The 255956-nt window shown below is 39.5% G+C and overlaps 4 protein-coding genes and 2 pseudogenes across 6 annotated transcripts; 4 read left to right on the plus strand and 2 right to left on the minus strand.

Moving 5' to 3' along the window:
• The first annotated feature begins 1099 nt into the window (after window positions 1-1099).
• On the plus strand, window positions 1100-94013 carry GRAMD1C (GRAM domain containing 1C). 2 transcript variants are annotated; one of them, XM_044251412.1, is made up of 18 exons: window positions 1100-1126; window positions 6643-6792; window positions 24994-25072; window positions 33720-33823; window positions 34436-34531; window positions 39001-39081; window positions 57967-58085; window positions 61009-61138; window positions 65352-65514; window positions 72554-72691; window positions 79003-79121; window positions 80758-80900; window positions 81654-81757; window positions 83327-83503; window positions 84800-84857; window positions 86545-86655; window positions 86866-86971; window positions 92187-94013. In XM_044251412.1, the coding sequence occupies exons 1-18, from the start codon at window positions 1100-1102 to the stop codon at window positions 92265-92267; spliced, it is 1986 nt and encodes a 661-aa protein (XP_044107347.1). In that variant the 3' UTR covers window positions 92268-94013. The 2 variants fall into 2 exon arrangements, with proteins under 2 accessions (XP_044107347.1, XP_044107348.1); XM_044251413.1 differs by lacking the exons at window positions 1100-1126; window positions 6643-6792; window positions 24994-25072; ... (1 more) ...; window positions 34436-34531; window positions 39001-39081 and adding an exon at window positions 53091-53407.
• A 689-nt stretch (window positions 94014-94702) lies between these two features.
• ZDHHC23 (zinc finger DHHC-type palmitoyltransferase 23) lies at window positions 94703-106785 on the plus strand. The gene is made up of 5 exons (XM_044251414.1): window positions 94703-94874; window positions 95380-95649; window positions 97727-98437; window positions 100184-100351; window positions 102194-106785. Exons 2-5 carry the CDS (start codon window positions 95489-95491, stop codon window positions 102459-102461), a joined length of 1308 nt encoding a protein of 435 aa, XP_044107349.1. The 5' UTR covers window positions 94703-94874; window positions 95380-95488; the 3' UTR covers window positions 102462-106785.
• Window positions 106786-107834: 1049 nt separating this feature from the next.
• CCDC191 (coiled-coil domain containing 191) lies at window positions 107835-198177 on the minus strand. Of its 2 annotated transcripts, XM_044251415.1 has the most exons (17): window positions 198046-198177; window positions 195672-195710; window positions 188047-188188; window positions 183889-184032; window positions 180302-180480; window positions 178190-178413; window positions 174743-174896; window positions 163867-164057; window positions 155604-155853; window positions 150867-151324; window positions 149954-150066; window positions 147888-147970; window positions 146881-146982; window positions 129911-130054; window positions 125805-125957; window positions 125113-125258; window positions 107835-108977 (listed from the first exon to the last, which is right to left on the minus strand). In XM_044251415.1, the coding sequence occupies exons 1-17, from the start codon at window positions 198133-198135 to the stop codon at window positions 108833-108835; spliced, it is 2757 nt and encodes a 918-aa protein (XP_044107350.1). In that variant the 5' UTR covers window positions 198136-198177; the 3' UTR covers window positions 107835-108832. The 2 variants fall into 2 exon arrangements, with proteins under 2 accessions (XP_044107350.1, XP_044107352.1); XM_044251417.1 differs by lacking the exon at window positions 107835-108977 and having other exon boundaries at window positions 125109-125258.
• Window positions 133378-133922, plus strand: LOC122908519 (annotated as a pseudogene).
• A 191-nt stretch (window positions 198178-198368) lies between the features above and the next one.
• QTRT2 (queuine tRNA-ribosyltransferase accessory subunit 2) lies at window positions 198369-222436 on the plus strand. The gene is made up of 9 exons (XM_044251418.1): window positions 198369-198535; window positions 203576-203796; window positions 204553-204608; window positions 206420-206496; window positions 207772-207984; window positions 213467-213666; window positions 216290-216441; window positions 218584-218701; window positions 220754-222436. Exons 2-9 carry the CDS (start codon window positions 203597-203599, stop codon window positions 220983-220985), a joined length of 1248 nt encoding a protein of 415 aa, XP_044107353.1. The 5' UTR covers window positions 198369-198535; window positions 203576-203596; the 3' UTR covers window positions 220986-222436.
• Window positions 210182-210990, minus strand: LOC122908521 (annotated as a pseudogene).
• Window positions 222437-255956: the final 33520 nt, after the last annotated feature.

A 255956-nucleotide genomic window follows, 5' to 3' on the forward strand; every position in this document is an offset into this window, starting at 1 on the left:
ACAATTCTGGAGTCTAGGAAATCCAGGCTTGAGACACCTGCAGATTCTGTGTCTGGTGAGAACCCATATCCTGTTCATAGACTGCAGTATTCTTACAGTGTCCACACATGGTGGAAAGGGGTTATGTGCCGACGTATGAATTTGGGGAGGACACATTCAGCCTATGGCATCTCTATTTATTGAAGCATTTGAAATCAAGTTGCAGGCAACATGACACGTCATTCCTAAATACCTGAGCACGAATGTTCTGGTAATAAAGACATTCTCCAAGGGGTGTCTGAGTGGCCTGAGTGTCTGCCTTTGGCTCAGGTCATGATCTCAGTGTCCTGGGGTCAAGCCCCACATCTGGCTCTCTGCTCAGCAGGGAGCCTGTTTCCTCCTCTCTCTCTGCCTGCCTCTCTGCCTACTTATGATCTCTTGTCTGTCAAATAATAAACTCTTAAAATAAAAGACATTCTCCAACATAACCATAAAGTATTAATAATTCATAAATGAATATCAGTAACTTTATCCACAAATTTTTACTTCTTCCATATCACTAACTTTCATATACATATTTCATATTCAGTCTTCCTCAATTGCTCTAGAATGTGTTTTATAGCTGTTTTTGGGGAGGGAGGGAACCAGGATCTGCAACACTCAAGAGCTTTTAATCAATAACTTCAAACCCTTATTTGAAGGAACAAGACTGCCTGCGATTCACTTCTTTGCACATTGGAGCAGAGTATGTATTGTGAGAAAGAGAAGGTGAGGGGATCCTTATGAGCAGTGACTTGTGCACAGGAATTTGAGGTTGGGAGGTCGGTAAGGACGGGGGCTCATATTGATCCCGAGTAAAGACTGTACTCCAGGCTAACAAATTAACATCACATCCTTACCAGTTAGCCCAGGGCAACTGCCGCCAGAGGGCGCAAGGCACCGCCGCCAGGACCTCAGGTGGCCCTCGGACGTCTGGCGGCCGGGACGCGTGGGGCCCAGAGTCCCGAGCGCGCGCCGGGAAGGGGGGGTTGGGAGGAGGTGGGCTCGGGGCGTGCGCCGGGCCGCCCCCTCCCCGCGCGGGGCGCGCGTGCGCGGTTCCGCTGCGGCGGAGGGAGCCGCGATGGAGGGCGCTTTGACTGTCCGCCAGGTAAGCGGCGCCTCGCTTGGGGCGGCTTCCCTAGCGGTGGCTGGACCGGCAGTCTTCTCCACCGTAGTGGTTTGAGCCCCCTCAGATTGTGATCATTAATTCCTCCCTTCCCCGGCCTTGGTGCTCTTTGGAGTCACTTGGAAAGTTGTTACCGAGGAAACGGTTTCCTGTGCTTCCTGCGAGCCTTCCCCTCTGGGCGGCGGTGGAACGTCGGCCTCTCTGGGGGCGTGGAGAACTGGAATTTGGTCCCGAAAAGCACTAGCCCAGATGTCTCAGCCTCAGGCCTCATGGACTCAGGCTCCAGGGTCGCGATTCTGACCCGACGTCCCGTCGGTCCAGTCCCAGCCGCTTACCGAATCAGCTCTGGAATAAAGGGCCCAGAATGAAGTTTAAATCACTGTGCTGCCAACCAAGCTTTGGGTTTCAACTGGTTTTATTTGTTTACTGCTTTATTGGACAAACAGAAGAACGTGCTGATTAAGATTCGGGGTGAAACCCTACTTTTGGTGCAGGAGCACCTGCATTGCTGAACACGATGCTCGTTACTTTTACATTGGTTGTGTGTATTTTACTTTTGGAGAATTGCAATCAGTGCGATACCTTTTATCCGAGAGGCATTTTGCAGTTTACTAAATTGTAGAGGCATTCAAATAATTTTGTTGAATGAGCAAATGAAGGTACTATTTCAATGGATTCTCACAACATTACTATGAAATAGGCAAGGTAGATATTAACGAACCCAATTATTTGTTCATCCCTATGTCTGGTACTGGGTGTTGAGAAAAGATGATGAGCAAAAGAGACATGATCCCTGCTCTCAATGAGTTTATAGTCCAGACCAGAGAGCGTTATTGCCCCAACTGTAGAGTGGAGAAAACAGATTTAGAGAGACTGCCAAGATCATAAAATCAATAAGTTAAAGAGGAAAGATTCTGTTGCAGGCACTCTATAAAGCCGGAATGAACCTCCTCCTCCTCACCAAGAATTTGATTTGGTATAGAATGATGCCACATACCACCCCCTCCACACACACACACATACTGTGAGTGTATGAAAAGGGTTATTACTTATGTGTAATTTCTTATTAAATACTTACATAATGAAAAAGGAAGAGTGGGATAGGCTTCTCAAGCAGATCCTAAATGACTTAAAAGGGCAAGAAAAGGAAGCTAGATCCGGGTTTTTATTGAGGTTAAAGTGGGCATCTGGGTGAGCCTTCCTGTATGTGGACTGGGGCTTGCTTGGTTTGACGCTCTCAACCACACCAAAGCTAAGATTGACCACACTTTCTTACCAGATTCCCCATTCGAGGGACAGAAGAGAAAAAGGAGGAGCTTAATGGGTGTCCATAGGCAAACATAAAAAAATTGAATGAGACTCCTTACTGTAATTCACCCCACATGTTCAGTTCATGACCGAAATGTACTATTTTTCATCTAGTTTTTGACCTTTTGTAAGTGAGCCATCATGGCTGTCTGTGAGGCCTGTACCCCGTAGGAAGATGAAAGTTCTATTGGATGCCTTGTTTAAGAGCCCGATGCTGTATTCTGAGAAATAAAATGAGGGCTTTGGTCACTGTTAATAAGGAACTCTAACAAGGATAGGAGTGTTTTTGATGAGGCCTTTAATTATGGTTTTTGCATATGTAGAACCATGTGTGATCTTGATTTGTATTTTGAATATCTGTGAAGCAGATTTCCAGAGTTCTTTACCCCAAAGGGTGCAGCTCTTAGGCAGTGCCCCAGGAGTCTGTAAAAAGGTGCAGATGGAGCCAATTGTTGGCCCAGGCATCCTGTTAAGATGACTGTGGGAAGTTCAGCTAGTTGTGCTGACCCTTGGGTGCTTACCTTTATCATACCTTTAAGGGATGAAAAGCAGTACATATCCAGTGAGCTCCATTGTGTGTAATGGTAGTACTGCTGTTCCTTGAACAGAAAAATTTGTCCTTTGAGCTTCAAATGGAAGTTTGAGGCGTACAAACTCTGATTGCACTTCACTCAGGTGAACCCAAGTTACTCCTCAGGGTTTCAAGGGATTCAGAAGAGTGGTGACCTCCTCTAGCACCATGACATCTAACAAAAGAATGAGGACAGGGGAGAGCATGTCCTTTTGCAGGTGGGATATGTCATGGGGCCCCGATTTGGTTTTATCCTGTAGCAAGGAGGGCTTGGTGGTTGTGCTGAGCTGCAAGATGTTGCTTTTAGAACCCAAGACATGCACAGCTGGGTTTGGAGGATTACAGGCACTGGGCTTGTAGATCGTCTATTTCCAGGAAAGTCCATCATGCTGTCAGTAACTGCTGCTCTAATGGCATATAGTGTGGAGCTAGGGAGATAGTTTCTTGCATCAGAACCTGTGGACAGCTTACAGACACTGTGGGTGGTGCACGCTCCAGTTGCTGAAGTCTCTATGGTAAAGGATTCTTTGTGTGTGTGTGTGTGTGTGTGTGTATGTGTGTGTGTGTTGGCGGGGAATAGCACTAATGGAAGTGTCTATGATAAGTTTGACAAATTTTAGAATCATTTTTGGGAGGGGTCCTCATTCAGCATGACTCATTTGCAAGTAACAGTGTAGATAGGCTTAAGTAAAACTTGTAATGAGGAATATTTTTCTCCAGACCCCCAAAATGCCTGATAAATATTGAGCTTGTTTTTAGTATTGTGGGTGCTGAGAGGGTTTTCTTGACATTATTAAGGGTGGAGAGGCCCTTGGTTTATTAAATACTTTACAGGAATTTAACTAAGGTGGCAGTCCTTATGCTGTGTTTGGGGCCATGGTCCATCCCCGTTTTGTGAACTCCTTTGTGCATATTTGTATGTTCTGACTGGTATGTCAGAAGAATGTCTTCAGAGGAGAATGCAATCTATGTAATGTCATACCTGTGCTCCTGGAGAAAAACTGATACAATTACGATATTGCCTGTAAAGGTTGCATGTGATGGCAAGCCTTTAGAGGTATCTTGCGGCTAGCTAGATAAAGGTATATCGTGTCCCACTAGAGGTGAAGGAAAAATGTGACTGAGAGGTTACTGAGAGAAACATTGACTAGAATATTAGCCAGATTTAAAATATCAAATATTTCCTAGTTTCTGATTGGATAGAGTCAATAATTTCCATAGTACTGGGGACAGGGACCTTAATGGGTAGGTGCACAGCATCAAAGGCCCAGTAATCCCCTGTGAGGCACCACTCATTTTCCCAACTTTAACAGGCTACATTAGGCTGTTAAATGGAAAAGCAGTAGGGATAATAAGTCTTTCACTAATTAGATCCTATATAATAAATCCCAATCCTCTAAGGCCCTGTTTTATATTATATTGAGTTGTATTTACTATTTTAGCTAGAGGTTGGGGGGAGGGCTCACTTTTTAAAAAGCCATTTGTGGGGCGCCTGGGTGGCTCAGTGGGTTAAAGTCTCTGCCTTCGGCTCAGGTCTTGATCCCAGGGTTCTGGAATCGAGCCCTGCATCGGGCTCTCTGCTCAGCAGGGAGCCTGCTTCCTCCTCTCCTTCTGCCTGCCTCTCTGCCTACTTGTGATCTCTGTCAAATAAGTAAATAAAATCTTTAAAAAAAAAAAATAAAAAGCCATTTGTACGCTCCAAAGACTATTTAAATTTTTTGTTGGGTCAGAGCATCTATTGCCCATATGGGATATTTTAGGGTGATATGTACTATTCTATATTACCAGGGAGAATTTAGGCAAGGCAGTACTTCTGGGGGTGAAAGTGATGCATACCTATTTACGGTCCATTTTATGTTGACTAATTCCCTTAAGATTATAGGAGGTGCCTTGTTTAAATTTAGTGGGGTCTCCAGGTGTAACTATAGCTTGAGCCCAATATTGATTAAAGTAATGAAAATTTGCCACTTGATACATTTCAGCAGATGTTGAAGTTAATTAAAAAACCTTTGCCGTACAGATACAAAAGCCAATCTTTATCTTTTGTTGTATAAATTATTTTAATAAGTTTTGTATTTTGGATTTCCAACTAGGCCAAATTGTGGATTTCTGTTTCAGGTTTTTTGTTTGGTTTCTTTTTTTCTTTTTTGGTTTGTTGCTTTGTTTCTTTTTCTCTCCCTCTTGGTGGTGAGTGAATATGGTGGTAAGTGGAGGGAGTCCTATCTACCATTTCATATTTATAAATTTGAACCTTCAGGGAGCCTCAAGTCAGTATTGCCAGGGCTAAGGGCATGTGGATATCTTATGGAGTTTAAAAACCCTATTTTGGGGCACCTGTGCAGCTCAATTGGTTAAGCATCTGCCTTCAGCTCAGGTCATGATCCCAGAGTCCTGGGATTGAGCCCCTCTGGGGCTCCCTGCCTCTCTCTCCCTGCTTCTCCCTTTCTCTTTGCCTGCCGCTTTGCCTGCTTGTGCTCTCTCTCTTTCACTGAGTCAAATAAATAAATAAAATCTTAAAAAAAAAAAAGAAAAGAAAAAAAAAGCCCTGAGCTTAAGTTGAGGCTGAATTACCCCTTTGCTGTGCCACCTGGGTGCCATGGGTGGTTTTCTCTGTAAACCCAAGGATCAGGATTTCTGTTACAACAGAGGCCTAGATGGCAGCAGCAGCAGCAGGACAAGCAGGAACAACAGAGGTATTTAAGGGGTCTGGCGAACTCTAATTGTTCTCACAATGGCTGCTCCCTTCCCTCCTCCGAACCCTTTTCATTCCCTTTTGTAAACTCCATAATGGCTCTCTTTCATGAGCGACCACCCATGGGGTCTACATCTTGCACAGGGTATGCTCTCCCCGCCCACCACCAGTCCTCCATGGGGGCCAATGCCTGATTCATTTGTTTTTAACTCAATTGTTTGTATAAATCAGAGTGAATTTGCCAGCTTCCCACAAATGGGTTAGTAAGGTTGCTTCCATTCTCTTAGTATTACTAATATTACAAACATTGTTGACTCTATGTACACAGGGTTTTAGATTATACCCATTTTAGGCCTTACTAGGCACTGCAGATTACTCCTCAAAGAAGTTGAACTAATTGTCACTCCCATTGCCTGGTATTTTTGCTGTTTAATCTTCCTCTAGCCGACTGTGAGCTTCTGGAGGTTAAGGACTTTGTTTTATTCATTTTTTTTTTTTTAAAGCTTTTATTTATTTATTTATTTGACAGACAGAGATCACAAGTAGACAGAGTGGTAGGCAGAGAGAGGAGGAAGCAGGCTCCCTGCTGAGCAGAGAGCCCGACTCAACTAGGGGCTCTATCCCAGGACCCTGGGATCATGACCTGAGCCGAAGGCAAAGGCTTTAACCCACTGACCCACACAGGTGCCCCTGTTTTATTCATTTTTTAATTCCCAGTGCTAATTAAACTACTTAACAGTAGTAGTCGTTGGAGAATATTTGTCACATGTGTGAATATATGAACTGTAGAGGGAAAAAAAACATTACTGTTTTCTAAAAGCTTAAATATTGTTTTCAAGTTAATTTATCTAGTTTGAACATTAACTCTTATTATTTTAAAATGAGCGTTTCTCAGTAAGTAATTTAAATTATTGTACTTGTTCCCAGGTAATAAACGAAGGGGAGTCAAGCTTTGCTGCTGAGCCCCAGGAAGAGTTAGAGGAGAATCCTGGTCCAGTTGTGGATGAGAGTAATACAGTTTCAGCAAAAAAACAGGGACCATATTTACATAACTGGAGTAGTGACTGGAGCTTTTGGGTAATATTTTTTCTTCTGTATATCTTCATTATAATCTTAAATGCAAATTTTCTTTAAGTTTATAACAACTCATAAAATATGTCTTATTAGTGTCTGGATTTCAGATGTTTAAGTCCAGAGTCCAAGACATTTCTGATTATGCTCTCCTTTGGCCACTAGAATGCACTGTTGTCTGGTTTGTCGGACTGGAATTGTCTGCTTCGGTTTCCCTGGAAGAAAACTGCACCACAGAACTGGATTCCACTTACACTGTTGTTCACTGTATTAGCAAGACTAATGTTATGCAGAAACTGTATTTCTAAATGTTACTGAGAAATCAGCTATTTTACATAATTTTGATTTACAGAATTAGTTTTGGTACCGAAAAGGAAGTGTAACAATATTTGACCTGTAGCATATTAATAATTATAAGATAGGTTTTAAAGGTAAGAGTTTCACATTCTGTTTGCACTGTACTTACTTGGTTGTATAACCTGAATATGGTTCAGGTTTCCCCCACTGTAAAATGAGACTCCTGCTTGTTGATTAGGTGCACAGAGTCTTTTGGGAAGAATAACATTTCTATTGCTGTATGAATGCTAGCATTTATTATTTTAAAGGGCTCGTTCTAAATCTTGCATTCCTATGACAGTTATGAGATATTTGAAAGAGTCTGGTATAATGCAACTATAAGTGAGCTTTATATAAGATTATAAGGCATTTATAGTTCAATATTAATTCATTGGAAAGCTGATCTCTTGACGATTAGATATACTTGGTAGCAGAATTTCTTTTCTTTTCTTTCTTTTTTTTTTTTAAATATTTTATTTATTTATTTGACAGAGAGAGACACAGCAAGAGAGGGAACACAAGCAGGAGACATGAGAGAGGGAGAAGCAAGCTTCCCGCTGAGCAGAGAACCCAATGCGATACCTGGCTTGATTCCAGGACCCTGGGATCATGACCTGAGCTGAAGGCAGATGCTTAACAACTGAGCTGCCCAGGCGCCCCAGTAGCAGAATTTCTTATAATTTTAGAGTAACCTAAAAAAGACATGATATTAACAGGTTATAAAGATTAGTACAGGTACCATTATTCTGTTCATAATTAATAGCTCAGTTTTTGAATATTATTGAAACTTTTTTAAAAAAGATATTATCTATTTATTCATGAGAGACAGAAATAGAGAGAGAGAGAGGGAGAAGCAGGCTCCCCTCGGAGCAGGGATCCCAATGTGGGGTCTGATCCCAGGACCCCGGGACCATGACCCAAGCTGAAGGCAGACACTCAACCAGCTGAGCCACCCTGGTGTCCCAAATGCTATTGAAACTTAACATAAATAACAGTTTCTTAATTCCTGTTAAGAAACGCAACTAAGTTTTTTTTGTTGTTGTTGTTTTTGTTTTCCTCATGGTTCATTTATTTTTCAGGTTAAATTTTTACATTTCTTTCTTTTTTTTTTTCAATTTATTTATTTTCAGAAAAACATTATTCATTATTTTTTCACCACACCCAGTGCTCCATGCAAGCCGTGCCCTCTATAATACCCACCACCTGGTACCCCAGCCTCCCACCCCCCCGCCACTTCAAACCCCTCAGATTGTTTTTCAGAGTCCATAGTCTCTCATGGTTCACCTCCCCTTCCAATTTACCCAAATTCCCTACTCCTCTCTAACGCCCCTTGTCTTCCATGCTATTTGTTATGCTCCACAAATAAGTGAAACCCATATGATAATTGACTCTCTCTGCTTGACTTATTTCACTCAGCATAATCTCTTCCAGTCCCGTCCATGTTGCTACAAAAGTTGGGTATTCATCCTTTCTGATGGAGGCATAATACTCCATAGTGTATATGGACCACATCTTCCTTATCCATTCATCCGTTGAAGGGCATCTTGGTTCTTTCCATAGTTTGGTGACTGTGGCCATTGCTGCTATAAACATTGGGGTACAGATGGCCCTTCTTTTCACGACATCTGTGTCTTTGGGGTAAATACCCAGGAGTGCAATTGCAGGGTCATAGGGAAGCTCTATTTTTAATTTCTTGAGGAATCTCCACACTGTTCTCCAAAGAGGCTGCACCAACTTGCATTCCCACCAACAGTGTAAGAGGGTTCCCCTTTCTCCACATCCCCTCCAACACATGTTGTTTCCTTTTTTGTTAATTTTGGCCATTCTAACTGGTGTAAGGTGATATCTCAATGTGGTTTTAATTTGAATCTCCCTGAGGGCTAATGATATAAGTTTTTATTATTTTTTTTTATTTTTCGTGCTCTTGATCCTTTTTGGACGAGAGCTTAAAGACTGCTGATTTTGAAGATTTTATTTATTTATTTGAGAGAGAGAGAAAGTGAGAGCGAGCATGAGAGGGAAGAAGGTCCGAGGGAGAAGCAGATTTCCCACAGAGCTGGGAGCCTGATGTGGGACTGGATCCCAGGACTCCAGGATCTTGACCTGAGCTGAAGGCAGTCGCTTCACCAGCTGAGATACTCCAGCACCCCTCAACACAAGTTTTTAAAAACCATATCCTAAGGAAAATGTTTAATTGCTAAGAAATATACCAAAAAACTACACATCCTGAAAATTATGTCCTCTATATTGATTATATTACTTTTGGTTACATTCAGAGAAAGTTTATGACTATTATAATATTTTAGCCATTCTGCACTATGATTTTTGTAGCTTCGTTATAGATTGGAAATCCTTTATAGTTCTAAGAGCTATCTACAGGACTAAAAAGTCGCTGTGGTTATTCTTGGCAGACTTAAAGCAAGAAGAAGGGTAAAGCAAGAAAAGGAACAAGCAGGGGAATGGGGATTTAGTAATAGGAGAGAGAAAAAGAAGATACATGCATTCTAGAGCTTTGCTACTCAAAGTGTAGAATGTGGGGCCAAAAGATTTGGCATCACTTGTCAGCTGATTAGAAATGCAGTCTTGGGCCCAGCGTCAGACCTGCTGAATTAAAATCTTTATTTCACAAGAGTTCCAGGAGATTTGTATGCACTTTCAAGTTTGAGAAGCACTTGTTTAGAGCGTTTAAAGTCTACTTTGGCTGAGTTTGTGTCTCTGTGCTGATTACAAGCACTTTACTTTGAGGAAAATTTTTTTTTTTTTGGAGTTTTTGTATGAATTCACATGGAATAGATTTATTTATTTTTTTATTTTTTAAAGATTTCACCTATTTATTTGTGAGAGAGAGAGAGAGAGAGAGAGCGCAAGTGAGTGCAAGCAGGGGGAGCTGCAGGCAGAGGGAGAAGCAGGCTTCCCGCCAAGCAAGGAGCCAGATGTGGGACTTGATCCCAGGACCCTGGGATCATGACCTGAGCCAAAGGCAGATGCTTAATGACTGAGCCACCCAGTTTTCCCACACGGAATAGATTTAAAGACAAAGACAACATCTTAAAAGTTTTACTGACTTTTTGGAGGTCACTTGCCCAGAAAGTGTACTATCAGAACTGAGAAGCAAACAAAACCAAAAGGAGCCTGAGTAGCTAAATCAAAGGTCATGCTTATGTATCTTGTGGAGGAGAATTCCTCAAGTAGTCATTTGGAATATCTTTAATAATATTTTTGATATATTTTTTATAAGCCTAAATCAGTTGGCTCCCATTTTATAGTTGAATAGGGTATTGGAGATAGGGGAATTATTTGGTGGTCACTCATGGACAATGGGAAGAAATGACATCAGAAGCTCAAAACGTGTAGCAACATGGGCCTCTTAATGTGGAGGCCAAAGGTCTATGTAGATTAGCTGGCTCTAATATAATACAGGTATTAGTAGAAGTGATGATTAAAAAGTCTGCCAAATAATGCACTTTTTCTCTGCCATTTTAAATCCATCTGCTTCTACCACTGACACCACCCTGTTGCTGTTTTCACATTCTCCTGGCAGTAAAGTTGGAATTAAATGAGTGTAGTAAGATGGTTGCGTTCACTGAGGGAGCCCAGTTCAACACAGGAAAGACTAGTACCACGGCAGGGAAATATTCATGAGACACATGACCTGGTAGTTAAGCAAATAATTGAAAAAATGTCAAGAGTTGGTTCACTGGAATACCCAAGGAATCTGGATTTGTGCTTTTACACTTATGGAAGGTTTCTACCAAAAGGAATTGATAACTTTTTAAGAATTAACATATTATGTATTGTTTGCCTCAGGGGTACAGGTCTTTGAATCATCAGGCTTACACATTTTGCAGCACTCCTCATAGCACGTACCCTCCCCAGTGTCCATAACCCAGCCACCCTATACATCCCTGCCCACCCAGCAACCCTCAGTTTGATTTGTGACATTAAGAGTCTCTTATGGTTTGTCTCCCTCCCCAGTCCCATCTTGTTTCATTTTTTCTCTCCCAACCCCCATGACCCCCTGCCCTGCCTCTTAAGTTCCTTGTATCAGACCCCCACCCTGCCTCTCAGATTTCTCATATCAGAGAGATCATATGATAATTGTTTTTCTCTGATTGACTTATTTCACTTTGCATGATACCCTCTAGTTCCATCCACATCATTGGAAATGGCAAGATTTTGTTTCTTTTGATGGCTGCATAGTATTCCATTGTATTTATATACTAAATCTTCTTTATCCACTCATCTGTTGATAGACATCTATGTTCTTTCCATAGTTTGGCTATTGTGGACATTGCTGCTATAAACATTTGGGGGCACGTGCTCTTTCAGATCACTACATTTGTATCTTTAGGGTAAATACCAAGTAGTGCAATTACTAGCAGGTAGTGTAGCTCTGTTTTAAACTTTTTGAGGAAGTTCTATGCTGTTTTCCAGAGTGGCTGCACCAGCTTGCATTCCCACCAACAATGTAGGAGGGTTCCCCTTTCTCTGTATTCTTGCCAGCACCTGTCGTTTCCTGACTTGTTAATTTTAGCTATCATGACTGATGTGAGGTGGTATCTTACTGTGGTTTTGATTTGTATTTCCCTGATGCCGAGTGATGTTGAGCACTTTTTCATGTGTCTTTTGGCCATTTGGATGCCTTCTTTGCTGAAATGTCTGTTCATGTCTTCTGCTCATTTCTTGATTGGATTCTTTATTCTTTGGGTGTTGAGTTTGCTAAGTTCTTTATAGATTTTGGATACTAGCCCTTTATCTGACATATCATTTGTGAATATTTTCTCCCATTCTGTCAGGTGTCTTTTGGTTTTGTTGACCATTTCCTTTGTTATGCAAAAGCTTTTGATCTTGATGAAGTCCCAATAGTTCATTTTTGCTCTTGCTTCCCTTGCCTTGGTGATGTTTCTAAGAAGAATTTGCTATGGCTGAGGTCAAAGAGGTTGCTGCCTGTGTTCTCCTCAAGGATTTTGATGGATTCCTGTCTCACATTGAGGCCTTTCATTCATTTTGAGTCTATTTTTTGTATGGTGTAAGGAAATTGTCCAATTTCATTCTTCTGCATGTGGCTGTCCAATTTTTCCAACACCATTTGTTGAAGAGACTGGAATTGATAACTTTTTTAAGTTTTAGTATTTAAAGAGGTAAGCTCTAGGGACATGAAAAAATCACTGGTGTAGAATAACTCATATACTCTGGCCTGGCTAACTCAGTTGTTCCACAGTAGTGAATTTAGAGGGCAGTGTGATTGTTATTGGGTGAATTGGAGATTGGGCACAAAAGATCTGGGATGGAGTGTATACTCTGTCCCTGGTGATTACACTGTGTGGTGTTCTTGAGTATGTTGTTTAATATGTCAGGTGCCTCACTTATAAAATGAGAGATTGGGCCATAGTATTACAACATTGGTGTGTCTTGAATTAATATGAGAAAAAAAGTGGAGGCGGTGTTTGGCTAGCAAGTGCTCATAATTTACATTCCTGGTAGCTGCATATCAGTTATAAAAAACTCTAGGCATATATAGTGGGAGTATGTTACACGGAGAACACCTTTCCTTAAGAGTGGTAAAAAGGGTTGAAAAGTGCTGGATAAGAGGACCTCCTATTTGTAATATTGGAAAATATGTTTTTATGATTCCCCATAAATAAGAAAATTGTGAGAACTTGACAAAAGGATACAAGACAGTGAAGTAGAGTTCACTAAAGGTTTCTTGTTGTTGTTGAGGCTGGTTTCTTTTTAGACCTTATCCATTTAATCTTGTGCTGCTTAACAGATTGACTAGTGAGTGTCTTTCTGACAGTAGGACTTTATTTTTAAAGTTTTATTTATTTAATTCCAGGGCAGTTAACAGCTGACAGTAGGACTTTAATTTAAAGGCGTTTGATTAGGACACCTAGGTGGCTCAGTCTGCTAACCATGTGCCTTTGGCTCAGGGCATGATCCCAAGGTCCTGGGATCAAGTCCTGCACCCTGCTCAGGGCAAAGCCTGTTTCTCCCTCTGCCTCTGCTGCTCCCCTTGCTTGTGCTCTCTCTCTCTCTCCCTCTCTCACTGTCAAAAAATAAATAAAATCTTTAAAAAAAAAAAAAAAAGGAGTTTGATTAAATCACCATAGACCTGATAGTAAGACCAACAGCAGCAGATTTTCTATCCTGTATTATAGAAAGAGGGATCTTAATTGTTACATTTTCTTTCTTTCTTTCTTTCTTTTTTAAAATATTTTATTTATTTATTTGACAGAGAGAGATCACAAGTAGGCAGAGAGGCTGGCAGAGAGAGAGAGGAGGAAGCAGGCTCCCTGCTGAGCAGAGAGCCCGATGCGGGACTCGATCCCAGGCCCCTGAGATCATGACCTGAGCCGAAGGCAGCGGCTTAACCCACTGAGCCACCCAGGCGTCCTGCTTTCTTTTTTTAATTTAAAAATTACAGTATTTCTCAGGTCATGATTTCTCAGATTGTGCTCCCTGCTCAGTGGAGAGACTGCTTCTCCCTCTGCCTGCTGCTCCCCTTGTTTTATGATTTCTTTTTAAATTTTATTTTAAAGGACTATTTTTTTTTTAAAAGATTTTATTTATTTATTTGACAGACAGAGATCACAAGTAGGCAGAGAGGCAGGCAGAGAGGGAGGGGGAGGCAGGCTCCCTGCTGAGCAGAGAGCCCAATGCAGGGGCTCAATCCCAGGACCCTGGGATCATGGCCTGAGCTGAAGGCAGAGGCTTTAACCCACTGAGCCACCCAGGTGCCCCTGCTTCATGCTTTCTTTCTCTCGCTCTCTGTCACTCCCACTCTATCTATAAATAAAATATTTAAAAATAAATAAATAAATAAAATAAAAAATTAAAATTAATATATTTAATCCTCGTATGTGGGAAATGAGTTTTATTAATAACTTTTAAGTCCCAATATGACAAAAATTATGTGAAAGGGAAAAAACCTTGAAATAAACTCAATGGCAAATAAATATGAATACTTTTGCTCTTTAACTCTTAGTAAAAGTACATAGCAGAAACAACAAAACCAAATCTCTAAAAACTGATAAAACAAAAACTCTTTTTTTTTTTTTACTAAAATAATGGTGTATTCCAGGTGGATTAATGTCCCAGAGGAAGAGCCTACAGAGATTTGCAGCAGACATGTTGATTTAATGTAACTTCTTTTTTTTTTTTTTTTTTAAGATTTTATTTATTTATTTGACAGACAGGGATCACAAGTAGGCAGAGACACAGGCAGAGAGGAGGAAGCAGGCCCCCCGCCGAGCAGAGAGCCCGATGTGGGGCTCGATCCCAGGATCCTGAGATCATGACCTGAGCCGAAGGCAGAGGATTAACCCACTGAGCCACCCAGGCGCCCCTTAATGTAACTTCTTTTCGTGATGTAGGTCTAGTAACTATTAAGAGTAGAAAAAACCTTGAAGATTTTCTTTTGTTTATGCTTAGAAAATGACATACTGGGGTACCTGGGTGCCTCAGTTGTTTAAATGCCTGACTCTTGATTTCAGCTAAGGTCGTGATCTCAGAGTTGAGAAATTAAGCACCACATTGGGCTCTGCACTTAGCATGGAGCCTGGTTAAGATTCTTTCTCTCCTTTCCCTCTATCCCCCCATCTCACCCCCATACTTGCATGCTCTCTCTTTCAATAAATAAATAAATAAAATAAAAATAAAAAAATATTTTTGTTCTAAAACATTTTTTTTAAGATTTTTTTTTTTATTTACTTGAAAGTGAGAGAGAGCACATGAGCAGGGGGAGGGGCAGAGGGAGAGGGAGAAGCAGACTCCCTGCTGAGCATCGAGGCCAATGTGGTACTTGATCCCAGGACCCTGGGATCATGACTTGAGCCAAAGGCAGATGCCTACCCGACTAAGTCACCCAGGTGCCCCTGTTCTAAAACAAGAATAAAGCAAGTCTAGATTTTGAACCATTATATATGTACAAATAATAAATACTAGTGTTTTGTTAGAAAAACATTTAGAGTTGAATTTTTCTAGATCACAAGCAATTTTTTTCTAATTATACAAGAAATCAGGAGTCTTGGCTCTGTACTTTATCATTGGATTATAGCATGATCATAGTCATGTTATTCACAAGTAAGCTTTCTGCTTATAAGTGGGGGTAAAAGTTGTCACAGACCTGATTTGAGCTAGGTACATCATGAGGATTAATTAATGTTTCATTGTTAAATAACAATAAAAACTAAAACCCAAGAGGATTAATTAGTATGTTTGCAACATACTTTGGCAACTTTGGAGAGGTGTTTTCTATAATCATATGTTAATCTCTCCCAATGTACCTTGGATTTACTGAAGCTAAAAAGGATATTTTAGACTTTCACTTTGATAACTGATGGAAAGAATAAACTTATTTTCCAACTTCTGTTGGATTTGAAAGTCATATTTTATCCAATTAAAATTTAATTATAGATAGATTTTCTTTGAAAACCTAGATATCTTAAAACTTTTAGATTTAATTATGAGGGAATAGGAAATAACGTTTCTGGCAATACAGAAAGAGAACCATTTAACTTAAAAGCTCTTCCACTATAAAGTATCTAGAAATGCGGATGAAATATTGCAAACATGTTTTTAAAATGAATGTCTGGGCTCACAAAATAGCAAGGGAAATACCTAAGGGCTAAAAAAGAAGAGGGAACTGATTAACAGAGTTGTAAGCTCAGGAGCTAATGCTGAGGCAGCCCTGAGGAGTTTATTTGTCTCAGTCATGAAAGCTTTAATGGTCACACTGGGATTGGAGATGATGCGTTGGACTTGTATGAATTAGAACTGGGAACTCCTTATAAAGCCATGACTCTCGAAGAGTTATACATTCTGTGAAGTGCAGACTAGGAAAGAAATTCCTAGTCTACCCACACCTGCCTGTTTGAAGATAAGGAAGCTTACTGCCCAAACTTGTGCTTGGAGTGGAGAAGGATGGTCATCTTCCTGAGAATACACAACTGTAGTCCATCTCTCATGACATTTTGGGACTGGAATTTAATACTATATGAGTGGGCAGAAGGGGATTCAATAAATAGCACATTACTATTACACCCTCAAAACTTCAGATAAAACTACCAGATAAGGACTATTAAACCATCATTAGATATTAATAAAGACTTAATAGAAGGAATTAAGCATGTGAAAATGGGTAAAGCATTTTATTTTTAATTTAGAGAGAGAGAGAGAGTGAGCAGGGGGAGGGTCAGAAGAAGAGGAAAAGAGACTCAGACTCTGTGCCGCATACCGAGCCCAACATGGGATTTGATCTCATGGCCCCGAGATCATAACCTGAGTTGAAACCAAGAGTCAGACCCTTAACTGACTGAGCCCCCCAGGCACCCATGGCTAAGACATTCTTAAAAACACCAGGCAGATTTGGGAGACAACCAAATACAATTTCTAGAAATGAAAAATGTAGTCATTGAAATAGTAATTTAATAATTCAGTGGAAGGACACCTGGGTGGCTCAGTCAGTTAAGCCTCTGCCTTTGTCTCAGGTCATGATCCCAGGGTCCTGGGATTGAGTCCCGCATCAGTCTCCCTGCTGAGCTTCTCCTTCTGCCTGTCATTCCTCCTGCTTGTGCTCGTTCACTCACTCACTCTCTCTGACAAATAAATAATATTAAAAAAAATAAAAATTCAGTGAACATGGGAAATAGCAGCTAAAGAGAAAAATCAGTAAACTGGTATAGGAGGAAATAGTTACACTGTGCCACTGAGAGATAAAGATAGAAAAATTTGAAAGAGAATGGCTTAAATAATAAGGAGAAAAGTAGAGTTCAGTATGAATCTAATAGAAGTTTCATATTCAAAAAGATATGCCTGAAAATTTTCCACTTTTGATGAAAGACCAGTATCAGGAAGTACAGTGGGTCTCTCACAGGATCAATGAAAAGAATATATGAGCAGAGACATTGTTATCAAACAAATGGCAAAGGTAGATATACATGAATTAAGATAGGAATAGCTTTTCCAAAAAAGTTTATTCATTTATTTTTAGTAATTTCTACATCTAGCATGTGGCTTGAACTCACAACCTTGAGGTCAAGAGTCACATGCTCTTCTGACTGAGCCAGGCAAGCACTCCAGGAATAGTAATTTAATAATTCATTGAAGTGTCTTCTTAAGAAGACTGCACCAGGCTGTTCTAAGTGTCTCCGCCATTCTAGAGCTGATTGGGAAATGAATAGTATGCACATTACCAAATGTGTAATGTATTTCATTTCAAGCTTTTATTTAAATTCTAGTTAACATATAGTATAGGTATTGATTTCAGGGGTAATTCATTGATTCATCACTTACATACAACACCCAGTGCTCATCACAAGTGGCCTCCTTAATACCTATCACCCACTTAGCCCGTTCCCTGTGCACATCCCTTACAGAAACCATCAGTTTGTTCTCTTTAGTTTATACAGCTAATAGTCTCTTATGGTTTGCCCCCCGCCTTTTTCCCCTCTGCAAATGTGTAGTGTTATGTCAGGTAGTAAGAGAAGACAATAGAGAAATGTAAGGTATAGAGAATCACATGGAAGGGAGTAGCATTTTCAATTAGGATGGTCTGGAAAAGCTTTTCTGAGGAGGTGCCATTTGATATCCCTATATCAGGGACAAGGAAAGAACATAGATGAATCACGTGAAGAAGGCGAAAAGGAAGTGGTGCTCTGTGGACAGGCAAGAGGCAGGAATGAGACTGGCTTGTTTGACAAACAACTTACTGATGGAGTCAGATGTGGTAAGTGAGGAAGAAGAAAAAAGTCAAGGATAATGATTCCTAGATTTGTGATCAGTGCAACTAAGTGCATGGAAGCATCACTTAGGAGATGAGAAAGACAGGAGAGAAGTAGTTTTGGGGGTTAAGAAAATCAAGTTGGAGATCCATATATAATATGCAAATAGAAAAGTCTAGTAGGTTATTGGATTTATGACTTGAATCTCAGGAGAGAGATTGAACAGGGAAGTAAATTTGGGAGACTTTGAGTATGGATGGTATTTAAAGAAAGATTTATAAAGATTAGATGAGATCACCAATGGAAAAAATACGGATTAAAAAAAAGAAGTAGGGGCGCCTGGGTGGCTCAGTTGGTTGAGCAACTGCCTTTGGCTCGGGTCATGATCCTGGAGTCCCAGGATCGAGTCCTGCACCGGGCTCCCAGCTCCGAGGGGAGTCTGCTTCTCCCTCTGACCTTCTCACCTCTCATGCTCTCTCTCTCAAATAAATAAATAAAATCTTTAAAAAAAAAAAAAAGAAAAGAAAGAAGAAGTAGACTCTCCAATGTTTAGAACCTCTTTCCAATGTTTAGGTGGTAGAGCAGGAACTAGCAAAAGAAACTGAGATTTGGCTAATGAGATAAAATCTTAGGAAGTGTGGTATCCTCAAAGTGATTAATGTCTTTTAAGGACAGAGTGACCTATTGTGATAGGTAGAGTGAGGCCTGAAAAATGATTATTGGATTTGCAAAGTAGAGGTTACTTGTGACATTGAAAAGTACAGTTTGGGGGCAACTGGGTGGCTCAGTTGGTTAAGCATCTGTCTTAACCAACTTAACTTAATCATCAGGTTATGATTTTTGGGTCCTGGGATTGAGCCCTGGGTCAGGCTCCTTGCTCAGTGGGAAGTCTGCTTCCACCTCTCCCTTTGCCCCTCTACTTTCTCCCTCCTCCCCACCAAATAAATAAATAAAATCTTTAAACACATATACTTCTTTAAAGATGACAACATCAACATGGGAAAATATTTTGGAAAAGCAACATGACTCCTAAGAAATTATGAATAAATTAACATATTTAATAAATGACATAGATAATATGGAAAATACCTGAAATACTAATGTGTTATTGTAATAGTAATAAATTAAGGCTTCATCCTAAGTATTTCCTTTTGATTATCTAGTATAATAAGAAATTTGAAAATTTTATTTGTTTATTTGAGAGAGAGCAGGGTGGGGGCTAGGCAGAAGGAGAGGGAAAAGCAGGCTCCCCACTGAACAGGGAGCCTGACTGGGGGCTCAATCCCAGGACCCCAAAATCATTATCTGAGCGGAAGGCAGACACTCAACTGACTGAACCACCCAGTCTCCCCAACAATGAGAAATTTTAAATAGTACATATAAACCAAATCTAAAGGAATATAAAAATTCTAACCCAGCATTCTTTATCTGCCTTTACAAAAAACTTTTTATTAGATATGAGATGTGAACTTAAAAGCCATGACATTGATCCTATGAGCCACATCTAAGAGTGAGTTTCTATTACACCAGTCACATTGTTCTCAATAATTAAATAATTTTACTTGTGTTATTTGTCTGGTAATGTCGTTATTAACAAGGAGTACTAAAATGGCCTAAAGATACGCAGTTGGAGGGAGAACATAGAAGGATGTGAAGATACAAATGGCCAACAGATGCATGAAAAAATGCTCAACATCACTTGGAATCAGGGAAATTCAAATCAAAACCACAGTGAGGGGGCGCCTAGGTGGCTCAGTGGGTTAAAGCCTCTGCCTTTGGCTCGGGTCATGATCCCAGGGTCCTGGGATCGAGCCCCCACATCGGGCTCTCTGCTCAGCAGGGAGCTTGCTTCCTCCTCTCTCTCTACCTGCTTCTCTGCCTACTTGTGATCTCCGTCTGTCAAATAAATAAATAAAATAAAAAAAAAAAACCACTTCACATGGAATTGCTGAAATTAATAAGTCAGGAAATGACAGATGTTGGTGAGGATGCAGAGAAAGGGGAATCTTCCTACACTGCTGGTGGGAATGCAAGCTGGTGCAACCACTCTGGAAAACAATATGGAGGTTCCTCAAAAAGTTGAAAATGGAGCTACCCCACAACCCAGCATTACAATACTAGGTATTTACTCCAAAGATACAGATGTAGTGACCCAAAGTCACCTGTACCCCAATGTTTATAACAGCAATGTCCACAATAGCCAAACTATGGAAAGAACCCAGATGTCCATTGACAGATGAATGGATAAAGATGGTGTGGTATAAATACACAATGGAATATTACTCAGCCATCAGAAAATTGAAATCTTGCTATTGCAACAACATGGGTGGAACTAGAGAGTATTATGCTAAGCGAAACAAATCAATCAGAGAAAGACAATTATCATGATTTCACTCACATGTGGAATTTAAGAAAGAAAGCAGAGGATCATAGAGGAAGGGAGGGGAAAATAAAGTGAAATCAGAGAGGGAGACAAAGCATAAGAGACTCTTAATTATAGGAAACAAATAGGGTTGCTGGAGGGAAGGGGTTTGGGGAGATAGGGTAGCAGGGTGATGGACATTAAGGAGGGCATGTGATGTAATAAGCACTGGGTATTATGTAAGCCTGATGAATTACTGAACTCTACCTCTTAAACTAAAAATATATGATGTCTTAATTAATTGAATTTAAATTAAAAAAGAATGTGGAGAATGACCTGTGAATCAGCTTTAAAAACACTTTAAGCATTTCTACCTCTTATGTAGAATTAACACATTTATTCTAACCCTACAAAGTTTCTCCTATTTTTTTTTCTACTTTTAGTCTGAGATAATTTTAGACTCATGTGTAGTTATAAGAAATGATACAGAAAGAGGCACCTGGGTGCCACAGTTGGTTGAGCATCTGTCTTCAGCTCAGATCATGATCCCAGAGTCCTGGGATCGAGACCAACATGGTTGGGCTCCCTGTTCAGTGGGGAGCCTGCTTCTCTCTCTCCTGCTGTCCTTCCCACTGCTTGTGTTCCCTCTCTCTCAAATAAATAAATAAAATCTTTAAAAAAAAATGCAGATAACCTGTACCCTTTAAACAATTTTCCCCCATGATTACACCTTGCAAAAGTATAGTACCATACCACATTGATACATGCTGATACCACATTGATACAGAACATTTTCATCACAGCAAGAATCCTTTTTACAGACAGAGCCTTTTATAGTGCCCTGCCCTGTACTCAACCCTTGTCAACCACTCAGCTGTTCTCCATTTTTATAATTATGTTATTTCAAGAATATTATATAAATGGTATCATATGGTATGTAACCTTTTCAATTTTCATTCATAATTTGCTGGCGTTCCATCTAATTTGGTTTGTGTACCAAGAGTTCATTCCTTTTTAAAGTTTATGTGTGTGTGTGTGTGTGTGTGTGTGTGTATATATATTTAAAATTTATTTTAAGTAGTCTCTATACCCAGTGTGGGGCTTAAACTTATGACCCAGAGATCATGAGTCACACAGTCTTCTGACTGAGCCAGACAGCAACCCAGTTTATTCCTTTTTAATGCTGAGTAGTATTCCATGGTATGGAAGTACCACAGTTTTAACTATATATCCATTGAAGACTATCTGGGCTAGCTCCAGTCTGGGGCTATGATGAATAAAACTGCTGTAGATGTTCATGTACAGGTTTTTGTGTGAACATAAGTTTTCGTCTCTAGGGGTAAATGCCCAGGAATACAATTGCTGGGTCATTGATAGTTGCATATCTAGTTTTTAAGAAACTGCCATTCTGGTTTCCAGAGTGGCTGTACTATTTTATGTTCCCACCGATGTATGGGTAATTTCTCCATATTCTTGCCTCCTTGCTGAAATTTTTTATCATGAAAGGAGCCCTTCCATGTTAATTTTAGAATAATTTTTGTGTCAGATATTTTTTTAGAATACCATTTTAATTCCTTTTGATATTTCCACTTCTGGTGCTTTTCACTGTTTCTTGTGGATTTTAGTTACCATACTATAACATTTCTTTGCAGCTAAAGAAACTCCAGAATGTCTTTTGTTTTTTTTCTTAAAAGAATTTAAAAAATGTATTTCATTTTGCATTTCTTTAAAGCAGATCTGTTGTCTCCATTGTTTATGATGAGAAGTCAACCATTAATTGTCCTGGTTTCCACCTATATATATGAGTCCTTTTTCTCTTGCTGTTTTCTCTTGCTCCTTTGTCTTTCAACAATTTAGCTATGCTGTAGTTCTTTAAATATTTTTTTAATTTAAAAAAAATTTTAAAACTTTCATTATTTTTAATTTTTATCTTCTTAATTTTATATATAGGTATATGTTTTAAGGTTTATTTATTTATTTTAGAGAGAGAGAGAGCACACATGAGAGCTGGGTAGGGACACAGGAAGAGGGAGAGAATCTCAAGCAGACTCTCTGCTGAGTGCAGAGCCTGACAAGGGGCTCCATCTCACAACCCTGACATCAAGACCTGAACTGAAATCAGGAGTTCGACACTTAGAAACTGAGCCACCCACGCATCCCAGAATCTCTTTTCTTGGTTAATTGAGCTACTTTGATCTATCAATTAATGTTTTTCCTCAGATTTTGAAAGTTTTAACCATTGTTTCTTTAAATGTTTTTCTGTCTCCCTCTTCCTTCTGTTGTTCTGTATTTTCAATTGATTAATGTTGCCTCACAGGGCTCTAAGTCTGTTAACTTTCTACAGTTTTTTTCATTCTGTTCTTCAAATTAGATAAGTTTTGCTAATCTAAGTTCGCTGATTTTTTCCTCACCATATAGAATTTTGTGTTGAGCCCTTCTGGTGGATTTTTTATTTTAGTGAATGTAGTTTTCAACTCCAGAATGTCTTTTTTTTTTTTTTTTTAAAGAATTAAAAAAATGTATTTGTTGACATTCTGTGGTTGTTGAATCACTATTGTCATATTTTCCTTTAATTCTTTTTTTTTTTTGAGATTTTATTTATTTGAGAGACAGCACGAGCCAGAGGGGCAGGAGAATAGAATAGTAATAATTTTGTGTCAGATATTTTTTAGGATACCATTTTAATTCCATTAAATAGGAGAGGGAGAGAGAGAATCCCAAGCAGACTCCATGCTGAGTGTGGAACCCAGTGTGGGGCTTGATCCCAGGACCTTGAGATCATGACCTGAACGGAAACCAAGAGTTGCATGCTGAACCGACTGTGCCACCCAGGCACCCCTTCCTTTAATTCTTTAGCATGGTTCTCTTCAGTTGTTTGAATATATTTATAATAACTGCTTTGATGTTCTTGTCTGCTAAATCTAGTATCTGGGGACCCTGAAAGACTCTGTTGCCTGCTTCTCTTTCTTTAGTATGAGTCATATTTTTCTGTTTCTTTCCATGTTTCATAATTTTTGTTAAAAATTATACAACTTAGATGATGTATTGTAGCAACCATGGATTCTGATCACATCCTCTCTACCCCTAAAGCTTATCATCGATGATTTCTGATTGTTTAGTAACCTATCCTGGAGTAAATCTGTGAAATCTGTTTGTCCAGTCTCTGCTCAGTTTGTTGTTGTTGTTGTTGTTTTTAAGGCTGACTTCCCAGTGCTCACCCCTTATTTCAGCCAGTGATTGGTCAGAAATTGTGCTTGTGTAGCCACTCTGGAAAATAGCACGGAGGTTCCTCAGAAAGTTGAAAATAGAGCTACACTATGACCCAGCAATCACACTACTGGGTATTTACCCTAAAGATACAAATGTAGTGATCTGAAGGGGCACGTGCACCTGAATGTTTATAGCAGCCGTCCACCATAGCCAAACGATGGAAAGAACCTAGATGTCCATCAACAGATGAATGGATAGAGAAGAGGTGATATATGTATATAATGGAATACTATGCAGCCATCAAAAGAAACAAAATCTTGCCATTTGCAATGACATGGATGGAACTAGAGGGTATTAGGCTGAGTGAAATAAGTCAATCAGATAAAGACGATTATCATATGATCTCCCTGATATGAGGAATTTGAGAGGCAGAGTGGGGAGATTTGGGGGGTAGGGAAGAAAAAAAATGAAAGAAGATGGGATAAGGAGGGAGACAAACCATAAGAGACTCTTAATCTCACAAAACAAACTGAGGGTTGCTGGGGGGAAGAGGGGTGTGGAGAGGGTGGTTGCTTTATGGACATTGGGGAGGGTGTGTGATATGGTGAGTGCTGTGAAGTGTGTAAGCCTGATGATTCACAGACCTGTACCCCTGGGGCAAATAATGCATTATAGGTTAATAAAATAATTTAAAAAAAAAAAAAGAAATTGTGCTTGAATGCACAGAGCCAGTAGTATTTTTCCCTGCTGTTGAGAGATCTGTGAATAGGTTGGGGAATGCATTCAGTATTCAGGACATTTTCAAGTTTGTCTCAATTTTTATGTTTTCCCTCAGGAAAACTTATTTCTGTAGCCACAAATGTGTGGATAGTTTGGGAGTTCTCTAGTCTCTGCTACACATGCATGCTACTGCTGTTTTAGCTAGGAATACATGGGAAGTTTATCAAGCCCATTTATGGTTGTCTCTCCTCCAAGATCTCTGTGACATGCCCTGCCAATCTGCCAGTGGGCTTGTTTCTGGCCCCAGTTGAGACTGCAACCTCACACTCTTGTGGACAGCTTCAGAATTTTCCTTTTTACTTTGGGGCATAGCTTTTCTGCTCTGCACTCTGAATCAACTCAGCCACCTCTGTCAGAGTAGCTGCTAGTTTTCATGGCCTGTCACATTGGCTTTATTGATGGGGGGAGGAAGAGTAATGCGAACTGGTCAAGGAAACAGTGCCACAGACTTCTGCTGCTCCTAAGTTCAGTAGATTTTCATGAACAAATACTTCTCAGTTTATTGTATGCCTGTTTCCAGTAATTTGAGATGATGTTTTGACTTTTTTTTTTTTTCCAGCTGTATCTTTTCTTTTGCAGAGAGAATTTGTCAAACTCCTTACTCCAACATGCTGGGAGCTTCCTTTTGGTGATTTTTGAAATGTTTATGTATGTGGTTTCTCATATAAAAACATACAAAATATTGCATGAAAATCACGTTTTTTACAGCCCATTTAAAAATTATTTTCGAAGACTACATTTCTGTTAATCTAATGAAGATTATAATTACATTGAAATTTAATCTTTTTATTGTTGCAGAGTTCCACCTACAAAGACAGGAATGAGGAATACAAAAGACAATTCACACATTTACCTGATACAGAGAAGCTGATAGCAGGTAAAAAAAGACAGGAAGTTGTAAAAATAATTTCATTACCTCATTATCAAAATAGAACTGACAAGTGACAATATTTGTAGAAAATTTAAGACTTTGTGCTAGATAGAAAAAGTGTCATATTAGGCAATGTAAAACTAAGTTGTAGTTTGGGGAGGAGTGATTTTTCACATAAAAATATTAAGTACTTCCATGTGTCCTGTCCCCATGCTTTAATAAAACCACCATTTTGTATCAAAAATAAATAAATAAATAAATAAATAAAATGAAAAATTACTAGCTAAGAAAATAGAACTAAAAGAAAATTATTGTCACAATTTCTTCTGCTGGTTGTTTCATATGGTTTGTAGGAAAAGTTTTAAATTTGATGTTCAATATGTATTACCTTTCCCTGGAAAAATGTATTCCTTAACAGATTATAGAGCAATTTTATAAAATTTTCTAGGGCTATATTATTTTCTTTCTTTCTTTTTTGAAGATTTTATTTATTTATTTATTTATTTGACAGAGAGAGAGAGAGAGAGAGAGAGAGCTCACAAGTAGGGCTATATTATTTTCGTGTAAACTTTAATTTCTTTAAAAGTTTATTTATGTATTGTTTTAGTAGTCTCTATACCCAACGTGGGACTTGAATTCATGACCTTGAGATCAAGATTCACATATTCTTCCAGCTGGGCCAGCCAGGTGCCCTCATGAAATCTTTTGGATAGATTTTATTTGAAATAGACTTTAAGAGGAAAAATTTAACCATTTTTCTTATAAAAAGTGCTTTACTTTTGATATAAGCTTAATATAGATTTTTTATAATCAAAATAAAAATCAAAATTTTAGTGTGTATTTCATTTAAACCACTTATTCATAGAAATTTCTGATTTCTGATACTGTTGGGCAATATTCCATAAAATGTAACTGAATTTCTAGATAGTTCAGCTTATTACCTAATATCATTATAATGAATTAAAACAACTTCTAAGAACTTTTGAAAGTAATGCATTCTTATGACGAAATATTCAAATGCTATATAAGGGCATATAATGGGAAGTGAGTGGTCCTTCTGACCAAGACTACTGCAACATTTTTCCTGGCCTATATAACCACTTTTAGTGATTTTTTTAATGTATATTTCCAAACATTTTCTGCAGGTATTTCAAGAGGCATGTACATATATCCCTAACGGAATTTAAATTAGAACATACGGTGCCTTACTCTTTGAACTTTGTTTTGAGCTCTTTTTATTAGCCTTACCTAAGAATCCACTTCATTCTTTCAATGCCTGCCTGGTATTCCACTAAATGAACTTTGTACCATAATTTATTTAACAAATCCTTTATTGATGGACATTTTGTTTGCTTCTTGTCTTTTACTATTTCTGCTAATATTACACTGAAACTTTTACATTTGTTTTGGCACGTATGTGCGCACATATTGTAGGATAAATTTTATGAAGTTAAGTTGCGGCGAAAAGGTAATGAGCATTTAAAAAGTTTACCGATGCCAAAGGCGCCTGGGTGGCTCAGTCGCTGGGCGTCTGCCCTTGGCTCAAGTCATGATCCTGGGGTCCTGGAACTGGGAGTGAGCTCCACCTCAGGCTCCCTGCTCAGCAGGGAATCTGCTTCTCCCTCTCCTCCTGGTTGCATTTCCTCTCTCACTATCTCTCTTTCTGTCAAATGAATAAACAGAATCTTTCAAAAAATAATTTAAAAAGTTTCCTATTGACAATTTACTCCAAAAGGCTTCACCAATTTGCATTTTCATTAAGTGTATGTAAGTACCTGTTTGCCACAGCTCAGGAACTTTGCTTTAGTAGAATTTGGTAGAAATGGTACTTCATCCTTGTTTAAATATGCATTTCTTTAATTATAAAGGAGGTTGAACATTATTCATATGTCTGTAAACCATTTGTATTTCTTCTCCTGTGAACATTTCTCATCATAAACTTGCCCATTTTTCTGGTGGTTGTTTGTCTTTTTCTTAATTTGTAGTAGCTTGTTAGATGTTTAAAAAATTAGATCTTTTTCATGTGTGTTGCAAATGTTTCTTGCCAGTTTGTCACTTGAAATTAAATACTTTTCATGGAAACCTTTACAAAATTTATCATACTTGTTGCCATCTTGAAAGAGTCTGATGATACAGTGACATATACTCATTATAAAACATTAAAGCTATAGAGAAAAATATAAAGAAAAAAACTGAAAATTATTGGTAATCATAGTACCTACATATAATTTTGGTTAAAATTGTTCAGATAACTTTTCTAGGTATTTTTCAGCATGTAAATTTGCTTTTAAAAATTTACATTTTGTAGTGTTCTCTCACTGATACAATAAACCTGTTCATTTTATAAAATTTGGAGAGTACAGACTTTTACAAAGTAGAATTAATACCACATATAAATATACTAAGCTACAGACTGAGAGAAAATAGTTGATAATCCCATATCTGATTTTTTAAAGATGAACAGGACTGGCCCTCTTTGAAAGAATATATAACCGGGGCACCTGGGTGGCTCAGTGGGTTCAAGCCTCTGCCTTCAGGTCAGATCATGATCCCAGGGTTTTGGAATCCAGCCCCGCATTGGGCTCTCTGCTCAGCAGACTCTCGTCCGTTAGTGGTGGGAGTGCAAACTGGAGTAGCTGTTTTGGATGGCAAGTTGGCATTTTCTTGTAAAGTTACACATACGCTTAACCAATCCTAATTATTTTCTTAAGTGAACTGTAAAGCTGTGTTCCCAAAAGTCCTGTGCATGATTGTTTATAGCATTTTTAGTAATAATTGGGGAATAACCAAGATGTCATTCAACTGGTGAATGAGAGCTCCTTGAAAAAATGGCCCATTCTGGGGCTGGGACATTGAAAAATACAAGATAAGTGACTGTGGAGTATCTTGTAGTCTTATAGTGCCAGAAAATAAGTAAGTGCTTAAAAAAAAAAAAAAAAAGAAGCCAACTTGAAAAAACTCCCAGTGGTCAAAGACAGAATAATTTGAGCAATAATAAAATCAATAATGACAATATTGGATTATAACCTGAAGAATAAAATAAATATCCATCAATCTATATTGTTATAAATGCTTGAATAATTAAATGTGTCGGGGAGAAGACACAGATCTTCCTCCAGTAGTATTCCCAGGTAATTTATATGCACTAAAGTTTGAGAAGTACTGTTGTAGGATAACACTTGAGTGCCATACCTAAGGGTGAAAGCTTACTAGGTTTTTATTCTCTGTACTTATAATGATGATGATGAAGAGGATCTCTAAAAGATTTTAACCACTCCATGTATATTTATACAACTGATTTCACCAGTGTGACCCCATGCGTAGCATCCAATATAAACAAGCCACTAATTTCACTAATGAAATCCCTTTTCTAATGTGACTATGCTGATTAGCCAAACATTTCTTTTTAAACCGTTAATAAAGGTAACAGAAGGGCTTACAGTAGCCGCTGAAGGAGTATAGTCCTAATTAAAGTCTAATTGTTAGCTGACCTATCCCAAGTGTGAATCCTTGATTAGGACAACTAACTCTCCCTAGAATATTTCTAAAAACGTTTGCTTTAGCTGGAGTCCACATTTTCACTCCTAATATTCATTTGTGCCTTCTTTTTTTCTTGCTTAATCCTGGCCAAAGAAAATGTTAAGTTGGGGAAATATAACTAAAAAGAAAATATCCTGCCCATCCAGAAAACTCCACAAAAGTAGAAAAGAAAGAAAACAGTTTTATTATTGAATAAGCATTCAACTGGAATGGGATTTGCATCACAGGTAATCTGTAAAAGAGATTGTGAAGAAAGACAGAAATCTCACCTTTTTAAATAACTGAACAGTTGCAACCCTTTAAAAATGCTCTAAAGATAAATGATAACTAGTCTTCAAGAGGACTGGTAGTACTATTTATCGCACACAGTTCATCATAAATTCACCTGATAATTGGGGCTACTCTCTGTTTTAACTAACTGGCTTTATGAATAGGAAAAATAAACTTAATATCTTTATGACAAGAGTTAGTTTTACAACTTAGAGCGAGATGCCCACTGAAGTTAAGCTTCTACTGTATCACAGAAAGGGGGAGAAAGGGTGCTGTCTTTCTTGATGTTCACATTTTAAAGAGGTGACTGCTAGGTCCTTAAGAAAACATTCCTGGGTTGTAAAACTGGCCAGGGGCTTTTTTCACTTTTTTTTTTTTTTTTTTAAAGATTTTATTTGTTTATTTGACAGAGAGAGATCACAAGTAGGCAGAGAGGCAGGCAGAGAAAGAGAGGGAAGCAGGCTCCCCGCCGAGCAAAGAGCTCTATGTGGGGCTCAATCCCAGGATTTTGAGACCAGAACCCGAGCTGAAGGCAGAGGCCCAACCCGCTGAGACACCCAGGTGCTTATTTCACTTTTAAAAAGATCCACATATATCTGAAAGGAGCAAGAAAGAATTTACAAATTTTGTACAGAAAATAATCAAAGAGATGTGAAGAAGTCTTTTTCCCCCTTTTTGTATCAGGGAAAATTAATTTTTTTCTTTTTCAATTTGTATTTACCTTTACAGTTGTCTCAGTAAAAAGCAAACAACACAAAAAAATGTAAAGTATAAAAAAGGAGATTGGTTGTGGCCCCTGGGTGGTTCAGTTGGTTGAGTGTCCAACTCTTGATTTGGCTCAAGTCATGGTCTCGGGGTTGTAGGATCAAGACCCACCTCCAGCTCCACACTGGGTGTCAAGCCTGCTTGGAACTCTCTCTCTTCTTCTCCTCTATCTCTCCCTGCTCACTCTCTCTCTAAAAAAAATAAAAAATGAAAAAGGAGAATGGTTTCTTTTTCTTTTTTTTTTTAAAGACTTTATTTATTTGACAGAGATCACAAGTAGGCAGAGAGGCAGGCAGAGAGAGAGAGGAGGAAGCAGTCTCCCTACTGAGCAGAGAGCCCGAAGAGGGGCTCCATCCCAGGACCCTGAGAGATCATGACCTGAGCCCAAGGCAGAGGCTTAATCCACTGAGCCACTCAGGTTCCCAAAAATGGTTTCTTTTATAATTTAAATATTAAATCTGAAAGCAGATTTTAAAATGTTGTTCTGGAGAGTCTTTTTTAAGGCAATGTTAGCATTATTGTGTTCCTATAGATGATTGCTGCTAGATAAGGATATTTTGGAAAAAGAAGAAAAGAATACTTTGGGATGTATATTTCCTGACATGATTGTTTAAGAACACATTCTTTTAATTCACTGTTATCTCCCTTATAGATAGATGATGTCTAAATCTTTTGATAAAACTATAAATAGGGCATCTTGTTTATTTTTTTATTTTTTATTTTTTTTAAAGATTTTATTTATTTATCTGACAGACAGAGATCACAAGTAGGCAGAGAGGCAGGCAGAGAGAGAGAGAGGAGGAAGCAGGCTCCCTGCCGAGCAGAGAGCCCCAAGCGGGGCTCTATCCCAGGACCCTGAGATCATGACCTGAGCCCAAGGCAGAGGCTTAAGCCACTGAGCCACCCAGGTTCCCAAGAATGGTTTCTTTTATAATTTAAATATTAAATTTGAAAGCAGATTTTAAAATGTTGTTCTGGAGAGTCTTTTTTAAGGCAATGTTAGCATTATTGTTTTCCTATAGATGATTGCTGCTAGATAAGGATATTTTGGAAAAAAAAAGAAAAGAATACTTTGGGATGTATATTTCTTGACATGATTGTTTAAGAACACATTCTTTTAATTCACTGTTATCTCCCTTATAGATAGATGATGTCTAAATCTTTTGATAAAACTATGAATAGGGCATCTTGTTTATTTATTATGCAATTTTACTCTAGAAGTATATGGTGCTTATTCACTCCATCTGTATTTCCATAACACTTGGTACATATTTCCACTCTAAACTTTGTTGTGTTATAGTTAATAAATCTTTAAGAATTGGAGCCATTCAATTGTTCCAAAATTAATTATGTAATAACTAGTTAGTTGATGTTAACACACATATCAAAGTGATCTATGTTGCTTGGTTAATTTACTTAATTTTATTCTATCTTTCTAGTCACTAATTATAAAGTTATAAAATCCACAGGCCTATTTTTTTTATAGACCAATTTTTGTTAAACATTTTCTTATTCCATTCTAGATGAATCAGATTGTTATTTGAATCAAATCAGGTAGAATATTGCCTTCTGATATGATAATTACACGTTTACTTATCAGTAGGGAAATTAGGAGTAAAAAAAAAAAGTAAAATCTCCTGGCTTAAAAAATTTTTTTTTCATTTCCTGCATGGGCCATATTGCTAGAAAGCCATTTTACAAAAAAATTTTTTTATTGAGGTATAGTTTATTCCAATAAAATACATCTGTTTTGGGATTCCCACTCCCCTCCCCTTTTTCACCTCTATCCTAGAGGTTGGGGGGAGGAATAGAAGAAGAGGGAGAAAGACAATCTTCAGCAGACTCCTTGCTGAATTTGGAGCAGGATGGGACTTGGGGCTCTATCCCACCACGCTGAGACCATAACCTGAGCTGAAATCAAGAGTCAGATGCTTAACTGACTGAGCCAGCTAGGTGCCCCAGGGAAACCCTTTTTTAAAACACTGAAAAAAGTCTGTCAATCTATGTCAAATAGTCTTCAGTTAAAATAATCTGGTTGGTTGCTATAGCTTTGAACATAGTTAATGTAAAATGGTGCCTTTTACATAGTGTGGTCCACAGGCTAGCGGTGTTGGTGTTACCTGGGATCATGTTAGACTTGAAACTCTTTACCCTGCTCCAGACATATTTAATCAGAAACTCTGGGGAGGGGCCTAGCAATCTGTGTTTTAATAAGTGTGCCAAGTATTTCTGATCTGAAATGCAAGAAGCACTAAATTAATAAAATGATTCAGTGGCTTAGATAAAAATTTCAGGACACCTCAAGGTGACCTTGAGCCCAATCCCTGTTTTAGAGATGCATACCCATAATGAGTAACTTAATCTACTTAATTATTTACTAGGATTTTTGTTTGGGGGCATCTCAGTTTTGTTCTGCTGAAGGAAACATTTTGCAAGACTGAATTACTTTGCTCAATTTTTAGTATTTGCTTAGAAATTTAACCTGATTGAATTTAAATATTTTGAGGTTTATACCTCAATGATGTTTTCCTAAAATTGTTAATCACTTTATATAGTTTTTAAATTTATCAGTTAAACTAAATCTTCTCACAGTGATGAGGGAGCAGAAGGCAAGCTGAAGACAAAGCAAAAGCTGACACCCTGCAACCCACCCCCCACTTCCCACTCCTGGGGTGGGACACCTGTGACATTCTTCCAGGAATCTCCCAACTGTCTTAATGTTAATACCCAGCTAGAGGGGAAAACAACCTTAACTTGACAAGGTCGTGGCCTCCAGTATTTTGTAGGTATCTTGTAGGTGGGTCCTCTTCAGCATATGAAAGTTCTTTTGAAATGCTTTCCCTTACTTCCCCCTACTCCCGAGTATATAATCAGCCACCCCTCACAACCGCAGTACAGCTGGTCTTTCTGCCCACGGTCCTGTACCTGTGCTTTAATAAACCACCATTTTGCACCAGAGATGTCTCAAGAATTCTTTCTTGTTTGTCAGCTTCAGAGCTCACCCCACCAAACCTCACCTATATTCCCAAACTCCATCAACAGCACCCCTTTATATCTTGAATTATTGATAATTTAGCCATACTATTTACATTAGCCAAAGAGCCAAATCTAAATCATGGTATTAACTTACTGGTGGATAGTGGCATTTACCAGAACACTCCTGATTTTGCTGGATTTTAGTGCTGAGGCAGAGAGGATCAACTTTGAAACTAACTTAAAATCTATACAATTTTTTGAATAATTATTGTCCCCTTCCTCACCCTTTTCCAATGTCTAATCACCACTCCCCCATCAGTATTACCTCTTAAATATCTCAAGTATATTTACTTGAGTAAAGTAGTTACATAAAACTATTTCTTTCTCAATACTGTCATTTCTAAGTCTGAGCCACCATCAGTTTTCCCCTGGACTTTCAACTCATTTATATGAATCTATACTCATAATGTGAAAAAAAATTGTTAAATTGTTAGTCTTGATAATACACATCTAATCGGGCCCCTTCTGCTTGAAACTCATCAATGGCAAAACAAAACAAAACACCTCATCAGTGGCTTCTTGTAAAGTTCACAGTCTACCATAGCCTGTGAACCTTACATGATCTAGTTTCTCCAGCTTCTCTAGCCCAAAGTTCTTTGTATGCTTTTTCTTTCTACCACAGGGTCTTCGCACATGCTCTTTCCTCATAGTCCAGCTGACCATTTATTGACCTTTAGTTCTTAGTTTAAGAACTACTTTTTCTGATATACACTCTCCCTGCCCAATGCCCTCATACCTGTGTCCTCTTTGTTATAGTCTCTCATAGCTTTCTCTACACTTTGATCATTATACTTATTTTGTATTTGTTTGTTTATTATATACCTTCCCTTCTAGACTGTTCCATGAGGGCAAGGCCCATGTTTGGTAATGCTAGTTCCAGCAAAATATTTGTTGTGTGGTGCCCAAAGTATCTGAATCAGTGAGTGATTGAATGAACAAACAAACTAATGAACAAAGAGTGATGACTTTTCATGTGTTAAAGTAAGATTATAAAGTTGCCAGATTTTTGTGAATAAGCTGTTCCTTATTCTTGTGTGTTTAGATTATGCTTGTGCTCTTCAGAGGGACATTTTGCTTCAGGGACGTCTATATCTTTCAGAAAACTGGCTGTGTTTCTATAGCAACATCTTCAGATGGGAAACTACAGTAAGATGTATTTGGATTTGATTTGTTGATACAAATAATTGCATAGGTAGAAATATATGCAGTCATCCTAAAAATAATATACTTTAGATTCCCAAAGTAAATAAATATATATTTATATTTGTATATTGTACTTGTATTGCATGTAATAGATATATATATACAATTTATATACTGTTGAAGTATGTAATCTATTTTCTTAGTACATTGAGCTCCATTTGTACATATTTAATACAGTTTGAGAAAGAGATTTCAGGTTGAAAAAAGCTTGAACATACATCCATTTGACTGCCAAAATCATGTCTTATGTGACAGACTGTCTGGATTTTGTTTGTGTGTGTATGTGTTAATATGGAACATGAACACCCCCATGTCTTTTCACACTCTATCCTAAACTTAGAGATAAGAGCTGTGGAGGAAATTATTGACGGGGGAGAATATCTGACTGCTTACCCTGCTTTTTTCAGAGAATGAAAGCATGTACTTATTATTATTAACTCCTTCATGTTTTTCAGTGGAATATTCTGGATTAGGTTGATGTAATACTTGGTATTTTGTGCTCTACATGTTTCTGAAAAATCCATATAATAATTTTTCATTCTTTTGTGTGTTTAGATTTGTATTGCATTAAAGAACATAACCTTCATGACTAAGGAGAAAACTGCTCGACTCATCCCAAATGCTATCCAGATTGTTACAGAGGGTGAAAAGGTGAAAAGCTTTTCTGCCTTTGCTTTATTACATAATGTGGAGAAAATCTGCATCATACTGATACATCAGTGTTGGTAATTTTTCTTGGAGTTAGGAATTTGTAGTAGAGATACATCGTATTTAATACTAAATTTCTGTATAGTTAAATACGTTTTGCTAATTAAATGACTGCTAACATTTTTTGTGCTTATAGTTCACAGAGAACTTTTTCCCATATTTTTCACTTCTTCATTATAAGAGGTAGGTAAGGAAAGCATTAGTAAAACATGATTATTTCTGAGTACCCTAATAATTTCATGATATTATTTAGTCAATAATACCTGCACAAAAGCAACTAATAAAAACAAATTGTTCTGGGGGCACCTGGGTGACTCGGTGGGTTAAAACCTCTGCCTTTGGCTCAGGTCATGATCTCAGGGTCCTGGGATCAAGTCCCGCATCTGGCTCTCTGCTCAGCAGGGAGCCTGCTTCCTCCTCTCTCTACCTGCCTCTCTGCCTACTTGTGATCTGTCTGTCAAATAAATAAATAAATAAAAATCTTTAAAAAAAACCAAAAACAAACAAAAAAATACAAATTGTTCTGGTGAACAGAGAGATTTGGGGTAGTATATAAGTAAACACATAATCACTATAATATTTTTTTTAGGATGGTAGTTATCTTTAACTGTCATCATTTTTATTATTTACCTACAATATCTGCTACTTTTTAGTGGGGATATATGAAGAATCTTTCTGAACCCACCTGGAATATTTATTAGGGCTCTGTTTGTGACATTAGAAGCATAATGCTGAGAAAGAAAAAGGAAGAAGGGAGGAAAAGAAGGCAAACATTGAGAAGAAGGAGAGGGAAGGAGAAGGAAGAGAGGAAGGGAAGCAATGAAAAAAAAAGAGAGAAAGGGGAGAAGCAGGGGAGAGAAACATTATTATAACATTGAATCATTATAGTGATAATTTTAAATCTTGTAGTTTCTTTCAAATGTACTTTACATTTTATTTTTGTTTTAAATAATCTTACACTTACAGAATACTTCCCAGTACAATACAAAAAACTTTCCCCTCTGAACTATTTGAGGGTAAGTTGTCACTCTGAAGCCTCATCACTCCACATATCACCCCAGATAGTCTATACCCTCATACATGGAGGCCCTTCTTACTTACTTGGGCTCTGACTGTATCAAGGAGATTTTCCAAATAGAATTATATCCTTCCATGTGGACAACCTCCTCAACTTTTCTGGTTTTGACATTGTTTTGGGCTACTACAGCTCTTCTCTGCCCTCCCATCTACTGTGGATGCCAGCTTTCTCTGTTCCACCAACAGCTTTAGGGTTGAACTGTTCAGGAAAGGAAGAAGAACTAAAAAAGGAAGAAGAACTAAAAAAATTTTTTAATTTTATAATCAATATATTGCATTCCCTAAGAAACTCACAAAACAGTTCTTAAACTAACATCTTTCTTCCATGCCTATAATCCCTAATCCCATTGCTTTTCTAGAGGCAAACACTGTTATCAGTTTGATATGTATCTTTTCAGACTTTTTCCCTTTTTGTGTATAAATATCTATATCTATAAATACACATATAGACACATGCAATTTTATATCTTTGTGTGTCTATATAGACATACATATATATGTGTATATATATATAGTTTTGCTTTGTTTTTGAAGCAAATGCTACTTTATACATGTTGGTTTCCAGTTCTTTCTTAAAAAGAAGTTAATATCTCTTGGAGTCATAGCACATCTAGATGGAGCTATTTCTGTTTATTCATGTGCTGTGTAGTATTACATAGAACGAATTTACCATGGTTCCCTTGATCATTAGTTCATTTCCAATATTTTGTTATTATTAACAATGGTGCTGTGGACAGCCTGACTGTGCCTTCTTAAGCCCAATGTATGGCTGTTTCTCACATGTATAGTGACATTTCAGGATCAAGCATTTTAATTTTAATAATGATAACAACAACTAGCATTTGTTGAATATGCTTGTTTTAACACTGTTTTATTTATTTTTTTTAAAAGATTTTATTTATTTATTTGACAGAGAGAGATCACAAGTAGGCAGAGAGGCAGGCAGAGAGAGGAGGAAGCAGGCTCCCTGCTGAGGAGAGAGCCTGATGCAGGGCTTGATCCTAGGACTCTGAGATCATGACCTGAGCCGAAGGCAGTGGCTTAACTCACTGAGCCACCCAGGTGCCCCTTTAACACTGTTTTAAGTTCTGTATAGATATTTTCTTATTTAATTCTCACAAAAATTTGTTTCTATATTTTATTCTCATTTTTCTCAGATGAGGAAATTAAGCAAAAGAAAAAGAACCCAAGGGGCACCTGGGTGGCTCAGTGGGTTAAGCCTCTGCCTTCGGCTCAGGTCATGATCCCAGGGTCCTGGGATCAAGCCCTGCATCAGGCTCTCTGCTCAGCAGGGAGCCTGCTTCCTCCTCTCTCTGCCTGCCTCTCTGCCTACTTGTGATCTCTCTCTGTCAAATAAATAAATAAATAAATCTTAAAAAAAAAAAAAAGAAAAGAAAAATAACCCAAAGTCATAGGACTAAGTGGTAGATTATATACAAGAGTGGACAGAATTGATAAATTATTTAGTTTAAGAAGTGGGAACTATAGTTTTATCTTTTCTTGTTCAGATACCAGTCTTTTAAATTCTTGCATTTTATAAGAAAGTTACTTTTTTATGAATGTTAGCAGTTTATTGACCTAATATTTGTAAGTGGTCTGTTTGGGCAGGTAAAATTATGTAATGCAGTGATTCAAATGGAAATTTTTTTTCTTTTTGTTTCCTTTTATTTTTTTAATTGTATAATGTCCCTCAAGTTATGGCAGTGTACCTTGTGCCACTGAATTTTCAAAATGTACCATTTTTTTTTTTTACTGTGCTTCAAATAAATAGAAAAAATAGTTCTAAAAAAAAGAAGTGGGAACCAAATGGACTAGGAGATTTTTCTTATCTATATATCTGAAAAAAATGATATAAGATTATGATAATGCAAGAAAGCAAAACAGTTTGGTCTAAGGAAAGGAAATAGAGGATAAGTAGTTATCATTAAGTAGTTATCATTAGGCCATATATTATGTATATAATTCTGTTTGGAAAATCTCCTCGATATAGTCTTGTTATGAAAAGTTTTGCTTCATGGAGAGTGTTACATAGCAACATTTCAATTTATTAACTGGAAAATAGCACTTTAAAATTTTTCTATGAAAAGTATAAATGCCCAAAATATTATTTGTTTGACTTTTTTTTTTTTTTTTTTTTTTTTTTAGCAAATCAAACATATAACTGAGCTTTCTCATCCTTAAAAATAACTACTCAATCATGAAAAGTCACTAACTATGGGGTCGGAAGGATGATACACTGAGAGACTGTATTTAGTGCTGTCACTTGTCAGATTTTCTCATAAAAGCCTATTTTAAAACGTGACTTTGCAAAATCAGTTAAATGCAGAGGAAGAGATGGGGCTAAAAGCAAACATAGAATTATAGATTGAAACATGCTATTTTTTTTCTATAGCATTCAAAGCAAAGTTAAGTTTTAACATGGGTGTTTTACATCTATAATTAGTAGAAATTAAGCATTTCTGGATTTTTTTTAGAAGACTATGAAAGATATGATTTGAAATTAAGATCCTTAAAATAAATTGATCTCTGAAATCCACTTGAATTTTGAAAGATTTATTCATTTATTTATTTTTAGAGAGAGAGGAAGTGTGTGCATGAGTAGGGGGAGGGGCAGAGAGAGAATCTTCAAGCAGACGCCCTGCTGAGAATGGAGCCCATGACTCATAAGATCTTAATCTGAGCCAAAACCAAGAGTCACTCATTTAACTGACTGAGACACTTAGGGGCCCCCACTTGCATTTTTTTTTTTTTAATACTTTATGTATACTTGGCTCATAAGGGCACCAAATCATGCCTTTTTGGAAAGTTCAGAATAAATAAAGTTTTAATCTTTTTTTTATAAGTTTTAAAGATTATTGTAATAAACTATGTGTAGATAAATATTTACCTATTTCAAGCTCCTTTTCTGAGTAAATATTGATAAAATTGTATTTCTTGTAAGATCAAGTTTTTAAACATTTTATTTCATTAGAGAGAGAGCCTGTGCCTGTATGGGGGTGCAGAGGGAGAAGGAGAGACTCTAAGCAGACTCCATGCTGAGCATGGAGCCCAATGTGCGGTTCTATCTCAGGACCCTGAGATCAGACTTAACAGGCTGAGCCACCCACATGCCCCTGTAAGATAGTTTGTAAAGACACCTTGTTCAACCTCCAATTACCTATTTTTATTCTATTGTAGCAAAGAGTGAAACAAAAATAATATATGAAATAGGGAATGGTGTCCCTTTAGTTTGCTTTAATCATAGCAGGTGCCAACAGATCTTCATGACAGATACTGTCACCCACCCCCACTTTTTTTTAAAGACACTGAAATTATCTCACCATTTTTCTTTGCAGTTTTTCTTTACATCTTTTGGCGCCAGAGATAGAAGTTACCTCAGTATCTTTAGGTTGTGGCAGAATGTACTATTAGACAAGGTAAGTGTTCATACCAGAGGCAGGTGCTTCTTATAATAGCAACCTCCCAATGTGTACCTCCACAGTGTTTGCAAGTTGAATTTTTCTGGAGTTAATTTGACTAGACTATACAAATTCCACGATGAACCACGAAGCAAAACAGAATCCATAGTTATGTTGTTAATTTTACAGTACGTCTCCCTTTTATTTGCAGGGAATATGGTCCAAGGCCCATAGTGGATGCCTGAAATTGCACATAGTACTGAACTCAATATATATGCTATGTTTTTCCTATACATCCATACCTATGATAAAATTTCACTTATAAATGAGGCACAGTAATAGATTCATAAAAATAATAATAAAATAGAATTATAACAATATACCATAATAAAACTTATGTGAATGTGGTATCTCTCTTGCTCTCAAGATATCTTATTGTACTGTACTTATCTTCTTCTTGTGATGATATGAGATAATGAAATGACTGCATGATGCAATGAGGTGAGGTGTATGACAGGCATTGTGATGTATTGTTAGGCTACTACTGACATTCTGATGGTGTGTCAGAAGGAGGACAATCTGCTTCCTGACTGTGGTTGACTGTGGGAACTGAAAGGGGGGAAAGTGAACCTGTGGATAAGGAGGGGGACTACTGAAATCTCCAGGGTAACCATCAAGAAAATAACTTAAAAAATATGGTAAAAGAAACATCAAGGGAATTAAAACTGGTACACTAGAACTATCTGTTTAACAGGTATGAAGGCAGTAATGGAGGAAGAGAGGGACAAAAAGATATAAGATACATAGAAAATATCAAAATGGCAGACATTATATTTAAATCATTAAACACAGATTAAGCACTTCAATCAGAAGGCAGAAGTAGGCAGAAAGAATGAAAAAAAAAAGACATGCTCTGAGTCTATGCTGTCTGTTTGAAACATGTTAAAGATACAAACAGATGGAAAAAAAGACACTATTACAAATAGTATCCAAAAAATAGCTGAAGTGACTGCAGTAGAATCAGACAAAATAGACTTTGAGATAAAAATAAAGACAAGGAATGATGTTTTATCATAATAAAAGGGTCAATCCATCTGGAATATATAACAATTATAAACTTACATCTAATAACAGAACCTGTGTGTGTGTGTGTGTGTGTGTGTGTGTGTGTGTGTGTTGTGTGTGTGGGTGTGTGTATACTCCTAATAACAGAACCCTAAAATACATCAAACAGAACTAGCAGAATGAAGGGGGAAATAGATAATTTTATTAATATCTAATAATAGTTGGAGATTTCAATACCCCACTTTTAATGATGGGTAGAATAACCACAGAGATCAACATGGAGATAGAAAATTTGAACAAAACTATAAACTAACTAGAACTAAAAGACATCTATGAGACACTCAAAGGAGAATATACATCTTTCTCAAGTACACATGGAACACTCTCCTGATAGACCGTATGCTAGGTCATAGAAGCAAACTTAATAAATGCAAGAGGATTGAAATAATACAATGGACTGTACAGGGAATGAAATTAAAAGTCAATAACAGAAATTTGGCAATTCATAAAAAGTGGATATTAAATAAAACATTCCTAAATAACCAATGAGTGAAAGAAGAAATCACAAGAGAAATTAGAACAATCTTCAAGTTAAATGAAAACAAAAACATAACATACCAGGACTCATTGGGTACAGTTAAAGCAATGAATAGAGGAGATTTTATAACTATAAATATCCATATTAAAAAAAGGATTGATCTCAGGGTGCCTGGGTGGTTCAGTTGTTAAGCATCTGCCTTTGGCTCAGGTCATGATCCCAGGGCTCTGGGATCAAGCCCCACATTGGGCTTCCTGCTCATCAGGAAGCCTGCTGCTCTCTCTCCCACTCCCCTTCCTTGTGTTCCCTCTCTTGCTATGTCTTTCTGTCAAATTAAAAAAAAAAAAAATCAATAACCTAACTTTCCACCTTAAGTATTAGGGCAAAGAAAACAAACTAAAGACAAACAGAAGCAAGGAAATGCTAAAGACTAGAACTGAATGAATGAAATAGAGAATAGAAAAACAGACAATCAACAGAATGAAAAGTTCTTTCTTTGAAAAGATCAGTGAAGTTTAACTAGACTGACCAAGAAAAAAAATTAAAATTATTACATTCAGAAGTGAAACTGATAACATTACTATTGACCTTACAAAATGAAAAGGGTTCATACTATGGACATTTTATGCCAACAAATTAGTTAACGTAAGTGAAATGGACAATTGTGACTAGAAAGTCATAAATCATTGCAACTGACTCAAGTAAGAATAAAAAATCTTAATAAGCCTATAACAAGGAAAGAGATTGAATTAGCAATAAAAAAAATCTACCCACAAAGAAAAGCTCAGGTCCAGATGGCTTCAATGGTAAATTGTGCCAAATGTTTACAGTAGAATTAACATCAATCCTTCATAAAGTATTTCAAAAAATAGAGGAGGAGAGAATACTTCACAACTCAGTCCAAGAGGCCATTATTACCTTCATAACCAAGTCCAGACAAAGAACTTCACAAGAAACTTTTATAGGGCAATATTTATGTTCACTGTGTCTATGTTCATTTTGTCTATGAATATAGACATAAAAATCCTCAACAAAACCTAAGTAACTTAGTGAAACAAATCCAGCAACATATAAAAACAATTTTAAAACAGTTAAATGCCGTGACTAGGTAGGATTTATACAAGGTTGATTGAACATATGAAAATCATTCAATGGGGGCACCTGGGTGGCTCAGTGGGGCCCTCTGCCTTCGCCTCTGGGTCATGATCTCAGGGTCCTGGGATCAAGCCCTGCATCGGGCTCTCTGCTCAGCAGGGAGCCTGTCCCCTCCTCTCTCTGCCTGCCTCTCTGCCTACTTGTGATCTCTCTGTCAAATAAATAGATACAACCTTTTTTTAAAAAAATCATTCAATGTAATAACACTATATTAGTAGAATAAAGGCCAAAACCCACATGATCATCACAGTAAAAAAAAAAAAAAAATTGACAATATCCAACATAAAGAAAAACAAAACCAAAACCAAAGTAGGACTAGCAGGGAATTTCTTTGACTTGATAAAGCTTACAGCTAACATACTTAGAGACTAATGCTTCCCCACCTTAGGTCGGGAAAAAGACAAGAATGTCCTTTCTTGCCATTTCTACTCAACATTGTATTGAAGGTTCTGACTTCAATAGGGAAGGGAAAATAGGCAAGAAAAAGAAGTAAAAGACATTCAGATTAAAAATGAAGAAATAAAACTATATTTACTGGCAGATGATATGGTTTTGTATTTGTAAAATTCCAAGGAAATCATTAGAAACCCATTAGAACTTAAAAGTTCAGGAAGTTGCAGAATATATGATCAAAATACAAAAATCAATTATATTTTATACACTGACAGTGAACAGTCTCAAAATTTTAAAAAATTATCCACTTATAATAATATCAAAAAGAATAAAATACTTGGGAATAAATTTAACAAAAGAACTTTAAGATGAACACGGAAAGTTAATATAGTTAAAAGAAACTAAAGAAGACAAGTGAAAAAAATCTCATGCTCATGGGTCAGAAGACTTGATATGGTTAAGATGGCAATATTCCCCATTTACTAGGTTGATCTACAGATTCACTGCAATCCCTATCAAAATCCCAACTGGCATTTATTTATTTATTTATTTATTTATTTAGTCTTTTTTTTTTTTTTAATTGAAAAGCAGATCCTAAAATTCATATGAAATGCAAGGTACCCAGAATAGTCAAAACAGTCTTGAAAAAGAACAAAATTGGATTAATTAGTCTGTTACGGCTGCCATAACAAAATACTACATACCTGGCAGCTTAAACAACATAGATCTATTTTCTAATGCTTCTGGAAGCTGGAAGTCCCAGATCGTGGAATAGACAAGGTGAATTTCTGGTGAGACCCATCTCATTGGCTTGCAGCCTTCTCATTGTGTCCTCACATGGCTTTCCCTCTATTCATGCACATTCTTGGTGGCTCTTCCTCTTACATGAATACCAGTCCTATTAGGGTAGGGCTCCGCCCTCACAACTCTGTCTTAGTTGGGGCTGCAATAACAAAATGCTATAGACAGGGTGACTGAAATGACAGAAATTTATTTCCTCATAGTTCTAGAGGCTGGAAGTCTGAGATTGGGGTGACAGCTTTGGTGGGGTTCTGGTGAGAACACTTCTTGGCCTTCTCATTGTGTTCTAACACAGCCGGGAAGGAAAGAGAGAGCCAGAGCCAGAGCCAGAGCCAGAGCAAGCTAACTCTCTGGTGTCTTCCTATAAGGGCACTAATCGCATCATGAGAGTCCCACCCTCATTTACCTCATCTAAACCTAATTATCTCCCAGAGGCCCTACTCCAAGTGTTGGGAGTTCGGGTTTCAACATGAATTTTGAGGGGAAACAATTCAGTCCATAGCAACCTCATTAACCTTAATTTTCTCCTTAAGGTCCCTACCTCTAAATTAGTCACATTGGGGGTTTAGGGCTTTACATACCAATTTTAGGGGAATGCAATTCAGTCTGTACCATTGGAGGACTTGCACTTTTTGTTTTGATGTTTACTACAAAGCTGCAATAATGAAGGGAGTAGGTTTACTGATGTAGGTCTAAACATACACGTTAATGAAATAGAATTGAGAGTCCAGAAATACAATCTTACACTTATCAGCCCTAATTTGATTTTTGACAAGGGTGCCAGAACAGTGACACAGGAAAAGAAGTCTTTTCATCAAATGGTACTGGAATAACTAAATGATCCATACAAAAGAATGAGTTTTGATTCCTACTTCAGGCCATATACAAATATTAAATCAAAATGGATCATAGACCCAAAGGTATGATCTTAAAGTATAAAACTTTCAGAAGAAACTGTATAACTCTTCATGACTTTTGGATTAGACAGTAGTTTCTTAGATATGACACCAAAAGCTCAAGTGACAAAAGAAAAAAGTAGATAAATTGGATTTCATCAAAATTAAAAACTTTTATGCATGAAGGTGTCCATCAAGAAAGTGAAAAGACAACACATTAGATTGGGAGAAAGTATTTGCAAGTTATATATCTGATCAGGCATTTATATCCAGAACATATCAAGAACTCTAACAACTCAACAAGAAAAAGACAAATAGCTTATTAAGAAAATGCACAAAGGATTCAAATAGTCATTCCTCCAAAGAGGGTATACAAATGGCCAATAAGTGCAAGCAAAGATGTGCAATGTCTTCAGCTACTGGGGAAACATAAAACCACAACGAGATACTACTTCACAACCCCTGGGATGGCTGAAATAGACATTAACAAATGTTGAGGATATGGAGTAATGAAATCTCTCACACATTCTGGTGGGGTTGTAAAATTATGAAAACTTTGAAGAATAGTTTGGGAGTTTCTCAAAATGTTAAACATAGTTATTGCATGATCCCGCAATTCCACTCCTAGGTTTTTATGCAAGAGAATTGGAAGTGTGTGCTCACACAGATACTTGCACTTGAAGGTTCTTAGCATTACTCATAAAGCCCAAAAGTGGAAACATCCTAAATGTTCATCAACTGATGAATGGTGAGAAAAATGTATATTCACACAATAGAATATTATTCATCAATAAAAAGGAGTGAAGTACCAATACATATTACAACATAGATGAACCTTGAAGCATTATCGTATGTGAAAAAAACCCATCCCCCCAAAACATATACTGTATGATTCTGCTTTTATGAAATGTCCGGAATAGGCAAATTCACAGAGGTAGAAAGTAAATTTGTTTCCAGGAGGAGGGAGGAATGAAAAGTTGACTGTTAATGGATTTGGGTAACTTTGGGCAGATGAAATGTTCTAAAAGTTGTGATAGTTGTGCAGCTCAGGATATGCGAAAAAATTCTGAATTGTACACTTAAAGTGAGTTTTGTTCTATGTGATTTATAGTTCAATAAATCTATTTTTTTTTAATGGCTTGGAGGGTGGAGTAGAGACTTCCAACTGATAAGAAAGTTTCCTTTGCTGCTGAAGCTCAAACACCACATGCCAGAACTCTATCTTCTCTCTTCCCGACTCTCCAGCTAAGTCCCTCACTGGAGTGGACAAATTGTGGCCTCCTTGGCTCTTAGGGTTGAATGTTTTTCCAACTTTGGGCCACCTGCTGTGGTCAGGGACTTCCAAACAGTGCCCCACTGGGATGCTTTCACTTCCCGGAGTGCTGGGGGTAGGAAGTGGTCTGGAAGTCCCCAAATGGAGGGTGAGGGAGTGGGGGAGTTTCCCAAGCCCAGCCCCTTCTCCCTCCTCAAGGGACTAGAAAGGCTGGCAGCAAAGTACCATGTCCAAGCTTGTCCCACTCTCCTGAGTCTTTCTTGGCATTTGGGCATCCTGCCTCCTTGGAACCCCATGGCCATGGTCCCGGACAGGGTGATGCGGGCCTCAGAGTGAGGAGTCTGGTGGCCTGCAGCAGCCACTGGCAAGAGTATGAAGTGGCTGCATTAAGGCTTGCTGCCCTACAGCTCTGTGTTGCCCTTTCCAGGTTGTGCTGCAGGAAGCCTCTTTCTGGGCTTAGGCCCACCATGTTCGGATGCATTGCTACAGTTACAGTGGGCTGCTCTTTTTTTTTTTTTTAAAGATTTTATTCATTTACTTGACAGATAGCAATCACAAGTAGGCAGAGAGGCAGGCAGAGAGAGAGGGGGAAGCAGGCTCCCTGCCTAGCAGAGAGCCCGATGCGGGACTCGATCCCAGGACCGTGAGATCATGACCTGAGCCGAAGGCAGCGGCTTAACCCACTGAGCCACCCAGGCGACAGTGGGCTGCTCTTAATGGCATAGGGTGAAAACTCCAGTGTTGCCCTAGGGACCTGGCTAGTGCTACTCTCCAGTGCCAAGGATTTTGAGTGCTCTGGAAATCCCCCAGGTACATTTCCCTCATTCTAATAAGGAGCCAAAGACTGCTACTGCATTTGGTTATGCACCTGATCTGAGTGTCCCTCCCCAAATCCAGTTTGTGCTTATCACAGATGAGAAAGTTGTGATACATCCTTATAAAAACAACTCCAGGAAAGTGATAAAGTTCAGGTTTACAGATGAGCCAAGGAGGAAACTGAGATCTGAATTTTAATGAACAAATTGAAAAAGTTCTTTGGTTTTTAAAAAAGATTTTATTTATTTATTTGAGAGAGAGAGAGAGTGAGCATGAGAGAGAGCATGAAAGGGGGGATGGGCAGAGGGAGAGAGAGAAACAGCCTTCCTTGCTGAACAGGGAGCCCAATATGGGTCTGGATGTAGGACTGGATCCCAGGACCCTGGGACCATGATTAGAGCAAAGGCAGATGCTTAACATACTGAGACACCCAGGTGCCCCATCCTTTATTTTTTAAAGTGATAAAGCCACATTGGTTAGATTTCTTATCTTTTGTAATACTATTAAAAAAAACCCCACAAAATCCATAAAATGCACAGTGTAACTACAGAGTTCTATAAAACAACACAAGTCTTTTGAATAATGTCATATTTATTAAAAATATTTTAAGAGACTTTAAGTTCAGAATAATATATTCATATTTACTTGTAATTAGGAATCTGAGAGTAATAGTAAATATGTCTACTTAGCTTACTTTTTACATGAGAAGGCTTTAAAGCACATTAATCTAGAAAAAAGATGAAGGTAAATATAACAAAATGATTTTAAAATCGCATGTGTCTGTGTGTGTGTGTTCTGTATTGATTTCTCCAATAAAATAAATCCACGTAAAGGGAAAAAAAATGGAGTCAAGTATGGTTCCTTGAGAAAGAATGCTTTTAAAAGTACATTTTTCCCCCCCAGGGTGCCTGGGTGGCTCAGTTGGTTAAGTGTCTGCCTTTGGCTCACGTCATGGTCCCCAGGTCCTGGGAACAAAACCTGAGTGGGGTTCCCTGCTCAGCAGGAGTCTGCTTCTCACTCTCCCTCTGCCATTCCCCCTCATGTCCTTTCTCTCTCAAATGAATAAATAAAATCTTTTTTTAAATTTATTTTTTATTTATTTTCAGCACAACAGTATTCATTATTTTTTTTTAAAGATTTTTTATATATTTGACAGAGAGATGCAAGCAGGCAGAGAGGAAGACAGAGAGAGAGGGGGAAGCAGGCTCCCTTCTGAGCAGAGAGCCCGATGCGGGACTCAATCCCAGGACCCTGAGATCATCACCTGAGCTGAAGGCAGCAGCTTAACCCACTGAGCCACCCAGGCACCCACAGTATTCATTATTTTTGCACCACACCCAGTGCTCCATGCAATCCGTGCCCTCTATAATAACCACCACCTGGTACCCCGACCTCCCACCCCCCACCCCTTTAAAACCCTCAGATTGTTTTTCAGAGTCCATAGTCTCTCATGGTTCACCTCCTCTTCCAATTTCCCCCAACTCCCTTCTCCTCTCTAACTCCCCATGTCCTCCATGCTATTTGTTATGCTCCACAAATAAGTGAAACCATATAATTGACTCTCTCTGCTTGACTTATTTCACTCAGCATAATAAAATCTTTTTTTAAAAAAATAAAAGTACATTTTTTTCATTCATGGTTTCCTCTGATGTATTGCTTCAGAAAGAACGGTTTATTTCAGATATTTGACTTAGTTTAACATAAATCCTCAATGTTGCAACATGTGTTTAAACTGTCACTATGCTTATTTGTGCAGTAATATAATGCAAGTCAGTTTAGTTCACAGCCTTTGAGCTTAGCACCCTTTTTCTTGACAGCACGTTGAATATCTGGGATTTGTGCAGCCAAAAGACAGTGGCAGCTCCATTCTTCCATACAAATAATGTATAGTTTCTGTCTTTTGTAAATAACTGTGCAACCATGGTTTAAGGTAAGACTCTAGGCCCCTCCCCCCCTCAGCTATTTTGTTTAGTTTAAAGCTCTTACCCCGTCCATGCTCTACATCAGAGCCCAACAATCTTGCCACCTGTTTTTCTATGGCCCACAGAGTGGGATATGGCTTTACATTTTTATTTTATTTTATTTATTATTTATTTTCTTTTTAGGGGAGTGAGGGGCAGAGGGAGAAGGAAAGAAAGAACCTTAAGCAGGCTCCATGCCCAGCACGAGGCTGAATTTGGGGCTTGATCTCACGACCCTGAGATCATGACCTGGGCTGAAATCAAGAGTTGCATACTTAATGGACTGACCATCCAGGGCCCCTAGCTTTACGTTTTTAAACAAATAAAAAAAGGATAATATTTCATGACAGAAGGATATTTCATGACAATTCAAATTTCACTGTTTGTTAATAAAATGTTACCGAAACATAGCCATGCCCATTTATTTATGTATTATTTGGCTGCTTTCACACTGCAGTGGCAGAGCTGAGTAGTTGCAGCAGAGACGGAATGGTCCACAAGGCCCAAACTTTTGCTATATAGCCTTTCACAGAAAGTTTTTGACCTCAGAACAATATTACAGCCAAATTTATCTTTCTAAAAAATGCGTACCTACTAATATTAGCTTCCTGCTTAATACCCATTTCTCTTGGAATAAAAATGTACAATTTTTTATAGGGATCCCATGATCTGACAGTAGCCCACCACTCCGGCTTCATCTCAGTACATCTTCCTTGTTCTTAAGTGTTCTGCCTTTTTGTTTTGCTTCGTTTTGTTTTTTTCCCTGCACGAGATCTTCAGACTAGGTCTTTGTGCCTGCCTCTTTCCCACCCCTCAGTCTGAAGTGATACTCATTAATAAAACTAAGTCTAAGGTCCATTCCTTCACCTTCCTATAACACCTTGTGCTTTTCCTTTGTAACATTCATTACCCTTCTAATTTTTTGTTCTATTTCTGTTCTTCTCATTTGAGTATAAACATCTTGAAGATAAGGACCATGTCTGTCTTGCTCATCGTTTTATGTCCAGTGACGAATGCAGTGTTTACTGTAGAGCTGGTTTGGCATACATCTTGATGTACTCACTGTCTTCTGGCACTCTGGCCATAGTGCCCTTTATTCTCAAAAGAGGACAGTAAGTTAAAGGGTTGTATTATAAATAGATGACGCTCAATAAATACTTTTTGACTCAATTTAGTAAAACCTCAGTGATTTAGACTCCTGATAATCATTACATTTAAGTAACAATACTTCTCTGCTCAAGGAAAAGGCAAATGATGGGAAGAAAACACAGGCTTTTAATTACAGAAAGAGCATTCAAGGTATGCCCTAAGTTCAGTGTTCATTTGACTCAATTTCTTAAATCTCTGTGTGCCGTGAGAACAAATGATTAGACAAACTAAAGAATCCTCAATTGCCAAAAGAGTGCTATTTTCTGTGTACTTGAATTACTACAAAAACAAGTTGTAGGGGCACTAGTGTGGCTCAATTTGTTAAGTGTCTGCCTTCCGCTCAGGTCATGATCCTGGGGTCCTGGATCCAAGGATCCAAGGCTCCTTGCTAGGAGGAAGCCTGCGTCTCCCTCTGCCTGTCCCTCCCACGGCTCGTGGGTGTGCTCTCTCTGACAAATAAATAAAATCCTTTAAAAAAAAAAAAAAAGAAAAAAGATGTATATATAAGGTTATTACTTTTAACAGGCTTAAAAATTTTGTTAAAAGCTCAAATCTTAATATTGATCCTTTCATGTTCCTAGTGATATAATATTATTGGATTTAGGATTATTGATACAATACAGGCAGGATGAAAATGTTCTTTCAGTGAGATAATAATGGTCTCTCTTGCCAGTACATAGGGGCTTCTATGAAACTAGCTCTTGATGCTAATTTAAGAGTACATTTGAGAGTGATTATTATTATTTTTTCCTTGAGAGAGAGAGAGAGAGAGTGTGTGCTAGTGGGCAGAGGGGCAGAGGGAGAGGGAGAGAGGGAACACCATATAGCCTCCATGTTCAGAATGGAGTGTGAAGTGGGACTCAATCTCACGACTTTGAGATCAAGACCTGAGTCAAAATCAAGAGCTGAACCTTGAATCAGCCACCCAGGTGCCCTGAGAGAGTGATGAAAGAGTGATTATTTAAACCCAGGGCCTCTGACAGCAGAAATCTGTACACGTTTAAAATTCCAAATGAGACAGAATGGCTTTCAGACTTATTCCCTAAGGGCAGAAGGAGGTATATGTGGCAGAATTAGGGATGAGGTGATAAGAGGTGCTCTGCAGATGTATACAGACCCTCCTCCAAATTATGGTGTCTGTCATTCTAGCTTCTATTTTGGGAATTGCTAATAGGAGAATGACAAAAGGGTGTTCTGTTCCTCAGGGGTGTTGGGGGGGAAAATGGGTTTAAAATAGTTGATTGATTGTGTTAGTATATATAAAGAAGGAGTATGTCAGTCTGAAGGGGGTTTGGCTGGCCTTAGGCCAAGAACTTAGGGCTTAGGACAGAAAAATAGAGTCACAGAGGCAGACTGTGATCACTAGACAATGTACAGAGATGAATCATCAGGCCACACCAACATCACAATTGGTCCTTGAAAACTGTCCACCTTTGCTCTGATTCCATGCTTATCATGCAAGTTTCTGATTACTAATACCTGGCGCCAAGGTGTTGAGGCACCCAGTGTGGCAGAAGGAAAGACTTCGGATGATTAGAAAGGCCTGCTCCCCTATTGTCCGTGAATGTATTTGCCACTGAGTGAGTATATGCCGTCTGGGAGTGTGGCTTGTTAACGTCAGCCGCTCTGAGCGCAGCTTCAGGGTGCCCACAGTGCTGAGGCCCTTCTCCAAAAGGTGGTCGGTTGATGAAGTTAATGTCAAATTCTGAGACCTTTTGGAGGAGTGTCATCCATCCTTCTGTATACTCCTCAGCCTTATCAAATCCCCTTGCTTTTTCTTGGGCTTTTCCCCAATGATCACTTCTTTTGGAATTACTTGGAAATCTGGAAGTTTTCTAGTAGTGCTATAAATCTAGTAAGTGCAACATTCAAACCTACCTGGAAAAAATAAATGTAAAATTGCTAACTATTTTAGTCACATTTTCTATAAAATAGCCTGGTAAGGGGGAAGTATGTGTATTCTTATGTTGTTCCCTCTTGTTTACCTTTTTGATGAGTAGTAGAACTCCTCCACCTCTTTTCCCTTGGTCAGTGAAGTGTATGTGTCCTTCTACTTGGTCCCCCAAGCTGGAAACCTGGAGGTATCCTTGTTTCTTACCTCTTCTTTTCCAGCCATGTCGTGTTTTTCATGAAGCCCCTCATCATTTCTAGCTTGAACCATTACAGTAGTCTTCTAATGATCTCTTTTTAACACTGTAATCTGTCCTTTAGATTGTTACTACAGTGATGATAGTTTTAAAAGTGTGTCTCTCAAAAAACACAGTGTTGAACTTTTTACTTTTCTATGTGAAATTAGTAGGTGGCTTATTATATTTTAACAGTGTAAACCCCATATTCTTTTTTTTTTTTAAGATTTTATTTATTTATTTGACAGAGATCACAAGTAGGCAGAGAGGTGGGGGGGTGGGGGGGAAGCAGGCTCCCTGCTGAGTAGAGAGCACGATGCAGGACTCGATCCCAGGACCCTGGAATCATTACCTGAGCGGAAGGCAGAAACTTTAACCCACTGAGCCACCCAGGTGCCCCATAAACCCCATATTCTTTGGCACTGCTTGCAAGGCTCCTCATGCCCTGGCTGCTTCCCCCTTCCCCACTGACTCTTTCTTTCCCCCTTCCCCTTCTTTCCCTACCACCAGTGCTAGTCCTATTGAACTGGTTTTCCAGGCCGTTCACTCCCTGGCACCCTTGTACTTGCCATGTATGTGCTCCTTGTACTTGCTCTGTCAGCAACATTCCACACTGCTATATGCTTCCTCCATTTTGAGCACCTTCTTCCCTTGATTTACATGACATCATTCCTTCTGGACTTTGCTCATACCTCCCTGGTATTTCCCTCATTCTTTCTTGCTGGTGACTCCTCTTCTACTCAGCCTTTGTGCACCAGGCTTTCTTTCTTGCCGCTTAGTGGGGGAACGGTCAGGTCCTGTTTCCCCCCTTAAGCCTCCTAAATATACTGTATATTCATGGTTTACTCTAGGGATTTTTATATTTAGCAAAGGTATATAAAATCATTTCCAGTATAGCTAATCTATATTTTTCTCACAGTAATTTGGTTACCATAGTAGAATAAGGATATCTATCCACAGTTTCAGCCTTTGAGAACTACCATATCAAGTCAAAAGCACTAATTTTTAGACAGTGGACTCTAGCCCCCAGGTGTGCTCTCTACAGTTTGGAGTAGTATTCTCCAGTGTCGCTCTGAATACTTCATTCTGCTATTGTATAAAATTATTGGGTTTTAGCAACCCCCTAAAAGGATATCCTTGCAGTTCATTGAGTAACATTTGATGTTGTCTGTATATCTTACTAAATTAAACGGAATAACTAGGTAGAAATTGGGGCAAAGTGTGATTTTTCATTTAGAAGAAAATTTTCCTTCGGAGAAATAAATTGAAATTGGTAGATGAGACTCTCAGTTGTGTTCATTACAGTCCAGGTCCCTGCCAGGAAATTATTCTGAAGAAAGTAAAAAATATTTTTAAAGGAAAGAACTATTGAGTAATGAAGATGTAAACTTTTCAGTGATGAATGATGTGCTGAGTGCTTATTGTAATAGCTCAACCTGAATAGCTTGCTCTTCCTGCTATTTCCTGGCATTCCATTTATAATACTCAAGAAGTAATCTTTGAAAGTTGTAAAGGGTTAATGTGCAAGTCTGCTGGAACTGCTACATCAATACTGAAGAAGCGCATATGAAGAAGTAATAATGACATTGCCAGAGTTGAACATGGAGAAAAAATTTAACCCCTAATATATTTAATCTCTGAAATGAGATTGGAATAATATTGTGATAGGCATCTTACATAATTGAGCACAAGCAGATATTTTCATTGGCATTTTGTTGTTTCTAATCTTGCGTGGACTGGAAGAAACTGAGATCTGTCCCTTTAATAAAACTCTGTTTACCTAGCCTCTTCTAGTGGGAGTGGCTTAGGAACCTGTAGAGTGAGGTGTAACTACCACTTCTGCATTCTGACCGCAACCTTGGAAAGAGTGCTGGTACTGCAGACCAGGAAGTGACAAATAATGTGCTTTAAACTCAATAGAACGTGTCTGTCGTAAGGAGAAGCCTCTCATAACAAAAACGAGAAGATTGAAACAGTGATTTCACGTAGTTGTCATTAAGTATTTGGAACTCTGCTGCAGATAAAGACTGCAGAATACTTAGAACACAAAGCTTTCTGGGCCAGAAATTGATCTTCTGACTTGAGTCTTATCTGATTGCTACTTGGTTCATCTTTATTTTGTTAAAGTCCTCTCTGCTGGCTGAACCCAGGAGACCCTCCATTGTTTGCAGGTAGGTGGTCTGCCTTTGTTTAAAATTTAGGTTGCTTTTTAAAACAACCTAATTCAGAGAATTATTATTATTCAGAAAATTATAAATATCAGTCTGGGTATATGTTTTAATATTTAAGTATTCAGCATGACTACAAGTAACCACATTTTTTGTGACTTCTGACCAACTTTGTAGAAAAAGTTATTTTTTTTATTTTTAAGATTTGTTTGAAAGATTTTATTTATTTGTCAGAGAGCACAAGCAGGCAGAGTGGCAGGCAGAGGTAGAGAGAGACGCAGGCTCCCTGCTGGACAAGGAGCCTAATGTGGGACTCAATCCCGGGACCCTGGGATGGATCATAACCTGAGCCCAAGGCAGCAGCTTAACCGATTGAGCCACCCAGGCTTCCCTAGAAAAAGTTATTTTTAACAAATTAGCAGATCTGTAAGATGGTAATTAGGACGGTAAAAAAAAAGATGGTTAACTAAATGAATTCTATTTTGTTTTCCATTAATTTATGTATATGTACATACTTTATACCTTTATATAAAATAGTAAATATATACTTTTATATTTGTATATAAAAATACACTTTATATATAAACTAATAGATTAAAAAAAAGTATATTACCCTATTTACTGTTAACTTCCTGATAGTATTTGATAATATATTTTAAAATTGCATTTTTGTTGTTACTATTTTATGTCTACATTTCATGTCTTTCACTCTTGGAAAGCTGTCTGAATATTTATCATTAGTTTATCTACTTCCTTTAGTCTGTTTGGAATACTTTGATTTTTATTATTCCAGAGAAGTTTTTGTAAAAGGTTAATATTCCATAAGTATATCGAAATTTTCTTGTTTCTCTTTATAAAGTTAACCATCCATTTATGACACTAAAAGTATTTCGAAGGTAGTGTCTTTGAAAGATTGAGTTATTAATATGAGCTAGTTGCTATTCACAAATGGCTTTTCTGGTGTGGAAGTCAGAAAAGAAGTGTGTGGGGGTATCTTTAGGATGAAGGACAGTGGTTCCTTAACTTTCTCTGCTACTAGTGATCCTTTTCGTTTTTTCTTTCATGGACAGTAATCTTCCAAAAGACTTTGCCCACCAAACAAGTGGTGTATACTAAATAATAAAATGTTAGAACATTATTGTTTGATAGACACACATTATTTACAATGAGAGTTTCTTATCAGCCATAGATAACTCCTCTAGGCTAACGTAATTCAGACCCAAAGAGCCCTGACAATTACTTAGCTTGAATAGCTTTATTGTAGGTAACTGTTTGGATATTTTTGATTTTTTAAAGTACTGATAATATCTGAATTTTCTTCAACTGATTTTGTGGAAACCCAGTAGTCTGGGTATGGCAAATTGAAAACTGGTGGTCTAAAGTGTAGAAATTTTGTTCTTATCTCTTTGAGTTTCCATGAAATATACTGAAGGTCATCTAGAGTAATGTAACAAAGATTCCATAGCCACCAGACAGGGAGAAGAAAGGAGAAGGAAGAAAATTAAGAAGTGGCAATTTTCAAAGGGAATATCAGGGAGGAATTTAAGGCATATGTATGTTTAGGCCTCATTAAATCTCCATCTTTATTTGCTGACTTCAAATCTGACTTAATTTTTTTGACTTAAGTTTTTTACTCCAGTTAGATGAATAAACTGTTAACTGACTTCTGAACAAGTATTACCTGGGGCATATGGATGGCTTAGTCAGTTAGGTGGCCAACTCTTGATTTTGGCTCAGGTCATGATCTCAGGGTCCTGGGATAAGCCTTGCCTGGGGGGGGATCCATGCTCAGAGGGGAGTCTGCTTGAGGATTCTCTCTTTCCCTTTCCCTATGCCTCTCCCCCTACACGCATGAGTGTGTGTGCTTGCTTTCTCTGAAATAAAAATAAATTAACCTGAAAAAAAAAAAAAAGCAAGGATTACCTATGTTCTTTATGTATGTATCCTGTATTTGTATTTCCTCATTTTTCCATTTTCCCCATTCATGTCCTTCCTTCAGCTCTGCTGGAGACCCTTCTCCAGTGTGTAGCCTTATCTAATACAAATATTACATGTAAATGCACAGTAATATTTCTTGCATTTAGACTTTTATAATATGTTGATTCTATTAGTACTTTAGTACTTAATAAATTATAGCCTGTCATACTTAACTTAAAAAGTCTCCCATGTTTCTTCAACTATATTTAAGTTGTTTGAGAGCAAGGAGCTTAACTTATATATTATTTTTTTATTATTATGTTCAATTAGCTGTACAGTACGTCATTAGTTTTAGATGTAGTGTTCAGTGATTCATTAGTTGTGTATAACACCCAGTGCTCATCACCACACGTGCCCTCCTTAATACCTATCACCTGTTTACCCCATCCCCCCACCCCCCTTCCTTCTGTAACCCTCAGTTTGATTCCCAGAGTCCAGAGTCTCTCATGGTTTGTCGTCTTCTCTGATTTCTTTCCATTCACTTTTCCTTCCTTTCCCCTGTGGTCCTCCATGCTATTCCTTATGTTCCACATATGAGTGAAACCATATGATAATTGTCTTTTTCTGTTGACTTATTTCACTTAGCATAATCCCCTCCAGTTCCATCGATGTCGATGCAAATGGTAGGAATCCATCATTTCTGATGGCTGAGTAATATTCCATTGTAGATATGAACCACACCTTCTTTATCCATTCATCTGTTGAAGGACATCTCAGTTCCTTCCAGAGTTTGGCTATTGTGGACATTGCTGCTATGAACATTGGGGTGCATGTGTCCCTCCTTTTCACCACCTCCTTTTCTGTATCTTGGGTAAATACCTAGTAGAGCAATTGCTGGCTGATAGGATAGCTCTATTTTTAATGTCTTAAAGAACCTCCATACTATTCTCCAGAGTGGCTGTACCAGCTTGCATTCAACAGTGCAAGAGTATTCCTTTTTCTCCACATCCTCACCAACATTTGTTTTTTCCCATCTTACTAATTTTTGCCATTCTAACTGGTGTAAATAAATCTTTTTTAAAGATTTATTTATTTGAGAGAAAGTCAAGGCTAAGAGAATGAGTGAGGGGAGGGGCAGAGGGAGAAGCAGACTCCCTGTGGAGCAGGGAGCCCGATGTAGGACTCTCTCCCAGGACCCTAGGATCACAACCCGAGCCAAAGGCAGACGCTTAACCAGCTGAGCCACCCAGTCACCCTCATCATGGTTTTGATTTGTATTTCCATGATGGCTAGAGATGTTGAACATTTTTTCATGTGTCTGTTAGCCATTTGTATGTCTTCTTTGGAGAAGTGTCTGTTCATGTCTTCTGCCCATTTCTTGACTGGATTATTTGTGTTTTGGGTGTTGAGTTTGAGAAGTTCTTTATAGATCTTGGATACCAGCCCTTTATCTGTAATGTCACTTGCACAGTATCATCTCCTATTCTGTGGGTTTCCTCTTAGTTCTGTTGACTGTTTACTTTGCTGTGGAGAAGACTTTTTTCTTGATGAAGTCTGAAAAGTCCATTTTTGCTTTCTTGTACATTACTTTTGCCCTCCTTAGTCATTTAGTGCAGTGATACATGTTTGGTTGGTTCTAAATAAATATTTGTTGGATGAATGAGAGAGAAGAATCTTGCCAACAGTTGCCTCAGGTATTATGTTGCCTCCCTCTACCTTGCTTAATCATGTAATTATATTAGACCTAAAATATTTATAAAAATCAGACCATTGGTTATCATACTATTATTGATTTTGTTTTGCTTTGTAATGCACAAGTTTTTGGTATTAGATGATTTTAACTCTGATATGATACCTACAAAGAACAAGTTGGATTTTGTTAAAAGTAAATCAGAGAAAATACCCTGAATTCTAGCCTGTTGCCTTTTATATTTTAGGAAAATATAACTTAAAGTTTACTGATATACCAGTTTTTTTTTTTTTTTTAAGATTTTATTTATTTATTTGACAGAGCACAAGCAGGGGGAGCAGCAGGCAGAGAGAGAGGGAGAGGGGAAGGAGAAGCAGGCTACCTGCTGAGCAAAGAGCCCAATGCAGGGCTGGATCCCAGGACCTTGGGATTATGACCTGAGCCAAAGGCAGATGCTCAGCTGAGCTACCCAGGCACCCCTGATATATAAGGTTTTTAAAATGGTTGAAATATTCAGATACATTACGGATTAAGAGGATGATTCTGAATTGATGATTTGAACTCTCAGTATTGATTCAGTGGTCACAGCAGAGGGTTGGATTATAGAATTTAAATTTCACATTGCTTATTGTCTGATATTGTGAACAAACTATTCTACAAAAAGACCATTTTAAACATCTTACTTCCCATTTACAGTAGTTATTATGTTACACACTTTAAAGTCAGCATTTTATCAACTCCCACTATCAATCCTGTTGGATAAGTTTTGTTGACACATTTTTTTTTTTTTACAGATACAGAAAACTGACATCTAGAAAGGTCAAATAACTACCAAAGTTTACACATTTAGAAACTGCACAACAGATCATTTTGACTTCAGAATTCATGTTTTGAATCACTGTGTTATCCTAGCCTATCTTTTCCAATACTCAGTGTAATTTTTCTGTCCTTTTAGAACTTGACCAGACAGGAATTCTGGCAGCTGCTCCAGCAGAACTATGGCAATGAGCTAGGCTTAAATGCTGAAGAGATGGAAAACTTGTCTCTGTCGATCGAGGATAATGCACAGCCAAGGTAGAGCAAAATGTTTTGGAATTTCACGATTTATTAATCATGAATTCAAGCAGAATTATTTTAGACTTTACTAATTTAGAATTTCTATTAATTCATCCTTGGGTAGAATTTGCCTCTTTGTTCTCTGTAGTGGAATGCAGTGAAAGGTGAGGACAGCGAGTAGTAGTGCTAAATTGGTAAGCAAATACAGGACATATAAGGAAATGTCAATTTTGTAGCTGTGTCATTTAGGATTTACTTAAAGTGTGGTTTTAGTAAAGCTTTTTCTTAAGGATCTGGAGAAGTACCTAGTGACATCTCTGATCTTATAGATAACAATAAAATAAATAAGCTGGTAGATATTTTGAGGGATACAAAGATAATATGATGTTTCCTCGAGAAAACCCTAGTGTGGTGTTAGACATGTAGTTGGTACTCAATAAATATTGAGTGCATTAATGAAAGGGACTGATGGTACTGTGGGGAATGCAAATAATTATAATACGAGGTTGAAAATAATAAAGGCCAAGAGCAGCAATAGATAATGTGATAAAGAAATTCAGAGATGAGAGAGGTAATTTTTGACTGGTGGGTATCCACTGGGAAGAGTGGACATTTTTATTAGCCTGTGCAAATAAAAGTACATTTTGTCCAATGGTAATTGAGGTCATAGCAGTAAAAACAACTAGGGATAATACATTAAAATTCTATAGTAGACATTATAAGTGAAAGAAGCAAATGAAAGGAGCAAGTCACCAAAGACCACATATCGTATGATTCCATTTATATGAGATGGAATCCAGAATGAGCAGAGCCATAGAGACAGAAAGATTAGTAGTTGCCAGAGGCTGGGAGGAAGGGGGAATGGGGAGTGATTGCTAATGGGTACAGGATTTCTTTTTGGGGATGAACATGTTCTAAAACTAGACAGTGGTGATGATGATTGTGCAACTCTGTAACCACTGTATTGTACACTTTAAATGGGTGAACTTTATGGTACGTGAATTATATCTTATTAAAACTCTTCCTTAAACATTCTATAGCAAATAAATCTTAATATAGAAAGCTTTCAGAAGTCCACCATGTACACAATTTTTCCTTTATTTAGGTAGCCTTCTAGTTATGCTGATCCTCTTTATACCATTTCAGCTCAGCATCAATATTTTAGTCTTTTTTTAAATGTGGTTGCACATGCATATTTTATTAGTTTTCTGTAAAGTTAAAAATTTCCATTGTACTACTCTTCTTGTAAAGTTTACTAGTCTCTCTTAGGTCTTGGAGCTGTGTAGAAAAACAATGGACATAATGCAGAGATCCTTGGCTTATGATGGAGAAGATCTGGGTTCTAGTCTGGACTTGGCCACCAAGTAGCTGCACTACCTCAAACCAATCTCCTCGTCTTTCTGATCCTCACTTTACTCATCTCTGAAATTAGGCAGTTCAACTCGATGAGCTCCAGGGTCCCTGCCAACTCAAGGAGTTTCTAGTCTTTGAAGAAGAAAAGACTGAATATTTTTGAGCAGATTCTTTATATCCTCTAAGGTTCAGCTTTTTGAAGTCACGAGAGAGGCTGCTGTTGTCTTCTGGTGATTGAGTGCTTTCTCAGAGAATTTGTAGCCAGATCCTCATCCCCCCTTTCCTTTTCCCTTTCTTCCCACTTCCTGAAAAAAGTGTATCTGTCTCAAACCTTTATTTCCTCAGCTATTCCATCTTCATCTTCATTTTCATTTTCTCTATCACTATCCCTCCTTTTTCCTTTCTGGATTTCTCCGCAGTTCACTCCAATCCGTAAAATCCTTACATGCAGATACTCATTTGCTGAACTAGTCTCCAAGGGGCCATTTTTCTTGTTGGGTCCCCTCAACCCTGCCATTTTGCCTGGCCAAGGGTGACTTGGTGGCAGATCTAAGTGTTATTTGGGTGGGGTAGAATAGGGGTGTTCCTCAGGAAGACATGGCTGAAGATGTTAGGCTGCTACTTTATTTTAGAAAAGCTTTAAGTCTCTATGTAAGCAAAGATTACATTGGAATAATTGCTTAGTAAGTTTGAGAACTAGACATTAGATCAGTTGTACTCCTTTTATGTTTTTTAGATTTTCCTTTCTTTTTTCTTTTTCTTTTTTTTTTAAAAGATTTTATTTGTTTATTTGACAGAGAGAGATCACAAGCAGGCAGAGAGGCAGGCAGAGAGAGAGGAGGAAGCAGGCTCCCCACTGAGCAGAGAGCCCAATGCGATGCAGGGCTCCATCCCAGGACTCAGATCATGACCTGAGCTGAAGGCAGCGTCTTAACCCACTGAGCCACCCAGGCGCCCCAGATTTTCCTTTCTTTATGCTCTTCCCTAAGAGAGGAAGAGTAGGTCTCAGCACATTTGTTAGAGTCATGTTCCTAGGGCCATATGAAAGCTGTTCCTTAAACTTTATTCTTAGGAACGAGAAGAGCAAGAAGGTGGGCATGGACTGATTGATGGGGTCTGTGCTCAGATATCGGGAGCTCCCCCTTCTGGGAGGGACTCACCACCTCAGCTGGAAGTGAATCAGAAGGAAGGAGATCTGAAACTGCGTTCTGGAGTTGACTGGCATCCAACTCAGACCCCTGCCCTGCACCTTCCAAAGCTTTGTGGTGGTTCATAACTGAAATTTAAACAAGCTATCATATTCATTGTATTAACTGTTGTTACAGCCACTTGTACTTGGTTAATTTTTTAATGGTTTCTGAAATTTATAAAATCCCATGTGAGCATATTTTGTTTTCAGAAATAAAGTCAATCTGCATGTGATTTAAGAAGATGGCCTTGTTATAAGTAGGGCTTATTTGTTACATTACAAACACCCATTTGTTGTCAAAATGCTTTATAATAGCAAAGGACCTCAGTGGGGAGACTGAATCACTTATTTGTGTGGAATTGACCTTGATTATGTTCTATAATGATGTATTTCTTACAGAAGTCCAGGAAGAAGTAGCTTGGATGACTGTGGCGAGAGAGATGAAAAATTTTCCAAGTCCATCAGTTTTACCCGAGAATCAGTTAATCGGGTTTCAGAAGCAGAGTCAATTGATGGAAATCCACCAAAGGTTAGTGCATGATATCCCTTTTAAAATATATCTGATTCTGCCATGTGTTAATCATAATGCAAGATCAAATAAAAATATACTATAGGGGCACTTGGGTGGCTCAGTGGATTAAAGCCTCTGCCTTCGGCTCGGGTCATGATCCCAGGGTCCTGGGATCGAGCCCTACATCGGGCTCTCTGCTCTGCAGGGAGCCTGCTTCCTCCTCTCTCTCTGCCTGCCTCTCTGCCTACTTGTGATCTCTTTCTGTCAAATAAATAAATTAAATCTTTTAAAAAATATATACTATACAAAATGTTTAAAAATTTAAGGTGTCAGGCTGCTCCTTTGTCTTAGGAGAAAGGTTTTAAGTCTATAAGTAGCAGAGGTTATAAGGGAATAATGTGTGGTTTTGTTCAGAGCTGGATATGGTGCAGAACTACTAGACAGTTTCCTGAGCATTAGTCTCTAAGGGGGATAGATGTCATTAAAAATATAATAAGGTAGAGTAATTTGTAGTTAGCAGATTTTTCAGATTAAATGGTAGGAAAAATCTCTTTTGAAAGGGAAGATGAGAACCCTGTGCCACATTCTTGAATAACAGGAGGTGCTTCTTAAGTTGACTCTGAAAGCAGGCACATCAGGTTGATTCATGTTACTTAGCTTCTTCTTTTATTTTTTCAAGTATCATTATAAGCACATTGCTTTTTTTAAAATTTCAATGAGTTTCTATCATTTTAGTCATTATTTATTTTTTTAAATGCTCATTTTGTCTCCTCTGCCAATGGGAGCCCCTTCAGGTTGGCTGCTTTTTTTTTCTTTTTTAAAGATTTTATTTATTTGACACACAGAGAGAGATCACAAGTAGACAGAGAGGCAGGCAGAGAGAGGGAGGGGGGAAGCAGGCTCCCCGCCGAGCAGAGAACCCAATGTGGGGCTCCATCCCAGAACCCTGAGATCATGACCTGAGCCGAAGGCAGAAGCTTAACCCACTGAGCCACACAGGTGCCCCTGCTTTGTTTTTTTTTGAAATGATCAGTGATCTTTGATGGCTTCCTTTCTTTCTATCACAATAATGTGACCTAGGCGCACTTTGTACACTTACTGTCCCAGACTCAGTATCAGCCATTTTCCTAATGGGCCACAGTTCTTCATGAAGGATGGTATTTGGAGACCACATTCTGAGTGCTGAGAGTGCTCCTATGGTAGGGTTTTTGTTCTGCTGATTGGGGATGCAAGTCTGGGCTGCACCAGAATTTTCTTGGTTTAAAGCAGAGAGTTGCTTTCAAATCCTGCCTCTGCCACTTGCTACCTGAATGCCCTTAAAGAAGTCAACTTAATTACTTCACATTTCTATGCTTTTGTTTTCTCAGTTATAAGATGAAGACAGTAATACCCCATAGGATTTTTTTAATAAGGATTAAATGAATTAATATATGTGAACATGCTTTGAACTATCCCTAATACACATTAAGTATTCAATAACCATAAGCTATTATTTCAAGGTGAATCCGCATGTAGCCAGTGAGGGCCTTTTTCTATCTTCTCACTTGGAGCCAACCAGCATCTGTGAATAAGTGTCGGGAAAACATTGAAACAGAATATGTAAAGTCCCATCAAGTTATCAGCTTGTTTCAGGCAACTGTCATGCATCTATCCCAGTCTGAATTTGTATTGTGGATTTCTTGCAAAACTATTTATCTAGAGACCCTTAGGAACTTACTACTGATATATGGGAAGTGATTCTGGGTGCTAATCTCTTTATATGTTCTCATGGAGAAAACCAAACCATCCAATTTTAGGGAGGTAACAGGATAGGACATTTCTTGCAATCTCCTCATTCTTTTACAAAAGCCTGACTTTGAGGACTGGATTCTCAAAACTACTAATCTTGAGTCTTTCTTACTACTGCCTTGATAAGGTCTTCTGTACCTGGCTCTTAGAATAGTTAATCCTTTGGTTCTTGCTTCTAGTTTTGTCCCTAAAGGATGTCATATTTCCTTTAAGGAAAGAGAGTGGAATATAGAGGAAGGTGTTAATATTTTAAGATTGACCATACATTCATTGATGTTTCCAGGTTATAGAATACAAGTAACATGGAAGTTCACTCCTTTTTTTAAAAGATTTTTTTAAAAAAAAATTTTATTTATTTGACAGATGGAGATCACAAGTAGGCAGAGAGGCAGGCAGAAAGAGAGGAGGAAGCAGCTCCCCGCTGAGCAGAGAGCCCGAAGCCGGGCTCTATCCCAGGACCCTGAGATCATGACCTGAGCCGAAGGCAGAGGCTTAACCCACTGAGCCACCCAGGCGCCCCTTTTTAAAAGATTTTATTTATTTATTTGACAGAGAGAGAGATCACAAGTAGTCAGAGAGGCAGGCAGAGAGAGAGAGGGGGAAGCAGGTTCCCTGCTAAGCAGAGAGCCTGATGCGGGGCTCGATCCCAGGACCCTGAGATCATGACCCGAGCCAAAGGCAGAGGCTTTAACCCACTGAGCCACCCAGGCGCCCTGAAAACAATATTTTTAAAACATTTTAAGATGAATTATAACTTCCTTAAGTTATAAATTTAATATTCTTTGAAAAATCCAGGAAATACAGAAAAGAATACAAAGAAATAAAAATTGTGTACCTGCCAACCATTCAAAAATAGTGACTTACTTAGTCAAGAGGAGAAAGACAAATATCGTATGATCTCCCTGATATGAGGAAGTGGTGATGCAACAGGGGGGCTTAAGTGGGTAGGAGAAGAATCCATGAAACAAGATGGGATAGGGAGGGAGACAAACCATAAGTGACTCTTAATCTCATGAAACAAACTGTGGGTTGCTGGGGGGAGGGGGGTTGGGAGAAGGGAGGTAGGGTTATGGACATTGGGGAGGGTATGTGCTTTTGGGTAAATTGGAAAGGGAGATGAACCATGAGAGACTATGGACTCTGAAAAACAATCTGAGGGGTTTGAAGTGGCGGGGGGGTGGGAGGTTGGGGTACCAGGTGGTGGGTATTATAGAGGGCACGGCTTGCATGGAGCACTGGGTGTGGTGAAAAAATAATGAATACTGTTTTTCTGAAAATAAATAAATTGGAAAAAAAAATAGTGACTTACTTTTCCTGAAATGATCTGTTTATATTCTTTATCATAGGAGCCATATCTCAATTACAAACAACAGGAGAAATATGTATGGAAGGTTACTCTATTTAGCATCTGCTGAAGAGGTTCTGGGTCAGCTAGTAAGCTTTGTAGTGTGGAACTCCCAAATAAATCAAGTCTTAATTTTGGCAGTAATCTGTGCTTAAAGAGTCAGTCCTTTGACTAGGGTAGTATAATCCTTTCATTAATTGTATCTTGGGTCCCAGTTGTTATTCTGCTCTCTGAGTGGCTGATAGAAACCTGTTTCCTCCTTGGAGCTTCTGCCCAGTGCTGCTCAAAGATCTCATGGGGCAGGTTAGAAATAATGTTCTCTTTCATCTGTTTACACACAGATAATGCAAGAAGGTACTTTGCTGTATAGTTTGTATTTTTACACTGTTTTATTAAACCCAATTATAATACAGTCCTACTTGAATAATAGCATAGCAATAGCATTCAGACTTTAATGCCTAATATTAAATTTGTTATAGAAATGATGTGTCTTGATTAAATCACCCCAGAAAGTACAGATAGTATCAACATGGAATATCTTTTAATGCCCAATTCCTTAATCCCTTAACAGCAAAGCCAACTGTGTTCTTTCAAGTTTGCTATGAAATTAATGTTTCCTATTAATCCAGTCTCCTCTACTGTACTCTTATATGACTTTTATCTTTCTATTTTCTTTCCCTTTCCCCTGTAGTTACAGGTCTTGAGAATGGGGGAGTTCTCTTCCTTGAGATGATGGGGCAGATATTGTCTGGGAACTCTAATTGGATTTGATTCCTCTCCCTTGCCTATCCCAAAGAACCTGCTCTTCCATTATTTTTGTCCTCCACTCCCTTTTCCCTTCTGCTTAAGTGATTCACATGATGTTAACTGAGTTCTTTTTATATGATGTTCTTCTTAAATTTATTGTTCATTAATATGTAAGTATATTATAAGATAATATATTACTAGTTATCAATATTTTATGGACTATATTGGAAGTGTGATGTAAAAATAACATTTTCCAAAGAGCTGCATTTCAAAGCATTTTTGTTTTTAAAGATTCCTCCTTAAAATCTAAACCAATAATCTGTTTTTTAAATTGGATTATTTGCCTTTTAGGGGCTAGAGAAAGAGGAACCCCAAAATGAGAAACAGAGGAAAAAGAGTCCTTTACTAACTTCAGAAAAGAGATTAAGCAGAGTGCCGTCAAAATCACTGGACCTGAATAAAAATGAATATCTTTCTCTGGATAAAAGCAGCACCTCAGATTCTGTTGATGAAGGTAGAGAATTTCTTATAAATTTTAATAAAATTTCAGTTGTGTCTTTTAATGTTTATGTTTATATTGGGTGAGTACAGAATGAGGATTTAGTTGTATTAGACACATTCTCACTCTATAAAGAACCAAAAGAAAGGTGGAAGTTAATAGAAAATAGGGGAAAGAAGTTGCTAGGTCTAACCCATCTCCACTTTTCGGAAGGTTGGAATTTAGAGATCTCCATCACATGTAACTTTTAGAATTCCAGGCCTCGAGTCAATGAAGATGATGCAGTAGCAACGGAAAAGCAAATCTAAGTAAAAACCTGCATAGTGTTCTAGACACCATAATTGTACTTTACTTTCACTACTGACAAAAAAGAAAAAAGGAAGGAAAAAAAGAGAGAGAGATACAAAAGTAGAGAATTGTTTAAAAGAAACTTCATAAGAAATCATGGTCTTCTCTAAGTTAATAGCTGGGGCTTATCATGCTTAAGTGTGCATTTTAAGGAACCTTTTTTTTGTTTGTTTTTAAACTGTTAAATTGTTGACATCTGAAGTCGGTGAAGTGGGGAGACATGGGGAAAGATACAGAAGAGTGACTACTTTCCAATTTCAGGAAAGAGAAAAATGCCAGTGGATTTTGCTCTGTCCATTTTCTGTCCAGCAATGCTCAGGATATTAACAATGGGGACATTGTAGTGGTTTGGATCTGTGGGATATGATTGCATTTGCTAGTCCAGCTACTGCTCAGATGAGACTTGGTGTGGGAGCCCCTGAAGCTTTTATTATAGTGAAAACCAAATCCATGAAGACCAAAACTGAATCCAAGTCAAATCTAAAATCAAATCCAAATCTAAAAGCAAACCAAGACCAAATCTATGAAAACCAAATCGGAATCAACTTTGGTTTGGGAACACTGTATCAAGGATCTTTAATGAAAACCAAATCTATTACTTTTAAATACATAAATAAAAATTCAGTAGTTCCTAAACATCACAGAATGCATTAAGAAGACAGTTGTTGAGTTCTTTTGAAAAGATAGTTGAGAGGTTTTTTTAAAAAAAGATTCAGCTCCATGAATGACAAGACTCTCTTAGTGTCCTTACCATTCATGCTTTGGTATGCAGCCATGTGAATTAGTAATCTGCTTGGCTGAACCTCTGACTTTAGGAAGATCTACTCTGGCACCCAGTGGCCAGATAGGTAAGTGACGCCAAAACAGGGATTTATTTTCCTCCTCTCTCACCTGCTCTTTCGGAAGAATGGTCCTTAAAAAGAAGTTTCCTTATTGATCCTATCAAATTAACATTAATGATAAGCTTCATAAAGGATAATACTAAATCTCATATAAGATGCATTCATATCTAGAAATTAAGATTAAAAGTACTGTAGTTGCTGTATTGCATGTGAACCCTGATCCCATTTCCTCCCTTACTGGCATCCCTTAAAAAACTGGTTTTAGGGGCGCCTGGGTGGCTCAGGGGGTTAGGCCACTGCCTTTGGCTCGGGTCATGATCTCAGGGTCCTGGGATCGAGTCCCGCATCGGGTTCTCTGCTCGGCGGGGGCCTGCTTCCCTTCCCCTCTCTCTGCCTGCCTCTCTGTCTACTGTGATCTCTCTCTGTCAAATAAATAAATAAAATCTTTAAAAAAAAAAAAACTGGTTTTACAGCAGTAAGACCTTACATGTAACATTGGGCCTTCTTTTGTGGAGGTTTTCTTTAAGGTGCATGGGATGGCTTCTTTCTTATTAGATTATCATTACATAATAAATCAAGTACTTGTATTGTTTTCACTAAGCAGATTCCAAAATCTCAGGCTTATCAGACATATTTAAGTGCATATTATAATGAATTTTTTTTTAATTTTCTGGAAGTTGTGAGGTTATGAAGACACTTGAAATCCATGATCTGAGGAAAATAAGAAAGGTCCAAAGAAGTAAACCATCCCAGGAAATTTGTCTGTGGATTTAGAGGGAGTTAGGTAGATGGCAGATTATTTTAAACACAACATCATTTTATTTAAAATGATAGTATTTTGATCTACCCTTGTGAGCATTCTGCCTGAGAAAATGAGAGGATTTCCCTTTTTCCTCTTTTCTGCCACCTATAGATTGTAATCTTTGGGAGGGGGGCACTGGGCCATTTTGAAGTAGAGACTCCCTCTAGGCTCATGTATCCCTGAGCGGAATCTTCAGAGCAGAGCATCATGGAATATCTCATGGAGGGACCGGAAACAACTAGTTCAGTCCCTTTGATGTGGAGTTTAATTGAAGCCCATATCAGGAAACTTAGCCTAGAATCTGCTTTGACTGGCTTCTTTTTTAAATGTTCTTACTCTATGGTAGGCAGCTTAGAATCCACCAAGATCGAATGGTGCCTTTTTGGGGATATTTCTGTCCTTCTGGAAATGTGTTCTGGGCTGCCAGCTCCTGAACAAAATGCTAAGCATTGTGTTTTAATCTGTTAAACCATAGACAAACTTAAAAATTTGACATGTAATACTTCACAGAATAAGAGGTAGAACTGTCTTTATCTGGAATGTTGTTGCTGATAATCTTTCTTCAGCTTATTAACTGCATTTCCAGTTTTGGGTAGAGGTTCAGAGCCTATGAGAAGGTGCTAGGGGTTTTCTGGTAGGTGAAGATGAGTTGACACAGTGTATCCATATCTACCATTATAAGGAAATTATGGCCATATTTTCGGTCATGATAATATTTCTGTTGCTGTTAGGATTTACTTCTTCACCTGCCCTGCTCTCTCATGTCATGGATAGTCTGTGAAACCTCTGCCCCAGGAGGTAGAGCCTTGAGTGGAAGCTGACAAGCTGGCTGATGGCGTGAGACACTTGGGCTGTGTCGTGACAGTTAAGTTTAATTGTATATAGCTAGGATTAGAACGTGTGACAGGATTCCCTAACCAAAATCACATATGTTGAGAATGGAAGCTACATTAGAATAGCAAAATTAGAATCCATGACCTATAGCTGACAGAATAGGATGAACTGGAAAGTCAAGCAAAGAAAAGGAGGAATCAAATATCACGTGATGCTTATTGATTACTAAAGGTGAGGACAAGTAGACCTCTGGAGATAGCTGAGAAAAAACCATGAAAATAGTCTAGCACATCAGGGAAGCCGAAATGAAACTAAACCAGGCAACCCTGACATAGTTACCTGAGTCAGGTTTTTGAGCAACACTCTCAAATTGAACTTGGGTTTTCAGATGGAAAGAAAGCCCTCAATTTGAGTCTAGAAGACAGCCGGTCACCAGTTTTTAGAAGATAGAGGAGATAACAAATTGTGTGTCCTTAGTTACTCAAACTCCAAATCATCTGCTGTTCTTGCATATCTATCTTGTACATTTTTCGTGAACCCTTTAAACATTATCAACATATGTTTTATTCCTTTACGCCCGTATCCTTCTCATATTTATTTTTCTGTCTCACTCTTCCCATCATTTCCACTGGCCACTTTCAAACTGATAGGTTTGAAAAAGAAGAAATATTTCTTCTTTATTGGAAATAGTAACCTACCACCAGGTTGAGTGGTGTTCCTTTCCCTATTTGATACACTGCTTCCTAGCTTCATATGTTACAGCAATATTATTGGTGATATTACTTGGACAGGAGGCTTTAAAGTACTGTGTATGTCATAAATAAATAATCCCAGGTGGAAATAGTTTATTTCATGTCCTTACTTCTTTGAATTAATTTACATACAAAGGTATTATTAATTTCTAGAGTAGTACCATGAATTCTATTTTGTCAGTCATAATACAGAACAATTTATCTAATAATGGAGTTTAAGTGAAATATTGAAAATATGTTAAAATGACTATATGAGTGTAATTTTCTTTCCTTCATAAATGGAACAAGAAACTTACTTTGGAAAAATTGCAGTTTGAGAACTCCTTAGAGAAATGAATCCTTCTAGGGCTGAGGTGGGGAATACACAAAATGAGGCTGGAGTTTTCTCTGGGGCCAGAAATAAAGAAATGTTAAAAAAAAAAAAGTATCAAAAGGGCATAGGAGTCAACCTGAAAGAGCTCCTAATGGCCAAAGTAAAAAAAAAAAAAAAATGAGCATAAAAATAAATAATGATAGCACTGGATTATAATCTAAAGTATAAAATAACTACTCATGAGCCCATACTGATATAAATGATCGAATAAATATGTAAATGGGGGAGAAAGCACAAGTCTTCCTTGCAGAGTTTTAAATAATATACATAGATACTCCCCTTTCTAGGAGGTGGAACTTAGTTCTCCCTCTCTTGAGGGTGGGTTGAACTTAGTGACTCATTTGTAGCAAACAGAACATGGAAAGGTGAACATGGTAACTTTGCAGTGGAAGAACCTCCCACACGGCACCTTAACCAAGTGATCATGGGTACCGTTATCATAAATCACACTGATAGCCCGGATCCCCTGAATTTGCTAAGAAAGGCACTTCACCTCTGTGGGCATTTTTCCCCAAATCCACAACCCCAGTCTAATCATGAAAAAACAGACAAACTGAAGGACAGTCTACAAAATACATGACCAGGGTTCCTCAAGTGTGTAAGGCCATTAAAAAACAAGGAAAGCATGAGGGACTATTACAATTGGAGAAGACAAGAGAGATAAACAATTAATGCAAAGTGACATTTTGGATTGGATACTTGTACAGAAAAAGGACATTACTGGGAAAGGGTGGGAATAATACCTAGTGTCATTAATTGTAAATCAAAAATCATTCCAGATAAAAAGCTAACAAACATGGTTGTAAAATGATAGTCCTATAAATAAAAACTGATTCGAAGGTACTTTTTTTTTTTTTTAGCATCCTCAGTATTTATTAAAAATAGTAATTTAAGGGGCATCTGGGTGGCTCAGTGGGTTAAAGCCTCTGCCTTCCGTTCGGGTCATGATCCCAGAGTCCTGAGATTGAGCCCCGCATCGGGCTCTCTGCTCAGCAGGGAGCCTGCTTCCCTCTCTCTCTCTGCCTACTTGTGATCTCTCTCTCTGTGAAATAAATAAATAAAATCTAAAAAAAAATAATAATTTAATACTTACATGCCTAGTACATGATGTATACAGTTGTTTAAAATTGACATGGTCCCTACTCACATGGAATTTGGACTCTTCTTCAGGAGAGAGGCAATAAACAAGTCAATAAGCCAATAAAGATGTAATTACAAATCAGGATAAGATCTGAGGGAAATGAGCAGGATCAATAGAAGCACCTGTACTAGTTCGCTTTCTTTGTGAATATATGAATTATTTTTACAACGAACATATATATTCCATTTCAGAAAAAGCTATTTCTCAAGCCTAATTGGGTAGTTATCTTGCAAAACCTTAGTGCCTTACCTCGTTTCAGTGATTTATTTCTCTATCAAAAGAGCTGTTATTTGAAATTGCCGTGGGGCTCCTGGGTGGCTCAGTGGGTTAAGCCGCTGCCTTCGGCTCAGGTCATGATCTCAGGGTCCTGGGATCGAGTCCCACGTCAGGCTCTCTGCTCAGCAGGGGGCCTGCTTCCCTTCCCCTCTCTCTGCCTGCCTCTCTGCCTACTGTGATCTCTCTCTGTCAAATAAATAAATAAAATCTTAAAAAAAAAAAAAAGAAATTGCCATGACTAGCTTATGCCTACACATAGTATTGTTGCAGGGAAAAGGCAAATCCGTATCTGCCTAAGTTCTTTGCCCCTGTAGCAAAATAGACACAAATTATTTAATGAGGGAGAAAAAAAACAGTACTTGGGATGAAGGAAGAAGAATTGTTCTGATTCTTAGATTACTGCCTTTACTTGACCAGACTGCTTCCCAAGGGCTTAATATTGACTGATGCTCTACACAGCTAATTTTTAGAGCATATCTTGTAATATAGGAGCTCTTGTCACAATTTTTATTCTGTATTGATGGAACATGATCTTTGAGATAAATAATCCCAGTCCTGAAATCATTAAAATTTCATATTGGATTGCTTTACTTTATTTCCTTTTTACCGGGCTCTTATTCCTAGCTTTTTTCTTCTTTCTTTATCTCTCTCTCTCTCTTTTTTTACCCTTTCCTTTCCTTTTTCCTTCCCTTCCCTACCCTCCCCTTCCCTTCCCTTTCTTCCCTTTTGTTTCATTTTCTTTTTCCCTTCCTTTCTAAATTAAACTCCTGGCAGTATAAAATAGAGGATAAGTTTGTGTGCCCTGGAGCTGCAGTGAATTCAAGTTCCATTTCAGTTAGTCACTAGTTATGGAGCTCTGGCAATCCGTTCCTCAGTTTTCCTCATCTATATGGTGAGATGATGATGATACCACCCATCTCCCAGGATTGCTTGGGGTAAGATGAATGGATACTGTAAGGTGCTTAGTACAGTGCCTGACTTACAGTAAGTACCCTATAAGCAGGGCTATTTTATATAATGTTTCCAGGGAACATGAGGAGAAACAGATATTGTTTCTTTATTGCCGCCAATAGTTTTCAACATCATTATCATTATCAGGCTCCCAGAAAAATGTAATATTCCATTATTTAGCTTTGAAGAATACTTTTCTTAGTTCTTTTAATGTGTGGTATTGAGAATAGGTTGTGAATATGATGATACTTATCTTGGGGCAGTCAGCTTTAAATCAGGCTGGAAACATTACTCAGCCTTCCAAGTTAGTGAGTGCAACAAGTGTTAGAGCCATTCATGACTTAATATATACTGAATATATGAGCATTTAGAAATAAGACCTGCTAATTGCTGTGGTAGATACATTCCTGTGTGTCCCAGTATTAATCCTATCACTTTTGACTCTTGAGTGATATATTATGGGAGTTTGATATCATTTAAGTTAGGTATTTTTATATCTCTTGGGTTTTGATGACTGAAACATTGATCATATATAGTTTCATTAGATATATATTATGTATACTTACATACAGTACCTATGTATATAATGCCAATTTAGAGTTTTAATAGTGTTTTGGAATGTGCTCATTATTGTAATCACATTTAAAAATCATTTTGTAACAAAACAAAATCTTGAAATTACTATTCCTTGGTTTCTTCCCTTTCAGTCTTGTGGTTTTTTGTTTGTTTCCCCAGAAAATATTCCTGAGAAAGATCTTCATGGAAGACTTTATATCAACCGTGTTTTTCATATCAGTGCTGAAAGAATGTTTGAATTGCTCTTCACCAGTTCACGCTTTATGCAGAGATTTGCCAATTCTAGGAATATAATCGGTTGGTCTTGTGTTTATCTAATGATAAATATGGGAGAATTTTTGTTATCCTTTAAGAGTTGAGCCTATATTAATGATATATGTTGTCAGGGGGAAAATAAGGCTTTGATTTTATTTTGGTGATATATAAACTGGTATTTAAGCATTTTGGTTAAATTTACATGTAAGCATTGACTAACTGTTCAACTAGTTAGATCCTACCTACAATTAAGTTCAAGCTCTTTGAAACCAAAACTCCGTTTATTTATTAATGTAGCAGTTCAGTTGGTTGAACCTTATTTAAAAGGATTCCATTGTGGAGCAATTGGATTCTAGTAAGGTATAAACTTGTATACTCACTTTGCAAAATGGTTTGGCAGTAAGCTGAACATAAAAATTCTCTCTGACTCTGCAATTCTACCAGTAAGTATGTGTCCTTCAGAAATGGATACATGTGTGCTCTGAATGACTTGTTCTATAGTGTTCTTGGCAGCATATTTATAATGGTCCCAAAACAAAACAGCCCAAATATCCACCAGTTACTAGAGTGGGTAAACAAATTGTGTGTTTACAAAAAAGAATACTATATAGCAATGAAAAAAGCAAATCCCTGCTGCTTTTAACAGTATTCGTAAATCTCACAGATATAATGTTAAGCTAGAGAAGCCAGACACAAAAGAGTACATACTATGGTTTCTTAATATAAAGTTCAAAACAGGTAAAACTAATTTATGGACACAAAATCAGCATAGTATTTACTGTGTGGAATGTTGGGTGGGTAGAGAGTGGGAGGGAACTTCTGGGATGTTGGTAAAATCTATCTTGATCTGGGTGATGGTACACAGGTGTGTTTTCTTTGTGCAAATTCATGGAGCTATACTCTTTGATTGCAGTGACTATGGTATATCTCAATGAAAATACAAAAGATTCTAGCTAAGAAATTAGTTATACTTATAAAAAGGATTCTAGGGCACCTGGGTGTCTCAGTGGGTTAAAGCCTCTGCCTTCAGCCCAGGTCATGATCCCAGCATCATGGGATTAAGTCCCTCTTCAGGCTCTCTGCTCATCAGGGAGCCTGCTTCCCTCTCTCTCTCTGCCTGCCTCTCTGCCTACTTGTAATCTCTGTCTATCAAATAAAGTAAATAAATTTAAAAAAATTAAAAAGGATTCTATGTGTTAAAAGTTCTATTTTGGTAAACATCTCGAATAAGCTTATAGTTAGTTTGAAACTGATTTTATCCTAAATATTCCAGAATATTTTATAAACTTTGGGAGCACATGGTTTAGCTTGCTATAATTTTATATAGCAAACAGTAGCAGCAGAGATTCATATAAGTTGAGTCATTTGATATAGTCAAAGAGAAAGTTATTCTACAGTCAATTTAAATATAGTTCATAATTAAGCCACCTTTTAAACATTTAAATATTATTGCTTTATGTGCAACTCCTATGTAAATATAACTATATTTGTAGATTATATCATTGATAGCTTTTGAGCCCTGTGATTATATTAAGAATCTCATGTTTAAAAAAATCATTTTTTTCCCGTTCTTTTAGTTTTAAGAATGCAGAATATTTGGGGGATACAAATTTTCTTCCTCCCTCAGTAGCTTATGTTTGATATATCTCTTCTGAATCTATTTTGTATCTTCTTGCTATTCATATCTTTCTAGAGAACTTGATATTTCAGAAGAGTTGGATATGTTATTTTTCTTAATATTCTAAGATGATGCCTGTTGATAATTGCATTGCCATTTTAATGGCTCAAAGTTCCATGAGGAACTAACTGGTACGAAATGAATGAAATTTGTTCTTTTTTTTTTTCTTTCTCTTTCTCTTCTTTCCTTTTAAAAAAATAGATTATTTATTTATTTGAGAGAGAGAGAGAGAGAGCAGGAGAGACAAAGGGGGAGGGAGAGAGAATCTCAAGCAAACTCCATAGTGAACGCAGACCCCAACTCTGTGCTTAATCCCAGGACCCTGAGATCATGACCTGAGCCAAAATCAAGAGTAGGATGCTTAACTGACTGAGCCAGCCAGGCATCCCTCAAGTTTGTTCTTTGACTCACAACTGTATTAGTTGTCTGAGAGCATATCTAGCTTAAATATGGGTCACTACGTTTGCTATCAGAAGTTACAAGTGGCTTTTGGAAGCATAGGCTTCTGGCTAATTACAAGTATAAACAGTAATAGGAATGTTGCTATTTAGACCTAGAATTAGTCAGAAGGTTTGCTCCCAAGGAGATGATTTATGATTGCACACCATTCTCCTCTCTTCTGAACTTGTTACTTGGTAATCAAAGTTCAGTGTTTTGAGAGTGAGGTTCAAAGGCTTCTTTTTATTTTTATTATTTTAAAAAGTTTATTTATTGATTGATTTGAGAGAGAGAGAGAGAGAGAGATTGAGAGAGAGAACAAGCAGGGGAACAGCAGAGGGAGAAGACGAAGTGGGCTTCCTGCTCAATATGGGGCTCCATCCCAGGACTCTGGGATTGGTCTGAGCCAAAGGCAGACCATCTGAGCCACCTAGGTGCCCCACAAAGACTTCTCTTTAATAATATTAAGAAATAGTTCTTTTTTAACAGAAAGATTTGTGTAAAGTCAGTTGTTTGTAAATTTAATCTAATTTCAGCACTAAGATGGTACTATTGGATTTTTTTAAATTAAGGAGCTTTTAAATAAGTATGTATTTAAATTTGTGTTTACAGCTGTGTGACACTACTTTTATAGTTCAAAACTCAGTGTTAAGTCTTTCTATTCAGCTTTTTAATTTTGGAAATTATAAATCTTTAGAAATGTTGCAAGAATAGTATAATAAAGCCCATATAGCCATTCCCAAGATTCACCAATTTTTTTTTGGTGGCAAAATGTACATAACATAAAATATACCATTTGAACTATTTTTAAGTGTTCAATTCAGTGGCATTAAATACATTCACATTATGCAAACATCACCACCATCCATCTCCAGAACTGTTTCATCTTCCGAAACTGCAGCTCTACCTATTAAACCATGTCTCTGTTCCTCCTTCTCCCAGCTGCTGATGACTACCATTCTACTTTGTGTCTTTAAATTTGGCTGCTTTAGGTACCTCTTATAAGTGGAATCACACGGTATTTTTTCCTTTGTGACTGGCTTATTTCACTTAGCATGTCTTCAAGGTTTATCTGTGTTGTAGCATGTGTTAGAATTTCCTTCCTTTTTAAGGCTGATTACTATTACATTGTGTATATATAGCACCTTTTGCTTATCCATTCATACATTGATGGAGTTTTGAGTTGCTTCTACATTTTAGTTATTGTGAATAATGCTGCTGTGAACAGTGATGTACAAATATCTGTTTGAGTCCCTGCTTTCAGTTTCCTTGGGTATATACCTAGGAATGTAATTACTGGATTATGGGTAATTCTGTGGTTAGCTTTTTGAGGAACGGCCATACTGTTTTCCAAGTGGTTGCATCATTTTACATCCCCCCCCCCAGCAATATGTAAAGATTCCAATTTTTCCACATCCTTGCCAGCACTTGTTATTTTCAGTCTTTGTAAAAATAGCCATATTAATGGGTGTGAAGACTCACCAATTTTTAAAACTTTATTACATTAAAGGATTCATAAAGTATTCTGCAATTCCTGCTTTTTATTACTCTATTTCAGTATATCAGAATGACACATGTGTCCTTTGTATATCGTTGCCATTCTTCTTATAATTTCATCCCCAATTTTTTCTGTCATGATGAGCTTTACGTAGGTACTGGGGGGCTTGATTATTCAAAAATATTGTTCATTATATGATATTCCGGTACACGGTATTCAGTAGGATTGTTGGTGACGTTGGTGACAATATAAGTGGAAGACATACTTTTATCCTTGTTAATAGTTGCTTTGTTAACAGCAGAATTCAGTGATATCTTAAAATTCTGTTGCTAATTAGCAATGGATTATTTGTATAATTTCTTGAAATAGGCTGACATGATCAGAATAATTTTTGGAAAATTATTTTAGATTAAATTTTGTATCTTCTTTCATATACAACTGAATAAATTATTTTTACAGCAAATTCTGTATGTTAAGGGTGCCTGGCTGCTCAGTCAGAAGAGCATGCAACTCCTGATCTTGGGATCATGAGTTCAAGCCCCACATTGGGTGTAGAGATCATAAACAAATAAATAGTGTGTATATATAATATATTACAGAATTTTGCATGGTAGATTCTATAGTTTGTGATTCTGTCCTTTTAGCTCCAAGATTTTTTTCAGATACTGAAAAGGCTGCTTTGGGGTCCCTCAAAAAAATCTGGAGACCCAGCTGTATGAAAGAAGTGGAGTAAAATTGCCTGTATCATAAAGCTTGCTTCATTTTGTTTGGATGATGGGTAATGGGTTAAAGGCATCTGTATTTTAGGATGTTAACAAATAGCAGTCAAGCATACTAATTGCCTAAGTCCTTGAGTGATAACAGCATTAGGTGATTTAGTCAAATCTTTGAAAAGAGTTCATGATGTGGTTACCCGCATACCCATAGCTCCCTCCTTGATTAAAGATTTTGACAGATAAGCTATTAACATTACATGATTTCTTATTAACATGATTTTTCCACAAGCTAGGATCAAGGTCTTTTTTTTTTTAATTTTTATTCTTTTTGAAGGTCTTGTTTTTACGTGATGGCAAATGTCTTTCAAGGTTTTGTCCTTAATAATGGGAATGTTAAAAAGTTGTTCTGTTTGTGTTTGATAAGGCAGGTGCCATTACTTCTCTTTCCAGGTACTGGGAACTTCAAAATGAAGATTCCAGATGAAATAACTTTTATTTTTTTTATTTTTTAAAGATTTTATTTATTTATCAGAGAGAGAGAGGGCGAGAGAGCAAGCACAGGCAGACAGAATGGCAGGCAGAGGCAGAGGGAGAAGCAGGCTCCCTGCTGAGCAAGGAGCCCGATGCGGGATTCGATCCCAGGACGCCGGGATCACGACCTGAGCTGAAGGCAGCTGCTTAACCAACTGAGCCACCCAGGCGTCCCTCCAGATGAAACAACTTTTAATTTGTTGTTAAAGTGTATTAATAGACAACAGTTTAGAAGTAAATGAATCAAGATGCGGAATATGTCATATACAAGAATAGTGCTTTATGTTTGATTTTACTTTAGTGTTGAAATGATAACAGTCATAATGAAGTTAGGACTGTCCAAAAATAAAAATGGAAATAACTAAAAACTACTTCTTTCCATTGAGCATCAGGGAAATGCAAATCAAAACCACAAGAAGATATCACCTCACACCTGTCAGAATGGCTAGGATCAAAAACACAGGACATAAGTGTTGGCAAGGATGTAGAGAAAAAGGAACACTTGTGCACTGTTAGTGGGAATGCAAATTAGTGCAGTCACTGTGGAAAACAGTATGGAGCTTCCTGAAAAATATTAAAAATAGAATTACTGTATGATCCAGTAATTCCATTATTGAATCTTTACCCAAAGAAAATGAAAGCATTAATTCTAAAAGATACATGGACCCCCAAGTTTATTGCAGCATTATTTATAATAGCACAGATATGGAGGAAACCCAGGTGCCCATCAATTGATGAATGGATAAAGAATGGTATGTGTGTGTGTGTGTGTGTGTGTGTGTAGATATATATAATGGAATATTACCCACCCATAAAAAAGAATGAGGTTTGCCATTTCCAACAACATGGATGGTCGTGGAGGGTATAATGCAAAGTGAAATAAGATGAAGAAAGACAAATACAATATGATTTCATTCATATGTGGAATTTAAGAAAACAAAAGAAATAACAAAGAACAAAAGAGACAAAAAGCCAGACCTAAATACAGAGAACAAATTGGTGGTAGCCAGAAGGAAGGTGCGTGGGGTGGGGATGGGTGAAATATGTGAAGGAGATTAAGAGTACATTTATCATAGGGACACCGGGGTGGCTCAGTTGGTTAGAGCCTCTGTTTTCAGCTCAAGTCATGATCCTAGGGTCCTGGGATTGTAGCCCCGCATCGGGCTCTCTGCTCAGCAGGGAGCCTGCTTCCCCTCTCTCTGCCTACTTGTGATCTCTGTCAAAGAAATAAAATATTAAAAAAAAAGGAGTACATTTATCATAGGTAAAGCATAGAATTGTTGAATCATATTGTATACCTGAAGCTAATATAACACTGTATATTAATTTCAGGTGTATAATATAATAATAATATAATACAATATAATATATACAAAATAATATAATAATATAACAATATAATAAGACAAAAAAAACCTACCTCTGATTCCATTTTAAGTCATACTCTTCAGATTTTTAGAACCAACTCTCTTTTTATGTTTGCTGTTATTAGATGTAGTGTCCACCCCTTGGAAAGTAGAACCTGGAGGTGATCAACTGAGAACCATGACCTACACTATAGTCCTTAATAATCCACTTACTGGAAAGTGCACTGCTGCCACTGAAAAACAGGTATGTCTACTCTGTCAGTATTCCAAAATATCATATGTGTGGGGCGAGAGAAGATGCCCGTCAGTCACCAGTTTACAAGACAATTTTAAGAAATAAGTGGCAAAAAAAAAAAAAAAAAGAGGGAGGAGAAACTGTCAGATTAAAAGAAGATTTAAGAGACATATTAACCAAACCAGCCCAATCCTAATTCAAACCAACCAACTAAAAATATATTTATGAGATTTAAGGAATTGCTAATTTTTACATGTAGTAGTGGTATTGCAGCTATGCTTTAAAGAAAAGAGTATCTTTTTTTTTCAATTTATTTATTTTCAGAAAAACAGTTTTCATTATTTTTTCACCACACCCAGTGCTCCATGCAATCCATGCCCTCTATAATACCCACCACCTGGTACCCCAACCTCCCACCCCCCCCCGCCACTTCAAACCCCTCAGATTGTTTTTCAGAGTCCATAGTCTCTCATGGTTCACCTCCCCTTCCAGTTTCCCCCAACTCCCTTCTCCTCTCTAACACCCCTTGTCTTTTAAAGACACAATAAAGAAATTATAAAGAGATACCCTGGCATATTTAAGAATAAAATTATACTGATATCTAGGGTATCCTTTAAAAGTAATCTAGCCAGGCAGAGCATGGTGGTGGAGGGAGGGAGTGTGGGGATGGGATACGGACGAAACAGGACTGGCAAGAGTTAATGTTGTTCAAGCTGGTTGATGAGTTTGTGAGGCTTCATTACACTTCATTTCTATTTTTGTGTATGTTTGAACTTTTTTATAATAAAGGGTTTTAAAAAGAACAGTACTGGAATCCAGTTACAATTTGGATTGTTAGGGCCAAATAGGGCCTAATAGGGCCAAACTCCAATTGGAGTGAGGGCCAAATAACTAGAGGGCAGCAGTGGTGTATGGGAAGAGATTATAAGATACCCAGTGCTCTCCTCACTGGCCAGCGTGGCAGTGACTGTATAGTGGAGTTCATGTTTGACGAAATTGTATTGAAGTGTAATGTATCTGTTCTGCAAATAGAAAACATCTTAACATCTGAACTAGTTTTGTGGTTGTGGTTTTTGCCCAATGTTAAAAAGGACTTAATTTTTTTTTCAAAAGATTTTCAAATATTTAAGAAAAGTTTGGTATTTTGATATTGCGGTCTTTGATAACCTTGAAAAGCCATGATTAAAATGAGGAAGGCTTGGTCATCAAATGCTCCAAATTCTGTTTTGGGAAAGCCGTGTTTTCTTTGGAGATCCTCTTCCTTCACTATTTTGGTGAAGGGTGATTGTTAAATTTTTAAGAATTTTGGAGTGGGTCCTCGCTTCGTTCAATTGAATTTTGAATTGTTCCCCTATCAGGAACATTTAAAATTCTTTGTAAATTAATAACATACACAAGAAACTATAAATTTTCTCTTTCTTCCTCAAACCTAAAAGAAAGAAAAAAATGATTATGCAATGAAATGGCAGAGAGGCAGCAAAATCTACTTCTGTGGATCCTATCTTCTCAATTCATAGCACAGCCAACATGGAGGCTCTTACGGTTTGAGAAGGAATTCTAGTTATATATATATATTCTAAATTGGCAAGGAGTTTAATATATTAAACTTGTACATGCAAAAATTTTTTTAATCTTATTTTGGCAGACACTTTATAAAGAAAGTCGGGAAGCACAATTTTATTTGGTAGATTCAGAAGTCCTGACACATGATGTTCCCTACCATGATTACTTCTATACCCTGAACAGATACCATATCATCCGATCCTCAAAACAGAAATGCCGGCTGAGGTGAGCTATCATAAATGAGTGTTTTAGTCAGGCTAGGTGAGATTATGTTCTGGAACATACATATCAATCCTAAAATCTTAGTAGCCTTACACAACCAAGCTTTATTCCTTGCTCAGATTACATGTCCATGTCAGCAGAAGAATGGGGTTCCTCACTCAAGGCCACACGGTGATGAGTGCTTTGACATCTTGGAGCAACACAATCCAGAATATGTGTCATTGCTGTTGCTACAGGAACAGAAAGTTGTGGAACTGTGTTCACAGTCCAGTGGCCAGAACTAGTCACAGGGCCCTATTTAATGTCAGGAGCACATGGTTAGCATATTGTTGCAATGGGAAATCAGAAATGGTTGGGCATCAAAGATAGTATGGCCCACCATGGGCTTTGCCTGGTCTTAGCTAATGTAGTTACTTTCACCTAAATTATGACCACTAGAGATTTTTTATAAAAGGCGTTTAGGAAATTTAGAATTTATTTTGAGCCTTTATTGCTATTTAAGTAAAGAAAACTCAGGGCTAGGGATAGAAAAAAATGAAATGCCAAGTACTTAAAAGGAAAATTTCATGAAGTTATTAGCAGCATACAGCAATTTTTTAAGAAGTCCTCATCAGTGAACAAATTTTCTTTTATGATCTAATGATTTTGAGTCTTTTTGGCTTTCCACTGAATATAATCTTACACTTAATTGCAATGTTAATAGAACTAAATTCTTTCCTTTAAAGAATTATTCTTCTTTCCTCCTTATTTTATTAGAGTTTCCACTGATTTGAAATACAGAAAACAACCATGGGCCATTATCAAATCTCTAATTGAAAAGAATTCCTGGAGTTCCTTGGAGGACTATTTCAAACAGCTTGGTTTGTAAATTTCTTCATTTATCTATTTTTGTAAAGATAGTATTTATTAACAAAACAGATTGATTCTTCATTTGGCTTCATAACTGTAACTAGTAGATGACGTTGGATTGACTCCCACTGAAGTGGTTCTAACTATACCCCACTTGGAATTTGAAAACTCTTAATTTTAATTGGTCTAACAAACACTTACATTATGTTTATTATATGCCAGATGTGTTTGTGTGCTTGATAAATATTAGTCCCTTAGAAACCTGTGGGGCAGGTATTTTATTTTTTCCCATTTTACTAAAGAATAAATACTGAAAGAGAGAGAAGTTAAGTGACTTGTCCAAGATCACAGTTAGGAGCTATCACAGCCTCTTCAAGGAGCCAAGAAAGCGGACTGCAGTGAGAGACTGTGTAACTTGATCACAAATACATACTTGTGCTCCTTGGTGTCCCCCCCCTCCCCACACACTGCCGGCAGTCCTTAGGAATGCAGTTTCCCTGGGCTTACGCAGGACCACTTAGCAACGGTAGGTATCATGTACATGTATGGATTTGGTGGCGATGGGTAGTAGACTGGGGAAGTGATATTGTTGTTACGTTTGGATATTACTTAAAATAAAACATGACAAAAATATATATACATGACTATAAATTAATTCTTTTTTTTAAGATTTTATCTATTTATTTGACAGAGAGAGAGAGAGAGACAGCAAGAGAGGGAACACAAGCAGGGGGAGTGGGAGAGGCAGAAGCAGGCTTCCTGCTGAGTGGGGAGCCCGATGCGGGTCTCGATCTCAGAACCATGACTAGGATCATGACCCAAGCTAAAGGCAGATGCTTAATGACTGGGCAACCCATGTGCTCCTATAATTAATTCTGGTTAAAGAAAAGCAGGGTCAGTGAGTTCAGGGTAAACTAAGTCTTCATCATCTAATTTGTTGATTATTTTCCTTGCTCTTCTCTCTTGGCTATTCATTATTAAACTTCTAATCAGGAGCAGAGAAAATGAAATTCAAAAATTAGTTTGGCCACTGGATAATGAGCTTCTAATAAAAAATACGGTGAAGGAAAGGTTGAAATAAATGACAAAAATGAGGTTTTTAGGTTGTTTGCAGATTTTCCTTATTAGGACTTACTTTTTTACAAACCCTCATTGAAAACTAGACCTATAATATGCTGCTACTTCCTTTGATATTGACAATCAGCTACTACAAAATATCTTGGAAGTCTTTCTAATGCGCCAATGTAAATGGGTAGCCTGTTGTTTTCATAACTGAAATCATTATGTTAATATTTAATATAGCACATGGTGAATTTGCTCTGATGATCCCATCATTTATTAATATAGATAATTCTTCCTAGAGTAGTGACCCCTCATTAGAGGATCACTTTACCCTCCAAAACTTTTTATTAAGAGTAAGGTTTGGATCTAGGCCATGAGAACTTAAGTAATAGTTAAAGTTACCAAGGCTTAAAAAAACAAAACAAAACAAACCCCTAAAAACAAAACAACTCCTTCTGCCCCTGTATCTTATAGTTGAAGTTTCTCCACTGTCTAAAGCTTTCTTTTTTCCTTCTTAGAATCAGACTTGTTAATGGAAGAATCTATGTTAAATCAGTCCATTGAGGACACTGGAAAACTTAGTGGCTTGAGAAGGAGAAGACGAACATTCAACCGAACAGCAGAAACAGTTCCTAAACTTTCTTCTCAGTGTTCTTCTGGAGATGTGGGCTTAGATGCCAGAGGAGATATTTCAGGTAGCTGCTATCGGGTAAACAGAGATGGAAGATTATAGTTTACTTACATCAAGCGTAGTATGTGTCTTACTTATAGACATGTCAGTTAGGAGGTCTCCCTTTTTCCTCTTCTTTTCTGATAATGTTTATCTGAGTTCTTTAAAAATAGCTAATGTATAAATGTAAAGAAGCAGTTGCAAAATGGCAGGCATCTGGCCAGTCAATGTATTTTATGGGGCCTGTGTGATATTTTAAAAATTGGATGTTTTTATATGAAAACTCAGATCTGACAGTTCTGGACTCAAATTCCTTCACAGCAACAATCAGTCAGAGCTTAGTAGTAGCTTCTCCAATAGACAGAGCGTGTGCTCCCCAAGTCACCAGTCCCTACCACTGTCCCTGGCTGCTAGATGCTTCACTCAAGAATTTTTGACCTCGCATATTACGGACATTTGATTTCTACCCTTGAGAGTACTAAAGTGCTTGTATGTTTTTAATTCTTATGTACTCTCAGGTCCAGCCCCAAAAGTTCCAAAGAGGGAATTTGACTTTTATTATCCCCACTTTCAGTTTTGAAAACACCTTGTCTCTACTGTTACTTCCTCCCTCTCAGAACTATAAAACTGTCTTCCTTCTCACCCCTCTACTTATCAAAATTCCTCTTTTAAGGCTTATATCTTAGTGTGAATGTTTATCTGCTATTTAAGCTTAATAATATTTTAGTTTTGGAATTTAAAAGTTAGGGCAACAGAGAACAGGTGGGGATGATTAAAAAACTTTTTTAAGGGGAGAAGCATTGTACAAAAACCCAGCTTAAACATTATTTGCAGAGATGGAACTTAGCTAGAGATCATACATGATACTTTGAATTTCTTATTTTAGAGCAAATTAATTTTTAATGTAGGCTGAATTTGCAAGAGTGTTGTAGGTTTTTTTTTTTTTTTAAAGATTTTATTTATTTATTTGACAGACAGAGATTACAAGTAAGCAGAGAGAGGAGGAAGCAGGCTCCCTGCTGAGCAGAGAGCCCGATGTGGGGCTCGATCCCAGGACCCTGGGGTCATGACCTGAGCCAAAGGCAGAGGCTTTAACCCACTGAACCACCCAGGTGCCCCTGTTGTAGGTTTTCTTTTTGTGGATTTGTTTCAAATTAGTGAAGATATTAGAAATCAACAAAGGGTGCTGGGAATTTATATCAAGTTGTCTTTTCAAATCATGTCAAAATTTTCTTCTCTAGTTCTTTTCAAATGAAATTAAATTTTAACCAGTGTTAATCACAATCCTGTTCTAATATGTTTTTGTGTGTGTGATCTGCAGGAAAGAAAAAGGAAATGGAAAGCTATAACATTGCCCTTATTGTGGTGATGAGTATTTTGTAAGTATTTGTTTTGAGTGCTTTTTTTGCTTGTGTCTTCACATATCTTTTAATAGTTCCTAAAAGAATTTGGATTTGTATGTTATTGTGTAGAAATTGCCCTATTTGACTAATTTTGATCTATAAAAACATTAATTTTATATGCTTCAATCTGATAGCTTTTTATTTTCAGGCGAATTATTAAATTTGAGCAAATGCCAAGTACACAGCCAATAAATGTTTTTAATTAGTTAGTTAATTAGGTAGGCTTCATACATGGAGCCCAACACAGGGCTTGAACTCACAACCCTGAGATCATGACCTGAGCAGAGATCAAGCATCAGACGCTTCACTGACTGAGCCACCCAGACACCACTAATGTTTTTTTTAATTAATCTTTTTTCTACCATCATAGATTTTTATTGGAAGTTCCATAAACTTAAAGAGAATATTTATATATGTAGCTGGTAAGATCCCAATAGTGTTATTTTGCACTATTTAATTAGACCAGTGATTCTTACCCTTTAAGATTACTTTCTAAAATGCAGACTTCTAGACCCCAGTCCCGGAGATTGAGTTAGTAGGTCTTGAGCAAGAATCTACTCAGGAAGACATACTTAGACTATTTTTTACACGGCTGTATTTGAGTATTGAGGTAGTCAGTTAGATTTAATTGAATTGGTTCTGACTGGGTGATATACTCTTGGTGAATATTTTTTGGAATGAAGTTCTCATACCAGCTGCTTTTTCTAAATATAGATTTCAGAATGTAGAAAATGTTTGATATACAAAAGGTTTTCATATGCTCCTTAAGTTGGTTTGCTATGACAATTTTGAATATTAAATATTATCTTTTATGGTACTATGCAAAAAATTTATAGTCAGATGTTGAAATGTTGATTTATATACCATTTCAGTTCTTGCTCTTACCTTAGGTCTCATTTTTAGCAAAATCCTTTTCTGGGCAGGTACAGATGAATACTGTATATTTTTAAGGGTAAGCCAATATTTTAACAGAAAAAATAAGAGAGATATGATGCCACCTGCGTATTTGCATATATGTATGATAAGAAATATATCCATCAATTGAAAGGCTGCTATGAGAACAAATAGAGCAAGTTCATTAGTATGTAACATTTTATATATGACAACATTCATGTATATTTGGGATTTCATGTTTCCTTTGTCTAAGTTGAACTAGAAGAAATTTTTGATGGATAGTAATTCAAAAAATTTGTTTTGGTTTTCTATAGGAGTAAGGTGCCTGTTCATATATGTAAGATCAAGTCTATATTGATCTTCATTTTTTTTTTTTTGAAGTGCAGCATTATGGGTGTATAATTGCTTAAGCTAGAGGCACCCAAAAATAGATCTGGAAAGCTTATCTGGTAGATTTCTAAGCTGGTGGTTGTACCTCAGGTCTGACTGAGATTCCTCCCAGAGAGGAGACATATCAGGGACAATCCCAACCTGCTTTCTTTGAGGACTTGACTGTCACTGTAGTTACCTTTCACCCTTTTCTTCACTATTTAATACCTAAATATAATTATTTCATAAAACAAAATAGGACTAACTGATTTAAATAGTAACAATTGGAAACTACTCTAGAACAACATACATTTTTAGAGTTTTGTGTGTATATTCTATATGAGCCGAGCTTTAGGCCTGGACAAGAGTGAATTAACCAGGTATTATTTGCTCTGCCTAGTTTGCTGTTGCTAGTTCTGTTGAATGTGACGCTGTTTCTGAAGCTGTCAAAGATAGAATATGCCGCTCAGTCCTTTTACCATCTCCACCTCCAAGAAGAGAGATCTTTGCAGTAAGTCTTTACCCCCAACCTATTATTATTTCAATAATTCTTTAGTTGTAGAAAACTTAATTCTGGTTTAGAGATTTGGATCTGCTAACTATTCTGTAGTCAGAAAGTTTTTTTGTTTATTTGCAAATTTATAGGACATGAATGGTTTTTAGAAATGAAAGATCAGAAGCTATTCCCGATTTTTAAGGTTTTTTTTTTTTTTCCCCCCAGTTTAGCCTCTGATATGGTGTCAAGAGTGGAAAATATTCAAAAGAAAAAAAACCAGGCCCATCGTTTAAAAGGAGTGCTCCGAGACTCCATCTCGATGCTCGAACAGGTACTGTAGGACTTAGTACTTTCTTTTTTTTTTTTTTTTTTAAAGATTTTATTTATTTATTTGTCAGAGAGAGAGGGAGAGAGAGCAAGCACAGGCAGACAGAGAGGCAGGCAGAGGCAGAGGGAGAAGCAGGCTCCCTGCCGAGCAAGGAGCCCGATGTGGGACTCGATCCCAGGACGCTGGGATCATGACCTGAGCCGAAGGCAGCTGCTTAACCAACTGAGCCACCCAGGTGTCCCGGACTTAGTACTTTCATAGAGGTATGAACCAGCTGCTGCTCTGGTTGTGAGAAGAGTCACGATACCATTGTTTGAAGAAACTCTCCTCCTAGAGGCAACTACCCTTACCAGTTTCTGTATGATACATTTTACATGTATAGTCACTTGTATTTTTTTCAAAATCAAAGCCTACTGTATACACTGTTGTATGCCCTCATTTTATAATTAGTAATATATTTTGAAGATGTTTCCTTAACAACATGAACATTTGACTCTTAAATAATGGGGGGGTCAGGGGTGCTGACACCTACATAGTCGAACTTACTGATAACACAGTCATTTGTTATTTTGTATGTTATATGTATTATATGCTATATTTTTATAATAAAGTTAAGCTAGAGAAAAGAAAATGTTATTAAGGGGGCGCCTGGGTGGCTCAGTGGGTTAAGCCTCTGCCTTCGGCTCAGGTCGTGATTCCAGGTTCCTGGGATTGAGCCCCACATCGGGCACTCTGCTCCTCGGGGAGCCTGCTTTCTCCTCTCTCTCTCTCTGCCTACTTGTGATCTCTGTCAAATAAGTGAATAAAATCTTAAAAAAAAAAAAGAAAATGTTATTAAGAAAATCATAAAGAAGAGAAAACACATTTACAGTGTGTCCTGTAAAAAACTCTGTGTACAAGTGGTCCCATGCCGTTCAAACCCATGTTGTTCAAAGGGCAACTGTATACATCTAACTCATTCTTTTTAATGATGCTTCTATATAAAAATTTATGCTTAATAGTAACTGTTTTCATAAAAATGGTAGATCCTGTATACACTGTTATTTTATCTAATATCCATATTTCTTGGAGATGCTTTGATATTAGCATATAAAGGACTTCCTCTTTTTTAAACAACTGCATAGAATTCAAACTGTATAAATGTGGTACAATTAATTATTTCACCGGTTCTCCGCTGAAGAATGACCATTTAGGTTATTTTGATGTTTTGCTATAAACATTTATCTCTTGAACACAGTATTATCAGTATGTGCTGCTCAGTTCCATGAACCAAAACTTAGGATTCCCTTTGAAAAATAAAGATTACTTTTCAAGATTGAAAACTGGAGAGTGGTGGAAGAGAAGAAAACCTATAGTTCTAGCATTCAGTCATTAATATTTTGTTTCCTTCCATTCTTTCTTCTGTGCATTGGTTTGTTTTTTAGAAGATCCAGTTATTGAGCATTTTTCAGGATATCATGTGGGGCATTAAAGGTGACACCTTCCACTAGGCATTCTTCTAATGCACAGTAGCTACAGCTGCTGGTGACATTCTCCATTCTCCCTCCCCTGGCAACAGTGGGTCATATTTCCATTTTTCCTCCTTATTTCCCCTTCTTTCTACTGATAACCTTGCCTCAGGAGGAAAGAGAGTATTTCTCTCCTTCTGTACCCAAATCTACAGATCTCCAGTTGCCGCATCCCATCCTTTTGTCCATGCCTGTCAGAGCAGTGCTCTGCCTGTAGGGAGATGACCAGCAGGTGTTAGTGGGATACTCCATCCATCACCCTCCAGCATCCTGTTTTCAGTTTCCCTGGTCAGCTGGATCATTCCCATCTGCACATGGTCCTGCTGTACGCGCTCCTACATTAAAGCACCCACACCATCCACATCCTTCTCCTCCTGCCCATCTCTCTCGCAGTCTTTCACAGTCAGAGTTGTCTGCTGTGGCTGTCACTACTTTATCCTTCATAACCCATTCACTTTTTTAAGGTTTTATTTTCACCAAAGTGGCTCCTTCACATAGTTAACTTTTCTACAAGGTTTTTTCAGAAAAACAGCAGTCCCACTATGTACTGTGCCAAACACAACAATCTTTAACTCTTTTAGTTTCTTTTTGTGTTTACCTCCATTAACACTTCTTGATTTTTCCATTTTAGACATGACCTTTCGACCTCTTATTATGGAAGACAAAGGTTTTCTTTTCTTTCGTCTCTTCTTGTCCTCTTTTCTGATTCCCCCATCCTCCCAAGGAAGTTATAATTTTGGTTAGATCAGTACCCAGTGTTTGCTTTGTTTTGATTAAGTTTTCTATTCTGAGTTGAGCCATGGAATAAACCATGACTACTTTTTCTTTTCTGTGCTTTTTCTTATCCTTGAAATTGTTTTATGACAATTGATTAGTTTATTGTATTATTTATAAGTATCTCCTCTCCTTCAGCACTGCCTCTTTTAACCTTCATTCACCTCAGGTATTCTATGAGTGGAGTCTTCTGGCTGTTGCTAGTCAGGCCCAGGGGCCCTCTCTGCAGGTGCACAGCTCTCAGCCTGGGGATTCCTGTTGAATACCCCATCTGTTTCCTATATCCACAATGTTTTCTGCTTTCTTGTTTACTCCTTTCTTTTAATGGAGCACATCCTCTAGTAGCTTCCTGAGAAAGAGAACATCGAGGTAAATATTTTAAGACTTCCCTAGTGTGAGAAGTTTTTATTCTGCCCTTCCCCTTGATTAATAGTTTGGCTGGGGATAGAATTTTAGGTTGGAAACAGTGTTCCTTCAGAGCATTGCTCCATTGTTTTTCAGCTTCCAGTGTTGAGAGTTCTGAGGCTGTTACCATTTCTCATTCTTCAGTCTGGAAACTCAGGCCCTTTAGTTCTGGGAAATACTGAGTTACACAGTTGATGATCTTGTCCCCTCCACTCTCCCTCTTCTGACTTTCTAGGGCTCCTGTAATTCAGATGTCTGCCTCTTTTGGACAGGCTGTCTAATCTTATTTTTTCTTTCCAGCTTCTGTCTCTTTGCTTTTTTGTTCTGCTTCCTCAGAGTTCCTCAACTTAATCTTCACATTCTTTTATCTTTCAATTTTTGCTAACAAGTTTTTAATTTCAAAGACCTATTACTTCCCTGAATTTTCTTTTTTTTTAAAATACCATTGTGACCTTTTAAAATGACTATAGTATCTTCATCTCTCTGATCTTATTTCTGAAGGTTAAAAATTTTTCCCCTTCTTCTTGCCTACTCGCTTTCCATCAAGATCCTTTCCCCCTATTTTGATTTCTATCCTTAGAGTAAGAGGATTTCACTAGATATCTATAGTCTTTGGCTGTCTGCTTGTGTGGATCAGAAGCTCTTAAGCTCTTAACGTGGATTGGGTTGATGTACCCTGAACTTCTCTGTAGATCTGCCAGGGCTGTTGGTTGAGAAATCCTGGTATCACTATCTTTAGGTCCTTCCTCTTAAATTGGTCAGTTTCCATAGAGAATAGCCTTCCAGTCTCCATCTGAAGGATTAAGGGCTGGCTGCCAGCATTTTAGGAGCAGAGTGAAAGTAAGAGGGATGCAGGAGGGCAGGGCATAGGATGGTCTCAACCCTTTTTTTTTGGTATAATCCTCATTTTTAGTCCTTTTCTCTTTATTCCAACTTAAACCATGGAAAACCCTGGGGCACCTGGGTGGCTCAGTTGTTGAGTGCCTGCCTTCAGCTCAGGTCATGATTCCATGGCCCCGTGATCGAGCCCCGCATTGGGCTCCCTGCTCTGTGAATCTGCTTCTCCCTTCCCTCTGCCTGCTGCTCCCCCTGTTGTGCTCGCTTTCTCTCTTTCTCTGTCAAATAAATAAATAAAATCTTAAAAAAAAAAGAAATTTTAATTAAGAAGAAAAGAAAAACTGAGCTTTCGTGTGATATAAATGACATATTATAAAATTCACCTTTTAAAGAATTTCTATCATATTCACAAAGCTGTACAGCCATCACCACTGCCTAAATTCCAGAGCATTTTTATCACCCCCAAATGAAATCCTGTACCCATTAGCAGTCTCTCAACTCCTACAATCACTAATCTACTTTTTATATCTATAGGTTTGCTCATTTTGGGCATTTCACATAAATGGAATTATTATGGTCTTTGTGACTGTCTCTTGTACTCAGCATAAAGCAAAACTGCTTTTGCTTATTAAAACCATCTCCTCTCTCTGGCCTAGTACTTCCAGGCCTTTTGCATTAGATTCTCTTCCCTTCTTCTCTACTTCCCATTAGGTGGTCTCATCCACTCCCCTTGCTTGTGCTACACATGCTATTGATTCCCAAATCCATCTTTCTTACCTGGACCTCTTCCCTGAGATCCAGGCTCACACAGTTACCTGATGACTGGCATCTTCACCTGGATGCTAACGGGCCACCACTAACTGATCATGTCCAAAACAGAATTCAGTTTTCATCCTGAGCCAGACTGACTCTCCTCTACCTGATATATTTCAGAAAATGACACTGCCTTCCTCCAGTCAAAAACTTAATGCCTTGTGGAATTATATATTTATATATGTGATGATTCGTTTCAGTTCTGTATTCCTCACTGGGCAGTAAGCTCCATGAAGGCAGGGTTAGTGCCTTTCTGGTCTACCATTGTATACCCAGTGCTCTGCTTAGTACATATGCAGCATGTAATAGGTCAGCAATTAACATTTGCTGAATGAATGAACAAATGAATGAATATTAAGAAGCATAAAACAGAATTCTTGCTCTCAAGTTGCCTGTAATTTTATTAGAGAAATCAGATGTCCATGTGTATTGTTAAAAACTATAAAAAAGTACAAAGTTAAGTGTCAAGTAAGTGGTAAAACTTTGGGAGTTTAAAGGCAGGATGATTGTGGAAGGCAACATGGAGAGGGTGGGGATGGGGAAGTTCTAAATGGATGAAGACAAGGTTGAGCATAATAGCAACAGAGGCCTGCAGGGAGAACCAGATTCATTTGGGGGATAGTGGAGAGACCAGTGCAACCTGAGAAACCATTTAGAAAACCCATCTGCTGGGGGCAGCATGTAGAGCAGGACAGTGGAGGGAGAGGTGCAGGACCACAGCGGACAGGAAGAGCTTAGCAGTCATACTGACGTGTTTTATAAATTCAGTCTTTTATTTGGGCATCAGTATAAACCAAACTATATTGAATATAAATATAAACATTTGGCATAAAAATAAGAAAAAATGTTAAACTGATTTTGAAAATTAATTTTGTTTGCAGTTAAAGAGCTCACTCATTATGCTTCAGAGAACTTTTGATCTACTAAATAAGAACAAGACTGGCATGACTGTCGAAAGCTAGTGATCTCAAGGCCTGAAACTGTAGAGATACTTGGAACTAAAAGGGAACATCTTAAAGAAAACCAGAAGATGAAGCATTTTAACTGTCATTGGAACATTTCCACATTTGCTTATTATTGGTACTTCTAACATGAACATTCTTTTTAATAACACTAATTTGATAAGTAGTTTCTGATGGTTTTAACAATCCATTCTTTACTTCTTATACATAATTCCAAGCAGTGAATTTCTCCAGTGAAGCATGAAATATTTTGTGGATTTGAATTTCTGATACAAAAAGAAAATGAGACACTCTGAACTGATTTTTACAGTGAGGTTTAAAGTTTGATTCTTTATCTGTTAGCATAGAATCAGTAGGTGTCCAGTAGGCTGCTTTCCCAGTTGAGATACATTCAAGAGGCTAAAGAAGACAATAGAAGAATAAACCTTTTTATCATTATTACTTTTGAAGGACCAGTCTTCAGGCATATATTATAACATTTCTCAGTTTGTGTACTGTAAATATTACAATGTCTTCACTTATTTAGCACGTAAATTCAATAGTCAAACCTTTTGAGTCTGCAGGTTGGTAATATCTGAAATATTCTTGAACTATGTTGTATTTTTCTAAAGAAACAGTTGTTTCTTTTTCAGGCAGCTATCAGAGGTGAGATTATCTTGCCCCTTCATGTATCAGATGGTGGAAGAGTGAATCTGGAAGAGGAAACATATAGGATAGCAACACTCAAAATGAAGAACCATGCTCTGATTTTATAAAACAGAGGATTACATTAAAATCTGGGCATTTGGTGACAGATCAGATGAATACTTGAACTAAGCTTGGCTTCAGCTTAGCAGTCTTTCATGGTAGAAGTGAACCACCTGGTTGAAAATGATTTGTGGGTTACTTTTCATTAGCCACATATGTCTTCATTTATTCATTCATGTGTGCAGCTTGTTTCAGCTGGTAAGTTATAACCAGACATGAACTTCTAGCTCTTCAGGAAAAACTTTTGGGGCATTATGTCCCAATACTAGGGCACTGACTGAAGTTCAAAGTCAGACAGACATTTTGGCTCTTTCATGAAAAGCTTTTAGGCATATATGTCTCAATACAAGTGATGTCTTTGGGACAAGAGAATGACAGTGCTGAATGATTTGTATATATTTTTACTGTTTGGACAATGCTTGCCTTAATTAAATGTTTCTTTCTTTCCCCAGAGCCACAGGAGATAGCTAAAGTCTTTTTTGAGATGCCTGTAGAGAACGAAAATATTGACTTAATTACAGGGAAAATGGATTTCTCTGGGTGATTTCCAACAAAATTATCTTGGGGGTACCAGTGTACTTACCTGGGGATTTTTTGATTTATGAAGTGTGGCTGTGAGTGAGTCACTGGATTATAAACTTGAAGACTTTGTTCTCTGTTAAATTCACAAAAATGATCAGTGGCAAGCTGAATATTTTTGTGATTTTCTTTAAAACCTGTACTTCATAAATATACCTCAAAGAAAATTACCAAAGTTGCTTTGTAGATTAAGACTAAACATGTATGTATGTAGAACTTAAAAAATTGCATTTGAGCCTGTTGTGTATATTATCAATAAAACCCAAAATGTCTTTAGTTGTAGTTTTTCTTTTTCTGTTAAAAAAAACAACAACAAAAAGCACAAATAACTAGACACTTGCTATAGTGAAAACGTGTATATGGGCCTACACTTTTAAAAAAATTTTGTGCAAAAATAAAACCCAAAGAGGAGTCATTTCATTTCAAATATGCAAAGTGTTTCATTTCAAATATGCAGACTGTTGGGACAAAAGTACTAGGCCTGCCGGTCGAATGTAGAATCTGCTCGCCAGAAATCATGAAAAAGAACTAGCTTTATAAATGAACAGATCAGGGACAGCGATGGGCCTTTAAGGGAAGGCTGGAGAATTTGGGGGCGGTGCCTCGGTAACAATTTGCGGTGTTGATCTCCACCTAAGCCTGTTGCCCGCGTGGGAATGAAGACTGGACGACCCACGGGTCTCCAGTGCTTGGGGAATCCTCCGGGTTCCCGGGTTTCCCGTCTTTCCATCCGCACCTCCCCGGGCCGAGGGCTCTGGGGTTGCCCCGCCCACGTACCGCCCGCAGGCACCCGCGGGGCAGCACAGGGGCCGGTCGGGGCGGAGGTGCCGGGCCAGCCCTGGGCCCCGCCGCCTGCACCCCATCCCCAGGTGCCGGTCCTCAGGTCCTCGCTACCTCCGGGCGCCAGGGCCTCGGGCCGGGGGAGGGGCCTGGCCGGCGGGCTCTGCCAGGCTGCGGGCGCCGCACGTGCGGGCGGGCGGGGATCCCCGGCGCCGGGGGCGGGACACCCGGAAGCGCGCGCGGACTTGCCACGCCGAGCCGGCGGGCAGGAGGGCGGCGGGGAGGCGGGCGCGCTGCCCGGGCCGCGGCCGCCTGTGCTCACAGGTGGGCGGCGGCGGAGGCGCGGCGGAGCGGAGCCCGGGTCTCTGGGACTCCAGCCGTCACACCGAGAGCCCAGGGAGCAGAGCTCGGAAGACGCGTCCGCGCCTCGGGAGGAATCAGCCTTCCTTCCCTCCACCTGGGCCTCTTCCGCGGCAATCGCACCTCGGCCCCGGAACACAGGTAACTTCCATTCCAAGGTCATTCTTTGGGCGGGGCGGCGCTCGCGGCCCGCCCACGTCCTCACTGTCGGCGGGGGCGGGAGAGGTGCGCCCTGCGCGGAGCGGGAGCAGCGGGGCTAGACGGCGACCCCGGGCGCTGCACGGACTTCTGGTGGCCTCCCCGGAGCCGGGTGCGCGTGCCGGCCCCGGCGGCAGAAGCTTTTCTCCGCCCGCAGCCCAGAGGGCGAGTTTCCACCTGCACCCGGGCTTTGGGCGGGGACTGCTCGGCCCTCCGCATCCTGAACCGGCAGGTGAGCGCAGCCGCTCGCGCCCCGGCTGTCCCGGCCGTGTGGTCAGCTGTCACCATGGAAACCGCTGGTACCCAGACGACGCCAGCCCTGGTGGGAAGGGGCGGTGAAGGCAGCTGGGAGCCCCTAGAGCTTCCTGTCTGGCGGAGCCCAGCAAGAAAAGCCTGATGAAAATGAGACTCCCCCTCCCCCGCTTTCTTTTCCTGTTTGATTTCTCAGGCGTTGGCGGATAATCAGAGACGTGGATGTGTTTACAAGATGTGAGTCGTGTTGTTTACACCTTTCCCTACTGAGGGCTTCCTACACCTCGTGGTGACAGGTGGAAATCATGACACAGAAGGGCAGTATGAAGCCAGTGAAGAAAAACAAAGCGGAAGAACCTGAATTGGAGCCCCTGTGCTGCTGCGAGTACATTGATCGAAATGGGGAGAAGAACCACGTGGCTGCTTGTTTGTGTGATTGCCAGGATCTCGATGAAGGGTGTGATAGGTAAGGGCAGAGCGGTTCATGAAGCTGACCCTACTGGCTCTTTTGAGAACTACCATGCTTGCTTGAAGTGTAGCCATCCAGAACACTAGATTTTGTTCTTGATGCTTTTTCTAAGGATCTAGAATTGAGAGCTGTCTTCTGTGTCAGGTGTGAGGCTTTTATGGAGGTGGGTTACTCAGTAGTGCACAACTGCACAGCTGTCTATTCTGCTCAGTTTAGTAGGACTATTACTTTTCACTTAAAGGGACAAGATGATGGAGAGAACGGGCAAATAAAGGGATAGTGGCAAGTTAAGTGTATAAAAAAATAAAGCGCAGAGCAGTAGAATCTGTACATTTAGGGAATTTATTTAAAAATTTTTTTTTAAAAGATTGTATTTATTCACCCGACAGAGAGCACAAGCAGGGAAAAAGGAAGAGGAGAAACAGGCTCCCAGCCGATCAGGAAGCCCGATGTGGGACTCGATCCCAGGACCCTGAGATCATGTCTCAAACTGAAGGCATCGCTCAACCAACTGAGCCACCCAAGTGCCCAGAATCTGTACATTTAAAGTGAACACATTGGTGCCAGGGAGAACACATTCTCTGTGCTGTCAATGTCTCGAGATTGACTATTTGAGGCTGGACTGGACCTGGCCACCAAGGGTCTTGAAGGTCGAAAGTCATGTTCCTGCTGTTGGCATTGGTCTCACCCCTTGTCCCTGGGGAGAAAATCCAGCAGCAGGCACTTGCCTGCGCTGGGCTGGCTGTTTTCAGCATGGGCAGTGGCACTGTCTTGACTGATATTCATTGTATTTGGCTTTTATTTTCACTGTTCTCCAAAGGGTTGGAAATTAATATCCAAAAATGATTTTTCAACATCGGGGGAAAAAATTTCTGTACCAAACAGTAATAACGAGGTTTTAAACCATCTTCTAAATAATTATATACCTAAAATTTGTTGCCATATGGGAAGCACAATGTGGGAGGAGAATAAGGATGTTGGAAACTTGGCTTTTCCCATCAATACTTACTTCCGGTTAAAAGAGTGACTGTAGCGGCATGTTGCTGACTTAAAGCTTGGTGTATTCATCTAGATGTGAAAAGTGTCTTAGGACCACTGTACTTTCCTGCCAGAACCCTGAAGACCCTGTAGACGTTTTGTAATTCTTCCTTAACAGTGTCTTTAGTCTTTTTACAGGTATTTTTAAATGGACTTAGTCTAAAATCTATACGGAGAAAATGGAGCACTCTGCTTTAATGAATGGAAAAATGATGCTGTTTCCATAACCTCCATCACTCGAGACCACAGCTCTTCCATTAACCTCTTTCTGTCTTCTAGCCCTTGAGACCCAGGCTGTCCCTGAGCGCTCTCGCCTGCTCCCGCCATACCCGTCTCAGGAGATAGGCTCCCAGTCTTCTTTCTGTTCTGTTGCTCTGTTGACTCCCATGTACTTTCCTTCCCTCATAGCCAAGTTGTTGCCTTACTTTTCTAAATTGTTTGTCTAAATCAAGAGTTACCATCCCTTGTCTTGCTAGCCTAAGTGTGCAAACGTGTCAACAAATACTGTGGGTCCACGAAGCTCAGTCATTTCGCTCTGACTAGTTTGCTTCGCACTCTTCCTCACACAGTACCCCTCCCCCCCGGCCCTGCTAGACTGGGGACTCCCCCCGCGCAGGACAGGTGTGTGCTGCACACGTCCAGCTACACTGGAACACCTCCCTGCCTCCTCCACCCCCCACATGCTAGCCTGCCATCGAGGTGGGGCACAGAGCCCACCTTTCTCACAGAGACCCCCCCCCCAATGATTCCACACAGCAGCGTGCGTTCCCCTCAGCATGCCTCACGGTGTTTGGCCATAACAGTTCATTGGGCGATTTTGCTGCTTTGTCTCTTCTCTGATCCTTCCCAAATTCCCATGTTGTCTTCACAACTAAATTATGAATTTTTTTTGAGGATCTTAAGTCTCTATTCTCTCCCCAATCTGAGCAGTACATGCACAGAATATGTGTTTATTCCTATGTTTTTGCTTCGTGGAGAAATAGTGTTAACGGTTCCATGTCTAAACATTATTTTCTCTTTGTGCTCTTCTGCATAGATGGATCACGGGTAAATCCGTGCCGCCGGAGACCTGTGAAAGAATCATGGATACTATTTCTGATCGCCTCCGAATTCCTGGGCTCAGGGGAGCCCAAAAAGTCAACATTAGCATCCTCCCCCCACTCATCCTGCTGCCCGTCTTCCTGCGTGTGGCTTCCTGGCATTTCCTCCTGGGGGTGGTGGTTTTGACCTCCCTTCCTGTGCTGGCTCTGTGGTACTATTACCTCACTCACAGAAGGAAAGAGCAGACCCTGTTTTTCCTGAGCCTCGGACTCTTCTCTCTGGGTTACATGTACTACGTGTTCCTGCAGGAAGTCGTCCCCAAAGGGCGTGTGGGGCCCACTCAGCTGGCTCTTCTTACCTGCGGGTTATTCCTGATACTCTTAGCCTTGTACAGAGCCAAGAAGAATCCAGGCTACCTCAGAAATCCAGCAAGCAGTGACAGATCTCTAGGCAGCAGCCAAACTGAAAGCCTGAGCAGAGACGGGCAGGAGAAGACCAGAGGGCTCCCCGGTGCGGAATCAGCTGGCAGCCTCAGCAACCGAACGCCCAAGGATGATCTTAAGGGCCCTTGCAGGGTGTCGGCTGGAAGTCCCGCCAAGGTGAAGGAGGACTGGTGTGCCAAGTGCCAGCTGGTGCGGCCGGCCCGTGCGTGGCATTGCCGGATATGCGGCATCTGTGTCCGGAGGATGGATCATCACTGTGTCTGGTAGGTGGGAAAATTTGGAGGCTTGCAAAGTGGAAGACCCCATAAGCCCCGGGCCCTGTTTGATCTTCCTTTGTGCCGTCCAAAAATTTCAGTCGATCCCAGCTTCACACCTTGCAGATATTTGTGGGCTGGTATGAAGTTCCCACTTAGTCATCCGTTTTCCCAGTTTCACAAATGTAGTCCCTTCAGTCATTTGCTGGAGGGCTCGGTTATTGTTGTTGCTATTTTGCTGTTCCCTTCCGAGCCGCCCCCCCAGTGACTTTCTCCTTTATGAAAGAGAAGTATTTGCAGTGAGGGGATTTTTTTTTTTTTAAAGAATGCATCAGAATCAATATAGGCATAGTTCCCTATGCTGTGCCTTTTGAACATGGAGCTCAGGAAAGTGTACCATATTTGTAGGGGACTTTGTCCCCTCCCCATACGTCTTTCATTGTTCTGATGACTCCTAGCCCACATTATTGAGGGACGGCCGTGCCAGGTAGATCCCTGTTTTGTTATTTGCTCTTTGCAGAGAAATGGGCTTTCGTAGCGCCTGCCAGCTGGCCAGCGCCTAATGAGGACATGCAAGGCCCTTGCGATGTGAAGTGCAACTTTCAAAGATAGTGTTGCCGCTTCGCTGTGTGCATCTAAAAGGGGCATTTACTCAGACTTGAATGCTGTTAAGTAGCATATTTGCCACTCTTTAGCTTTTAGCTGTCACGGCACTCGTGGTGAGTGAAGTCGGCTGTCCATGGCTGGGGTTCTGTCATGCCACGTACCCTCCTCCCCCATAGAAAGGGACGGAGGGGACGGAGAAGGTGCAGCAAGGCCAGGAGGGCCTTGGAGAGGACCTCAGGTGGGGGCTCGAGCCAGGGGCAGCTCTTGTCTAGGGCTTTCTTTAGGAATACGCAGGTATTATCACTTTCAGATTTTAACTTCTGAGTCTTCATCATGTATTCTTGTGCGTACGTGTGGGCACGTGTATGTGCTCGTGTGTGTCCGTGCGTGTGTGTGTGTGTGCATGCGCGCAGGTGCCCTCGAGAGCTAGTTTGCAGAGGGCCCGACAGCTCTGCGTAAAAGACGACCTCTGCCCCTTGGGCCTCCTGGTGTGCGCCCTGCCCAGCATATGGCCACGAGATAGAACTCCCTCCCTGACAAGTAGTCTGCATATTACCGAGTTCTCCACCCCACACCACGTTTCTAACTTCTTGGGATCTTTGTATTAATATATGAATTTAATACGTATTTTCCCCGAGTGTGTACTACTTAAGGTTTTTAAAGTTTCCCTTACTGATACCATCCTTTCCTTCTCATGGTGGTTACAGTGTTAACCCTCTTCATGGTTGGGTGATAACGCATTACGATTTAGAAAGATGTGTTAGTCAGGTTCTGGTTTTTACTCAGTTTCGTCCTAATGATATGATTTCACTTTGGAAACAGCAGAGAACACAAGACTACACTTCTCAGTGGGCAAGTTTTGCATTCCCTAAAGTTGAAAAAGAAGAGAACTTACTTTTTAATTGCTGAAATTCACATGATCTCTGTTTTTGAAACTTTCTTGTTTATTATATGCGTTAGATGGAAACTTTTTTCCTTTTTCATTGAACCCTAGTTGATCTACAGTGTTATATTATGGCGGGTGCATAGCGAGCGGTCACTCAGCATTTCTATTCATTATGCAATGATCACCATGATGAATTTCTCTTCCATCTGTATCAAGAACTTTAAAAAAATGTTTGCTTTTTCTTCCCCCTCTGCTGTTTTGAGGATAAACAGCTGTGTTGGAGAATCCAATCATCAAGCATTTATACTTGCCCTTTCGATCTTCTTGCTCACCTCGGTGTACGGGATAACACTGACCTTGGACACCATTTGTAGAGATAGAAGTGTCTTCACAGCTCTCTTCTATTGTCCTGGAGTCTATGCAGATTACAGGTGAGATGGGACTACCAGAGCACCGAGGCCCAGAGACGAGGGAATGGGCGTTGCTGTTAATGCACGGGGTCGTGCTTTGCTGCTAGGTTAGGAGTCTTCAATAAATAGGACAGGTTATTGGATGATGGGTATCTTTGAAATGGACAACAAAATTGTGCATTTTTCTAGGGTGATGTCAAAAGGATCCTTGACCCTGCAGATAGGACTGGGCTCACTCAGGGACTTCCGGAGTCAGATGACCCCTTGCACACGCATGATAGCAATGGTGAACTGCCAGCCGTAAACCAGCAGTCCCAGGGAATGTGCAGCATCTGTTTTGTCATAAATGATCATGGCAAGTCCTGGCGTGATTGAGGCTTTCTCGCGCTCTCTAGTCCTGTCTTGATTTATTGCTTCGGGCCCTTTTGTGGAGCGCTCACAATTTGTATAACATTTCTTTACTTTTTAACCTCTATTGGTTTGTCCTGTTCTACTTTTTAAAAAATCACCACTCATGATTACTGTGGTATCTAGGTCAGAATTTCCTCTGTTAGGTTGGGGCACATTTATACATTGTGAAGGTCTCCATGCCCTGAAGGCAGCTGGGGCTTTGCCACCGTGAGCCCAGCCAGCCCCTCCCCAGATAGCTGTGGGACCCCTGCCTGTGTTCTTGTGTCCCCCCTCCACATTTCCTTTGATGCGGATGCTATGTGGTGTCTGGTGACCCCTGTCTGAGCGAGGACAGCACTGCCCCCCCAGGGTTCTTTTCTTTCTTATCACTGTTTGTTCTCGGAACAGCCCCTGCTTTGCCCACCTCGCACCCCTGTGAAAGTATTTCTTAGTCTGTGGATAGATGATGTCGCCATTATAGATCTGGATATTTGTGCACGTAATTAGAACAGATGTGTCCTCCTCCTTGGGCTAAGTTCCTTTTCTTTCCATATTGAGAGTGTTAGTAGGTTGTGAAGTTCTGTAGTCACACTGCGTGTGATAGATATCCTACAGCAGAGTGTGTCTGTGTGTGACTAAGCACAAGTTCTGTGGTCTTGCTGTGGGCCACTGACGTGGAATGAGGAACACAGTTTGCCATGGGGGTCCACCCTCTGGCCAGGTGCCTCACTTCAGCCTGCTGAGCCCTGGTGTCCCTCATCTTTATGGTGAGGTCGTTTTCTCTGAGTCCCTCTCAGCTTAACAAATAAAGATTGGGGATGGGTTCCTTTCCAGCTCTTCATTTGCAAATGTTAGAAAATAATCTTTTGGCAGACGTTCATATCAGCAGCCTCTCCTCCTGTCTTGTCCTGGGTGATGCTGTTTGGCTGGAAGAAGCTGGACCTGAAATGTGACGGGTGCTCCTACCTAGCAGGAAGTGGTGTTGGGGCTTGTTGTCTCCCCGACGCTCACCAGCACTGTGCTGAGAAGAGTCGAGACGAATAGCTTTAGCACTGTCCCTGTGTCCCCACCCACGGCTTCCTGGAGGACGTGGATGGCAGTGTCGCGGTGCCTTCGTTTTCCCCTCAGTTAAGAGCGATTTAGGAGTTGTTCTTCATCTGATAGGTTTTGAGTGCTGTTACATCAGGCATCGCATTGCTTGTGTGGGAGATACGAAAGGCAAAAACGTCCTTGCTGTTCCAGTGTGACATACTGGGAAAAGAGGCAGCAAGAATGAGAGCATAAACCAGGACATGTGAGTGGTCACAGGTTAAGCACTTTGGTGTTTGGGGTGGAAAAGCATCTTCTGATTGGGATAGCTGGGGAAGGCACCAGAGTCCTTCGTGATGGGTCCTACGTGTGTCAGACGTGAGGGCGGTGCCTGGCTTTCTGACAGAAACGACTGGCCTGCTGACCCGCCCTTTGTCCTCCCAGCTCGGCTCTGTCCTTCACCTGCGTGTGGTACTCCGTGATCATCACGGCGGGCATGGCGTACATCTTCCTCATCCAGCTGATCAACATCAGTTATAACGTCACCGAGCGGGAAGTCCAGCAGGCCCTGCGGCAGAAGACGGGGCGCCGGCTCCTCTACGGGCTCATCGTGGACACAGGCCAGTACAACCGGGGCTTCCTGCGGAACTGGCACCAGTTCTCCACCCTGGGCAGCCACCCCTGTCACCACCCCGCCGAGGACATTGTCTGAAGTGCCTTGCGTGTGGCCCTGTGAGGGGCGGCTCTCCCCACCGCTCCCTCCCCTCGTACACGTCGGCGTCCGTGCAGGGTGTGCGTTTTTCTCCCCAGTTTCTGAAAGGCTGTCTCGGGCCATGCTCAGGTTTAGACACAGGACTGGGAAGAAAATGAACTGTTCTGATTTCACCTTAAGAGATTTTTATCTCGAAGCAGTAAAAGTAGAGCCATTCTTTTCCAGTCACCTTGTTCACAAACTCAGTCGCCAGGGGCAGAAGAGGTTGTGGTTCCCAACACACAGATTGGTAGAAGCCATTCCCATCTCTAGTGGGGAGAAAGAGTTTGGATAAGGATTGTTCCAATCTCTCTTTCAGTTCCTGATAGCCATGTGACCCTTTGTTGAGTCACTTCCCTGAGTCTCAGGTTCATCTGTGAAGTGGGGTACCGCTGCCTGCCTCGGCTGCCTCACGGTCGTGAGGCTCGTGCGAGGGACGAGGTGTGTGGTAAGCATTGGAAAACGACCGAAGCACCCAAGAGGGGTGCAGTATTATTAGAAAAACTCAAAGGCTGAGAAAAATTTATGTAGGTCAGAGTACTGATGCCAGAATTATCCGAGTAATCCATTGTCAGCATTTCAGAATGAAAGAAAGCTGAAATACCACATCGTACAGTTGTGGTATTTTCTTTCTCTGAAGTATTAGATGCTAGCTACTCAAACAGAAGGTGATCCGATGAGTTCTCACTGTCACCAGATCCTGCAGGGACAGTCGATAACAATTATAATTATCAGTTAGTATAATATACAGTGGTCATGAGTTTAGGTGATGAGCCCTTTGATTTATCTCGTTTCTTCTATATTTATTGTTTGGATTTACTTTAAATAACTCCAAACTCCAAAGGCATTATTGTTTTCTTCCTCTTTCCATGTTTCACCTGGGAAGGTGCTAGCGCACTTAGGATGAGGCTGGAAGAGGGAAACAGACAGCCTCTGGGGGAACAATTTACCCTCTTTCCTGGGTAGGGTGGCTGGTTAATATCAAGGGCTTTTTCCCCCCCTCATGTAAGTAATGCAAACGCTACAGTGACAGCACTCTTGCAAAAACCAGTTTTGTGGCATTTATATTCTTCTGGCATGAACTCTCTAAGGGGTTGATGGACATCTTCCTGCTTGCACGTTACCTTTCATTCACCTCGCCCTAGACAAAATATCTCACTTGGAGAGAAAAAACAGGGTATATATGGTTTCCACTAATTAATGGATTATGATTCTTCCCTAGCTCTTCCTAAAATCGTAAGTTATCTTTTTTATCATATCTTGAAACTGAAAATGTGTAAAAGATTAAATATTTATAGAGAATGGGTCTGTTCTGCCATAGACTTAGGATGAGGCCATTTCGGATAGGAAAAATACCCTCTTGAAATATTTGGTTTTATTCATGTTCTCATTTTGCAGTTCCAGAGAAAATTCATGAGTCCTTAAGTTTGCTTTGGTTTATACCTTAATATTGGGGAAATTTTGCTGGCTTTTTCAGTCTGTCTGTGCATGCTGCTGTCATAAGACGTTTATAAGTGTCGAGAGGAAATACTGCTACTTCCTGCGGCTCTGTCCTCTGCTGCTGGCACCGTCCCTGTCCTGCCGTGAAACAAAGCTGTCCTTAAGACTGTCACCACACTTCTATACAGGCTCGTCGCTGCTCTCCTCTGACATGGATCGTAAGCGGTGAGAGGCTCCGTATTCCACTGGGATGAGCCACAGAGCAAGTCTGGGGATGTTAGCAGTCTGTGGTTTCTACAGCGATACCCTTGCTCTAGCCCAGAGTCGAGCATTCGTTTGGAACTAACATTGGGTCTGATAGAACTAATTCCTTCCGGCTGGGTTTGTGAGAGGAAAGAGAGAGAGGAATAATGTCAAGGGAAGCACATGTGGCCAGAGCTCTCTAGTCATAGTCTCTTGAGTGCAGATGTATAGCCAACTCTGATTGTCTCAGAGTTGATGATAGAATTCATGGAAACAATAGTGTAGTCAGTAATTTCAGCCTCTTGCCAGATCTTTAACAACCATCCAAATATGACATGATCAAGATGGGTAGTACCCAAGAGACCACAGTCGTGGGGGAGAATTAGGAACGACCGCCATTTTTATAACAGCACACCCCTCATGGTTGATCTACATGGGGCCTCTCAGGCTCCCTCACCTGCATAAGGACTCCCTTATGTTTGTTATTCTGGCTGGTTGGGATGAAGTTGTTTGTTTTATGTTTCTTGAGATCATGATCAGCATTTTACAGAAGAAAGCTCAAACTTTTGAAAAGCTCCATGGTTTTATGGGGGTAAAAGCCTATTGAAGTATTTGCACCAGAAGGAGCAGCAAATGGGGGGCTCTTTGTGAGCAGGGTTTCTGTGGGCCCCAGGACACCCTAAATCTAGGCTCCTGGGTTCTTACACCTTTTTATGACCTGGAACTATTTGAGGAATTTTGTCCTTTTAAAGGACAGGGCCTCTGTGAACAATTGAGTCCCAGAGAAACCTGTGGTGGCGGAGGTGGTGGCCGTGGGGGGAATTGCTCTGCAAACCTAAAAACCGGCAGTTTGTTGGCCAGAGGCCAGCCTTCCCCCACCCAGCAGAAATCCCTCCCCCCATGCCCTTCTTCCTCAGCCTGTTTAATAGACATATTGATATGGAGCTTTAGCAAACCATCCACTATATTCTGACCACTTACATTATGGTCATGCCTTTGTGTACTATTCCTGGGGAAGAGAAATGTGTCCATTCACAAGATTTAAGGGAAATAGTTGAGGATCAGGATTGCATGAAAGGAGAAAAGTCCTTCAGTATTTAGAATTATTTTTTAATGATACCCAAAGAGTACTTCATGGTTATAGCTGAGCCTACCTGAAATGAACTGACCATTAATAAGCCTTAAGTGAGTTTTGGGGACACTGCTGGTCATCTCACCTCAGCCACCTCTGTGTCTGCTTAGGATACTGGAACTCTTTGCCATTCAAGTAGCATTGTCCTTTGGTGAGTGAAGTAATTGTTGTCTTCCACTGTGCCACCTGTCTAGCAGAGAGACTGCTGCAGACTTTTTCTTATGCAATAGTCCTTCGTACTTCTAATATTTTTAGTAAGAGAAAATTTTCTATACTAGAATCTTCCACTGCCAGAAAACACAATGCCAGTAAGGTTCACTAGAATACTGACCATCTGCTTCATAGACTCTCTAGTATATTTCCTTTGGCTAGGACATTAGCTTTTTACTACAAAGCTCAACTAACAAGCAAAAATGTGACATCTAGAAGCACAGTTTTAACCAGGATGTTTAACAGTGTTTTTTGAAATTTAAGGGTCTCTTTAAACGAGGTAAGTAGGTTTATAGGACTTCATTTTAGCCATATTTAGGTACCCTGCGTTTGAAAAAAGAGAATTTCCTCAAACAAGCAAGGGAGGATAGAGATTTTTGCTTGAGGCACCTGTTTGGAATCTGGTTTTCTCATCAGCAGCGTGGCAAGTATGCCGTTTTTTATTAAACACTGCCAAGGCGATGCCAGGAAGGAGGAGAGCTGTGCTTAACTTAGTGCTGAACAAAATTCCTTGTGTTCTTGTGGGTGTTTGCTGTGATGAACAGAAACTTTCTGCAAAATCAGCTAAATGTAATCCTGTTGCTGATGGACTGCTACCCCACTCGAGCTGGCACCAAGTGCTTCACTGTAGTAGCAGCAGCGGCCAAGGACTGAATGGTTCATGGAGACAAATCTTTTAGAGGTTGAAGCTATTTCCAGCTATTTCTGAGTTGGGCTTTTGACTTACTGCTACTCTAGCCTTCCTGGCAGCACCTTCTCTTCTAGGGAATTCATACTTCAAAGGCAAAGCTTTAAAACCAGAGCCAGTGGACTCTAGTTACCGATGCAACAAACATCCTGCATTTCTTCCCATGGCACCACTGACACAATGCCGTGTTCTAGAACTTGCAGGCTCAGGCTGCTCTGATCCTATGGTCTGGGTGATTCGATGATTTGCATTGTTAGGGCTTTTGGGCCTTTTCATTTGATTACATTTCTCAGTCTGATTGTTAGGCTGAAGGAAACCCAGGAATATTTAATGTTCAATATTTAATGCACCTGGCCCAGCAACATTAAAGGGGATTCCTGACGCCAACTCTGGAGGCTGCGGGCTAGACATTTTGCACTGTTTTTATACTTGTATTCGTATCCTCTTATCACCTCAGATCAGACACAAGGCCTTTTAAATGGAGATTTAAAAATTTAACTGCCACTTATGTAAAATAATGTACTGTGACCAAGTTGCTTAAATGGAAAATAAAGTGCTTTCTTTAAAGGAAATAGTTGGTGCTTATTAGTGTGTTTATTAGCGTGTCTCCTGAACTCTCTTGCTTTAAGGGACATCTGTGTTAGAGCCGGGCTGCTCCTCTGGCTACTGACGTGTCCCCGTCCTTCGGACCTCAGTTACCCTTGGCCCTAAACAGTCCTTTTCCTGTTGGTTACTTTGTCTAGTTTTATAGGCCAGGGATACTGCTTATTTGGGCATTTTGTTAGCAGTAATATTCCTAATCATGTCTTTAGGATAGTCCAGCAAGAACTACAGGTGATTTACTAAGCGATTTTCCTGTGGGTAAGTAGGTAAAAAGGGCGCCTGGGTGGCTCAGATGGTGAAGTGTCTGCCTTTGGCTCAGGGCATGATCCCAGGGCCCTGGGATCAAGCCCCTCATTGGTGTCTGCTTGGTGGGGAGCCTGCTTCTCCTCCTTCCTCTGCCTGCCGCTCCCCTTGCTTGTGCTCTCTTTCTCTTTGTGTCAAATAAATAAATAAAATCCTTAAAAAAAAAAAAAGGAGGTAGGTAGAAAGTCCTCATGGGCCCAGTCAGAATATGGGCTGCTAAAGACTCAATGGCTAATTGACATTTGAGGTGAAGTAAAAATAAAGGAAAGCTTAAGAGAGGAAACTTAAGCTTTATGGCATTTCTTTAGGCCCTTGGCATGTTTACTTACAAGATTCACCCTTCCTTATCTGCAGGCTTGGCAGGGATAGGAACTTGGTATTTGATATCTGGGGGTTGATGGTAGCCGGTACTGTGCTTTGCATTATAGGTCGGATGAGCAGATTGGGATTTGAATGGAAAGAGACTACAGATGAGTTTCTTTTAGTCCTGTTTTCATTAGTGGGTGTTAGTCTAAAAGAGTTTGTAAATGACAGTTATATAATCATATTAAAGGAAAAGACGTGGGGACACAGACACCGTAGAAAGAATAAACTTCAATTTAGGGTGTCTTGTCATTTCTGAGTAAATCTTCACACATGTTCCACAGAAAAAGGATGTAAGTCATTGCAGATGGTGGAACTGCCTATCCCTTCTAGGAAATAAGGACAATAACAATTTATTGAACCACACACAGAATTTTATCTTACCGCTCGAAATTGTAAACCTAGCAGATACTGGTAGTTACCTCAGGGCTGCAAGGGACTTTCTTGTTCTACTGGGTAGTACACTTGTCTATTACTTAAATTTGTTATAACGAACATGTATTTTGTAATGAAATTTTTTTTTCACTAGCAGGTAATTCAGACAATTCACAGAAGAGCTTTTCATCAGTCTTTATAGTCATCTGCACCTTAAAGATGAAATCATTCTTTGAATCCATCGCGCTGTGTGGATCAAACTGAGCTGAAGGCTAGAGGACAGACGGGTATGTTATTTAGAAGTTGCAGCTGGGAGCACACACAGATATGTTAACGAATTGCTGGACTGCCCCTGAGAGCGTTACATTAGCTTTTGGAATTCCCTTCATGCTTGTCAGGATGCACTGATGAGAAGGCTCTTTTGTGCCACCGTGTCCCCCAAATAAGGAGATAGTCCTGCGCTTTGCAGCAGCTGCACTGAGTCCCATTTGATAGGCGGCTTTCCATGGGGGGTGTGGGGGGTGTGAGGGGGTGCATGGCGTCTAGCAGAGCGCCTGTTGCTGACGCTAAGGCACTATCACTGACTATGATTCCTTCCCTGCATACTCACTCCCTTGAATTTCTATAAAGTTACATTTGTCAACAACTCATGGTACACCAGAAGGAAGGACACGTTTCCTTCAGAGATTCAGGTGAGGAAACACTTGTCCTCTTCAAAGTTTATGATGCTAAAAATATATAGAATGCATCTGAATAGTTGAGATTTACACTGTTCTTTGATCCTGCTGTGGTAAATGCTTTAGTGAACTAATTAGCAATCCAACAGAAATCAGAGGAGGAAGGAAAAACTGCCCAGGTAATCCTCTCGATCCAAGAAGTATCTGCCAGGTGATGGAGCGGGTGTCTGCCCTCATGCATGGATGCCCGTCCGGCACCCCGCGCGCTCACACGGCGCCAGTCTCTGCTGCCTGAGGGTCACCGGGATGCGAGCGGCTGGAAGTCCGGAAGAATTTCAGCCACCCTCCGACGGAGTTGCTCTCGCCTTTCTTCTTTTATTCTTTCCTCTTTCATAAATTTCACAAACTTCTTCCATGTCTCAAATGTGACCCAGAGAATCCTCCTTGAAACAGAAAAGGAAAAAAAGTTACACACTACGGAAAAGTTGACTTTCCATCTGAAGTATATTAAGAACTGTAGAAGAGGGGCACCTGGGTGGCTCAGTGGGTTAAGCCACTGCCTTCGGCTCAGGTCATGATCTCAGGGTCCTGGGATCGAGGCCCGCATCGGGCTCTCTGCTCAGCAGGGAGCCTGCTTCCTCCTCTCTCTCTCTGCCTGCCTCTCTGCCTGCTTGTGATCTCTCTCTGTCAAATAAATAAATAAAATCTTAAAAAAAAAAAAAAGAACTGTAGAAGAATGATTCTTTGAATACAGTTTTATATGAAACATACAGAGAGCAAAATTGGAATTCAGACTGAAATGCTATGAAAAGGGTTGCCTGGGTGGCTCAGTTGATAAGCATCTGCCATCGGCTTAGGTCATGATCCCAGGGTCCTGGGATCAAGCGCCACCGAGGGCTCCCTGCTCAGCAGGAAGCCTGTTCTCCCTCTCCCATTCCTCCTGATTGTGTTACCCCTCTCGCCGTATCTCTCTCTGTCAAATGAATAAATAAAATATTTTAAAAAAGAAATACTATGAAGAAAATAAAGTGGCAAAGTGGGATGGAGGGACTGATCATTTTTTTAAAAGATTTTATTTATTATTAATTTGACAGAGAGAAATTACAAGTAGATGGAGAGGCAGGCAGAGAGAGAGAGATAGGGAAGCAGGCTCCCTGCTGAGCAAAGAGCCTGACGCGGGACTCGATCCCAGGACCCTGAGATCATGACCTGAGCCGAAGGCAGCGGCTTAACCCACTGAGCCACCCAGGCGCCCCTGATAGATCATTTTTATTTCCCATCAGGCAATCAGGGAAACCCTCTGAGGAGACATTTGGGCAGAGCTCCCAGGGGCCTCTGAAAATGCGGGCCATGACATACCCTCAGGTGATCCTATCAGAGCCTGTGTCTTATGCTTGAGACAGGACCCGTGGACCAAAGACTCTAGAAGCCAGAGTCCTCAAGGAAAAGATGCTGGAGAAGCAAAGGCAGCACCACAGTTACAGGGTCTGAGGCCCAGGTACTTAGATGTACAGACATACCTCTTTGTGTCGCACTTTGCATATACTGCCTTTTTCATAAACTGAAGATCTGTGGCAGCAACCCTGCACTGAGTGAGTCTGCTGGCACCACTTTTCCCAACAGCATCTGCTTACTTCGTGTTTCTGTGTTGCATTTTGGTAATTCTCTCAATACTTCAAACATTTTCATCATCACAGGTGTCTGTTGCAGTGATCTGGGATCAGTGACCTTTGCTGTGAACACTGATGTTGGGGGCATGAACCACGTCCACATGAGACAGCAAACTTAACTGATAAATGTGTGTGTTCTGACTGCTCGACTAGCCGTTCCATCTCTCTCCCTCTGCTCAGGCCTCCCTAGTCCGAGACGCAAGGATATTGAAATTAGGTGAGTTAATAACCCTGCACTGGCTTCCATGTGTTAAAGTGAGAGGAAGAGTCACACATCTCTCACTGTAAATCAAAAGCTAGAAATGATTAACCTTAGTGAGGAAGGCATGTCAAAAGTCAAGACAGACCAAAAGCTAGGCATCATTTGCCAAAAAGCCAAATTGTGAATGCAAAGGAAAAGTTCTTGAAGGAAATTAAAAGTGCTAGTCCACTGAACACACAAATACTAAGAAAGCAAAACAGATTTATTGCTGATATGGAGAAAGTCTGAATAGTCTGGATAGAAGATCAAACCAGCCATGATATTCTCTTCAGCCAAAGTCTAATCCAGAGCAAGGCCGGAACTCACTTCAATTCTAGGAAGGCTGAGAGAAGAAGCAGCTGCAGAAAAGCTGGAAGCCAGCAGAGGTGGTTCATGAAGTTTAAGGAAATAACCATCTTCGTAACATAAAAGTGAAGGGGCAGCAGCAAATTCTCCAGAAGGTCTGGCCAAGATAATTCATGAAGATGGCTACACTGAACAACAGGTTTTCACTGTAGATCAAACAGTCTTATTGTGGAAGACGATGCCATCTAAGACTTCGTAGACGTCGATGCCTGGCTTCAAATCTTCAAGCCCCTAACAAGAGAGTCAAGCAGGACTCTTGTTAGGGGCTAAGGCAGCTGGTGACTTGAACTGAAGCTAGTGTTCCTTGACCACTCCAAAATCCAGGGCCCTTAAGAATTCTGCTAAATCCACTCTGCCTGTGCTCTATAAATGGGACAATAAAGCCTGGATGACTGCACATTTGTTTACAATATGGTTTACTGAATATCTTAAGCTCACTGTTGAGACCTATTGCTCAGGGGAAAAAACAGATTCCTGGAAAAACAGGACTGCTAACTGACAATGCACTTGGTCACCCAAGAGCTCTGATGGAGATGGACAATGAGATTAATGTTTCCACCCTGCTAGCACAATATCCATTCCACAGGCCATGGAACAAGGAGTCCTTTTGACTGTCAATTCTTTATCATTTAAGAAATACATTTCTTAGGGCTATACCTCTCTCTCATAGATTGTGATTCTTCTGATGCATCTAGGCAAAGGAAATTGGAAACCTTCTGGAAAGAATTCACCATTCTAGCTGTCATTAGGAACATTCATAATTCATGGGAAGAGGTCAAAATATCAACATTCCCAGGAGTGTAGAAGAAGTCAACGCCAACCCTCATGGGTTGAGAGGTTCCAGAATGGAGTGGAGCAAGTAGCGCAGATGTGGGGGAAATAGCAAGAGAACTAGAATTAGAAGTGGAGCCTGAAGATGGGATTAAACTGCTGCAATCTCCCGATACGGCTTTAATAGATGAATGGTTGCTTCTTATGGATGAGGACAGAAAGTTGTTTCTTGAGATGGGATCTTCTATTGGTGACGACTGATGACGTGACAACAAAGGATTTAGAATATTACATAAGTTTAGTTGATAAAGCAGCAACAAGGATGAGAAGATTGATTCCAATTTTAGAAAGTTCTGCTGTGGGTAAAATACTACCAAATAGTATTGTATGATACAGAGAAATTATGAAAGGAAGAGTCAATAGGTGCAGTAAACTTCACTGTTGTCTTTTTTTGTTTGTTTGTTTTTTAAGATTTTATTTATTTGTCAGAGAAAGGAGGAAGAGTGAGCACAGGCAGACAGAGTGGCAGGCAGAGGCAGAGGGAGAAGCAGGCTCCCTGCCAAACAGGGAGCCTGATGTGGGACTCGATCCCAGGACGCTGGGATCATGACCTGAGCTGAAGGCAGTTGCTTAACCAACTGAGCCATCCAGGCATCCCTTCACTGTTGTCTTTTTAAAGAAATTACTGCAGCCACCTCAACCTTCAGCAATGGCCATCCTAATCAATCAGCAGTCTTTAACATAAAGGCAAGACCTGTCAGCAAAAAGATCAAGACCCCCTGAAACCTCAGACGACGGCCTTTTTAGCAATAAAGTATTTTTAAATTAAGTAAGTACATTGTTTTTTAAAAATAATTCTATTGCCCATTTAATAGTATAGTATGAACATAACTTTTAAAAATACTGGGAAATAAAAATTCACTCAACTTGCTAATTCTGACATTTGCTTTACTGCAGTGGTCTGGAACTGAGCCCACAACATCTCTGAGGCGCGCTTGTGCCTACTGTTTAAAAAGCCCTCTGGTAACATCACATCCAACAAGGAATGCCACCACCCTTGAATTTTAGTTGAGAAAAGATTATATTAATGTCAGGCTCTGGAATCACGGTTCTGGAGGATCCCAAGTTGAAGTGAGATTATCTGCTGTCAGAGGGGAGACCCGCAATGGCCTTTTAGGGTAACACAACTGCATGCACACTAGGGATGTGAAGGTGAGCCAGACAGTCTCTGCCCAAAGAGGGAGTCACCCTGGTGAACAGATCACTTCAAAGCAGTGAGGGGCCATCGTGGTGGAGATACGCACTGGGTACTCCCCCAGTCTGGTAATGAGGGGCATCACAAGTCTTTGAAAGAGATGATGTGAACTGAGTTTTGTCAGACAAAGGGCTTTTTCTAGAAGAGAACGTGTCTTGAGTACAGGCAAAAGAGGTAAGAACAGAATGGTGTGTGTAAGGAATTACAAGCAAAGTTATGCGGCTGAAACAAAAATGTAGAGTAGCTAAGTTTCTATTTTCACAACTTGAGGCACAGATGGGATTTAGTCTAGCTTCTTGACCTTCTCAAGAAATCCTAGAATGCATCACAGCCCCCATTAACTCTATGGCTAATGGCTATTTGCTGTTTCTGATAATGTTGATTTTTGTTGCTGGAAGTTAAAACTTTACTAAAAGGCTACAAGGAGTGGAGGTGCTTCAAATTGGCTTTCTTCCTTCATGCATCCAGGCCTCCACTGACAGCCACCTGTCCTTGGCTATCTGCCCACTTTGTCCTCACCTGTCTCCCACTTTTACCTCTGTTCACAGTTCTCCTGCCTACTGTCCCACTTTCTGACTTCCATATTTCATCTCCTACTGTTCTCCCGTAATGGAAATGCTGTGCCCCAGTCCCGCAGAGGAAATCTTCCTAGACTGACATTGCCTGCATTTATCTTTCCTTCTTTGGAACTCCTACGTCACGTGATCTACTGACTTATGAGAGCCAGACACCATGTTATTGGGTATATTTTTATGCTTGGCAAATATGTTTTGATAGATGACCTGTGGATGTTTTATGTAATAAATGTAATTTAAGTCACAACGTAAGAGTTCTTAACCTGTGGTCCAAAAACTCCTTGACATTTTATATAACACTGTATGAGATGAGCATAGGGGCATGTCTGGGGGTCTTGGTATGTAACTTATTACTATGAAGGGGCCTATGACTCCAGAATGCTTCAGAACTATAGTATTGAGGCAATATTAGAAATATAACAAGTACTTCTTTGTTGCTTGTTACAGTCTTTGTTTTAAAGTGTATTTTGTCCCTCGTAGGTATTTCTACCCCAGTTTTCTTTTCCCTTCCTTTTGCAGGATGTTTTTCCATCCCCTCACTTTCAATCTTTCAGTGTCTTTAGGTCTGAAAGGAGTCTTGTGTGGGCAGCATATAGATGGGTCTTGCTTTGTTATTCATTCTGTCATCTTATGTCTTTTGACTGGAGCATGTAGTCTATTATATTCAAAGTAATTATTGACAAGTATGTGCTTATTGCCATTGTTTTATGGTTATTTTTGTCATTCTTTGTTCATTTCTTCTCTTGCCCTTCTCTCATGGTTTGTTGGCTTTCTTTAGTGATATACTTGGATTCTTTTCTCTTTATTTTTTGCATATCTATTACATGTTTTTGATATCATTAGGTTTACATATAACATTTTCTGCATATAGTGGTTTATATTAAGTTGATGGTTGCTTAAGTTTGAACTCATTATAAAGCCATAAATTTTTACTCTCTTCTTCCCCCAACCACCATGTTTTAGATATATGGTATCATACTTTACATTCTTTTATTCTGTGACTCTCTTGACCTCCCCCCCCTTTTTTTGTATTCTTTATTTCAGAGGGGCAGCTCTGTGATTCATCAGTCTTACACAATTCACAGCACTCACAATAGCACATACCCTTTCCAATGTCCATCATCCAGCCATTCCATCCCTCCCACCCCCCTGCCCTCTAGCAACCCTTGGCTTGTTTCCTGAGATTAAGAGTCTCTTATGGTTTGTCTCCCTCTTTGGTTTCATCCTGTTTCATTTTTCCTTCCTTTCCCCTATGATCCTCTGTCTTGTTTCTCAAATTCCTCATTATCAGTGAGATCACGTGATAATTGTCTTTCTCTGATTGACTTATTTCTTCTGCATAATACCTTCTAGTTCCATCCACACTGCTGCAAAAGGCAAGATTTTGTTGTTTTTTTTTTTTTTTGGATGGCTGCATAGTATTCCATTGTATATACATACCACATCTTTATCCATTCATTTCGTGATAGACAGCTAGGCTCTTTCCATAGTTTGGCTATTGGGGACATTGCTGCTATAAACAATTGGGTGCACATGCTCCTTCGGATCACTATGTTTGTATCTTTAGGGTAAATACCCAGTAGTGCGATTGCTGTATAGTGGTATTTTCAACTTTCTGAGGAACCTCCATGCTGTTTTCCAGAGTAGCTCCACCAGCTTGCATTTCCAACAACAGTGTAGGAGGGTTCCCCTTTCTCTGCAGCCTCACCAACAGCTGTCATTTCCTGACTGATTAATTTTAGCCATTCTGACTGGTGTGAGGTGGTATCTCACTGTGGTTTTGATTTGTATTTCCCTGATGCCAAGTGATGTAGAGCATTTTTTCATGTGTCTGTTGGCCATCTGGATGTCTTCTTTGCCTAAATGTCTGTTCATGTCTTCTGCCCATTTCTTGATTGGATTATTTGTTCTTTGGCTGTTGAGTTTGATAAGCTTTTATAGATTTTGGATACTAGTCCTTTATCTTCATGACTGATTTTTATATATATAGTCTTAATTTTATTGCTTTTGTGCTTCCTACTTTTCTTATTCCTGATTATGGTCTTTCCTTTCCACTCAAAGAATCCCCTTTAACATTTTTTGTAAGGCTAGTTTAGTGATGATGAATTTCTTTAATTTTTGTTTCTCTGGGAAACTATGTCTCCTATTCTGAAAGATTAGCCTTGCTGAATAAAATATTTGTGGTTGCAAGTTTTTTTTTCAGCACTTTGAATATATCGTGTCTTCCTTCTGATCTGCAACATTGCTGAAAAATCAGCTGATAGCCTTATGGGATGTCCCTTGTATGTAACTTTTTTCTTGTTGCTCTTAAAACTCTCTATCACTACCTTTTTGCCATTTTAATTACCATGTGTTTGGTGTAAAAAGAGACAAACAAGGACAATACATAGTCATAAAGGGAACAATCTAACAAGAAGATCATTGTAAATAACTATGCACCCAACATGAGAGGACCCAAATACATAGAGCAGCCAGTGAACATAAAGGAAGTAATTGATAGTAATACAATAATAGTAGGACACTTTAACATCCCATTTACATCAATGGAAAGATCATCCAAACAGAAAATCAACAAGGAAACAATAGCTTGGAATGATACATTGGACCAGATGGATCTAATAGACACATCAGAACATTCCATCCTAAAACATCAGAATACACATTCTTTTCAAGTGCACATGGAACATTCTCAGATCAGATGTTAGGACACAAACCAACTCTCAACAAATCCAAAAAGATCAAAGTCATACCATGCATCTTTTCATTCTCAAGAAAAAAATCTGGAATTAACGAAATACATAGAGGTTGAATAACATGCTACTAAACATGAGTAGGTCAACCCAGAAATCAAACAGGAAATAAAAAAAATACACGGAGGCAAATGAAAATGAAAATACAATAGTCCAAAAATCTTTGGGATGTGGCCAGAGCTGTTCCAAGAGGGAAGTTTATAGCAACACAGGCCTACCTCAAGAAGGAAGAAAAACCTCAAACCTAACCTTATACCTAAAGGAGCTAGAAAAAGAACAAACAAAACCCAAAACCAGTAGAAGCAAGGCAATAATAAAGACAAGAACAGAAATAAATTGAAGGTAAAAACAAAACAAAAAACAAAAAATGCCACAAGAGAACAGATCAATGACACCAGGATCAATGAAACTGGTTCTCTGAAAAGGTCAACAAAATTGATAAACCTTTAGCCAGACTCATCAACAAAAAAAGAGGACTGAGAAATGAAAGAGGAAAAATAATAACCAATACCACAGAAATATAAAGGGTTGTAAGAGAATATTATGAAAAGCTATATGCCAACAAATTGGACAACCTAGAAGTAGATAAAATCCTAGAAACATATAACCTCCCAAAACTCAAAATAAAAATTTGAATAGACCAGTTACCAACAATGAGATTGGATCAGTAACCACAAACTCCCAACAAACAAAAGTCCAGGACCAGATGGCTTCACAGGTGAGTTTGACCAAACATTAAAAGAGAAGGTTAAGACCCATTCTTCTCAAACTATTCCAAAAAATAGTAGAGGAAGGAAGTTTCCAAATTCATTCTATAAGGCCAGCATTACCCCAATACCGAAACCAGATGAACACACTACAAGAAAGGGGTGCCCAGGTGGTGCAGTTGGTTAAGCATCTGACTCTTGATCTCAGGGTCATGAGTTTAACCCCTACATTGGCCTTCAAGCTGGGCATGGGTGGAGCCTACTTAAAAAAAAAAAAAAAAGGCACTATAAAAAAGAGACCTATAGGCCAATGTCTCTAATGAACATAGACCCCAAAGTCCTCAACAAAATACTAGTAAACCCAATCCAGCAATATATTAGAAAAAAAATCATTCACCACAATCAAGTGGGATTTATTCCTGGGATGCAAGGGTGGTTCAATATTCACAAAAGAATCAATGTGATACATTGATTAGAGACAGGATTAAAATCAGAGACAGGATTAAAAACCACGTGATCATTTCAGTAAATACAGAAAAAGTGAAAAGTATTTGACAATGTACAACACCCATTCATGATAAAAACAATGTACAAAGTAGGTTTAGCGGGAACAAACCTCAACATAATAAAGGCCAGATATGAAAGAAAGAAAGGAAGGAAAGAACAAAAGGCCATACATGAAAAATCCAAAGCTAACATCATACTCAATGGTGAAAGATGGAGAGCTTTCCCCCTAAATCAGGAACAAGATAAGGATGCCCACTCTCACCATTTTTATTCAACATAATACTGGAAGTCCTAGCCACAGCAATCAGACAAGAAAAAGAAAAAAAATCATCCAAATTGGTAAGAAAGAAGATAAACCTTTCACTATTTGCTGATGACATGATACTACCTCTAGAAAACCCTAAAGACTCCACCAAAAAATTAGTAGAATAAATGAATTCATAAGGATGCATAATACAAATTCAATATACAGAAGTCCATTGCATTTCTATACACCAGTAATGAAGTAGCAGACAGAGAAATTAAGAAAACAGTTCCATTTATAAGTGCACCAAAAATAATAAAATACCTAGGAATAACTTTAAGGAGGTGAAAGACCTGTATTCTGAAAATTATAAAACAGCAATGAAAGAAATGGAAGATGACACAAACCAATGGAAAGATATTCCAAGCTCATAGATTGGGAGAACAGATATTGTTAAAAATGTCCCTACAACTCAGTTAATCTACAGACTGAATGCAATCCTTATCAAAATGCCAACAGCATTTTTCAAAGAACTAGAACAAATAACCCTAAAATTTGTATGGAACCACAAAAAAAAAAAACTCTGTAGAGTGAAAGAAATCTTGAGAGAGAACAAAACTGGAAGTATCACAATCCCAGATTTCAAGATATACTACAAAGCTGTGGTAATCAAAATAGTACGCTACTGGCACAAAAGTAGACACACTGACCAATGGAATAGGATAGAGAGCTCAGAAAAAAAACCTATGATTATATGGGCAATTAATCTTCAAAAAAGGAGGTAAGAATATACAATGGGAAAAGGACGGACAGTCTGTTCAACAAATGTGTTAGGTAAATTGGACAGCTACATGCAAAAGCAAGAAACTGGACGACTTAATTACACCGTACAGAAAAACTTAACATGGATTAAAGACCTAAATGTGAGAACTAAGACCAAAAAAAATCCTAAAAGAGAGTATAGGCAGTAATTTCTTGGACATCAGCCACAGCAACATTTTTCTAGATAGGTCTCCTAAGGCAAGAAAAACAAAAGCAAAAATAAACTATTGGGACTACATCAAAATAAAAAACTTCTGCAAAGGAAACAATCAACAAAACAAAAAGACAGCCTACAAAATGGGGAAGATATTTGCAAATGATATATCCAATAAGGGATTAGTGTCCAAAATATGTAAAGATCTTATACAACTCAACACAAAAAAGCAATCTGATTAAAAAATGGGGCAGAAGACATGAAGATGTATTTCTCCAGAGAAGACATACAGATGGCCAAACGGCACATGAAAAGATGCTCAACATCACTCATCATCAGGGAAATGCAAATTAAAACCCTAAGAAATAACAAATGTTGAAAGGATGTGGAGAAAAAGGTACCCTTGTGCACTATTAGGAATGCAAACTGATGTAACTGCTGTAAAAAATAGTACGGAGGTTCCTCAAAAATTAAAAATGGAACTACCCTATGATCAGGTGATTCCACTGGGTAATTTTTTTTTTACTTTAAAAAAAAAGATTCTATTTATTTATTTAATTTATTATTATTAGTTTAATTTTTAAAATTTTCAGCATAACAGTATTCATTGTGTTTGCACCACACCCAGCGCTCCATGCAATCTGTGCACTCTCCAATACCCACCACCTGGTTCCCCCAACCTCCCACCCCCCACCCCTTCAAAACCCTCAGATTGTTTTTCAGAGTCCATAGTCTCTCATGGTTCACCTCCCCTTCCAATTTCCCTCAACTCCCTTCTCCTCTCTAACTCCCCCTGTCCTCCATGCTATTTGTTATGCTCCACCAATAAGTGAAACCATATGATAATTGATTGACTCTGCTTGACTTATTTCACTCAGCATAATCTCTTCAGGTTCTGTCCATGTTGATACAAAAGTTGTGTATTCATCCTTTCTGATGGAGGCATAATACTCCGTAGTATATATGGACCACATCTTCCTTATCCATTCATCCATTGAAGGGCATCTTGGTTCTTTCCAAAGTTTGGCGACCGTGGCCATTGCTGCTGTAAACATTGGAATACAGATGGCCCTTCTTTTCACTACATCTGTATCTTTGGGGTAAATATCCAGGAGTGCAATTGCAGGGTCATAGGGAAGCTCTATTTTTAATTTCTTGAGGAATCTCCACACTGTTCTCCAAAGTGGCTGCACCAACTTGCATTCCCACCAACAGTGTAAGAGGGTTCCCTTTCTCCACATCCCCTCCAACACATGTTGTTTCCTGTCTTGCCAAGTTTGACCATTCTAAGTGGTGTAAAGTGGTATCTCAATGTGGTTTTGATTTGAATCTCCCTGATGGCTAGTGATGATGAACATTTTTTCATATGTCTGATAGCCATTTGTATGTCTTCATTGGAGAAGTGTCTATTCATATCTTCTGCCCATTTTTTTACATGATTGTCTGTTTTGTGTGTGTTGAGTTTGAGGAGTTCTTTATAGATCCTGGATATCAACCTTTTTTCTGTACTATCATTTGCAAATATCTTCTCCCATTCCATGGGTTGCCTCTTTGTTTTGTTGACGTTTCCTTTGCTGTGCAGAAGCTTTTGATTTTGATGAAGTCCCAAAGTTCATTTTCACTTTTGTTTCCTTTGCCTTTGGAGACATATCTTGAAAGAAGTTGCTGTGGCTGATATCGAAGAGGTTACTGCCTATATTCTCCTCTAGGATTCTGATGGATTCCTTTCTCACATTGAGGTCTTTTATCCATTTTGAGTTTATCTTTGTGTACGGTGTAAGAGAATGGTCGAGTTTCATTCTTCTACATATAGCTGTCCAGTTTTCCCAGCACCATTTATTGAAGAGATTGTCTTTTTTTTTTTTTTTTGAGATTGTCTTTTTTCCATTGTATATTTTTTCCTGTTTTGTCGAAGATTATTTGACCATAGAGTTGAGGGTCCATATCTGACTCTGTTCCACTGGTCTATGTGTCTGTTTTTATGCCAGTACCATGCTGTCTTGGTGATCACAACTTTGTAGTAAAGCTTGAAATCAGGTAACGTGATGCCCCCAGTTTTATTTTTGTTTTTCAACATTTCCTTAGCGATTCGAGGTCTCTTCTGATTCCATACAATTTTTGGATTATTTGCTCCAGCTCTTTGAAAAATACTGGTGGAATTTTGATCGGAATGGCATTAAAAGTATGGATTGCTCTAGGCAGTATAGACATTTTAACAATGTTTATTCTTCCGATCCAAGAGCATGGAATGGTCTTCCATCTTTTTGTGTATTCTTCAATTTCTTTCATGAGTGTTCTGTAGTTCCTCGAGTACAGATCCTTTACCTCTTTGGTTAGGTTTATTCCCAGGTATCTTATGGTTCTTGGTGCTATAGTAAATGGAATCGATTCTCCAATTTCCCTTCCTGTATTTTCATTGTTAGTGTATTAGAAAGCCACTTATTTCCGTACATGGACTTCGACAGAGATCACAAGTAGGCAGAGAGGCAGGCAGAGAGAGAGAGAGGAGGAAGCAGGCTCCTCCTGAGGAGAGAGACTGATGCGGGGCTCGATCCCAGGACCCTGGAATCATGACCTGAGCCGAAGGCAGAGGCTTTAACCCACTGAGCCACCCAGGCACCCCTCCACTGGGTATTTACTCAGAATATAAAAACATTAATTTGAAAAATGTAAGCACCCCCATGTTTATTGCAGCACTGTTTATAATAGCCACATATGGAAGCAATACAATAGATTAAGGAGATGTGGTGTGTGTGTGTGTGTGTGTGTGTATTATACGAATAACACACACACACACACACACACACACATATATATATAATAGTATATTACTCAGCCATAAAAAGAATGGAATCTTGCCATTTGCAACAACATGGATGGATCTAGAGGGTAGGTATAATGTTAAGTAAAGTAAGTCAGAGAAAGACAAATACCATATGATTTCACTTACATGTGGAATTTAAGAACTAAGAAAGAGACAACAACAAAAACCCCCCAGAATTTTAAATGCAAAGAACAAACTGGCGGTTGCCGGAGGGGAGAGGGCTATGGGGATGGGTGATACAGGTGAAGGGGATTAAGAGTGCATTTACTGTTTAAGAAACAAAACAGATGAATACAGGGGAAAGGGAGGAAAAATTAGATTAAAAGCAGAGAGGGAAGCAATCCATAAAAAACTCTTAACTATAGGAAACAGAGGGTGGCTGGGGAGGAGGTGGGTGGGGGAATGGGATAAATGGGGTGATGCGCATTAAGGAAGATACTTGATGTAATGAGCACTGGGTATTATATGCAACTGATGAATCACTGACCTCTACCTCTGAAACTAATCCATGTCAACTAAATTGAATTTAAATTAAAAATAAAAAAGTTTAGCAAAAAGTACACATTTATTCTGTTAAAGACTCACAGTGCACATTTAATATATTACAGGCTCTGAGATTTCTCTAATAAGCCCCTTTAATTTTCATTAACGAGGTGCACTTATTGTTATGAGCACTGAGTACAGTATAGAATTGTTGAATTACTATATTGTACACCTGAAACTAACACTGCATATTAATTATACTGGAATTAAAACAATGAGGATAATAATAGTAATTGCTCAGTCATGGAGATGTCATTTATCCAGTGCCATCACATATGTAAAACAAATAGAACAGTATTTATAATATTAAAAAAAATCTACTGGTTCATGCAAGAGGAGCTGGACAAGCACACAGCTGAGCTTTCGCGGGAGAACTCCATAGGCAGTACTGATGATGAGACACTTAGGTCTGGCTGACATCTTGTCCCACCAAGTATAAAATTCCAGATTTACAGATTGTAACTCTCTATGTAATTATAAATTAATATATTGAGAAGTGATATAAATATGTAAGATTATGCCTCATGTTCTTATTAGGATCATCTCAGTGCTACTGAACTTTTAAGATGAGGCCTCACACTAATAAATGTCTCTCCTTCCTTCCCTTTCCCCCACAACTTTTCTAGATAATGTTCTTTAATTCATATAACATTGAATAAGAACTTGAATATCAATTTTTAAATGTTCTTTTTAAAAGTTCCTTTTAAAAGACCCGTGACTAAACAATAGGGTCACTCCTGCAAGAAAATGCATCCATTCATTTCCGGACTGAGTATCACAGTACCCGCTCTGCACCTGTACTGGGCATTACCACCACCTGGGAACACAGCACTGAGTAAGATGTGGCACTTCTACTGTTGGGAGGGACAGATGATAAATAAATGTGTAACTTCAGACAGTCTTAAGTGCTATGAAGAAAACAGGGTGGGACAGTGGCTAGACAGGGATATGGAGACTGGGTAGTCAGGGAGGTGCACAGATCAGGTTGTGTGAAAGCTCCAAGGAAGCCACAAGGTCTGTCTGAGGAGCCGTTGAGGGGTCAGCCATGGAGGACGGAGCTAAGATGGAAGCCATCAAGTTCTGGTGATAATTTTTCTTTTTTTTAAGATTTTTTTTTTTTTTAATTGAGAGAGTGAGCAAGAGAGACGGAAGACAGAGAGTGCATAAGTAGAGGGAGAGAGAAGCAGACTTCTTGCTGAGCTGGGAGCCCAATGCAGGGCTTGGCTCAATCCCAGGACCCTGGGATCACGACCTGAGCTGAAGGTAGACGCACAACCTGAGTGAGCCACCCCTGGTGATGGTTTTATATCAACTAGAAACTGGCCGAGAATTTATTTCTTGTTGAATGCATGGATTCCCGTATTGATTTCCTAACTTCAAGCCCTGCATAGGACCACTATCTTACTACTGTATCTTACAGTTTACAAACAAGACTGAATTAGAAAACTGGCGAAGGAGGTGGGCTACAAGAAGAAGAGAATGGTCTGGAGTCAGAGAGCCTGACTCAGAGCCCAGGCTCCATCATTTGGTATTTGTGTACTAAATCAATCTGCTACTTGCAGCTTCTGTTTCCTTGCCTGAAAATGGAAATCCTGACACTGCCCCCCTCCTCTCTGGGGTGTGTGAACACCCTCTCTGGCTGTCCTGCGCCACACCGGGCAACTGTCCCAGTGAATCTCTCAGTCTGTACATGGCAGCTGAGAAACAGAAAGAAAATAAAGGTGGACAAACAGGATGTTTAATAACAACACTTGAACAACGACAGTAAATAAAACATAGCTATTATTTGGGGGCTAAGCAGTGCTAAGTGAGGTACCATGTTACCCTGTTTAGTCTTCTCAACAATGCTGTTAGATTGGTTCTGTTGTTATCCCCATTTTACAAAAGAGGACTGGGAAGCTCTGAAAGGTTATTTGTCCGGGGTCATGCAGACCCAGTCTTAAACGGCAACCTTCAAAGGGAAGCATTTATTCAAAGGCAAGTCCTCTGGGTATCCTCACTCATTGCTTATTTTATTTTAGAACAAATTGGAATCAACCTGCTTATTGTTTTCCTGGCCCACAGATTTCAGTAACCTGTGAACAAGGGTGAGTAGGGTTTGCTGGTGGTGGGCACCTTAGCGGCAAGACAGGAATGCTTTTATAAAAACCAGACATTCGCAAAGGCACATACAAGCAAATGAAAACAAAGGAACCAAAAATTAATCTGGGTGCAGTGAGTTAGGGGTCATTTCTCCAGTTAAAGGACAATCTTCCCGCCTCAGAGCTTGGAGGCATCCGCCCACCACATCATGCTCATAAGCAATGACTACTGATCATTAAAACACAGATCATTTGTTTACTCTCAAGGGAAAGTATGTAATGAAATTTAGAACATTTCCATCCAAAATACTTAAAATTAGGAATCTAAGCAAAAATGTATATAAGAATAGCTTATTCCCTAAGGACACTGGCTTAAGTAAGACATCACTGTATTATAAATATTAATAGGATGTATACCATGATTCCACTTCTGTAAAGTTCCAAGCCAGGCAACACAAAATTATAGCCTCGAAGGCTGCATCCTTAGGCCAAAGTGAAAAGAAACCCAAGGATGTACTCATTATAAAAGTCAGGGGAGCCGTTTACCTTTGGAGGGAAGGGCACAGCTTGTAATTGGGAAGGAGCCCATGGGGATTTCCAGGGGCCAGCAGCGTCCTATTTCTTGACCTCAGTGGTGGTGACATGGGAGTCCACTTGACAGTAATTCATTAATCTGTATCTGTATGATTTAAGCACTTTTTTCTATTGGTGGTGTATTTCAGAGTAAATGTTAAAGACTGAACTTCAGAGATAAACCTGTATGACTAATAGACAGTATACTTTGCTCAGGTGATTCATGTGTTTCTCATCATTTCACCCTCTGGAAAGCCCCTGTGAGGCAGAGAGGGCAGGCATCCTCCTCCCCCTCATTTTAAGATGGAGACCCAGGAGTTCCAGGGGTTTCCAAAGAGTCACTGGATGAGCTGGGCCTCCCCCCGCTGTCTCGTTAGCTTCAAGTACCCAGCTCTCCCAGCCCTCACCTCATCCATAAGCCATATCCCAGGCATAGAATACACTGTGGAAGAGTTATGAAGTCCGAGTGAATTTCCTCAGAAATCAGAACCTCACCTGTCATGATGTTCCACTGCAATCTCATGCTTGCTCTGGGAATCAATCTGGGCCTCCCTGACCATAGTAAACCAGGCCCTGAATATCTTCTTCTGAAGAAAATGTACCCACAGTTTTTGTACTTCTTCCTCCAGATCAGTCAGGTACTGGGGATGAAGAAAGGAATAGAAGTGAGACAAATAATATCACAGACAAAGAATTAGAGCAAATAAACAGTACAAAAGAGAACTGCAACAAATACAAAAGAACAAAGGACACTGGGGGCATAAAGAGAAAAAGATAGCATGGCAGCCAAAATAATATCCTCTGCAATGTATTAAAAAAACAATGGAGCCAGAGGTGTGGAAACTGTTCTAAGCCTGAGGGGGTAGGTTTCTAGTAAAATCACTTAAGCAATTATGGGATAAGCAACAAGAAATGAGTATAAAAGCAAAAGCTGATGTAATGTTACATTAAGTTTATAAACAAGTTTATGGACACTCTGTGTAAAAAGTGTTTTATACTTAGGAAGAATTGATTTGACATTTTCATATGCATTTCAAAGCAAGGAACAGGACCGACTATTCTATATTGTTCTTGAAAAAAACACAAAAAACAAAAAACAATAGTTATGGACTAATTTGCACCTAATTTTCTTACACAGGATTGAGCAGAGACATGTATTTAAAGCTTCCTTCCCTGTATGGCCTTACCTGTAGCCAGCTCCGGATAACTCTCCGAAGCAATATTTGGCAATAGAACTGATCAGCCCGGGCTGTGTTCCTAGCCAGGACTTCCTGACTATACTGGAACCAGGACAGCAGGCATTTTCTCTGTAGAGCCAAAGAGTGATGTTCTTCAGCCACCTGGACAATTTTTTAAATGAGAAAAGGAATTTATCCCTTGTATGTTTAATCACTTAAGGAACTACATACCACCTTGGCAAATAATGCCATAAACTACTTGTAAGTCACTATAGAGGGAATAATCTTAAGGGCATTCAGACTATGTCCTAAGAGCTCTTCTACTGACCCTATTTTGTGGGGGTTTTAGATTCACATCATGCACAGTCTTGCAGTGCTGTCTCCCTGAAGACCACAGTGACTGGCTGGTTATTTGGAAAATGGAATAAACCTCCAAAGCCATTATTTCATTTGCATCAAGTTTCAAAGTGTGTAGGTGATGATATTCTCAGTTTGTTCTCCTGGAGCTTGGACAGCAACTCCATAATAAACCTCTCTATTATGTACTTAAACACTGTCTAACTGAGGAAATGCCAATATACTTTCAACTAGTTTTATAGTATGAGCTGTCACCAGCATTGAAATTTAGACATTGTTAATAAACCACAAAAACATTTGATAGGAAAATAACATGATGAATAATTTAATGTCTTACCAACTTAAAAGGTTCAGAGAGCGCATTCCAAAATAAACATGTAACTCAGAGTTTATAAATTTTAAAAGGTAACTGTTGTATTCTTTTAAGAGGCAGGCAGGAAAAACCCTTCCCTCTCAATCCTATCCATAAAATTACACCTTTTTCGAAGCCTTGCCTAACCAGCCAGCACCATGAATGGAAGTGATCCCAAGTGAATCTCTTGACAGTACTACTTATTGGCCCAAATGACCATCTAGGAGGCCACTGGGACACTCGAAACCACTGTCTGGCCTGACTCATCCCAGTCTGGGAGCCAAAAGCCAAGGGGAGCCTCCTTCGCTTCCTTCTCTTTGTCCTCTGGGAAAACAGAGAACCAGGAAGAAAAAGATTATCAGAAGGTCTCAAAGAAGTTCTGAAATGGTTTTTGGATTAAATAGCCTATAGTATACTGAGTTTAAGGGAAAAATGCTAAATAACTCTTCTGAAAAAATGTTACAAACAAGGCAGGGACTGTTTAACTGGATCTTTCTTTTTTCTTAATTTTTTTTGTATCCCTTCCTAGAAGCCAACTCAGTTGGGTAAAGAAGCTACCCCTTCCTTTTACTGTGCTCCAGAACTTTTCCTTTTATTTCTTATTTTTTAACTTTCACCTGGTGGTTACCATCTACCTTAATACTCTGGTTCTGACAGTTTAATGGTGTGCCAGAACCGGGTTGCTTTCCTGGACTGTGTTCCCAGGTGCTGGCTACACTTTGGCTTTGTAACCAATGTGCTATATGACTTCAAGAAGTCAGTACTCTCTAAGGCTCAGTGCCCTTATTACAAATAGAAAGAGGTGAAGAGGACTGGTAATGCTCTAAAATTCTACTACCTTGTCATGACAGACTGAATAGTGGGCTCTCAAGGAAGGCCATGTCCTAATCCCTGGAACCTGTAAATATGTTACCTTATGTGGTCCAAGGGATTTTGCAGATATGATTAAGTGAAAGATTGAAAAACAGGGAGATTATCCTATATGATGATATGCAAGAGCCCTAAATGTAATCATAAGAATGCTTGTCAGAGGGAGGTGACAGGGTCAGCATCAGTGTATGTGACCTGAAAGCAGAGAGAAGAGTGATTCGAGGAGGGAGCTGAGAGCAACAGGATGCCGGTGGCCACTGGAAGGTGAAAGAGGCTCAGAAACAGATTCCACCTCCCTTGGAACCACCAGAAGGAAGTGCCCTGCTGATCCTCAGACCTTGGCCCAGCAAGTCCAGTTCTAAGTTAGTATATGTGTTACTGTAAGTTGCTAATGTGGTAATTTGTTGTAACAGCAATAGGAAGCGAATGCACTTGTTATGAGCTAGAGAGGTGATTCCCAAAATGTGGTGCTCAGACCACTCAGAATCCCCCAGGCTACTTATTAAAAATGCAGATTCCCTGACGCACACCAGCCAGCATCTCAGACATACCGAGAATACCTGGCAGTGGAATCAGGAATGTGCGTTTTTATAAGATCTCAAGATGAACGGATAACAGGTTTTATGAACAGAAAAGTTTGGAAAGGCTGGTTTCAGATCTGTCTTCCTGTTTTTCTTTTAATTGGGTTTTTCTGTATTTAAAGCCTATAGTTGTCATTTTCAGATCAAACTCCAGTTTCTATTTTTTTTTTTTTAAAGATTTTATTTGTTTATTTGACAGACAGAGATCACCAGCAGACAGAGAGGCAGGCAGAGAGAGAGAGAGAGGGAAGCAGGCTCCCCGCCGAGCAGAGAGCCCGATGCGGGACTCGATCCCAGGACACTGAGATCATGACCTGAGCCGAAGGCAGCGGCCCAACCCACTGAGCCTATTTTTTTATTTAAATAAAGAAATAGAAAAATTTTAATTTGGTTATTCACCCATAGATTCAATTTGTTTCAGCATTTTATACCTTTTTTGAATTTATTCAAAAACTAGGACCAAAAAAGAAGAGCTGATAGGAATATAAGAATGAATCTTTCCATTCGCTGTCTGCTTTTCCTTTGCGTATTAATAAATGAACCCCCGCCCCCAATATACAAAAGTCAGATAAAACAAAACTAGAAGCATTCAGTTAGATAGCAAATGTTCTTTGTAGTAGTGTACTATAAGGAAATTTTCAGTTCAAATTTCAAATTTCATTTCCAAATTCATTCACTCAGAAGACTAGAGAGTTAGCCCTTCTCTCTCATTACATGGAAAAAGCCACAGCAAAATAGCAATGGCTCCGGGCACAGATGGATCCTCTTGCCCTCAGGCCAGATCACCACAAATGGCCTTCCTCAGCTGGTTTGGAATACTCAGTAATTCCAGAACCATTGGTAAGGAGGCTGAGGACAAAAAATCAGGGACAGAGGAAAAAAACAATTTTGGGAAGGTAAAAAAGTATGAAAAACGGGGAGAGAACAAAGAGAATGAAGAATGAATAGGCAGGGAGACTACGTCACATTTCCAGAGGTATAATCTGCAGCATTACTCAATTTAGTGGGGCTCATGATACTTGGTTTTCATAACGCAAAATGCTAGTTTTACTCTTCAATATTAACCTGGCCAAATGTGTAAGCAATAGTGGTCATACCTAGAATTACTGTGCTTATTTTTAAACAATTCTAAAAATAACATCTCATCTATTTTGAGCTTCTGATCATTTAGTTTAGAATGCCCTGCCCTATGCACTGGGTAAGTTTGAAGCTTACTGTTACTTGATTTTATATATCTCTGTGTGGCAGAGTAGGTTATGGTTCCCTATAATAGGATTACAGATCCCTACTCTTTGTATGTGATTTCATAATGCCTCTCAATGAAGTAGATGGAACTTTTCCTCCTCTTAATGACCTTGAGTTTGTCTCTATGATTTGCCTCGGCCAATGAAATGTTAGTGGACAGGATACAAGGAGAGATGTTGTGTGGGTTGTTTACATCATTGGGTTTAGTTGTTGCACAGTAGATATTTGCCAGGTGAAAAGCACGGCCTGAATTACTGCTGAAGCCAGCAAGAGGCTGTGGAGAGACCTGAATATAATCCACAGCTGGCCCACAGACATGTGAGTAAGAAACAAATGTCTAAATTGCAAGCCACTGGTTTTTGAGGGCGTTATGCAGCTTTATTCAAACAGAAACCCAATACCTTATGGTAATTATTTCCTCTTTATGAGAAACATGGCTAAAATTGAGAGAAGCCTCTATTCATCTTACTTTAAAAAAGTCTTTAATAAAAAATCTACTCACTTTGTTTCCAACCTACACAATTATAGAAATCTTTCTCTTTTTTGGAAGACCAAATCTGAACTCTTATCCAAAACAAAGAATTACATACACTTGGTTAGCTTTTATTTTTAGCTTTTAAATCACCAAGCAGCCCTCAATTTGAATTGGGTGTTTATTCCATTTGAAAAGTCTATTTTGTAATTTTGGAAGGAAGTGTGTGACACCATACCTGGATGTTTTGCTTGTTTTGTAGTCTCAATCTCTTCCAAGGTTCCAGGCCTTTTTTCCTTAGCAACATCCTTTCATAATGTTCTTTGGCGACTGCTTCCAGCTGCTGGTTCCTCTTAATTCTCTTCTGCTTCTCTAGTTCTTTCTGGGAAAAATTCAAATGTGAAAATGCTGAGAAGGGACCAAGATGGTGACATAGGAGGTCCTGGACTTCCTTCCGGCCTTGGATGCATTCAGTGTATAGCTACACACAGAGCATTTCCCTCTGTTAGAAATCTAGAAACTAGCTGAGTGACTCATCCCTATCAGGTGAATGAGGAAAACACCCATATTAAATTGGAAGGACTGAAACAGGCTTCTGACATAAACCCCATCCCTGGCACAGCACCATACAACAGGGAGGGAACTCCCAACTTGGAGCTTCTCTCTGAGGAACGCAGGGTTTGGACTACATATCTGGCACTTCATCTTTTAAAACAACTACTCAGGAAAAGGGCCATAAAATGACTGCCTCTGAAAGCTACTGGGGCTTGTGTCCATGAGATATACAAAATGATAGGAAACAAAGAAACAGTTCTTAATGGATGTGTGCATACTTCCTATGGCTATCCCCTTAGGGTTCAGCCCTGAAAGAGCAGACAAATATGCCCATCTCCCTGTCGCTCTGAAAGCGGTTTGACCATATGGTAAGCTAATGCCTGTGGGTCCAGCTTCTAATTTAGCACACATTTAGGGGTTGGTTGTGGTCTTCCCCAAAGGAAGTGCCTTATTCTGCCTTTTCCCTCTAGCTCACTCCAATAAAACCAAACAACCAGCATCTCTCTGGAAGGAGCTTGGACACAATCTGGTTACCCAACATTTATGATTACCACTTGAGGGATGGGACCCTGGTTTGCTTGGCTCGGAAAGCCAGTGGAGCTTACATTTACAAGTTCTACAGGACTGTAACAAAGAAGTAATTTTTAAATGGGTGTAGAAGTACCCTTCTCCCCATGTGGACTCAGTGCAGAGGGAACAGGCAAAATACACCTCATAGTTTCTCCCTGGAAGGGGCTTAGTTACCCTACATTCCCAGTTGCTACTTGAGGGTACAGTGTTGTTGGTTTTTTTTTTTTTTGAATATATTTTTTATTCTTTTCCTTTATTAATTATTTTTATTAACATATAATGTATTATTTGCCCCAGGGGTACAGGTCTGTGAATTGTCAGGTTTACACATTTCACAGGAGGGTACAGTTTTATAATCAGCTTGAATCTAGGTGCTGACTGAGATTTTCCCCTTTGGGACACTGAGAAGTATTGGTACAGCTCAACTACTGGGAGCTAAGAACAAAGACAACAGACTGGATGATCACTAAGGTTTGAGAGACAGTCAAGAACCTGGGTAAGGCTGACTGATAAGGTTCATCTCCCACAAGAGACCGCTCTGTCAAGACTATGAGAGGTGGCTGCTTTATCTCATGTGCAGAAACCAACAGGAAGAGTCAAGAAAAGTAGAGACGGGAATATCTTCCAATGAAAGGAACAAGATGAATCTCTAGAAATCAATCTTAATGAAATAAATGATTTACTCAATAGACAATTCAAAACAGTGATCATAAAAAAATGCCCACTGAGTAATGCATGAACAAAAAATTTCACCAAAGAGATACAATAAATCATATAGCTGAAGAATACAGTAACTGAACTGAAAAATTTGATAAAGGGTTCAACATCAGGCTATATCAGGCAGAAGAAAGGATAAGCCAATTTAAAGACAGAGCAGAGAATTCATCCAATCAGGGGAAAAAGAAAAAAAGAATGAAGATAGCATAACGGACTGACAGGACATCATCAAGGGTAGAAATATATGCATTACAGGGGTTCCATAAGAAAGGAGGGGGCAGAAAGCTTATTTAGAGAAATACTGGCTGAAAAATTCCCTGAGGAAAGAAACAGACATCCGTATCTAGGAAGCCCAAAGAATACCAAACAATATACATCTAAAGAGGGACACACCAAGACAATTAAACTGTTAGAAGTTAAAGAAAAGTAGAGTATCAGCAAGAGAAAAGCAACTTGTTACATACAAGGGCACTCCCATAAAACAATCAAGTTTTTTAGTAGAAACCTTGCAGGACAGAGGGAATGGGATGATATATTCAAAGTGCTAGAAGAAAAAACAGCCAAACAAGAACAGTCTACCCAGCAAAGATGTCCTTCACAATTGAAGGAGAAATAAAAGAATTTTCCAGACAAACCAAAGTGAAATAAATTCACTACCACTAGACCAGCCTTACTCAAATCCCAACACTGAAAAGGACTAATTCAAGGGGCAACTGGGTAGCTCAATTGGTCAGGTATCCGACTCTTGGTTTTGCCTCAGGTCATGATCTCAGAGTCCTGAGATCCAGCCCTGCATCAGGATCTCTGCTCATCCTAAGTTTGCTTCCCTGCCCCTTCTATCTCAAATAAATAAATCTTTTTTTTTTTTTTAAAGGGCTTTAAGTTGAAGTGAAGGACACTAGCTAGTAACATAAAAGCATATGAAACTGTAAAATTCACTGGTAAAGGTATATATATAAATAGTTTAATAGAAAATAATATGGTAATGATGGTAGGTGAATCTCTTATAACTCTAGTATAAAGGTTAAAAGACAAAAGTATTGCAAATAACTATAATAATAATTTGTTAATGGATACACACTATAAAAGATGTAAATTGTGGGGTTCCTGGGTGCTCCATTCAGTTGAACATTTGACTCTTGGTTTTAGCTCAGGTTGTGGTCTCAGGGTTGTGAGTTCAAGTCCCATATCGGGCTCTACACTCAGCATGGAGTCTGCTTCAGATTCTCTCTCTCCCCCTCTACCCCTCCCACTCATGTTCTCTCTCTAAAATAAATAAATAAAATCTTTTAAAAAAAGATGTAAATTGTGACATCAAATACAAACTTTGGGAGCAGGAGTATAAAAATATAGAGGTTTTGCATACATTTGAAGTTATAGCTTAAAACAGACTGTTAAAACTACAAGACATCTTATGCAAGCTTCATGCAACCACAAAGCATAAGTCTATAGTAAATAAATAAAAAAGATTAAGAGAAAGGAATCAAAGCATAACACTATGAGAATCATTAAATTACAAAGGAAGAAAGCAAGAGAGGAAGAAAGGAATAAAGGAACTACAAAAGAGCTAGAAAACAGCAAAATGGCAATCATAAGCCATGCCTATCAATATTTTAAATGCATACAGACTACGTTCTCCAGTGAAAAGCCATACATACAGTGGCTGAATGGATGAAAAAAATCAGGACCCAAACTGCTGCCTATGAGTGGCTCATTTCAACTTTAAGGACACACAGAGACTGAAAGTGAAGTGATAGAAAAGAGATACTCCATGCAAACAGAAGCCAAAAGACAGCAGGAGTAGCTAGCCTTATATCAGATAAAACAGACATTAAGCCAAAGACTGTAACAAGAGATTTTAAAAAAAGGTCATTATACCATGACAATAGGGTCAGTTCATCAAGAGCATATAACAATTATAAATATTTATCCACCAGTCTTCCTCCACGGTTCCCTTGGTTCTCCACCCCTCCTTCCCGTGGTGCTCAGTGGATCATGGTCAACCCTCCAGTGAGGTAGATCAAGATCAAAGCTGGCATGGCGAAGTGATTGGTCATAGAAAAAATAATGCATGAAAGAGAAGAAAAGATTGAAAAAAAAAAAAAAAGCTGAAGATGGTGAAAATCATTCAATTAAAAAGGAGGCAGAGATCCTATAAGAGTCCTAGATAATGATCCCAGATTGCTAGCACAGGTTGGAAGCCGCATATACTGATCCTCTGCAGTTAGTAGAGAGTGGAAAAGACTTGCAAGAAGCTGAGGACTAAAAGGAAGTGTGTTTAGTATTAGATTTAATGAAGTTAGAAGCCTAAAGTTTTCTGTATAGGGTGTTTTTTTGCATTAAATCTTGGGATCCATTCCACAATTCATTTTTTTTGACCATTGCTGTGTGTTCACGTAGTATGAGAATGTGCTTCTTTTTACTCAGTTGCATAGATTTTTCTTTGCCTAATTTAATGTATCAAATGAGTTCATCTAATTAAAAAAATATGCATCCAATTATTGAATTACCCAAATACATAAAGCAAATACTAACATTCTGAGGGGAGATCTAGAGAGTAGTACAGTAATAGTAGGAAACCTAAATAACCCACTTTAAACAAATGGATAGATCACACTGACAGAAAATCACTATGGAAACACTGGACTTAAATTATATGTTTGACCAGATGGACCTAACAGACATATGCAGAACATTTCATTTAACAACAGCAGAATAACGCATTTTTCTCAAGGGTACAGGGAACATTCTCCAGGATAGATTGTATGTTATATGACACAAAACAAATCTTAATAAATTGGAAAAAAAACTGGTATCATATCAAGCATCTTTTCCAACCATGATGTTATGAAATTAAAAATCAATTACAAAAGGAAAACTGGAAAACACACAAATATGTGAAGATTAAACAACATGCTTTACAAATAACCAATGAGTCAAAGAAGAAATCAAAAGGGAAATCAAAAAACATGTCTAGGCAAATGAAAATGTAAACAAAATAAACCAAAACTTATGAGATGCAGCAAAAGCAGTTTTAAGAGGGAAGTTTATAGCACTTAACACTTACATAAAATAAACGAAAGATCTCAAACAGCTTAACCATACATCTCAACAAACTAGAAGAAGAAATAACTATGCCCAAAGTTAGCAGAAGGGTGAAAAATCAGTGCAGAAATAAATGAAATAGAGACTAGAAAAACAATAGAAAAGATCAAAGAAACTAAGATGTCTATTTTAAAAGATAAAACAGACAAACCTGTGGCTAGACTAAGAAAAAATGGAGAGACTTAAATAAAATCAGAAATGAAAGAGAAAACACAGAAATAGTAAGGATCATAACAAACTACTATGAACAATTACATACCAACAACTTAACTTAACAAATGGATAAATTCCTAAAAACATACAACTTTTACTAAGACTGAATCATGAAGAATTAGAAAATCTGAACAGATGGATTACTAGTGAAGAGACTGAATAAGTAATCAAAATCCTTCTGACAAAGAGAAGTCCAAAACCAGAAGGTGCCACTGGTAAATTCCACCAAGTATTTTAAGAATTAATACCAATCCTTCTTAAACTCTTCCAAAAGGTGTAAGAGAAGGGAACACTTCCTAAGTCATTTTATAAGGCCAATATTACCCTGATACCAAAGCTAGACAAGGACTCAAGAAAATTACAGGCCAGTATCCCTGATGAACATAAAATCTCAACAAAATATCAGCAAATCTAACAGTACATTAAAAGTATCATACATTATGATCAAGTGGGATTTATTCCAGGGATGAAGGGATGGTTCAACATCCACAAATCACTCACCGTGATACTCCCATGTTACAAAATGAAGGATAAAAATCCTATGATCATCTCAATAGATGCAGAAAATGTATCTCACACAATTCAACACCCTTTTATGATAAAACCTCTCCACAAATTGGGTACAGAAGGAACGTATTTCAATAAAGACCATACTTGAGAAGTTCACAGCTAACGTCACACCCAATACTGAAAAGCTTCTCCTCTACTATTATGAACAAGATAAGGATGCCCACTTTCATCAGTTTTATTCAAAATAGTGTTGGAAGTGGGGCACCTGGGTGGCTCAGTGGGTTAAGCCTCTGCCTTCAGCTCAAGTCATGATCTCAGGGTCCTGGGATCGAGCCCCGCATTGGGCTCTCTGCTCAGCGGGAGCCCGCTCCTCTCTCTCTCTCTCTCTCTCTCTCTCTGCCTGCTTCTCTACCTCCTTGTGAGCTCTCTCTGTCAAATAAATAAATAAAATCTTCTAAAAAAAATAGTGTTGGAAGTGTCAGAGCAATTAGGCAAGAAAAAGAAATAAAGACATCCAAATTAGGAAAGAAGTAAAATTATCTCTCTCTGAAGATGACATGATATTATATATCAAAAATCCTAAAGACTCCACCAGAACCTATAAAAGAAATTGAAGAAGACACAAATGTTCTATATGGGTAGATTTTTTTTTTTCTGTGATATGTCCTGCATAACCAGCCACCAAGACCTGCACATACGTAGGCAGGCTAAGGAATGTTGTTTGTGAGACTTGTAATGTGTGAATAATGATGGGAGCCAGGTTGTTGAAATACATTTTCTGGTCTCCAAGTCAGAACTGGCTCTTCTGTTCTGGATGTCAAGATCTCTAAATCTTGTCTCACCTCCCTCCTGCTCCAGCCCCCCCCCCCCGGCTCCCTAGAATGGAATCCGGGAGGGGAAGCAGACGCACATAGCCCAGGCTTCTTCCCTTCTATTACCTTCATCTATGTGTAGATTTCTTTCCTATTCTGTTTCTATTAGGTATCTATAATAACAATAATAAAGTTTTCTTTTCTTTTTCAAAACCAAAACACAGCTGTTGTGAATCTTTTCACAGAACAATAAATAAATGGAAAGATTCACTGTCTTCATGGATTGGATGAATTAATATTGTTAAAATGTTCATATTACCCAAAGCAATTTATAGATTCATTGCAATCCCTATCAAAATTCCAATGGTATTTTTCACAGAAATTTTTTAAAAAAATCTTAAAATTTGTATGGGACCATGAAAAATCCTGAATAGCCAAAGCAGTTTTGAGAAAGAACAACAAAGCTGGAGGCATCATATTTCTTAATTTCAACCTGTATCACAAAGTTATAGTAAGTAAAACAGTATGGTATTGGCATTAAAAAAAAAAAAGACACATAGATTAACAGAATAGGATAGAGAGCCCAGAAATAAACCCATTCATACATGGTCAATTAATTTTCAAAAGGAGCTAAGAATATACAAAGGGGGAAAGTCTGTTCAATAAACGGTGCTGGGAAAACTGGATAGCCTCCTGCAAAACAATAAAACTGGACCTTTATCTAATACCATCCATAAAAATCAACTAAAAATGGATGAAAGACTTGAATGGAAGACCTGAAACTAAAACTCTTAGAAGAAAACACAGTAGGTAAGCTCCTTGACTGGACTTCGAGATGAGCTTTTGTACTGAACACCTTAAAACAAAGGCAACAAAAGCAAGAATAAACAAGTGGGATTATATCAATCTAAAAAGCATCTGTACAGCAAAGGAAACCATCAACAAAATGAAAAGGTAATCTATGGAATGGAACAAAATATTTGCAAACCACATTTCTGATAAAGGGTTAATACCAAAAATTTACAAGGAACCCATACAACTCAAAAGCAACCCCCCCCCACAAATAACCCATTTAAAAAATGGGTAAAGAACCTGAATAGATACATGTTTTTCCAAAGAAAACATACAAATGGTCAACAGGTATATGAAAAGCGACTCAAATATCACTAATCATCAGGGAAATACAAATCAAAACCACAATGAGGTATCTATCACCTCACAACTGTTAGAATGGCTATTACCAAATTCCTAGAAACAGAGAAGAGAATGTGCTTGCAATTGGGGTATGGGGAGGAATAGGGAGAGCCTGGAAAAAGGGTACAGACTTTTAGTTGTGAGATGAATGTAGTCTGAGGACCTAAAGTGTAAGATGGTGACTGTAGTTTTTAATACACTATTTTATAATTTAAATTAACTGAGAGAACTTAAGTGTACATACGTGCACACACACACACACACACACACACAGTAGGTAAATATATAAGGTGACAGCTGTGTTAACCCAACTGTGAGAATCCTTTTACAATGTGTAAGTACATCAAATCATCCTGTTGGACATTTTAAGTACCTTACAATTTTGTAAATTATACCTCAGCAAAACTGAAAAAATAAGTAAAAATGCCATGACCAAAACACTAATGAAATTTCATTTTAACAAATAGGTAATTAATTTAATTTGAAAGTATAGCCACTAAACCATGTGCTAATCATGGTACCAGAACACTGGAGCATTAACGGAAACAGTTCTGTCAAGCAGCTGAGGAAAAGGTGGTCATGAGTACTACAAGAATCAGTACTATGCATGGTCTTAGACACATTCAGCGTTGTTCACAGATGATTTGTATCTTACTGTGTTACTAAAAAGTAAAGTATCTAGTTAGGACAGCAATCAATATTTCTCCCTCATTATTATGGGAAACTTAGCAATACAGTGCCTTCGTTTAGATTACAGCGTAGAGAGATATATGTAAATAACCCTAAAGATACTCCACACTGCATTAAAAGCCTAGAATAATATTCTTACACTGCACTCTTTTTAAAAGCGATGAACAAGTCCAGAAAAAAGTTAAAAGTATTTGATGATCATTAGGCAGCGAGAAAGAGTAACCATTTCTGGTAATACCCTGAGGAAAGACTTCTCTTGCTCCTCAAAGAAGAACGTACCCCTTGAGGGGCTGACTGAGAAAGATGACAGAAGTGTAATGGTTTACTGTATTTTTCTATTTTTAATAAAAATAGGCTATAATAAAAGTGAGAAAAATAAAACTACCTAAAAATGGTGAATGGTAGCAACTGATATCCCTTACAAAAGTCACAAGAGAAAAGTAAAGACTGCAGACTGTCTTCACAATTGTTGTCATTTACATAATATAAATACAAAAACATTTCATTTAAGTCACGCCCCCCCCCCCCAATTTCACTTCAGGAAAAGTGTGGTGAATTGGCTGAATCTGATAAGCTATCTAATTGCGGAGTCTTCTGTGAGAAAAAAAAATGAGGGCGTGCACCAGAACATTTTTACTATGGAAGGGAGATTTGCCTGATCTTCTAATCCAAACTACCTGTTTCAGTACAAATTCCTCAAAATGAAATGTCCACATTATCTAAAGTACTAACCCCAAATTATCTTTATAACCTTGACTTCAGACATCTAAAATGTTGAATTGGATGGCCAGAAATAAAAACTATTTACAAGAATTTTCTTAGGAGTAACAAGTAACAGTGGAGGGTTATGTGGTGGGTGAAAACAGAAAGTAGCCATTTTCACATCCATTGAAATGCTCCTGTAGCATTAGCAGTTGTGACTTACAGACAGGAATCTAACACAGACAACAAGCCTTTGGAGAAACCCTCAGGCTGGTCAACCCTGTTCACAGGCACATCTAGGTTACAGTGTAACTATTTTCCTAGAATTACAACTCCATGGCTGGTGGTGTAGGCTCCAAAGGAAATCCATTTTCCCATGGAGTGGGGAAAAAGAGCCTTCTTTTAAGTTTACTTTTCCATGAAAAAAGAGAAAGAAAACATCTACTAGAGATCTTCTTGAGCCAAAATTTTATATTACATAGCATTATATTATATATAAATTTATATTTAAGATTTTATCTACCTATTGGAGCGACACAAGCAGGGGGAGCCGCAGAGGGAGAAGAAAACAGGCTCCCAGCTGAGCAATGGGATTTAAGAGGAGTTTAGATTTTTATTTTCAAAAGGTTATTGTATGAGACCCACCAAGTGGCCATCCTACTGCTACACCAGACAGGCTATCTTGTCAAAACCACAGGAACACTAAGCAACACTTCCATACCAGAGACCATGCTGCCCCAGACTTCCTGCCATGGCTACAGAGGCCCCCTCTGAAGAATGTAGCGCTTCTAGGTCTGGGGGAGTTGTAGGTAGCAAGGATCGCAGAGGGCAGCATGTCTTGACCCTGAACCACTTCCTGAATATGGAGAACAAATCTGTCATGAGCCTATCCCTGAGGAATTCTTCCAGTTCCCTTAGCCTAAAATATGATCAGGACTTATCTTGTATTTTCTATCCAAAGAAATACATATGATTGCCTTAGAGAACTTCTCCAGTTCTCTATATAGAGCAACTCCTCTATATAATTAGAAATATGGTACCTCACACCATAAACTAATAAACTTAATGAGTGAAAAATGTCCAACTAGAAGAGATGAAGCAGGCTCCCATCAACACATCGAGGATGTGACTACTCAGAGAAGTCATAGCAGGTACTAGCTCAGAAGTGTCATCATCTTTTTGATGTCCAGAGGAATAATGCTGCCACAACCTTGGTGACTGCTTGCTGGGAGTAGCTACATAAAGTATACAAGCAGTTAAAAAATCACCTGTGCACCAAATAGAAAAAGAGCCTGTGATAAACTGGGTGGAGAAATATACTATGGAGAGCAAGAGTGCCCAGAAGCAAAGGAGAAAACTGCCAAGTGCATTTTTGTTTTTTAAGAGAGAGGGAATGGGGCACCTGGGTGGCTCAGTGCTTAAAGCCTCTGCCTTCCGCTCAGGTCATGATCTCAGGGGCCTGGGATCAAGCCCCACCTCGGGCTCAGCAGGGAGCCTGCTTCCCCCACTCTCTGCCTGCCTCTCTGCCTATTTGTGATCTCTCTTTCTGTCAAATAAATAAATAAAATCTTAAAAAAAAAAAAAAAAGAGGGAGCATATGCAAGTGGGGGTAGGATGGGGTAAGGCAGAGGGAGAGAAAGAATCTTTTCTTTTTAAATTTTTAAAAAAGATTGTTTATTTATTTATTGGGGGGGTACAAGTGAGAGTGAGCAGGGGAGTGACAGGCAGAGGGAGAGGGAGAAGCAGGCTCCCCACTGAGCAGGGAGCCTGATGTGGGGCTCAATTCCAGGACCCTGAGATCATGACCTGAGCCAAAACCAGGCACTTAATTGATTGAAGCACCCAGGTGCCCCACCCCAAATAGAATCTTTTTATTTTTATTTATTTATTTTTTTAAAGATTTTATTTGTCAGAGAGAGACACAGGGAGAGAGGGAACACAAACTGGGAAGTGGGAGAGAGAGAAGTGGGCTTCCGCTGAGCAGAAGCTGAAGACAGCAGCTGAAGGACTGAGCCACCCAGGCGCTCCTGGAGAGAGAGAATCTTAAGCGGGCTCCAGGTCCAGCAGAGAGCCTGATGTGGGGCTTGATCCCGTGACCCCAAATTCATGACCTGAGCTGAAACCAAGAGTTGGACGCTCAGCTGAGCCAGGCACCCTGCCAAGTGCAATTTAGATCTGAAGCGCTTGTAAAGTTCAAACACCACCAATTTGTACATGCATCTATCTTGATTGAAACAGCTTTGGATGATTTATTAAATAGAAACTAGTCTATGTGACAAAATCTTTTTGTCTACGATTATAAACTGAAGTTGTATTTTATCTGGGGGTCATTGTCATAGGGACATTCTGCCTTTTTACAGGCTTTTGCTCTAGGAACTCCACCTTTTTGTAGGCTCTCACGGAGATCAGGGAGAATCCAGATAAAGTTTCTACCATGGTTCTGGCTAGTGGAGAGGAACAGCAACCACTGTAAGATCTGCCCCGACCATTCTCCCTTGGGAAACAAAAGCCTTCACCTGCACGAGGCCCCAGCTGAGGACATTAGTGGAATGCTACTGCAGCTGGGGGTACCCAGACTAGCCCATCTCATTTAAGTGGAGGGGGAACCTCTCATTTAAGTGGAGGGGGAACCTCAGAGGGAAGGGCTTTAAGGTTACAGACTGAGCCAGTGGATAAAAAAGAAGGGAACAGAGGAGTAGGAGCGGAAATTCCTCTGACTGCCCAATACTGTGTACTCCAAAGACAGATTTAATTAGAATGTTATAGAGTGTTTCCCCTCATCCATACCCCACCAGCATACAAACAAATCTCTAGTAATAACAGTGGTGTGTACCTGAGAGACCTGCAAGAGATAGACAGACTTTCTCTGGGGAACAGCACAGAGAGAAGACCTGAAACCAAGAAAAAAATAAAATAAAATAAAAAGAGAGAGAGAGAGAGAGATAAAAACAAAGTTGCTAGTGTAAATTGAAGTCTATGGTACCCATAGCAATAGCAAACCTCAACAATGGTAACCACGGCAACACAAAACATCAAATGTAGTCCAACTCTTGGCTAGATTAACACAAATCTCCACACTAAAAGCCAATTTATCTCATTTTCTACTGCTCTCTACCACAAGCCCGCCTTTCAACAACAACAATGACAACAATGATGAAGACATACCAAAAGATAAGCAATAAATACAGTCTAAAAAGAAATCAATCTTTAGAATAACACTCAGATATGACAGAGATTTTGGAACTACCAGAGAGGTAATTTTAAATTTTTAAATAACTTATAATAACATTAAAGGCTCTAATGAGCAAGGTAGTCATCATTCAAGATCAGATATGTAATTTTAAGAGAGATATGGAAACTATAATAAACAGTCAAATGAAAATGCTAGAAAATAAAAAAAAAAACATGGTAACAGAAATGAAGAGAGCCTTCAAAGGGCTCATCACTAGACTTGACATAGTCAAGGAAAGAATCAGGTAACTTGAAATTAGTAGAAATACACAAACTGAAGGTAAAGAGAAAAAAAGAATGAAAAACACAATAGAACATCCAAAAGCTGTGGGACAGTATCAGTGTAAGGCAAGCATTGCAAGCTGGAATCCCAGAAGGGGAAGAAAATGAAAGGGACAGGTGAAATATCTGAAGAATAATGGATAAACATATTCCAAAATTACTCACAGATACAAAGCCACATATCTAAGAAACGGAGATCAGCAGCAGGGGGAAAAAAAAACAAATAAATCACATTTGGGCATATTATATTCAAATTGCTGAAAACCAAAGACACAAAAAAATCTTGAAGGCAGTTGGGGGAAAAGAACCCACCTTACCTACTGCTATAGACAGAATGTTTATAACCCCCTCTGGATTCATATATTGAAGTCCTCTAACAATCAGTGTGGTTTTATTTGGAAATGAGGCCTCTAAAGAAGTAATGAAGGTAAAATGAGGTCCTAAAGGTGAGATTAGTATCCTTTTAACTCACCAGAGAGCTCATGTACTCCTCTTCTCACTAGGAGAGGTCATGGGAGGACACAGTGAGAAGGTGGCCATCTATAAGGCAGGACTAGAGCCTTCACCAGAAACCAACGATGCTGGCACCCTGATCTCAGATGGCCAATCTATAGAACTGGCAACCCAAGCAGATTAAGACATCTACAATAAAGCAGCAAAGATAAGAATGACAGCAAACTTGTCAGAAACCAGGTAAGAAGAAGACAACAGAATGACATAGGTGAAGTGTTGAAAGAAAAACTATCAACCCAGGATTCTATATCCAGTGAAAATACCTTCAAAAGTGAGGAAGAGTGGCACCTGGGTAGCTAGCTCAGTTGGTTAAGTTGGTTCTCTCTCCCCCTCTCTCCCTGCCCCTCCCTGCCCTGCTCATGTGCTCTCTCTCTCTCTCTCAAAAAAAAAAAAAAGAAAAAAAAGTGAAGAAGAAACAAAAGCTTTTTCAGACAAATGAAAACTAAGAGAATTCACTACCAGCAGACCTATCCTACAGGAAATGTTTAAGGCGATTTTTCAGGCCAAGGGTATGTGATATAGTTAAAATCTTAGATCTACACAAAGAAATAAAGAGCATCAGAAATGAAAGAAATGAAAAACTATAATCTTCAGCTTATTTTTTTAAACACTTATTTGGGAGACAGAGCACACATGTGAGTGGGGTGGGGGAGGGGAAGAGAGAAAGGGGGAGAGAGAATCTTAAGCAGGCTCCACACCCAGCACAGAGCCCAACACAGGGCTCTATTTCATTATTCTGAGATCATGACCTGAGCCAAAATCAAGAGCTGGATGCTTAACTGAATGAGCCACCCATGTGCCTCCAGCTTATTTTCAGTCACACTAAAACACAATTGTTTAAAGCAATAAAAGTAAGAAGATACTGGGTATTTATAATACATATAAAAGTAAAATACATGACATATATGACAGTAAAGATGAGAGACTGAATCTTCCCCCTGAAATCTGGAACAAGGCAAGGAACAAGAACAAGTGTATCTCACTACTCCTTATTCAATCTTGCACTGGAATTGCTCCTAGCTAGTTCAATAAGGCAAGACAAATAAAAGGCATATAAATCAGAAAGGAGGAAATAAAACTGCCTTTATTGGCAAACAACTTGTAGAAAATTCCAAAGAATCTACAAAAAACAAAAAACAAAAAACTCTGCCTAGAACTAATAAGTGAGTTTTAGTAAGGTTGCAGGATACAAGGTCAACATACAAAAATGAACTGTGCTCCTATATACCAGCAATGAAAAAACTGAATTTGAAATTAAAAAAAAAAAGCATCATTTATCAGAGCACCAAAAAAGAAATATGTAGGTACAAATCTACCAATCATATACAAGGTATGCGAAAAGCTATAAAACACTCATGAAACAAAGATCTAAATAAATGGGGAGCTATACCATGCTCATAGATTAAAGACTCATGTTGTTAAGATGTCAATTCTCTAATTTGAACTATAGATTCAATATGATCCCAATCAAAATCTAAGCAAGATTTTTTTGTACACATTGATAAATTAGTCTAAAAGTTATATAAAAAGGCAAAGAATAGCTAAGTAATTCTGAAACAGAAGAATTAAGTAGAAGAATTCACTGTCCAATTTCAATATCTACTATGAAGGTATAGCCATCAAAGGCAGGTGGTAGTGGCAAAGGAATATATATAAAGGGTAACAGAACAGAAAAGACACGATGAGACGTCAGAAAAACTGGAAACACTGGTGAAATGTGAATAAAGTCTGGTCTTAATAATAATGTACTAATGTTCGTTTCTTCATTTTGACAAATGCACTATGGTAATGTAAGGTGATAATGTTAAGGAGAAACTGAAATTGAGTGAAGGGTATACAAAAGCTCCTCGTACTACTTTTGTAACTTTTTTTATAAACCTAAAGTAAACCAAAATAAAAAGTTTATTTTTAAAAAATAGTAAGTATTAAGGAGGGCACTTGTTGCGATGAGCACCAGGTGTTGTATGTAAGTGATGAATCGCTACATTCTACACCTGAAACTAATATCAAACTGTATGTTAGCTGGAATTTACATAAAAATTGAAAAAAATTTACCGTCAACGTATAAATAAAAATGTTTTGAAAAATTCTTAATGGTATATGAAAATATTCATAAGCGATTCTTAAATGCAAAAAAGCAGATTAAAAACTATATACACCTCCCCCCACCCCCAAATTATCAATCTATTAAGAGAGAGAGGCTTAGAGGAAACAAAGTAAATATACTAGGATATTTAGTTACCTCTTATAGCTGAGCTCATATTTTTCCATTTTTTTGTAGTTCTCAAATGTTCTACAATGAATCATAATATAAGATGTATTGAATTTGTATCATTGTGTTTAAGTATTTTTAATTTTATATCATAGTAGTTAAGTTACGGGATATCAATGAGAGGAGTAAACATCATTCGAGGACTTGACCTCTTCTGGGGAAGGGGTTAGTACAGTTTTGGTTGTATGCAAGAAAGTTGTATCATGTTGGGACGCCTGGGTGGCTCAGTTGGTTGGACGACTGCCTTCGGCTCAGGGCGTGATCCTGGAGTCCCGGGATCGAGTCCCACATCAGGCTCCCAGCTCCATGGGGGAGTCTGCTTTGCTCTCTGACCTTCTCCTCGCTCATGCTCTCTCTCACTGTCTCTCTCTCTCAAATAAATAAATAAAATCTTTAAAAAAAAAAAAAAAAAAAAGAAAGTTGTATCATGTTAAGCAGAATTACGATCTTCTTTTCTTTATTTAGAGATTAAGTATGGTTTAAGGAGATGTGTATGGGTGCCAAGTGTATCGGGGGAGACTTGTATGGTTAATTTTATGTGCCAACTTAAACGAGCCACAGGGTGCCTAGATTAAACATTTATGGGTGTATCTGCGAATGTGTTTTGGGATGAGATTAGCATTTGAATCCATGGAGTCTGTTAGACTGCCCTCCCAAATGTGGGCGGGCATCATCCAATCCCTTGAGGGCTAACTAGAACCAAAACCAAAACACCCAAAAAACCCAAAAGGAGGAATCTGCCCCTTTTTCCTTCCTAGCTGCCTGCTTGAGCCAGGCCATTGGTCTTTTCCTGTCCTTGAACTAGAGTTTATACCATCAATTCAGACTAGGACTGGAATTACATTGCTGGCTTTCCTGGGTCTCTGGCTTGCAGATGGTAGACTGTGGGACTTCTCAGCCTCTATAATCACATGAGCCAATTCCTCATAATAAATCTCTTCCTACACATATAACTTATTTATTCTGTTTCTCTGTAGAATCCCAATGCAATTTCCAATTAGAATCTCTTTTCTATGAAAATGTCTCTATCTCCTCAATCTTTATAGGTCTTGTGTTCTATGATTCTCTTGATCTCCTTTGCTTTCCTTCTATGGCTCTCCTTGATCACCTAGCATGGAGCCTAATGCAGAGCTTGAACTCATGACCCTGAGATTAAGACCTGAGCTGAGATCAAAAGTTGGACACTGACTGAACCACCCAGGCGCCCCTTCTTTGTTTTTTGAGCCACAAGACAACATGTGCTGTATTATATTGTCTGACAGGCATATTTAGGCCGTATCTTTCCAATTAGAATTCAATACTCTTGAAAGTAAGAGTTTTATCTCTTATTTCTTGGGAGTATATTTTCTTCCATTTGTTCATTTACTTGTTCACTCATTCACTCACTCATTCAAAACCCTTGCTAAGTTGCTACTGTATGCCAGGGACACTGCTCACCAATACAACAGTGAGCAACACTAGACTGCTCCCTTTACTCTCAAGGAGATTCCAGTTTCGTTAGAGATGCTGAAATCAATAAGACAACCACAAAACATATGCATAATTATAAGCTCTGGTAATGCTTTGAAGGAAATATATTTCAGAGGTAAAAGGGGAACATAACCTAACCTTGGGTGGAGAAGAGAGTGTACAAGGCAAGAAAGGCTCATCTGGGAGAAGCCATGTTTGAGCTACAATCTGAAGAATGAGGTTTTCACTGCGTGAGGTTTACAGTGTGTGAAAGGGCGGAGGTGCGAGAAGAGTGTTCTGGAGGGAAGCCTGGGGATGGAGAAGGTGCACAGGGTCACGGTATTTCACACAATAGACTTTAAGCAGGTGACTGACCAAACAGATTCTACGAACCATTTTCTGCAGTCTCTTCTCTTCTCGTTTTTTCTTAAGCTGAGCCTCCTTTTCTTCTGCTTCCCTCTTCTGACGCTCCTCCTCTTGGGCCTTTAACTGGGCCTGGTCAAGAGGAGAGTTGTAAAAAATAAGAATGCTATGTTTGTACGGAAGTAAGATTTTTTATGTTGAGGAATGTCAAGTATCTACCAAGAGTACCCGCCTGTCTCTGAAAGAAGCCCGTATTTTCTGATAAAAGTAGAAAAGCCAACCAACATGTAGTCAGTTGTGTAACTTAAAAGTTTCTTCTCTGCTTGGAAAGGAGATACAGAGCAAGAAGAGAACATTAATTTTTCATCAAATAATGATTCCTTTTTAGTTTTTATTTTTACTTGTGAAGTACTAAGTCTAAATGCCATACAGCGTAGGACAAATTTTTTCTTTCATTTCACACACAAAAAAACCCCAAACTGTTGAAACTGTTTATTTTCTCTTAGTAGATACAAAATCTATTTTTGATAGTCTAGGTCAAAACTGCAAGATCTACTCACCTTTGCAACTTACCAGGTTGGACATCTAAATCTAAATATGTAAATCTTCCTCATGGTGGCTCCCATCAACTTTTATAACATTTCCTTCTTGCTATGCTAATGGTGTTACTGTTTTCTCTTTTTCTTTTCCTAAAATTTTCAGAGTTCGGGCCAGTGGATAAAAAGCTATTTCTGAAGTTAATCTAGCTCGATTGTCTCAAGATACTTAAACAAGCTAGGCTTCTTTTGTTTTTTTTTTTTTTAGAGGGGGGCGGAGAGGTGAGGGGAGTGGCATAGAGAGAGAGAAAATCTTAAGCAGGCAAGCCTGATGTGGGGCTTGCAATCTCATCACCCTGAGATCGTGACCTGAGCCAAAATCAAGAGTTGGATGCTTAATCGACTGAGCCACCCATGCACCCCTAGGCTTCATTTTTTCTTTTTTTTAATAAAGACCTATACAAATCCTTTTTCTTGCCTCAGGTTTCATTCTTGATTTACCAATTTGTCCTCTTCTTGTTTCTTCTTCCTCTCTGCCAAGATCCGCCTACGTTCAGCTCGCTGAACTGCTCTCTCTTCCATGGCTAGAAAATAGTAACAGAGTTCCAATATCAAAAATATAAGGAGAACTGCAAAAAAAAATGTCTCCACATTTTATAGCAAAATCTCGTGTTATTGTTAGGGTTTTCTTGCAAGTTGAGTGTTTACAATTTCAGAAACATTTATTTGTTTATAAATATAAAATTTATACTTTAAAAATATAAGTTGTAGTTGTATTTATAAATATGTAAGTACATATATGTTATTTATCTACCCCCTACAGGTTAAAGACCTACAATCCTATCCTCATCAATGATGAACAATTTGCAAATTGTTTTCACTTTTCTATTAGAATAATTATTTACTGGTTTAAATAAGACAGTGTACCTTGATGATACTTTTATTACTGAAACCCAGAAACCAGAATTTTAAATTGGTAATCCTTCAATGAATGGAGAAAACTTTAACTACATCTAACAAATACTTTGACAGTACAGTCAGTCCTCAAATCCCATTGAGTCTGCTCTTTTTCCTAAGTCATTATACCAACGTCTGTATATGTAACAACAACAACCAACAAACTAAAGTTTAGGGTCATGATGAATATATTAAAATCTAGTTTTAAGGCTTGGATAGATATACAGATGGGCAGGAAATGGAATTGTACTAGGCATTTGGAGAACTGGCATCTGAACGAATTCAAGTGTCAGACTCCTGTTCTTGACAGTCTATTAAATATCGATCCAAAAGAAGCAAATGTGCAAGATGGTCTGATAATACAACTCTGTCATCAATCGGGACTTTTACAGGAGAGGGAAATGGGGGGAGGAGTATCAAATTCTGCTCACCTAAGTCAGCCAATAGTTACTTTTGCTTCCTTGTGCCATATTATAGAGAAGAAGATTTAAGTCCAAGTTTCAAGAATTAATAAACAAAAAACTCACCAGGCTATTTCTTACAGATATTAAGTGTTTGCATTGCTGAAAAAAGAAGAGTGGGGGTGCCACAGATGGTGGCAGGGAGGCCGTCTTTAAAGAGGCAGAAACAGAATAGAGGATTAAAGTGAGAGCCCTGAGAGGCAGGCTCTGGTAAGAAGCATGTTCCCCATCTTTTCTAGAGCGAATCACTAAAGACCACTTGAAAAGCAGCCTGGAGTTCTAAAATATGTTAACTCCTTGATCAAACAATCATTTAAAAAAATAATCACATCGAACTGGGCATTTCCGGATCATGCTCAGTGGTAGGTAAAGATGGTATCAACTGCTGTCCTGGCAGAGAGTCAACGCAGAGATTGCTAATTTCCTCATTAAAATGAATGGACTTCAGGCACAGTGTGCTTCAGATGGCATCACTTCTTCTAAGGGCAGCAATCTTGCCAAAGGTGAAAAATCAGACTTACAACTATAATGTAATTGCCAACGTGCCTACCTCCAAATACAAACATATGCACATTCATGACTATGTATACAGAAAAAACAATCAGTGGATTCGCTAGGTGGCGAATGCTTTTCTTCTCATAGTATTGTTTTGTTTAAACAGTGATTTCTACATGCATCAAAAATGTTATTAAATCAAAATGTCTGGTTTGTAGATTTCATTACTAAAAGCCTATCAAGGTATAACTCGTAAAATCATATGAATTGCTCTAAAAGGATCAATAATTCAAGGTTAACAAAGTATAATGACAGATGATCTTTATCAATGTTTGTCCTTAGCAGCTACTCAAGAGTATTTTTGTGTAACTGTCCCACTTTTTTTCGTAATCCAAACCAATTCAAAATGATATACCTTTCAACACCCCACCCCGCCTCTGGTATTCTTTGGGAAGGCCAAAAAGTTTGGCAGAGAGGGCAGGAAAAAAATGCATGGAACTCTCTGGTGCATTGCACTCCTCACATGTCTAGCCATCTTTGACCAGGTTCTGCCAAGTCTCAAAACTTAAGAGTCACCAGGATTCAGTCCTAGCATATTCTAATTCAGGAAGGAAGATAACCACCACCAGGCCACCACCACCCAGACCGCCCTGCCTTTTAGTATGGGGTGGGGTGCCTTCTGCTGCCTTGGGTTCCTTCTGGGTCCAGAGAGAGAATTTGGGGAGTCACCTCCTCTACCATCAGTCTCAGGGGAAGCAACAGGCGAACTGGGGGTAAAAAAAAAAAAAAAAGAAAAAAAAAGGAAAAGAATTCAGACCAATAACCAGCTTTGTTCAAAGCTTTCAAACCTGAGAAACTCAAAGCATTTCACAAATTATAATTAATCTTTGCTCTCTAAGATAACTATGTATTAAACCCACTCTAGACGTTGGTGGAACGAAGCATGGAAAAGTTGAGTGACTGGCCGGAGTGTGCCATTAGTCAGGTGCTCTGACTCCCACCCTAGGGCTTCAAATCATTAGGTATCTATCACCCACTTCTTAGCCTTATCACGTGAACTGAGTATGTCTCAAACACGTCTGGAACCATTTTAAGTGACTTTTGAGAAATTTGGACTCTTATTCCAGCCTCAAAGATGTTTACTTTTATCCAAAACAACTGCAAATTTAAGCTAGGTAATGAGCCAGCCCAGGGGCTGCTCCATTTGTACCTGACATTGTACAACCCGGCTTCTCAGAACCACACATAATCAGAAACCCAGCATTGGGGCAGAGCAAGTAAGCACTGTTCTCTTTTACTGGTATAGTAACAGAGCTCCTTGGACAAAAGTAGCACAACATGCTAACTGTGTAACTCACAGGTAGCCAGTTGCCTCAAATATTATAAGTACCTGTCACGGATCAGTCACAATGTAGGGGGGTTGCTTTGTTCTGAATTGTGTACTTTCAAAGAAAGGGAGAGCTCATGGAGTCTGGAAGCTGGACAAAAGAAGTTCAGGGGCCTATCTACCACAGGTGAAAAAACCCCAATCGTAAGTCCAAAGAATATTCGGATATAGTGGACATACTTTGGAAGCACCTGGCAGGTTCTTTTGGGTTCTTTTCTCCTGGGATTCGACAGCAGGCAGCTCTGGGCATCAGTGACTGCTGCAGCCCGCTCTGCAGCCCACCGAGCCTCTGCCAGCCGCTGGCTTTCCTTCAGTTCCAGAATTGTTTTCTGCTGTTCCTGAAGTTTCTTCTTTTGCTTTTCAATCAACAGTTGCTGGAAGACGTGGCGGTTGTGGAAATGACCCAAGCACATGGATTCTGCTCTCTGGCTGGTAGTTCTGAGCTTTTTGCTGCTGCCAGGCTGTTGGGAGGGCTCAGCATCCCCAGTCGTGGGCTGCTTATTATCAGATGGGTTCAGAGGGACATGCTGGAGGGGAACCTGCAAGTCACTCTTTGTTGGTCTTCCTAGGTGGGGGCTGGGCATGCAGTCATGGCTCCTTGAGGGAGGCTTTTCCCAAAGAGGTGGCCCAGCAGTCACCTGAGAGAGAGGGAGCATGTTACACTTTAGCTGTTCAAAGGACTGTGTTGACGAGATCCCATGTCGTCTAATCAGCCTTGTTTGGTTCAATGGTGCAACTGGCCTGTGCTCCGGGCCTGGCTATCTCAGAGGCTACCAGCCTTAGCTCTGTGAGCTAGTCTCAGAGTGTGGGCTGCTGCTCACCACGGAAGCTGTGTGGGCGAGTGGCTACAGAGTACAGGCCATTGCCATGAGCCAGGCCATTTGCAATAAGAAAACTGTACTCAGAAATTTCTGATTTGGATAGTTCATTTGTGAATGAGGCAGGATTACTCCAGATATATATTACAGGAATTTTAATCTGCATGAATTAACTCTGAACTTTGTGGCAAAGGACATATTCTCCCTCAAGAATGTTTGAAAACTACCAAATACCTTTATAAATCAGTAATAGCTCTGTTCTCTCAATGCTTCTCTTGCCACTAATAACTGAATCACAGGGTATGTATGTATGTATGTACTTATTCATTCATTCATTCATTCTCAGGATCAAAGCATGGATTACAGTTTACAATCTCCAGACTATTGCCAGGCTATCTGTGGGGAATATCTGTAAGGCCAGGATTACCAGGCAAATATCTGCATTACATAAGAATATTATCAATAATATTATATTTTAGCATACGGCTGAGTAGTTTTAAAAGCTTTATCCTAAGAAGATGTGGTATACACACACACACACACACACACACATACACACACACAATGGAATACTATGCAGCCATCAAAAGAAATGAAATCTTGCCATTTGCGACGACATGGATGGAACTAGAGGGTATCATGCTTAGGGAAATAAGTCAATCGGAGAAAGACAACTATCATATGATCTCACTGATATAAGGAAGTGGAGATGCAACATGGAGGGTATGGGGGGTAGGAAGAGAATAAATGAAACAAGATGGGATCGGGAGGGAGACAAACCATAAGAGACCAATCTCACAAAACAAACTGAGGGTTGCTGGAGGGAGGGGGGCAGGGAGAGGGTGGTAGGGTTATGGACATTGGGGAAGGTATGTGCTGTGGTGAGTGCTGTGGAGTGTGTGAACCTGATGATTCATAGACCTGTACCCCTGGGGCTAATAATACATTATATGTTAATAAAAAAATAATTAAAAAAAAATAAAAGCTTTATCCTGTAATGGATTTCATTTAATAGACTGAGGTATCACCCAATTTTAAGTTCTATATAGAGGGGTAGGAAACAGAATTCTTAACTGGAAAAACATCTCCTGGCCAAAATAATGCATAGTTAAAATGTCTCTTCTAGAATGGTTTGATTCCATGGCGTAAGGTCTGACCAGCTTTTGATTCTGCCATCTGTAGAGGTACAAGGAGAAAGATACTATGGACTACTTGTTTCTTAGAAGCTTCTTGCTCTAAGGTACTCAAAAATATTTTTCATGATGATGGAAATATTTCCCATAGACTCAGCTGGAGTGAAAAAAGTGATATATGGAAACTCTGACATGCTAAGGACTAAAAAATAACCTTCTATTTCAGAAATGTCAATGGACATTTATTCAAAAGAACACCAGCTTAAGTAATTTAGCATAAAGCAGGGTATATGTTTTAGACCCTTTTAAACTTTGTGATAATGGTACATTATTAACCCAGCAAGACTGTAAAAGCCTTGAGTATAGCAAAACAATTTCTTTTGGATGACAGTAACTTTTCAAGGTGAAAATAAGAGAATGAAACAAAGCTTAATGGTACAGACTGTACTTAATAGTACAGGACTGAACAGTCTGGCATAATTAGTGAAAGTCATCTATTAGCTTACTGATAATTTTGAAAATTTTCAAGGTATAATGCATGCATTTGTGGTACATGAGTCCCTATGACTGTATAATTAGTGGGCATCTAACTAAAGATACCATATTTTATTTGTTCATGTTACACTCTACATTCTGGAAAAAATTAGGGTTTATCTAATAAACTAGAGAGTCTATTACGTCCTTTTATTTTCACTTGCTCTATTTTTTATGCTATCCTTTCTTGATAAAATTCTTTAAATTCTTTAAAATTCTTTAAATTCAGAGATTTAAAGGCTTTTATTTGAGTCCTATATATACACATAGTAATTTTTGTGTTTTATGCATATAAAAATACTTTGTTGACTTTTCAAAAATTTACAGATAACAACAGTGTAAGTCTGCAAAGTAAAAGGTTCAGATAGCTATTTCTTAAGATGGAGACTCTGGGGTCTTAATGGAAACAAAATTATCTAACAGACATAAAGGCAGATAAATTGCCTAGAGGACCTAAGTCTCAATAAGGATCCTCATGATACCCCTTTGCTGGGACCCTAGGCTTAAATTAAAACCAGCCTGGGTGTGGTACATAAACAATGAATTCCGGAACACTGAAAAGAAATAAAATAAAATAAAAAATACATACATACATACCAGCCTACTTGCTGGAAGTAATCAGGGTAAAAAGCAAGACTGAGGCCCCTGTGGTACCTAACTTAATTTTATATGTCTGAGTTAAATACTCAGTAGCATTAGGTGGAGGGGTCTGGGATGAAGGTGAGGGGGTAGAAGATTTTCTCCAAAGGACTTTTCAAATATGACAAGTGCAATTATGAAATAAAAAATTGATAGGATTCACTTTATGAAAACTGAGACTCTGTATAGTACCAAAACACCAAAAATTACCCAAAAAGACAAATGAAAAAATGAAAAAAAAACTGCAAAATATATAGTAATAAAAACACCAGTAGTCTTAGAAATACAAAGAGCTCCTATAAATATGAAAAAGTAGAAAAATGTATAAGGGCATGAATAGACAAGTTATTAAATATCTATCCTTCTATATCCATTTTCACATACATATATATGTAAACGGCCATTACAGAAAATGTTTAGCCTCACTAGTAATAAAAAAATGCAAATACTGAAGCAATAATAAGATGAAAATATTTTACTATCAACTTAACAAAAATGAAAATGTGTTACAAGGCAGGAAAATAGGCATTTCTTTGGTACAGCCTTTCTAGAAAGGCAATTTGGTAATAGTTTTTAAAATGTGCATTCTATTTTTAGAATATTTATTATTATAAAATATAATAAAAATAAGATAAATATAATAATATAAAAATATTCTGTTTTTTATATCCTAAGTAAAGCATTTAAGTGAAAGTGGATGTGTGCAAAGATTTCATAACAAGGATGATCACTAAAGCACTGTTTGCAATAGTGAAGAACTGGAAACAAATGTCCAGCAATACAGAAAAAGGTAAACAAGCTCTAGCTTCTGGTTCATGACTGAATATCCGAGAGCCATTACAAAATGATGGCACTGAATAGCAGTCCTTAATCACAGGGTATTCATCAGGTTCACCCGTGAAAGTTAAAAAAAAAAAAATATACAGATACCCCACAACCAAAAATGCTGACTGAGCAGGTCTGATCTGTGGTTTACTGTCAGCTGAGAACTAAAGTTGCAGCAGTAGATTTAGTGACAGAGAAAATCCTCATGTTATATATTGTGAAACTGCAACTTTTTTTTTTTTTTTAGAAAAACAGAACAGTTAAATTGTTATTAGGGAAAAAATGGCCTTATTTCTTCTGTATTATGTATTGTGAAAAAGTAGGTATCCTCAATAACTTAGCTGAAGAACATTTAAAAGCTAAATAAAATATTAAGGAGAAAAATTTGCATATGCCTGAATAGAGAAAAGACAATACAGCTATCCAACACGTTACTGGTGGTTATCTCCAGATGAGGGAATTATAGGCTACTTTGCTTTTTCTCTGTCATTTTCTTCTATCAAATTACCATAATTAACACATATGATTTTTCTTATTAGAAAAATAAAAACTTAAAAATTTCCCCTATGTATGTATGTATGTATGTGTGTATGTGTGTGTATCACAAGCTCATTTAGATAGGAAATGTCTGATGATCAAGTATGAAGAGTTCCAGAGTTATAAACAATGCTTTATACAACTATTCCTGAAGGAGTCTTTCACTTAGTTGTTTTCAATTCCCTCTCTATATTATGTCCCTACTAAGTTCTCAAGTATACCAGAGTTTGAATGTGATATATAAAAAGAAGATTCGGTTCAAGAAAATAAACACTGACTGAAAGGTAACCTCTGTACACTGTACACAGCTCACACCCTCTAGACAGACCAGGGAAGGCAATCTGACAGTGGCTAACATAACCCAGGCTACTCAAGGGCAGAGCTCAAACGCCACTGTTTAATAAGCAGAAGACCAAGCAAAACCAATGTACCTCTCCATGTCTTACAGGCGGATCCACCACAACTGCTGCCTCCTCAAGTAGACTGACGCCTGATGACCCACTTGTGCTGAGCTTCCCTAGTGAGGCTGCCTCCAGCAGCTCATTCATTTTCTTCCTAGTTTCCTCCTTTGCTAGAGCCAGCTCCCTCTTCAGGATCTCTGCACGGTGCCAACGCTGCCATTCTGTGAAGTGGTGTCGGAGAACCTGTTTCCGGTTACACTCAGTGGCCAGCTGTTGTTTTCTAAGCAACAAAGTATTTCCCGTTAATAAGAAGAAGCTATTTACAGCTTATTAGTTGATAATATACATGAAACACAAGTCTGAAAGAGTCCCAGAAATGCTCCATGTTAGATGCATCGCATCCTTTTATTTAAGCTAAATGGAATCATTTTATCAAACTCCCTGGTACAAAAGGTCTGCTTGTAGAAGATGTTGGCACCTTAAGAGACTGCCTCAGAAGAAAGAGTTCTATCACATCACAGAGGCATATTACATTTTTTAAATTACCATAAAATAGAGTGCTTATGAAGGGGAAGGAGCAAAAGAAATATGCATATAAATAACCACTTTTAAAATGATGAATGCATGAGGGAGACTTCAGCCATGCTTGCAAATCTAAGGAAGACAGAGGTTTGGAAGAAAGGGAATGGAAGAAGATATAACAAGTGAACTGTCAATAATAAATTAAGTATAAGGCTTATATAAAGTCAATAAGTGTGGCTCTTATGAAAGAAGGATGTGATCAGAGACAGGGTCTCTAAAGAGAAGGATTCATTTATCAAACCCTTAAACTGAATGAATGAAGGATACCTGCTCAACACCAGAAACGTGTGAAACACATGTCAAAGACAAAGCTCTTGCTCTTGTTGAACTCATTCACAGTCCAGTAGCGGGTCTGGTTTATTCTCTTCATAAGGAAGAGCTCCTTTTGATTCCTGGAAACTTTATGCTATTGTGGGACATCACTGAGTGGAGCTGGGAACTTCTTGCTACCTTCCTTCCCAAATAGGATCTCCATTAGGAGACATTTTTGTGGCGGCCAGTTGAGAATTTAGGCATGGAGGTCTCTGAGTTCTATCTACAAGTGGATGATTATTACCCCTGAAGAAGTAAGATGTAGAGTTTGGAACTTATTATATTGCATCAGGGGTCAGTTTGGAGGTTTAAAATCTACTATTGTTTAGAAACCTACTTGATTTCATTTTGTAAAGGTGATTCAAATAAGTTCTCTATAATACTATTTGCATACCCATTTCTGTTAAACATCCATAATGCTTAGCTCTCCTCATGGACTCTTTGGGGTTATATATATTAAAAAAATCGTAAGGTTCTTAAGTCAATGAGTCAGGAGAACATTTCTAGAGTTCTTAAATGCCTAAGTGATTTAAATCTTTTTTGACTGGCACCTACAGTAAGAAAAATGTTACACTGTGACACAATATACAAGTTTAAGTATATATGTATGTGTGTATGAAACAAAAGTATATATAATTGGAACAGATGTTTCACTAAAAAATATCTACCCTTACTACCAGAGAAGCATTCTGGCATTTCTGTTCCATTCCTTTTCTTTGAAAAATACAGCTCACCTAGAGCCTGATTTCAGAATCCATGAATGGGTTAAAACCCTTGATTTGAAAAAAACTAAAGTCACAGAATTTAACCTATGTCAGAGGAGTTGGATGAAACAACCAATCAGTGAGAGTAGCGTCAACTGAAATAGTGAAATTCAGGATAAACACTAAAAACAACACTGCATTTCAGTGTATTTCATTGTATTTAATTGCTTCCCTCTACTGTATTAATGACTGGTACTCAATTAATACTTGACTGATGTTTTTGTAATAAAAGTACAATATAGGTGGTAATATTTATACGTCAAATTTAATTTCATGGAAATAAATTATCTAACATGGGACTGAATAACTTTAAAATACAAATTTTAGAGGAAATAAGGATAACAAATCAGGTAGCAATCCAGGTAAGAAAAAAGCTCCAAAACATCAATGTTTAAATAGTGAAACAAGTAAAAAGCTTATAGCACTTTTTTGGAGTGAAGATCATAAATTTCCACTGGATAGAAGATATATTCTGCTCTGTCTGATTAATGTGAAATTCAATTTACATCAATCTGCTCAGGAAGGGGGAGTGTGAAATTTACCTGATGTGTTAATTTCATGTTTTTAGAGCATAAACAGCCAAAAGCAGCACTAGGGTAAGAAACTGTCATGGAAGAGATTATTTGGACAGTATAAAAAGACAAAGAGAAAAATATTTCTGCAACTATCACAAAAAGACTAAACAGTAAGAAAATGGGTAAAAACTGCATGTTGACTAAAGTGCTTAGAGCCCACGCTATAATGGTTATCTAGGGGATTTCAAAATGTATTTAAGATCTCTACATTTGTGCACTGAAATGGAAGAGCAGAAATGCAGACGGTAGGGATCCAGACGCAAGGCTGGTTTTATTCCTTTCCTCTGCAGTTCACTTCGGCAGAGGGATAATATTCCAAATAAGCTAACTTCCATACTTTTTAAAAGATGACACTAAAAATATAAATATTTCTGAAAGTGAAAAATTACTTAAACTTCCTAAAACCTCAATCTGATGCAGTACTTAGGTAAGCTAACCAAAAGAAATGGTTTCAGATACAGTTCCCAGATAATCATAAAATGAAGGACAGAGTTCCCTTAAGGAAAACATGCTTCCAAGCTGAAATCTGGGAATTTCTAGCAAGAGTATATAAATTGATCATCATAGTTACATAACTGCATGCACAGAAAGGCTGTCCCTAAAGACCAAAGATGATGGAAAAAACTCCATTTTCTTTCCTCTTCAAGGAAAAACCTGGTTCTTCCCCACCGTGTTTGTCTCCTTTACCTTCTCAGAGAACACCTCATTTCTGGCACTACAGTCACCAAATGTGTAGATGTTTTTCCCCAGGCCAACAAGCAACTCTTGGACACACAGCAGGGTATCCAAGAACTCAACTCAGTTCTAATACTATCTACCCCAAAGACAGTGTCAGATCCCACAGGTTAAAGGTTCAGTCCCAAAAGACTCTCCCTCCTCCCCTCATCCCCCAGCTTCAGGGGTCAGTCACAGACCCAGGTTATCTATCACCTGTCCTTCTGATCAATTGGTTATAGATCAGAGGTTCCAACCACCCCATCCTTGGGTTTGATTAATTTACTAGAGTAGCTCACACAACTCAGGGGAACATTTAGGTTGACCAGTTTATTGAAGGATATGATGAAGGATATAGATGAAAAGCCAGATAAAGAGATGCAAAAAGTGAGGTCTGGGAGGATCCTGAGCACAAAAGCTTCTGTCCCCATGTATTTGGAGTGTCAATGTGGATGTGTTCACCTGCCTGGAGGTTCCTTGAACGCCATACTTTTGGGATTTTATGGAGGCTTCATCATGTAGCTATGGTTGATGTTAACTTCATTTAAGCCTTTTTCTTTTTTCAAGAGAATGGGGGACAAGGCCCAAAATTCCAAGTTTCTGATCATGGCTTGGTCTTTCCAGCGACCAACCCTCAACCAAGTGCCATCCAGGAGCCAAACCAGAGCTATCTCATTAGAACAAAAGACACTCCTATCACTCAGGAAATTACAAGGGTTTCAAGAGTTCTTTGTCAGGAACAGAGGTCAAAGATCAATATTAGAACAAGAGATGTTCCTAGTACTCTTATCACTTAGGAAATTACTTGGGTTTTAGGAGAGCTGTTCAGGAACCAGGGGCAGAGACCAATATGTATCTTCTATTATTTCACACCTAAGAATATAAAATATAAAGGTGTAAATAGGAATTTAAATATGAACTGTGCTGTTCAGAATCAACACCTCAAATGATGCTTACTGATCAGCGCATGTTCTAGAACCTGTTAAGTCAGAAGAATACTAACGAGACAGGGGACACTAGATAAGCCCCTGGAAGTTTCTAAGCCTCAGTTTCCTCCTAAAAATGGTGTCACCCTAAAAAACAACAAAACCTACATTGCCTGTCCTACAGGACTTTTTTTTTAAAAAGATCTAATTGAAAACACACACACACACCCCTGAATATATACAACAAACTCACGGAAGTTAACACTCTCTTAGGACAAGACCACTAGATATCTAAAAAGTGTCTTGAATTTTTAAAAAGGAAATGAGAAATGATAAATAAATAACCACACACTCGTGATTGGATTGAGTGCTGAAATCTGCTGCAGAACACGAAAACAGCAGCGGGGCGAACAGCTGCATTTGGGATGAGCAGGAACGGGGATGGATAAGCTAATGCATTCAATAATGCACCAGGTAGCCCCCAGGGAAAGAGTGGAAGCTGACAATGATTCTGTCTGAAAGAGTTTTAAAGCGAGCCAGGCAGTTTGAGTGTGGGCCCCTGCCTGTCTGACAGACCTATGAGGAGCTTTACCAGCTTCGGATGCCATGCAGTTTCTGGCCTCTCGCCTGGATACCCAGATGAATATGGAGGGAAGAGCACCGAACATGATATGCAGAGGGGCTCCATAAGTGATTGCCCAAAAGAATGCTAAAATGAGGTGTGGAGATATGGGGATACCTGACAGTCTATTTTTAGCTCAGCCTCCCTACCTCTAGGTTAGCATGTGGGCTCACCCCAGCCTGCTCTCCCACAAGCTGGCTATGTGCTGGTTTACCAGTTTTTTCCCGAAATTAAAAAACGCCCCCTCCTACTTAGCCACACTTCTCGCTCAGAAGATGGGGCCCATGAATTCCTATTTTTAAAAAGCTCCTCGGGGGATTATAATGTACGATAGCCAAATCTATGTCACTCCTAAGTATTTTTCTTGTGGTGCCTTCTGTTGCAATTATTTTTAGTATTTGGGTACCATTTTTCACTTCACTTAGACTGAAAACTCCTAGAAGGTAAGGGTTTAACACTTTTTTTCCAAGTCCCTTTTCCTGTACTTAGGAGAGAGCCTAGTACCCAGTAAACGTCAGTAAAGCTGATTGGTTGAAAGAATAAATTCTATCAAACGGAATGAAAAAATGAGTGAACAAATGAATGCTATGGTTTGAGGGAAGCCAAAGGGCCAGTTTGTCCACCGGTTGGCCACAGGACCCTCAAGTCCTGAGATCCCCACCACTGACATTTTGGACACTGTTTCCAGACAACACCTGTGAAAGTATAAGAAGTTTCCTGAGAGGGATAACATCAATTGAAGATCACAGTAAAAAAAGTATGAGGGACTTGAGGGACAATGGGAAGAGATAATATTCTAGGAAAGGCACAGAACTCTGGTGCAAGAGAGGGAAGGACTGCAGGCAATGTGGAGGTTAGTAAGGGAAGGACAGAGGTGCTTCTCAGGTGAGAACTGAGAAAATAGGGGCTCAGGAAGAGCTGGTAGAGGATGCTGAAAACAAGCTCTGCTTCTTCCTAGTTTTGTCCAGGGCTGGCCATAAATGTAAGAGAGGAAGAGAGAGAGGATCAAAGGGCCTAACTTCGTGTGTGTACCAGCTTTTGTTGTACTGTCTAAGCAAGTGAATTCTCAGGATCTGGGAATATTTGTTAATGTTGAGATTGTATTATGATATGGTACTGGCATTTTATAATACCACTTTCATAGCTACTTTTAAAAGAAAAGAGATAGATAAAAATAGGAGAGAGAGAGAGAAAGAGAAAGAAAGAAAAGAAGAGAAAAGAAAGAAAGAGAGAAAGAAAGAAAGAGGGAGGGAGGAAGGAAGGAAGGAAGGAAGGAGCAAGCCAGGAAAGCTGGACCCTGAACAGGAAACAGGCCAGTGGGGGGAAACTCTAGGTGTCAAAAACAAATGGGGATCAGGAGCTTGAGGATGAGGACATAGCTGACATCTGAGTCATGGGCACAGCACATGATTTCCATGTCCGGGTGGATAAGCCACAGAGCTCATTCACTCACTGACTCACTTATTATTCAACAAATATATATTTGGTGCCCAGTGAGGTTCAAGGAGAAACTATGATGAACATAGAAGAGACTCTCTAGACATGCTCAATCCCACTGACATTTCTTGGTTTCTGCTCATAGGATCTACTCCTGAGCTTTTCCCCACCTTTAATATCCCAACCTTCTTTGAACAAAAAGACCCAACTTAATTTCTAGAACCAAGAAAAACATGCAGAGGAGCCAGGGATTTGTAGGAAAGCAGCACAAAGGATGGTTTGTATTTAACAGCTCCTTTCTTCTCATGTTTCTAACATGACTTATTTTTAATTACTGCTTTATTTTTCATCTGCAACCATCTAAAGTAAATTGCCATAGAACTGAAAAATATGGCTGTCTTAGCACCTAGATGCGATTTAACATTTAACACAGAAGCAGGGTGGTATAGGAAAAGGCATCTGACTCAGAATCAAAAAGCCAGACTCTAGTCTCAGATTAGCTACTCTTACCTTCAAGACCTTGAGAAAGTCGTTTACTCTCTCTAGGCCTTTCTTTTAACATCTATAAAATGATGGGCAGGATTAGATGATCCTTGAGGTGACTTCCTACTCTAAGATTTTTTTGCTCTAAAGTTTGTAGTAAAAAAATTATTGTGTTTTCTAACTCTGGCACTTAAAAAAATGTAGTACCCATTCTGAACATTTAAAAATAGACACCTGAAAATAATTCACAGATACGAGACAAAAAGTTCTAAGATCTTTAAAAAAAATTGGCACATCATGCTATTATGAAATATCCATTTAGTGATTTTTATATTTAAACAGTTTAATTGGAATGAAATCTCAAGTTCTTCAGATTTTCTTCCACAAGTTTCTTCTGGCATGTAAATTTCACAGGACACTTTTAACTTCCTTACTCAGTTTCTACTCCCTTCATGCCCTCACTCATGTTGCTTCCCCTTTATAGCACCTCCAGTTTCCCTCTTTTACCCAGCAAACCCTGCTAGCCATTCATTTATCAGTAGGCTATCATCTCAATTCTGAGAACTTAGAAACAAATTATGGGAAAGAGTTTTCTATGCTGCCTTTTTCCTCCTCCCACCCCAATGAAGAGTCCCCCAGCATACTGTAAAGAAAGGGAAACTAAGTCATCCTTCTGCTTAAAATCTGTCAAAAATTCACCTTTATTTAACAAAGAATCCCTAAACTCCTTGTCTTGGCATTCAAGGACTTTCGCAAGTTGATGAACTTGAGAACCACATACTTGATCTCCAGCCCACCTGGATGGCTACACTACATGCCATTACCTCATCTCCCTTTCCCCACCTAGGCATGGTAAGGACTCCTTACTTGTGGTAAGGAGTCCAGTTCACGACCTACCTTCCTGATGAAGCCCTTCCTGGCACTCTGTAGGAGCCTCCCCAGTCCCTGTGACACTCAGTTCTGCTAAATTATCAGTGGCACAGGGGACACACTATGCAGTTTATGATGCTGCTCAGCACTTGTCCGGTTTCTAAATCTTGTCTCCCCTACAGAACTGTGAGGCTATGCGTCAAGCTCCTGTGAATCCACCCCGGGGCCAGATGCTGTCACATCTAGGGGGCGCTATTTCCCTCTACATAACAATGATTTCACATACCATTCATTCAAGTTTCACCCTGAATGGCTTAACAGAGTTGCCAGTGAGAGAAGTGATCACACACAAGAACATAAACTGTCCCTACCCCCAGATAAACAAATGGTTCCTTTTAAAGCCATGATTTTGGTTCAAGGGTGCAAAGTTGAACTTGGAAATGAAAAGAAGAAAATGTATTTAATTTTAAGATGCTGGGACAAAGCAAGTTTTATTTGAAGACAAATTCTGTCATTCACAAGTTTAAGAGGGAGCCAATATAAAGGTATCAAAACCTCTAAACAAGGTGTGGAACAAAAGATGGAGGAGTGGGAGGAATTACCTTGGCAGGTCTGCCCTCCCAGATGGGTGTTCCCTGTGTTCCTAATTAACATTTTGTGTGTAGACAGGGATTTCTATCAATGAGAATTACTGGTGTTTAAACCAAACTCTGTCGTCTGAATGTAAGGTGGCCCAAGGCGCAATGCTGTGACATCAGAGGACCAGGGAAAAAGAATAATACTTGCTTCCATCAAAAAGGAAAGCATGGACATTAGCATATTTTAATTAAATGTTTTTCACTTAGAATTTTCAGTTAAATTTTTCTAGCTTTTTTCTAGAGAAAAAAAAAAACCAGCAATAACCACATTTTATAATGGATGATCTACTTTTTAGAGCTTATTTCAGAATTCTTCATGAGGAAAAATGCCCTAAACACACAAGGGTTTTCATGATACAAATAACAGTACCTGTTTTCTTCCCTAAGGTCATTCTGCATGGCTTCAGTCTCCCGTGCCAACTTCTGGGTTCTGGTGTAGTCTCTCCAGGCCCTCAGGACCTTCAGTTGAAACTTCCAGTCGGATAGGGTCCCAGCTTTTCCCAGCTTAATCCTATGATCAAGAATCAGCTTGTGCCAGGCAGAGAAATATCGTTTTTGACACTGCAATAGAAATTTGTGGAAAATCACCACTGACGAGCACTCGTGTCTCTAATATCTAATACCGAGAGCTGTCACCTCAGATTCCCCCCTCACACTTTTTCTTGCAAATCGAGGAACTGCTGTCTTGATGGAAGGGAACAAAGTACAACCGCTTTATGTTAATAACGACAACAAATATTCAAGTCATGCAGCTGAGGTACTCTCAGGCTCATGACTTAAACTTCAATACTTAGTTCTCCCTGTAAAGCATCAGTCCTATGGGGAGCCTGAGTAACAGTCACATCTAAGACTCGAGTTCAGGGACTTGTTTGAAAAGCTTGAAACAACTGCTTCCAGTAAGACTGGCAGCTTGTCTTGGAGTTTAAAATACCAATTAATTAATTCATTCCTATTATTAACACTGCTGATGTCCTGTACAAAGGAATCTGGAAGACCCCCTGGAGGACAGAATGGGGGTTTCTGGTCCCTGGAAACAAGATACCTTCAGCTGAGCCACCACTGACCATGACAGAGCTTTGGTGAGTGCCTAGAGACCTGCTGCTTGAGATGTCTGGAATCTTCCACAATGTGCATCTGACAGTAAGTTCCACTGAGCCTAAGGATGTCCCCAGAGAAGTACTTTATTCATGGTCCTAGTCTAAGAAAATCTCTGTGATCTAGCCGGTGCCTACATCTCCAACCTTCACAGTAAACTTCATGTCCCCACTACATCCCGTAACTTTGAGTTCTTGGCCTTACATCAACCACACTGTTTAACACTTTCGTATGTTCATACTAATTTCTTAGTCCCCCTCTTCTGCCCTTTCTTTGACTGACTACTTCAGGACTCACTTCTCTCTGGAAGTTCTCCTGTTACCAACCACTCTCCCCAAATATAAGCATCCTTCTACTGTGTTCCGGGAGCAACCTCTGCTTTCTTCCATCAAAACACTCATTATACTGTACTATAACTACCTGTTTACTGGTTTCCACTAGACTGTGAGCCTCCAGAAGGAGGGGACTGAGTCCCATAAATGAAAATGGAAAATCTGAGAGTTGTATCAAGTGTCGGTAGCAATACAACAGAAAAGAACCTCACAATAAGTGACTTTGTGGGAGGTAGAGGGGGACCTGATGACCAGCTTCAAGCACTTGCTAGCTCTCCCGGGGTCAGCTGTATTAACTGCTTCTATCTGTGTAACAACACTTACCTTTCACTATTTCAACATCTAGTAAGCAGCCACCACTGGGTTTAATTTGGGGAACTCTGAACAAAATTAAGATATAATCTCTCTTTTGAGAGGTTGTAGGGAAAGAGGGCAAATAAAAGACTAATAACCTAAGGGAGCATATGTTAGAATTCTTAGAAACAGCCCATTTGGCTAGCAATGTTTTCTTACACAAGAATTCAGGTCTATTCCCATTTAGACAAATTACAAAATCTTTATTATTATTTATCAGGAGAAACCATGGCAAACTTTAAAAAGCTCTCACTCCCTTTCCATCATGTCTAGACCTTCACCTTAGATCCGCTGGAAGTAAGGGAAGAAGAGAAGAGATGGAGGAAGGAAGGGAGATTTGCTGAACACAGGTTATGCCTGCAGTCATAAAAAGGAAAAGACATACACATAGTTGCCAGGTTGAGTTTTTGCATTATTATTTGCCAGTCTAACCCACAAAATACAGCATGAAAAAAAATACTGTTAACTTGTGTGCCATTGTTAAAAGAAAATATCCTCTGTCTACCAAATTCATTTAAGAGACTCCTCTTGATATACAGCTATCTCTAATTTTAACTCCTAGAATATATCTAATGATGAAATAGTATAAACACAATCCACCTAGACAATAACACTATTAATAGTGTACTTCTTGGATTTCTACATTCCTTGTCTATTAAGTTCAAGGCATTACTGTAAGCACAATATTATATGCATTTTTAAAAATATTTTATTTATTTATTTGAGAAATCACAAGTAGGCAGAGAGGCAGGCAGAGAGAGAGGAGGAAGCAGGCTCCCTGCTGAGTGAAGAGCCCAATGCGGGGCTCCATCCTAGGACACTGAGATCATGACCTGAGCCGAAGGCAGAGGCTTAACCCATTGAGCCACCCAGGTGCCCCTTATATGCATTTTATTAATTCATAGACCATCATTAGAAAACAGAGAGACTGCAGGTATTACTACGATTTCCTTACCAAGCTGAACTTCATGTAGAGAAGGGTTAATGACTAAATTCACAGAGTGAAAAGCTAGTGGTACACCTAAGGCTAAAACCAAAACATTCTGGCATCCTGATGACCCAAACTATTAGGCAAAAAGTCTCCTAAAAACGAAGGGCAAAATCTTTGTTTCTTTTATACTGAAAGAGAAAGAAGTCAGTACATATCTAACTATGGTAGAAGAGCACCTCTAGAATAAAACTGAATTTAAAAGGGGAAAATTTGAGTTCATAAATGCTATAGTCAACATATTTCTTTAAAACAGTTATGTTTGGATTTTGAAAGGGAAATGATCAGTTTTAAAGGTCTGTAATTCAGTTTTACTACATAGAAGGTGGTAACAGCAAAGTGACAGACTCATAGCAACTGCTTTCTTGAAATCAATTGATTGTTTTTTTTTCCTGTCTATTCAAAAGGGCAATCCCATTAAAATTTAAAATGAAAAAATACAAGTATGAACCAAGAATAGCCACTTAGTTATTCTTGACTCATAGCAAATGTTATTCAGGCAAACAGAGGTCTCATAAATGTGGCTAGAGGAAAATATTTGGGAAAGGAGAATATTCTCAGTCCTGTCTTCTCTGGAAGATGCCAGCACTCTGCTTTTATTTAGAAGGGATGAGAAGTGGCATACTTCCATAGTCATGAGCTATTTATTCCTTCTATTACCTCTCCCCCCAGCTGAGTCCCTGCTGTTCCCAGGCCTGCTTCTCCTCTTCAGTACTGCACTCTGGAGCGACAACTGTGCTCTATCCTTTTGCTCTCTGAAAAAATTATTATTATTTAATAGCATAATCGGGTTGGAAGAGGAATACACTCTGTTTAATACATTCTAATTAATAAGTTTTGTTTCAGAATTTAATGTTTTAACTAGCTGGACAACTAGGCTGACCTCCCTCCCTTTCTTACCCAGTTCCTTTATTTCTGCACCACGTTGTATTTCTGATAGATTTTCAAATAGAGTCATGGATTTTAACTTTAACATAGTAGTGGTGAAAATTAAGGTTTTCTACAGGTAAGTAAAATTCTGAAAATCATGGTGGGAAGAACTGTTCCTAAATACATTATCTCTAATAATTTATAAAATAAAATACTATAAAGTGAAATTTCGAAAGTTTTTAAGGGAAATGCTCTTCTCCTCTCAAAATCTTCCACAAGACATCATTTGATCGTTAAGGATTCCACTCAAGAAAAGAAATGACAGCTTGCCCTGCTAAATTTATTACCTGCACTGGAGTTGCCCTCCTTTTGTTGGCAAGAAAAGCTCTTCCCTGAAGTGTAATCACACTGCTGTCACGGAGAGTGATTGACGTTAGGTGGAACAGCAATTTGCTATCTAATCTTCATTGTAATTCTAACCCTGTCACTAGAGATGCTTGTTCTGATTAATGAAGTGGGTAACTCATCAAAATTCCTCAGCTATTTCCCTTTTGTCAGAAAGCTCAGTGATAATTGCATCAAAATTCTCAGTCATGAAAAAATAAACAATGCATTGTAAAGAGGACAAAAATGTCAACAAGTTTACAATTTATTTCTGCTGAACAGAACTAACTATGGTGCAACCAGTGGTCGAGGGGAGTTGGCCAACACTTGCCTCCACGTCAGGAAGAAAACTACGCGCCCCCTAGGACCCTACCTGGTGACTCCTTGCTGCTCCCTGGCCCAAAGGAATAGGGGGTCTATAGTTACGTAAGGATGTAACTTTTTTCCTTTTGGGGACCACTACAGCTAGGCAAAAGCCTCACAGAACCTCTGCAGTCCCTGGGGGTTGAAGAGAGGAGGATCCCACTGGGGCAAAATGAATGCCCTTCAGAAGGAGTATCCTGTGACCAACCCTACTCCTGATTTTCATAATTATGCCCCAAAGAAAAGAGAGGAAACTGTAGTGCCCCTACCCCAAAGCATAAACACTCCTATAACTAATTACATTAGGGAAAAATACATTCAGTTCTCTGGACACAGTGCTAAGACCTAGACAATGCCTGGTTCCATGGAAAAGCCCAGAGGCCTAAACTTTGACAACCAAATCTGTGAGAAAAGCTAACACTGGTTACAGAAAGAAAGCTACTTTTGTTATATCCCAGAAGATGTAAAGCTCTTTTAACTTCGGTATTTAAATTTTTTTTCTCCTTCCTTTTTTAAACTTAAAACAAAAACAAAAACAAAAAACACCTTATTATAGAAATTGAACAAACATACCCAAAAGTAGAACAGAGGAATAAACTCCTCATTCAGCTTTAAAGATTACCAACATTTTGCTGATCTTATTTTCTCTCTCCTTCATCCACTTTTTTTTTTCCGGAATATTTACAAATAAAGCCCATACATCAGACATTCTGTCACTTCACTCATTAAATGTGTGCATATGTACTGCCAACAGAAGGACATTTTGTAAATTCTTCTTAATTTCTGCTAAGAACTTCAATCAATAATATTGCTTTTATTAATCCAGCTCTTTTTCACTTCAGAAATAATACAATTTCAGAAAGCAATTGCTTAATCGTACTGTGCAGTAAATTCTTTTTTTTTTTTTAAAGATTTTTACTTATTTATTTGAGTGAGAGAGTGAGAGAGAGCATGAGAAGGGAGAAGGTCAGAGGGACAAGGAGACTCCCCATGGAGCTGGGAGCCTGATGCGGGACTCGATCCCGGGGTTCCGGGATCATGACCTGAGCCGAAGGCAGTCGCTTAACCAACTGAGCCACCCAGGCACCCCCCGTGCAGTAAATTCTTAACGAGCAAAACTCTCTGGGATCTTTCAAAGAATGATCACGATACAACCTATAACCTGACTAGTCATTAGCACAGTCCTCCTTCCTCAACGTAGCTTAGACCGGTTTTCAGGGAAGGCAGATCTGCTGCTTCCCATGACCTCTCTCCTTTCTTCCTTTTTTCTTCTAGACTTCCTTCCCCCTCTACCAACACCCACTCCCTGCCCATTCTCCCCCACTCCCAGCCACACACACTCGACCTAAGCCAAGAGTACAGCTCACCTCAGAATATATGAGACAAATGTTAGGTTCACCTCCAGGGTAGTCTGACAGTAAAACAATATGATATTTGTTTCTACCCATGTGGTTTTCACCTGAAATGTCTAGTATTTAGGAGAAAAGATATTTTATACTGTAAAATTTTATGGAATGGGCTCTATTTATGCCAAAGGCTCTTTTCTCATTTTTTTAAAAGCAGAATCTAATCAGTAGTTTTCTCAAAAGACAAAAAATTTACTTATACATGAGTTGGAATCTCTGGCTCAAACACGGCTCCATGGCATTTTGAAAAGCAACATACCAACACGGTGTTTCGGTAAAGTGGCCCTCACTGTCCCTTCTGGGAGAATGCAAAACACGAGTGACTCACAGGGTGAGGGTAAGACAGAATAGAACAGCAGAATAAACCACCTCCTTACTAATGCTGATAAAATTTTACTTGGAAATTTCCCAGAGTTAGCTGTATGAAGTAATATTTACTGTTTCAAAACTCTCCTAAAATGCATACTACACTCGCTCTTTGGCAGTAAGCTTAGAGGGGAGAGTTATAAGAATCCCAATGTCCTTCACGTGTGCCCGACATTTCTTTCTCTGCAGTTTTATTGGCAAAGAGGCTTTTCCCTCATTTCCTTCCTTAGACAGAAAGAGGATGGTTGCTATGTTTCCACTCAGAAATGGCTTTACTTCAGTGGCATGTAGGCAGCCCCGACAGAGCGAAGATCTTTGGGGATGAATTGTGCTATATAAATCGAGGTGCTTAACTACAATTTTCATCATCTTGTCAGAAAAATCCAGGCTTCTTTTCCATGTATCTTCATGTTCCCCTGGTTTAGTTGGGGCGGGGGGGCGTGGTGGTTTAGAAGGTGCTATGCCTTAAGCAATGATTCCTTTGGGTCACTATTAATCTTACTAACAGAGAAACCCAACCATAAGCAAACCAAAAACCTTCCCCCACAGAATTAAGATTTAAGTTAGTATCAACCCATCTTCAACTTTCACAAGCAGCAAGAGATCACAGACTTTCTCATCTTCCTAAGAAAACATAAAATGTATTTTGGAACAGGGTGAGAATTAAGAGGGCCATATCCCAAATAGTATAAGAGTTTCATAGTTAATCCCTTGTTGTTTCTGCTAATTAGCAATGACATGAGGATTGCTGCATCTCCCCGAGAGATTTCACTGCAAGATCAAAGAGAAAATAGGATGGAAAATCGAAGTAGAAAGTTTCTATACAAAAAGAGATGTTTTTGATAAAACAAAGAGACCAGGCAATGAAATATGTGGGAAAGACGCATGGATACCGCTGCACCTGAACTTCTGGTTGGATGAGAGGGCCAGCTCTGTTTCTCTCACAAGTCTCCTATTGAATGACTGGGCCCACACATGATGCTAAGAGATTGTTTGTGGGAACAAATACAACCCACAGTTAAAGCACAGGGAATTACAAGAATTAAAGGAGCTTGAACTGGAACTCCTCCTAGAAACAGATTCTTTAAAGTCTTCCTACAAATACTCTATATAGCTTGCTGTTGGGTTTGTGCCAGTGAACCATTTTGAGGGTGCTGACAAGAGTTTCCTGTTATCTAGCCACTCACTGCAAGCCGGCTAGGCATTCTCCCCCTTTACATCTGTGGTCGTATTGAGGCTGCTGAGTGTCCACGTTTCATTACCCAAGGGCAGCTTTAGGCTCACCAGTGAGGAGATGTGGACTGGGACCAAGGTAATGAGCCCAAGGGGCCTGCTACTCCCTGGCATTTATCAGAGGACTGTCCTGTCTCCAGCCAAGTCTACGTAAAAGCCTGAGGAGTCTGGCAGGTGGATTTTCCCTGTGTCTCAGTTACACTCACATACACGGGGGAAATAAAAATTACAGGTTCACTAGCCATATAGCAAATGAATAACATAATCACACTGAAGCAGAAGGGGAAGACCAGAACTAACTTAAGTAATAATATTCTGGCTGAATATGACATGAACATGAAAATGAAAATAATGTACAAATATTGTACTCTAGTTAGTGAATTTGTTTACATAGCAGTATGGGCCAGCAATTCTGAAACTACTTTTATAGTGCATCAGGATTAAATAAGTTTATTTAAATAAGTTATTAAATAAATTTATTTTGGATAATGGGCACCAGGTTTCTCACTGCCAGAGAAAGGAATTATAAATAAGCAAGGGGGAACAGGTACACTGAAACGTGTGGTGCTGGATTAGGGCTGAAGGCATCATTATGAACTCATGATTATTTTAATAAACATACAGATAGTTATAGAAAGAAGTTATAAATAAGAGGGAAGGATACGATAACCCCTGTGTTACTGTACTGGAATTCAAGACACCAGTATGACTCACAGATTTTAATATGTATATAGATAGACAAACAGAGAAATACATATAATGTCTATATACCTGGGTTAGTATACACACATTTCCCAGCTCTGTTTGCTGAGTAGTGACACCCCAGTAGCAGTAACTCATACATGAATATGTAAGTCATAGCACTATTCATATTTGGGTTTCTAAATACTATTCTCCCATAAAGAAACTAGTTTCATGTACAAGTGGTTGATTCCACAGCTAGAACAGGGAAACTACAAGATGGGCCTGGAATGCACTACAGTGCCAAAAAGAAAGTGCTCAAAAAAGGACAGAAGAATTTTGAAAGAAAAAGAAGTCAACCTGAAAGATTTCCCAATGGCCAAAGGTAGAACAACTTGAGTAACAGAGTAAACAATGATAGTAATAGATGACCCACAGTATAAAATAAATATCCATGAGCCCATACTGATAAAAGATACAACTGAATGAAGGAAAAAATAAGTGGGGAGAAAGGATAGGTTTTCTTTCTAGAAACATTTCAATTAATAAATGGAGAAGAAATGAGGGAAATACAGTATCATCATTAGACAAATACATTAATGTTACAGGCAAGATCTACCAATGGATGCTAAAATTAAGAAGTCAAAATTTAAGGAGAAACAGGGTCTTTGCATAGTTTTACAATATCTCCTCTAAGACATTCCAAAGGAGATATGGTAACTTTACAGTACAGGAGCACCTGGGTGGCTCAGTTGGTTAAGCCTCTGACTCTTAGTTTCAGCACAGGTCATGATTTCAGGGTTGTGAGTTCAGGCTCTGCAATGGGCATGGAGCCTGCTTGAGATTCTCTGTCTCCCTCTCTCCCTTGCCCCACTCACGCTTGCTCATGCTCAATCTCTCTCAAAAAATTAAAAAAAAAAATTAAAAATTAAAGATACTTTACAGTACAGAGACCCAGCATACAAATACTGTGTACCCCCAATATGATCCTGAGAAGCCACAGCATCACTTCTTGTAGGAATCTTGCCCAAAATGCAAAATCTCAATCTAAGCAGGAGAAAATATCAGAAAACCCATATTGAGAGACATTCTACAAAATACCTGATCAGTACCTTTAAAAAATGTCAAGGTTGCAAAAGACAAGGAAAGACTGAGGAGCTGTCATAAAGCTGGAAGAGGCAAAGGAGACATGACAGCTATATGAAACAGAATTATGAAACAGAATTATGGACTGAGTTCTAGCTATATACTCCTAGGCATTCTCTAATGCAGAATCATGGGCTGAGTCCTGGAATAGAAAAAGGACAGAGTGGAAAAACTGGTGACATTCTATTAAGGTCTATAGTTTAGCTAATGATGTTTAATGTTATTGTACCAAGGTTAATTTTCTAGTTTTGATAATTATGCTACACTTGTATAAGATGTTAGCATCAGGGAAAGCTGCATGAAGGGAATTCAGGTATTCTGTGTCTTGTTTTTGCAATTTTTCTGTATGTCTAAAATTATTTCAAAATAAGAACTTAACAACAATATAGTGTAGGTTTAGATCAAGCAGAATCTGTGAGGACTGGAGATAATTTACTCATAATCACATTTTTAAGTTATACTGGTTGGTCTTTTTAAAACTGAGTAATCTGTTTTAGGTAGACCATTAATTTTGTAAAACTCTTTACAAGTGTCTAAAATTCATAGCTAGCCACTTCTATCTAAAACATGTATTATTTCTTCCTGTACAGTGAACTTCACTGAAATTTAAAAATTAAGTTTCTAGAAAACACATGTCTTATTCATCTCTCATTGGTTGGATAACGTATCATGGCACGTTTCCTCACTTCTTCTCTAGATGGCCCCCTGAGTACTATCTCCTTTCCTATTTTCCCTCAGAAATCTAAACTGTTATTGTAGAACACGTCAGTTCTGTCTCGTGAAGGATTCAACATCTGAGTCCTTGCCAATCTTTCTCAAAATGTTAATCCCAACTCTTAACATTTCCTCCTGCTACTCTTCCCTCGCTAATCCTAAAGCCAAAATTCTGACCAAAGCTCTTGTTGTTCTATATCTCAATAATTATGTCTTGCTCATCAGTCCAAAATGCCTCCATCACACATAGTGTCTCTCTCTCTCTCTCTCTTTTAAGATTTGAGAGAGAGAGAGTGAGCACAAGGGAGAGGAAGAAACAGGCTCCCCGCTGAGCAGGGAGCCTGACGCGGGACTCCATTCCAGCACCCTGAGATCATGACCTGAGACAAAGGCAGATGCTTAACTGACTGAGCCTCCTAGGCACCTCATGTCTCTCTCTTTTTCAATCATTTAGATTATGCTTTTGCTCATATCCCAGTTATCAATATTATATTCAAATTCCTGTTACTGATTTCCAGGACTTCTGTAAGTCTGTCCTATATTTATCAAGCTCCCACAATATCATCTTGACATTGTCTTTTTTCTTGTTAAATCTGTGCATTCCTGCATTCACTTCACTAACTTTCACTGAATTTCAGCAAAGCCTAAGGCTCTGGGTGGGTGTTGTAAGAAATATAAAATACCCGTATTTATCTTTTCTCATCCAACCTTCTCATTTTATAAACATTCCAACTAATCCCTTTCACCTGAAATGTTGTAAGTCCTAAATGCATACTGCTGTCAATCCCACTTCACTGAGAGAAAACTTCTGCTTAGATGGCCTGGAAAGGAAGCCCATCTGTCAATAAAAAGTAACCTTTTTTTTTTTTTTTTTACAAAAAGTGAAAGTAAAAGGAGAAAAGAGTAATAAAAATGCAGACCATAAAAAGGAGAAGTGTATCCTTGCAGAAGGCAAGTGACTTTTCTGAATAATTCTGAATAATCCAGAAGACTGTGGAAGCCAAGCTTTCAAAACCTACCAGAGATCTACATTAGTAGTTACATGCTATTGAAGAGTAATTTAGGAAGCCACCCTAAATCACACCTGATTTCCCAAGATTACACAGAGTATCTATAAGAATAGCCCCCAGACAGGGGAATGGAGCACTGTCCCATGCCTTTGGCCAGCTGGGCAGCACAGAACCAACAGTGTGGGCAGTTTGGTACTTGCGATGAGGCTCCGCTGGGCTTTAGTGAGACATTGGCCCATCTCTGATGGAGCCCTCTGTCATTTATGTCACAGAACGCTGAAAAAAGAGAGGTTATAATTCCCACCTGATGATTTTCCTTGAAAGTCTGGATTAATAACTCCCTCAGTTTCTTCTTTCTTTCTTTTGACATTTTTTCTTCATCCAGAAGAATATAATCATTTTGAAACATGCCTTTTTTGGCATTTTTTGGAGAATTTTCTTCCTGCTTTTTCCTCTCTCTGTTAACAATTTAAAAAACACATGTATGAACAACAGACTTAATGATGGGTAATTACTACCTATTATGGTGGAATGAACACTGAATTTTCCATCAGAAGACAGATTTTTATTTTATTTATTTTTATTTTTTTGTCAGAGAGAGAGCGAGAGAGCAGGCACAGGCAGACAGAGCGGCAGGCAGAGGCAGAGGGAGAAGCAGGCTCCCCGCCAAGCAAGGAGCCTGATATGGGACTCGATCCCAGGACGCTGGGATCATGACCCAAGCCGAAGGCAGCCACTCAACCGACTGAGCCACCCAGGCGTCCTCAGAAGACAGATTTTTAGATCTGGTTCTAAAACTACATTGTAGGGAGGTTTTTTTTTTTTTTTAGCCTTAGTTTATTCCTTTATAAAATGCAGATTAAATGAAATAAGAATCTGTTATACTCTGAAAAGTAGAAAACCCTATAAATATTTTAGTGAAGTATTTTTAATGAGTTTATCATTGAGGGATACTTTGATCAAAATTTGAGATTAACAACATGTAGACATAAGCTCTCTCTTTTTTTTCAAGGGAGGGACAAAAAAAGGGAGGAGATTTTTACCCCAAGCCTTTTTACAAATTTTCTAAGGAGAAAAATAATAAAAGAATCAGGTATTCTTGTGTAAGGAGAGTGGAATTTGTATTCATTCTAACATAGCTGAAAAGAAAAAAAACAAATTAATAACAATAAGGAAAAAGCCTTCAGGCAAGTGACAGGAATTGCTCTGTAACTTTGTTGCTCATCTCTCTGGTCATCTTCTGTCTCACCCACATATCCTTTCTCATCCAGGTCATCCTTCTTCTACATGCCAATTCAAGCAAGCTCACGGTAAGTCACTGCCTTTTTTTTTTTTTTTTGGAGTGTACTAAAGTATATGTACATGTATGTGTGGAAGGCTTATACACTACCAATACAGTAAAAACAGCAGCTAGTCAGAAATTGGGATTCATGGGCTCTGGCCACAAACCAGCTATGAAAACTCACACAAGTCTGTCTTTCTGAATTCCACCTTCAACTTACAGAAACTCAAGTAGGGAGGGACGCCAGAATACTCTATATTCTCATCGACATGGAGCACACAATGTTATATCTTACTATTGGTGATGTTAACCATCACTTGGTTAAGGGGACCTCTCCAGTATAAAGTTGCCATTTTCCCCTTAATTAATAAATTAATAATTAATAAATCTCTTAGAGGAGATATTTTGAAACTATGCAATGAAGCAGATTTAGGGTAGCTTACAGATAAATTAAAAAGCTCTATTGATAATAAAATTTTATTGACTCTATCCAATAAAAAGTAACAATGTTATATTAGATAGCTATGGGCAGATCTCAGTGGCCATTTAAAGAAATACAGTTCTAATACCATGGATCTGATTTTCTAAAATAGCATTAATATTTGTATCTGTTATGAAAGGGACAGGTGCCCACTGTGAAAAACTGGAGATATAAAAGCCATCCATATGTCCAGAAAAAAAAAAAACAGACAATATGGCAGTACTGTCTCACTGTATAACCGTTTTCATTAATTTCTCCAGTATTTATTAATGTCCATTATGAATAATATTATATTATCTTTGTGCACAAATCTTTGTCTGGATTTCTGATCATTTTCTTGGGGGTATTTTCCTAAGAGGAATTTCCAGGTCAACCAGTAACACCAACTTTATGGCTCCTGTTGTTTATTGCCAAATTGCCTTCTGGAACGTTTAAATCAGCTCCTCTGCTAGCACTATGGCATGTTATCTGAATCACTGTAACCATGGATAAGATTTTAACTTTTAAAAGGAAGGAGTGGTCAGCGAGCATCTGTCGAGTGCCCGCTATGAGCAGAGCGTCCCACTACCATCAAATGTTACTTGTTTTCACGATATATTTTAGGTCAGCCTAAATTTTTAGGTCAGCCTAGATTTTTCAGGGTTTAAAAGCAATCTGAAAAGTAAGGTCGACCTTAGCAAGAATTCACTAAAACACCGGTGATTGCTTTCTGAAAGGAATGGCGTCTGGAGGAGGCCTGAGCCCGGCACTTGAAAGAGCGGAGCACTCTGTCCACTGCCGAGCTGTTTTAAATTGGGTAGAATCAGAGCAATCAGGACCACAGGGGGAAAAGCTGTGTAGGCTGATGGGGGCGGGAGGAATTATCTAATAGGTCTTTCTGGCCTCTGAGTTTGAGTATTCAGTCCCTTCAGGCACATTGCTCCAAGGCATTTTGCAGTTCATGCATCAGTGCTGTTTCTCAGAATAAATACACTAGTTACTTCATTTAGAAGCTCATTTTTTGCATGCGGATACATAACAGTACTACATCCTGTGAGGACTATTTTTTTTTTTTAAAGATTTTATTTATTTATTTGAGAGAGAGAGACAGTGAGAGAGAGCATGAGCGAGGAGAAGGTCAGAGAGAGAAGCAGACTCCCCGCAGAGCTGGGAGCCCGATGTGGGACTCGATCCCGGGACTCCAGGATCATGACCTGAGCCGAAGGCAGTTGTCCAACCAACTGAGCCACCCAGGCTGTCCCCTGTGAGGACTATTTTGATTTTCCTCTTACGTCAGATATTCTTGTTCTTGATCAGTGGTTGGAGGCAATGATGAGTCTGTATGATTATCAGAAGATAAGACACTCACACCCTTCACAAAGGTGTCTGCACAATTAAGAGACAACTTTAACACTGTTCAGGTAACCAAAGAAATGCAAACTAACCAATATAATACCTATTAAAAGTGCAAAAATAATGATAGTACTCCCAGTGCTAAGAAGTGTGTGGTAAACCGGCCCACTGCCAGCAATAGTGTAAATAAGTACAACCCATTTGGAAAGTAATCTGGCAATGTTTCAAGAGTCTTCAAAGGCCTATACCATTTAACTCGGTAATTACACGCCTAAGGGTGTAAAAAACTCTGTGCTTAAGGAAACTCACTGTATTATTATATAGTGAAAAACCTGAAATAGTTGAAATGCTTATCAGATGGTGGGAAAGTCATTACATAAATTACAGTCTAGGAACTCAACAGAACTGAGACCTCAGGACTCTGGGCAATGTGTTAATTAAAACAAGCAAAATAAATGTACTTTATGGTTGCAATTAAATATGTAAAGGGATCAAGACCCAGAAGAAATAGAAAAATGTAAACAATTTGTTAAGATTGTGGAATCGTGGGGGATTTCTTCTTTGTATTTTGTTACCACAATGTCCATATTTTTAACTTCCAAAACGACTGCTTAGACAAGAAAAACCCTCCACACTGCTCACCACGGTTGGCTTACATTTTCCATGCTTCTTCCACAGTGCATCTCCTCTCAATTATCTCCCTCCGCAGCTTTACCATCTCCCTTTGAATCTCCTCCTCCTCTTTCTTGGCCTCCAGAGCCTTCTTTTTCTTCTCTTCCTGCACCAAATACTGAGCCTCTAAGAAGACCGATTTTTTCAGGGTCTTCTCCATTCTCTGGCGCTCTAGTTCCTTCTCACGTCTCATGCGATTTTCTTTTACCTTAAAGAGAATACAGTGAGGGTGAAACGCAGACTTTCAAATAGAAAAGGATAAAACAAAAGCTTAGAATACATTTTCAAGTTCATGATATGCCCAGTTTGAAACATTCTGGTCCAGGAGCCCACTGTTCATTGGAAGAATATGAAAAACTCATTTTTTACCTGGGTAGGGGCCAATAAAAGAGTCTACATGAAGTCAGGTGAGAGACTCCCAGAACTCTGACAATGATTTGCACCATGTTGAAAATCTACGGGTCAGATGCCAAGCTCTAAATTCTTACTTAGTAATGATATCCCACCCCTAAAATTTTCTAAGGTATATACTACTGCTGTTTATGGAGGCCCTGTGGGCATGCTGATTATTTAAGAAAGAATAAAGGTATTTTGGGGAGACTACATTGTGAAAGATACAACAGTGATGGGCGCCTGGGTGGCTCAGTGGGTTAAGCCTGTGCCTTTGGCTCAGGTCATGATCTCAGGGTCCTGGGATCGAGTCCTGCGTTGGGCTCTCTGCTCAGCGGGGAGCCTGCTTCCTCCTCCTCTCTCTCTCTCTCTGCCTGCTTCTCTGCCTACTTGTGATCTCTCTCTGTCAAATAAATAAATAAGATCTTTAAAAAAAAAAAGATACAACAGTGATTTACTGCTATGAGGAACGCAACACTATTCACTATTGTTATTTATTTATTTATTTATTTAAAGATTTTATTTATTTATTTGACAGAGAGAGATCACAAGTAGGCAGAGAGGCAGGCAGAGAGAGAGAGGAGGAAGCAGGCTCCCTGCTGAGCAGAGAGCCCGATGCGGGACTCGATCCCAGGACCCTGAGATCATGACCTGAGCCGAAGGCAGTGGCTTAACCCACTGAGCCACCCAGGCGCCCCTCACTATTGTTATTTAAATGTATTAATGATTCTGGTTCATATTTGGAAATCAAAACCATGACTTTCACAGATATTTGTGAATAAGCACAATTTTTCAAACCTATTAATTTTCCAGAGCCCTTTCTAGCTATGAATTAAGGAGTGCTCCTTTACCTCCCTCTTCACTGAACTTTACCCTTACTTCTCTCCACTTATGTTAAGACTTGTAGATATTGGCAATCTCTTGTTGAACCTTCTCTCCTCCCTTTTATCATAAACCTGAACTAGAACCATACTTCTAATCCTTATTCTAACATCCTCAGGGCTGATTAGGCACACCCTAATAGTTTAAAGCAACCAGAAATTCAGGGTTATAAAAAAACAAGATACAATGTATAGACATTCATTCTAGTTCAGTCTTAGTTCTGGACATGTGGAAAAGACTTGGTCATTCTGATTTCCTGAAGATCCCCTACGAAGAGTTGAGACACATCTTTTTCCTATAACCCACTATTTATTCCCTTTGAAGAGAAGAAAGTTCCCATATGCCCTTCTAATTCAAAACAGCTGAACTAGATTTAATTCAGATCTGTCCTCCCTTTCAAATTATAATCACAAAATGAGTGAATTTTTCAGTTGTCTGGAAAAGAATTATCATTATAACATTCACTAGAATATTCATGATATTAATATTTTCATGCCACAGTTCAAAAATCAAATTCAAGCAAAACCAATCTACATATTTATAATAGATAATACCATATACAAACTAATAAAGTTTAGTTCACCACTCCATTGTTCGAAATCAGTTATTCTTTTTTTTTGGTTTTCTTAAATAAATTGTTTCCTGTCCTCAGTTTATGAGCATTATTTTTCTTCTGAAGTTCTATTTTATTTTTATTCTTTCTAACCAAACCACAGATGGCACTCTTTTTCATAATAAAGCCTAAGTCTTTATTTAAGCTTATTAAATGTGCTACACAAAGATTGCTTCCTGTTACCCATTTTAATTTTGTTTTTCCCTCCCACCTGCTTATGTCTCATCTCCATGGTAAGACGAGGATCCTTCTGCTGCTGCTTGTCTTGGTTTCCATTCATTCCAAGATCTTCCAACATTCCAGAATCCACCACTTTTTTATGGAGCAGATGGTCTATAAATTTTTGAACGGTGGTACTTTCCTCTTCTTCCTCCAAATAGCCACACAACTCTGGGGGAGACAGAGCAACAACAAAAAAAGGGAAAATTAAAAAAAAAATTTAGTACAATTTCCATATTTATATAATCCTGGTACAATAAAAATACGAAGCTGTGAGTGTTCAATAAATAGTAACTGATAATGCCAATTGGATGAGCACAGCCCTCAGCAATTAACTACCTTCAAATGAGAGGAAAAAAATTCCACTCATGAGGAATTACCCTCACCCAAGTCACAAAATACTCCTTCACTGCCAAATGTGAAAGACACTACTTCAGTCTAAACATCCTTGAAGACTCCATTGTTTTTTAAAAATGGCTTTATTGAGGTATGACTGACATACAATACACTGTAAATATTTAAAGTCTACCATAAGTTTTGACATATACATCTACCAGTAAAATCACGACTATAATCAAGATAAAGAACGTGTCTGTCAGCTCCAAAAGGGTTCTCATGCTGATTTGCAATCTCCTCCTCCCACTCCTCCCCATGTTCTCGGTCTTATCCCAGGCAACCACAGACCTGCTTTCCTCTCACGATAAATTAATTTACATTTTCTAGAATTTCTTATCAATTAAACCATACACAATGTACTCTCTTTTTGGTCAGGCTTCTTTTACTCGGCGTAATTAACTCTGAGATTCATCATGTTGTTGTATCAACAGTTTATCACTTTTTATTGCTGATTAGTATTCCACTGTATGGGTATACCATAATTTGCTCATTCATTCATGGATAGACATTTGGGCTGTTTCCAGATTTTGGCTATGACAAAGTTGTTATAAACATTTGTATACAAGTTTTTGTATGAACATATGCTTTCTCTTCTCTTGGAAAAATGCCTAGGAGTGGAATGGCTGGATCACAGAAGTATCTGTTAAACTTTTTAAAAAACTGTCAAACAGTTCTCCAAAGTGGTTACAAAATTTTATATTCTCACCAGCAGTACTGGTGTGCTCCAGTTCCTCTATCCTCACCAATACTTAGTATGGTCAGTCTTTGGATATAAGCCATTTTGATAGGTATGTAATGGTTACTCAAGGTAGTTCTAATCTGCATTTTCTCAATGACTAATGATATGAACAGCTTCCTCGCTCATGTTCTGTTTAGTTCCATGCATTAATGAAAATGGGGTATGAGGTCTCCAAATAATTTGGAGACTTGTGCAATATCTATTTCTCCCTTTGACTTTCTCAGTTTTTGCTTCATGTGTTTTGGGGCTCTTTTTCTTTCCTTTTTAACATTTTATTTGACAGAGAGAGAACATGAATGGGGAGAGCAGAGGGAGAGGAAGAAGCAGCCTTTCCATTTAGCAGGGAGCCCGATATAGGGCTTGATCCCAGGACCCTGAAATCATGACCTGAACTGAAGGTAGATGCTTAGCCAACTGAGCCACCCAGGCACCCCTATTTTGGAACTCTTTTATTAGGTGTATGTATGTTTATACTTATGTTTTCTTGATGGCTGACCTTATTATCATTATGAAATGCCCTTCTTTGTCCCTAGTAACAATTTCTTATGGTAAAGTCTACTTTTTTTCCTGATATTAGTAAGCTACTCTCACTCTCTTTTGGTTACTGATTACACAGTATATCTTTTCCCATCTTTTTACTTTCAATCTATTCATGTCTTTGAATCTAAATTGTGTCTCCTATAGATAGTATATAGTTACATATTTTAAAAATCATTCTGTCAATCTTTGTCTTTTAATTGAAATATTTAACCTGTTCACATTAAATGTAATTCATTTAGGTACGACTATGTACATACTTACCTATGTATGTACAAATATAAGGTACGACTTATGTTTGTCATTTTCATATGTTTCCTATATGTCTTCTGTAAATGCCCTTTGTCAGGCTGAGGAATTGCTAGTTTGCTAAGTATTTTTTTTAATCAGGGACGGATGTTAGATTTTGCCAAGTACTTTTTCTGTGTCTATTGAGATAATCCCATTTTAATCAATATTTTTGGTAAATATCCTTTTTTAATGGCTACAGAATAGGAATGTTTTAATCTACAAAAAAAAAAAAAAAGGGAAGAAAACAGAACAAAAAACTCTACAAGCATAAGAAGAGTGAGGCCTGGTATGATACTAGATGATAATTGCCAATCTAAATAAATACAACTAGATCTATTAGCATCATATGAAAGGACTAATAGTTTCACTATAGTCCACACAGTTTCAGAATAAATATGAAGTATGGAAATGCCTCACTTTAATAATGATATTAATAGGGGCGCCTGGGTGGCTCAGTGGGTTAAGCCACTGCCTTCGGCTCAGGTCATGATCTCAGGGTCCTGGGATCGAGCCCCGCATCGGGCTCTCTGCTCAGCAGGGAGCCTGCTTCCTCCTCTCTCTCTGCCTGCCTCTCTGCCTGCTTGTGATCTCTCTCTCTCTGTCAAATAAATAAATAAAATCTTTAAAAAAATGATATTAATAAATTAGAAAACATCCAAAAGGTGGCAACCAGCATAATAAGATTTAGACATGATGTGATATGAAGAACTGTTTTGAGAACTGGTATATTTAAGCTAGAAACACTGAAGTATAGGAGAGATCAGACATGATTATATTACAAACAAACAAACAAACAAACAAACAAAAACAACAATACTTCTCTTGGGAGAGGGAACATGGTATTATTTTCTCTTACACTAAAGAGCTACAAATGTCAAACTCCTACTTCTCCCAAGAGAAAATATATTGAGGATTAGAGCCCAACAATAGCTCCTCTATCCTGGAGATGTGCCAGCAGAAATTATATCACCCATGTGTGAGGGATACTAAGGAATGATCTCTATCTGAGGGCGTGAAAAGGGGAGATCAGACCAGGTGATCTTGAAGGATTCCTCTAACTTTAAGAGCTCATGATTTTGTGATTGCTGGGCTGGGAATATTGTAGGTTTTGTAGAGTCCTAAACAAGGGGAGTGCTGCCAGGTGAGTTTACCAAGCATGTGTGTAAGTCACACATGAGGAGCTGCCACCACCATTGCCGGGTGTACCTTTATGATGAGGAAAAAAAATACCAAATTCAGAGTACACTCAATGAACCCTTACTCACTAGTTGGGTGTATAAGCAGTAAACTCTTTTATAAATGTAAAATGTTTAAATGTAGCCACATCAAAATAAAGAGTCATCCAGCAATATATGGGAAGAGACACTCAAAGAGCATTAATTGCTATTATAGTCATAAGAAGAATTACAAATAGAGTATTTTAATTTAAAAAACACCATGAATGTACCGAGGATATAGGTAAATAATTTAAATTGAACCAAGAAAAATTAAAGCCAATTATAAAACTAAGCAAACCACAGCAAATAATATTTCATTCATTATTTAAAACAATTAAAAAGACTTCTTAGATACATTCATTAGATGTTAAAGCTTAGAACAATCAAAAAAGTTCTTACCATCAAACTTGTCATATTTCAAATGATCACTGGCTTCTGGCATAGGAAGGGTATTTAACCCAGTGTCTTCAGCATCCTCTTCACCATCACTTGCTAGTTCTTGCTTAAGTTTGGTGTCTAACCACTCACTGACTAGTTCCTGAGCTATCAACAAAACAAAAAAAATTTTAATATTACTATTACTTCAGAGACTTTCTTCTTTCACTGTTTTCATTTACTCAGTAAATACTGAGTATCTATCATGTGTCAGGTACTGTGTTAGATGCTAAGAAAAGAGCAACAAACAAAAAAGGACAAATAAAACTTATCACCAACAAAGTTTACATTTTAACTGGAGAAAAAAGACAATAAATAAGTAAATCAGAAAAACAGAGCTGGCAAGTGAGAAACAGTATGTAAAGAAACAGAAGGTAAGTATTGACAGTTTGAAACTGGGGGTTCAAAGAAGACCTTTTTGAGAAGATATTTGGGCAAAAAAGGGAAGAAAGTGAGGAAGTGAGCCATATGGATATGTGAGGAAATCTTATTCCATGCAGATTTGCAGTTGCAAAGGCCGTAAGGAAGAGAATGTCCAGAGTGTTGGAGAAGTAGCAAAGAGGCAGTGCGGCTAGAGAAGAGTGAGTGAAGGGGAATAATAGGAGATAAAGGAAAGAGATAATGTGGGGATCAGATTTTGAGCAGTGGTTCTAGATCATGGATGATCTTGCCCCCCCGGTGGACATTTGGCAACATTTGGAGCCATTTTTGGTTATTGTAACAGGGATAAGTGATACTAGCATCTGGTAGGCAGAGGCCAGATATGCTGTTAAACATCAGCAATGTACAGGACAGCCCTTGCCCCAAAGATAATTATCTAATTATCTGTTGTATCATCCACAGTGCTGAGGTTGATAATCCCTTACACAGAAGCAGGGGACACCAGTTGGGAGATAAGTGCAATAATCCAGGAAAGAAGTGATAGTAGCCTGGGCCTGGACAGGAAGTAATAAAAATGGTCCAATTTTAGAAAGTATTGCTTTGAGGTGGAACGGACAGGATTTGCTGATGTAGTGGAAATGGGAATGAGAGAAAGATATCTACAAGGTTTCTGGCTGAAGCAACTGCAAAAATGGAGATGCCATTTACTGAGACAGGGAAGGCCGGGGGACAAGCAGGTTTAGAGGGAATACCAGGAATTCAGTTTTAGGTTAGTTCAGTTTGAAATGCTTAGGAGACATACACATAAGAATGTCAAACAGGTATTGGCTATATCACTCTGGATTTCTGGGGAGAGGTCCAAGCTGAAGAAATAAATGTGGGTGTCATCAGCATATGGATAGAACTGAAAGCCGCAGAAGTGGATGAGAGCACCAAAAGAGGAAGATGGATAGAAAACTGGTTCCAGGAATAAGCCCTGAAGAACTCCGGTATTTAGGGGTTGAAGAGATAAGGCAGAACCAGAAAAGCAGACTCGGAAGGAGAGGCCATTGAGGTAGGAGGAAAATCAAATAATGAAAGCCAAATCAAATAATGGAAGCCAACTTCTATTTGAATTTTTTTCTTAGTAATATTCAGAAATCTTCAATATATAGGTATGAGAGAAAATGTCTACTTTAGCAATACCTTCATCACTATCAGCATTATCAAACAGCTCTATGAGTAGGACATAGGGGTTTCAAAGAAAAGTATGTATTTCAGCACTATCTTCATCATCGTTACCATGATCACATAGCGCTGAGGGAATGGAATGTTTCTTACATTAAATGAGGCCAAAAGGCGGGGTGCCTGGCTGGCTCAGTCTTAAGCGTCTGCCTTCGGCTCAGGTCATGATCCCAGTGTCCTGGGATTGAGCCCTGCATGGGGTTCCCTGCTCAGTGAGGAGCTTACTTCTCCCTCTCCCATTCCCACTCCCCTTGCTTTTGTTCCCTCTCTCACTGCCTCTCTGTCAAATAAATAAATCTTAAAAAAAAAAAAATGAGGCCAAAAGGCATTTTAAATAGATAGGAATACAGGACATATAAAATAGAAAACAATGAATCAAGATAGTAGAAACCGTGTAAAAAGTATACTAGCAATTTTATTGGCTTTCAGAGGAAGGTCAAGAAAGGGAACAGATTTTTTTTTTAAAGATTTTATTTATTTATTTATTTATTTGAGAGAGAGAGAGAGAGAGAGAGAGAGAAAGAGAGGGGAGAAGGTCAGAGGGAGAAGCAGACTCCCCATGGAGCTAGAAGCCCGATGTGGGACTTGATCCTGGGACCTCAGGATCATGACCTGAGCCAAAGGCAGTTGCTTAGGCAACTGAGCCATCCAGGCGGCCCAAGGGAACAGATATTTACTGAGTAACCCTGTGTACAATAATTCAGACATTTATATGTATAATAATTTATATGTGAATAAGTCAGATTTACTAAATGCCATTCATTAGTAAATTGGGGTTTGCTATGCAGTCCCCCAAAAGAACAAAGAATGGGAACTGCCCTCCCTTGGAGGGTTCAACTGCAGGAACATCTCCTTTTGGATCAGAGGCTCTAAGGCTACATTAAAGCAGAGTTTCTCAAACTATGTTCCTTAGAACATTGGTTCTTATTGAATATTAATAGATGATTGATGAGAGGAGAAAAAAGGATATTAGCCTTTGAAAACCATGTTCTCTTCATATACTAGTACTTTCCAATGTGTAGCCAATTTCCAATTCTTCAGGATAGGAATATGGATTTCAGGATAAAAAGAGTTTCAAAGTATAGGAAGCTTGGGAATTGGGGTAACTAAACATTTTTTAGACAGCATGACTTCTCAGAAACTCTAAGAGGCTAAAGTATATTATGTATTCCCACCAGTGGGTTGGGAGACAGGGTGTGCAAGGTGTAGCCTTGCCAATTTCAGAACCAATCTCCTTTTCCCATCTCCAGTTCTAGCAACCACCCAAGACCAAGGGCCTTTATTGCTTACCTAGACCCCTATACCAGCCTCTCACTGAACTCACTCTTCCCTCCTTTTCTCCCCTATAATTCACTTTTGTATATTTAAAATATTGATCTGCTTAAAACCCTTGAATGATGTCCCATCATACTCAGAATAAAATCTAAGTTCTCTTACCAGGCCTATAGGCCATGTTAACAGGTATTTTGCTCACTCCTGCAAGCTCATCTCCATTGGGAAGTTCCAGGCACACTGGTTTTCCTTCAGTTCCTGAAGGACACCAAGCTTGTCTGTACTTTAACTCTTGATGCTACATTTCCCTCTGTCTGGGATGCCCTTCCTCCATTACGGGTTAGCCGGCTCCTTCTTATTACTCAGGTCCAAACCTGAATGATTTATTACTACCTAATAATTTTAAGTTTCCTTTGTTCTTACAGTAGAACGTGCATCCCATGAAAGCAAGTGCTTTGCCTCTTTTATTCAAAACCTGTTCCTCCGGTGCCTAAAATAGTACTTGGCACAGGTATAATTATATATATATTTGTATATAATAGCTTTTATTATAAACTTAAGTTGTTATTATATATATACTTACAAATAATTTTATATATTTTTTGAATGAAGACATGCTATGAATAAATAGAGCCATTTAATAGAATAAATTAATGGAATAAAAAGAGACAGTAGTCTAAGTGGAAGCTGGCTTCCAGGACATGGCCGCTCTGACTTTCCTCCTACCTCTGTGGCCTTTCCTTTCCAGTCTGGTTCCCCTGATCTCTTCATCCCTAAATGCTGGGGTTCCCCAGAGTATCGGAAACTAAATACTAAATTACAGAAGAGTAAATGTTTTGGGGAGGTAGGAAGGTTAGAGAAGTTTAGACTCTCTTCATAAAGAATGAAGTGGATTTACAAACTAATGGTCAAATGATCTCCTAAGACTAGATCAAGTGATCATGCTGCCCCCCCATGCTGCAGGAGGGACACCTATAACACCCACCAGGCAGCTATGTCGTATCAAACTACCTCTGGATGTGGTTCCATTTTGGGAGACAAAATGGGCCTTAAATATAGCCTTACTTATAATGTTGGGAGTTCACTCCAGGATAGATCGGTTTCAGGGAGGTAGGAAGACACAAAACTTAAGAGAAAGAGAAAGAAAAGTCTCCATCCTGTACTCTGAAATGCATCATAGGTTATGCTTTAGCAAGCTGTATTCTAAAGAACTGTTAATACTGCAGCAAAAACGTATTTTCTTACCTTCTGCATAGACTTCATCATGATCCTCTATTTGCTCAGATGTTTCCAAATCTACGATTTCGCTCCAAAGCCTTCTGGACAAATTGGAATTTGTAGCAGAAAATGCTTTTGAAACTGCAAATTCGGAGGCTTTCTCCACCTTCTTTCATATCATAGAAAAAAACTCATTTAGATGACGACAACCTTGTTAGGGCTAATGGATTTCTTTCCTACTCAAGAAACTGATTTTCTACCACCAACTAAGATAACTTCCACTGTTTCATTTTTAAAGGAATCTTGGAGGCTTAAACACCCCAAATAATTTCATTTTTTAAAAATATTATTTATTTATTTATTTGACAGGCAGAGATTACAAGTAGGCAGAGAGGCAGGCAGAGAGAGAGGAGGAAACAGGCTCCCTGCTGAGCAGAGAGCCCAATGCAGGGCTCGATCCCAGGAACCTGGGATCATGACCTGAGCTGAAGGCAGAGGCTTTAACCCACTGAGGCACCCAGGCGCCCCATAATTTCATTTTTTAAACATGAAATTAATTGCAATAGTTTCCCAAATTTTAACATGTATTCACAATGTTTATTTTTGAACAAAAGTTATTATTTAAACTTTAGATTACTTTTGTTTAGAGCATTAGTGATGGGATCCTGACACCTGGATATTTTATTTTAAATAAAAAATACAGTATTATTAGTTCCCAATGCTACTAGGATCTGCATATGCATATAAAGCAGAGGCAGAGCAACTACACTTCCTCAAAATCCTACCCCTGGAATGAACCTCCCATCATACATTAAACAAACTATAGGCTCAATGAAATTGGGATTATAGCCATCCAGAATGGTTTGAAGCAACAGTAAAAACATGGCCCAATTAATGGGATTGGTGGAGGTGGGCAAACTGTTGGCACTTTGATTTACCTGCACAATATAAAAGAATTTCTTTTGCAATTAAATCCCCGACTTTCTCCCTCCCCACAAACTTGGTCTCCTCCACATCTGCTGTATTCCCAGGCTTCCAACCTAGGTGACAATGCCATTTTTTCAGTTCTCAGGATGAAAACCTTGGGAGTCTTTGAATCTATTCTCTCCCTCTTACCCCAAAACCAATCTGTCAGGAAATCTGTTGACTCTATTTTCAAAATATATCCAGGATCTGACCCCTTCTTATCATCTCTACTGCTGTCACCTGGTTCAAAGCACCACAATTTCCAGACAGGTTTTCTGTGATCGTCTCCCACCACAGCTCAGATGGTCCCTTTGAAATGAAAGCCATACATAACTCTGCTCAAAATCCTTTCATGTTTCCCTATTTCACTCAGAATAAAAATCAAGGTCCTTAACATGTGCTTCAAGGTCCTGCACCATGAAGCCCTTTGTAAACTCTCCAACCTTCTCCTTTGCTACATCCCGTTGCTCACTTGACTTCAGCCACACCGACCTTGCGCATGCCCTCTCAAATGTGCCAAGCATGGTCACACCTCATGGCCTTTGTTCTTACTTCCCCTCTGCTGCACTGCTATCCCTCTTGCCACCTCATGTCTTTACCCAAATGTCACCTTCATAGTAAGGCTTTCTCGAACTACCCTACATGAAATTGTAACCACCCTCCTCACAGCTCTCTCTATTCCCCTTCTCTGTTCTTTCTCTATAGCACTTATGACCTCATAACATATTTTACCCTATATTGTCTCCCCTTAGTAGAATGTGAGCAGGCATGTTTGTCCTCTTCATGTGTAAAACTGCCAGTACCTATAAGAGTGCTTGGCATATAACAGGTGTCCCATAAATATTTGTTAAAACAATGAATACATGTGGGTGCCTGGGTGGCTCAGTGGGTTAAGCAGCTGCCTTCAGCTCGGGTCATGATCTCAGGGTCCTGGGATCGAGTCCCGCATCGGGCTCTCTGCTCAGCGGGGAGCCTGCTTCCTCCTCTCTCTCTGCCTGCTTCTCTGCCTACTTGTGATGTCTCTCTGTCAAATAAATAAATAAAACCTTAAAAAAATGAATACATGTAAAATTTATTTTTTTTAAAGATTTATTTATTTGAGAGTGAGCGAGCAAGTGAGTGAGCATGCGTGCACACGCAGGGGGAGAGGCAGAGAGTGAGGGAGACAAGCAGACTCCCCGCTGAGTGGCGACCCTGACGCCAGCTTCAATCCTGAGATCACAACCTGAGCCAAAGTCAAGAGTTGGACACTCAACGAACTGAACCACTCATGTGCCCCTAAAATGTATTTTAAAAAGCTGTACTTACCCACAGTTTATATTCCTGCCTATTTTGAAAAAGATTTTTCCTCCTGCCCTTCATGGAAAGACTGGTAGAACCTCTGGCAAAACTTGCCAGGGTCTTTACCTTTTAAATTCTCAAGGGTTTCATGTATTAAGTTTGAATTAGAAACAGAGGAATAAAGTTGAAAAGCTAAGGGTAATTTGAAAAAGATGTAGAAAACAGAACACACAGGAAAAGATATGAATCAGAAGAAAACATGATCTAATCAGGGTTAGAATAAAGAAAGTATCATTCATTCTTTATGAGTCACTCTGGGGAGATCTGTCTCCCACATTATTTCTTGGCCTCTGATGTGCCCAAATTTATGATGGTTGATATGGCACTTATTGTATGGTCACAATATGCTTGGCACATAGTCCTTTCCTTTAACGTTTTAAAATTCTAAGACAGCAAGATGAATTTCACATATATCATGTATGTATATAACATTTTAAATGTATATAATATTTTAAATGTATATAACATTTTAAAATGTTAGTATAATCTGAATAAATCTAATATAAAATGTTGCCAAATTCAACTTAGAAAGAATGTGACAACACATCTTGGGTAGTTCTTTTTGGGCTTTTGCATATTGTAAAAGCAGTGTCACAGCTAAAAATAAAGAAATGGTTTCTAAAGGTAAATTATTGTGATTTATTACTAATTTGTACTGAGAGTTGACCTCTCCCTCTGCAGTTTTTTGTCCAATAACAATGGTGTAATGTATCTCCCTTCTACTTTTTATTGCTTCAGCCTACATTATAAACAAAGAACTACTAGGGAAAAAAAAGATCAACTTTCAGTTTTTAAACTAACATTCACAAACAAAAAATGAACAACAAAAACAGGATTGTAGATTTTGTTCCTTAGGCTATGAATGAAAGAACTCTGTATGAGAGATCCTCTCACCTGAACTGGAATTCGTATAGATTATTAACAAAGGAGGTAAAGACAGCTTGGACACAGGGGCAGACTGATTTTGGTAATAAAGAAGGACATGGGCTGGTACTTACAAGGAAAGGTTGTTTGCTTGGCTCTCACAAAGCAAGTGTTTGGAATATCACTTAAAATGAAAATTTTGGTAAAAAAAAAAAAACCCAACTAGATGATATTAGGGATTAGAAATAGTCTCTGGGGACGCCTGGGTGGTTCATTGGGTTGAGGCCTCTGCCTTCAGCTTGGGTCATGATCTCAGGGTCCTGGGATCAAGCCCCACATGGGGCTCTCTGCTCAGTGGGGAGCCTGCTTCCCCCTCTCTCTGCCTGCCTCTCTGTCTACTTGTAATCTCTGTCTGTAAAATAAAAAAAATAAAAATAAAAATAAAATAAGAGATAGTCTCTGTATTTCCTTGTTTAAAATATTACATCCTTACCACTTCATTCAAAATAAATATGTGAGAGACAGAAGAGGTCTATCTTAAATTATATTTCAATAACACAAAGTATCAATTTAACAGCTTACTATTTAAGCAAGTTGATTGAAGGACTGAAGGCTAGCCCTGTTCTCACTACCTTAGGGGACATTGAGGGGAAAGCAAAACTAAAAGTGACTATCAAAGAGTTCACCTTTATCTAACTACCACTTACCTACTATCTACTATTTATTGTGTCGTGTGCCACGTGTGCAAGACACAACTCAACAATCGCTCTAAAGGAACACAAAGTGATTAGAAGAATTTCTAATCAAATGTTTCTTACTCAGTAACTGTGTTACATGTAAATATATAATTTATAAAGAAACTATCTTAAGTTACTCCCATGATCTTATAAATACTCAGTAAGAGCTCCTTACATCCCATGACACACATCAATCCCAATGTCCGCTCAACAGCAGGAACAGCAACTATAATGCACTCTTTCATTTCCTCAAGGCTGGGAGGTACAAGCACAACTTTCTCAATATGCCTTCAAGTGTAAACTGCATGTTTATAAATAATAGTTTGGGGAGTAATATATTTTTCAGAGTGTCCAATTTTTTAAAAAAATCACTCTGTATACAAGCAAATGCTGAATGCAGTCTCTGTTGTGTATGAACACCAATACAATTCCCAGGGAAAAAGTATTAGAAGATGGGATTAGGTGGTTGAGGTGGGTCAGGGGAAGTTGTTCACTGAGAGGGGCACCTCAAGCTGAATTTTAAGGGAAAGATCTAGAATGGCCCTCCCAGAAAGGAATGGTATTCCAGTCTTGGAGGATCAGTGTGAGTCAAACTAAACGGAAGACAGAAGGGGAAGGAGACTGGCCTGACAAAAGTCACATAGAGTATCAGCAAAGGTGTTGTTGCAGGTTGATTTATATTACAGCTAGATTGACAGAGGGCCTTAAATGCCCATCTAGAACTTAAAGTTTCATCGGGTGGCATACAGAATCCCTGAAAGCTAAGAATAGAGAATCAATGAAAATGTTTAAAAAGCTTAATTATCAAAGTAACAGAATCCACAGGAGTAAAGAGACGAGTCAGTCAATCAAATCAGGATGAGGATAAATTGTAAGTTATAGTGAATTGTTGCATTTTCGGTGAGCTGCCCCAGAACGCAAAGTTCTACTCAAGGTCTGCCTGATTCTAAGTGACTTCAGCATCCCTCCGGAAGACTTACCAACATTTCAGGCTCAAAGTTTGCTTGACTCCTGTATTCTAATGGCCTTTCCCGCAATCGTACTTCCACAACCCACTGATGTGGTCCTGAACCACATGACATAGAATCTTCCATTGTTCAACCCCAAAGCTGATAACCCCTCCCCAACATCAGCCTCCTGCCCATCTGCCTCTTTTGCTTCCCTTCCTCTGCTACATTGGTGTTGCACCTAACCACAACCTTCATCAAATTAGGTCTCCTCCTCCTTTAAAGGGTCCTTTAAAGGGCCCCCTCCTTCCTACTCTGCCTGGATATTCAGCTACTCTCTTACATAAGCCTCAGATCTCTTGCATCTTTGCTTCTGCAGTGAAACTCTCAAGCCTGGATCAATCTGCTCTACCAATTTTTGGTACCACATAAGATTTTGGTTATTTGATTCAGCCAAGTCCCCAGGGCTGCCCCAGTGATCTCTTCTGTTCAAAGAAAGCCCTTTCTCGACCTTCACCATGCTCCATACCCTTTCCATATTCTCTTCCTTTTTCCAAGGAACAAGGTCTAAGCTGACTTTGAGAGGGTGGTACACTCAAGGGGATTTGGAAGTCTTAGGTCCAGAAGTCCTAACTCTTTAGGATACCCCCAGAGCTGGGTTACATTAGGGAATAAAATCATTAAAGAAGACAGGAGTGAACAGAAAAGTAGTAAGAGGGGTGCCTGGGTGGCTCAGTGGGTTAAGCCGCTGCCTTCGGCTCAGGTCATGATCTCAGGGTCCTGGGATCGAGTCCCACATCGGGCTCTCTGCTCAGCGGGGAGCCTGCTTCCCCCTCTCTCTCTCTGCCTGCCTCTCGCCTACTTGTGATCTCTGTCAAATAAATAAATAAAATCTTAAAAAAAAAAAAAAAGAAAAGAAAAGTAGTAAGAGAAGCAAGAGAAAACAGGGTCATAAAAAGATAATGAAGGAGAAGATTTCTATAATTACAAAAGTGACAACTGTATCAAAGGAACCTTACAAAGTTTGAGGATGAAGAAGAGAACAGTGGATTTGATCAGGAAGTCATTTATGACAACTGCTTCTGCGGAGTGGTTGAGAAACAGAAACAGGAGGAGGAAAATTACTGTAGACACCAGAGGATAATAAAAATGCAAGGGAAGGAGTCTAGACTATACACTCAAAGACACTGGATAAGAAAATGATGTACCATAATCAGAATGGACTGCAGGGTCAAGTAAGGACTTACTTTTTTTTGATATGAGAGATTTGAGGGCATAATGGAGACAGTGCTACCACAGAAATTTTAGAGGAATGCTAAAAATCTAACCGGTCAAGCTGTCTGACAACTGCATAAAGTCAGAGCAGAATTTTATCCTTCTCTTTCACTTAAATCTTCCCTTCTGGAGGGGACAGTAACTAAATGTGCAACTGAGCCCTGCAGGGGCCTGGCACTGGGACATTCAGCACAGACAAGGAAACTAGGCTTTGTAGGAGGCTGGGAGTGGGCTTCCCAGAGGCTGGCCTCCATAACAGCAGATCTGTTTTACTGGTCTTCTAAGTCAGACCTTCTGCAGGAACCAGGAAGCCTTCTCTGTGCCATCTATATTAGTGTCCCCCACCACATGCTTCTATTACATCCTTAATTCTCCCAAGAGTTTTAAGTAAGTTGTTTAACTCCACTGGACTATAAACTCAGGGAAGGCAGGGATTATACCTGCCCCAAGCATGGTTTTATCTTCAGTGTTCAACAGAATGGCCTAGTACTTAGAAGGACTTAATAAATACTGGCTGGATAAATAAATAGTTAATAGGGATTACATGTGGCTTAGGTTCCATCTGGAACTTATAATGCCTGTCAATTTAGATAAGTAATAGCTCTTCAAAATACGACCAGGCAGAATGGTATTTTCCCAGGAAAATGCTGCATGATTTTGAAACATATGCTGCACAAATGAACTGAGTATGGCAAGATGCCAAACTGGCACTCTGACGCATGCACCGGAAGTAGTTTAATAGTACTTTCAACTTAAATGGTACTTGGACTCAAAAACACCTATCTCGGGCCTGGAAAAGAGCTCAGAAAGTTAACCTAACTCAATCCCCGCCCCCCCCAGAACACTCAAACATATTCTTCATTATTCCTAACATTAAGTGGCCATTTAGAATCCACTTGAATACTTCCATTGATAGAAAATACATCTCTTTATGAGAATGCCCGCTCCATTTTTGGGTCCCTCCAGTTATGAGAAAACTCTTACAATGCATGCACGGCTTTCCTAATGCATTGGTCCCATAGATCAATGTAACTACAGTACAGTCTTTCCAATATCCGAGGAAGGCCACCACATCCTCTCTTACAGCTTCTTCTCCCCTGCTCCTTTAGTCCTCTTCATAGGATCCTCACATTTGAAAAAGCAAGTCTAGGGGCACCTGGATGGCTCAATTGGTTAAGTGTCTGCCTTTGGCTCAGATCATGACCACAGAGTCCCAGAATCAAGATAAAGCCCCACAGCTCTCCCTCCCTCCCCGCTCCCCGCTTGTGAATGCTCTCTCTCAAATAAATAAATAAAATTAAAAAAAAAAAGAGGCATGTTTATACTCATTTTCTTGTCATTCATATTTTCAGGAGAAGCAACAGAATGATAAAGAAAAACTAAGGAATCTAAAACTAAAGCAACACAGTCCCATGAGAATAAAAATAGCAAAACATGCACAAAATGGAGATCTATCAGTACTCCTTCCCATCAGATTATGTCTGACTCTTAACTCTCTATCTTAACTGTGCAACATTCTTACCTTAATCCAGTGTTCCACATTGTCAGGATCAAAGGCAGGCTGTAGATAACATATAGAGAATATTAATACACAGCAATAACTTTATCAATTTTGCCATTTTAATCTATCCTTCTGACTAAAGCATATGGAAATGTGTCCTTTTTCTTTCCCCAAGCCATTTCATCAGCAAGTTCAGCAAGAACACAGAATGATGGTTGGAAGAAGAAACGTGAAACCTTCTCTGGGAACTCTTCTGTTTTTATCTCCTGCCTAAGCCCACTTGGAGATTCTAATTTAATTGGTCTGGAATATGGCCCAGATGTATCCTTTTTTTTTTTTTAAGCTCTCCAGGGGGACACCGGGGTGACTCAGTCGGTTAAAGTGGTGGACTCTTCATTTTGCCTTGGGTCATGATCTCAGGGTCCTGGGATCGAGTCCTGCATCAGGCTCTGTGCTCAGCACACAGTGTGCTTGTCTCTTTCCCTCTGCTCCTCCTCTCGTACTCTCTAATAAATAAATAATATCTTTTAAAAAAAATAAAGCTCTCCAAGAGCCAAAATAGAGGAGTGCTAGATATATTCCTTATAAAAAACTAAATAAGCACTGAAATGAGCCAGATTATTCAAAAGTCATGGAAGCAAATCTGCTTGGAGAAGGGTATGCCCCCTTCCTCATGTCCCTCTTTTCAAGAATAACCTGTAGCAAGGGGCTTTCCTATCTTACCTACAGCAGGACTGTTGTTTGTTCCAATATAACCGGAGGTGGGGGTGGCGGTGGGAGGATGTGGTTGGGGATAATCACTCTTCTGTCTTATAAAGCAGAAAATGAAGTAAAGACCATTTCTATCCAGCTCAGTCAGATATTAATCTAAAATCAGAAATCAGACCAGTAGGACTCCTCCTTTCTTCACTCTCTGTAACTCAGAAGCTCGTAGAATTCCCTATAACAGTCACTTAGCAAATAGAGGTATTTGCTTTGCTAATAATTCAGGGGGTCTTTAAATAAAGAAGGGAATATCTAAACTAGCATACTGTCACATGAAGGAAGGAAAGGTGTAATACTCTCTTTCACTTACATAACACTTCACCTTCAAAGTACCTTAAGATAATTAATTAATGCAGTTGTACTGCTGAATAATTTTGTCTCTGCAACAAAGAAAGAGCTGATCCTATTAAAACACAACTGAACTTCAAGAAGCTCTTGTGCTTTTTCCTTTTTATCCTCTAGGCAGTAACAAGGAGTACTAGCAGCAAAATCTCTCCTTTTGGAGTCTTAAGAAACTGTCCTAAATTTTACCTTTCATCATCAAGTCTATACCCATGACCTATTTGGGATCCAATTTCTTGTGGAACTAGCACATTACAATAGGAGCAGACTCTGTTTCCAACTCTCTCTAGTGTTCCTATCTAACCCTCTGGTATCTGGGGCAAGATATTCACCAAATGGAATATGTCCAGGACATTATTTAGCAGATATATTTAGAACAAACTGCAAGCATGATTGTCTAGAGCCCTAAGAATGCCACATCTCTACAGAAATTTTTTTTAAAGAAAGTGTAACTTCAGGGTGAAAACAGCTGGTGAAACTGCTCTAGAGCTGGAAGCTGAGAAGCCACTCCATTTTGGTACTCTCACTTACATTTCAAGCATTTATTTTTGTGGCTGTTAAAAAGGTAGTTTGTGGAAAGCGCACACCGTGTGACTATGACTTTGCACATGGCATTTATGTATGTTTCAAGTTTAAAATAGGGTTACCAGTTTTCCATGTCTTTGGATGCTAAGGCATCAAAGGAGGTAACAGATATAAAAAGAAAATGTTGGTTGAATTAAAAAAAAATTCAATTGAATCAAGTACTGGTATGTCTAATATCCACTTGCATTCCTGAGTTCGTTTTGATACTTTATGAAAAATTAGAAGGGAGGAATAGGAGGCAGAGGACTTAACATGAAGATCTGCCCTCTCCAATAACGATCCAAAATTTGGAAAGAAGAGAAGGAAGGAAGGAAAGAGAGGAAAGGGAGGGAGGGAGGATGGAAGGAAGGAAGGAAGGAAGGAAGAAATGCGCAGGAACGTCCCTAAAATTGTGGAGGTGGGAATCCGTGGCGAGGGAGTTCAAGAATTCTCTTCACCAGGATGGGCACTAGCCGACCTCTCCTGTTTAAGATGGAACTAGTTCTTTCACGATGCTGCCCACCAAAGTAGCAAGGTATCCAGACCCCAAAGTTCATAGGCTCCCTTCGCCAGGGCAATGCTGTCTCCAGGGCCGTCTAGGCAAGGGGGAGACGGGTAAGGATGCCCCTGGGGGAAGAGGGAGGTAGCGCAGCCCAGCCGGCAGGCCTCGGGGCCGGTCCCCGCCCCCCCTCCTCCCCCAGAGCTCCCGTTTGGGATGGATCACCTTGGGACTCGGCTTCCTTGTAAACTGTTTCCAGCGATTCGGCCCCGTCCTCTTCCCTGAGGAGGACCTTTCCTGGGGGGCCAGCAGCATTTTCCAGGTTCAGGCACGGACCACCGCAAAACTGGAGCGACCGCTCAGTTGCCGGGCTGCTTCCGGGTCGTCCTGGGAGTTGTAGTTCCTCCTGCCCCAAGGAAGGCAGATATGAGGCGCCGCCGAACCACTACTCCCAGGAGGCTTTGCGCAGGCGGAACGGGTTTGCTCAGTAACCTATGGCAACGGCAGCGGCCCCGCCTCAGCGCGGTCACTAGAGCTCGCTTTGATATCGCCTTTGCCTTTTCCTGGCGCCCGGTGATGACGCAGTGTTCCCTGATTGGCTCAGCAGCGGAGGCGGTGGTTTAGGGGGCCGAGAATTCTGTAAGCCGGACACGTGGTGGGGAACTACGAGGAGTTTGAGGGGTCTGAAGGCGAAAACAAGTTGGGAGGTGTGCGGGTAAGTGCCCCCTTTTCCTGTTAGAATGAGGGCTACCACGGGCGGATGAGTCGCGTCGCGCCCAGACGCGTACTAGTTGTGTTGCAGTAACTGTAGTTAGAATCCTGACATGTTTCGCCTTCCCTCTTCTGGCTGTCCTGGCGGATCTTGGCTTCTCAAAGTCCAGATTCTCCCAAATGTGTAAGCTTCACTGCAACTCAGAAAGCAAAGGACCTCCTTTCCATTACCGGCCTCTGCTCAAGAATCAGGCTCTCAGCCGCAAGTGCTTTCTGGACTGCACAGAATACTTAGGAGGGTTGGGACGATCTCGAATCCTTCTGCTAAGGGCTTCTTGAGGTCGGGGCCACTGGAGGGGGCCCATGGAGTGAAGAAAAATCCATCCTTATTGACTGAACTTAGATGTCCCCGGAGGCAGTACTTCCTAGGATACGTGGGTTTGTCAGGCAGGGCAGTGGTTTACAGTGCGAACTTGGACTCAGCTTTGTGGCTCTATGGCCCGAGGAAATCTTAGTAAAGCGGACCCTGGATTTACTCATTGGCAAACCTACATCATTGGAATGTCGTAACGAAGAAAAGTCAATATAAACATAGCGCTTTGCCAGGAAACATAAACCAAGCTAGACTTCAGAATGGTGAAAATGAGATCAGGGAAGTTGTGTCCTCGTACTATTGCAGAGGTCACAGGACCTGCTCTGTAACTTGAGTGTCCATCAGAAGGGTGATTTTTGAATAAATTGTGGCACACCCAATTTATGTAATATCATGAAGTAGTTATTTTAAAAGGGTAAGCTAGTTCTGTGTCTCTTCTCCAGGAAAGATATCCATTTCCTCCTGGGAAAAAGCAAATTGTAGAGAAGTACATACCGTGTGGTATGTTTCCATTAAAAAAAAAAAAAAAATCCCTAGGCACCTGGGTGGCTCAGTGGGTTAAAGCCTCTGTCTTCGACTCAGGTCATGGTCCTAGAGTCCCGGGATCGAGCCCCACATAGGGCTCTCTGCTCAGCAGGGAGCCTGCTTCCTCCTCTCTCTGCCTACCTCTCTGCCTACTTGTGATCTCTGTCAAATAAATAAGTAGAATCTTAAAAAAAAAAAAAATCCCTCCCATATACGAGTACGTTTAAATATTTGTATGAGTTTGGAGAAAGGTTGTAGAGGCTGGGAGGATGAATAGAGGCAGAGAAAGAAGATAAGGGAAAGCAAGAACAAAAGTAACACCACACAAAATGGAAAATATTGCTATAAAATTGTATCTTAACATTACAGTTAAAACGTAAAATTGCATATGTGTATGGACAAGAAGGAACTTCTAATTGGCTGTCGGCCAAGTAGATACAACCTCTAAAGCCAAACTTCCGTGATTTAAGTTCTGGCTCTGCATTTTCCCAGATGGTGACTCTATTACCCTCAGTATCTCTTGTGTAAAATGCACTTAATAATAGCATCTGTCTTACGAGGTCGATTTGATGATACATTTTAGCAGGGTTAATATGTAAAAGACAGTAAATGCCCAATGAATGTTAGTTGCTACTATTGTCGTTGTGTGAAATTGTTAACTTATATTGTGATGACTGGCATATTTAAATTTACTTCTGCCATCTTATTTTATATTTCTATATTTGATGTGCTTTTTGTTCTTTTTTTCCTCTTTCTTGCCTTTTATTATATTAACCAGGTTTTTTTTAATCATCCCCCATCCATCACCAACGGTTTCAGAAATTATGCATTCTGTCATTAATCTTTTAATAGTTACTTTGAAATTTTTGATGCACATACTTAACAGTTTGACATGATTCATTATCTTTCTCTCCCCGCCCAAATAGTGTAAGGATTTTAGAATACTCTACCTCTGAATAGTCTCTGTTTCATCTTCTATTATTGTTTACTAGAATTTTACTTATTTATTTATTTATTAAAATTTTTAAAGACTTTATTTATCTGTTTGACAGAGAGAGAAGGACAGCGAGAGAGGGAACACAAGCACAGGGAGTGGGAGAGGGAGAAGCAGGCTCCCCGCTGAGCAGAGAGCCCAATACAGGGCTCCATCCCAGGACCCTGAGATCATGACCTGAGCTGAAGGCAGACGCTTAACGACTGAGCCACCCAGCCATCCCTGGTTACTAGAATTTTAAAGTCCATCATTTCTGTGTCTTTCTGAGTCAACTCAATGCACCATATTGTTTAGAAGTCCTTCAGTCTTTTTTCTATGCATATACAAACATTGTAGCATGTATGTTTACTTGTGTATTTATAAATATATATATGGTTTTTCTTTGAAACGGTTTTGTTTCTTTTGAAACATGTGCTCGCCTAAGCTTGCTCTTTTCCCTTAGCATATCACAGTCATGACAGTCTGTAGAGAATTCATCTAAAAAAAATTTTAGAAATCCCTCCTTCTGAGGGAATGCTGGGGCGTTCGGGGCACATGTGACACTGGAAGTGTTAGGACAGATACAATGCTACCAGAGGTGCAGGAAATCTCTGTTAGTCCTCGTGAAGGCATAATCCATTGACAGCTTATTATCCTGAAAGTGATAAACTTTTTTCCATGAAGCATTTCCAGATTATTTTTTAATGGCTTTTCCTTAAGACTTCCCCAGGAACTCAGTTTGTAAAAGTGAAGTGTGAATGTATATTTAGAAAAGCAAAACACGGGGCGCCTAGGTGGCTCAGTGGGTTAAGGCCTCTGCCTTCAGCTCAGATCATGATCTCAAGGTCTTGGGATCGAGCCCCGCATCAGGCTCTCTGCTCAGCCGGGAGCCTGCTTCCCCCTCTCTCTCTGCCTGCCTCTCTGCCTACTTGTGATCTGTCAGATAAGTAAATAAAATCTTAAAAAAAAAAAAAAAAAAAAAGCATAACAGCACAAATCTTAGAAGATACAGTGAGTGACCCACAGAGGAGAGGGTGATGACGAAGGCAAATAAAAGTCAGTTGATATTTTGGAGACTATTGGTTTGTTTCTTGAGAAATTTGCTTGGTTTAGATTATATCCCTCCCAAAGCATGTTTTAAAAAAAATGTACATGAATATGTGTGTGTGAATATTTATGTTTACATTACTCCATAATAAAAACTTGTTGTATTTGAGCCCTTAGAGAATTGGTGCACTTATAAAAATTACCATAACCTGAACAGTGAATGGGGAAAGGATAGTGTGGTTCTTCTAGCTCCGGGCAAAGTTGCATGCTTTTTTTTTTTAAATATTGATTTCCAGCTGAAAGGCATTTTCTAATGCCTTCTAATAGTTGTATTCATTTTCATGACACAGAGGATCACTGACAATAGCAATTTATCTATTATAATACTTTTTCTTAAATGCAGCCGTCTACTTTTCCTTGTTTGTCTTTTTTTTGGTGACATGTTGATTTATTGTCATTAGGATGGGACTCTTAAGAAGCCCCAAACAGGGGCACCTGGGTGGCTCAGAGGGTTAAGCCTCTGCCTTCGGCTCAGGGTATGGTCTCGGTGTCCTGGAATCGAGCTCCACATTGGGCTGTCTGTTTGGCAGGGAGCCTGCTTCCCCCTCCCTCTCTGCCTGCCTCTCTGCCTACTTGTGATCTCTCTCTCTGTGTCAAATAAATAAATAAAATCTTTCAAAAAAAAAAAAAAAGAAGAAGAAGAAGAAGCCCCAAACAGCAGATGGGAGTACATCAGAGTCCTGTACCGTGGAGAGAGCCAAGTAGATATTCCTCTCTAGCTGACCTAGTGGGTTCAGTACACTTAAGCTGAGGATTTTGAATTTTATCTTTAAAAATATGGGGATTAAAGTTTTGTGCATTGTCTCACAGGAGAACCCATCTCAGAATCGAGCAGGTGATTAATCACATTTGAAATTCTTCTGTTAGGAGATAGGGACTCCTAGAATATGTTCATTTTTTCCTTCCACAAAGATAGGTCTAAAAGGTCCCCAAGAGAAAGCTAAGTCTTGGAAGCCAAGAGTCTGGGCTTCCAGATTTAGCTGCTGCTTCTCTCTTGGAGAGTGCCTGTGTTTAACCTTGGGGAATCTGATTTGGTTGTATTATAGAACCAGTGGGTTTCTCTTCAGTTTTCTTTCCATATCTAATCATTACTTACCCTTCCTATTCCAGATAATATGCTCACGTGGCATTTGGATTCCTGTGTGGTACCCTACGGGGCATGAATACAGTAACTGGTCCTCCTTCCTTTTTTGGTTCTCAGATTAAATAATGTGATTCTGATTTTGTTGTTCAGTCTTTGAGATGGTTTGTTTGAGCCTGACCCTAAGGGTGGATCTGTGCTAGCTGTATGGACAAGATCAGCCTCAGGGCTGTTACACAAAAGGACCAGGAACTAGTCCGCCAAGATCCCTGATAAAAAGTAATACTGAACTGCTTATGCATTGCATGTATGCTCCATGTGTTTTCTCACCTTCATTTGGACACCATATGAGAACAAATTGGAAAATAATCTCAACTCTCAGAGATAATCTCTATCTTTCAGTGTATATTGTTCCATATGATTTAGTAAACACCAGGACACTGTTTTGAAACCTGCTTTCTTTATTTAACAACATATTAGGAGAAATTGTTATGTTGCGTGGTATTCTCTCAAATTGGAGAATGGAAAAATGGATCAAATTAGTAATTAATATGGCCTAAACAGTGTGGCTTTCTTCTATACACATTTTTCAAGGCTGAAAACTAGCCTTTGACAAAAGAGTGCACACTCTTTCTGTGACTAGTCCTTACTCCTGTCCTTCCATTTGTTTGATTTTCATCAGTGCAGATAAAAATTCCACCACTGATTTTAAATGTGGTTGATGTCATCATTTTGCTCTGGGTCTTTGGGGGGAAGTTGTCTTACTCTCTATCTTCTTCCATTTCCTTCTTCCTAATATCTAAAACAGTTGTAGACTGGAAATAGTAATAGTAATAGTAATAATAGTAGAAATAGAAATAGTAATAATAGTAATAGAAATAGTAATGAATGCTGTCATTCATCATCGTGTAGGTTGCTTTGTAAAGTGCTTACTTAGCCTTTAGATGTCATGGAACTCCTGAATTTACTGTTCTTTTCTTATCAGGACCTAGGGGAATCTCTTAGGATGAAGCTGAGTCTTACCAAGGTTGTTAATGGCTGTCGCCTAGGAAAAATAAAAAACCTGGGCAAAGCAGGGGACCGGACCATGGACATTCCATCCTGCCTTCTGTACACCAAGACCGGCTCTGCCCCACACCTGACCCATCAGACACTGCATACTATCCATGGGCTTCCTGCCATGGCTCAGCTTACGCTGTCCTCGTTGTAAGTGTTAGACCCAATCACTTAAACAGCAACTCTGCCAGCAGTTCAGATACCTCATTAAGGTGCAGTGAAGAAAAAGACTTTTTTGATTATATGCACAAAATTTATAGATTTTGAGATTGAAATCAGGAGATGTCAAGTGTTACACATCATCTGGCCCTAATCTGGAAGGCCAGACCTACGTATCAGAGCTGCTTCACTAGGCCCCTGATCCAACGGTGCCAGGATGGTGGCCCTCATTGCCACCACTCCCAGAGGTGACAGGGCAGGGAATGCACTAAACTTGGACTCTAGAGCTATCTTCATGTACCAGCCTTAGACATTTCCCTGTGTCTGCACCTATACTTGATAGTCCTGCTTAATGAAAACAAAACTAATGAAGTTAGATCATTTTATATAATGTATGTACTGGCTTTACGCTTAATTGAAGAACCTGCTGTATGATGAAATAACTGCAATATTGTGTTAATAATAGTGATTTTAAAGGGGAGAGGGGAAGAAGAAAATCCAGGCATTTGGAAGTGGTTGATCTTTGCCAAATTCTGTTCACCCCAAACTAGTTGTAAATTGAAGACCTGTACTCTGGCTAATGAACACAGCCTAATGAGTTGGGACTCTTGAATAATGGTGTACTTTGTTGTTCAAGACCACATTTACTGTCATGGAGCTTGTTTGGGTACAGAGAAGTAGGTTCCAATTGTTGCATAGTGTCTGTAGAATGATTCATTATTATGTATTTTTCTGTTTTGCTTATAGGGCAGAACACCATGAAGCCTTGGCAGAATATAAGGAAGGAATTGGAAAGTTTATAGGTAAAAATTAGGTTATTTGTGTTTGTCTTGTGATGTATTAATTTGAAGTTTGGAGGTGCTGTTGGCTGATCTTTTGTTCATACATTTACTTATTCATTAGTTTAATGAGCATTTATTGGGCATCTAAGAACTATGCACTGGGGATTCAAAGATGAGTAGGAACAGTTGCTTCCTTAATGGAACTCAGAGCCTGTCTGGAATAAAGATAAATACGTAATTCTAGTATGATGCAGGGACCTCATTTGCAGGATTAGGAATGTGTACATGTACCAGGATAGGCCAGAGGGAGGAGCACATAACTTGCTTTAGGGTTCATGTGGACAGAGGTCAGACTAAGGAAAGGATTCTTGAGAAAGGGAGGAAGAAGGGGTACTTTATCTGAGTCAAGGAAAAGTAGAAGTTAGCCAGTTCGGGAGGTGGGCACGGTGGTGGGGATAGAGAGGTGTAGGCAGACATCCCAGGCACAGAACAGAGACCCAGAGGTAAGAAATTGCATGGGATATACCTAAGATCCAAAGCAGTCTAGCTGTGTTTGAGCCTAAAACATAAGATGAAGCCGAAGATGAAGTGTTTATCTGTAACTGTATTCTGTTATGTTAATATTCTCTTTTGTTCCAGAAATAGATTTTATATTTGTTTATAGGAAAAGCTTCACATTGGCAACTAGAGAATCCATTCTTCTGCAGACTACTTTGTCCTGAGCTGTCTCCCAATATCTAAGACTCATTTAAGTGAATGAAAATTCTGTTTCCATTGGGTTTTCGGTCCTCTGCTTCTGTCGGGGAATTGCATGATGACTCGTTGGTCACAAGGCCCTGTTTTTAAGTAGAAGGATTTATGTAATGTTTTCCTTGGGCTGAATCCAATTTTAAAACCAGCTTTAAAGTATACAAACATATAATTAAGTGAAAATAGCTTAAAAAGCTTTTTAGAGATAACTATAATAATTGAAATTGTGGGAAAATAGGTGGAGAACTGCAGAGTTGGGTTTTTTTTGTTTGTTTGTTTTTTTGCTTGCTTTGTTTTCTGGGCCTTTTTTCAGTGAAATCTTTTCTTTCTTCTTCTTCTTCTTTTTTTTTTTTTTTAATGAAAATGTAAGGTAGCATGGGAAATGAGAATTTCCCATGGGAAATTTAAGTACATATGGATTAGTAAGCACTTAAATTTTTTTTTTAAATGACTGTGTTTTTGACTAAAGAACCCAAGAAATTGTCATCTTGAGTCAATGAAACTTACTGAGAATTCAGTCCATTTTCAGTGCCTTGTAGCTTCTCTGTAATTCTGCCCTTAGGTCCCATGATGTGGGATGGCTTTATTATTAGTGAGATTACCTTTTGACCATATCATTTTGTCTCTTTCAGTGGCTAGTTCCATTGGATGGTACCTAAAATGAACATACTTGATATTATGTATTTTTTAAGATAAATCAAGTAGGGTCAACATGCCACTAAACATTTTTATTGTGTACTTTAAGATACACTTTTCCTTTGTAGCAACTCATTAGTCGTTAGACATGAACATTTAATTCTTTTTTCAAATGAGTAGATTTTAAAGGTAACCTTTTCATTCATTATTATTATTATATACTTTAAGATACACTTTTCCTTTGTTAGCAACTCATTAGTCCTTAGACACGAACATTTAATTCTTTTTTCAAATGAGTAGATTTTAAAGGTAATCTTTTCATTCGTATTGACAGGCCTCTTAGAGATGCTTTATCCAGCAGTACGTATATGAGGCTGCTGTCCGTTACAACACAGTGCAATTGTTGATGTAAGTGCTTTCAGGAGTTCTTTTTTATGTTTTTACAGGCATGCCGGAATTGCTCTTGTACTGTTCCCTGCACGATCCAGTCAGCCCCTGCCCAGCTGGTTATGTAACAAACAAGGTGTGTTCTCAGAAGGGCCTCCAGGGCTGCAGCTTTGTCCTAAAAGTCAGCCTATTGTATCCTTTCAATGCTAGATCCCACTGCCTGGGATGCTAGCCCATTCCTGGCCCCTTTATACCTTCTTTTTATTTCGACGAATGTAATGGCATGAGTGGTTTATAGGAATTAAAGTAGGGCTGCCTGCAGACGGGGTTAAGGTGAGGAATATATCCTCAGCATTTTCATTCTTACAAAAAATTGGGGGATGAAAGAGGGTCAAGTACGTGGCAAAAAAAAGAAATTGCTATGATGGTAGAAAGCACTAGTTTTTTTATGCCATGCTTTATTTGCAGTTTTAACAACCTCAGGAAGCGCTAGGAAAGTTGCTGATGAGTGTTATCACATGTATGACTATATATAGTAGAATCTCGGTATAATACTGCTTGCTTTTAGAATAGCGTTTGAAAAAGCTGGGTTCACAGCCAGAGATTTTAGCTAGTGAAGAACGGTATCAAAAGGACTTTGTTAAAAGTTTCCACCTGAGACATGGCACAATGGTCTTGTCCCTGAGCACTACGTTTTGGCAAGTCCTCCGTGTGTGCTTCTGCTTTACAAATGTGACTACTTTTCTTGTACCCACTGTATTGATGTCAACGATGCCTGTTAATCTTATCTAAGATGAATTATTTTAAATTATTCTGCTTTAACTTTTTTTTATTTTGTAATTTTAATCCAAAAGAATATTTTTACCTCAGTTATCTACCCCCATTTGTGAGGGAGAGAGGATTCATTTAAACGATGTTCTTAAGCCTTAGGCCAGAATAAAAAGACTCTATGTGACTTCCCCATTTATGTCCTTGTCAGTCTCTTCTAAGAAGAAAGGTACTATATGGGAAGGAATAACCAAAGAAAGAACATCATATAGAGATGCTTCTGTACATTCTGATTTCTTTGTATCTGTATCTAACTCGATCCAGTAAACACTTACTAACCTTCACTAATGTATGAAGCCCCAGGCTAGGCTTTTGGGGCATAAACATGAATTGGGATTCTCAGTACTACCGTTTCTATAAAAGATGTAAGTACAAATTGCTGTAGGAGCTTCCTTCTATGAGCTATAAGGTGCTCAGAGAATTAGGATATAATAAAGGAAGCTGCTTCTATCCTCCATGTCTAAGATAATGAAATGCCACCATCTCTCCATTTATAAAGAATTAGTATTGCTCTATCAGTTTACTATTTCCTTTTGATTTACATTTTACTCTGCTGATTCCTCATCATTTTGTTCCGTGGCAGTCTGTGTCCGTGTGGGGTCTTGGGGGAAGAGTGGAAATGACTGCTTCCAAGTTCATGGCAATTCAGCAGGCCCTTCAGCCAGACTGGTTCCAGTGTCTCTCAGATGGAGAGGTGAATTGTGAGGAAGCCACTTCCATAAAAAGAGCCAGAAAGTCTGTTGATCGATCGCTTCTATTCCTGGATAATTGTCTACGGCTACAGGAAGAGTCAGAGGTAAGGATGCACTGCCCACTACTCCTTTCTGTTTGAAACTCTCGCTTACTGACGTTCCATACTCTTGCCTTCTCTGCTCCTCCTGCTTCTCTACTTCTCAATTCCTGATCTCTTACTCCCCTGTTTTCTTTCCCTGAACCACAAGTATCCTAACTCTCTAGAATTCTGTCTTGGGCTCTTTTTTCGCCCCACTCTGGGTATTTTCCCTGGGCAGCCTCACCTTGGTTTTATTTGCTGAATAATTCTGAAATTGCATGGATAATCAAGCTTGCTCTGCGTGGCTTCAGAATGACATAAAGTGGACTTCAGCTGGATTCTACTAGAGTATACTAGAGTATCCCTCACATGCACCTCAAACTCAGGTGACCAAACTCAGTATCTGATCTCCTCAAACCTTTTCCTGTCTCAGTTCATAGTAGCCACCAAAGTCCTCAGCCGAGCAATTTGAGTCTTCCCTTTTTAAAAAAATTTTTACTAGAAATCGATTAATAAACATAGAGTATATTATTAGTTTCAGAGGTAGAGTTTAGTGATTCATCAGTCATATATAATACCCAGTGATCATTACATCACATGTACTCCTTAATGCCTGTCACCCAGTTACCCCATTCCCCCATCTACCTCCCCTTCAGCAAACCTCAGTTTGTTTTCCAGAGTTTAAGAGTCCCTTGTGTTTTGTCTCCCTCCCTGATTTTGTCTAATTTTTTCCCCCTCCCTTCCCCTATGTTCATCTGTTTAGTTTCTTAAATTCCACATTCAAGGCTCTTTTTAATACCTGGTTTAATATCCAGTGGTTTGCTTCTTCTTGATTCCATCTCCCTAAATATATCTAGGATCTGCCCCCATCTCCCCATCTTTCTTATCACCACCTTGAGGCTTAATAACCTCATCATCTCTTATGTAGACATTACCTTTTAATTATTCTGTCTCTTCTTGTTTCCATCAAATCCATCTTCAGCCCTGCTATCTGAGAGATTTTCATAAAACACAAATTGGATCCCATATCAACTTCCCAAAGAGAATTTAATGACTCTCTATTTCAACTCTTATGTGACATGGCCTCTGCCTATTCCTCCAACTCAGTGCTGACCACTTTCTCCTGTGGCTGTGGCCCTTCTTAGTCACCCGCAGTTCCCTGAGGCATTACCCTGTTTCATTCTGCTGAGGCTGTACACGGACTTCCTTCTTGACTATTTCTTATCTCCAGCCATATTGTGTCTCTTGCTTCCAGATCTGACTCATTGCATTCCATTCCTCATTCTAGGAAACTGTCCCTGACCCTTCCAGGAAGTTCTGTTCATCCTCAGCCACCTCCTTTAATTTGGACGTGACTGTATTATAGCTCCAGTCATTTCGTAGTGCAATGATTTCTGTGTGTGCTTGTCTTCTTAGATTGTGACCTCCTTAAACTCAATTTTTGAATGTCCTTTTTGTATCTCCATCCTGTACCAAATACCTGACATAAGTAGGCCTTAATAAATGCTTGCTGATGGTGGCTGGTTATGTCGGGCTGGGGAGGATGAAGCTGTGGCGGTGGACCAGAGAGCCTGGTAGCAGAGTGAATGAAGCTGGGAAAGAATGAAGCTAGGAGAGAGCAGAGCTGGTGAGAGAAGAGAAGGTGTGAGCAGAGGGGAGAATTCAGTGTTGAGATCATTTACGTGGAGTAATCCTGAGCAGTGGTCAGGTCCCACAATGGCAAGTGCCCTGAGATTGAGGAACATTGTTATCTTGAGTGTACCAATAAAAAATTTAATTGACTGATAAAGTTAGTATACATAAAATCATAGAGGAAACTTGGTTGTCATTCTGAATAGAACTCTGGGTATCTGCAGTAAGAGTTCAGCATGGGGACACTGCCGTGGGTCCTGATTGTTAGTGTTGGTCACTAGCAATTAGTTTTGAGCCAGTGATTATCCTTGTAGGGTGAGTAATGTTTCCATGAGTAGAAGGGAGGACAGGGAGTGTGATGGCACGATTATTAGAACAGCCGGCTGAGCCTCAAGTCCCTCTTCCATGCTAGTCAGTGTTACACTTCACATTATTGCTGTGCAGTGGTCCCTCTTTCTATCCCTATGATCTGCTGTTGTCTTGACATGATTATTAACAGCGCCCCCTTTTATGCTTACATGTCTCTCATATTTTTTTTGAAAGAGCACTTTTTATTACTCTTACATACAGAAAATTCAGCAGTGCACACTTAACCCAGTTTGGTGGCCAGTTCTTCAGCCTCTGCCTTTTTTCACCTTGACCGTGTGAACCACCGACTTTGGATCCAGGACATTGCCTCCCCAGTGATGGCAGATATCATCATATCTGTCATTGTAGTTGGTTCTGACAGCTTCCAGCAGCTTAGCCCGAGGTCCTTTGTCTTCCAAGTTAAACTGTGTGAAGACAGCAGTGGTGTGGGTCTTCCCATGGACTAGATGCTGCAGCCTGGCCTTCCCCTTGATAATGCAGTAGGGAACCCCCATCTTATGACACAGGATGGGCAGGAAGACAACAGGCTGAATGGGATCCACATTGTGTGCAATCACCTCAGCTGAGTCTTCTTGTTTTCCACCAAGGTGGTGACTCTTAACCCCAGCTGGAAGGACAGGTGACATCTTAGTGGAGACATTCCCTTTGCTGGCCGCTTTCTTTCAGCCCAGGCCAACAATCTCTGCTTTTTTCTCTTGCTTTGTCTCTGGTCTGTATTTGTGGGCCAGCTTTAGCAGTTGAGTAGCTTAGTGGCCCAGGGGCAAGGTCTTGGATGAACTGGTTAATTGCAGGAGGTACTTTCAGACATTTATAGAGAAAAGCCCTTTGCGGCTGCAGCTGGATGTAGCAGGGCCATTGGACACAGCAGATGACGTCTCTTTTGGGCTGGATGTCCTGTCCAATGCGAAAACTCTTGAGCCTTTCCTCAGGCAGGGGATTGACCACCTTCTTGGTCTCCTGTTTCTTCATGACAGCAGGGGCCAGGGCCCCTTTCCTCCCCTTAGCCTTCTTTCCTTTTGGCATCTTGGATGGCTGGTGGAAAGGGCACATGTGTTCCATTTTAAACAATAAATGATTATACTTCTTATGTCCATGAACGGGGGTTTCCCAGATAGGGCTGTGCCAGTCACATTTAGACACATTGAGGGGCAGGTCCATGTAACTACCTGCTTTGTATATCTGCATACATCTTTCCCTTTTCCTGTGATTTCTTCCTTTTTTACTCACTGGATCTTCTTATTCTGAATGCCCTTAAATACTGAAGCTCTCCAGCATTCTGGTGTAGGCTCTCTTTTCTTCCTAGGCCAGTGAAGGCAAATGGATTTCATCCTACAGTGCTTGGAGCCGTGCCTGGGCACAGCAGGAAGAGAGTATCTGTCAGCCATGTCTGCTGTGGGGAGTGGCAGCAGTGTGCCAGGTGTCCACAGTTCCAGCCTGGGTAGTCACATTTGTTGCACACGTGTCCTCAGTGGCTGCTGACCTCAAACTCAGAATGCACAAAACAGAATGACCATCTTGCATCACCCTCCACTGTTTTCCTAGGATTCCTTGTCATTGCTCTTCCCATCGTCTCCCTGGACTTCCAAAACAGGAGCCGTCATCCTAGACTTTTCATTCTCTCCATGGGCAACTAATCAGTCAAGTTTGTTGATCGTACCTTCTTTTTTTCTTTTAAGGATTTTTATATATTTGAGAGAGAGAGAGCACCTGCGCAAGGAGGGAGAGGGAAAAGCAGAGCAGGGAGCCTGACATGGTACTCAGTCCCAGGACCCAGAGACCACGACCGGAGTCCAGGGCAGATACTTAACTGACTGAGCCACCCAGGTGCCCCTGTTGATCATACCTTCTGATGAAGTTTCAGATCCTGTCCCTCCCCTTCACCCACTGCCACTCCCTTAGACTGGGTCCTCTTCTGCCACTCCCTTAGACTGGGTCCTCTTCGTCTTTCTTTCGAATTATTAAACTTGCCTCCTACGTATCCTTTAGCCATACTCACTCTTAAATCATTCTTCATATAGCAGTCCAAGTGTTCTCTCTGATTATGTCCGTCCTACTTAAATTGAGATGCGGAATTCCCTCTTCATAGCACTCCAGGCTCTCTTCCCATTCTCTTCTACCAGAGAGCCACTGTTGCTTTGCATTTTTACTTCTTAGTTGCATACACATAGTGTTTATATATGCTTTACTGTATGGGGTTTTCATTACATGAGTATGATCATATGTTCAGAAATGTGCTTGTTTTTGTTTAGCAATAGCTCAAAACTTTTCTGTCAGTGCCTATAGTGCTGTATCTGCTGCATTATTTCTAACATCTGCATAGGAAGCCGTACTACGAATATATCAGAATTCCTGTAAGCCTTTGCTCTATTGATGTATGTTTAAGTTGTTTCCAGGTTTTCATTACTGTAAACATTTTGTAAATAGACCTTGATGCATATGAATGAATATATTTGTAGGAATAATTCTTAGAAGTGGAATTTTAGTACGTAAAGATAAAAGAATTGACATTTTGAGAATACTGTCTACTAGCGCTCCCAAGAAGCTGAACTAATCTGTTCTTTCTCTCATTATCAGAATATGTGGCATTTCTCTAACACTTTTACCTCCATAGTGTTGCTCTCTGTCTTTTAACTATTTTGTCAGAGTGATGGGCAAAAGTGGTATCTAACTATTTCCATTTTGTATCTCCTTCCTGGTGAGCTTTGGTTAGCTCTCCATATGTGTATGGGGCATTCACATTTACTTGGCATTTTTGAAGTTCATATTCACATACCTGCCCTGATTCCTATGGGGTTGTCATTTCCATAGAAGATTTGTTAGAGGTTTTCCATGGCATAAGTTTTTGTCTATTCCAATAAGTAGTGAGCTCTCTTTTGCCTTTGTTCAGAGTATATTTCACTAGAGAAGTTTTGTATTCAAATACATTAGCCTTTTCTGGTAAGCTTTAGCTTGCTTAGGGAGACCTTCCTTACTCCAAGAGTATAAAAACTTGAATATATCTTTTGAGATTTGTGTAACTCTTTTGTATGTTTAGATTAGAGGGCCACGTGGGATTTCTTTTTGAGGATGCTGTGTGGTGTAGTTTGATTTTTTTCCGAACAGATAGTAAGTTATCCCAACCACAGAGTTCTTAAAGTTCTCTCTAATGGAGAGACTTGGGGGTAGCAAGCCTAAAGCAGGCCTGAATAGTTATTTAAACGAATGAAAACTGATCCTTCTGTCCTTTCCCTCTCATAATACTTGCTCAGTGTGTGTTTTATTTAACCTAAGATCAAACATGACTGCATGTATCGATTACTCAGTTTCTCCTCAGTCTTTTCTTACCTGTTTGGGTGGCTTTCAAGTTGTGTGTTTTGGAGCCTGCAAGGTTCCCAGGGAAGAGGGAGCTCCATCTCATGCTTCAACTGTAGCAGCTGCACCGAGATCTCTTCCATGTGAAGTTCATTTAAACAAAGGTCTCCACTGCTGGAAACAGTTAAAAGCATTCAGTCCTTTCTTCCCTTAGGTCCTTCGGAGAAGTGCCATCATTGGAGTGATTGAAGGTGGAGACGTGATGGAGGAGAGGCTGAGATCAGCACGGGAGACGGCCAAGCGGCCCGTAGGCGGCTTCCTTCTGGATGGCTTTCAAGGGAATCCAGCAACCCAGGAAACTAGACTGCACTTGCTGTCATCAGTCACTGCAGAGCTGCCGGAAGACAAACCAAGGCTAGTGTTCAGTTAGGGCACAGGCCACGCTTCGGGGGCTTCAGGGCAGGAGTGCTGGTGATTGTGTATTATGCAGAGTCTCTACGTGAACATGTCTTTTGATGAACTGATTATGGCCTTTCTGGGCTGAGTCTGCTGAGGCCGATTATCGGGGGAGTTTCCATCACGGCTGTCCTGCTTTTGATTTCAGAACGTAGATGAGGACAATCGCCAAGTGAATTAGTTTATTTGATCCTCATAAGTGAGGGCAACTGTTATCTGTTTCTTCTCATTTTTATGGCAGTGTTGGTCTACTTGCTTCATTATTACATGGTGCCTGGGGACAGGTATAAAATCATGTGGAACTCTGGCCTTAATCAAGGAAAGTTGAGGACAGATCTGGGGTGCCTAGCAGAATGATCATGGGCTGTAGTAATAAGGACATTGAAGAAGTTCTTAGATTTGAGGCAGGTAGCTAAGTCACTTTTGAAATCAACAGGACTGGCAACACTAATGGGGCTAGTTCTTTCCATAAACAGGATTCACTCTGTACTGGTCTGGAGAAACAATCTGCAAGTTTCAAAGCTCAAAATCCCAAGGTTCTAAGTGCAGCTGATGTCTTATTAGACTACCCATATTTTTCTTTCTTTTCTTTTCTTTTTTGTTTTAAAACCCTAGTCTTTCATCCAACTTGGTATGAATATTCATGCTTTTTTCCTACAGATCTATTAAGAGGTTTGATTATAGGATGCTGTTTTATGCCCCTTGGGTTGTTGGATGGTATATAGTATACATAAATGTTACCACTTAAAAAAAAATCCAGGTATAACTTACAATAGTGTGTGAATCTAGGTACAGTTTGATGGATTTTTACGCACGCATACAACCCGGGAAACCTCAGCCAAAGCAAGATACTTCCAGTGGTCCGGGCAACACTTACCCCATAGCTTTAACCTAGCTGTCTTGTATTCATTGTTCCCCATCCTGCGCTGATTTTGTTCTGGTGCAGATAACAATTCAGCACTAGTATTTCTAGTCATTTTATGACTTATTTGAGCTAAGTGCTCACAGATGTCTGTTACTGGATTTGAGAGCTGGGATTGTTTTCATTCTATATGTGCGTAGAAATGCCAGCTTCAGTTGGAGAGGAGTTCTAAAACATTACATTAGTTGAAGGAAACTAGTCAGAAAAACCGGCATATATTTAAGTGTTTGAGTTGTTTAATATTACATAAGCCTTTTTTGGACTTCTCTTAGAAATCAGGGAGTCTGTAAGCTTTTCTCTGCCAGTTCATAAAAGGGACTATGGGTAGAAAAACAAACATAAAAGATAGCAGCCAGCCAGCCAGCCAACCCTGATCTAGTGCACCTCCCCCTGCCCCTCTTGTTTTAGTGGCAAAACCCAGCTGAGTGGTATGATCGCTCCCAGAATGTCTTACCTGTTACCTCTGAAAATACCATCTCATTCCACCATGCAGACTTTTTATTAATGGAGAAAATAAAAGAAGAATAAAGAAAGTCAAATAGAGTCTTAGATCTTATGGTCAGAGTTGAAAGTCTGAGAGCAAGAGTTGCTTTGTAAATGAACCTATGAAGAATACAGTAGATAACAAATGTCTTTCTTGAACCAATTATAAAAAATTCTAGGCAAATATACTTTAAACATGGAAAGATTTGAGGGGGAAATAAAACACACAATTGCACTCTTTAAAAAATTTTTTTAAAAAATTGATAGGGGCACCTGGGAGACTCAGTCACTAAGTATCTGCATTCGGCTCAGGTCCTGACCCCGGGATCCTGGAATCTATCCCCGCGATGCTCAGTGGAAAGCCTGCTTCTCCCTCTCACACTTACCTTGCTTGTGTTTCCTGTCTCCCCATCTCTCTCTGTCAAATAAATAAAAGCTTAAAAAAATAAATAAAATAAAAATTGATGTATAGTTGACATATAACTTTGCACTCTCAAAAAAATCTGTGTAGTAGTTAGATAGGGTGTAAACTTCAGTTGAAGACTAGAAAGGTTCTTTAGAAGGAGTGGGAGGGGAAAGGAAACTAACCTTTATTGAACTTCTCTTTGGGTCCGGAGACTTGACAGTGTGCTTTTTCAAATACCTCCTTAATCTTTACAACAAATCTATGAGGTATGTATTACTGCTCCTATTTTAAAGATTATAAAACTAAAACCCAGAATGGTTAAGAAACCTTCCCAAAGTAGTACAATAAGTGAATAAAAGGCAGAACTTGAATTCGAGCCCAGGTCTCTCTGCTGCCAAAGCCCTTCTTTCTATCGCATCTTATCTGTTGCCTGCCATCCAGCCATGATTGGTGGGTTTCATTATTACTACTACTTTTTTTTTTTTTTAAAGATTTTATTTATTTGAGAGAGTGCACATGAGCAGGGGGAGAGGTAGAGGAATAGGGAAAGAGGGGGAGAGGGAGAAGCGGACTCCCTGCTAAGCAGGGAGCCCAATGTGGGGCTCAATCCCAGGACCCTGAGACCATGACCTGAGCCAGAATCAGACACTTAACTGACTGAGCCATCCAGGTTCCCTCGTTATTACTACTTTAAATGCCCTCTGGGAAGATTCTCTGTTTCCATTTCTAGCGTTGTCCTCATGTCAGTGTTCTTACTATTGTTTTCACAGGCTTATCTGTGGAGTCAGCCGGCCAGATGAGGTTCTCGAGTGTATCGAAAGGGGAGTGGATTTATTTGAGAGTTTTTTCCCTTATCAAGTGACAGAGCGGGGATGTGCCTTGACTTTCAGCTTTGATTACCAGCCAAACCCTGAAGAGACACGTAGGTCTTCTGAAGTTAGTCTCTGTGTTATCCTCAAGTTTCTTCTGTTTCCTCTTCATTATTGGTCTTGAGTCACAAGCCAGAAATATGTGCATACTGTAACACCAGCCTTTTATAAAACTACCATGTTTGTTTCTTATCTGTATGCTCTGGCATGTCGGCACACAAAACCGGTTCCTTAGTGCTATACCTCTAGCTCAATATTAGGGAGTGATCTTAGAGTGAGAACCAAGAAAAACAAAACCCTTTCTATTAACAATCTGAAAAAAGAACATTCAGAGTGAATAGTGATGAAAATCTAGAAACAGAAAATCTTTGAACTACTTGGTAAAAGTTAATTCAGTTTTTCACAGAAGACTTCTTGTCTGCTTTTTGCAAACTCCATGCTATCAAAATACAGGGAGTTTCTCACCCCCTCTGATCTTAGTGTTACTTAGGCTTTTTTTTTTTTTTTTCTTTTTTTAAACACACAGAGATGTGAAAGCTAATATTACTTTGAAGCACCACCATTTTCTTGTATTGATTAGTTACTCAGAAGTCATGAATATCAGTTTCAGAGTCTGAACATTTGACTGACAGTGGAAAAAGAATTGGGATATGGGCTATGGACCAGGATCCCTTAGAAAAACTACCAAGTTTTTTGGAGAATGTTGCACTCCTGGCCTGCCTTCTGGCCTTCACAGGTGTGATTTCCTTCCCTGCTTCCTGCTGTCCTTTGAATTCTACCTCTGTCAACTCTGGCCTTACATTTAACTTGGGCCAGAGACTTCCTTAAAGATTCATTTTATTCCCCACAAGTTATTAAAATTTCATCCAGAAGATGTTAACAATTTTGTAAAGCAACCTGACCATTAACCTAAATTGAATTACTTCTGGAAACAAAACAAATCAGATTGGTCAGATTCTTATATACAGGGGGTCAGTTTTGCTGTCCTTTAAACTGACTAGAGCATAATGTATATGGGTAGAAAACATACCACAAATACTATAAAATATTCATTTACAAGTCTAAGTATCTCCACAAGGACATGGGTAACTGTTAATCATTCTGTGCCATGAATATTCAAAACTTAAGAACCTGATATTCAGTTCTCCAGAACAAACAAATTCCTTTTTTGGCTAGAGAAAGCTGTTTCTTTATGATTAGAAAAGTTGAAATAGTTTGAACATTTTCCATTAAAGAAGTATTATTAATCATAGGTATATATGTGTATATGTAGTAAATTAAAGTATTTTGTCAATTATAAAGTGAAAATTATAGAGGAGTAGGTTGCCTAATGCAAGAACTAATATAGTTCCCCCTAGGATAAGGATTTTCCAGAAAGCCAGGGCATTACTGTGGTTTCCCACATCAGCATGCAAATTCATGGCAGGAAAATTATAATAGCCCTCTGCTCAATGCTCAGGTCCCTTCTCTTTTTCCTTTGATCTGGACAAAATTACCTCCTTAGGACTGTCTGCCCATTCCCCTTGGGCTGCCCTGAGTTTTTTAACTACTCATTTCCAGTAAAACTTCTCTACTTGCCCCTGTTCAAGATAGCTCCCTCTTTGCATAGTGACTGGTGTTTTCCTTATATATGCAGGAATGTTCTTTTTTAAAGAGTTCAAGGGAACAACTCAAGTCTTCATTTAGTTCTGGATAATCTGAGTTCCACGTAAGGCTAGGGTCCCCATATAGAATACATAAATTAAAACCATATTCTACTTTTAATCTATTTGGAACATAAGCAGTTATAAAGCACAATTAATTTGCGTGTATATGATGACAAGACATAACTCCAGTTTATACACACAAATTTCTCTCTCTCTCTCTCTCTCTCTCTCTCTCACTCACACACACACACACACACACTCTCCCCAACTGTTTTCTTAAAATCACTCCTTGACGATAAGATTATATATTATCTACTTGTAACCATAGTTTGCTTAGACATTGTTGAATCTCCAAGTTTTGATATTATAGAGAATATGTCAGTGATCGTCTTGGTTCATATTACTACTTTTCTTGTGTCATTTCCTTAGGATAAATTCTTATGAGTGGAATTTTAAGGTCAAAGGCCATAAAATATAACTAAAATAATCTCCCAATGGCCAGTCTGTATCTGATTTTTATTCAAGACTTTTTGTTGGTTTGTCCTTCAGTATTACAACAAAATGGGATACAGGAAGAAATAAAATATGTGGATCAAACAAAGAAGATTAAAACAACCAGTTGCAACCAAGAAATGACATCATTTGAAATTAATCTGAAGGAAAAAAAGTAAGGAATTTTTTAGATTTTGATTTCTTTTTAATTTCAGTCTGTTTTAAAAGTTTATGTAACTGTTCCCTTTTCAGTTTATGACTTCATAAAATATTTATAGTTGGATATTATTTGGGCCTTCTTAAATTCAGTTCCAGAAAAACTTGGTTTTTTCTGCAGATGAATTTGTGTACTTTGTCATGTCAGAAAACCGAGGCTAGATAACTGTTGTTTTAGAAGAACTGTCAGAAAGATTAGACCAAATCCATTGTCTGGTGTCTTTTACTCTTTCCGATTACTTTAAATAATGTCAGAGCAAAATAAAGATTTCAAGATAAAAAACAACAAAGCATTTCAGTTCTAAGGAACTTAAGTCATCTTGGTTATATACAGATTATAAATCTTAATAAAATATTTCCCTCTGTGAGGAATGAACTAAGAGACCTTATAACTTTGTATTTGGGCCAAAGTAGTAATTATTAGTGAACCACTGAGAGGTTTTTCTGTGAGTTTGGTGTTCTTACTTTAGTGCTGGGGTGTTTTTGGTCTTATGTAAAGGAACATTCTAGGGATTCGGACTTAATTTATGTCTATCTAGGAATAGTACAGACTTGAAAACTTATGAAAGAATATGAAAAGCCTAGGTCTAATTTGTATTCTATAGGGACTTCTTGATTGTAGATCTGAAGTGGTGATGTTTACTCATTTAACTTCTTGAAAAATAGCCAAGGAGATTCATTTCTGTTTTTCAAATGGTAGGGTAATATAAATGGATTACTACTAAACTTCCCTCACATTATAGATTTAGCTGGAAAGTGTAGTTTTCTTATTGTGAGCACTAGAGTTCAAGTTCAGAGCCTAGCACTACTCATTGGCTCTATAACCTTGGTCAGATCATTTAACTTCCTTTTTTTTTTTTTTTTAAGGTAAGCTCCATGCCCACTGTGGGGCTTGAACTCAAAAACCCTGAGATCAAGAGTTGTATGTTCTACTGACTGAGCCAGCCAGGCACCCCTTAACTTCTTTTTAATAGCTGATAAAAAGTAACACATATGTAGTATGTGTTAAGTATAGCTTAGTATGTGCCCAGCAATGTCCAAATCCTTTCGGTTGTTTTGTTTTGTTTTGTTTTGTTTTTTTAAGATTTTATTTATTTGACAGAAAAAGAGCAGCAGGGGGAGCAGCAGGCAAAGGGAGGAGGAGAAGCAGGCTCCCCACTGTGCAGGGAGCATGATGGACGTGGGGCTCAATCTCAGAACCCTGGGATCATGACTCGAGCTGAAGGCAGACACCCAAGAGATTGAGCCACCCAAACAGCCTCCCCCTTTTTTAAAAGATTTTATTTATTTATTTATTTGACAGAGAAAGATAGAATCCTTTGCTATATTAATTCATTTAATTCTTATAATAACTCCCTAAGGTAGATGCTGTTATTACACTTATTACCATAGCAGATGAGAAAACAGATGCAGAGGGACATTAAGTGACATGCCCTAGTGAATTGTGAGCCGGACATCAAGCCTAGGCTCTATAGCTCTGGAGACCTTCCTCTCGACCCCCCTAGTGGTCTTCATTGGGAAATGACCGTAAAAATGCCTGTCTTCAAACGTGGTTGCCGAGATTCAGTAAGACAGTGTATGTCAAAGTGCTTTGCAATCCACCCACACACACAAACTCTGGGAGTGAAAGGTCGTACCGTGTCTTCTGTACTAGTTCTGGTGGCGAGAGTGAGAAGTGTGTCATGCTTCAGAACAGCATTTACTGTCACTGTGTGCTCTTGCACTATGACTAACAAAGCTCAGTGTGCAGGAGTGATCCCGGGGCTCTCGATGCTCTCTGTAAGCCTCAGTCCAGGAGGTTAGGTCTGTCAGGAGAAGACTCCCGAGTTTCCTGACTCATCATGCTCTAGGTTAACTTGTTACCACATTGTCATCCTAAGCAGGTGCCTAGCACTATATTTGCCAATGAGGTTATTAATTATTGCTTATGTACTGGCCGAATAGATAGCCTAGGCTGTGGATGTCTTGTAGTCCTAATTGTTTGGACTATCACTGTGACTTCCTTCGGCAGGTACCAGGAGGACTTTGATCCACTTGTGAGAGGATGTTCCTGTTACTGCTGTAAGAATCATACTCGTGCATACATCCACCATCTGCTGGTGACCAACGAGCTGTTGGCTGGGGTCCTGCTCATGATGCACAACTTTGAACATTATTTTGGATTTTTCCACTCCATCCGGGAAGCACTAAAAAGCGACAGACTGGCACAGTTGAAAGAGCTCATCCGCAGGCAAGCATCTTGAGACCTGGCACACGCGAGTCTGACTCTTCACACTGAGCCTGTCCTGCTGTTGGAATGTGGGAAGAAGAGAACAAGAAATGAACTTGGCTTTAACCGTTTATATCGGAGAATGAGATCTGCCCATAAATAAGGAACGTTTGAACTAAACTCTGCCCACTTGAGGCTCTAGAGATTTCTTCTCAGGACTTAAGTGACCCAGACTGATCAGAAAGAACTGAACCATGACCTTTAGTATTTCAGTGCTAACTCTTTTAGCAAATGGAGATTCGTTTAGTCAAAGACAAAAGCTTTGGTTGTGAAGGGACAGCCTTGAAGTGGGGTTGATGAGATTATGTGGGTTCGTGAAGTTGGATCAGAACTTGAAAAGATGATTGGTCCCGAGCAGCATGACTTCTGTAGACGCATGCCTATTGACTGTAAAAGGAATCTGGCTGATTTAAGAGTTTCCTAGTTTTAATCCTTATATTCTCAGGAGCATCTTGGACACTTCTGCCTTCCCAGCTGTCTCCGTGCTGCAATCAATCAGAAAAGGCTCTTGTGACTTAACTAGGCTCGTGTCTTCATGGGATGTGGGGCTCACACATCACTCCTAGGACCAATTGGCCCCGGGCCCATGCCTTCATTTGACCACATGATCTATGTGTGACTTGTCTCCCGAGAGCCCATGTAGTTGCCCCTTACAAGCCAAAAGTTTGCCTAGATGCTTTCGTCTGATCAGACAGATCCGCTGTGGTCTACCCTTCAGGCTCATTAATAGTCTCTCCACGTAATAACTGTGGCCCCATCACTTGGGGAGATTCATTCACCATGTGTTCACTTGGACAGAGCCCTGGCCCAGCAACTGGAAGACTGGGTTTCAGTTCTGCTCAGCTGTGACACCAGACAGATCACTTACCCCTCCATGCCTATTTCCTTCTGAACAAACAGGGACAGGCAAGGGGGTAAGACTACATGAACTTCTAAGATTCTATCTAGCTGTAATGTGGGGGGAACAAAAAGCTTTAGATTATCTCTGCAGCCTTCTTGTGTCCTGATCCCTGTTGGCCTGGTATAAAAATGGAGTGGTTCCGGGAATCAGGCAACAGTAGAGACGTTTGAGAGCCAAAAAAGAGGTTCGGGCTGTGACTTCTGAAGTGGTTGGTGAGTTGGCATCAGCAGATCCTGAGACTGGGAAGACCTTCCTGGATCATCTCTTATTCTATGAGTTTTTTCTGCTTTCACCAGAGGAGTGACATTCATGTTGATGTGACAGGTGATTTTTATTTTCTTTGGGCTTTTCTCTGTTTGTCATGTTTTCTGTAAGAGTATATCCACACATAGTTTTTGTAAAAGCAGCCAACAGAACCCAAAAAACACCTTTGTTTTTGTAGGCACGTGGAATATATTTGTTTTACTTTCTTAGGCTATAATTTGCTATTTTTTCCATTTCAGTGGGCATTACTGAACATCGTTTTTAATTATTATGTGGTTATTATATTTTTATGTGTTAGGTATCTTTTTTTTTTTTAATTAATGGTTAGGAATGTCCGTGACATTCCTATAATCTCTCCTCCATGAATGGCAAGCGTAGTTAAGAAAGAGTATCCGCTCTCCAGGATCTGCTTGCTTTGAAATATATTGGACTAGACTTGTTCGTATGTTTGTATTCCTGTTCAATGCCAAATCCATTGTTGGAGGAATATTACTATCCCAGAATCCATATTAAATTTATGAGTTTTATTTATGTTCAAAACACTTGATAGTCTGCTCAAGCATTGTTCATTTTTCTGGGTCTTTTTCTTATTAGCACATTTGGAAAAAATGTTTTTTTCCTTTAATGTAAGTCTGTTAAAGTCAATAGCCAATAAATATTTTTAATTAAAAAAATATACTGTCTTGTTTCCTGTAAATAGTAGTGAGTCTATTAAGCAAACTATTAAATTTCCATGATACTAGAAATGTTTTCCATTGGAAAAGAATTTTTTTCTACATTTATTTCATCTGTGGTCATTGTTTTAAGTCCACTCATACTAAATGCAGAATCTAAGGAGATTTAGCAATGTATCTGTCTCTTTAAATTATACAATTAGGGACCTTAAGGCCATGCTAGCACATAATAAAAATAATAATAACCATAAACTATTGAGAGGATTTTTAACGTACTGGACACCTTAGTAAATGCTCTCCTTATATATCTTGTTGACCCTCAGAGTACGGTTATGAGGTGTTGATATTGTTCCTATGTTAAGAACTGGGTTTCAGGAAGGCTGAGTAGCCTGCCTGAGGGCCTACCAGGAATTTCTGGAAGGTTCAGTAGTTTGCCTAAGGACCTAACACTGGTTAGCTTCTAAGTTCAACTTCAGCTGCATCTAAGATTCTGTGGTTGAGCATTGCACTGAATAGCCTCTTGTGACTTGCCCCTGGGTTGAAGGGGCTAAAAGAAGGGAGAGAACTAGAAAGGCCATGAGGCCCTGAGGTGCTGGAGGCTTCTAGAGTCTCAGTGCAGCATGGCCTGGCTCCTATTCCCGCCATGGGGAAGGGCCGGCACTGGCATGTGTCACCCACGGTCCCATGCTGGCCCCCGCAGGTGCCATTCCACATCCTCCACTTCCTCCCGCCCCCAGTCTTGGAACTACAGCCACACCCTGAATGGTGTCCAAAGGGCTGGGGTCTGCAGTTAGTTCAAGCGGACTCAGAATCTGGGAGTCTGAGGTGTCCTAAATGCCTTCGGGGAGCACCACTCTAGTCTTCTCTGGGAACAAAGTGAAAAGAATCTTCAAAAATATTTTTTAGCCAAATACTTGGGTAATTAAAGCATTTTAATAAAAATTTCAAACAAAGACCATCAAAAGGTCAAGAATCGAGTGTGTAAGCAGCTATCTTATCCAGGAATTTTTTTTTTTTTTTTTTTTTCCTGTCGAGGCAGCTTGGAACTCACTGAGGAACCACAGAGTTAAATGATGATCCTGTGCCTTCCTGATTAGGAACAGGCTGCTCTCTGCAGTTTGATTAGTCTCGCTCGGAGCTGTGGGATTACAGCTTATTAAAACTGACAGTGCTGTGGAGGGCAGGGAGCCGGGAAGGTCAAACTTACACTCTGAGCCAGCCACTAGCAAGGCTCTGCCTTTACCTGAAGGTTTTGTGTAATTGGCATTCATTTTAATATTCCTTTTTGTTTCTTTCCCTGTTCTTCAACATTCAGGTTTCAGCCTCACTTTACACCTTTTCTCTCCCATCCTTCTCAGGGGAGTCCCTGACTTATGACCACACAACCCAAAGAACAGTATGCAAAAAAAAAAAAAAGCCCAGGGCAAGCAAAATGAATTAGGGTAACCATACATCCATCCTCCTTGCCCATAACGGCCCTGGTTTGTGTCTGTGCATCCAGGCATAATTAAAAAGAGCACTTTCAAAAGTGCCATAGTTTGGATGACAAATTATATGGTCACCATGATGAGTGCTAGAGATGCTCCAACTGGAGAGCAAGTGCCTCATCTAAATGGGACAGCTGCTCCCCACCTCTCGCCACTCGCCGCTGTGGGGCCAGAGCCGTCAGAGCTTCTGGTCTTTCGGCAAAGCCCCAAATCTGGATTTTCAGAAATCTCACAATTTGTAAACGCTGGTTCCATTAAAAAGAAAAAAAAAGAAAAGAAAAGAAAAAAAAAAAAAAAAAACCTCTGCTAGCCAAATAAAACCTAGGTGCTCCAAGCTGGCAGCCTCAGGTTTAGAATTTGGAGGGAAAGCTTTAGCATTTTAAATTTTCTCATGACTCATCAAAACATACAGAAAAAGCACCTCTGGTTTCTAGCTCCTGCGCTGATTACAGATTCCCGCATTAAGAGATCCCCACGTTGTCCCAACCCCATGGCACGGATCCCCAGAGAACTCCTAGCTCCATTTTAAATCTGCTCAAAGGGAAGGAATGCATCATCCTGTTCAGCCAATTTTATGGATGAGAGCGCTAGGCCTGGAGAAGGAAGACCAGGAGCAGTCAGTGGGTCTTTGCTCTCCAGGACTTGAAACAGATGCATGTTTCTTCCCAGTTACCACTCTGGCTCTCCTACATTTCCCCCGTCTTCTGCTGAGCTGTGCCCTTCCAGTACTCACTTTCCAGTGATCCTTTCTGACTCACAAAACCGGTTGGTACCAGGACATAAGGGCTCCCATCGCACCTTCCAGCATTAACAGCAATAGGCCTGGCTGACACAGTGAGAGCTCAATTATGGTGCGTCAAGTGAACGGATATTCTCGGAGCAGCTGAGGCCTTCTCTGCAGATTGTAGCCAGCTGAGCGCTGGTTAGAAGTGACTCGCACAGCAGTGCATGGTGGGACCGGGGCTGAATGTCTTGTCAGTAGTGGCTTTATCTCGCTCGATGCTTTGCAGGCTCCCAGTGACCTGGCACATTCCTTTTTTCTTCTTTTACTTGGTTCGCTTTCTACCCATTAGCATCTCCTAGGGCTGGCCTCAAAGCAATTTCCCCTGCTTTGACAAGAGGAACTCAGAGTGAACTTTTCTTTTGTTCTCATTCCTCACGATGCACTTTGAGACCAGGCTGAAGCTGCCAAGAAGTTCAAATGGCCCCGAGCTTCCGCTGGTACAATTCAGAGGGATTAGCACGTCCTCTCTGCACACTCTCCCTAATGGTCGCCTCCTTCCCTGAGCCGCTGTCCCCTGCGGTCTGCTCCTTTGTCTGAGAAACACATTTTCTCTTATTATCACCTAGTTCCCTGCCTGTTTCGGATGGCTTCAGCTTGCCTCCTAATGAAATCAAGATGTTGCTATTAATGGTCTTCTCTTTGCTAACAGCTTAGACTCACTTCCTTTTATTTAGTCCTTTTCCCTTCCCTCCCAAGCCACATACTCATCTCAGCTTCAAATAAAAATTTCCTAACCCTTTCATAACTACTGCTTTAGAGCTGCTACCAATAAGTCGTGAGAGGGAGGAGATAAAAGGGGACAGAACCCAAAAGGTGAGGGGGGTGGTGTGGAAGGGATCCTCCAATAATTGAGAACAGGGCAAGCATCTTCAGGAGTCCTTTTGAGTGAAGAGATTATGCGACATTAGCCCCCCAGACTGAACATCATAAGCCCAGTGGTCTGGTGAAGTTTTCCTCTAGTTCTTATGGATGGAATGGGAAGATCATTTCCCCTCTAAAAAATTTTCTTCTTTTCTAAAAGTTGAAATAATGCTTATCCCCATCTTGGTATCACTTATATTAGTCATAAATCCATTTATAGGATCTAGTGACATAAGAGATGTAAGAATTTTTCAAATCATGCCCCCGAAAAGTTAAAATATTTACCCCCATCATCCAGCATTTTGCATTCCCTACTTACTTATTTTTATTTTGATTTAACAGGCTTATATAACATTTCCATCATAATTCCGTTTATCATTCCCCATGCTGAAGAAAATACAAGCTATGCAAATATACTCAGTTCCCCCACATGGTAATTTACACATCAAAAGAGAAAAAAAAGACAGTGACAGAGTATGTTCAGTTTTTTCTTTTTTTACCCTATATCTGATTTTGGTTTGACTCTCCAATTTCATGTTGTTTGAGTAGAAAAGTTGCTTCTAGTCATGTTGAAAAAGTCAGTTCAACTTCACTTTTTCACTAGAACATTCGCTATTACCCCAAATCCCAAGTGTCAAAAGCCAGATTTATTCTCCTTCGTCAATCACACTGGTTTTCAACTTAACCTTCCTTACCTCTGTCAGTGGCATCTGTCTTCCAGTCAGTCCAGCTGGAAAACTTACTTCTTGGATGCAGAGAAGGGATCTCAAGAGAGAGAGAGATCAACAAGACTTGATGACTGACTCAAAGGCATGATTCAACGCAGATTTCCACCTGTTCTGCCCTCCTCGTCCCCTTTCTGACCTCCCGCACCCTCCCTTCCTGATTCGCCTTTAGTATTCACTGTTACTAGGCTAAGCTGTCATAAATATTATCTTCCACAGGATACTCCTTGACTCAAAACCTTCAATGGCTCCCAAGTGCCATCCAGGGCAAGGGTGGGCTGGCTGATGAATTCCTAGGCTTGTTATGATCTGAGAGCCAAATTGCCCATAAAAATTTGTTTTTCTAGAATCCTAGACTCTCAGGATTAAAAGAGGAGAGGCTTCTATTCTGGTTTTCTCTGTTCATCAAGGCACCAACAACCAGTGCTCTAGGCATTTGGTTTGCTCAGGTCTTCAGTTCTGTGAGCCTCATCTCCCACCCAGGCTACCAGCTCTGTGAGGAAAAGATAATTCCTCATGGAGGAATGTTTTCCCTCTGCATCCTCCCCGCTACCCTTGCTTGCAACAGCTGGGACCGCTGAAATAATGAAAGGGGGAGCATGTAACTAGTTTCCTTCCCATCACATGTCTGTGGTGTGGCCTCTGCTCCTCAGCCTTAACATATTGCTTGTCCCATTCTGCTTTGCATTACAGTTTGTTCAATAATTCCTGTGTTTTAGCCTATTACCTTCTTTACTGTTCATGGAGGTCCTGCGAAGTTAATATTCTCGGATTTACAGAGAAGAAACTGACTCAGAGAGGTGAAGTGACTTGCTCGAGCATACAAAGCAAGAGACCCATGATTTGAACTGGCTACAGTGACTCTGACGCCCAGCATTTTTCCATTTCACTCCCTGACCTCCCCAAATCGTGTTTCTCTTATACAGAGCATCTGCTCTCCTTCGGGAACAAAGGCCAAAGGCAGGTGCAGGTCTGTGCCAAACAAAACTTTCTCCTGTGATCCATCACCTCTCCTGGTTGTCCTCTGGGCTACCGCCACCATTATGACTTCCTGGCCCTCCAGGAGAGGTAAGTCAGGATGACTTAGTATCTGTTTTTCTTTAACCTTTTTTGTTCCCAGAAATCTGCCACAGCATTTTAATAATGAGAGGGGCTGAGGAGTGACCCAGAGATCATAATTTTATTTTGGTCAAAGGCTCATACATTTACATTTAAATGAAAAGCAAAAGGACATGTACATTGTAGAAGGCGGGGGCGGAAATTAGCTTAGCCTTTCTCCGTTTCAGAAAGAGAATTCTTTGGTGACACAGAGAATAACATTTTAGGGCTGGAAGGAATGTTACAGATCATTTATTCAACTCCCTCAGTTTACAGAGGTGGGACGGCGGCCCAGAGAGATGGTGTGCCTGACCCGAGGTCCAACAGGAAAGGAGAGGCAAGGCTTCCTTTCTCAGCCAATCTTTGATGGATCAGTGCTCCTAGTTCTTGAGCCTTCAGATGTGGATTAGGACTTATACCATTGACTCCCCTGGTCCTCAGCTTCTCCAGGCCTCCAGCTTGCAATTGACAGATAAGATCTTGGGACTTCTCGGCTCTGTAATCGTGTGAGCCAATCCCTATACTAAATCTCTCCCTCCTCTCTCTCATCTCTCTGTCTCCTATGGACTCTGCTCCTGGGGAGAAGAATCCTGAGTGATATTATTTCAGCACTCAGGCAGTGGCTGTAGCCTTCCCAGCAGCTGGGATAATGGCGATTCTTCAACACACAGGTTGTTAGTGTGGCCAGTGATGCGGGGGGCACAGAATTGCACGAAGAGGGGAGCAGCAAGCAGGACATAGCTCATTCTCTCTCCAAGGGAGGAGAGGAGCCAGACATCTAGAGAAACACCAATGAGTTTCTGTCTAGCTGAGCCTTTTAAGGAGTTTGGAAGGATGGGAGAGGGTTACAGCTATGTTCATGGGGGCTGTGGGGAGGGGGTCAACTCTTGGCCAGGTAGAGCAGGAGGTGGCAGGTGTTTCAAGGGGGTTCTGTCTGGCACTCTTCCAGGATGAGGGTTGTGGTCAGGCTCTAGAAGAATATGTTTTGTAGTTGTGGTCTATTCTCTGAGAATGTGGGGCCCCGTGACCTAGATAAAACAAAGAATTAGGGCCCAGGCAGACACCTGTGAGTTTTGTCTGTCAGCTTGGCTGCGGGGTGGGGGGTGCTTCTGAATGGATTCCTTTCAGGGATTATTCTGTTTGTAGATAACATTCTTAAAAGACTTCATTGACCTCGTTATGATTGTGGGCATCATGGAAGTTAGCGAAGATGTCTCAAGCCCTTTCCAATGTAGGATGCCATTTGTAATCTCCTGTGCCCCCTCCCATAATAATAAAGGGCCCACCGATTTTTGTGGAATGCTGGTTTGTCTCAGGAGAGGGGAAGGACGGAGCAGTGGCGCTTCTCTTCTAGGGCCCCAACAGATGATCCTATCTCTTTCTCATGGGTCCTTAATGGCCTATGGAATTTAGTCCAGCCAATCAGTACATAAAAACCCCCATCTTGATCTGAGACTTCCCGTATTTTGTCACCAGGGATATTGCTTCATCGCATACATCTTCCTCGCTCCAATTCTCTTTAATACCCCGTATTCATTCTTGCATCCAGTCAAGAAAAAGCTATCCACTTCCAAATATGTGTCAGGCACTCTCAATACTTGGGATTCAATGCCAAACAGCTCACAGAGAGCACTTGCCTTCTTGGAACTTTCAGACCACGAGCAAACTCCCAAATTTCATGGGTTCTACAGAATCAGAAAGTTTACTTCGCTCGTGTAGTCTACTAAATCATATCCCAACTACAGAAGATTATAAAACTTTCCTAAGAGACAAGAAAATGTGGAGAACCACTAGATGACAATGTGTGTCTATAAAGAAAAACAAAATGTTAGATTTTTACTATTTATCATCAAAGGAACAGAACTATGGGCCAAGTCAGTGAGCTGAGTTCACCTCCAAGCTGGTGGTTGGGGCACTCATGCTAATTCAGTCTGCACAGAGTTCATGGTAAGGCTCCCAGCAAATCCAGAATCCCTCCAAAAGGTATAATCATTCCCATTTTATATTTGAGGAAACAGGTGGAAACAGTGAAATGGCTGCTTAAAATTACTTTGATTTGGGGAATATCTGGTTCTGAAGCCTGCGCTATTATTTCTACCCTCACCCCCTCCTCGCTTACCGGTCCTTGGGCCCAGGGTAAGTCTCTGCAAAGGGCGGCAAGATAATATAACCTGCTTACTCTTAATTAACATGTTTCAGGGCATTTGACTGGCTCAGTCAGGGGGAACGTGTGCCTCTTGATCTTGGGGGTGTGAATTCGAGCCCCATGTTGGATATAGAGATTACTTGAAAATAAAATCTTTAAAAAAAATAAATAAATAAGTGTGTTCCTATGTAGCCATGCCACTGATTTTTTTTTTTTTAAACCAAATTTTGAAAGATGTCATTTAACCTTGATGTCTGAGAAGATCATCAAGGGAGTAGAGACCTTTTCTAATGACCCTGCAATTTGTCAAAACCTTTCTGGAGCAACATCTAGAAATCAAGTTTAGGAAAGGAGTTCAGACCAGAAAGCGTATCAGTGAGTACTTACGATGATAACACTGTGTACGTGCTTTAAATTGTAGAAACTAACAGAGGACCATGTCAATCCTTGTTCCATAGAAACTAACAGAGGACCATTTCAATCTTTATTCCATGAGATGGTCAAGCTAAGTAATTCTGGTTATTAGTTTTATTTATTTACTTGACAGAGAAAGAGAGAGAGAGAGAGAGAGCGTGCAGCAGAGGGAGACGGAGAAAGCAGACTCCCCAGTGAGCAGGGAGCCAGACGTAAGGCTCCATTTCAGGACTCTGGGATCCTGATCCGAGCCGAAGTCAGATGCTTAACCGACTGCCACCCAGGTGCCCCTGGTTATGAGTTTTTAAAGGGTATGGGCTTATGGGTTGAAGTGACTGCAAAGTACCTTACCGCTGCTTTTCTTGTGTGATTTTGAAGTCCTTAACGAGATCCTAGCCACGTAGCCACCTTTGGAGTGTTCTTTTGGAGATTCAGAAAGCAAAAAAGCTGCCATTTCATGGTATTAACCTGTTAGGTGCTCAGTGATACCCACTGATGAATGATCTGTTCATTCCACAAACATGTGTTGGCTGCTTATAATCCCACGTTTGCTAGATGGTGGAGATCCAAAGGTGAAAACGTCAGGGTTTTTTGCACTTAGAGTCACAGCTTACTAGAGAAAATAAACTCTTCGTTGCAGACCGGCACAGTACCCACATTGCTGGTGGGATAGACAAAGCACCATGTTATGAAATTGGACAGGTTTCTTTCGCTATGGCTCCTGAACCAAAATAAGAACGTGTAGTTGCGAATCTACTTACGGGTGTCATAGGGAGCATAGTTGACTTGGCAACTCAGGAAAGGATGTGTAGGGTTTTACCAAGGGAAGAAGATTCCAGGCCACTAATAAAGTGGTCTGAGAATTCCTCCCAGATCTGCCTTTTGTTCTCCCCACAATGCTGTTGCCTCTGATTATCATTCTGTTACTCATCACAGACCCATTCAACCAAAATTGGCTGACAGACGAGGCAGGCAGTGTCAGTGATACAAAAGAAAGGAGCATTGCCTCTTTTTGATTAAAACAACAACAACAACAACAACAACAACAACAAAACCAACCACCCACAACCTCCAAAGTTAAGCCCTGGAGGAAGATGGTGCTCCATGAGGGGATGGCTAGGGAGTAGTTCCAGTGGCCTCCCTCTGAGATTTAACTTCCTCTGGTGGCTGTGGACTGTCTCCTTCCTGTGAGCTTCTCCCAAAGAAAGTGCTTCACGCTGGATTTGAAACATTTGTTTCCTTCCCAGAAAGCAGTTGAAATTCCATTTTCTTCACATAATCGAGCAGATTTAGACCCACAGTCTTTTTTTCCCCCACTTCAGCACTGGTGGCAGAGGGAACACAGGCTTTCCAGCCATTGTCATGCCACTCTTGGCGTCAGAAGTGATTAATGTATCAACAGCTGAATCTACCTTCATTATCTCCTTTGCAGTGGGTTCCGTAAACAAAACCTTCTCCGTTCTTTGACGGTAACATTAAACAGCGAACGGGTGCCATTTTCTTAATAGTGGTCAATCAGCTCGTGTCCACTCTCATCCCTTCCCCTTACTCCCACCTGGATTATTTTAAAACAAATCTCAGACATTTTGTAAATTCAGTTGTAAATATTTCTATATGTATCTTTAAAAGATAAGGACTCTTTTTTAAAAACGTAAACACAGTACTATTATTTCATTTAAAAATTCATAATACCTTACTACAACCAAATACCCACACAATATTAAAATTTCCTCCATCACCTCATAATTTTATTTATTTATTTATTTTCAGCATAACAGTATTCATTGTTTTTGCACCACACCCAGTGCTCCATGCAATCCATGCCCTCTATAATACCCACCACCTGGTACCCCAGCCTCCCACCCCCCATCCCGCCCCTTCAAAACCCTCAGATTGTTTTTCAGAGTCCATAGTCTCTCATGGTTCACCTCCCCTTCCAATTTCCTCCAACTCCCTTCTCTTCTCTAACTCCCCTTGTCCTCCGTGCTATTTGTTATGCTCCACCAATAAGTGAAACCATATGATTATTGACTCTCTCTGCTTGACTTATTTCACTCAGCATAATCTCTTCCGGTCCCATCCATGTTGCTACAAAAGTTGGATATTCATCCTTTCTGATGGAGGCATAATACTCCATAGTGTATATGGACCACATCTTCCTTACCCATTCGTCCGTTGAAGGGCATCTTGGTTCTTTCCACAGTTTGGTGACCGTGGCCATTGCTGCTATAAACATTGGGGGTACAGATGGCCCTTCTTTTTGCTACATCTGTATCTTTGGGGTAAATACCCAGTAGTGCAATTGCAGGGTCATAGGGAAGTTCTATTTTTAATTTCTTGAGGAATCTCCACACTGTTCTCCAAAGTGGCTGCACCAACTTGCATTCCCACCAACAGTGTAAGAGGGTTCCCCTTTCTCCATAAAAAGATGCTAAACATTAATGGTTTTACATTGATAATGTGTTTCCATAATAGTACTTTTATATATTATGATAACTAAAATATAGTATTAAAATTAATTTCACCTATTTATTTTTACATTTTAGATGTAGCTAGTAGAAAGTTTTTAATTATCTGGGGCACCTAGGTAGCTCGGTGGGCCGAACCTCTGCCTTCAGCTCAGGTCATGATCCTAGGGTCCTGGGATCGAGCCCCGCATCGGGCTTTCTGCTCAGTGGGGAGCCTGCTTCCTCCTCTCTCTCTGCCTGCTTCTCTGCCTACTTGTGATCTCTGTCTGTCAAATAAATAAATAAAATATTAAAAAAAAGAAAATTTTTAATTATCTACGTGGCTTACATTCTATTTCTATTGAATAGTGCTGATCAAGAGGCTTGATCAGTTTCAGGTTTGATTTTTGTTGTTGTTGTTGTTGGCTAGATGCTTTCATAGGTGGTGGTATGTTCTTCCATGTGGAGGCACATAATGGTTGTTTAGTTTTTGTGCTGTTAAAGATTGATCAGTAATCCCAGCATTACATGATCCCTCTCTGTCTAGTATTCTATTAGCTTTTCACCTGGTGCTTTGAGCAGCCACTAATGATCATTGCCCAGATCCACTCTTGCATTAGCGGGTGCTATGGACTGAATGCTTATGTTCTTCCCCAAATTCTTATTTTGGGAAAAACAAACAGGGGGAGCAGCAGCCAGAGGGAGAAGCAGGCTCCCTGCTGAGCAAGGAGCCCAATGTGGGGTTCCATCCCAGGACCCTGGGATCATGACCTGAGCTGAAGGCAGATGCTTAACTGATGGACGCCACCCAGGCGTCCCCTCCAAATTCTTGTTAAACCCTAACCTCAATGTGATGGTATTTGGAGGTGGGGTCTTTGGAAGATAATTAGGTTTGGATGAAATCACAGTAGAGTCCTAATGATGGAGTTAGTGTTCTTAGAAGAAGAAACCAGAAAATTAGCTCTCTCTCTCCACCCTGTGAGGATACAGCAAGAAGGTGGCCATCTACAAACTGGAAAGAAGGCTCTTACCAGGACCCAAAACTGCGGGCATCACTGGCCTCCAGAACTGTCAGAAATCAGTGTTTGTTGTTCAAGCCACCCAGAATATAATATTCTGATATAACAGCCTGAGTTGATTAAGACAGTCTGTCATTCTTTCTGCCTTTATTAGTAAGACTATTTCTATTAAAAAAAAAAAACTTGCTTTCATCAAGGATTCGGTTATAGTGAAGTTCAAATTATATGGGATGAATGATTCTTTCCTGTGTTTACCAGTTGTCAAAACAATGGGTTGGTTCTTTGGCATCCTCTAAAAGTGACCAATGAGGATTTGAAAAAACTTAACATTTTAAGTATTATAATGAACTTCTGGATTTTAACCATTTAGTGTTTTAAAAGCCATGCTAGTTATCTTTTTTGATACTCAGATTGTTTCCACTTTGGTCAGAGGAGGGACTATTTCTGTAGGTTTCTGATTCTGACCCAATCTCAGTCTTTTTAAATATTTTTCTTTTTGGTAGAATAAGATGTTCCAGGATCACATTTTTAATTTCCTGCCCCCAAGTGGGAATTAATTATTTTCCTTTTTTTTTTTTTTTAAATTGTGTTATGTTAGTCATCACACAGTACATCATTAATTTTTGATGTAGGGTTCCATGATTCATTGTTTGTGTATAACACCCAGTGCTCCATGCAATCTCTGCCCTCCTTTAATACCCATCAACAGGCTTACCCATCCCAACATCGCCTTCCCTTCTAAAATTCTCCATTTGTTTCCTGGAGTCCATAGTCTCTCATGGTTCCTCTCCCACCCTGATTTCTCCTTTCTCCTAATTCCCTTCTCCTAATGTCCTCCATGTTATTTCTTATGTTCCACACATAAGTGAAACCATATGATAATTGACTTTCCCTGTTTGACTTATTTCACTCAGCATAATCTCCTCCAATCCCATCTAAGTTGATGCAAAAGTTGGGTATTCACCCTTTCTGATGGCTGCATAATATTTCATTGTTCATATGGACCAAATCTTCTTTACCCATTCATCTGTTGAAGGGTATCTTGGCCCTTTCCACATTTTGGCTATTGTGGACACTGCTGCTATGCACATTGGGGTGCATTCCAAACAAGTTCTGATTCCTTTTATTGGAAAGTACTTTTTCAGAGGCTATGGTCTGGAGTCTAGGAGTACTTATTGCTAAATTTATGGTCATTGCTTCTAAGTTCTTTAGTGGAAAGAGAAATGAAATACATATTTTTTAAAAGAGAAAATACACAGTGAATTCAGGTCCAAACTTTTTATAGAAATTTCATATTTGCTATTTGTGCCTCTTAATACTAAAAGCTTAGGTCCTAATGACAGCAGTCTAAATACTTATTTTGCTTCATCTATACACAGACATATGTAATAATGTCAGAATGACAACTTTAGCTTATTACTGACAAGTAATAGCTCATAATAATCTTAAGATTCTTTATAAATTTTTCATGCTCTTGGAGACATACATGTCTTAGAGAAGAACAGTCAGGGGTGCCTGGGTGGCTCAGTCTTTAAGCGTCTGCCTTCGGCTCAGGTCATGATCCCCGGGTCCTAGGATTGAGCCCCGCATTGGGCTCCCTGCTTGGTGGAGAGCCTGCTTCTCCCTCTCCCTCTGCCTGCCTCTCTACCTGCTTGTGACCTCTCCATCTCTCTGTCAAACAAATAAATAAAATCTTAAAAAAAAAAAGAGAGAGAGAGGGAGAGGTACAAATTACTGTGATTTTGAAGTCACTTGAAACGACTCCTCTCTGATTAAATTAACTTTCTTCACAGATTCATTTATTTCATTTTGTTTTTAATTTTTACAGGTTGCTTCTTATCATGAATATTTGATCCGGATAAAGGTACATTTTTTCTTTCAGCACTTCAATTTTTCCATTCTATTCTCTTATTGCATACTTTGTTTTTGAAGAGAAGTTTGTTATAATTCTTATCCTTATTCTCTACAGGTTAAGTTGGTTTTTTTCCTCTAGCTTCTTTCAAGGCTTTTTTCCTCCCTCTTTGTTTTTGGTTTTCTGTAGTTTGAATATGACATTCCTAGGTGCAGCTTTTATTTTTATTTATTATTTAAAAATATTTATCCTGTTTTATGTTCTCTGAGCTTTCTGGATCTGTGATTTGATGTCTGTCATGCATTTTGGCCAATTCTTGCCATTATTATTTCAAATATTTCTTTAGCTCAATTTATCTTCCTTTTCCTTCTGGTATTCTCACTACAATACGTTATACCTTTTGAAATTGTCCCACAGTTGGTAACTACTCTAGGTTCGTTCTTTCTCCCTCTCTCTCTTTCTTTCTTTTTTAGAAAAGGAGGGGTGTGTACAGAGGGAAAGGGAGAGAAAGAATCTTAACAGGTTCCATGCTCACTGTGGAGCCCAGTGAGGGGCTTGATAGATCAAAACCTAAGCTAAAATCAAAAGTTGGACACTTAACCCACTGAGCCACCCAGGCATCCTGTTTTTGTTTTTATTCTTCTTTCTTTTTGCATTTCAGTTGTGGAAGTTTCTATGGACAGATCTTCAAACTCGCTGATTCTTTCCTTGGTCATATCCAGTCTACTGATGACTCCGTCAATTGTACTCTTCTTGTCTCTTATTGTGTTTTTTATTTCTAGCGTTTCTTTTTTGATTTTTCTTTGAGTTTTTATCTCTCTGTTTCATTTCTCCCATCTGCTTTTGCATCTTATGTACTTTCCCCATTAGAATCTATAATACATCAATCATAGTTATTTTAAATGCCCTGACTGACAATTTGAAAATCTGTCATAGCTGGTGCTTACTTTGTTTCTTCAGACAGTACTTTTTTCTTGCCTTCTAGTATGCTTTGCATTTTTTTTTTCTGTTGTTGAAATCCAGAAATGATGTATCAGATAGTAAGAACTCAGGTAAAGAGGTCTTTAGTGTGAGGCTTTATGTTAATCTAACTAGGAGTTGGGCTGTGTTTAATGTTTCTTTTAGCTATAGGTGTTGAAAGCTTCAAATTCTTATGTCCTTGTTTTTTCCCACTGTTGTTTTGGGTTTCCTTAAGAACTCCTTCTTAAATAGAGCCTGTGCCTTGGAGCTCTTTCAGCTATTATATATTTCTTACACTGGGGCCCTGTTGATATGGCAGTAAGGTGCGTGGGAGGGGAAATGTTCTATAATATTATCGTTAAATCTCAGTCTTTTAGTGGGGCTGTGTCCCTAAGGTGACTTTCAGAATGTTTCTTAGTTTTTTTTTTTTTTTCCCTGTTTTTTTGTTTTTGTTTTTTTTCTTACTCCCTGCCTCCCTGCTTCCTGCCTAGTAGGTGAGGCAGGAAGGCTAGAGAAGGATTTGGGTAATGACCCTTCCCATGAAGTGGTATAAGACTTTGGTAAAAAGTCTTTCATCTGTAATATAGGTCTTTGCTATGAAGAAAACTCTGGGCACATTTCAAAATGGTTCTAGTTACCCTCTGCTGCAAGAGACATGAAAAAATTTTTCTTGGTTCTTCATCATGAGAAGCTGGTGTGGGACCTCCCAATACCGTGGCCCCTTGAAGTCTCTCATTCTCACACTAGTTCATGCTCAGCCTTCATCAATCTGTTACAATTACCACTGAAGAGTTCCTCTCAGTTTATGGTTCCAGAAGCTTCTGCCCCAGGTGAGCTGGTATCAGAAAAGCTGTGGATTTGCTCGTATTGCCAAGTTTCTAGGTGGTACATTGCCCAGAGACCTCAATTCGCTAATGGGTCCAAGAAAAATTGTTGATTTTCAGTTTGTTCATGTTTTTTCTTGTTGTAAATATGGGAGTAATGTCTACCAGCTTTTTACATGTTGGAACTAAAATTAAAAGTCTTTACACATTTATTTTAATATGGTTGGGATCATTCTTTGTCCTGATTTGTATACTGATATAAAAAAAAACCCTTGAACTTTCAGTTATCATAAGAATGTTCCCATGTTATGAAAATCCCATATAAATATTATTTAAAGTATTTTCTAAATCCCTACATCTGCTTTGTACCAATGCTGTCCAATAGAACTTGCTGTGATGATGGGAATGTTCTAATGTGTTCTGTTTCTTGAGTGACCACTAGCCACAGGTAGTTACCAAGTACTGAAAATGTGTCTATGCAGCTGAGGAACTGGATTTCTAAAATTTTACTTAACTTTAATTAATTTAAATTGAAATAGTCATATGTGGCCAGTGGCTACTGGATTGGATAACACAACTCTTGACACACTACCTTTCCTTCAGAACTTCTTTTAAAGCTTGAACTTACAAATGTTTTTTTCCCCTTCTGGGACCTTCATGGATGTTCTTTGCCTTCTATGGAACAAGCTTCCCCAGACTCATTTCATGGAAAACTTATTTCTATCCTAGAGGTTTCTCTATGTATTACTTCCTCAGATTGGCCTTCCTAGGCCTCTCAGTCTATAGAAGGCCAGTTTCCCCTATTATTCTTCTTGCTCATGAAAGCCTCCTTCCCTCTCTTATAATATTACCCCACCTGATAATTATATACTCATGTGTATGCATCTTTAATGTCTATTTCTCCTGCCAAGTTATCAGCTCCATGAAGACAGACATCCCATTTGTATCGCTCATCATTATGTTTCTGGGGCCCAGCATAACCCCTGGCACATACTAGAACTTAAGCAATCAAAGGCAACAAAGTAAGTGGGATTGTTTGTGCAGCTACCAGGACAACACAACAAGAACCAAGTAGTTATTTATTCTCTTTATGTTTTTGTTTTCTTTGACAGGAATTCAAACACACATTCCTATTTCAACCACCATGATATTGCTTATGGTTAGACAAAATTGAATAAATAATTTAAGAACTTTAGAATTTCTCCTACATTGCCTCAAGTTGAAACCTGGCAAAGGTCTGAAGGCAACAGCGGTAGGTGAGTGGAGGGGTAGGTGGGGCAGAGTTAGCAGGTATGCTTTGCTTTTTTCCTTGTTGAAAGAATTTACTCCTTCTAGTTTTCCAGCTTTTCTAGAATTGTCACAGAATTCTTTCTTTCTTACTAACATGTCTTACAGCTGCTCTTTCTTGTTTCTGTACCAATATTTAATGTATTTTCACTTGATAAAGCTATTTTTCTCCTTCCTCTCCATTTCTACCCTACTAGAATACCTTCCCTTAACTCACAAGAACTTGGCTTCTTCACTTCACCTGTCTTTGCAAATTCCGAGCAAGTCTTACCCTTTTCTCCATTCCCATCTCTCTATTTCAGTCTTCTAGACAGCTTTGTCTTTATAATATTTTCAAAAGTGAAATAGATTATCTAAGAAGATCATCACTTCGTTATCTAATGAAGCTTTGTTATCGCCTAGTTCTTCAGCCTTTTCTTAGTCCCTATATATGTGAGGACAGGGCAATTCCTGATTAAAAAAACTCAGTGTTCCTTGTTGTGATGAGTACTGGAAGTTGCATGTAAGTGATGAAACACCGAATTCAACTCCTAAAACCAATATTGCACTGTATGCTCACTAACTAGAATTTAACTAGAAATTTGAAAAGAGAGAGAGAGAAAAAAAATAAAAAGCCCTCAGTACTCAATGTTCCTTGCTCAAAATCTTCCCTCAAGACAATTCATTTCTACTCAGTTTCACACTCAAAATCTCATCCTTGCTATTTTCAGGCAACATACCTATTATTAAACACAAGTAATAGATATTCCTTTATAGATAGATCACACTTTCCAATCTAAATTTTCTTACACATGATTTTCCCCTCAGTAACTCTGTAGTAGAGAAGGCAGTAGAGAGGACAGAGAACATGCCTTCATTTTACTCCCCAAGAAGCTGAGGCATGGAAAAGATTTATTCCTTAGAATTTTTCAGCAGAAGGTGAACTTTGAAGTTTATAGAAGCAGGTCAGTGAGGAAATGGAAACCAACTGTCAGGGGTTACAGAGACAGCCAGTTCCCTCTAGAAGTGTTTTCTTCCCTTGGCTCCACTCATGGACTTCTCTGGAGACAATGGTAGGTGAGTTTGCCTGGTACCAACAAAGGCTTGCCCCATACATGAATAGCAAGTATTAAAGCCCAGGGGCCTTACGTGCATCCTGGAAGGAAGCAGGAAAGCAACCAGAGGGGAAAAGGACAGGAGGACGGTGGGAGGGGGAAGGAGATTAAGTGAAAGAGGAGGAAAAAGGTGTGAAATAATTTGCCCCTAATTGGTCCTTATGAAAATTTGATATATGAAAATTCCTACTTGAAAATGAGATAAATAAAGAGGTAATTATTTGCATTACAAATTAACTCTTCACTTCAAAAGAGTATTTACCACAGGTGTGATTCTGTGATGTGAGAATTTAGAAAGGAATATGACTTGGGGGAGGGAGGAGATTTAAACAATAAAATCCTGATTATATAATATAATAGGAAATAATCCACAGATAAAGGGGAAGACATCTAAAGAAAGAGGTGGTTGTACCGGGAGCTCTCTGCAGAGCTCAGGTTTTAAAAAGGTACACCAACAAAAGACAGAGAGAGGGGATTATAGATAAGCTTGAACACAAAAGACTATCATGCACCTTCAAGAACAAAATAAAGGAGGCTAAAGTCAGGAATAAACCTACCTTTACAAAAAGTGCTAAAGACTGTTATAAGGATGTGAAAGCTTTGCTTAGAGTTGAGAGAACAAACGTGGGGCAACTTGCTCTTTGAGTAAGTGAAGTGGTGCAATGTTAACAAGAGTTAGGTAGTTCTTACATTTTTCTATTATTTATTTGCTTCTGTCTTTTCCAAGGTGCAAAAAGACAGAGGAAATTGGATTTTTCTTAGGTGGTGTGGAAGGAGTGTATTGATATTAGTCCACCTGGGCAAGGAATGGAGATTCCCAGGGCCTGGGCGTCAAAGACAGGAGGAGACCTGGGGTTCCCCAGGCCAGATTTGGGAAATAGGTGGGGAAAAGACATAGGGAAGGACGAAGTCAGGAGGACGGTGATCTGTCCCTTCCCTCTTCCACAATCTATTCAGATCTTGAGTAAATTCCACTAAAACTTATTAATTGTTTACTATAAGTGGATTTCTTACAGAAATAGAAGATGAAACTCAGCTTGGTTCCCAAGGGGACCTGGGGAAGATGAAAACCCACTTTCAGATGCTGGGGACAGAGAAAAGAAAGGGACAGCAGGATACACCACCTTCCATTCTGAAAGGAAGATGCAGTGAGAATTGAAGTCCCACATGGGTGAGAAAGCTAGAAAACGGGGAACCTTTCTAAATAGATTTAAGTTTCTAGCGCTAGAAGCATTCAATGCCGGGAAATTGAAGTCCTGTGCAGTGCAAAGGGGTTCTCAGAGCCTTTATTATAATCTATTGGTGATTACAGCTAATGGAGGAAGTGCCTGGAGACTGAAGGCTTTTCACAAATGGAAACATGTTAGATTCTACCAACTGTGAATCAGTAATCCCTGACATCCATTCTACGGCAGATGATTCCTGTAAGCTTAAGCCAATCATGATATTCCATTCCCTTTGCCAGGATGGATTTTAGAGTGCAACAGTGACTTACTCCTGGTTCATAGGACACAAGCAGGAGGCAAGTGGCTGCCTTTGGCTCAGGTTATGATCCTGCGGTCCTGGGATGCATCTCCACATGGGATAACCCTGATGGGGGGAGAGGCTGCTTCTCCTTCTCCCTCTGCCTGCTGCTCTGCCTACTTGTGCTCTTTCTCTGTCAAAAACATAAATAAAATCTAAAAAACAAAACAAAACAAAAAGACACAAGCCGAGGTCTGCGAGGGGTAACAGGCAAAGAAATGACATGAAGAAGTGGAGAGTGGGTCTGCTGCTGGTGGACATCGTTGTGTAGGACGGGACTCCTGAACTACCCCATCATTACCTTGTACTAATGGAGGTAGGGAGTGAGGAGCCAGCTTCAGTGCAAAGCCAATACAAGATTCCCGCCGGGATCTGAAAGTGAAGTATTCCTGGGAAGTCTTTTATTAGCTAACGTGGAGTAAAGTGAAGAAGCAATTGCCATTAATTTATGTAGAAACATTTGAACATTCCCTAAACACCCCCCCATAACCTTTTGGGACCTTTCTGATACCTTAGGACACACCTTGCTAACAGACGCACAAAAGAAATCAAGATGAAGCACAGATGCTCCCAGACACCATTCAAAGCTCTGATAGCTGGATGCTGAGATGCCCTGTGGAGCTCCCTGGGAAGGAGATGGGTGCAGCCATTTTGGCTGCCCGGAGGGCCTGAAGCCTCTCTAAGGGCTAGCTGCCTGCGACATAAGCTCAGAGCACTACTTTTGCTTTTCACCTTCTTTTGTATAAGAGAAAATGCTCTTTGGATTTCTTTGGTTCGCAAAAACAGGCGTTACTATAGGTCTTTGTGAAAGCAAAGTGGTGTGACTAGAAATTTCAGAAGGCAGGAGATACCTGTACCGCGGGGCAAGCAGAGAGGTGAGCTAGAAAGAGCCTAAATGCATTACCCTGATCCCCAAACCAGGCAAAGACCACACCAAAAAGGAGAATTTCAGACCAATATCGCTGATGAATATGGATGCTAAGATTCTCAACAAGATCCTAGCAAACAGGCTCCAACAGCACATTAAAAAGATTATCCACCATGACCAGGTGGGATTCATCCCTGGGTTACAAGGATGGCTCAACATTCATAAATCAACCGATGTGATAGAATCACATTGAATAAGAGAATCACATTGAATAAGAGAAGAGAGAAGAACCACATGGTCCTCTCCACTGATGCAGAAAAAGCATTTGACAAAATCCAGCATCCATTCCTGATTAAAATGCTTCAAAGTATAGGGATAGAAGGAACATTCCTGAACTTCATAAAATCTATTTATGAAAGACCCACAGCAAATATCATCCTCAATGGGAAAAAGCTCACAGTCTTCCCGTTGAGATCAGGAACACAACAAGGATGCCCACTCTCACCACTCTTGCTCAACATAGTATTAGAAGTCCCAGCAACAGCAATCAGATAGCAAAGAGAAAGAGCCTAAATCCATGATGATGTTGATAAGTCACTGAGTCTGCCAGCCTGAAGCTCATACTACTTAGAGTTCTTCATAAGTGGTAGCAGTAAACTTGCTCCTTAAGGCAATTTGAGACAGGGTTTTCTGCCATTTGGGGCAAAGAAATCCTAACTGATAACAATAGTATGTATTGGATTCAAAAAACATTTTACAGATATTTTCACACCAGCCTTGGTATAAAACTAACCCGGGGCTAGACAACAGTGGCAAGTGTCTCTGTGGATGGCCAAAAGAGTGGTAGGAACCTGTGCATATCCTGCAAACATTGTTTGGCTCTGAGGATTCGAGCCAGCCTTGATGTTTTACCGATATCCTGACCACATTCCCTTTGATATCTTCTTCCATTTGAAGGTAATTCGAATCTCAAATCCAGTCTAAGGCAGAAGATAGAGTTACAGTTCAAAGGGACTTTGCAAGTTGGAGTGCTAGGATACAACCAGGTTGAACAGATGACAAATACAAGATCCAGCTCTGGCTCCAAAAATCTAGGACACATCTTAGGACACTGAAGTTCAAGATGAGGGAGACTTGGTTTAGTAGAATTTTAATGGAAGACATCTGGGAACTTTAGGTGAGTATGGATTATGGATGTTATTGTCTGCTGCCTAGATTCCTCTTTCAAAATGAAAACAACAATTCTCCCAGCTGTGGGGGTTTTGGTAGCTAATGGCCAATGGCTCTCAGCTGAGTCCCTCTCCAGACATGGTACTCAGCTGAAAAGAGCCATGCTCCTCCCAAGTTGGGCCTTTTCCTTGGAGATAGCTGCTTTTCATACTTGATTGATATGTGGGTATAAAGGCCTGGTCCATGTACCTAAGGGTGGCAGAAGTCTGAAGGGCTGTCTCAGATCCAGGGAACCCTATGTGATCTGCTAAAGCCCTTGTTATAATTGAATTGTAGTAATTTGGCTCATAAGATCTGGGGAACTCTATGGCATAGGAAATATCATTGATAAGAAAAATGCCCTGTAGATTTAATGGTAAGCCTCAGCAGGAAAACCCAAATCGACCCCTAAGATTCAGAAGTGAGGCAAGCGATCTGTAGCAGGGAAGTATATACCTTTAGAAAAACAGCTCCTGGTACGCTACTGGTTCTTGGCAGAATCAGGGGAACTGACCATGTGATACCAAGGGTCCGTGCAGCCAGAACTGTCCATCACAAATTCTGTCAGACCCCCAACAACAATCTGAAGGAAAGAAAGTTGTACATCCAGGGTCAGGTATGAGCAGAGCCAGAGAGCAAAAATAATAAGCTGCATGGTCGGTGGCCCAGACCTCTGTGGCATTCACCACTCTTGCACTAATACTTCATGCTTAGCTCATAATTATGGCTACTGTGGGGTGAGAAGAAAAGCTGAATTTGGTCTATGAGTAGGTAAAATCAGCATGTGATTGAAACTAAAAGTAGCCTATAGCTGTACTTCATGGGTGCCATCCACTCAGGGATGTCTCTGAAAAATAGAGATGAGTGGAATTCTTCCTAATGGACAAAGCCTGTCAAGAGAGATACTTTGAGATAAGAATATATATCACTCATGGGCAGTAGTGAATGGCTTGACTAGTGAACTCTCCACAACCTAGGAAATATAATGTCTTAGCTAGTTGATGCCAGCCAACTTGTATCAGTGCTGGTGCAGTAGGCACAGTTAGGGAGAGATGGAGTCACCATCCTAGCAAGGTTAATTGACCTTGATCATCAGGTGAAGGTAGTCCTTCTCTTACATAACAGAGATAGAAAAGAATACTTCTTTGCCCAATTTTGATGATAAGGGACAAAGACAACAAACATAGCCTGAGAATGGTGAGGTTGGAGGCTATCTGTGGCCCCAAAATGTGGGCTCTTTCTTGCTAAGGCTGCTCTAATCACTGCTACTGTTGGAACATCCCAGCCTCCTAGCAACAGACACTTGCACTGAGCTCCCAATATGGCCCCAGCTCTTGAAAGATCAACCAGCTTCTTAGTGGCAAGTTAATTACAACAGCTGCTCCCATATTGTGATTCATCTTGATTAGAATTGACCAGAACTGACTAATACTCCAATTTGGACTTGCCCTTCCTACTCACACAACCTCAGCCAGACAATGCTTTTGTCGCATTTGATCCACTGGAATAGAATACTGGCAAAAATAGCATCAGACCAAGGTAATTGCTTGTATCAGTGGAGGTATGGCCGGCCATGTGCACATGACCATGAGCTCCACTGCTTCTATTACATGTTACACCTCCCAGAAGCTGCTAGTCTGAAGGAACGTGCAGCGGTTTTTCGGATGCACAATGGAGGCATCAACTTGGACATGATATTCTGATGATGGGGCGCCAGCTTTCAGACATTGGATATGCTCTAAATCAAAGACCATTGATGGTGCTTAACCCATCAGTAGAATACATGGATCTAGGATTCAAGAAATAGAAGTAGAAGTGTCCCCACTTAACATTATTTTCCCTGACCTGCTTGAAGAATTTTGTACTTCTTGTCTCTGCTCTTTTGGACTCTGTGGATTTAAAGGGGCTTGTTCTTCTTATTTTTAAAACAACTTTATTAAGGCGTATTTTACATAGTGTATAATTCACCTACTTGAAGTGTATAACTCAATGATTTTTAGTAAGGTTACCAAGTTGTACCACCATCACAATAAATCAGTTTTAAAATATTTGTATTGTCCCAATAATATCCTCATGCCCATTCACTAGTAGTCTCCATTCCTACCCTCTGCTTCAGGCAACCACTAATCTTCTCTCTGTATAATTTTACCTTTTCTGGACATTTCACAGAATGGAATAATATCACATATATAGTCTCTGGTGGTTTGCTTCTTTCTCTTAGGAAAAGATTCTGAGATTTATCTATGTCATAGTATGTATAGTTAGTTTGTTACTTTTCATTGTTGAATAGTATTTTGTTATATGGATACACCATATTTTGTTTATCTCTTCACCAATTGATGGATGTCTGGGCTGTTTCCAACTTTTGGCTGTTGTGAATAACGCTATAAGGAATATTAATGTACAAGTCTTTGTGTGGATATTTGTTTTCATTTCTTTTGGGGAGATGCCCAAGAGCAGAATCACCAGATGATATGGTAAATCTATGCTTAACTTTTTAAGAGTCTGTCAAACCATTTTCCAAAGCAACCGTACTATTTTGCATTCTTATTGGCAATGTGTAAAGATTCCCACTTCTCTACCCGCTTTCTAACATTTGTTATTCTCTGTCTTAAGCCACTCTTGGATGACTAATGATGTTGATTATGGTTTTATGTGTTTATGGGTGATTCTTTATCTTCTTTACTAAAATGTATGATTAAATATTTTGCCTTTTTTTGGACTGGGTGACTGGGTTATTTGTTTTCTTATTATTAAATTGTAAAAGTTATTTGTATATTCTGTTATATCTTTTTTTTTTTTTTTAGATAAGCTCTATGCTTCAGCAAGTGGCTTGAATTCATGACCCTGAGATCAAGAGTTGTACACTTTACTGACCGAGCCAGCTAGGCATCCCTTGTACATTCCAGATGCAGTCTCTTATCAGATACGTGTTTTGCAAACATCTTAGAAGCCAATCTTATTGTTTTTAAATAGTGCCTTTTGACATGCAAAGTTTTGAGTTTTCATAAGATCCAATTTATCTATTCTTTCTCTTTTGATGGTGCTTTTAGTGTCTTATAAAAAATCTTTGCCTATGTTAAGGTCTCAAAGATTTTTCGCTTGCATTTTCTTTTAAAAGTTTTATTGTTTAGCTCTTATATTTAATTCTGTGTTTCATTTTGTGTTAATTTTGGGTTATGGCATGAGCTGGGACCTAAATTGTATTTTTGCATCTGAATATCTAATTGTCCTAGCACCATTTGTTTAAAAGGCTCTCCTTTCTTCAGCAGATTACCTTTGTTGAAAATCAATTGACCAGAGATACAAGGATTTGCTTCTAGAATTTCAGTTGTGTTTCATTGATCTATGTATCTATCTTATGCCAATACAGCACTCTTTTTTTTAATCAATTTATTTATTTTCAGCATAACAATATTCATTGTTTTTTCACCACACCCAGTGCTCCATGCAATCCGTGTCTTCTATAATACCCACCACCTGGTACCCCAGACTCCCCCCACCCCACCCCCCGCCACTTCAAACCCCTCAGATTGTTTTTCAGAGTCCATAGTCTCTCATGGTTCACCTCCCCTTCCAATTTCCTCCAACTCCCTTCTCCTAACTCCCCATGTCCTCCATGCTATTTGTTATGCTCCACAAATAAGTGAAACCATATGATTATTGACTCTCTCTGCTTGACTTATTTCACTCAGCATAATCTCTTCCGGTCCCGTCCATGTTGCTACAAAAGTTGGGTATTCATCCTTTCTGATGGAGGCATAATACTCCATAGTGTATATGGACCACATCTTCCTTACCCATTCGTCCGTTGAAGGGCATCTTGGTTCTTTCCACAGTTTGGTGACTGTGGCCATTGCTGCTATAAACATTGGGGGTACAGATGGCCCTTCTTTTCACGACATCTGTATCTTTGGGGTAAATACCCAGTAGTGCAATTGCAGGGTCATAGGGAAGTTCTATTTTTAATTTCTTGAGGAATCTCCACACTGTTCTCCAAAGAGGTTGCACCAACTTTCATTCCCACCAACAGTTTAAGAGGGTTCCCCTTTCTTTACATCCTCTCCAACACATGTTGTTTCCTGTTTTGTTAGTTTTGACCATTCTAACTGGTATAAGGTGATATCTCAAGGTGGTTTTAATTTGAATCTCCCTGATGGCTAGTGATGATGAACATTTTTTCATGTGTCTGATAGCCATTTGTATGTCTTCATTGGAGAAGTGTCTGCTCATATCTTCTGCCCATTTTTTTTTATATGATTGTCTGTTTTGTGTGGGTTGAGTTTGAGGAGTTCATTATAGATCCTGGATATCAACCTTTTGTCTGTACTGTCATTTGCAAATATCTTCTTTCATTCCGTGGGTTGCATCTTTGTTTTGTTGACTGTTTCCTTTGCTGTGCAGAAGCTTTTGATTTTGATGAAGTCCCAAAAGTTTATTTTCGCTTTTGTTTCCTTTGTCTTTGGAGACATATCTTGAAAGAAGTTGCTGTGGCTGATATCGAAGAGATTACTGCCTATGTTCTTCTCTAGGATTCTGATCGATTCCTGTCTCACGTTGAGGACTTTTATCCATTTTGAGTTTATCTTTGTGTACGGTGTAAGAGAATGGTCGAGTTTCATTCTTCTACATATAGCTGTCCACTTTTCCCAGCACCACTTATTGAAGAGCACTCTTGATAACTATATCTTTATAGTAAGTTTTGAAATTGGGAAGTAAACACTCTCCAACTCTGTTCTTCTTTTAAAAAGAATTAATTTTGGTTATTCTGGATTGTTTGCATTTCCATATAAATTTCACAGTCTGCTTATACGTTTCTGGGGACTGGGGGGAAAGTCCTGTTGGACTTTTGAGAAGGATTGTGTTGCATATACAGATCAATTTCAAGAGATTTACCATCTTAACAATATTGAGTCTTCTGATCAGAGAACGCGGAACCTCTAGGTCCTGTTCTTTTTCTATTTCTTGTTAAAGTTAAAAAATCATTAAGGCAAAATTCATAAACATAAAAGTAACCATTTTGAAGTGAACAATTCAGTGGCATTTAGTACCTCTATCTATTGTGAGACCAATATCTCTAGTTTGAAACACTTTCATCACCCCCAAAGAAATTGTATATTAAGCAGTTACTCCCCATACCCTCCTCTCCTACTTTTGGAAACCACCAATTTACTTTTATTTCTATGGATTTAACTATTGTAGATATTTCATATAGGTGAAATCATACAATATGTGACCTTTTGTGCCTGGCTCTTTCCATTTGTTACAATGTTTCTGAGGTTCAACCACATTGTAGCACAAATCAATATGTCATTCCTTTTTATGGCCAAATAATATTCCATTGTATGGCTAGACCATGATTTGTTTACGCATTTGTGTGTTGATGGACATTTGGAATCTTTCCAAATTTTTGGCTACTACGAACAGTGCTGCTATGAACATTTCTATGCAAGTGGGTTTTTGGTTTTATTTTGTTTTGGTTTGATTTTTGTTTTGAATCCATGTTTCTAATTATTTAGGTTATACACCTAGGGATGGAATTGCCGGATCATGAAGTAAGGCTAGGCTTAACTTTTTAAGGTAAAGAACCTTGTTCTATTTTTTTTTTTTTTAAGATTTTATTTATTTGTCAGAGAGGGAGGGAGGGAGAGAGAGAGAGAGAACAAGTAGGGGGAGCAGCAGGCACAGGGAGAGGGAGAAGAAGACTCCCCACTGAGCAAGGAGCCTGATGTAGGACTCGGTTCCTAGGCCCCTCAGCTCATGATCTGAGCCAAACGCAGATGCTTAACCTACTGAGTCACCTAGGCATCCCAGGAGCCTTGTTCTTAAAGGAGGAATATGTCTGGTAGGGGATGAAAACCCCATTAAGCTTTAAGTTATGGCTTTTACCTAGTCATTTGGAGCTCCTAGTGCCAGGAGGCCAACAGATAAGTGATGGAGCATCCTGGCAAATATAATTGAATCCTGATAATCAGGAGAAGTTCAGGATGTTGTGACACAGTAGGGATGGGGAAGAACACATTTGGTGCCTGGATGGTCCACTGAAGTGTCTCTCTGGATTCCTTTGTTTAATTTTACCACTACATAGGTAAGTGTAGCAGCCACGGCCTGAGAAGGTCACCATATCCCACAGGGTCACCCCATCAGGTATGTCCCTAGACCAGAAGAGTGCTAACAGATAGTGAGAATAATCTAGAATAGATGACAGAAGAAGGCAATGATGAGAATTATTTTGGCATTGAGACCAGTTGCTTTGACAGAGATTATAGGCCATCCCATTCAACTTCCACAGGAAGAGAGACCAACTAGATTCCTGATGAAGCTGTTTCTAGAATTTACTACGTAAGGAAAGTGGAGTCAAATGGCATATAGTGCATGATGCACATCCCCTCTTCAGAACTGAGCAATTTGTTCCCCCAACTTGCCAGGAGAGTTGATAGTGAAATCTTTCAACTGCACAGATCTTTCTTGCCTAAGGCATCCCTCCTTCCTGGGGATAGTCCGCCTCTAGTTTTTGGCTTGGGCCATAAAAGGCCCTGCCCCCTGAGAAATCCCAGTGAGATTGTCTGAGTTCCTTGTGTGACTACATCACAGTTCAACTCCTCCCTCTGCTGAATCCTACTCCTTTCACATACAGGTGTTGATCCCTAAGGCATATCCCATTAAAGTGACCCATTCAGTGTGCGGATCTCCTTCTTAGGGTTGCAATATGATTCCGTGTAATTTGTTGGGACATTCAATATTGAACATTCCAATCATGCAGAAATGAGTCTGCAGCACTCTGAACTGGTTAAACAAACCATATTTAGAAGATTATATTCTAGCTGGGCCCTTGCATCTTAACAGAAATACTAACAACATGGCTACATCCAGAAGAAATCAACAAAGATGGAGAGTGCAAGAAAATGTTACCTGGAGTAGAGAAAGAGGAATTGAGACTTTGGCAAACTGTCTTAGACACCCCACAAAGGTTGCCATTGGGAAGATGGAATAGAAGTTTCTGAGCTGGAGAAAACAATAGGAGCACAAAGGTAGATTTTATAAGAAGTCAGATTTTGGCTGAAAGGTGGAAAGAGTCTTCTAAAGGATAACCAGTCACATGTTTTGGGAAGAAGTGATCCAGCTTTTTAATATAGCAGGGTGGTGATCATGGGTCAGGGATATTAGAGAGAATTTCTTCAGTGACTTGGAGACCAAGCTAAAGTCCCTCCCAAGTTTCAAATCCCATGATTTTATGGATTTTATGTTGTGAAAAATCACAAACTTTTCAAGGGTCTTTAATATGAAGTCTTATGGAATCTGCTCAAAGCATAAGGCAAGACTCCATTATGTAAGTTTTTCTTAAAGGCAAACACCATCTTTACCGTCCCCCATCTGGAGTGGTGCTACATGAAGTAGGGGAACTACATGATATTCCTTCAGTTTTCCTCAGCTCTAATGAGTTTGCAATTGCATTCCTTTTCATTTCATTTTATTTATTTTTTAAGACAGAGACAATTAAGGATGGTCTTTGAACAGTTGGACTTTTATTAATAAGCATGCTTATAGGTTTTTAGGGCTCAGAAGATAATTTATGAGCTTCTAGAATTATGTTTAGCTTGTCTTATCATAGCTTAGGAATTCAGACTTACCATTTTATTGATAACAAATTTGAGCGCCAGGAAGTTTGCGCACTTGACTCAGGCCACTAAAAAGGCTATATGCCAAGGCTGGAATCTGACCTCTTACATTCTGAATGACACAACTTTTATGCATTACCCCACGTCATCCAAGTTCCAAGTCCTCTTGCCTTCCACATCACTTTCTCCGTATTTTATGGATTGATTTGTGTCCCCTCCAAAAGATATGTTGAAGTCTTAAACCCCAGAATGTGTAAATGTAAGCCTCTTTTGAAATAGAGTCTTTGCAGATATAATCAAGTCAAGATGAGGTCACATTGGATCAGGCCAGGTTTTAATTTGATAACTTATAGGAAGACAGAAACTTGGACACAAACACACACATACAGCAGGAAATACCATGTTAAGTTGGAGGAGAGATTGGAGTTATGCGCCCCATTTAGGGATACTGAAGATTGCTGGCAACCACCAGAAACTAGGAAGAGGCAAAGAAAGATCTTCCCCTACAGACTTCAGAGAGAGCATGGCCCTGCCAACACCTTGATTTTGGACTTGGAGCTTTCAAAACTATGAGAGAAGTCTCTGTTATGTTAAGCCCCATGGTTTGTGGTCATTTGATACAGCAGCCCTAGGAAATGAATGTACTATATCCGGGGCACTTTTCTCAGGAAGGAAGAGGTGGAGCAAGAGGAAACACATTCGGCTCAGACATCATGAGGAACACAGACAGAAAGTCTTGAGGGGTGCATGTATTCTGCTTCTCATTCCCTGGTCAGGAGATGAGCAAAAACCCCCCATGTCCCCACCGCCCACCAAGGTCACCCTTAGCAAGCACACACCTGCCATCAGCCTGACATCAGATCATGCTATACTTGGGCATGTGGCTGGCAGAGCAGGGAAAGGGTGTGCTGTTAAGGACTAGCCATTTGTCTAACAACTTCACTACAAATTCAGCCAAGTATCCTGGGTACATGTAGGGAATAAAAGACAAGAGAAAAATCAGATTTCATGTGGGTGGCTGAACAGATTGTGCCTGATAACATGAGACAATTAGAGAATCAGCAAGGAGAAAGAAAGATGGGCTGTGAACCAGAGAGGAATAAAAATAGCTGCTTGGGGGGGGGGAGGGATGATGATGATGATGGTGATGATGGTGATGGTGGAGGTGGTGGAGGTGATGTCAATGATAACAATCTCTCACACTTGTTACAACTTTATAGTTGGCAAAGCACTTCTAATTCATGATGTCTAATTGTTGTCTAGTGAGGAAGGCCATTGGGGTGGGTGGGGCAAGACGTCCCAGGACTTGCGCTTGGCACTGACGCCCAGGTTCTGCCTCTGTCAGCGTGTGCGACAGAGCCGAGCTGACACTGGCATCACCCTCCACTGAGTCTCCGTGTCAGGAGGTAGTCATGGAAACTCACTCCCTTCCTAAGCTGATGAGGAGAGAATTAGGTAGAAAGGAGGAATCAAGTTAATTGCCTGTCATCCCCTCTCTGCTCTTTGTGTGTTGATTCAAATTAAGCTTTTTCAGTTTTCTGATGTCAGCAGATACCAAAGGATGAGAGCACAGGCCTGGGAGTCAGGACCTGCAGGAAACAGCCAGTTCTTAGAAAATCCCTGAACCCTTCTGCTTCTCTGTTTAGTTCTGACCCAAGCATTCAGGAAAACAAATTTCTTTGCCTGACTCCTAACCCCCTCTCCTGCCCCTCGATTTCTGGCCCAAACTCTCTGAACTGCCTTCATTTTAACCATCTCTGACTCTGCATCCATTTAGCCAGCCATTACCCTCCTCTTGCAGAGAAAAGAGCAAAGAATTCTAATTGAATTCTGCATTTATTGAAATTCACTGTAGCTCAGAGGGAAGTAATTAAATAAGTCAGTTAAGTAAGTCGTCTGTGATGTGTGTTGCCCACATGGAGGGAAGTGGAGGGAAGACCTAGAGGTTTTAGGCAAGTGGGATCACCACTAGCTCGGTTGTCACCTGTGCAGAACGGGTGGAGGTCTCCAAAGATGAGGCCCTTTCCTTTCCCGTTCTATGGTCTCTTCTCTACAGCCAGATGGAATTATTTGAGATTCCTTGGGTGCTCCTTGCTTGTTCATATCTTCAGCTCTTCAAAAGTTTTTCTCTGCCTAGAACACCCTCCGTACTTCTTAATTATGTCTTAACCCTGACAATACTTGTCTGGGAAGCCTCTTTAGGGCTGAATAGAGGACTTCCAAAAACCATGAAATCCCTTTACTATAGACAAAGAGCAGGTCATCAGTGTACACACAAATTCGACCTCCCCACTGTACTACAAGCATTGGGGGCAGGGACCCTGTCTCCCTTGATGATGTTTCCCAGCACTATACCATGCCCAGCACATGGAAGGTGGTAAATCAGTATTTACTGAATAAGCAGTTGGATGAAAGGAGTATAGAGGATAGAGTATAGAAGAAAATATTTACTTATGATTTAGAGTTGAATGTTGGTTGTAATCTCTCTGGATTTCCATACTATTTGCATTTCACCCAAATAGTTTGGCGGGCCCTGAGGCCTTTTTTTAGGGCCCAGAACAGGTTTGCCCCAAGAACTCTGCCTTGCTTCATTCAGGCCAGCGCCTCTCCTGGAACTTTTCGCCACGTTGGCTCTGAAAGTAGCAAGCTGTGAGGTTCCGTGCTGGCTCACGGTGGAAACTACAGAGGCAGAGGTGGTAGAATGAAGACTCCCAGGCCGAAGGGGCTGAAGAGAGTGCTCGGAATTCTTCTAGAAGGTTCTTCCTGGACCAGAAGAAAATTCTGGGAAAGGGATGTTGTCTCAGATTAGGGATAAGAAGGCTGCTGTCTAGGGAAAAGATGCTCCTCAGTAAGGATGAAGGTGATGTGATGACTTTCTCCTTGTATCTACATGGAGTTTATAGTTTTTTTAGAAGAGTTCAGTATATTGGCACTCTTATCTGTTGTTAGCCAATGGGAACAATTTTTCTGGACTTCCGTTTCCTTTTATATAAATGAAGGAGAGAGTAGAACCAATGCTCTCCAAGGTCTGTCACCTGTTGTTTTTTTTTTTTTTTAAGATTTTATTTATTTATTTGACAGAGATCACAAGTAGGCAGAGAGGCAGGCAGAGAGAGAGAGGAGGAAGCAGGCTCCCACTGAGCAGAGAGCCCGCCCAATGCGGGGCTCGATCCCAAGACCCTAAGACCATGACCTGAGCTGAAGGCAGAGGCATTAACCACTGAGCCACCCAGGTGCCCCTGTCACCTGGTTTCATACAAACAGATTATGACTTTGCTGTGTGACTGTTTTAGAAGTTTTTTTTAGAATGTTTTTGAGAGCATTGCATTGGGCAGGCCGCCTCCGGAAGTTAGAGGGTGGAGGTGGGTCAGGCAGGCTGAGGATCTTCCCGGGACCCTGGCTCCGTTTTTTCCTCCCCGTCTTTTTCTCCCACCCATTTTCCTCTCTGGTGGAAAGCAGTGTATTCTAGCAGTTAGTTGCATGGGCTTGCGAATCAGGTAGATGTACACTTGAACCCCAGCTCTGCCCAGTTACTGAATGTGTGTGACCTTGTCCTGTTAGCCTGTTTCCTCACCTCCAAAATTGAGTTTATCTTCTCTTAAGGTAATCCTAAGGTTTTAATGACTTGGTGGAAAGGAAGGGTACACAATATTTGCCACCCTTCTTCTTCATAAATATATTACTACTGACACTATGTTTTTTTTTCTAGAACTCTCATTTTGACATGGAATTTTATTAATTTTAACCCACTGTCCTACTTTTTTTCTGTTTATTTTGCATGGAAAATCCTATGAATCATGTACTTTTACTTCTTCAGATATGTAACAGTTTAGTCTCCAGTTCTGCTTGCCCGATAAACCCCTTGAGCTAGACGGCACGAGGTACAGGAAGCTAGCAGGCACACAGAATTTTTCCACCAGACTTACAATATAAATACTATTTTAGGCAATAACATTTTAAAAATGCTGGCATTAAAAGCATTCAGGAGTAACAGGTAGCTAGTCACTGGGGATATAAATTTCCTTCTTACACACTTAAGGGTTAGAGAAATAAAGATGGGGCAAAGAAGCCTTGGATTCTTTGTATAGTTCTTGTGTACTTCAAAATTTTACCAGCATCGCAGTGGACATCTGTCACACCTGTGCACTAACAGCTCTTCACAGTAAATTTATTGAAGTTCAAGATGATAACACTTCATAAATTATCCATAAATTGTATCTGGATTCTCTAGGCAATGAGAAATAGCTTCTGTAGGTGAAAAGGGAAGTGGTGAGAATATTCGAGTTCCTTCTAACTGAAATTTTGAATAACATCAACTCATTATTTCTATTATGCCTTTCATTTCAGTGGTTGGAGTAGCCCTTTGCAGACTCTGCTCTAGGCCTTTATGAAGACTGTCCATGTAACATCTTTGGACAGCTACCCTGCCTGCTGCCCTCAGTTCTGAGGTCCTCTGACAGTCTAGGGGGAGTCCCTACTAACCTTACAGGTGAATGAAAAAACACAGAAGCAGGTGGTGGGCAGGAGCTGTCTTCTTCATTGTCATCGATCCAGAGCCTGGGAAGTGACTGGCACTTTGTAGACACTTAAGACTTAATGGGTTTAGGGTCTGAAAGTATTGGGTCTCTGTTAAGTAGGAGATGGAGATGCCTGGGTAGGAAAACCTTATAGTGTTATGAAAAGCATATCTAAGGCATGTTACGAACCATAGAGTTTAAAGTGATTCTATAGTGGGAGTGGCCACTTCCTTAACATCCTCATCCCGAATTACTCTGGAGTTGAGTCTCCGAGAATACAGGAATGGAGTCAGAGGACCTTCTTAGTGAGAGCTACTGGGCAGGGGTAGCAACGTTTGAAAGCAAGCCCAGGTCCCAATGTGGGACAATGT

Source organism: Neovison vison, chromosome 6 (assembly GCF_020171115.1).
Source record: "Neovison vison isolate M4711 chromosome 6, ASM_NN_V1, whole genome shotgun sequence".
Taxonomy (NCBI): Eukaryota; Metazoa; Chordata; class Mammalia; order Carnivora; family Mustelidae; genus Neogale; species Neogale vison.

What these genes read in the sequence shown, in the direction of transcription:
- GRAMD1C (XM_044251412.1), top strand. Translation starts at nt 1,100, where the DNA reads ATGGAGGGCGCTTTGACTGTCCGCCAG. An exon ending in TACAGAGAAGCTGATAGCAG is followed by an intron (nt 25,073 to 33,719) that starts GTAAAAAAAGAC and finishes TTGTGTGTTTAG; the next exon opens with ATTATGCTTGTGCTCTTCAG. An exon ending in AGAATGTACTATTAGACAAG is followed by an intron (nt 39,082 to 57,966) that starts GTAAGTGTTCAT and finishes CTGTCCTTTTAG; the next exon opens with AACTTGACCAGACAGGAATT.
- ZDHHC23 (XM_044251414.1), top strand. Translation starts at nt 95,489, where the DNA reads ATGACACAGAAGGGCAGTATGAAGCCAGTGAAGAAAAACAAAGCGGAA. An exon ending in CTCGATGAAGGGTGTGATAG is followed by an intron (nt 95,650 to 97,726) that starts GTAAGGGCAGAG and finishes TCTTCTGCATAG; the next exon opens with ATGGATCACGGGTAAATCCG. An exon ending in GGAGTCTATGCAGATTACAG is followed by an intron (nt 100,352 to 102,193) that starts GTGAGATGGGAC and finishes TTGTCCTCCCAG; the next exon opens with CTCGGCTCTGTCCTTCACCT.
- CCDC191 (XM_044251415.1), bottom strand. Translation starts at nt 198,135, where the DNA reads ATGCTGCTGGCCCCCCAGGAAAGGTCCTCCTCAGGGAAGAGGACGGGG. An exon ending in TGATGAAGTCTATGCAGAAG is followed by an intron (nt 184,033 to 188,046) that starts GTAAGAAAATAC and finishes TTTTGTTGATAG; the next exon opens with CTCAGGAACTAGTCAGTGAG. An exon ending in AAAACAAGCAAAACATCCAG is followed by an intron (nt 125,958 to 129,910) that starts GTATGGTGTCAC and finishes AAAATTGTCCAG; the next exon opens with GTGGCTGAAGAACATCACTC.
- QTRT2 (XM_044251418.1), top strand. Translation starts at nt 203,597, where the DNA reads ATGAAGCTGAGTCTTACCAAGGTTGTTAATGGCTGTCGCCTAGGAAAA. An exon ending in CAGCTTACGCTGTCCTCGTT is followed by an intron (nt 203,797 to 204,552) that starts GTAAGTGTTAGA and finishes TTTTGCTTATAG; the next exon opens with GGCAGAACACCATGAAGCCT. An exon ending in AGGAATTGGAAAGTTTATAG is followed by an intron (nt 204,609 to 206,419) that starts GTAAAAATTAGG and finishes ATGTTTTTACAG; the next exon opens with GCATGCCGGAATTGCTCTTG.